The sequence below is a fragment of the Solea solea genome, chromosome 15 (assembly GCF_958295425.1).
Source record: "Solea solea chromosome 15, fSolSol10.1, whole genome shotgun sequence".
NCBI lineage: Eukaryota > Metazoa > Chordata > Actinopteri > Pleuronectiformes > Soleidae > Solea > Solea solea.
In genome coordinates, this window is record NC_081148.1 from 19,978,801 (window position 1) to 20,265,516 (window position 286,716).

General features: G+C 40.3%; 17 protein-coding genes and 1 non-coding gene across 28 annotated transcripts in view; 8 read left to right on the top strand and 10 right to left on the bottom strand.

The window, feature by feature from the left end:
• The window catches only part of efemp1 (EGF containing fibulin extracellular matrix protein 1), a 26,144-nt gene extending 20,107 nt beyond the window's left edge, over positions 1-6,037 (top strand). For all 3 annotated transcript variants that reach the window (XM_058652053.1, XM_058652054.1, XM_058652055.1), the window contains exons 9-11: positions 1,343-1,469; positions 1,560-1,758; positions 3,307-6,037. In XM_058652053.1, the coding sequence (XP_058508036.1) occupies positions 1,343-1,469; positions 1,560-1,758; positions 3,307-3,468 (488 nt within the window). In that variant the 3' untranslated portion in view covers positions 3,469-6,037. The remainder of the gene's footprint in view (positions 1-1,342; positions 1,470-1,559; positions 1,759-3,306) is intronic.
• Positions 6,038-17,114: 11,077 nt separating this feature from the next.
• LOC131474064 (serine/threonine-protein kinase MARK1-like) lies at positions 17,115-52,394 on the top strand. Of its 4 annotated transcripts, none has more exons than XM_058651799.1 (19): positions 17,115-17,509; positions 24,316-24,516; positions 30,175-30,228; positions 40,225-40,273; positions 40,545-40,610; positions 41,251-41,321; positions 42,709-42,765; positions 42,885-43,121; positions 44,458-44,577; positions 45,186-45,285; positions 45,365-45,477; positions 45,559-45,754; positions 46,340-46,521; positions 46,622-46,713; positions 47,521-47,661; positions 47,788-48,039; positions 49,896-49,922; positions 50,498-50,542; positions 50,642-52,394. In XM_058651799.1, exons 1-19 carry the CDS (start codon positions 17,459-17,461, stop codon positions 50,985-50,987), a joined length of 2,400 nt encoding a protein of 799 aa, XP_058507782.1. In that variant the 5' UTR covers positions 17,115-17,458; the 3' UTR covers positions 50,988-52,394. The 4 variants fall into 4 exon arrangements, with proteins under 4 accessions (XP_058507782.1, XP_058507784.1, XP_058507783.1 ...); XM_058651801.1 differs by having other exon boundaries at positions 45,559-45,712; XM_058651800.1 differs by lacking the exon at positions 49,896-49,922.
• A 1,155-nt stretch (positions 52,395-53,549) lies between these two features.
• On the bottom strand, positions 53,550-65,480 carry LOC131474242 (leucine-rich glioma-inactivated protein 1-like). Its single transcript, XM_058652008.1, has 8 exons — positions 64,778-65,480; positions 64,537-64,608; positions 62,894-62,965; positions 62,743-62,814; positions 60,746-60,817; positions 60,255-60,424; positions 60,006-60,170; positions 53,550-59,366 (listed from the first exon to the last, which is right to left on the bottom strand). Exons 1-8 carry the CDS (start codon positions 64,984-64,986, stop codon positions 58,546-58,548), a joined length of 1,653 nt encoding a protein of 550 aa, XP_058507991.1. The 5' UTR covers positions 64,987-65,480; the 3' UTR covers positions 53,550-58,545.
• Positions 65,481-70,880: 5,400 nt separating this feature from the next.
• Positions 70,881-78,139, bottom strand: LOC131473587 (cone cGMP-specific 3',5'-cyclic phosphodiesterase subunit alpha'-like). The gene is made up of 22 exons (XM_058650878.1): positions 77,389-78,139; positions 76,898-77,050; positions 76,485-76,574; positions 76,243-76,383; positions 76,053-76,127; positions 75,910-75,974; positions 75,753-75,819; positions 75,614-75,661; positions 75,360-75,509; positions 74,925-75,068; positions 74,773-74,838; positions 74,542-74,688; positions 74,292-74,399; positions 73,669-73,778; positions 73,495-73,582; positions 73,305-73,405; positions 73,112-73,219; positions 72,966-73,029; positions 72,818-72,892; positions 72,643-72,726; positions 72,398-72,545; positions 70,881-72,301 (listed from the first exon to the last, which is right to left on the bottom strand). The coding sequence occupies exons 1-22, from the start codon at positions 77,854-77,856 to the stop codon at positions 72,264-72,266; spliced, it is 2,538 nt and encodes an 845-aa protein (XP_058506861.1). The 5' UTR covers positions 77,857-78,139; the 3' UTR covers positions 70,881-72,263.
• A 622-nt stretch (positions 78,140-78,761) lies between these two features.
• On the bottom strand, positions 78,762-81,316 carry LOC131473588 (free fatty acid receptor 4-like). The gene is made up of 3 exons (XM_058650879.1): positions 80,755-81,316; positions 80,535-80,666; positions 78,762-79,469 (listed from the first exon to the last, which is right to left on the bottom strand). The coding sequence occupies exons 1-3, from the start codon at positions 81,289-81,291 to the stop codon at positions 79,080-79,082; spliced, it is 1,059 nt and encodes a 352-aa protein (XP_058506862.1). The 5' UTR covers positions 81,292-81,316; the 3' UTR covers positions 78,762-79,079.
• A 1,413-nt stretch (positions 81,317-82,729) lies between these two features.
• LOC131474366 (centrosomal protein of 55 kDa-like) lies at positions 82,730-87,092 on the bottom strand. 2 transcript variants are annotated; one of them, XM_058652183.1, is made up of 9 exons: positions 87,002-87,092; positions 86,244-86,390; positions 85,855-86,085; positions 85,323-85,382; positions 84,916-85,066; positions 84,372-84,498; positions 84,118-84,271; positions 83,953-84,027; positions 82,730-82,912 (listed from the first exon to the last, which is right to left on the bottom strand). In XM_058652183.1, the coding sequence occupies exons 2-9, from the start codon at positions 86,388-86,390 to the stop codon at positions 82,775-82,777; spliced, it is 1,083 nt and encodes a 360-aa protein (XP_058508166.1). In that variant the 5' UTR covers positions 87,002-87,092; the 3' UTR covers positions 82,730-82,774. The 2 variants fall into 2 exon arrangements, with proteins under 2 accessions (XP_058508166.1, XP_058508165.1); XM_058652182.1 differs by lacking the exon at positions 87,002-87,092 and having other exon boundaries at positions 86,244-86,434.
• A 751-nt stretch (positions 87,093-87,843) lies between these two features.
• myofl (myoferlin like) lies at positions 87,844-110,531 on the top strand. The gene is made up of 53 exons (XM_058651920.1): positions 87,844-88,141; positions 88,562-88,617; positions 88,736-88,827; positions 92,179-92,287; positions 92,390-92,489; positions 94,074-94,237; positions 94,498-94,626; positions 94,803-94,865; positions 94,968-95,018; positions 95,173-95,203; positions 95,289-95,404; positions 95,529-95,655; positions 95,751-95,854; positions 95,946-96,014; positions 96,236-96,279; positions 96,368-96,450; positions 96,545-96,669; positions 96,780-96,893; positions 97,165-97,342; positions 98,310-98,434; positions 98,553-98,662; positions 98,799-98,991; positions 99,074-99,229; positions 99,437-99,568; positions 99,654-99,817; positions 100,658-100,772; positions 101,768-101,870; positions 101,964-102,103; positions 102,196-102,360; positions 103,730-103,817; positions 104,031-104,108; positions 104,277-104,458; positions 104,550-104,708; positions 104,949-105,050; positions 105,223-105,384; positions 105,481-105,646; positions 105,730-105,800; positions 105,932-105,946; positions 106,033-106,131; positions 106,453-106,581; positions 106,969-107,124; positions 107,232-107,323; positions 107,455-107,625; positions 107,761-107,909; positions 108,062-108,201; positions 108,329-108,417; positions 108,507-108,602; positions 108,709-108,850; positions 109,092-109,191; positions 109,361-109,554; positions 109,647-109,756; positions 109,840-109,987; positions 110,170-110,531. The coding sequence occupies exons 1-53, from the start codon at positions 88,054-88,056 to the stop codon at positions 110,206-110,208; spliced, it is 6,123 nt and encodes a 2,040-aa protein (XP_058507903.1). The 5' UTR covers positions 87,844-88,053; the 3' UTR covers positions 110,209-110,531.
• A 664-nt stretch (positions 110,532-111,195) lies between these two features.
• Positions 111,196-134,835, top strand: parga (poly (ADP-ribose) glycohydrolase a). 2 transcript variants are annotated; one of them, XM_058651461.1, is made up of 19 exons: positions 111,196-111,351; positions 111,730-111,809; positions 111,943-111,990; positions 112,517-113,125; positions 113,247-113,379; positions 114,194-114,316; positions 114,425-114,505; positions 114,820-114,894; positions 118,454-118,546; positions 119,794-119,948; positions 123,193-123,272; positions 123,376-123,436; positions 123,981-124,056; positions 125,788-125,935; positions 130,402-130,480; positions 130,624-130,732; positions 131,597-131,702; positions 133,288-133,416; positions 134,509-134,835. In XM_058651461.1, the coding sequence occupies exons 2-19, from the start codon at positions 111,790-111,792 to the stop codon at positions 134,688-134,690; spliced, it is 2,307 nt and encodes a 768-aa protein (XP_058507444.1). In that variant the 5' UTR covers positions 111,196-111,351; positions 111,730-111,789; the 3' UTR covers positions 134,691-134,835. The 2 variants fall into 2 exon arrangements, with proteins under 2 accessions (XP_058507444.1, XP_058507445.1); XM_058651462.1 differs by lacking the exon at positions 111,730-111,809.
• A 3,553-nt stretch (positions 134,836-138,388) lies between these two features.
• Positions 138,389-157,500, top strand: ogdhl (oxoglutarate dehydrogenase L). Its single transcript, XM_058651460.1, has 23 exons — positions 138,389-138,485; positions 139,855-140,087; positions 140,969-141,139; positions 141,855-141,957; positions 143,728-143,843; positions 143,932-144,086; positions 144,822-144,968; positions 145,064-145,154; positions 145,817-145,996; positions 146,088-146,216; positions 146,761-146,940; positions 147,483-147,635; positions 148,588-148,690; positions 148,802-148,930; positions 149,115-149,265; positions 153,275-153,402; positions 153,480-153,658; positions 153,752-153,823; positions 154,416-154,541; positions 155,528-155,600; positions 155,675-155,838; positions 156,360-156,514; positions 156,593-157,500. The coding sequence occupies exons 2-23, from the start codon at positions 139,857-139,859 to the stop codon at positions 156,717-156,719; spliced, it is 3,063 nt and encodes a 1,020-aa protein (XP_058507443.1). The 5' UTR covers positions 138,389-138,485; positions 139,855-139,856; the 3' UTR covers positions 156,720-157,500.
• A 774-nt stretch (positions 157,501-158,274) lies between these two features.
• c15h10orf53 (chromosome 15 C10orf53 homolog) lies at positions 158,275-159,659 on the bottom strand. The gene is made up of 3 exons (XM_058652169.1): positions 159,550-159,659; positions 159,345-159,464; positions 158,275-158,362 (listed from the first exon to the last, which is right to left on the bottom strand). The coding sequence occupies exons 1-3, from the start codon at positions 159,641-159,643 to the stop codon at positions 158,298-158,300; spliced, it is 279 nt and encodes a 92-aa protein (XP_058508152.1). The 5' UTR covers positions 159,644-159,659; the 3' UTR covers positions 158,275-158,297.
• A 703-nt stretch (positions 159,660-160,362) lies between these two features.
• On the bottom strand, positions 160,363-170,212 carry chata (choline O-acetyltransferase a). Of its 2 annotated transcripts, none has more exons than XM_058650746.1 (15): positions 169,904-170,212; positions 169,557-169,653; positions 169,124-169,315; positions 168,167-168,285; positions 167,634-167,687; positions 167,364-167,544; positions 164,313-164,490; positions 164,034-164,203; positions 163,496-163,596; positions 163,213-163,341; positions 162,994-163,116; positions 162,150-162,291; positions 161,973-162,035; positions 161,748-161,885; positions 160,363-161,503 (listed from the first exon to the last, which is right to left on the bottom strand). In XM_058650746.1, exons 2-15 carry the CDS (start codon positions 169,602-169,604, stop codon positions 161,087-161,089), a joined length of 2,055 nt encoding a protein of 684 aa, XP_058506729.1. In that variant the 5' UTR covers positions 169,605-169,653; positions 169,904-170,212; the 3' UTR covers positions 160,363-161,086. The 2 variants fall into 2 exon arrangements, with proteins under 2 accessions (XP_058506729.1, XP_058506730.1); XM_058650747.1 differs by having other exon boundaries at positions 169,557-169,689.
• A 488-nt stretch (positions 170,213-170,700) lies between these two features.
• slc18a3a (solute carrier family 18 member 3a) lies at positions 170,701-173,356 on the bottom strand. Its single transcript, XM_058651811.1, has one exon. It carries the CDS (start codon positions 172,836-172,838, stop codon positions 171,282-171,284), a length of 1,557 nt encoding a protein of 518 aa, XP_058507794.1. The 5' UTR covers positions 172,839-173,356; the 3' UTR covers positions 170,701-171,281.
• Positions 173,357-176,643: 3,287 nt separating this feature from the next.
• trnan-guu (transfer RNA asparagine (anticodon GUU)) lies at positions 176,644-176,718 on the bottom strand. Its single transcript has one exon. It is a non-coding gene; the product is annotated as a tRNA-Asn (tRNA).
• A 5,552-nt stretch (positions 176,719-182,270) lies between these two features.
• Positions 182,271-188,451, bottom strand: rgra (retinal G protein coupled receptor a). Its single transcript, XM_058652439.1, has 7 exons — positions 188,045-188,451; positions 187,557-187,713; positions 186,528-186,649; positions 185,569-185,722; positions 185,295-185,412; positions 183,862-183,975; positions 182,271-182,439 (listed from the first exon to the last, which is right to left on the bottom strand). The coding sequence occupies exons 1-7, from the start codon at positions 188,121-188,123 to the stop codon at positions 182,296-182,298; spliced, it is 888 nt and encodes a 295-aa protein (XP_058508422.1). The 5' UTR covers positions 188,124-188,451; the 3' UTR covers positions 182,271-182,295.
• A 4,114-nt stretch (positions 188,452-192,565) lies between these two features.
• Positions 192,566-198,701, top strand: lrit1a (leucine-rich repeat, immunoglobulin-like and transmembrane domains 1a). Its single transcript, XM_058651890.1, has 4 exons — positions 192,566-192,873; positions 193,489-193,949; positions 195,040-195,345; positions 195,936-198,701. Exons 1-4 carry the CDS (start codon positions 192,752-192,754, stop codon positions 196,988-196,990), a joined length of 1,944 nt encoding a protein of 647 aa, XP_058507873.1. The 5' UTR covers positions 192,566-192,751; the 3' UTR covers positions 196,991-198,701.
• Positions 198,702-199,863: 1,162 nt separating this feature from the next.
• On the top strand, positions 199,864-203,737 carry lrit2 (leucine-rich repeat, immunoglobulin-like and transmembrane domains 2). 2 transcript variants are annotated; one of them, XM_058651932.1, is made up of 4 exons: positions 199,864-200,044; positions 200,685-201,478; positions 202,515-203,257; positions 203,430-203,737. In XM_058651932.1, exons 1-4 carry the CDS (start codon positions 199,935-199,937, stop codon positions 203,454-203,456), a joined length of 1,674 nt encoding a protein of 557 aa, XP_058507915.1. In that variant the 5' UTR covers positions 199,864-199,934; the 3' UTR covers positions 203,457-203,737. The 2 variants fall into 2 exon arrangements, with proteins under 2 accessions (XP_058507915.1, XP_058507914.1); XM_058651931.1 differs by having other exon boundaries at positions 202,515-203,737.
• A 2,494-nt stretch (positions 203,738-206,231) lies between these two features.
• Positions 206,232-218,142, bottom strand: cdhr1a (cadherin-related family member 1a). 2 transcript variants are annotated; one of them, XM_058650845.1, is made up of 17 exons: positions 218,000-218,142; positions 217,060-217,155; positions 216,562-216,707; positions 216,395-216,445; positions 216,209-216,298; positions 216,017-216,103; positions 215,343-215,459; positions 214,594-214,737; positions 214,049-214,127; positions 213,777-213,877; positions 213,435-213,638; positions 212,530-212,682; positions 211,741-211,905; positions 210,554-210,621; positions 208,771-208,999; positions 208,435-208,692; positions 206,232-207,347 (listed from the first exon to the last, which is right to left on the bottom strand). In XM_058650845.1, exons 1-17 carry the CDS (start codon positions 218,079-218,081, stop codon positions 206,796-206,798), a joined length of 2,622 nt encoding a protein of 873 aa, XP_058506828.1. In that variant the 5' UTR covers positions 218,082-218,142; the 3' UTR covers positions 206,232-206,795. The 2 variants fall into 2 exon arrangements, with proteins under 2 accessions (XP_058506828.1, XP_058506829.1); XM_058650846.1 differs by having other exon boundaries at positions 207,260-207,839.
• A 5,339-nt stretch (positions 218,143-223,481) lies between these two features.
• Positions 223,482-231,513, top strand: chst3a (carbohydrate (chondroitin 6) sulfotransferase 3a). Its single transcript, XM_058652401.1, has 4 exons — positions 223,482-223,981; positions 226,341-226,504; positions 227,230-227,772; positions 228,417-231,513. The coding sequence occupies exons 2-4, from the start codon at positions 226,425-226,427 to the stop codon at positions 229,111-229,113; spliced, it is 1,320 nt and encodes a 439-aa protein (XP_058508384.1). The 5' UTR covers positions 223,482-223,981; positions 226,341-226,424; the 3' UTR covers positions 229,114-231,513.
• The last annotated feature ends 55,203 nt before the right edge of the window (positions 231,514-286,716 follow it).

The following is a 286,716-nucleotide window of genomic DNA, read 5'->3' on the forward strand; positions in this document are numbered from 1 at the left end:
TGCAGGAAAAGGGCTGCTGCAGTTCTGCCTGTGTGGGATTGCTGCCTCACAGGGGCTTCCCTCTCGTGTTTCCTTGCATCTTCACAGCTGCTCTAAATGCAGCTACCATCTGAAAACACCATCTGATAATTGCACATGTACTGAACTTTGACTAGGGATGGGTATCATTAGGAATTTATAGATATCAGTAGCACTTTCACACCGCCAAGTACTAGCACAGTTCCTAATCGAGTTCTAGAGCCGTTTGGATCCTTAGTACTCTCAGAGAGCAAGCCCAGGCTCACACCACTTAAGTAGATCCAAAGTTTCATATTCCTAAACAGTGGAGGGAAGTGGCAGTTGAGTTGATTTCCGGCCCATTTATTTATACATAAATCACAAAATGATGTTTATCCGTCAGTCCAGCCTCCTATAGACCACTGCATTCTCTTTGTTTTCCTTAGCTGTTTTCACCAGTATGTTGTCCCTTCTTTCTTCCTCTCATCTATAACTTTCATTGACGCCCTCTGATGACATAATGGTTCACAAGGAAAATCCAAGCATTTTTCCGGTTTCCCAGTGGGAGCCAACTTTTCAGGTTTCCAACTCATTTATTTTCAGTGTGAGCACACCAGCCAGTTCAAGATTTGGTTCATTAATCTGAACCATGCTGGAGCTGTGCCAGTGGTAAACCACTATTATTGATACTTTTCTACAATTTGGCACTGACGATGCCTGAACACAGAGGTGTGGTGGAGCTCTTACCTCACCACCAGAGACCAGGGTCTTCTGTTTTGGGAAGGGTTGTAAATCTTTTACAATAAACTTGTCGACAGCCCCATGACATCAGCTGTTTTTTCCCTGTTCCCTTGTTTGTACTGACTCCTGTGGCTGCTGCTTGACTAACGTTGCTTTTGGGATTATTTAGCAAATAAATTTGAAGTTTAAAACGGACGCTAACAGTGTCCGTTTCGTCTTGACAGCTTTATAAAATGTTAGTTTGGCTAAACATTAGCTTGGCTAAAGCAGTCAAACAGCCTGCACTCCCTCATGCTGCGTTCACACCAAGCCGTCAATCGCACCACTGGATCACTTGAGTACATTTTTGTGCATAATAACTGCACTAGCATTTTCTGATTCCCAACCATTCTTAAGTGAAGTCAGTATAAACATAGCATCATTGTTTGACCAGCTTATATCTACTTGAGTACTGATTTAAAACCAGCTTTTGATACCCATCCCTACCTTTGACTCACAAAGTATGTGGAATTTGTGTTGGAGGAGAAAACAAGCAGTGCCTCTGCTATTTTTGACTGGTCAACACTACATTTTTCTCTCTTTCTGTCACTCTGCCAATCAACAGATATAAATGAATGCGAAACAGGGACCCATAACTGCCAAGATGATGAAATGTGCTGGAATTATTACGGGGGCTTCCGCTGCTATACCAGAAACCCCTGTGAGCCGCCTTATGTCAAAACCTCCGAGAAGTCAGTAAAAAACATCATCCACTTCATTTGTTCCACTTACACTAATGTCGTCAGTTTCATGGAGACATGCATCATGTGTTGTGTTTGCAGTCGCTGTATCTGCCGCTCTCAGACGAGTGCAGAGTGCCAGGGTCTCCCACCGTCAGTCGTCTACAAATACATGAGCATCCAGGCGGAACGCAGCGTGCCAGCGGACATCTTCCAGATTCAGGCCACCAACATCTACGCCAACACGCACAACACCTTCAGGATCAAAGCTGGGAATGAGGCAGGAGAATTCTTCCTGCGGGTAAGAGCTAATGGAAGCTTTTTTTTTAAAAATCTTCCTACTGTATATCTGGCATGGAAATCTAGGGTGTGACAGGTAATAATCAACTAATTAAATGCTAAGATTCATTTAAATCTGTGGTTTAGAGCTAAATCCATTAAATTACTTGCGTTGTCCCACTGTTATTATCTTCCTGACTCCACCTCGTACAATCGTATTTCCGAGATATTTAGCAGCCACAGTGTTGATGTGTTCACCATGTTTGGCGTGTTATCTTTGTACCCAAATTTGGAATAAACACACATTACTGCAGAGGCTGATTAGAATGTCATTAGATTTAAGTGAGCGTTTGGTAAAAAACAATTAAGCAGTCAAATAGGTTATTTGAAAACACTTTTATCACGTCGATTGTTGCTAGAGATACTTTTACAGACAGAGAGAATGTGAATGTGTGTACCAATGTGTGAATGTGTGCAGCCTATCTGATCGATGAGGCATGGCTAAAGCCAAAAAAAAAAAAACACTTTGTGGAACATATTTTAGTTTCAAACCAACAAAAAATAATCTCTTGTCTAGCCCAGAGTATCTCATTCCTGTGAGTTTTAGATGTTTCCCTGCTCCAACACACCTGATTCAAATGTTCAGCTCATCAGCAAGCTCTGCAGAAGCCTGATAACGACCCATTTATTTGAATCAGGTGTGTTGGAGCAAGGGAAACCTACAAAACATGCAGGGCAGTGGGTCCCCAGGATGAGGATTGAGAAACCCCAGTCTATCTTATATATTACCTCAGTTAAGATAGCATCAAAAACATTTTTGTGTTTTTGGCTTTTAATTTCTTGAACATTTTATCCTTTTTTCATGCATGTTGTTGCAAAATTTATGCCAGGTTTTTTTACATGTATTTTTTTTTTTCATTTTAGCCTATTGTTAACAACATTAACTAAAATACTCACACTAACACGAACACCTATGCACAAAAATGTGCTCATTGAAGCCCATTCAAATCACTATTTTTGATGCATCATGACAAAAGCTTGGCAATTTAAGGGTTAAAAACTAAAATTTATGAATGTTTGTATGATAAGGATTGAAGAAATTAAAAAAACCATAAGAATGTACTTCTTTTTCATTTTGGTGCTCTAGGTGTGTTAATGTGAGTATTTTATGAAATATGACACGGCAAAAAAAGGAAATAATGCATATAAAAAAATGTTTCTGCTAATCTTTCACATACACCAGGCTGCAATGATCAAACCAAATCAAGTTTGCATGAAGTATATTGAAAATAATTTATTGTGTTTTTTTGTTTTTTTTACTGTAAAATGAAGGTACATTATGACAAAACTTGGCAATTTAAGGGTTAAAATTTTTGGTTTAAAAGTTTTTTTCATACATATATGTGTGTATATATGTGTATATATATATATATACATATATATATATATATATATATATATGTATTGTATATATATATGTATACATTATATGAACTCATTTTGGTGCTCTAGGTGTGTTAACGTAACTTTTTTGAAGGTGTAAAACACAAATGAATTGTGCTTTTTGCAGCGTTCCAGCAACGTGAGTGCCATGCTGGTGCTAACCAAGCCTCTAACAGGCCCGAAAGAGTACATCGTGGACCTGGAGATGATCACTCACCATCTGACCATGAACTACCGCTCCAGCTCACTGCTGCGGCTCACCATCATCGTCGGGCATTATGCTTTCTGAGCAGCACAACTCTCCCAAAAAAAATAAGCCTCCATAAGTCTGGTTCAGCAAAAAACATAGCAGCGTAGCACAGGCGACGCCTCGCATCTGCATAAAAATACTGTACATTTTCATGAAATACATATAACATAGGCTGTCCCAGACTCGCACAGCGTCACCTGCAGTTCCACTTGGCTTTGTTCAAGACCGACCAGTCCATGCTGTCCTGTGACCACTGGGCATCTTTTTCTCTCAGGGTGCTGGGAAGCATTGTGATGAAAGGTTTTTGTTTCCGGGACAATCAGGCGCTGTGTTTTTTAACAAGAGCGCTTAAACCCCACATCATAATCTTTACAGCTGAAACATACTAAACCTTAAGAGCCTTTAAGAAAGACTGCAAATTCTACTTTTGCACCTGCCGTGGCTGTTTGCTGCTTCCATACCGAAAACAGTTGGGAGCAGAACAGTCACATTTGGGAAAAGAGGCCTAGTGGACACAAATCCTAAATAGGATGAGTTTGTTTTTTTTTGTTATGCAGCGGCGCCTACATTTATCACTTTATTTTGGACCAACACATACTTACACTAACCTGTTGTAATAAAGAGAGAGAAAATCCTATTTTCTATATTCATGTACATGTCAAATATCCAGCTTTTTTTTTTGGTACAATGGTAATTTTTTTAAATCATTTATCTCGTGTTGATAAATGTTGTAGGGGGTTAGGACTGCTGTGCCGCGCTCTTCTGTATAGTTTTGCCCGTGATCATTTTCCAGAGACGTTCACAGAACAGTTCACAAGAGTTAAGGGAGGGACTATGAGTTGAGAGAGTGGTCGACTTAGTTTGACAACGGGGTGTAATCTGTGTGCATGTGTGTATCTGGAGTTTGACACATGGAGTGAGAGGAAGGGAAAGAGTGAAAAGGAGCTAGTTCTCAGCCGCGGGTGAAGTGGATGTGGTTAAGTTGTTTCTCTGATGCCATCCTTTACAGCCTATTAGTTTTGTTTTTTACTTGAGAACATGGAGATTAAATGATGGCTTTGATTTTACACGCCTCGGCCAATTGACCTTTGATTGGTGCCAAAGCTCATCCTCCAAAGGAACAGCAGAGGTTCTCTAATGCCGCTTTTCCACTACATGGTCCCGGCACGACTCGTCTCGCCTCGGCATGGCTTTTTTGCTTTTCCATTAGCGATAGTACCTGTTTTTTTTTTTTAGTACCTGCTCTGGGGAGCTTCCAAGCGAGCTGAGCCACTACTATGCGTGACGGCAACAGACTGCATAAGCGTGACGTCAGGCACAGGAATCAGACCGAACAATGCCAACTTCAGTTGATTAAAACGACTTAAAAATCCTCTAAACATCCTTTAATCTCTAACATTTAGCAGGGAAATAAATCTCAATATTTAACAGAGGAGTCTGGTGTATTTATGTCAGACGGAGTCTGTGCTTCAGTCATGCAGGAAGTACTGAACGATTCTGTGAACAAATCTTTTTAATTAACTGATTCTAATGATACTCTTGCCTTTGCAGCAAGAAGACCCGGGTTCAAGCCCCGGTTGGAACAAGGATCTTCCTGCATGGAGTTTGCATGTTCTCCCCGTGTGTGTGTGGGTTTTCTCCGGAGTCTCCGGCTTCCTCCCACAGTCCAAAAACATGCAATATGGGGATTAGGTAAATTGGACACTCTAAATTGACCGTAGGTGTGAGTGTGAGAGTGAATGGTTGTTTGTCTCTATGTGTGGCCCTGTGATGGACTAGCGATCTGTCCGGGGTGTGACCCCGTCTATCACCCTATGTCAGCTGAGATTGGCACAGCACCCCCCGTGACCCTCCTGTGGAGGATAAAGTGGTAGAAAATGGATGGATGGATGATTCTAATGATTCAGTTACACTGAAAACAACTGCTCTGCCCACTAGTTTGTAAAACAAAGTCGTGCAGTGATGACTCCGCCCACGTTCAGGAGGTACTATAGTAATGGAAAACCAACCAAACTGCGTAGAGTTGAGCCGTAATGAGCCGAACCGAGGCGGTACTAAGTAGTGGAAAAGCGCCATAATGATGGTCCCAGTCTCAAAGTCACACTGGCACCAGGCTGGCTTTTGGTGATTAAGTTCTCTGGTTTGTGTGTAAAAGCAGGGGATTATTACAAGTGTTGATAAAACGCCAACACACTTTTTGGTAAGAAGAAGTGTCATTTTTCACTCTACCTGCATTGCCTTTCCGTGACTCCATGCGTCTGCTCTGGCTTCTCGCTGAAACGCTGCACGCTGTGGACACACTGTGCCGAAAGACCACATGTTGTCACCACTCTGTAAGTGTGTAGAAAGTCATCCATCTTTGCCTTTAACTGTCTTTCATGTGGTTTCAGCAGTGATCCTGCAATAGTGCCTTAGAGATATAAACACATACAAGGAAAAATGTAACACTAATCAGTCATGCTGTCGAGACTGTTAATCTTTTGGAATTCTTCGATGTGTTTCTCTTCTATTTAAAATCTATATTTTTGTCATATGTATCTTACATTAATTGTACTCCGAAGAGCAAAAAAAATATATATATTGTCGATTAAAATGAGAGGATAAATGACGTTGTCTCTGTTTTTATGTAACTGGGTGAAAAGTTAGGGTGAGAAATGTTGTGTTTGTGTTTGTGTTTTTGTGACTTCACGCACAATGTAATGGAAAATGCAGCGACTGCACGAAACGCTCCGCTGCACATCTCATGCTTTTGGGAGAACGGGAGGGTGATTTCATCTGAATATGATAAATTTGGTGAACGTGGTGCTCTGGGCATCACACTGTATCTAAACAAACCTGGAGGGTACATATATATATATATATATATACATATACATATACATATATATATATACATATACATATATATATGTATATGTATAGTTTTAGAGTATGTTGAGTCAAATGTGTGCAGAGGAACAAACCTCTGTGGAGCCTGTGCACACACACAAAAGCACACACACACATGTTTAGATCTGAAATTGGTTGGGAGTGGTTTTATGGTAAGTTGTTACTCAATCATTCTGCTGTCGAGAGCTTTAGTCAGAGCAGCGCTGGGACGTGTAAGATGATACATGATGTGTCATTGTTCCCCTGGCCCCATCCACAACTCCCTGCTCAGTAAAGCCCTGTTTTTTTTTTTTTGTTGTTTTTTTTGCTGTACATGCATGATTCAACCCCCAGGAGAAAATGGTGCTCACCCACTTTTTTTTTCTTTCTGTGACTCAAACACTAAACGTCTCAATGTAGGTGCAACACTTTTCACCTTCTTCTCAGCATATAGCTTGACGTTGCATTAATCACTCTTAGATTTATTTAGCAGGTCACAGCCCGAGCTTAAGTTGGCTGAAGAACACAGGAGGGAAAGAAAAATTGTGAACGTTCAGTCACTTGGATGTTTGTTAACCTCTGTCATCTCCTCTCTACAGTATCCCAGTGATGCAATAAACTCTTCTGTGTTTCTTGCTGTTTTTATAGTCTGAACTTGTGTAAGGTCAGATTTTTTGAGTGCCGCTCCACTAAAAAAACTCATTTATCGCAATTGGCAAATGTCAAATATGGCCAAAAGTATGAGTGGATGTCTTTGTGAGAGGGGATGTTTTGTAAGATGATCAGCTTGTGGGCCACTGATCTCCCCTTTTATAGTCAGTGTGAAAGCCTCTGATGCAACTTAATTAAAGAGAATGTGATTAGACGGATGCAGTGTACCTAAGAGGCAGCTTACACAGTTGTTTCTATGTGCAGAAAAATACACTGTGTGTATCTTTGAGGCCTTAACAAACATGACTTTTCTATCAAATCGGAGCTTCCAAAACTTCAGAGGCCTTAACTTTGCAACATAAATTCTGAGGCCAACGCCCTGATATTTATTTATTTTTTTTACTTTGCTTTACTTCACTTTAGAAAATAGTCTATGAAATATTTGTATTTTGAATTAAGGTTCAGCTTCAGAGTCATGGTGATGATTAAATGGTTTGTTGTGGGGAGATTGGAGGCTGTCTCGACTCCATCTACCGTCTGTTAGCGGAAAACTAGCCTTGCAAGATCCTCAAGTGCTCTAGAATCAGGTCGTCTTGTATAAAATACCTAAAAGGGATAAAAGTAAAAGAAAAAGTAAAAGTATCTTACTAGAAAATGACTTTGGTAGAAGTTGTGTTGGGTTCAATTCCTGGCTTTAGCCCATGTTGCAGCGTGTGAATGGGTATGAAAGATGTGTGAATGAGTGAATGGCAAAACTGTAGCGTGAAGCATCTCATCAAGACTAGAAAAGCTCTCTATAATGATTGTATTTGGTAGTAACGAGTAACAAAGATAGTTAGAGGGAGTGTAGTGGAGTAAATGTAAAAGTTGCTAGAAATATAAATAACAAAGTAAAGTACAGATACGTAACAAAGTATTTGTACTCTGTTACATTACAACACTGAGGAGGAGCCAGTATTTATTAACCAGTGGATGAAACTTCTACCCGCTGCAGCTTTAAATGACTTTTTCTTGACTTAAAAAGCAAAACATTCTCTTGCAGTATGTTTTCATCTTCCACCTTCAGTGGGCTCTTTTTCTCACAAACGTGCAGTTCATGTTCAAGGTATTTGCTCTTTTGACCCGACAGCGAATGATAGACACGACTGTTTCTGCAGGTAATATAAACCTTCCCCGCTCGTATCATTAAAGGGCTTCACTGTTACTGTACCTGGGAATAAACATCATCCGTGTATATCATGTTTTCCCTTGTAATTATGTCATAATTCAAAGGCAACCCCCCCTCCCGGCGAGTTAAAAACACATCAGGCACCGTCAGCGTACAACAAACTCTTCTCTGAGGAACAGGGGCCTATTAATTGTCAGGATATAATTACATTCACACAACACCCCGAGGACCCGTCTCGTTTAGTCATCTCAGAGTTACTGCACCAAGCTATAATTAGCGAATGTAATCACACAGGTATGGACCTCCAGGATTTACTTTGCAGCTTGACTGAAGGCCTGACTGAAATGACATCTGCGGTCGGGCACCAGGCAGAGAGAGTGTTTACAGCCTGGCACGTGTTCAGCGGCCACATGCTGTGGACCAGGCAGCGCAGCATACCGGCAGAGTTCACCATTTACATACGCAAACGAGATTTTTTTGACGTGGGCATGTTTGTGTTAGCTCGGTGATTTCTTGAGTGGCGTGCATGTATGTGCCGTGCCCCCCCCCCCCCCCCCCCTGCATCAGTGCCACTCTCATGTGGCGTTATTTTCTTGCCAGTGCTAACAAAGTGACCTCATCTCGTTATGTTGTTCCTGATTTCAAATGCCATCCAATAAACCAGTCACTTCTCACCTCTTTGTGCCCTCGCTCTTTTTCTTTATTTTGCCATTAAAACACCTCCAACCTCTTCTGCAAACATGCCAGGGACAACATCAAGTAACAGCACTACTCAATGAAGTGATTTTGAGTTTATTTCCTGTGTGTAATACAACAGCACTCAAGTTTCATCTTTATGGGGATTTAGACGCTGAGTTTAAACACGGAGCAGTAGATGTTTCGGTGAATGTTGTTCTGCTGCATCTTCAACACAGACCGGTTCATATCTGGGTGTTTCTTTTATCGCCTTTTTCTCTACAGAGCTCCCCCTGTAGTTTTGGAGTACATCCTCCCCCTCCCTTCCCCTCTCCTGGCCATGTGCATTTGTTTTTTTTTAATGAAGCTATACTTGATGACACTTGATGGGTCGTGATTCTGCTCACGATCGATCGACACTCTCTGACCAATCAGTGTCCGGCAGTCTGTCGCTTGGAACCTCACCAGAGCAGGAACCAAAAAAAAGCACCAGGTACTATCACAAATGGAATTTTTAAATATATAAAAAGTTGCAACTTGTAAACCACGGCAGATTCTGGAGCGATGGAGGCCACATCTACCCACTGAGCTCTGATTGGCCTGAAGTCAAGGTGAGGCAGGAAATAATTCAAGGGACTTAATCCTCAGAAGGTCACTGGTGGAGTGAGGTTTCCTCACATTCTACTTCAGCTATAGATAAAGGATAAGTTCACACATTTCATTGTCAGGTTCCTTTGAGCCCAAAACAAACACCAACATACGTTTTACATGATCTCCTCATTCCTCTGCTCACCCTGACCTCACTGAGATACATTCTTTCAGACTAAGTGATAGAGGATGAAATCCACAGTCCTTGCACTCAGAGGTTTATCTGCAACTAATATGACGCCTTGGCAGCTCCAGTTAGACAAATAAAGTGGACGTCTTCCAAAATGAGAGTCTTTTTAGCATAAAAATCTGCCTGCCGCGCAGTTCTGAGGTTAAATCTTGCGATTCTTTCTTACACCCATTGCTCCCAGTCCACTTCCATCCTCTCCCACCCTGTCAGCTCTCACATCTGCCCTGGATTTCCAAGCCCTTTTTCATATTTTCCACTTCCCTGCCATCCCTCCCATTGCAACTTGGGAGAAATTGAGAGAGACTGTACATGATGTGTGTGTGTGTTGTATGAAGCGTGTGTGGGCGTGAGCACATGCATGTGTGACAGCGATGAAGACAGGCAGGTGAGGGGAGGCCAAAGGTCGGCGCAGGCTCTTGACGTGCCAGTCAGTAATACTTTTCCTCAGGTTGAGGTGTGCTCAGCGAGGGAGGGTGTGTCACTGCTGGAAAGCGCAGTAATGAACAGGAGGCTGGCTCTCTGCCTGATCAAATTCCGCCAGCCTCATATCTATTTTGCCTTCCAAAAATATTCGGCATACCAGTGGGTTTTATTGACTTGTCAGAGCAGACAGCAGCCGAGTGCAAGCTCTGCCTTGTAAGGTGTGCAGTTACCAGCTTCCTAAGGCAGGAATGTCTGCTGCTGATGATATTTTTTCGTGTCTGTTGCTGAAATTGATGAATGCTGACTGGAAGTAACGTCTGCTGGGACAGTGGTGTTAATTTAAATTGGACATTTTTCCTCAAATTCAGTCAAATATGGCTTTGTGTGTCACGTGTATCACCGTTAAATTTGAGTTACAGAGCAATAAAACGTATAAATATATATAAAGCTAAAAAAACAACTTACTTAAAAGTACTTATGATCCAAACAAAGATGGCCGGAAATAACACCCTCATAAAGGGGGAACTCCAATGATTTTAAACATTAAAGGTCTTGGAAGGAGCTTTCAGAAGCAGCTGTGTGAAGTCTGATCAGTTTGAAGCTGAAAGCCTGCAGGTCTGAATATGAAAAGATTCGGTGGGGATGTTGGAAAAAAAGTAAGACGTAAGATCTCCGCCACGCCAACGAAGAGCACTCGTTAACTCTGTTCAAGTCAAACATTCATCAAACGGTAACGGTTATAACTCCTGCTCCACACGTTGGCTGCTCTGCAGGTTCCTAAGGTTTTCTCTGAACTTGTCTCTAAAACAGCCTCCTTCCTGCTCATGGAACAACCTTCAGAACCTTCAGAGTTCATGGAACTGAAATGTCTGGTTGCTCAGCTGGACTTGATAGTGTGCATTTGGCATTTTAAACTATATTATTTTGATTAACTGTGTTTGGTAATTTGTTATGGTGAGCTGTCTGAGCCAGCTCTCCTTTGAAAAATTGATTCACAAGAAATTTTCTTATTAAATACTTATAAACTTATAACTTATAAACCATGTATAAAAACAACAGACGTAGTTTCTGGTTTGCTGGTGAAGCTCATCAGGAAGTAAGAATACAGAGAATATCCTCCAGGGGGCACTGCTTGCAAAAACAACTGGAAGAAACATTTTCCTGGGGATTTATTGGTACTACCAGGGGTGGAAGATAATGAATTACATTTACTTGCATTACTGTAATTGAGTAGGTTTTTTGTGTACTTGAACCAGACCTTTTACAAAAAATGTTGGCCTGAATTACAAAAAATAATCGTGATAAAATGAAATCCATGCACTGGAAACTTTGGCAGTGTGAATGAATGACGAGGACAGGTGAATGACAAGGACAGGTGAACGACGAGGACAGGGGAAAGATGAGGACAGGTGAATGAAAGTGAAAGCATGTGTGACCTTTGACCCATTTTGACTGATACATTATGTGTTTACATATTTCATTTTGTCAGCACTTTAATTTGAAAATGTTTGCCTTTAATTAAAAACAATTCATGTGAGATTTGTGGCACGACACAAGCAAGAACCCCAACCATGTTAAAAAAGTAACTAAGTAACTTTTACTCTGAGGAAACTTTAAACAAACTACTTTTTTATTGTAACTTAAGTACATTTTTAGACCAGTATTATATAATATTTCAGTACTTTTTCCACCTCTGTGTGCTACAAGTATAATGCAAACTCTTCAAGCCTTCATTAAGTAGTATGTTACTTTTCAATAATTCATATTTTCATCTCAATCTGTTAAAGTTTCATCTAAATCCTTTAATTGAGCTGTGGATGGGTTATTCTTTTGTTTTTTCTTCAGTCAGATGGTTTGGAGAGGCTTTGAGGACGACAGCTGTAAATGCTGTTTAAACATCACCGGCTATTTAATCTTCCAAGAGAAGACGATGCTTTGTTCTGTATCTTGACTCAAATGTCACGGGAGGCACAAGACGTGGCTGAAGTGAAGAAAAAAAAAAATTCAAAAACAAAAATGTTTCCTTCCCAAAGAGGCTGCTCATGTAATTTCCCACACTTGTGCAGGACGTGTCCAGAGCACTAACTGGAAATGCAGTGGTTGGATTTTCGGTTGGAGTGAAACTGAGTCGGGCGCAGGGAGCTGTGGTGAAAGGCCAACGCTGACAGATGCTACTTTGCTATCTGTGTCATAATGAGTTTAGCCTCTCCACCGGTATTTCTATGTGTGTCTTTCTGAGCCCGGTCCTGCAAATACACTTAGCTGCATGACCGTTAGTGCTGAGTGGCTGTTAACAGCTGCCTCTTTTTCTTTTTTTTTCTTTTGATGGTTGTTTGTGATAGTATGTCATTTCATTTGGCCCTGCGGCGTACATGCACTTATTAAAACCAGTGTCAGTGCCCATTACATTCCACAGCAGTGCAGCTCAGTGCAGAATGCAAATTGCACGCATGAATGTGAAACAATGGCATTAAGCATTGAAGCTTTAAAGCTCAATGTGAGGCCTCGAGAAGAGACTGAGTTGTTTGTTTTAGGGGGAAAATTTACTTAAAATTTTAAAGTTGGTTTGTCTCACAAAATGTTATTGTGTAATGTTACATTTTCACATCTTAAAATCCATTTTTAATCTTTGGCTTTCAAACCCAGTATGACACATAGGTTTTCTATCTTTTTTATAGTTTTATTGTATGACTTGTTTATTTGTGTTGCTTTTTTGTACTGTAATTGAGTAAGTTGTTTGTGTATGGTGAGGACAGGTGAATGACATGGAGAGGTGAATGATGAGGACAGGTGAATGAATGATGAGGACAGGTGAATGGGGAGGACAGGTGAATAATGAGGACAGGTGAATGAGAAGGACAGGTGAATTGCCGTGAGTGAAAAAGTTAAAGCATTTGTGACCTTTGACCCATTTTGACTGATTCAATATGTGTTTACATATTTTATTTTGTCAGCACTTTCATTTGTAAAGGTTTGTCTTTAATTAAAAACAGTTCATGTGAGATTTGTGTCCCCTTGTCCTTTTTGCACGACACAAGAAAGAACCTCTACCTAGTTAAAAAAGTAAGTACGTAACTTAAGCTCCTTTTTTTAACTTTAACTTGAGTACATCTTTAGATCAGTACTTTTACTTGTACTGAAGTAAAATGTTATCAAAAATAGTGGTACTTTTACTTGAGTAGAATATTTCAGTACTCTTTCCACTGCTGCATAAACTATGCAAATGCTATCAAATCAAAATGAGAGCAAACAAGAGCCAGAAAAGAAAACAAGTACTAAGAGGATGTGCCTTGCTGAAATAATTTAGATGGTTGTTGTAAGGGCTTTAAAAGACTAAGATCTGCTATGCTGGGACCAGATGCAGAATTCCAAAAATGCCCCCCTTCATGCCAAGACTCAGTGTTAGACCCCTTTTTATTTTTGCTGAACCATCTTATCTCTTTGCGTATTGTTCTGGTATCTCCCTCTAAAATCACTTTTAGAAAAATCCAACTTTTTTTTTTTTTTTTTTAATGAAATTTATCTGCTGATGGGAAGAGGGAGGTCCTTCTCTAACCACCGTTATGGAACTGGAATTTGCAGTTGCTGAAAAATAAACGGCAAATTCCTGAAACCCACAAAACAAACTTCATGCTCTCAGTGGCCTTCAGGTCCTGTATCCATCACTGATTGTGATTATGTTACAGTCATGCTGTGTCCGTTACTGTGACTCAGGCCTCTCTGCTGTGTGAGACAAACCATTAGTCATGAAACAGCCACAATAAAACCACAGAGACAAAGAGCAAGCGTCATTAAAGCACAGTCTGTATTTATTTATCAATCTTATGAGGACAAAAGCTGCTGCTGGTAATAATATATAAAACAATGGCCCCACTTGTCTGATGCTGGTGATAAGCAGCAAGCTGCAGGTGCAGTCTGACACCTAGAGGGCACAGAGTGCACACGCATCTGGCATCATCACCACACCCAGAACCCCCCCACCCCCTACAATAATCCATGGATGAATTAAATTTAAAACAAGTCTCTAATTCTAATTAGCAGCCTCATTTTCTGTCAGCTGCTCACTTCATCACTTCAGTTGTGAGAGGGTTAATTAATTAAAATGAAGGCACAGTGTGGGGTGTAATGTTGCAACACACCAACAGATGGCAAAGTCTGTCCAGTTTACAGTGCGACAGGCCTCATCCTGTGACCAGGCCTCTCTCTCTCTCTGGAGTCTGGACACAGTTCAGCACATTGTTATAATTATTCAAACAGCACATGGTGGAGTGAATGACTGTGATAAGGTTTGAGGTCATTCAACAAATCCACAATACAAGGACATCAGAAAATGTAATAGTAAACATATACGCCAGTGTTTTCAAAGAAAGAATAGAGCTGCAGGTCTCAAATTGAGGACATAAAATGGAGAAAATCCAAATAACAGATAACCTGTAAACTTTACTTTTGCTAAATGTACAGATGATGATGACTACTTTTTTTATTGTGACATATTGAATAGATTTTGGAGTGATCTTGAGTCTCACTTTTTTTTAGTGCTGCTAAATCTGTCTACTCGCTTAACCTTAAAGATATTATTTGCTACTGTTGTTAACACCTGATGAACTTTATCATCATTTATATAAAATTCTTTGTTCACAAACAAAAAAAAGCTAAAATCCTTGTTTAAATCTCACAATTTGATCAACAACAAAAAAACATCAACACACGACTGAGTCATAATGAAAAGTTTTTCCCTAAAATCTCAGACTGATGCTTTTTCTTTTTGCAATTTCTCTATGTATTTTTATTCTACTTGTTATCCTTTTTGAACCCATTTTTATTTATTTATCTTTCATTTAAACTATATTTTTGTAATTATTTATTATGATGCAATATTTTGATATTATATTTTCTGTCTGTGTATTTCCATTTTTGCACCTTGTTGGTTCCGGATATTATACTTGTTCAATGAAAAATAAATTAATAAAACAATACAAGGACATCATACATATTATTTCCAACATAAACTGAGACCTTCATTCAATATCACCTCAAGGCAACCTGAATATGATGCAAAAATGGCTTCTACAATTGGTAAAATGGACTGGTTTAATATGTTACAGGGATGCAATACCATACTGGATTATGATTTTTTTTTATGATCGGAATATTTGTGAATGGGGAAAATCCTCTGTCTAGCTCATCAAAACAGTCAATTTATTTTGAACTGCCACAAGAGGGAGCATGTGTCTCTCCACTTACTCCAAGACCTCTCTTTATCTTCCTCTTCTTTTGGCAGCTCATGATAGGAGGTCACCACAGCAGATTTGTCTGCCTCTATCTTATCTTTCCTGTCTGCATTATTGATACACACACACCCCCTTATCTTATTTCAGATTCTTGTTTTGCACTTAAAACAATTTACACACAAAAAAGATGTATCTCTGTGATGTTTTTGTAAGATTAAATCACGTTTTGGTAACCAAAGTAATGTTTTTATGTTGTATATTGAGTAAAATCAATATGTACCCTTTGTATCTGTAATCTTTTAGATGGTCCATATTCCAATCCAATCAGACTTTGCTGTACACAGACAAAGGTAAAAACAATAAAATTCAGTAAAACAATTACAAACCAATATCTTAAACTGAGTTAAAAGCCAAAGAGGAAAAATTTGTTTTAAGAGAAGACTTGATTTGTCCATTGGGGGTCCTTTCATTGCTGAAAAGCCCATAATTGAGATATAAGGTACATTAAAAAAAACACAAAACAAACTACTTTTTATTTTTAATAACAAGAGATTATACATTTACACAATTATACTGATGAGTAGTTTTTTCAGTATCTGCCAATAACGATGGTTTAAATTCACTATCACTGAGTTGCACTCAAACACAATAGGTGTGAGTAAAACTTAGTGAAAAATAACTAGTTATAAATCTCTAATTCTAAATGTCACACAAAGTACCAGGGTTTGGGACATGAAGTTTTTATATTGTCCAATGCCTAAGTCTGATGGACACTGATCCAACTGTGCGAATTAAAGGTCCAGCAACAAACAAGATCAAGTATTGGCACTGAAAAATGTTCCATTATGTTCCTTAATGTTGCTGGTTTTCAGTTTCAACTTACTGTCAGGGTTCAAGCGTGGAGGGAAGGGTTTGAGGCGAGGGGCTAGGGCCGCGTGAACACGATTTACATTTTCACATAGAACCTTGTGGTGTTAAAATTAACTTTATGCGAACAGGCTGGTACCACACTAACCCGCTACTTTCAGAAGTCCCAAAAGCAAAGTTAAAGACCAGAGGTGACAGAGCCTTTGCAGTGGCAGCTCCTCGGCTCCAGACTGTTGAGCATTTTAAATCTTCTTTAAAAACTATTACTCCATGACGTTTAACTCAGGTTGAGTTGGACTCCCATTGTTTTTGTTTGTTTGCTTGCTTTTATGTGTTTTTACTATGCTCTGTATCGTTTATCGTTAAATGTTTTATGTTTTTAATGATTTTTTTTTTACCAACCTTATTCTGTACAGTACTTTTGGTCATGGTTGTTTTTAAATGGGCTTTGTTTGAGTTGAGTTTATGTACTGCTGACTTAGCAGTTGTCTGCTGGAACATACGCTAACGTTAGCTAAGCTAAGCTAGCTAATAAGGCGTACAACATTAATGTGCAGTGAGACAAACATCCAAATAAAATATTGTTGTTTTTTAATGCCCAAGTTTTATTTTTCTATGCAATAGTTTTTGTCACTACAACTTCTTCTACAAAGCTAAATCTTAATGTCAGTGCTCAGACTCCATACACCAGCCTCCGTACTGCAAGGCCCTCAGCTAAAGTAAATATAACCAGTCTTATTCTTAAGATACTAAAACCAAATATTTTATTTTAAAGCAATTATACAAACACAGATGTGTAGTTTATTCAATTTCTGCCAATCAACTATGCTGTATGTTATACAGTGGACCTTTAACTGTTTTCTGGTGACTTGAATAATGAGCAACATGGGCGAGACAAAGGGAGAGTGTGTGTGTGTGTGAGAGAGAGTGTGAGAGAGAGATCCCTCCATCCTTCCTGGTGGGAGGTTTGAGATGCACACTGCGCAGAACCGTCCGCTACCGACGCATCTTCCTGGCCTGCCTCCCCCCTCCCTTCCCCTCGTCTCTCCCTATCCTCTCAGTCTCTCTTTTCCTCCCTCGACTGTCTGCTACTAGCCTACCTGAGAGGAAGTGTACACACAAAGCTAGTAGGACAAATCTGGCGCGACGTCAGCCGGGCCTTGTGGGCGCTATGCTGCGGTAAAACCGGCTCCCTACAGGGGGATGTAGAGAGGCAGAGACACCGACGGACGGACGGACGGACCGCGCCGTGTCTGCTCTGCTCTGCCCAGCCCGCTGCATCGCTGAGCGGCCTGCGAAGCACACAAGATGTCGACCAGAACGCCATTGCCCACGGTGAACGAGCGCGACACCGAGAACGTAAGTACCCGTTATCACACCGGTGTCACACCGCAATAATCTGCTGCTGGCTTTTTTGCGCCACTGCTGAGTCGATACAGGTTAATGACAGCGGTAGCAGGCGGTTTTTCTTTAGCGGAGGAGGAGGGGGGTTTACTGAGAGACTTGACCAATGAGAGCTGTGTGGTTGTTGCTCTCCTCTTCTCTCCTTTTTAAAAAAACACGAGGCCTGAAATTAACGCAGAATTAACGCACATAGCCTTTAGTCGCCACCGTTTCCCTCAGTAGCCACAACAACGCACTGCGTCAGTGTCCTCGCTTTACGGGAAGCGTTGACATTTAAAGGCCTGTGGGGAGAAAATGCTCCAGTCGCCACAAACCGAGGGTGTTTTCTAGTCCACACTGTCAATAATTAGGGAGGGTGGGGGAGGATGTTGCCCTACTTTACAATGGCAACCGCTTGGTAGCATCGCAATGTGACATCCATCACCTACTGGGCAGTGTTGTAGCTGCACGTTCAGTCAGTGCAGAAGAAGAGGAGGAGGAGGAGGAGGAGTGAGCGGGTTATTATTCACCACTCTGCTGCCACGACACTGCTGCTGCTGCCGGGGCTGCACACAGCCGACATATTCATCAAAAAGAGGACAAAGAAATGGTTCAAACTAGGAACGGGGACGTTATTGTCGCGTGTTTGTGTAAAAACCAAGAACCAAGCTCCCACAAGAAGTTCCCAGTGAAATGGAATCGAAACGGAATTCATAGGGATGATTGTGAATCCTGAAATGTGTTAATATTTCACGCGAGTCACTTGAAAATGCTGTCTAGATTGCCAACACACTGCCCAAGCCTGCATCTCACTAGTCTTTCCAGCACATAGTCATTTATAGCCGTTTTATGTAAAGGTCAAGTGTGTTCCACTTAGCCGGACTTAAGTACCCATAAGTGTGTTTGTGTATGTGTAGAATCATTTTAAAATACAAGTCCTTTATTTTTAGTTGCACCATTAGCCTTTCACTTAAGCTCGGCATACACTTGTTTTTTCAATCGTTTTGTCAAACTGTACAACTACATCGCATGTGATGAGAAGCCAATGCTCGCGATTTGTGTGCACTCCAGCTAAACAAAAATTTGCACCATAGGTGTAAACATATACTTTGGAATTGTTATTATATTTGTAAATGTAAACAGAGCAAAGTCTTCTGTCTGTACTTCACCTCATATGCTTTCTCCAGCACCTCTCGCTTGCGGCGTGCCTCAAGGTTCTATTCTTGGGCCTCTTCTCTTCTGCTTGTATTCCTTGTGGATAAAGTATCTGAAAACACAACATTGCATTCCATCTTTATCTGCCCGACCTGCTTCCCTTAACACTCCCTCGCGCTCTCTCATGTCTGCAGATCAGTCGCTGTTAGTCGTCTCTAAAACAAAAAGGAAGCTTAGAGGTGACCTCGCACATAAATCGTAAGTGTATGCCCAACTTTAGTGATGCACAATATTATCTGCACAAAATCAGCAGATATTAGCTTTAGAATTTATTAGTAGATATTGGCAAACACACCAAGATCTGCCGATATGACTATGTATTTGTATCTATATCTGCTGCAACATGAGCAGGCAAAATATTATGTTAAGACTAAATGACCTCTGCTGTTGGGCGCAGGGAAAACCGTGTATACACACTTGGCAAAGGGCCTTGCTTTACGATGGCTGCCATCTTGTGCCGCCATGTTTCTTCAGCAGTCCTTAAAGGATAAATTAGTCAGAGTGTTTGTTTCACGTCTTGAAGTGGAAGCTTACAACTCAAAAGTAAAGGAATGACATTCACTTTGACATGTGAAGGCCACCGTAGTTTCCTGATGGATGAGCAAGAGAAGGGCAAGTTTATGACTCACAGTCTGCAACCTCACAATTAGATGTCTCTTTCACTCACATAAGTCCACTGAAATATGTCCTTATTTGTTTCTGTAATCTTACAACATTTTGTACCCTTTTGATAATGTCACTAATGTTTTGTTTTGCAAAATGAATGCATGAATTTGTCCACATCGGTAATCAATTTCTGAAAGCTCACATATACGACCTAAATGAAGGTGGTATGGACAGAAGGCTCCTCCCATTTACATTTAAAAACTACAGTATGCGTGCAATAACTTCAACAGTTCTCCCAGCAGATTTCTCAATCTGAAGGTTTATGATCAACCACTCATGCGTGCACACCCACATCCATATGAGCAGCACAATAATAAAAAAACATACCCCCCGTGAGATCATTCCAAATTAGTGCTGCTTTGTGCATCCTGACAGACTCTGACATATCTGGGTTCATCAAAAATGTTCCTGGAAACAAGACGAGGCACAGAATGAAGCTGCCCTTCTATTATATGGCGTTAAAACTACAAGCAGTGGAAAATAGCTGAAGGCAGCTCATTTATTTTCCAAATTTATAAAGCAGTGTTTTTATAATTACCCTGCATCTCAGAGTGTTAGGGATGTAACAGTATCAAATCTCAAGATATGATAGAATTGCCGTATTTATTCACGATATTGTGGTAGTATCCACATTACAGTATTGCTTTCCACTCTGTGTAGCTTTTTGTCTCCTAGAGAGCTCGTAATAGTGTTCAACTATAGTATGTGAAGGGACTTTATATTTTGGCTCCACGGTGTTTTACCTTTTCAATTTTTCATTGCCCACTACAGAAAATGGCTGTAGATCTTTGGCTGTATATTCACCAATGCCTCCTATGGTCTCTTGAGCTCTTGCACTGTTATGGGGAAGTTGTAAAAGCTTTTATTTGGAGTCTGGCAGAATCTTTTCCTCTCAAATCTTTTTGGGGTGATATATTCCCAAGTAGCAAATTCCCTGACGAGGATGTTGTATTCCTTGATGTGTAGGTCACTGCAGTCTGGTGGTGTCTGCATCTTGTTTTTTTGTTTTTGTTCATCTAGTCTCTGAGGATGATGGATACGATAACTTCCCTCTGCTCTGCTTCACTGCAGCTGAAACAAAAGTAAAGTTTTGTCCAGGAGACCTTTTTTTTTTGGATACGTCACAGGTCCATGGTCAAGAGACATTTTTTCTGAAATAATTTTACATCCCTACATATTACAAAAAGCTTCTTTTCCACCAGCAAAGTTGTATAACACACTAAATCTTGAAGGGATTCTTCATGCTCGTCAGTGTGTTGCATTCAGTTGACAATTTCAGCATGCTGCCTGTTTAAAGACAGACAGAGACAGGAGAACCAGAACTCAATGTGCACATTGTTTTAATTTGACAGGGACTGAAAAATCAATAACATTCTTCCTGCATAAAATGTTTTATTATGTTTATTATTCGGTCAGACAGACCTTTTCTTAGGCACTTTATGTTCTCAACATATTCCTGGAAACTGTGTTATGATGAGGGCTGCAATTTTCAAATTTGATTACTCTGTCAATTGGAGTACTTGTTTGGTCCGTGTATTTCCCAAACCTGGAAATAACAACGTTCGCAGATGTTTTGGCCACAAACCAAAATTATTCAGTTTTTAATGATTTCTTTGTTGTATGGAGCAAAGAATTTAGAAAATGTTCACATTTAAGAAGCTCAGAGAACTGGTTTAAACACCCAAACTGATTTATCGATTATCAAAACAGTTGACAATTAATTTAGTAATCGATTAATAAATCGAATAATGCTAGTAATAATGTTTAGGTTCGCTGACAAATGGTAACTGACTGAATGTTTTCCAAATAAATGTCGGCGACCTCCCAAGCCAAAAAAGGAGCGAGAGAAGGAGGAGGAACTAGTGATGGGTCCTGGGGGGTTTGTGCTGTTGCAGTCAGGGGTTCATAAAGAGCTGTATGGCAAGATCGAAGGTCTGGATCCAGACAATGCTCAAGCTATGGGGAAGCTCTATTAAACTGGTCGGACTCAAAGAATATGAGTAATAGTTCTGTTATCATACTGTTCTTTACTGTAAACTGAGGTTGGTTCCTTTGACGACATCAACATTTTGTGTATCAAAACAGAGGTACCCTACAAAATAAAACTTCAGGAAAAGCAAAAAAATAAAACAAAAACTAACTGCTGTCTAACTGCTGTCTAACTGCTGTCTAACTGCTGTCTAACTACCGCTAACTGTGTGTATGTGAGAGATAAATCTTCAGAAAGACACTCGAGTTATTCCTGCCTACTTCCTGTCCTCGTTGCCCCTTCCAGAAGGGATTATTGAGCTGAAAGAATCAGTCAGTAAAAATCTGGACAGCAATAGTCCCACCTCATACATACACTTCAAAAAACTGGAACTATCTCTTAAATATCAAAATATATGAGCTGTATCTCGTGGATGTTGCTGTAGGCAACTGGACTAGAGCCAACTAAAGTTAACTCCTGAAGATGCGGTGACCTGGATGACTGAGAACCTTCATGAGTTATATCAGCTCTCTGATTATTCCATGTTCAGTAATGCACAAGTGTAGGGGACAGCTACTGTGATCGTCCTAACAGCCTAATGTTGCTGTAGATCTCGCTATTAAATCAGTGCCCCAGCCGCGCGGACAGTAGCCAACCATGCCTGCTTTAGTTTGACTCCAGCATGCAGCCCCAGGGCCCACTAGCAGCTGAGCTACATTGCATAACAGCTTATTACTCAGAGAGGCAAGTGGCTTTTAGTATCTCCCTCACGGCTTTTTTTTATTTTTATATCTATGTGTGTGTGCGTTTATTATATTTTTTTATGTCTCGCCTCCCTGGCGACTCAGAGTCAGTAGCTGGGAGTCATTGGGTGGACAGTTGAAACAGACCATGTATGTGTACAAGGCAAACAGTAGTTCCCTGAATGACCTGTCTTTCCTCATGCTCCTCAGGTAATTTAATAAGAGAATCAGGCCAAGATACACAAATACATCACAATATATCATTGTGTGATACTATATTCTTTAAAATGCTGTATTGATATGAAAATATTCTTCTTGTTACAGGGGTTTTTGTCTTGTATTTAAGCCTCCGACAGCTCGTTAGCTGCGGGATTTTGGCCATTTGATTATTTCCACTTCTCTCGTTAGACAAAGAAAACTGTATATTGTTTATTCATATGTCATTGTTACTCTTATTGTGATAGTTTTACTCCTCAAAATAAGACATTTTAGCAGTAGTATACTAAAATATCACAGTGTATGGTATTGTTACCCCCCTGTATCAGGATATGTATTGTATTGCTTGGTTCTTGCCACTTCACTCAGGCCTAGTGTCGACACACACACACACACACACACACACACACACACACATGTAACGTGATTTGCACCTGAAGGATGATCTGGCCAATATGACAAGTTAGTTAAGCTGATGGACAGAATTGATGTCAGATTATTGTGGATGGATAATTACTAGCTGCAGATACAAGAGGGACAAGCTACACACAATGATCTGTCATGGTGATCTGAATGTGGGATATATGGCGCATTTGAATTAAGGATGCTGACTTTGATTGGCGTCTCATCCAGATTTGTTCTTGCCCACCTCTCTCTCTCCCTCTCCCTCTCCCTCTCCCTCTCTCTCTCTCTCTCTCACACCCACTCACAAACAGTGACAGTGGGGAGTGTTTTAATCCTGTAGCATAGCCCTCGCTCTGTTAGGATGTGGGCTAACTGAGTTGATGAGGTGTAGCATTTCCTGGGTGAAACAAGAGCAGAGGAGCCTGGGTAACCAGACCAAGGCTTTTATTTTCTGGTTGGGGTGTGGTCAGGAGTGCAGTAGAGGAGAGCAGAGGATCATGGGATCTTTGACCTGGACTGACATCAGCAGCTGTTGTAGAGGAGAGGAAAGAGACAACGGAGGCTGACATAGCCTGTGCCAGCAGTGTATTTACAGCAAGCTGTTCCCAGTTCACCTCCACATGCCATATCATGGGGATGCTTGTATTTATCAGTGGAGCAAGTGACGCTGTGATAACACCAGACTTTGTGCTTCACACTTTGCAGGCATTCTCAAAGCTGCAAAGTCATCAGATCTCATTGAGTTACTGATTAAGTCCTTAAGTCAGGAGGTGGAATTGTCGCAGAGGCAAAAGGATGAATTAGATTTTCTCTTATGTCGATAATACTGCCTTTTACGATGGTCACCATGTCACATTATCAATCACAGTGGCACGGATTCTTGTCGTGTCTTGTTTGGAGGACTGGCAACACTACTTGCCAGTCCCAGAGTAATCATTGTTCACTATACTGCGCAAGTTCATTGGTCATCAGGGACCTATGCCTCTGCTATTTCTCACCAAGGCTTTTGGAGATGCATAGAGGCCAAGGTACTGTTGCCAAAGCTCAACAAAATGTTTTTCCGTGGTCACTATTCCACCTAACAGCAGCAGCAGCAGCAGCATCCTTCTTCCTCTTCACCATGTTTATGTCTTTATTTTATGCCGCGTCCAAGCATCTCCACGTGTATCGGTTATCCTATTGGTCAACGTCCAAGAGCACGTAGAACTAGATGTCAGGCTAGGCAGGAAAATAGGAACAATTCTAACATGCTAGACTTCTCGTTGGGGTGTCACGGCGCACCCCAGATGCCAAATCTCTCTTCTTCAAATATGTTGTACTACAAGCTGTTCATCATTCCCGACACTTATGTTCTGGTCTAACACAATGTGTCGGTCACGACCAAATCGCATGGAAATTGGCCTGAATTTGTGTGTAGTCTGATCGCAGCCTTACACGACGACCTCCACTGTTTTGTTTGCAGCCTGTGTAGCAAGACGAAAGGTCAGTTTGGAGGTTCAACATTCGTTGTGTATGTAAATCAATGCTGCAGTGTTGCTGATCTCCACTTGTTTGACTTTTTTTTGCAGCACTCCTCCGTGGACGGCTTTGTCGAGCCCCCGGCACCCCCCACAAAGTCTGCAAGTCGCCACAGTCTGCCGCGATGCCGCAACTCGTTCACCTCCACAGAGGAGCAACCGCATATAGGCAACTACCGCCTCCTCAAGACCATTGGGAAGGGGAATTTCGCCAAGGTGAAGCTCGCTCGACATGTTCTGACTGGACGAGAGGTGAGACAAGTTTTAATTTGCATGTTAAAAATAATCCAGTTTTTTTTTTTTACTTATGACTGTTTTACTGTCATAAATTATATTCCATATTATATATAGTCCATATTATTCTGAACAGTCAGTTACTGCCCTTCAGCCCTTGAAAATCACTTGTTTTAGTCTAAAACCCGGAGTTTGGTGATTCCAGATGAAACTCAACCTTCAACCATCTTTGTAGTGATCCTTCCAACTGCAGCTGTAAGCAGGTTTTTCCAATTAACATGAGGATAAATGTCCTGACATGTCTGTGTTGTAATTGTCCATGTTGGTTCTCTCAGTCAGGTCAGGTCACACCCTCTGATTCATACACACACACAGTCATACTCTGACACTGCTGACCTGCCAGGGTGATTGACACCTGCTTTGGTGCATCTGTAATTAAAGCTCCCGTGTCCCCATGGAGAAAAAAATGACCTACAAGCTGTTCACAGTCTTTCACTCAGCAAGACTCGCAGCACGTCCCGACAGCTCTGATCCACCACAAATGTCCTCTCACTGCAACGTTTTAGCAGCTGCAGCTTTCAATTCTCAGCGTCGACTTACAGACTACCTGTTTATATCATGGGTGTAACTCTTTTCCCAGGTAAAACCAGTAACGGTTACATTCTGCTTGTGCCAACGCTCAGTGTTTAACAGTCACACTGGGTATGCTCAGCACTGTTTGCTGAAAAGGTCAGGGTTGTGCCTGTGTGCCTTTGCTGGCTCATCAGAATGCAAAGTCATGGATCAGAGTGAGACAGAAAACAGGTAGAAGGGACATAACCTACTATAGCCGTGCTATATCATGATCATTGTCCAATGATTATAGTCTGATTTTTCTCATTTTCAAAAAACATTCAAACTGATAACATGTTATTCCTCCCAGAGTGTTTGTGCAATGCTTAAACTTGTAATGATATATATATGTAACATGTTTTTAAGAATCAGAAGAAGCTCACTTATCACATGCCCTCCTACCCACCAAGAAGCGCCTATGTTACAGTCAGTGTTGTAGTCTCAGGGCCCAAGAGTTTGAATCCAAGTAAGGATCCTGTTACCTGAGTCTGAATCAGAGTTATCAAGGTTGTCCTACTTGAGTGAAAGTCCTGAGGTCAGTTGTACGGCACAGACAATCACTCAGTATATGCCCTTGTCATGACAGACGTTTTGGCAGGTCACAGACGGCGAAATCACAGGTGTAAATAAGTGAACAATGGCTGAGTTCCAGCAGGTACTAAAAAAAGCACCAGGTACTGGGTACTATCCCTAATGGAAAAGCAAAAAAAGAAGGAGTTGAGTCGAGCTAAGACGTGCTAGAACTGTAGAAAGGAAAATCTCCAAATACTGTATGTCCACCTATCCCAATATCTAAAAGCTCTATGCTTGCTTGCAGTTTAAATACTATGGCAAATGTACTAAAATAATTAATTTCAGTCAAACTAGCAGCACAATAACCTACAAAAAACTATGCACATGATGAATTTTATTATATTTATTTTTTTGCAAAAAAATAAATATATTTATTTTTTGTTTGCAAAAACAAATTGCAAAGAAGAGTCGATACGTATCAACTTGCATTTTTAAGTGGTTATACGGAAATCCTGGCCCTATTGTAGTGGTTGAACGCCGTTAACCTGCGTATCACGTAGAATACGCCACCGTGTATAGATATTAGTAAAGAGCAGCAAATGACTTCAGATAAAGTATCTATGTACAGGTCGAACGGCTCCTTTGTGCTGTATATCTAAGGTTTATACTCTGAAAATAGGAAAGTAGACTTGAATATGTTGTATAGCCTATGTGATAAATGAGTGTATAACTTCCTAATAACATTGATACCTTCATGATCCTGTAATGAAATAGTTCCCTGTAGTGCACTACATTAGTGCTGCAGTAGAAAGAAAAAAACAAAACAAAACAGGAACACATGAAGTACTTCAGCATTTAAGTGATGCTATCGTCAAGTTTCCCCATCATATTTTCTTTCTGAATATTCATCATGTCTACGTGTTTTGTTTGTGTGCACAATCACAAGACCTGCATGCAGTGACAAGCATATCTTACGACTGCGCTGAATAATTAACAGTGATGCCTGTTGGCCTTCTGTCACAGTGGGGACTGAATTATTCACCCTGAAATCCATTAGAGATCCGCTCACACGTGACGTGATGACGTGTCATCCGTGCGCTCACGTCTCTCAATCGGACAACAAAAAGGGGAAATATGGGCACAGTGAATCGAAGAGGAAATGTAATGAATAATCTCTGACTCATGCAATAGGGGAATTGTGGAAGTTGGAACAATAGCACGACACATGAGGACAGCTCCAACACCTGCAGGCGCATATCACCACACACTCGCACTGAGGTTGATGTGTGCACCTGCACACCAAACACAGGCTGCAAAAAGACACCGTCTTCACACACACGCATAGACAGCCTGTCTGCTTTCTCACAGCCTGGTCTCCCTGCTTCACTGTTCCTTTTACAGCCACTACTACATTGGTATCATTATAGGCTTTAGCTTCCGGGTTTAGATGAAATTAAATGTCCCAGCAACTTCTACATCTTTGGGAAACCCTGCTTGAGATGAATAACCTGCAATCTTTCCACCATGACTCAGCATTTGCTTCCTGGTTTCCCCCTCGAACAGGCTGCTCAGGACTAGAGTCGGACTCTTAAACCACTGAAGCGTGCTTATTAAGCTGCCACAAATGCTTTTATAATGGACTGAAATTAATACTTTTGTTGTATCTTAGATTTCCAAAGGAAACGTATCCTCTTTGTTCAGAAATAGAGGGCTGTGGCTTTTCCTACGTTGGACTCTCTTGTTGAACAGCTTAACATAATAAGGACGACAAAAAGCAGACCTGCTTATTAGAGCTGTATAATATGGTTAGAAAATATTTTGACAGATATTACAATTGCAATATGAACAGCAGTTGGTTGGACTGAGACGATTGTATTTCTTTGCAATGATGTTTTAGCCCACATTTTATTTTCAGTGTATGATTTCAGTGTTTTTAAATTAGATATTGATCTGGATCATATTGAGATTTTGCTCATTTAGCAATTATTTGTGCAGCCCCACTGCTTTCAACAAGAAACCAAGAGAAAGAAAGCTCTTTACAAAGTCAACAAAATAAATCACTACTTTAGTGTGTTAGTTAGGTTTTGAAGTGTTCTGGTGGTTGTTTAATGTTAATTTGAAACATCAGTTAAAAATAAATTATATGATAATAAAATCAGTACTTTGCCGCACAAAATATCTTGATATCTCACTGTGTCAATTTCCCCCCAACTCTAATGTTTACTGCTTTTTCTCCATCATTAGATAGACTTTTCTGGCTGTAATCTGAAGTCTGTAATCCAATCCCTCTCCCGCACCAAAGTCAATAGAGAAAATCAATGTTTTTAGCTGAAGGAGACATGGGAGATTCTGGTCTACTGCTGCCTCTTTTGGTAACCCATAACACATTTGAACTTGCTGATGGAGACAGCAGTGGATCGACAACTAAGTTGGTGGTTTACAAAGCGAAAGGAAAAGATAATTGTGAAAGGAAGGATAATTGTAAGATATCTTTACATATCGTAGACTTAAACAGGCATAGATTTTAGTAAGTGAGCCCTTTTGTAAAGTGGCTAAGACCAGTTTTTCCTGTTGAATATAAATGAATGAGTACAAGCATCAGCTCTGTGTCTCTGCCTGAAGATTTGTTTGTCAGTATATCCGCTTTTCCGTATTAGTAGCGCCAAATAGTGCTAGTGTATGAAGATTAGATTACCTATGAGGCTATTTTTAATAGCATTGATTGTATAATCCATATCCCCGACCTGTGAGGCTTATGGAGGATGTTGGGAAACTGAAGCGTAGGCTGGAAGGATTTTGGGAAAACATCTTATTGCGATTTCCCTGAGCAAAAAAAGTGCTTGAGATTTGAACTGCATTTAAATTTTAGGTCAAACTTTATTTTAGTATTCACTATGATAGATCAGTTAGACAGATATCGTAATGTATCGCTGTATGATTGTCTTGCAATATTTTGATTATCAGAGAATCACTGTATCCTGATAAAATTGATTTTGAGGACCATGTATTGTATATCGTATCGTATCGTGCCGTAACCTGTGATTCCCATCCCTAGTAGGAACATACAACACATGTCCCTACCTTCATTTGAATCAATGACTTTGTGACTGGATGGAAACCATTTGACAGTCAGACCACTGTGATGACTCATGACTCAGCTCAAAGTCTCTGGATTTTCCAGTAGAAGAATTTCAGCTGGACAAAAACCTGAAAAAACAAACAATTTTTTCTTTTTTCTTTTCTCTACCCCCAGTGACGTTCTTACTTAGTCAGCCCTTATTAGTGAAATAAAACCATATCATTATGTTTCGACTACAAAAGATCATGTGTATCATTTCACAGTAATAATTACACTCTATTGTAAAACTGCCTGTCAGTCATTTGTCAGCGTAATGTAAAGGCTTACTGATGGTGAGTCTGCAGTATGGCTCAGCTCATGGCTTTGTGGAAATCTGCTGAGCTCTCAGAAAGTGAGGGGAGCAGATCTGTTCCAGCGTGCACTTTGGGCTGATTATTGAGATGGATGGATCCGACTATTGCCCAGCGAGATCTGCTGAGCCATACATACTACTAGCACTGGCTTCGGCTGCCACACGGGGGACACTTTACTGTATTCTTGGGCTGCATTTACTTTCTATGTATTTATCTTAAAGAACAAACACACAGTACTGTGTAAAGTCTCAAGGCACCACCAGCTTTGTTGCGTTTATGTTTTGCATATTCTGTGATCTGTGATTTCTCAACATGAAATACTAGGACAGACAAAGGTTTTAATAGTAACATTAATTTTGGTCCCACTCCAGGTTTAAGAGAGCCAGGGTCTATTGTGGGTAGACCCAGTGGGTCACTGCCTTGAGAGTTTTTTTTGGCAAATTTGCGCAGTTTTCCAAAACTCTTGAGTTAATATTTAGGTTTATATGTTAAAATAACATGCATTAAATCTTTTTTTTTTCATTAATGCACTAAACATATTTGGTAAATTGTTAAATTATTCAATTCAAAATCATATTGGGTGTTACAGATATGGCTGTATATTAGTCGCTCTGGCCAGACTGAGTGTGTCATTTGGCTCACGATTGTTTGCTGTCTTTAAAGTCTTTACATAGAAAGTTTGGGAAACACTGCTTTAACCTGTTGAAGCTTCTATTTAATCTGTATTCATGTATTAATGTATTCATGTATTCATGTTCATTGCTAAAACAAAAAATCCAATGGTGGCTGAGGACCTTTGCACAGTACTCTATCTACAGTATGTATCGGTCTGTTTTTTTGTTCTTATGTGTGATTCCAAAGCTTTATCTGTTCACAAATTCAAATGTGACACATTTATGACTAAGCTGCTGGGGTTAGGTACACAGAACAGTGAAATAATGATGTTCATGGTTCATTGCAGCACTGGCTTTGGCCACACAACCAAAACACAAAATACAAATACAAAACCACAACTATATTTGACATCTCGGCCGCCCTTTAATCTTCCTCCGTCTCTCACCCCCTCTTCCTCCCCTGCCTCTCTATCTCTGTCTGTCGTCCTGTCTTTCCTCTCTCTAGGTGGCGGTGAAGATTATAGACAAAACCCAGCTGAATCCCACTAGTCTACAGAAGGTGAGTCTTTGTTTTTTTTATGGCCACATGGTTACATCATGGTAACATCTTGATTAAAGTTACAGTTAGTCACTCCTCAGTGTTTGCTGCTCTGTTTGTTTACTCTTTGAACTGGGGATGTGTTGCTTTATATAATGTAATCAGATGTAGCCTGCAGAGACCACAGGGCATGTTTTATTCCCCTCCCCCTTGATTCTCTCAAGGTTTGTGTTTAGGAGCGGCTAAAAATACCAGTGCCTGGATGTTTGTCACTTAGCCTTTTCTAGCAGTCTTAACCAATTACAATGAGGGGGTTTGGGACTGTTTCCTGATTACAGAGTCTTTTTTTCTTGCTGACTACACACACAATTGTCAAGGAAGGTTAGACAATGTGTAAGAAAACCACTCACAGCTCATGTTATGATCCCGCATCACCCACTGCCATTTTAAAAATAGCGCAGGTGTGCTGCGGACTGACAGGAACTCATTCCATGGTTGCGATGTGAAACAGCTCACCACTGCTTCTCTTTTAATTTTGCCGTTATCGCTTTACTCTAATGCATGAACAAATTGCATAACAGCTGTCGAGCACTTTTAATGGACCGCCACCCCAAGGCTACATAAACGGCTGTTGATGTCTTGATGGATTTCCTCTGCAACTATCTCACCACAAACCACCGGGGTGAGAAGATATTGCTGCTGCAAGGTTTTTAATCACCAAACCAAGAAAGTTGTGATCTAGCAGTGGTCTGAATAAGAATGAGAGGAGTGAAATTAAACCACGAGTGTAACTGTACAAAAAAAAAGAAAATCAATACTTGTTTAATCAAACATAATTATTCAGGGCTGTTCTTTTCTGTCTAAGTGTTAGTAATATCTAATGGTGAGACTTCCTCTCCTGAGACCATTGCACACCAAAAAGAATGTTAATACATCAATTGATTAGCTCCCCTCTCACCCCAGGAAACAAGTATACGGACATAAAACATGCTACGTGACTGGACTGTGAAGTAAGTTTCAGTTTGGCAAGTCAGACAGTTCCACACTAGAGAATAATTGACTTTAAATTGCATTTCTAAATCAGACATATTTTTGTCAGAGGAAAATTCTAAACTGCAGGGCAAACAATCAAACAAACAAACAAACTCCAGCACATAAAAGCGAGTGAAAGTAATGCAGTAATGCTGGCTTTAGTTAAGCTTGGATGCATTCAAGAAGCCTCTTAAATTTCATCACTTCTGCAAGCACATATGCAGTCCACTAATAAATATTTGCTGCTGTAACCGTGTGATAATAGATTCAACAGGAATTAGGAGTGTTAAGTATTCTTTTAGTGCAATAATTGAATGTTTGTTTGTTTTTTTTAGAAGTATTTTTCAAATATTCATGCCTATTTCTATTGCTGACTTTGTTATCCACAAACATATCACATCTGTAACTGAACCGGAGATTAATGGGATCATCCGGCTTCAATTCTTCAACCAATCTGTGTGAAGAAGCTTTGAGAATTTCAGGCTCTCACTTCCATACTCGTCTAGTCTGACGGGAGATAATATTCAGTCTGTTTGAGCTCTTTTGTTCAACAGCCTGTTGTGTGGTTTCTAATCTGCAAATACACACACGCAGTGGCATGTTGAACATTTAGGAGTGTGTGTGTGTGTGTGTGTGTGTGCAGGGAGATGGATTAAGATCCTGACTTTGAGTTTGCAGACTGGGGTCTCGTCGAGGTCATGATCAGTGGTTACACACGCGACGGGTCGGGTTTTTCCGCTACCTAGTGATGTACAAACAACATATCATGTGAGACTGCTGACCAATCAGGATCTCTCTGATCAATTATTCAGTGAACCTTTCAGATCTCAGCTGCAGTAAGTCTGAGAGGGTCAACATGGAGAAGACTGAGCTTTTTATGATGGATTAGCACTTATTATCAACATAAATGCAGGTTAATGTTGTTGTTTGCACATGTAGATGCTAGTTTGTTAAATCTGGCAGGTTTATGTGTTTGCGTACAAGCGTAGAGGCGTGTGTATCTTTATATGAAGCCCATATAGATTTGAATGTCCTCTGCTCTGTACTATAGATTACTGTAATGGTATACAGACGTGTCATCTGCAATGCAGAAGCCTATCTAATAATGCAGCAGTAGTCTCCTGGATTGAATCGATTTTCCCATTGACTCTGAGTGTCCTATGCGATCCCTGTGAAAGCTCTACTATGGATGCATTAAAGGGAGCGTCCACTCTAGTACAGCCTTTGCTTGGTTACTGTCCTGACCTTGGATTGGCTGAAATAATATCCAGGAAATCAACGCTGTCAGTCACTTTGGATTCCAAGCACAAGAATGGAAATAATTTTGCCCTGCAACAATGTTCATTCCCAGCAATTTGAAATAAAAATGCTTTTAATTCAACCTGATCTTCTCCTGCGATGTGAAGATCTGTTGCTGATAGTGTTTAACTTGAGGTTATCCTTCATGTTAAGACTGAATATGACTGCTTTGCCAAAGGCTGCATGCGTGGTCTCGTACCATTTTTCTTTCTCTCTCTTTAACTTGGAAAGCAGCAAAAATGTGAACAGTGACTGAATTGCATAAGCCATACAGAAACACCCAATAGGTCATGTGCAACACAGCTTCTTAGGCAGTAAGTAAATAATATGGTTAATATGCCTCTGTATTAGCTGAGCATAATTATTCATGCAATGACGAAGGTTTTTTTTTTTAATGTTTCTGAAACTCAGAGGTTAATGGAATCTCTGACGCATCTGAAGAGAGAACCTCACCTTCTCTTTATCTGCTTTGGATCAAGATAAAAAACATTTACCGTTATTGCGCTTGTTATCCTGGTTGTTGGTCTCTGTGAGGTACAAGAGGTGTTTCCTCCACATCACTGCACTCACAGTGAACAGCAACTCTTTCATGTTAGTCCGTCAAAACGCCACTGATCTCTCTTTTATGGTCTCGGAGGAGCCAAGCTGTGGGTTCACCATCTGGCAATGTAGGCACAGTCATTGCTCGGGGAGATCTTGTTTGGACACACAAGACTGTCTGACTTTGGTTTATGCTGTCTCAAGCTAGCAGAATAATTTTTTTTTAGTCTTTCAGTTCTATTCTAGGCACCATTTTGTATGCATGTATTCAAGGTTTTATATTAAAATGTATTATATGTATAATATTGATATTTGAATTAACAAATTAAGGTCTCACTGCTTGTCTCCACGTGCCGGCGCTGCTCAAATTAACGAGGGAAAGTTGGGCTGAAGTTACCTGGCTGTTTTGATATCTTGAGTTACACAGATATTGTGATGCATCACTATACGATTGTCTCGCAATATATAGAAAATCACACAATCATTCTATTGTGATATTATTGGTATCGTGGACCTGTGATACCCACCCCTACTTTTTATGGATAATTATTATCGCCTTATCTCCTCTGATCACGTGAGGACTCTCTGCTGCTGTGCTAAAACATATTATTATTATTGGTCATTGTAGAGACTATCACTTAGTGGTTAAGAGAGTTGTCTACCACCCTGATGGTCAGGGTTTGATCGCTGGCTCCGCTAGTCTACGTGCTGATGTTTCAGACAGGGATGGCTGCAGCTCTAAGATCACTGCAGCGTGGCAGATATCTGCATTTATGTGACATTCAGGGTTATTGGATCCTATCTTGATTGTGTGTTGTTGTTTTTTTTCTGATATCCAATCCAATGATTTGGACTTGTAAAGCATCTCTTATTGGCTCATTTTTAGTATCTGATACAACAGAAATTGCTGCTGGATATGCGTGTGAATGGGTGAAAAGAGCTTTAAGGGCCCGTACAAATGAGAACAACTTTAGGAGAATCTGCAAAAATCTTTTATCCACACACTCTACTTTTGGAAAACTGGTCCAATAGTCCCACCTCTCTCATGGTCTTCTTATTGTGTTTGTAGATTGTTTGTTTTATCCGCTTTCTGACAGCTATTATTTTCTTTCCTTAGTCGCTCTGCCTTGGTTCATTGTTTTTGTGATTGCATACATTGTAACACTTGTTCAAATTAAGCTTTATTTAAAAACCTTTATGCACATGCTCCCAATTTTGGTGTATGGTTTATGTGGCAGCACTACAGCACCATGTACAGGCCTGGCATGTGTACTACAGCATTAAGAGTCATTTTAGAGGTTTTTTGTGGATTAATAGCCGTGTTTACAGAAAGCTATTTAAGAACAAAGAAAGATCAAAGATCATATGGGGAAAGTTCTGGATGAGGCCTGAGTGCTTAGATTTACAAATGTAAAGACCACGACTGAATTTATAGCCTTCTATTTACTCAGTTTACAGCTACATAGAGATTAAGTCAATCTTAAAATCCATGCTATCATTTATTTGCTGAGCTTTTTTGAGTCTGTTCATTGTATATATCACATTATTTGTTTTTTTTAAATGAGGCCAGGATGAGTCACGAGGTAAGAATGAAGTGCGGGTATGTTCCTCAATGACCCGTTGCTCCTCTCTGCCCTGGTGTGACTTTGTAGTGGTTTCAGCGTTACAGGAAATGAGGTCAATTGAGCTCCCAAAGCACCTCCTTACATCTGCCACAGGAAATGCATCACAAGTCATCTGTGGTCAGGGATGTTGACGTTGTCATGGTTTTAGTTATTTTAGCCCCAAAATAGGCCTCTCCATTAATCCCCTCTTCCACTGTGCAAACACTGCTCTCATCCCACAATCCCGTACATCGCTGTCTCCTAATCTGCAAATAAGAGGTTTTTTTTCTTTTCTTTTCATCACTTCAACAAAGAACGGCAACGAAATATTAAAGATAAACCGCTACGAGCAGCTCTTTGGTTGAGCTCCACTTGTTTCATCGAAAACGTGTGCTGTTGAAATGCAAGACACGTTTGCATTCGGAGAATGTGGAGCTGTTTGGCTTGTGACACAAAACAGGCAGCACAGAGTAACACAACAGAAACACACTGGCCTTTAGAGGTCCCTTTACAATATATCTGAATGTGATTGTGCGCTGTGTTTTTGAGTCGTCAGAAAGCCTTGAGAGCAACTTAACTGTAACTCTTTGTGAGCAGTCATTTTTGGCAGTTGTAAAAAAGCCCATTATTCAGTGGAATTGTCTTGAAGTCTGTTGTTTGTGTGTCTGTCCTGCGCCTGCCACTCTGCGTTAGCCAATGAAAGGCAGTGGAGCCCATGGGCTCGAGGAGCTTTGGTCTTGTTCAGATGAGTGGAATGTAATTACACAGACAACACTGTTGTTCATAATGAGTCATAGAACAAATGAAACGTAGAGGCTGCTCGGACATGTATAGTTCACAGGTTCACCGATGTACAATTTCAGTTCGGTCATTTCAGGCTTTCTTTTCTTACATTGGAGCTCTTTTTTGCTCACAGTGAAGTGCTTTCTGGCTTTTTGGGGGAAAACCCAGTGCCAAAAGTTTGCTGTGGAGTTGTGTCTCGGTGTGGTGGATAATGAATACCAAGTGGCACATGTTTGACTGTGCACACACAAATAAAGGCATAATGGGGTTTTGTTCAAATGTTTCTCAGACAGTTTTTTTTTTTTTTTTTTTTGAATGATGAAATTAAGTGCACATTTATGCATATTTCCATCCAGTACTGTTAAGTATGGGAATGGGAATCGCAGGGTAAAATACGTGATACATGCTCCATGATGCCAATAATATCACGATTCTATTTAATCACAACATAGAGAACAGAGTCTATGTATTGAACGTGGATGGGGCATCTCTTAATGTAATGCATTATCCCACTGTCAAATGCCTCTTCTACGGCCAGGTAACTTCTACCCAAGTTTTCCTTATTCATTCAAGAAAAAAAGTAGCGACGCCTGGCCGGGGAAACTGGCAGGGACTGTTTACTTTAGAGTACTTCATTAAGAAGAAGGACGGCAGTATATCACCAAATCCATATTTCCACCCACCCCTACTGTTAAGCAAATATTAAAATAGTAGCTTTGATACGTGGTTGCATTTCATTGCTGCCTCTCATGTGGTATTAGTAGTAGTAGGAGAACTATTTGCATGTTACACTACGTTGAGGAATGTTATGGTTTTCTCATTAGTCCACACATTTCCTCCCCCTCTCTGCCTTCTCCTCTATTTTCCCAGTGCAGGGACAGATGGAAGCTGGAGTGTGATTTCTGGGTTCAAACGCTGAATCTTCCTCCATAGCACTTCTTTTTCGTATTTACCTTTTATATGTACGCCAACTTTTCCACCTCCTTCAAGCATGAAAGTTTTTGTTGGGCTATTTCAAGATGTCCTTCCATTTCTTCCATTTCCATGAACAAGTCAAAAATGTGCACTAAAACCCACCTTATATAGATGTGTCTTTTGCGTAATGGGTTTATTTTTCAATACCTCATGGGTCCAGGACAGGATGATGTGTGTGAATTTCCCTGTTTGCCTATTTGTTTGTTTCACAAAGAGCAACCAGCTTTTTTTTTTTTTACGCATTAGAGGGGACGAAGGTTTCCATCCTGTCAATAATCTCAATGAGCAGCTGCTGTGTTGCTGTGACTGAAATAGTCCAGTCGGTTCCAGTAAGTGCTCCCACACTGATATCTGCTGTCCTGCTCCTTGTGCATGGGGACTCTGCTGTAATTAAGGCTAGTTTGACTGGGCGCCCCTGGGTTGGTGGAAGTAGGTCATTGGCACAGACTGCTGAGATTCGGGCACATTGGAAAGGGCATGTTTGGTACACATGTTGTGTTTTTCAGCTGCTCTTATTATAGTTTTTCTTAATCACCGTCGTAGCTCATCCATTTACAATTCCTTTTAGCTTAAAGTCGGACATTTTCACAATTTCTTGTTCTTTTTGCCTAGAACTACTGTCAAAGCTGCCATACTTTGTGTGAGTGACTCCCCTTTGTGCTCATAGATATTATTGATATTTATACTTGACTGGAGCAAATAACCCAAACTCATTATCTCCTGTCAGCCTCCATGGTAGCTACATCCCTATTGAGCTTGTATTGACAGGCACAGTGTTTATTGTTGTCTGTTTTCCACAGCGCTTCTCAGATTTTTGTGGCTGCACGCATGCTTTCCATGTGATGGGCTTCAGGGCAATACGAAAACGAAAAAGCCCACAAATGCATATTTGAGATGTGTGTTTTTTGTATAGATATAATCTGCATGTCATCTTCTGCTAATTATGTTAGTATTATTATTATTATTATTATACTAATATAATTTACTTGGTTAACATAGCAGCTGAAGATTATGGTACAGGGTTTGACATTTGTCCTAAAAGGAAATCGTCTTTGAGACGCCGAGTATCAATTATTTAGAATATAACTTATGTTACAACAACTAACATTAAACTCTTGTGGATTAGCTTAAAAAATAAATTGACATTTCTGTCCACGAGTTGGTGCCAAGTGTTCACTCTCACTGGAGCTGTTGGGCGAGTATATCGCAATATCGTGATAATATCGTATTGTGACTTAAATATCATGATAATGTGGTATTGTGACGTCTCTGGCGATTCCCACCCCTAATAACTATTATTACTATAATTATTATAGTATTTACTTTATTTCTAACTTCTATTTTAAGTTTCTTTTCACTGTGATAATGCTACAGTATATTTTACACTTCAACCAGTTCACATTTTAAATAAATGGTGTTATTGCATATACTGTATGTCCCTTACCATGTCAACAAATCCCACAAAAAGAGCAAACAGTGTGTCATTCTCTCTATATCTTACTCTAAGTGAATGTTGTTGGTACTATTTTCTTCTGTGGATTAATACACATTTGATGCCTCAGTTGATGGTTTATGTGTGCAGGGGTTTTTAGACAACAATGGAGCTCTGTGACACCGAGACAGTGACACAATTTTTGTGGGACTTGAGCTTTTAAGAAAAGTACAACAGTAAGAAATGATACACTGTGTATGTGTATGTGTATGTGTGTGTGTGTGTGTGTGTGTGCATGGCATGACATCAGGCAAGCGAGCAAGTAGAGACAGAACAGGAGGAAGAATTAGTGAGAGTGATAGAGAGTGAGAGTGTACCTGTGTGTTGTTGTTGTTGTTGTAGCAGACTATAGCTGAGAGTGTGAGAGAGAGCGTCTCCCACAGAGTCGGGCCTGCTCACACTGGTACAGTGCCTGTGTGTGATGACCTAGAAACACAGACTATCCCAGCACTTATATAAGATTTAGACCAAATGCGTTGTTATATACACTAACACACACGCCATTATAGTGCCAGTGTTCTTTTGTAAATTTTCACATATGATATAATGACGTGGAGTCATTATCAATGTCCTCGTTTCAGTGTCACTTTTGTTTCTGCAAATGTAAGAAGACGAGTCTGATTCTGTGTCTCTAGTCGCTAAAGTGATGCTAAATCCCAGTCGAGAGTGCGTGGAAACTCAACACTCACACACACACACAGCCTCGGCACAGCGCGCCTGGGGAATGGGCAGAATGTAAATGATTCAACAGCACCTCTAAGTGGCTGCAGGAGTGCGTCTGACATAAACAGTCACACAGAGACGGAGGAGACATGGTTTTTACATGATTATCACTCTCAATGCTCTCCTTTCTGATGACTTGCACCCAGCTGTTATGCATGGTTCCTCACAGAGAATCAAGAATTCCTGACTTGCCTGGTAGGGGTTTCTCCCACAACTGGGTAGAATCTGTCCCATCTGCTGTAGGGGGAATGCAGTCTTGTCTTGTGAATAGGCTCAAGGTCTGCACAAAGATTTTTCTGAGGTATTGCAAAGAGAGTTGCAATATAATTCAAGAACTTTTCTTTCTTGCTTTCTTGCTTGCGTTCGTTCTTTCATTCTTGGAAACAGTATAAATAGGACCGAACAGATTTGTTTTTTTAAGTCCATTTTCACTTAAAAATGGCTGTAGATTTAAAACATGAAGGAGGGAAAGATACCATTGAAATATACATTTTATCATGTAATGCAACGATAAGAACTTGGAGATATAAATTGGTTCCATGAATTACACTTTTTAATTTTGGCGTAGAGCAGTGGTTCTCAAACTCTTTATTAATCCCAAGTACCACCTAAAGAAATATTGAGCTCTTGAAGTAACAGACATTATCACCAAACGTTAAAATACAGTGGTGTGAATAGGCCGAGCAAAATCAGCTGCAGACTTTTCACAGGAGGCAGATTTGCCCTCTCATCCTCCTCCTCTTCCTCAGATATACTTCACACACTGGTATAGTGAAATTAGATTAGGGTGGAGCGAGAGATAAGGTAATATTAGATAATTCCTCAGCAGAACAGTGTTTCTGATTTTCCTCCAAGTACCACCAGAGGAAGCTGAGAACCACTGGTTGCGCGCCACAGATTGCCACCTTTGCGATTGTGTTTCAAATATTAGAATTATTTCAGTATTATGTTGTTGCTATTAACTGTATATCCATGTTAAGTTGATAATGTTAGGCAGCAGCATATGTCTACATTAACAGTCTGTACTGTAAGCCTCTTTATTGCTTCTCTGCAGAGGCTGGCTGTGTGGATGGTCGACTGGCTTGACTGCAGTGAGTCGCTGGAGTTGTAATTCTGCTCCTTATCTGTGCGGGCAGGGTTTTAGTGCAACTTTCTAACTGCATCAGCCATATTCCTTTACACAGTGCAGCAGTCCTGTGATCCTCAGGCTCACTCATTTCCCTGCAGAGTTTAATCCTATTTTCGGCACCAAAGGTCTGAACTGAACTGAACTGAACTGGGGGGAAAAAAAATCATATTACAGTCTAAAGAATTATCTGAAACTAAAGGATCTGCTCTCACTGGACACTGTTAAAGTGTGTCTAACTGACTTAGAGGCAGAAAAACTTTTTACTTGATGTTTTTGCCTAATTCTATATTACTCTATATTGATTTTGTTGAAAATATTGTATTCTGTGTGTTTGAATAGTTTATTCCTGATTAAATAAAGGCTTAACTACATTTTCAATGTAGCGTCAATGGTATTGGTGTTGTTTTTCTTGTATTGAATGTTCCTCTGTGTCTCCGCAGCTCTTCAGGGAAGTCCGAATAATGAAGATTTTGAATCATCCAAACATAGGTAAGTTCAAACTGCAACATACTGCAGCGTAATGACACCAGGGAAGAAGCACCCAGTACCAACTTAGTGCTGGGTCTGTCAAACAAATCTAACTTTTATAATGGTTGATTGGTTTTATCGATTTTTCTCATTTTTTCCCCCTTGGTGAATCTGATTTACCGTCTTATCATTTTAGTCTAATGATGTCACTCAGACTTAGTCTCATAATGAAGTCAACTAAAACCCCAATGCAGACTCATAATTAATATTCTGTTTCTTGTTTCTCCTGCAGTGAAATTGTTTGAGGTGATCGAGACGGAGAAGACACTTTATTTGGTGATGGAATATGCCAGTGGTGGTGAGTGAAGTGTCCCCTAAATGTGTGACAGTTGGTTTAAGTTTTGCATATGTGTGTATATATATATATACACACATGTGTGTATATATATATATATATATATATATATATATATATATATACACATGTGTGTATGTGTATGTGTATGTGTATATGTATATATATGTATATGTATATGTATATATATATATATATATATCTATATGTACAAACAAAAAATTATGATTCGAGGCGAAAAGCTGACATCAAAGCAATATTCACTGCAGAATATTTGGACTTTTGTAGGTGTTATGGCATAAAATCGGGGCTACAATTATATATTATTTGATGAAAATTTCATATGAATGTTTTTGAATAGGAAAAACACTAGTAGAGCACCTGTACGGTGGAATCCCGACGTAGATATCTTTCATGAAGTATCAAAAAGCAACACAAATCTGGATTTACAATGTGTTGTCACTGTCCCGTGAGGCATTCAAGCCTCTAAAAAGAAAACTTTTCTTGAGCTCATAGAAATATATCAAGATACATAACCACTCAGTGTAGTAGCTGCTTACTTCGCTACCCTACTTGTGCTAAAAGCTGTAAAATGACAAGATTATACTGGTTAATAATTGCATATTTGTTCTCTCTACTATAGGTGAGGTATTTGATTATCTAGTGGCTCATGGCAGAATGAAGGAGAAGGAAGCCAGGGCCAAGTTCAGACAGGTGAGTCATCACTTATTGCTGCGCTCGCACTTCTGTTGTCTTCCCATCACTGAGGTGTGTGTGTGTGTGTGTGTGTGTGTGTGTGTGTGTGTGTGTGTGTGTGTGTGTGTGTGTGTGTGTGTGTGTGTGTGTGTGTGTGTGTGTGTGTGTGTGTGTGTGTGTGTGTGTGTGTGTGTGTGTGTGTGTGTGTGTGTGTGTGTGTGTGTGTGTGTGTGTGTGCGTGCTTAAAGACTGCATGCACCAATCTCAGGCGTCGCCACTTACTGCAGAGGAGCGACGGCCTCAGAGAACTGGGGTTGAGAAAACAATCTACCCTATAAATGCTGCTCTGACACCTAGTGGTGCCACCAAAGCAAAAATAAATAAATAAATAAAAGACATCTGCTGCAGTTTAAGTATCAACTGTTCGTCTGTCGTGCTTCTGCATGCCCTATAATGAATAGAATCAGGGCCATTGTCTCTTTCTCTTCATTTTCCTGTCACTCAAGGAGGCATTAGCAACTCATCAAACAAGTTGTTGTCAAATCCATGCTGTTCAAAATCTCTCACTGATGGTTTTGGATGACTCAGAGGAAGGCTCTATGACACAGTGTGGGAAGTGAGTGTGTGAGTGTGTGTGTGCGTGCTTTTTGTTACCTTTTTAGGACCTTTTCTGACATAAACACCATCCTTGTCGGGACCAAAACCTGGTCTGAAATAAGGCAGAACGTCCTCAAAACGGGTGGTCTTGAATTGTGATTTATGGTAAAGGCTATATAGTTGCATAGACTTGTGTGTGTGTGTGTGTGTGTGTGTGTCGCAGTAGAAACAGCTCAGCGTTCAGAAAGGTGAAAGTGTTGATGCTTACGTCTGCGTGCAGGCAGGTGGGTGGCAACTGTCAAAAAAACAGCATATTTTCTGTTTGATTGACACGGTAGCTTTTTGGGCATATGTTTCGAGTGACATTTCCTTTTCCCTGACCACCATAGCAACAGCTGAGTGTGGATTATTAATGTGAGGAAAAAAAACCCAATTCATAAATGTCACCTAAAGATTGCACTTTTCTGTCATTCTCTTGGATTTAGTGCAAAGACAAAAGTCCCAATAAATCAAGTTTAACGACCATGATCAACAGTGAGGACATTAGGAATAATTTGCGTATACAAAAATAAACTTTTCACGTGGAGAAAACAATTGTGACAGTTTGATTCTATCTGAAAATTAACAGAGAAAACAAAGCTTGTACATTGTTGTTCATTTTACTCAATGTTTTCTTGTTGTTTATGCATTTTGAACATCTTTTGAATATGTTTACGTCTGTTAGGAAACGGAAAAGTCCTATTAATTATAATACTGTAGGTAAAGAAATACCTGCAGTGTGTTATGATGTATTGCGTTCTTGTTTCAGATTGTGTCTGCAGTGCAGTATTGTCACCAGAGGAGGATAGTACACAGGGATTTAAAGGTGAGCATCTGCAGTCTTCCGCCTGCTCCTGACCAGTATCTATATTATCTCGAGCAAAAAAAACGTCTTGAAATAAACATTTTGTAATTTGACACTGTGACTTCCCTCCCGTCTCTTAGGCGGAGAACCTGTTGTTAGACGCAGATATGAACATCAAGATCGCCGACTTTGGTTTTAGCAACGAGTTCACTGTGGGCAGCAAACTGGACACTTTCTGTGGCTCCCCGCCGTACGCTGCTCCAGAGCTTTTCCAGGGAAAGAAGTACGACGGGCCAGAAGTGGATGTCTGGAGCCTCGGGGTCATCCTGTACACACTGGTCAGCGGTTCACTGCCGTTTGACGGCCAGAACCTAAAGGTGTGGTTTTGTTCTGGGGGTGGCTAAGCTTTCTTTTAAAGGTTCATTTTGTAAAAATGAGGGACATCTTATGATGAGATTGCAGGTTTTAACAAAGGGTTCACAAACCCCTCCCTTTTCCAAACCTGTCGGGGAACTAAACATAGCAGAAAGTATGTCGTTCTTCTTGTAGAAACTATAGAAACATGGTGAAATGGTAGCCCAAGTCTTATTTACAATGTTGGCCTGGCAAGTGCCGGAAAACACGTGTAGGGGTAAGAGAAGAGGGAGAAAACAAAAGATACAACACATTCATCAGTAAGTAAGAGAGTTTTGAGAGAGAAGAGTTTGCATGTTCTCCCCATGTTCTTAATCTATTCTAACTGAGTTAGGATGTTTACATGCAGCAACCTAAAACTGGGTTAGTTAAATAAACCAGTTAAGAGTGGAATTTCCTGTGTCTGTCGATTTGAATGAGGCTTTTGGGAAATTAATTAATCCACGCTTCTTTTTCACAAGTTCTCTGGCAATTGTGTTTAGAACTGCACTGAGAGATCTGAAGCCTAATAATCATTATTTTAATAGACACAGGGTCTATTATGACATTTATTAACATTGTTCACTCTGCATTGAAAGGTTAATACTAAATACAGTGCTGCAAGTTTTTGTGATGACCTCTTTTATGTATTTAATACTTAGTTGTTATATCATGTTTTATTTAAAATACATATAAGTGCACTAGAGTGTTAAATAAAAATAAAAAAAATAAAAAAATCTGCAACCTCTAATTTTTAATTAAACTCTACACAGTTTTTAAAGTATTTAATCATTGTGGTGAAATTAAGTTTTCTCAATTAATCATGTACTTCTTTGGGCCATAAATGTCAGAAAACGTTGAAAAATGTTGATCGGCGTTTATTGAACCTGGAAATAATGATGTATTCAGTTTTAATGATTTCCTTGTTCTATGGAGCAAAGAAACCAGACAATATTCACATTTAAGAAGCTGAAAAATCACAAAACTTGTTTAAATTATTGAAAAAAACCTCAATTATAAAAATAGTTGACGATTAATAATCAATGAATTGATTCATTATCAAATAATGAGTCCAAAGGGCCATGGAAGCTTGTGTCGGTTTCACGTCACACACATTAAACTCTTGTTTTGTTGCTGGTTAAGGAAAAAGTCCCTAATAATATAAAGCATGTTGCAGCTAAAGAGCCAGATATTTCCCCTCAGGAAATAACACTGACCAAAAACAGAGCTGGACAAGAGTGAACCCTCCATTTGTTGCATTTAGTTTGTTGCTAATTCATCTGTTTGTGTGTGTGTGTGTGTGTGTGGTTTGGTGTGCAGGAGCTGAGGGAGAGGGTCCTGAGAGGAAAGTACCGCATTCCTTTCTACATGTCTACAGACTGTGAAAACCTGCTGAAGAAACTCCTCGTACTCAACCCCGTCAAACGAGGCAGTTTGGAGGTGAAAGCGACGTTCGCTCTGTTTGCACCTTGAGTCGTTTGCTCCCCGTTTACACGTGTTTTCGCAGTCGAACAGACGCCCCGCTAATGATTTGGAGCATAGTGGTTGTGTGTCAGTTGAAAGCGCGTAATTGTTTGCCGTGGTTAATAACAAACAAACCAGCAGAGCGCTTCAGCGTGCAGCCTGTCACGTTGAAACATTATGCATCGAAGCAGAGTTTTGCATAATTATTTGAAGGATAAAGCTGCAAGGAATTTTGCCGAAGCGCTGTAAGGAATAAAAGTAAATGAAAGCATAAGTGTTTTCACTAAAACCATGTTAGTTGTGATGGTTGGAGCTCTGCAAACATGAAAGCGGTCACACCAGCTCTTTTCACACAGTACAGTCTGTTCAGAGTCGATAACTCCCCAAGGCTGAAGTTCAATAGTAACGATTTCTCCACCAATAATGACGATCGATCTCGCTGTTGTTCAGCCTCGGCTGAAAGATGTGATCACAAAGGTTCCATAGTCACGCAGTTCCTCGTGGTCATGCTGTGTTTCAAACTGGTGTGTCATGAATAATTCTGTGTCGCTAAAAGATTTATAATCATTTTTTTCTTTTGTCAGCAAATCATGAAAGACCACTGGATGAATGTGGGTCATGAGGAGGAGGAGCTTAAACCGCACATCGAGCCTGAGGCCGACTTCAGTGATACATCCAGAATAGGTGTGTGTTTTGGGATGATACTGATATGACACTGTCATGCTTGTCTCTGTGACTCATGCTGACTTCCGTGCGCCGTCAGAGCTCATGGTGACGATGGGCTTCCCAAAAGACGAGATCAACGAGTCCTTACAAGGCCAGAAGTATGATGATGTCATGGCCACCTACCTGCTGCTGGGCAGAAAAGCACCTGAGGTCAGTTGCATGAGCGTGACATCATCACCGGTAGTTATAGCCTTGACCTTTTTCCCTCACCTGGTGTCTTTTGTGTTTCAGTTTGAGGGCAGTGAGCCGCTGACTAACAGCGTCCTGGGCCAGAGGCAGCGGCCGACAAGTGACATCAACAACAGTACCAGCGTTTCTCCCGCCCATCCCAAGGTCACGCGCAGCATCTCGGCCAATCAGAAGCAGCGCCGCTACAGTGATCATGGTGGGGATGATGATGGTGGTGGTGGTGTCGTAGAGAAGCCAAGTAAAGTAACCTCGTCCTTCCCAGCCGTGCGAGGGCTGCGTGTTGTGTAGTGGGAAGTTGCTTTAGTTTGCTGCAAACAAACCAAATATACAGGTACATCCACTCTGAACAGAGCTTATTCATTGATATAACTGACTGAAGATGATAAAGCTTCAAACTTCTGCCAGTTTTTGGACCGATAAATGCTTTAAATGGTAAATTCACCAGCCAGTGACTCAGCCTTACCCCCTGCACTGGTTGTGTAGCAGCTTCCCTCTATGTCACGTGGAGCCATTGTGTCTGCTGCCATCTGCTGGCTGGTTGCTTTCCTGCAGCGTCCTCAGGAACAGCGCCTCAAAGCATGAGGGAGGGAATTGCTTTGCCTTGTACCTGCTCACCTTGTGTTATGTAGCTGTGCAACCCGTGGAAACAAGTGGATGTTGCAGAGGATCTAAAAGCTGACAGACTGTGGATGTTGTGTGAAATCCAAGCTTTGAGTGATGCCACTGTGTCAAAGACACTGTCGTTGTCTGTCTGTTTTTCGTCTGAAAACCCCCCGGAATCTGAGCTGTAGAAAGAAAGTTCCCGTGTGTTTGTCACTCCTAGTGGGTCCGTCTGTGCCCCCGGCCGTGTCGTATACGAAGCGTGGCCAGGCTCTGAGCGTGGAAAGTGACCACAGAGAGGAGTGGGATGGAGCACGTCGGCTGGAGCTCAACACTTCCAAAGGAGACGTTCCTGCTTCGCCACTGGGGGTTCAAGAGAGGAAGAAGACCACGAGTGCTGTGGGGGTGAGAAAATAGAGGATACACAAACGAGTCTTCAAACTAACTTTCTCAGATTATCTTCAATCATATTCGTGTTTTTTTTCTCGTCTCACTTCTCAAACAGACCAACGGATCAATGACTCGCAGGAATACATATGTGTGTGAGCGAACCTCCACCGATCGCTACTCGGCTATCCCCAACGGCAAAGACAGCAGGTACATTTAAAGACATTCACGCTGGTGTTTGTTTCTTTTACTCGACTTCACTGTCACCTCACAATTATCCTGACCAAAACACAGTGATTCCAAATATTATTTAACAATTCTAAAAAATATGCTCTAAACTAATAGTTAAATGAATAGTTTTTCGGCATTACAGAGAGGATGCAGTTATTTGTTTGTTTTTTTAGCAAACGTAAAGTGAACTAAAACCACTCAACACTGCTGTTGAGTCAAGCTACGTGGGAAAGAACCACTCCTCTTCTTTTGTCTGAAAAATGATTTAATTCAGTATGATTCACTGAATCCATAATGTGTGTGTGTGTGTGTCTAAACTAAAATATTGTAATCATAAATCAATGACTGGAATGATGCTGGCTCCCCCTTGTGGCTCTTAAAAACATAAATCACTGCAACTGAACGTGAGTGAGCTGGACAGCATTTTTAAGTCATATAATATGATTAAGGAATATGGCAAAGTATGAGAAAACAGCATATTGTTCCATAACCACAACTGGGTAATATATTTATACACATATATATCTATATATATGTATATGTATATATATATATATATATGTATATGTATATGTATATGTATATGTATAAGTATATATATATACATATATCTACATACATATATGTATATATACTGTATGTATGTATATATAAATATATATATACCTTTTGGCAGATAACACAATATAACAATACACATAAAAATAAACATCACAATAAAAGAACTGTTTCAGATCAGTGTGTATTTGTATTGATTTGTGTGTGACCTCTCTCCTCGATGCTCAGTTTAACTGAGGTGTCAGGTAGCACCACATCGACCGCAATCAGTTCCACGCGACCTCGTCACACCAAGTCCATGTCGTCGTCGGGGCATCCTTCAAAGAGCACACTGCCCCCTATTGATGACAACACGGAGCTGAAAGCCAGGTGAGCAGCCTCGTCCTGACTCTTCGTTCTTCATCTGTAATAACAGAAGCTGAAGCTGAATTGACATCGGTGTAAAACATAGCAAACCGTCAGTTTTACTCCGTCTCGTTTTGGGTTTTTTTCCAGCTCCTCGCCGCGAGGTCCCTCCACCTCGCCGTCTGCACACAGTATTAGCACGCCCGAGAAGAACCGCTTCCCTCGTGGCACCACCAGTCGCAGCACCTTCCACGGAGCTCAGCTCAGAGACAGACGCAGCGCCACCTACAACGGCCCGCCGGCCTCACCCACTCTGTCGCACGACACGGGGGCTCTCGCTCAACAACGCAGGGGCACGTCTACGGGAATCATCAGCAAGATCACGTCCAAGTTTGTGCGCAGGTCAGTGAAGACAAACGGTAGTTCAGTTATTTCACTTTCCCTTCACTTGTTTTGTCGTTTCATGTTTCTCAATTAGGTTTTAAGGTATTTTAGAAGCAGTCTCAATTGGTCAGATTGATTCATCTTTGGGTTAATTATTAATACTTAATTATTATTTTATAAAATAGACAGAGAAATCTTGAAAAATGCCGTTAACCAACTTCGTCTTTATTTTTTTCCATCCAAAAGTAGTACTTTTAATTTATCGTTTATTAATATTTTGTTTTATACACGAAATTAAAATCAGAAACATTTAGTGTTGTTTAATTTTGTGTATTGTTAATATTAACCTACTAAAAATGGTCATGGGTCTTGAACACATCATTAACCACACTAACCAGGGGGAAAATTTAGCAAGGGGGAGTGGGGGTTGGTGCAGAGCTTTTGAAAATTTGAGCTAAAAATGGGGCATTCTAAAGCTTTTTGAAGGACCACTATGGTCTACTAGGGCAAGTAACTCAAAATGGGCAAGTTACCACAGACGCAGGACATTAGAGAACTCTGTATTACAGAAAACATGTACTTTGGGAAGCAGCTGGGGGCAACACATGAACAAGAAACATCTTTATTGGCAAGAACAAACATAATTAGGGATGCGCCAAAATGAAAATTGTTGGCCGAAAGCGAAAATCAGGAAACACTTGGCCGAAAACTAGAAAACCCGAAAGAAATTATTATGTTTGTTTTTTTTTAAATCTAATTTTGTTGTTATGGCTGGGACTGTGTGTACTTACCTCACTAAAGTCAAGGCATTGCAATTATAGTATATTATATTATAGAGTGTGGTCTCTCCGTATCCAACGCAGCCTGGATCATTTCTCTACGCGCAGCTTTATCCCCACATCCAAATAATGATCTTCATGACGAGTACAGTTGCACTGAAGTGCAGTGGATCCGAGTAGATCTTAGTAAAACGTGTTGACAGACGTGTTGAAGGGCACACTTTTCATTGTTTTCACTCCGTGGTTCATCTCAACCTAACTGTGTAGAAGACGCTTTAGGACTGCAATTAAGGGAATAACAGATGCATCAGATGAGCTGATCTCTTTAGTGAACTGCTCAGAGAGAAAGAATGTTCTCTGGTGTGAAGTGAATGTCGCGTTGAGTTCATAATCTGCGCTGTATGCACAAAGAGACTGTCCAGCATTTAAGAGGTGCTTCCCTAAATATAACATCTTTATTGGCAAGAACAATATAACTGTAATAATGACGTATTTGACCAGGTGACTTGGGGTTCGTCACGCCCTTGTTCCCCAGTTTAGAAAAACCCCTGCTAACTGTCTGTAGGATCACGTAAATTCAGATGATAAATATGCTGTTTTAGCCCTCCTAAAAGACAGTTCTAACATAATCGACAGTAAATGTGAACATTTCACTTTACTTTCATTTTGCTTTCACTGTTAAAAAGAATCCCAGCAATCTGAATATCAAGTCTTACTTTATATACTCCTCAACGTGCACAGGGAGACGAGATATACGTCTGTCTCTGATTAAGCTTGAAAATCAATACAATTCTATAAAATTCGTCAAGCTTTAGTTCAAAATTTGGCCTTTGTGATTTTGACTTTTTTTTTTTTAAAACCCTTGACTGCAGTGAAAACACAAAACATCATTCCCCTCCCCTTTGGCCTCATTAAAACAGACCTTTTTTTATCTATAAAGCTCATTATACCAGCACACTGTTGTCCTTTCCTGTCATGATGACGAGCAAAGGACAAAACCTCCCTGTCCTTACACCACTCAGCTCCCAGTGTCACCTTCACACTGGCCTGTCCATCAGGCGCTCACAGCTTTCTCTCCTTTTTTTCTCTGCATAGAGCTCTGTCTTTCAGGTCGACGCAGAGGTAGGAGCACACCGCGCTTGCTGCACCTGTTTTACCCCGAAACCAAAAAAAACCCACAAACACAAACAGCAGAAAATAAAACTCTCTGACCTTGGCCCATGTTTCCTTAACCCCTTACGTACTTGCCCACTACATCCTTGCTTACTGACACCTCTGTCATGCCCGTGTGTCCTTGGCCTGTGTGTTCACTGCCTCGACTCAGCAGCTTCTTCCTGTACTAAGCAACAATATCTGCTCCTCCATTTGCTGGCTTTCCGCTCCTTACTCTCCCTGTCCTTATGCTGCGCTTAAGAGAAAAAGAGTAGATGTGGACGTCTGCTTACAGATCACAGGGGGATTAAGGACATGTGTGAGTGCAGTGGACAGTAGGATGTATCCAGGTATTGTGAAGGAGCCACAAAATTCACCTCATTGTGTGCTGAACCCTGATACCCAGGATTGTGGATTCTTTCCTGGCATGAAGCCTGACACCCTCCTCTGTGTCCAGTGATGATGGTGGTGTTGGGAGTGGGTGTGGGGGAACATGTGTGGACATCAGCTGGTGTGAGTAACGGTGTATTACTGGTTTATTTCAGGGTGCCCAGTGAGGGAGAGGCCAGCGCCAGGATGGAAACACCAAGGTGAGAATTTGATTGAGACCTGGATTTTACCTGGAGAGCCCACAGTATAACCAACATTGCTACATCCTCTCCTCTTTCTGTCGCCGTCTGTCCCCGCAGGAGCGTGTCCGGTGATTCTAAAGACGACAGCGGCCGCGACTCCAAGCCCCGCTCCCTGCGCTTCACCTGGAGCATGAAGACCACCTCCTCCATGGAGCCCCCTGAGATGATGCGGGAGATCCGCAAGGTCCTGGACGCCAACAGCTGCGATTACGAGCAGCGCGAGCGCTTCCTGCTCTTCTGCGTCCACGGCGACGCCCGCCAGGACAACCTGGTGCAGTGGGAGATGGAGGTGTGCAAGCTGCCGCGCCTCTCGCTCAACGGCGTGCGCTTCAAGAGGATATCGGGCACGTCCATCGCCTTTAAGAATATCGCCTGCAAAATTGCCAACGAGCTCAAACTGTGACAGCGGACGGCGTCTCGGTCGGTCTCCGGTGAACTCTGGTCACGGTCTCATCTCATCACTGGATTAGTGTTGGCAAAACTCAGCACTGAAAGTCCTCACCATGCAGAGTCAGGGTGGACTCGGCTGGTAACGTGCAATACTGGCCATGAATGTACTGTACAGGGTAGTGGATCGAGCAAGATTTAACCTCTGTGACGGAGAGAACGCAAAAAAAACAACAAAACCCCTCCCCCTCACCCTTCATTTTTCTTTCTTCTTTTCTGTTTTTCTTCCGTCCAGCTCTTTGTCTCTCTCTCACCGGCCGCTGCTCCTCATCATAGGACACATTCATGTAACACATGCAGTATGCAACTGAAGATGACCCATCCTGCAATAATGTTTTCAATCTCTTTTTCTATTATGCCTACGACAAGATCTACTCTCTCCTCGCTGAATAACCATTAAAAAGTTACTGAAAAGCTCAAAATAGCCGCTTTTACACCTGTGTTACGTCAGTATATAGATCAGGCTGGGGCCCATACTAAAACTATGTAAAAAGAGAATTGTACTGTATGAATAACACCTGCAGGTACTGTACTGTATATTGATTTTGTGTTGTGTACAGACTTCTATTGTCAATACTGTCTCTTTTTTCATTGAATTTAAGTTCTTTCCTAATATAATTGATGTCTCTTAGAGCATTATCCTCTCGGCCTGTGAGTTTTTTTGTTGTTTTTGGTTTGTTTTTTTAAAGAGCCACCACATGACAAGTGTTTTTACTTTTATTTAAAAGAGCACTAAATTATTTTGTTGGAATATTAAGGGACGTGTTCCCTTGCCTTTTTATGTTCTATTTTGTTTTGCCTACAGAAAAAACGACGACACTGAAGTTACGCCACATAGACTTGAGTAGTAACTTCGGTTCAAACTGAAGACGTGTTCACTTTATTTTCTCTGCAGCAGCAGGACGGACGGACGGACGGACGGGAGGACGGGCGCAGACACACAGGTCCTGCTGCTCTTGCACAAGTTTTCTGGGGTGACGTGTACGAACATGAGAGGAAGCACCTGCGTTTCTTTCATGTCAGTTTGGTCGTTCTCCGTTACAAAAAAAGAAAAAAAAAGCAGGGTTTAAACTGGTTGGACAGAGGAGGATGGAAATGGACTGTGTGGAAATGAAATTCAATCAATCATCATGCAAGAAGCAGATTTGGTGGTGGAGTCTTTCTAAAGAGCCTGATTTGAATCCTGCTGCCAGTGTGATTGTGCAGGTACTCGTGTTTCTCCTCGCTTGTGGTTTTCTTTTTCTTTTCTTTTTTTTTAATTCATCGGATTATTGTATTTATTCCATTACATTGTAATGTGCTGCTTTGTAGAACTGAGGCGTGCACTTTGTTGGAGAAAATAAAAAGATTTTATTTGTTTGTATTTCTTTTTCGTTTGATGTGTCTCTGTCATAACTGTAGACCTCAGGGCTTTACGACTCACCGCTGAGGCTCATCAGGAAGTAAGAGTATATTGAGAGACCACAGAGGGAAGGAAGTCTAAAGCTGGGGACACACTACACAACTTTCAAGGCCCTGGTATACTTCTGTGCAGCCCAGATTTTGGAACAGCACTAACATCGGGCAACAAATGAAGTGAGTCCATAGCTAAAGGGAAAAGGATCCTAATTCTCACTTGATTTATACGGTCAGTTAATATTTTCCTGAAGGGTTTACTGATTTGATTGCAAGTTTTAGCTCTTTTGGACATAACGTCCCCATTTACAGGAAAATAGACTCTAATTTCTTCTTCTGTTTTATAAGGGAGTTTTTTTCCCTCACTGTTGCCTCTAGTGTTTGCTCAGTGTGACCTGTTGGGTTTTCTCTTCTCCCTAATACTAATAATATTATTATTATTATTATGATAAAGATTTTTTGGGGGGGTCTTTCTATGTACAGAGACTTGAGATAATGCACATTGTGACTTGGCGCTAACATACAAATAAAGTTTAATTGAATTGAGGACGTTTATCACAGCAAAGTCAGACAAAGTTCATGCGTCCAAACGTTGAGTCAACGTTAATGTGAAGAACACAGAGTGAGCGTAGTCAGCGTTTCACTGCTTGTTTGTCATTGTTGTCTGCGTCATAAATGTTATAAACGTCCCCGTCTTCTGTCTCAGTCCTCTTTCTGTCTTCCCAAAGCCACGTCCCCCTCATTGGCCTCAAGGTAAGAGATTAAAACTAGGATTAAAAAAGGTCCAGTGTGTAACTTCCAGGAGAATATATGATTCATTGAATACTACCCTAAACAATACTATAATAAACTATACATGTTTGTATAACTGCATAATGACTTCAAAATAAAAATGTAGCTTTAAGCCCTTTAAACACCAGACGTGGTTTTTTGCGTCACTTTCGTCTTGTCCACATGAACCTGACGCATAAACCAACAAAGAACAAAGAGGGAACGGCAGAGAGGGTAGGAGAGTGGAGAGAGTGGTGAAAGAGTGTTAACATCCTTTCTGGCATGCAAAGGCCACTGCAGATGCCTGATGCACTTGGGGAAGTGTCAGCAGGAAGTTGAAACGAGGACAAACACTGGTGTGAACCTTTATTGACTCTAAGTAGCAAGATATTAGTCAATGACTTAATCTCAATCATGACACAATTCATTTTGCATACATGTTAGTTAAAAGAAAGCATTATGAACAACAGCCTCATTGTTTTTGTTTTTTGTTTTTTTTTAAATTTCAGTCCCTTTAAGTGTGTGAAAATAGTTCTAAGTGTGCCCCTGGATTTTTTTTTCCATACGTCTTTTGAACAAACAAACAAACAAACAAAAGATAAAACAATGTTAATTTTCAATACTTTAAAATATTATACAAACTATTAATGATAAAAAAATTTAAACTGGTAAGAATATACAGGTCGATTCTCGCACAAGATCTCTGTTGATGTTTTCCAAATAACAAACAACAAACGTAGTCATTTTCTTTTTTTTCTTTTCTTAAATTATTCTCCTTAACAAATATTTATGGAACTGACGTGTGGTCCCTCTTAATCTTACAAAAGCGGCAAATTTACAAATCTCAGTGAACAAGTGGAAAGACAGAAAAATGTAAACATTTTTGTTTTGGCAGATTTGTTCAGTCAAACGTGTTAATTAATATATATTTCTTTATTACTTTTTTGTAGATAAATATATGAGATTACAAATGTAAAAACTTTTGAGTAACATGAACAATGAAGGGTTGAAAAAAGAAATAACCTACTGGCCAGATGCTAGATTTAATGTGTTAATGAGCATGAATGTTGCATTCATCAGGGGTCATGCATTAACATCTTGACAAGGGATGGGACGATATATATATATATATATATATATATATATATATATATATATTTACAGTATATATACGATGGCCCGCCATGATAAAAATTACTCTCAATAAGTTGATTGTGGAGAATTGTGGAGATTTTTTTTTGGGATCTTCGTGAATGTGTAAAATGTCTATTTGCTGAGTGACTTGAAAATGCTGTGAAGTTCACCAAAATACAGTGCTAGTGATTTATTTCTGCGGTGCCACAAGGGAGGGGACTTCATCTCTCCAGTAATTTTAAGACCTCTATTTAAAGCTAAATTATCCATGGGATTAGATTTGTGTCAACATTTTCAAATGGCACTTTTTGTTTGCAATAATTGGAATTTTGTTTGCTATGACTCTTTTGTGTTTGTTTGCGATTCTGACCATGGGCGGGTCTTAGGAAGCTGCCTGTTGATTGGTTACTGAGTTTTGGAGCAGAAATAGTCACAGGCTTGGAGTCACTGTCCGTCTGAAACTCGTTCCCCAAGTTTTCCCCGTCAAAATCAATATCTAACATTTGTCAGACTACAAATGTTAGATACTGACAATTATTTTGTTGTATCAAGCAAAGAATAAGTGAGGGAGCGCAAATGCAAAAAATTCCAATCGTTCCAAACTAGAGCTGCAACTAACGATTATTTTCATAATCGATTAATCTGTTGATTATTTTCATGATTAATCGAGTAATCGTTCTCTGCATAAAATGTCAGAAAACGTTAAAAAATGTTGATGTTGGTGTTTGTCAAACCTGGAAGTTATTCACTTTTAATGATTTCTTTGTTATATGGAGCAAAGAAATGAAGAATACGTTCACATAAAGAAGCTGAAACAATCAGAAATCTTGTTTTAATCATGAAAAAAGCTTCAAACCGATTCATCGATTATCAAAATAGTTGACGATTAATTTAGTAATCGATTAAAGAGAAATTGTTTCAGCACTATTGCAAACAAAGTGTTTTTTCAAACAAATAAAATACAATATTTTGGAATGATTAAATCACAATTTGTGTATTTTGAGGTTAATTTTTGTTTGCTCAATTAAAGTGTTGTTTGAAAATTTTGACACAAATCTTATTCCATAAATACAGTGTAATCCAAACGTAATCCCAGTCAGAATCATTCTGACAGGGCTGCTCGAGGTGTTTGGTGGTGTGTTCATCTGCAGAGATGCTGCCCTCTGCTGGTATGAACTGGTTTTGTTTTGTTTTGCTCCTCCAGCCAACAGCAGTGATTTTGGGGGCGGGGCATTCAGGTCACAGGTGTAAGAAGATGCAGTAACGGCTGACGTGACGCAGTGCAAGTGCCACTTTGTTTGTTTTGTTGTTGTTGTTGTTGTTTTTCCCCCGGCTAAGTTTAGTGAGGCTAAATGCAGAGTGGACAAAACAAGCCTTTAAGAAAACCCTGAGTGAATCTGGGGTTGGTTGTGGAATAATGGCGAGTGCTGAAGGAGAGGACGAGGATGAAGACTTCTTTGTTTGACTGGTAAGTGCTAGCAGTTAGCCTAAGTAGCTTGAAGCTATCAGAAGCTATTTGCTAATGTCTGTAGGTTCTGATAAAGTCTGGAAGGTTCTGAAGTCGTACTCCTTACTTTTACTAAAACTTAAGTACATTTTACATCAGAAAATTACTTTTGATACTTAAGTACAGTAAATGTCATACACTTTAAGACTTTAATTAAGTAATATTATAAAAAAAGTGACTTCAATTTCTACCAAAGTAAGTACTTTTACTCAAGTATCCCTTTAAGGTACTTTAAACAAGACTGTAGTGCTGACTGTGAGCTTTGAATCATATGAGCCACTACCCATTAGATTCTGGGTCTGACGTCACCGACATAATCGCTCACGTCAGGATTCCCACATCAAATCCAAGGCATTTTCAAGGACTTTCCTGGACCATTTCACTCATAGTCTAAAACGAATGTGCTGTCACAGCCTAATATGGGAGGGCAACTTGTTAGAGCCGCTTCATCCATGGTGTTACTTTTATTGATTTGCAGCATGCTCTGCATCTTGGATAAACCAGTCTTTGTAATTTTTTTGAGCCAGAGATTTCTGGTGTTCTACGTACATCAAGCGATGCAGGGCATGAAACAGTAGGTGGCATTGTAACAAACACGGGAGCTGTTTACCTAAATCCCAACTTAACTTCTTTCTTTCAAGCACTTTCAATGACCTATGTCTATTTAGGGCAATTTTCAGAAGTGGATTTCAGGGACATGTGGTAACCCTGTTACATGCACAGGATTTGGATACAAATCCAGAAATTGTTGTTAGGCTCGGTCACGCCAGTAGATATGGTATTTTCAGGTTCTTATAGTGAAATATGGCAAATTTATACACTATCTTTTTAAAATTGCTTTATTAAAAATAAAGTATAAACATGTAATAAATAGGTGTATAAAGCGTAAAAATAAGTTATAATAGTGATTGACCTAGTGTTTCTGTTTAGAGATGGCATTTACTATTAATGACAAGATGGTTAGATATTCTTTTCCTCCACAACTACTCAATGATACGTGCTGATGATGACTCATGTTTGGATTTGTGCATGTGTTTGTGCGTGTGTGCCACTGCCTGGATGTAATGATAAATTTGTCATTTGCTGTAACAATAACTGAAGGCTAGTATCCACCGTGACAGTCAGAGTACACTAAAGGTTACTCTGTGTCGGGTTCAGGTCGGGCTCAGACAAAGAAAAAAGCGACTCCTGTTGGGTTCTGGTCGGCTTCGGTCAATATTTTGTGATCTCAGACAGAAACAGGCAGCCCCGGCCTCACTCGAGTTTACAAACACCTGTGTAAAGGTCCAGTGTGTAAGATTTAGGAGGATCTAATGGCGGAAATTGAATATACTAATAATAATATAATCACTTTAATAATATTTTCTACGTACTTAAAGGTCATAGAAAGGTAAAGGTCATGCTTTACAGAGGCCACCATCTTGTGGCATCCATGGGTTCCATACGTTAAAACAGGAGTTTACTGTGCTTATGAAGAAAAAGAACTCTGCCCACTGATGTTCAAACTAACGAAAACCTGCAGAGAGAGGGGGAGAGTGGAGAGAGTTGTGCTGTGAACCTTTCTGGTATGCAAAGGCCACCGTAGTTCCCTGATTCCCCGGTTTTAAATAAGCCAGCCCATATTTCTGGTAATGCCTTTTTCATTTTTCGTCCATGTTAAGTCCCTCATGGCTAAAACAACTACTCAAAGGTGATGTAAAGGTTTCGATCGATATCAGAAGATTACCTTACAGTCCTAGTTTCCTCTTGTGACAACTAACTGGAAGTTAAGGGACTTGCTTTTATTTTATTGGACGATGTAAGGGACGATCCGTGAGTGGAACGGTTTGGTTTGGTACGACATGGTACATATTTATTTGGGTAAGAAGAGTAGAATAGTCCCAAAATAACCAGCCCCAACTGTTACATTTGTGGCACCTTTCTTTTGGGGCACCAGGGAAAGGTGTCAAAACGTCACTCCCTTGCGACTGGTGTTGTCTGTTGTCAATGCCGTCGTTCGTTGTCATGCTACTTATTTTTGTGGTGCTGCCATCAGGCACAACACACACCCTGCCTAACCTTAACCCAAGTAAAGGTACTGTTCTCAGTGAAAACGCAAGCCTGACCGAGGGCTTTACACTTCCAATCTGTACTGTACTGTACCAAACTGGAAACATAGTTATTTAGGTTAGTTAGGCTATAGTTAATGGCGGAAAGGCGGGGGGGAGTTGCACATTGCAGTCACCACTAGGTGTCACTAAATCTTACACACTGGACCTTTTTCACAAAAGAAATCTATCTGCAATGATTTGTTTCTTACTAAATTGTTAGGTAAAATTATGTGTTGGAGACATTTCAAAAGTTTAAAGCATATTTTTACAATTATAGTTGATCTCTATAATACTGTCAATATCGTCCCATTCCCAGTCTTGACAATGTCTTGGTTATAATCCTAACTTGAGATCCATGCGTTGAACTCAACAGGCATCTCAGCCAAACACACTAGGTTGAGATACATGTTTGTGTTTTTTACATTTACCATGCACTGATTTCAATGGAAGATTTCAAAAACATATGAGAGTAATGCCTGCCTTTCTCAAGTTAGGATCAAGTGATAATTACTGTATGAGTGTTGGTCAGCACTGCGGCTGCTGCAACAGTCTTTTTTTTTTTTTTTTACACAAAAAACCCCACTAAAGATACCGATAACCTACCAATAAATCAGCAGTCACTCATTGCTCAGATCAATGACCAGGTGCTCGTAGATCTGAGTTTTCCCTTTGAAACTGGAGGCCAGCAGGAACTGTCGGTTGTCTATGGAGACTGGAGAGAAAGCTCTCGGTGCCTGGATGTTCAGCTCCTGGAAATGGACAAACATGCCCTTCTTATCATCCCAGCGGTAAACCTGGGTGAAAGAGTAATCGCTGCCCAGGATGGCGTACTGCCAGCTGCTCACAGTGAACGGCTGGAACACCATGGATCCACGAGAGGGCATGGTCTGCAGTTCCCTAAAGAGTGCCCCATCCCAGCGCATCACTTTGGAGTCACCAATGAAGCGCGTCAGGCAGATGAAGAGGTCGGACTTGACGAGGAAATGCTTCACAGCGTAGACGTCCTCCATCTCTGGGATGTCTGTGCGTATGTCAAACTGCTTGTTGCCTTTGTTCCACTGGTAGATGACTGGCCTCTGGGAGCTGCTGGACAGGATCAGGTGAGGCTTGGACGAAATCTCCATGTACTCCACGTCGGTGTCCCGGTACCACTCGTGGAGCGACTGGTGAGAGTAGAAGCCGTTACCATTCCACTTGTAGATGGTGGTGGAACCAGCCTTAGAGCTGTCTGCTATGACAAAGAACGATTCTCCATCGATGAGGAAGGTCTCAACGTCGTTCGGTTTGCGGATTTTGAGGATGTCGATGCCCTGGAGCTTGATGAATTTGTTTGCGGAGGTGTCACGCTTATAGATGTGCGAGCCGCCGAACAGCTGAGCCACAATTATGAAGAGCTGATTGTCAATGACCAGAGGTTTGCAAATCACCGTGGACGTGCCTGATGAGGAGAAAGAAAGGATACAGACAATAAAGATTCATTTTATCTTAACAGCTTAATAACTTTCAAATTCAAAAGGTTTGATGGTTCACAAGATTTAAGTACAAGTGTCTTGTATCTAAAGGCGACTGTCGCGGCACTAATATCTTTTTGCTTTCATATTGGTGAGACCACTTTGTATCGAGGCAGGAGATTAGATAAGACGTTCATTTAATTAATGTATGGATAGCAGATGTTTGTTTGGTCCATAAAATGGCAGAAAATTTTGATCAGTGTTTCCCAAACCTCAAAATTGCTTTAGAAATTGCTACATTTTTCAGTTTTAATGATTTCTTTGTTATATGGAGTAAAGAAACCAGAAAAGACTCACATTTAAGAAGCTTAAAGATGATAAATAATATATTAATTGAATAATTGTTGCAGCCCTACACTTGATCTGGAACCACATGCTGATCTGAGACACATCAGATGCGTCCACATTGAGTCACGTATCTGTAATCTGAATTATAGTAATCCTTAGCTATTTGTCTCCCTGTGTTTCCTTTAGCAATCTCACGCTTACGCTCAGAGTCGAACAATAACAGTGCAGCAACCATTCCAAACAAAAAGAATAATTGAACTTAAATGATGTTCACTTACTGTCAATGTCATCATAGTTTCTGAAGACCATCTCCACGTGATCCCACTCCAGAAAACTGCATTTCCCAATGAAGGGCTGAGCAAACACCACATACTGGTCATTCCCAAAGGAGAACGCCTCCACAGATATGGACTCAAACTTCAGCGACTGGTAGGAAGCAAACTCTGCAAGGAAAAAAAGCCAAAAAAACACACTTCAGGAGAAGCCCTGATTATACAAAAAATTTAAAAAGACGTTCTGCCGTGCACCTGTGGTGATGCAGTCGAATGACTGTGGCACCAGGTCGTTGATCTTCTTGTCCAGCTGTGAGGCCGGGCCTTTGCAGTAAATCTGATCCACTGTGGCGTTGGTGCTGGCGATCCACTCCACCAACCATTTGAGCTTACAGTCGCAGGTGAACTGGTTTCCCCGCAGGTCTCTGAGGGGAGGAAAAAGCATCACAGTAACCTTAGAGAACCTCTCTGAAAGGAGAACCGTCGTCACCGGGTGATAGATTGCAAACTATTACTAGCTTGTCCTCACAGGCTGCATGTAATTTTAATGGTGTTAAAAGCACCGGCAGCTGCCCACACATTTTTCAAGCCCCGGCTGAAGTGGAAGAGCGATACGCGTTTCTATTTATAGCCTAGACCCTGTTCAGAAAACTCATTATCCATGATGGCATGCATTAATGACTACATGTAGTGTCGGTACACAGTTTTTGGCTTCCAGATAATGCAGCAGTACCGTTGATACTTACACTTTAGTTAAGGCCTCAAGACCAGAGAACAAATCTTTGGGAAGAGTCTCCAGGTTGTTGTAGGCCAGACTCCTGCATGAAAACAACAAAAAAATGTTGAAGATTTAATACAGTACTTTCCTGTTTAACTGCATCTACACACATTATCATTTATGAGAACAAGTCGCAGCGCTCGGTGAAATCTACATACAGTTGTGTTTGACGCAGTGTTTCTTTGCAGTGGAATATGTGAATAAGTGCTTAATAGAAGAAAGAAAGAAAGAAAAAGAAAGAAACTGGGTACATATTACCACCCTGGAGGCTGAAGACTGGGACACTGCTTATTGTGAGTTTGAGGAAACGTTAAGCTATTTTGAGAACAGGCTTCTCAGCCATTTTATGGCTTTCTCTGCTACAAAATAAGGGAGAAATGTCGACTCCAGTGTCGGTAGATATTCTCCAGTGTTTTTGTTGTGGCAGACAAACTATTTCTTGCTTGTATGAAAGATATTAATTGAGTAAAATTGATGACTGTGGTGGGAAAGATGGACACACTTAAGACAACATTGCCACAAAAGAGGGAAATGTTATGTCTGTATGCATAATGGCCAGCCACAGGTTGTCCATATATTTTCTGTGGGCATCATTAACCACACCTGGTGGTCAAGCTATGAATGGCAATCATTCATTTATTGGTGTACAGTAATGGCCTTTTTCCACTATGGTCCCGGCTCGCCTCGGCACGGTTTAGGTTGCATCTCCACTGCGTAAAACTGTGGTGACTTCGTTTTATACACACAAACAAGTGACTAGTGACTTGTAAAAAGTTGTTTTCAGTGTTACTGAATCAAATCACTAGAATCAGTTTTATTAAAGGTGACATAGACCGGAAGCTCCAATTAACGCTGCGTTTGTGTGTGTATCTGCGTCATTACCTCGTTTATGAAACCCTAAAGTTTCAGAACAAACAGTTCAGCCACTGCTGAGAAAATAGTGTTGTATTGTTTTCCTGGGCTCTGCGAAGCGGATCGACACTTCCTTAATTTGATGTCGTCATCAGAAATCCTCACCACCGTAGCGCCTCCCGGTGCGGGCACTAGTCCGGGCACATCCGGTTGCGTACATTCAACCGCAGAAGAAGAAGAAGAACTAGTCTCGTTGTAGCTGCTGAGATGCAGAGCATCCACCGTGCCAGAGGGGGAGCTGTGTATCTGAGAGCTGGCCTATCTATTACGTCACTTCCAGGTACCTGGCCAATCACAGGACAGTAGGAAAGCTCTCGTTGGCTGGCCAATCACAGCAACTGTTTGGTCTGAAACAGCGCGGCTGACGAGAGCGTCAGTGAGGAGATATTTTGATCGGCTCGTTTGCAGCGATTAGGAGGTTTTTAATCATGAAAACAAGTTAATATATGTAAGTAGACCTCCATAACTAACATATATGTGTGATACAAGCATTCTATGTCGCCTTTAAAAATATTTGTTCAGTACTTCCTCCATGACCGGTGCACAGACTCCGTCTGACACAGTCACTGGTAGTTGTTGGACATTAACCCATGTTTTTAGGATTGTTAAGTCTTTTTAACTCATCTACATTTCGGCATTGTTCGGCTTGATTCTTGTGTCGGACATCTCTTCCTATGACGTCACCAATCAGTGGCCAGCAGTCAGGCGACGTGATACATAGTACCTACTCGGCAGGCTTGGAACCTCGCTTCGTACTTAGCTAGTGGAAATGCAACTTCACCGTGCCGAGGTGAGGCGAGTAGAGCCGGTGGAAAAGAAGTCTCCAGCTTCACAGCTTTATGAACTGAACAAGCAAATGTTCACAGGATTTGCTTTATAATCACATTAACAGCTGCACAGTGGTGAGAGAAACGACTATGTGGCAATAAATGTTGTGTAATGCATGTCCGAGTTTCACTGAAACAGCACTTGCCCGCACCTGCACCGTTACAAAACTTTCTGGTGACGTTCTTTAAATTTCCTCTCTTGCAACATTGATGACTGCATACTCACAGGTGCACTAAGGTTTTCAGGCCACGGAAAGCATTGGGTGATATGGACTTGATTTGGTTGTTTTCGATGAACCTGTAGGTGGAAGGTGTTCAGAGTAAATAGGAGGAAGGATACCATGTTGTCTGTTATTTTATGAAACAGCTCCACTTACAGATACTCCAGATGGGGAAGACCAAGGAAAGCATCCTCGTTTATAGAGTCCAGGTTGTTGGCTGTGAAGAGTCTGCACAGAGAAATTTGAAATGAATTTAACGTTCTCAAATGGAGAAAGTAACAAGCCGTCATCTCACGTGTCATTTTAGAGAAGCCTCTTCTTTTCTTAATAAGAGTGAATCGTTTTCAAGTTGCAGTGTAAAACATCAGCAAAATCGATTCTCTGATTTTCAGGCCAGTTCAAAACAAAAAGTAATACATATACATGTACTGTATGTGTGATACATCTTTAAGTTTTCGTCCTTGTTTTAGAAGATTTAATGATTTAAAGAGTTAATGCTCCATCACATTTTGTTGATTCTGTCATGGAAGCAGAAATAATGTTATTACTTTTAGTTTTGTTTTTTTTTGCTTAGTAGCTTCAAGCTTCTGCTTCAAAATGTGAAATACAAGCCCCGACTAGTTTGTCTGTTTGGCGAAACAAGAAAGGCACTTGTCTATATTTCATATAAAAGGCTAATTCTAATGCTATGAAAAACAAAGGACTCTTATTTTAAGGCGATTACACTTAGATCAGCAGGGATCAGCAAGTAAATGTGGTCGAGGGCCAAAATATTGTATCTTCATTGGGCAAAGTGCCTTAAAACACCCACGTTTGCTGCCTTAAATTAACAATAATGTGGACATTGTCTTTAATCAGCAGCTTGTTACTCGCACCGTTAATATTTATTGTGCACCATTTCAATTTTAAGAATTACTGCTTCTTCTTCTTTGCGTCTAACATATGCAAGTTGTTATTTTTATGGACATTTACTCCCCAAACCCGGCTGTCTCCATGACAACAGCAGTGTTTTTATTTTTATTTTTCAAGCCAAACATTTAGACGAGGTTAACCGTTAAAGTCTAGCAACAGAATCTACTGAATAAGTTCATATTTTTTCAGAATAAAAGCACTGAACTGAAGACAAGCAAGTCATTCAAGATCAGACTTGTTAAATCATCTGCCGGACCAGATACTGATGTTGGCGGGGCCATTTTTGGCCCATGGGCCACCAATTGACTTAGATACAAACCTAGGGGTAATAATATTACATTTCTGCAGATAAACCCATGTGTAACATGGTAAATACTGAATTTATCCTGATTTTATTCCAAATAAAAAAATCACAGACAGACATTATTTTCCCCCACATTGTTCAGCTCTGACCCCGATTCATCACAGATAAAGATCGATGCTCTGTGAGGGTTTTCCTGCAGTCTTACATGCAGGTTGTGAAGGACACAGTGACACAGTCAATACTCCACCCAATGACCTAGAAGTGAGGGGGGATTCCCTCTTCTAATGCAGGGATTCCCCACAGACAAAGCTCTCACCCTGAAACCAAATCTGATCCACAGATCATAACACATGCATGTTATCACAAAGAGGACGACAAAGGTATTATTATTATGATGATGATGATATTATAAGAGTCCATTCTATGATTGTGTGTCATCAGTGGAGGGGAAGACGTTTTCATGAGCATTAAAAATGGCGTTGATCACCTCAGTATAAGGGACTGACAGCCAACAACAAAGACTGAAGACATAAAAAAGGAGAAAAGATCCAGTGAAAAAGAGAAAGAAAGAGATATTTCTCACAGGAGATGCAGAGCAGGCGTGTGGATGAAGCTCTCCTTTGGGATTTCAGTGAATTCAGACTTGACGAATGATCTGTGGAGGAGAAAACACGACACGCACACACGTTCAGTCTGACAGGATTGTGTCTCATATCTGAAACAAAAACACTGTGAAAAGCAGATAAATCACAGAGACAGACGTGTTCCTGCTCTGCTCAGGGGAACAATCATCATAAAGACAGGAGGATAAATATAAGACTCACAGTGATATGACATCGAAAGGGAAGCTGCGTGGGATCAATCCTGCGCTCTCGCACAGCGCGTTATCTTTGGTACACGTACATGCGGAGGGACAGCGCGGCTGCTTGGCTTTCCTGCTGTCCACCACGAGCACAACACACGCCAGCACGAGTGAAAAGCTCACGATGAACCAGGTCGATCCTCTGCGTTGCATCCTGCGTGATTTCTCCATCCTGGGGAACCGCTGCGGCCACGGCAGTCCTGCGCATGAACCAGGCTCTGGTTCCTTTCCCGCTGCTGCTGGTGCTGCCGGTGGTGGTTCTGGTGCTGCTGGTGGTGCTGTTAGTGGTTCTGGTGCTGTCGCTGGTGCTGTTAGTGGTTCTGCTGCTGCTGCTGGTGGTGGAGGTGATGTTTCTCCGGCTGCTCGTTTAGGCCAAGCGACGCTCTGCTGCCGCTCTTGTTTATCTCCGCCGTGCGTCGTGCGCCACCGCCGCTGCTGTGGATATGATTAATCCGTGCGCCCCGCACCCTCACAGCGCAGCACTTCAAGCACAAACCACTCCCCAAACTAAAAAAATAAAATAAACACAAATCTTTACCTAATGTGATAACAAATAGAAACACAATCGCACACTATGGTGATTTGAGGCGCAGGCGCGGTGTGAGGCGCGGTGTGAGGGCAGGTGGGTTCCCCAGCGGGAGCAGACGGAGCATCTCCATCCAAAACCACGCCCATATAAATGAAGGCCCGTTTCAGCAAACACCCCACTGGACTCACTGGAGGTTCCCGCCCAACAGGCAATTGTGTAGTTATTATTATTTTTTTTTTTTTCGTGAATCAGCTGGATATAAATGACGTGAGCGAGCACGCGCTGTGGCGCAGACGCACACACGAAGCGCACATGCGGAAAACCCCCACAGAAATTATTGTTATTATCATTATTATTGCCATGATTAGAGATAAAAATGCTTTGATGTTTGTCTCAGTGTCTCAGCCTCCTGCCCACATGTGGATTTTATTAGTGATGTCATGGTTGCGGGTTTTTGTTCTCATATTTTCTTGCACATTTCCTGATTTATTTCCTGGTTTGTGTTGTGTTTCCATGGCAACTGGAGGATGCAGAATGTTGCATGGGTGGAGGGGGAGGAACCCTCTGTCATTCTGGCATCTGCTCTGCCTCAGTCAAATAAAACCCTCCCCCCTCACACACACACCCCCCTCATGCACGCGCACACACGTACTGCATCCCTGTGAGGACAATAATAGACAGAATGCATTCCATAGCCTCTCACCCTGACCTTATCCATCCCAGCTGAATGCCTAACCATGACCCTTAACCTTGTCGTAATTCTAACCCTAACACTTAAACCAGGTCTTGACACTGAAAAAGCCATTTTTAAGGTGCGACAGAATGTGAGGACCAGCTAAAATGTCCTCACTCCATATGGTTTATTGATAGTTTTTTGGTCCTCACAAAGATGCATGTACACCACACAGAAAACAAGCCTTTATTTTCCTTTTATTGTTTGTGTTTTATTGCTTTCAAACGTTGGCCTCACAGTTGCAAATCAAAGTGCAATAAAATAATGTGCAATTTATAAAAGAGTTAGAGGCCACACACACACACACACACACACACTGTCACCGCACTGCCAGGAAAAAACCCTTTATTTGGAGACACAATATTTTGGAAATACATACATATTTTTTAAAGGTTAAAAACTTTCAATATTCAATACCAACCCTCAAGACATTGTACTTGTAAACTTGTAAATTTACTGTTATTTTCAATTATCTTATTGTGATTTTAGGTGGTTTTTTTTGTGTAATCGGAGTTGTTTTGTCGTCTGTAATTGGTGAGCCAAAGTGAGCCTCAGTGGACAATAAATATTTATTCTATTCTTTTACAAGGATATGTGAATGTTGAAGTTCTGCAACAACAGACAAACAACGAAGAAATGTACACAATCAGACAAAAGATTTAAGAAAAAAAAACCTTTTAACCAATTTACAGATTTTTTATGTTTATATAATATATATCACAGTCTTGATTCATATAGAAGTCCATTTTTGACTTATTAATATATATTTAAATTTTTAATGGACTTGTAATTCAGACCTTTTGGGGCCAAAGTCTGAAGTGTAAAAATGTGCAATTAATCTCAAACTCAAACCCTGTAAGTTCTTCTTCTTGCTCTTCTTCACAGTCTAATGTCCTCAGATCCCTGCAGAGCCTGTGAGATGAATATGTTGTGCTCGCTGTGCCTGGCAGGCCCGTGTGTGCGTCACACTCTTCTGTGAAGAAACACGTGCAGCAGGGGCTTTTAAAAACGTCTCCAGATAAATTAAACACACTCTGCTCTGCTCTGTGGACCACCGGTGTCTCTGTGTGTGTGATGTGATGTGATTACACCACATCAGGGAGTGATTAATAACATTTCTCCTGTAAAAGGAAATGAAAGCAGGCCATTAAGAGGAGCGGGCTTCACAGTTTTGTGATGTTGCTGCACTATTTTTTGTAGAAAAGTTAAGGGAGTGGATGGAAGAATAAAGGAATTAGCAGTTGATGGAGATGAGGGGAAACATTCAGAGGCGAAATGATGTGTCGTGGAGATTGGAAGGAGAGGAAACGGCAAATGTCTTGTTTTTCACAAGCAGCTCTTGGAGTAAGCGGAGAACACTGGATATTATTGTTGCTCTTCGAGATGATGGGAAGTGTCTGTGCTTCATAAATGCCATCATTCATTGCCAGAATAGGACGAACACTGTCCAGCAACTATTTGGAACACTGCTGTTGATGTGTGTGTGTGTGTTTCTGACTTGAGCGTCTCTCTGCATCTCTGATCAATCGGTGTGATAAAAAAAATAATCATAATATGTAGACTAGAAATAAGAATATTTTAGCACAAATATCCTTGGAAAACACTTGTTTTTTTGATGCACTGCAGCTGCAGAAAGTGTTTCTGTAACAAAGTCTCATCTCCCCACTAGAGGGAGATGTAGAGCTGAAGTTTTTACACACTGAAGCCAATTCTCTGAACTAAATCAATGTCTTAAACCCTTAAATATAAGTAAAGTCATCATTCCTTAAACAATTTATCCATTTAACAAGAAAATGACCTTAATAGAAGTTGAAGTCACTTTTTTTTCATAATATTACTGAAGTAAAAGTCTTAACGTATATAACATTTAATGGTTTATTCAGTGGTAGGATGAGTTGTCTTTCATCTGGAGGGTTGTGGGTTCAATTCCTGGCCTTTCTTGTCTCTACGTGTCCTTGAGCAAGACACTTAACCCCACGTTGAAGCGTGTGAATGGGTGAAAACTATAGTGTAAAGCAGCTCATCTAGAAAAGCTCTATATAAAAACAGAACTCTTCTTCTTCGTCTGATTTAATTTGGTAGTTACGAGTAACAAAGATAGTTAGAGGAAATGTAGTGTAGTAAAAGTAAAAGTTGCTAGAAATATAGATAACAAAGTAAAGTATTAGTACAAGTATTTGTATTTGTACTTCATTACATAGCAACAGCACAGGTGGCCAAGGTCAAACACAATTACAGCACAGGTGTCACAGACGACACACAACAAGTCCAAAACACCTGTTACCAACGATGTGAGCAGAACAATATAAGCCCAAGTTCACAGAGAGCGCGAGTGTGTTGGAGACAGACAGGGAAGCATGTGGGAGAGGAGGGGGAAAAAAAGGTTGTTTGCATGGGATTGTTTTGTTTGACCAGAGGAGGTTTTGGGTTCATGAATGTTGTTTGAAAAGTGGGGTTATTTGTTTAGAGCAGGGGGTCTGCAACCTCTAAACCTCTCTCTCCACCCGAATAGAATTTATCTAGAGCCACAAAACCTATTTTTTACCCTGTAAAATGTGACCCACTTTGAAATAAATTAAACACGTTTGGATTTTATGTTGTTTATGCTTGAGAAATAACTGCTGCTTCATGTACATGTCACTTCATTTCAGTTCATTTCACATGAAGGTGAAAATGTGAAGCAAAAACCTTTCTCTCACTCTAATTCCTGTTTGCAAGCATAAAGGAGGCTTCATCTTTCATCTCTCCTTTGTCTTCTTCTCTAAATTTTACACAGTTAATATTTTAACAATGTCACTTTTTAATGTGGTGACTATTCTGTCTTCACTGAGTGAACACGCTCGACCTTAGGATCAACACGTTGTTGTTAAAGTGTAACGTCAGTGCACAAAGCTGGCTTATACGCCCTTATGACGCTCTTTAGTTCTCGTATGAATAATTACGTGTGCACGCCACCTGTCAGTCTCGTGTATGAGCCAGAGATTATTACCAATCAGTGCAGTGACGCAAGGTCTCTGCCTTGACTGTGTGTCATTTAATTTTATGTATTTATTTATTTATTTATTTATCAGGGACAGTGTACAGTGTTCTACCAGGCACCAGAGTCTAGCTATTTTAGCTCTGTAGTCCTTAACACTCATTCAGTAACCATGACTTACATTCATTATTCACAGCTACATTCAGAGAATGCATTCTATATAAACATATGATGAAAAAGACTTTTAGTCTTTTAAGATTTTAGTAGATTGTAAGAATGAAACTCAGACATTTTGTTGTGTTTTATGAGGCTCAAGTAAAATTTGAATCCCTGTCAAAATCTTTAACACTTAAAAAAAGTGGATGTTGGACACAAATGTTTAGGATAACTAAAAGAATGTTCAGTCTTGTAAAATGTTTATTTTTATTTTTATAAGTATTATTATTATTATTATTATTATTATTATTAGTAGTAGTAGTAGTAGTAGTAGTAGTAGTATTATTATATAGGCTTCACACCTTTTTATCCAAATCACAGAGACGGGAAAAACATTTTAGATACAAACACTATCAATCTGACTTACAGTACAGTCATTTACAGGAGGGAGGCAGAGATAGCTGAGATATACATATTCAGTATGATGCACTACGACAGAAGTAAAGTCAATAGATGGGCTGCAGAACATTTAAAAAAATCAGAGATGGCAGACTTCACCCCAAAAAGCCTCTGTCGGCCTATATGTGTAACAGACTCTGTATCTATCGTTGTGTGTTCGAGTCCACACAACAAATGACAAAGATCATTTGCTCTCTCATCATCCTCCTCTTCCTCACATAATACGTCACACACTGGTATAGTGGAATTAGATTAAGATGGAGCAAGAGATGAGATGACTCTAATTATTATTATTTCATTTATTATACATTTTCTTGGGTATATGTTCCACTTTCTACACTCCACTTCGATCACATACCCTGGTATATACAGTAGAACAGCATTTCTGATTTTCCTCCAAGTACCACCAGAGGAAGCTTGCGTACCCCTGGTGCTACACGTACCATAGTTTGAGAACCATGGCTGAAAGCAAAGGCCTTAAAAATCACGGCCCACGGGCCACATGCGGCCATCCCATCCCATCACAAATACATTGTTATCGTGAACTAAATATTGATCCATGTCAACTTTTATTTTGAAATTCTGTGAAATATCTATTATTACAATATCATTCAAAGCTCATATCACCCACACTTACTGCATAGTTGCCCAAGGTCATTTGAGTTCGAGACCCCTGGCTTAAAGGATTAAAACTGCTCTGGTGGTGCGTAAATGAAAACTATGATTCATTTGTCACACGTGTACAGTATCTTCTGGAAATGGCTGGTTTAGCTGATGCAGTAACGGCGCTAAAAATAGTTAAAAATCCATAAATTCACTCTTAAATTGGGTCACAATAGTTGGTCATTATTTTAAATGTGGGCTACCAGATAAAGAAGGTTAGAAAACCTACAGGAAAGCAGAATATAGAGTTAAAAAATACTCTGGCATAGTTTCTATACATGTACATTTCACTCACACATGGCTCATTTAAGCTTGTTAGCAGTTGATTAAAAGGAGATGTTTTGTCAGTGCTGCTTCCCTAAACCCCTCTTCAGCTGATCTTGAAGGTGAACATTGTTGACACCAGTATACATGTGTGCGGTCATGAGTCAATGGAAGTGTTTTCACTGAGGAAATGAAGCAGAGAGCTAAACCTAAACCTCCCGCTAAACATGTCAAACTGTAGCAGTGGCGGCAAAAAATGCACAAAGGCAGACATGATTTGAAAATAAGCTTTATTGACATCTTTCATGTCTTACACTTTATGCTAATGCACATTTCATTGTCAAGTATTGAAACCAATGCTCACGTGAGTGTAGTTTGTTTGTAAAGGTTGCGTTTACTGATAATTAAAGTGCAGAAAAGAAAGTTAAAAAAACAACAACATTACCCTGCTGCGAGCTGCTCTGCACCACAAGCTCTGTTTACACAAGTCTGTGCGACAGGATGTTGAAAAATTAAGTGTCTTATTTCAAAGAAATGACCACAAAATCACATAAATATTTAGTTTCACGGTCAAACAAAACAAAACCATTTTCTGTCTTATGTGGCGACTTGTTTCCACTGGACTCGCAGTATGTTTACTTCATGTAAGCAGGGGTCTTAAAAATGAAAGCTCTGTGGCTTATAACTAAATCCAATTCAGTCAAATCGTCTTATGCCTCCCACCCATTTACTTGGCGACGTATGCTTGCAATGTTGCAAGCACTATTTGCAAATTAAAACTAGTAAATGTACAGTAATTAAGCTTTTTTCCCACTACAAAAAGTGCATTTACTGGCGTTTATATTCCAAATGTAAATGCCTATTTACATAATGATATGTTCCTATTCACAAAATGTTCAAAGCCAGAGAAAACTAGACATTTTTACATTATATTATGTATAAATATAGATGCTTATGTGCTCTTTCAGCAGAATTTCAGCTCGCTGAAGCATATGGTATATACAAGAATATATTAAAGCTGCAGTGTGTAATTATTTAGTTGTTTCACCTCTGTTTGGCCTCTTCTTAAACAGACTGAGGGAGTGTTTGTGTGTATACACCAGCAGCACACGACCTAGTTTTTTGAGCAGCAGAATTAAATGTTTCCTTGGTGCTTCTTTAACCTGATTGTGGCTGTGGTGCATGCATCTGTACTCTGATGTACAGTAGGACAAACCACTTCCTGTGTGCAGCACAGTAACGTTGCTGGGCAACACAATCTTAAGACTTCTTACTGAGAAACGCAGAGAGCTGCATTGCGTGACAGTGGTTTTACACTGAAACATTTATATTCAAAAGTTATGCACTTGAGCTATGTGTTACTGTTGTCATATACAAACTATACATTACAGAATATAAAAATAATGATTTGGGATTTTTTTGCACAGTGCAATGAAGAAGGAATATTTGAAAAACTTTAAGGAGTACTTCTATTGGTAACACTGACGTGAATTAAGTACAATCAAACTAAAGTAAGACTATTTTAATCATCTTAATTAATTTGAGTGTTACTAATTAAAATTTTCATTCATTTTCTTTTTCCAGTGTACAACTGTCTCATTTGTGGAAATACACACACTGTACAAATACACATACACAGAGTAATACTTCATTGATCCTCGGAGTTTCTAGCAGACAACACACGTCTTTGATTTCCCGCCGTCCACTGTAAAAAGAACACACGAGGAAGACGGTGAGAAAAAGTGAGACAGAGGCAGCGATGCAAAAAGAGGCAAAAAGCCTCGGGGACGACAGCGCTCACCTTCATTTCCACCTTCCGGGTTTTTCTTCTCATTTTCGATGGCCTGCATCTTGGCTTCATGGACGTCTGCGAGAGCTCTCCACTCTCCCCTGTTGGTGTTCAGCCCGTTAAACATCGGTTGTATCTCTGTGTGGAAGCGGGAAAACTCCTGCAAACGCATCACAGACAAGATGAGATGAGGCGGCTGTGTGTGAGAGTTCTGGAATATGTACACAAATCAGTGTTTTTGTTGTAAATGTCGGTACCTTGTACACAAAGGAACAGACGAAATCAATAAAACCACACTGCATCTTAGGGAGCTCAGCGGCATGGTTTCTGTCCATCATGGGCTAAATGAAGGAAGAAGGAATTAGGATTATTTTGACTTTATTGCAACAGATAAATGTCCTTATTACAATGAGAGTGGATCAAAACACTCACAATTGGCTGCTGGTCAAGGACAGTCCTTTCAAGATCTCCCTGCTCCCAAAATTCTGCAGCCACCATCAGAGCAACCTAGATCAGTGAGAAAATATGTCATACATATGTCAGCCTTGGCACAAGTCTGCACAGTCGTGAAGAAACAGACCTTGCTCTGAACCTCCCACGGCTTTGTAATGGCTGACAGATCACAAGCTGTCATCATCATTGCCCTGCACAAAAAAAACAATTTTTTTTTTAAATGTCTAGACACGGTGACATGGCAACATAATAGATGATAGATGACGTATTTACATGATAATCTCCTTTCTCGTTGGATTGTTAGAGACGTAGTTGATCTTCTCTTTCTCCTCTGGAATCCCCTCCATAGCATCCACAATTTTCTGGAACATTGTCCTCTTCCTGGAAGAACCGGGTCAGAATTATAAACTTTAGCCAAAGCTGAATGTGGCGGGACACAGCTACACTTGTTCTGACTTTTTCTTACTTAAAATAGAGTGCGAGATCCGTGGCGATAATGCAAACTTCAAACAGATGCTGCACAGTTTCAAACTGGCGCTTCTGAAGGTTCTGGAAGATATTCAGGTCCTGTAAACAAAAGCAGAAAAATCAAGTTAGACAACCTTGTTTTATTTCTTTCTTTAAACACATTTAAATGTGAACACATGAGGACCCACCTCGTCTTCCATCAGAGTCTTGCTGTACTCAAGATGGTGACGCTCCATAACTGAGCTGCTGTGCAGTTTAGCTAGTGGAGATAAACTCCTACAGACGTCCACCGGAGAAAAACAAGCTTATTTAGTATTTTTATGTCAATTTCACTTTCATAGCAAGACCCTCCAAAATCTTACTTTGTCTGGTACAGATTGTTGGTTCCTCTGTGGTCAATGTCGTGGCAAAACCCAGCAGCAACCATAGCGAAGGCCTCAAGATCAGAGTAGTACTTTTTCAGTTTTCCTGTCTGTAAAAAGCAGCAAAAAAAAAACCCACTATGTCATTATATGAAAACCTTAAATAACAGTAAAAAGTGAAACAGACACTTGCTGGCCATTTCGTTAGCTACAACTGTGCAACAAGTGCTATCAACATGTAGACATGGACAAGATGACCTTCAGATGACCTTCTGAGGTTCAAACTGAGCATCAGGAGGACAATCATCTTTTCAACCATCTCTAGGGTTTACAGAGAATGGTCTGAACAAGATAAAATATCCAGTGAGCTGCAGAAATGCCTCGGCTATGCCAGAGTTCAGAAGAGAATGGCCTTTTGAACTGGTTCAACATGATAGAAAGGCAACAGCAACTCCATCCAGAAACTTAAATTAGCATTCTCTACAACCAAGCTGTGCAGAGGACCATCATTTAACGCACAACACCTCCATTGAACCTTGAAGCACGCGGTCTACAGCAGTAGAAGACCTCACTCCTGCCACTTTACTTGGTGTTACTTGAGTGTGAGTAGATGTGAGACTCACGAGCAGCAGAGTGAACATCGTTTGTCCGACATTGAAGCCGTGTCTCCAGTTGTGGTACGTGATGTCACGGTATCCCCTGCGAACGGTGTACATCCACCGTGTCAGGATCTGCGCGATAGAAGTCATCAAGACAAAGACACTGAAGATGATTCTTTACAAGAAGCTAACACAACAAATAACTGACTCGACTCTGTATTCTTTCAAATCAAAGCTGCACAACTGTGTTGAGGAACATGATTGTAAACTGTACCTCAGCTGGGACTTTGAACTTCTCCACCACGCCTAACTCGAAGAAGCAGCGGACGCCACACTTGATGAGTTCGAGCTCTGACAAGGGGAAGTCACTGAAGCGGAACTCAAGCAGCTCCACATTCTTGGCCTCGGGGATGTTGGTTCTCTGCATGGAAGACACACGGTGTAAACAGTCTGCATGGCATCATCACAACCAAACTGAAGTCAACAAACTTCACACAAAACATACCAGAAGTTTGTACATCTCTTTCTGGTCGCAGTCTTCTGGTGAGGAGCCAAACTTCTCTTGCGTGTTCTGTCGTGGTGCAAAGACGGCGTCATTCACTATTTCCCGGCTGGTTAAATATCAATGAATATCAATGAAGTGTGGGAGCAGCTCACCAGAATGGTCTGCACGTCACTCGGTGTCGCTTTGGTCTGGTACATGAGCATTTCCTGGGCAATGTCTTTCCTCCACTCTGCCCTGTTCAGTTTGTCGTACGTGTCGCTGTTCAGAGTGGACCAGCCAAGGAACTGGGTCAGGGCCTAGTGGCATGAGCAGAGACAAACCCAGTCATTTTATTTTTATTTAAACATATGCAAAAACAGTTTAACTATATAAATCAAATGTACACAAAGATGTAATGTTGTGAGACTTGAAGGTCCAGTGTGTGACATTTAGCTGTTTGCAGAAATTGAATGTACTACCCATATGTACAGCTAAAAATCACATTAAATTCAAAATAGTAGTTTTGCAGTCTCACCATTAGATGTCACTAATTCTTACACACTGGACCTTTGAACAGTAGATGAGATCTAAAAATGTTTTTGCCGTACTTCTGTAACTTGTTCATCATTCTCATCAAATGGCTTTTCATCTCTCCTGTTGAAAAACGTTGCGACGCCAACAATTTCTTCCTTTTTGTTGACGATAGGCAGGGCGAGGACATTCTTAATCGTCCACCCGCTCTCATCCACGGCTGTTCTCTGTCAAACAAAATCAAGATTGCAGTCGCCATTCCAGTGAACCGTGTCCTGTAAAACAGAGGTAATTGACTTGAAGCAATCAGCCGAAGCGATCAGTGTCTCACCTGGAACGTAAAGTACTCATCTGCCCCAGCATTCATCATGTTGCAGATCTGAAAGTTGTAAAACAAACATAATAAAGTGATAACGTGTGTGTGCTTGGGGCGTGTGTGCTCAAAGTGATGTAAGAATAATGGAACTCACAAATCCATTCTCAGCCACATATGCTGGGAGTCCACTGACCAGAGCCCAGTGGTCTGCTGGAGGTCCACTGTAAGTTTAGAAAGGAGTCCGTAACTCTTGATATAATCTATATATATAATATATAATCTAACCTCTAACAAAGCCATGTGACACTCACGGAATAACTTTGATCTCCTCTTTGTCTTCCAGCAAGTAGTCGATGATCTTGTAGAAGCTAATTTCCTGAAAAACAAAACATTTCACACATCCAGTACAAGGATAAGAATAATGTCACAACAACAAACCCAGTGTTGGACTCACTCTGCCATCAGGTGTCTTGGGGCCCTTGTATGGCTCCTGTTCTCCGAGTTTGATTGGCCACTCATCAAAGAATTCCTTGAGACAAAAAAAAAAACATGTTGCTTTGTTGTTGTTTTCCCCCCCCAACAATTCACATAAATACTGAGCTACAGTCAGTTGCAGACACGACTCCAAGCTTTCTCCCACTCACCTTTTCTTTGGTCATGTCGAGGAGTCCCACAGAGTATCTCTCGCACTTGATATACGTCCTCACGGTGTACAGCGCTTTGTGAAACTGCCTCTCAATGTCTGTCAACTCCTCAAACACTTTGCTGGCCGACCACAGCAACACCTATGGCAAGGACAACACTCTGTGCTTAATAGAAAAAAAACAACACCACGTCCCAGAATAGTGTTTGTAGTGTTAAAAACCAGAGTGGGGACTTCTTTTACCTGACTTCTCCTGGACTCTACGTCCCACATATAAGCAGTGTACGCTTGGCGAATAACCACAGCGGCAAAGTTCACAAACGTGTGGAAGAGCTGTAAACAATCACACAGTCAGATTTTTCCCTTTCAACACTCACTCTACAACGGCAATAGATTACACTTTATCTGACCTGTCGATTAGTGATTCCCAAACACTGGCTCAACTTTTAGTTAAGATTTATGTGCATATGTTTTAAATGACATGCATAAAATGCCAAATACCAATTCTCTCTTGTCACCATTTGTAAAAGTGATTTGGGTCATCATTTTTGGAATGTCTGAGCTTCAACCTCCCTGTGCAATGAATTTGTATTTTGGTACAGGTCATCAGTATGTAAATACCAATTTGTCACGCATGAATCCATCTGCCCACTCACCTCCTGGTCACACTTGGAGAACTCAGCTGCACCTTGTTTGTTGAGAGCCATGATGACACCCAGAGGTTCCTTGTCATTCATGATGGGAGCAGTCATCATACATTTTGTGGTGTATTTGGTCTGTTTATCCACAAAGTCACTGAAATGAGAGTCCTGAAGAAGGAAAAAAAAAAACAAAGTGATTGTCAGGTTCATGTGACAAAGACAAAATGTAGTTGAAACACTTGATAATACCATTTCATTACAAATCAGTATGACTTCAACAGTCAAAACGACACTTTCCTGATTTGTTATGATTCAGTTTATGGTTATATTTATGTTGTAATGCAGTAATAAAGGGCCATTTATATCTAAAATGAAATATAGTGTGGTTGGAGTTAAACTAGACAGAGTTACAAAATGTAATATCAGGAATACAACCTAGCAAATGTGTGTTTGTATTTTTCTTATTGTTTTATTTCAATAGATTTAGTTAATATTCAATCGCTCACCTTCTTCACATCAGCAACGTTCTGGGGCTTCTTGCAGTGAGCCGTCCATCCCACAATTCCCATGTCAGTGGGGAAAACAATCTCTACATTGGGGTTGACTAAATTTTTCTCAAAAGGAGAGTTGTGTGTCACGTCAAAGAGGACTGTGGACAGCTCAGGTGTTCCATTACGGGACCGGTGGCCAAAGTAGCTGCAGCGATCGGCCTGCACGAGCAGAGCAATTCTCTGTAGAACTTTATGCAGAGTTTTCTCCATCTGCACGTTGCACTGCATCTCCTTTATGAGCTCGAACATGAACTCAGCCTCCTGGATGGTGGTGACATCCTTGAAGGAGGCTGGATCTTTGACCTGCACCTGTTTGTTAAACGCGGCAGTGATCACGTCTGCCTGTACTTTCTTTTCGTAGTACTCCTTGGCAAACTGTGGATTGTTGTCAAGGAACTTCTCGACGGTGTCTTTGTCCGCCATTCTGTCCAAGTTTAGAGGAAAGTTGCTGCACAAGGATGCTCCCCACAGATGGTTAGAGCCGGATGGAGGAGGAGGAAGAGCTGAGGAAGCGGTCAAGGTGGCCTCCAGATGATGTGGCAGAGCAGACCCTACTGAGTCATTTCCCAGTCTCCTCCGATCATTCAGGACCAAAGCTGCAGCGCCAACCCTCTCCTCAGTAACAGAAGGCAGTGAGTGGCTTAATGGGTAAGGGGATCCTAGGGGACACTAATGACTGTGACGCAAAAGTCATAAAGCCCCAGCTTTCTTAACTTGCAAGAAAGCTGGTGGCGCAAATCCCATCACAGGTAAAGATAGCTGAGTTACTGTGACTGCAGTATGATCTGCACTGCAGAAGAGCAGGGAGAAAAAGGGTGATTCATCCTGATTCTGGATGATAACATACTGAGATCACTGTCTCATCTCTTCCTGAAATACACTTTGTGTCGTACTGTTTTGGCAAAGTAACATAATTACTGTAAAATGTGGCCAAAATTGCAGTAGTACAGTCTTGTCTGGTGTCTTATAGAACCTAGGAAGCTTTGTATGAGTGTATGAGAGGAGGTAATTCATAAATATTTCAGAGTCTATAGATTAATACACTTAAAACCTGTTCAGCGTCAGTTAAATGATGATGCACTGTCAAGTTGAAATTACAGCATCCCAGCCGCTCAGTGCAGAACGAGCGTTTCCAGCCAGCAATGTGGTTTGATGTCTGATATCGTCTCCAGCGACTCCTCCAGAAGGACTTAACCACTGACAGGATTATGTGAGATCGTTTACTGCTGCGCAGAGTTTAATTACTTCTGCTGGCATGCAAACTTCCATTTGGTATGCAACCCAAACTCTGTCTTCTTCCAAATGTCAAAAAAGGCAATGATGCGACCGAGTAGTGTGTGTTTGTTATTAGCTTCTCCATGTTTGACACTTTAAGTCTTAATCATATTAGTCAATTGTTCAGAGTATGTTATTATGAACTGACTAAGGAGTCAGATAATAGAAACCTCCACTCTTAGATCACAACTTATTCTACATATAACATTAATATAATGGAACTAAACCAACATTAAAACTGTTTGGAAATGTCTTTCTGCTTTACAGCACTGAACCAAGGTTGAAGAAAGCATAAAAGTGGTCCATCTTACATTGTGTGTACATTGTGTTGTGCACTTCGTCAACATGTTTAACTGACACAACCACGATAATCACTGATGCGTCGTTTGCCTTTGACCACTGCTGCAAGTGTCTCCTCGCAGTGGCGCCACAGCAGAACCACAGCAGAACTTACGGCCACTATTCCTGTACTGACAGAGCGAGTAGAGGATGGGATTGAGAGCCGAGTTGGTCAGTGTGAACGTTGTCACCCAGAAGAACATGGTAGAGGAGACGTGAAGGTGACTGCTGGAGAGGTTTCTGGCCATGATGAGGAAGGTGATGATGAAAATAGGACTCCACATGAGCAAGAAAGAGAGCACAAGGAACAGAAGAGTACGGAAGAGCTTCATGTCCTGGCGGGAGACATGGTATTCAGGAGACCCACCGAGTGGCGGCTGACTGCCTCGACGTTGGAGCCTTCGCTTTGATTTTTTAGCAATCTGTAATACAAATAATATATAAAATCATATAATACTGGCAATTATGACATGGGCAGATAACATGATCACTTAATTGATCTACATCTACATGGCTTCATGTAAAGCATGTTTACCTCCAGTGTCTCTCAAACATCTATAAAGTCCTCTCATATCTAAAAATCAATGTGTGGCCACTTTGGTTTGTCTGTATCACGTTAATGTTTTTGTGAGGGTCACTGGTTGTCCAGTGAAATATTGACAGCTCAGTCCCCACGTACACGCACAGCAGGCACCATTTTCAGCACATATGGACATGAGTGGGTGTAAATTGTTAAATGAATGGTCAATGCTGGTTTCTTCAAACTACTTTACAATTCCAAGGGTAAAGTGCTTTGTTACTGTAAATGAAGACTATCATCAGGACAGTACCGCAACAATGTATATGTACAACATCACAGTGAGGTCAAATAGGACAGAAAGAAACACAAACGCACAGTGATTTATACTATACTTTTTTGTTGAAAAATACTTTGTTTATGGCACAGGCTTCCGACACCTTGGTTGACATCAAATTCAAGGACTTTTTAAGGACCTTCCAAGACCAGTTTCTCAAATTCAAGGACCAAATGTGCTTAAAATGGTAGGGCAATTTGTAAGAGCCGCTTCGCCCGTGGCGTCCACTTTTATTGATTTGCAACGCTCTGCATCTGGACAATGTGGTTGTCCTTGAGATCTTGGACAAAGTCAGTCTTTGTCATTTTCGTTGGTGAGACAGAGATCTTGGAATTTGCATTTCCCAGGCATCACGTCATTTGCTCTCTCTTGCTCAATGTTACTCGCTCATTGTTCTGCATGGAGAGAGACAGGCTACCGGAGTTCCCTGATGGACTCGGGAAAGGGAGGAGTTGGCCGAGGAGCCCTCCATCTGTCACAATCTGCATTAGGTTACACTAATTCTTACACACTGGACCTTTAAAAGTGTAGCTAGCATTTAAAGATCATAAAAAAAACCAGCTTAAATTCCCTTTCTTTTTTCTATTTTGATACTTAAATCAGGAAAAGATGAAGCAAGTATGATAAACCCACCTGTAATATTTTGCTGTAACTGACGACTATAATGAGTCCTGGGAGAAGGAAGCACAGGGCAGTAAAGGACACATTCCATACTATCTCTCCAGTTGGGTCAGGCCACTTCAGAGTACAGATATGTACATCTTCCTGCAAGCAAATGGCAAAAATATACACAAGCAATCACAGCAGGAACAACCAAAAAAACACTTTTTTTATTCAACTGAGTCATGGGTACCTGCTCTGTGAAATCCACTTCTATCACAGTGAAGAACAAACTGGTGGGTAAAGCAGTGAGTGCAGAAAAGGCCCAGATGAAGATGAGGGTGACGGCCACCATTTTGGGGTTTAGAGTGGGGGTCGTCTGCAGACGGAGGATGGCCTGGAGCCTCTCCACACTGATGGAGGCCAGGGTAGTGACGGTGGCACAGCCACTCATACAGATGACATACAGCACAGAGTGACAGGCTGCGAACCCCAGTGTCCAGGACCCGGTCCAGCGCACTGCCACTATCAGTGGAACCATGCTGACAAACAGCAGGTCGGCCACAAACAAGTTGAGGGTCAGGATGGTCTTGTTGGCCGGCAGTCTGCGCTCCCAGGTTACCAGGGCTGCGGCTCCAGCATTTGTCACCACGGACACCAGGAAGACGGTGGAGATAGCCAAGGTCTCAACAATAGTGGTAGCATGATTCCAGTAATGCAACTCGGAGAAGAAGGAAAAATATGTGAAGTTTTGCGAGTGGAGTAAGTGAGTTTGAGGGTCAATATCCATGGAGGCTGGAAATATAGTATTTAGATCCAAGATGCGTGACACGCAGAGAAGTGAATGTGGAAGAGAACCTGGTAAGACATCAACTGATAAAAGAGAAGGGGTGGATGGGTGGTGACTGCCCCTTTTGATGCTGTTTGCTTAAGCTGTGACATGGAGGGAAGTCAAACATTACTGAAAAATTCTTAAGATATCCAGCATGAAAGCCTCAATAAAAGGAGGAGATGGACTGTTTACAAAGGGAATCATTTTGGATTTGTAACATAATTAAAAGCTACAAACTGTCCAGGTATAAATGGGGAACTGGGGAATTTCTTACTGTTCCTTTAATCTGAGTGTTTTAATGTATTATATAAATATTCTTATATTATGACAACCCAAGAATGGCTGTCTTTCATTGAGTGGATAAATATCACTTTAATCTGTGCTAATTTGATGTTATATTATGTAAATTAAAGTATGTAAGTACTTTTCCAACCACTGTACATCAAACACAGCTTCATTATGTACTTGCAAACTGAGGATCCTTTCTCATGGAGTAGCTCTGGACTCAATCACAGCACACGATAGTGTTGTTGACTGAGATTAAGATGACTTCCCGGGGGCTTTAATCCAAGGTGTAATCTTCAATGGGTTTGTGCATGAACTGTGCACCTGTTGAAGAGTAAATCTGTGTAAATCCTAAATTGGCCGTAAAGCTCCAATTAAATAGTTGCCACTTTTATTTACTCTGTGTGTACGTTTAATGCATTCAGCGTTGACGCTTAAGCTAAAAATAGGGGTTTCCTCTCTGGATAGCGCTCGAAAAATATACAACTAGATGTATAGTGTCTTTTCTCTGACAGTATTTTTGTCACTAGTGCAGTAACTGTTCAGTGGGCGTAACTGCACTAATAAGAGAGTGGTGGAAACAACTATTTTATCTGTATCATTTTCACATCTTATTCAAACAATGTCAAAGTTTGCACCCTAAATTTCCACAAAGATGCTTTCATATCAAATGTTCCTGAAAAGTACAGGGGGTTCAACCATATTAGCATTTTGTCCTAAAGCCGACAGGCAAGGTCAACCCTAGGTGTCATGTTTCCCTTTCAAAGTCTACGGCCACTGCACAAATCTTTGACTCGTCATATTGTTGACTAGCTATACTAATCCATGTCCTTAAATAGCAGTGGGAAGGGATTAACTTACACAAGCTGTTTTAAGCTATATTCATCTGGTTTGAACAGTGTGCGAGGTGGGAGGAGGCAAATAGGCTATAGCAGCGTGATTGGACAACAATGTTAATAGCTTTTATGGTAGAAATTAGTTGGGAAGGCTTATCAATGAGGGAACTACTAGTGGAATGTAGCATCCATGGATCTTTGCAGAAAATTAAGAATCACACCCTCAGTAATTGAACAGTGAATTATTATTAGATAGATTAGATAAACAGCTGTAAGAGTCAGTCTTACAGGTCCAGATCCAAGGGAGGTTAAGGCTCGGCTCAATCAAGACAGAATTCCATGTGTTTGATCAGGTCTTGGTAGTGACTGGCAGGGTACTGGGCCAGGCAGCCAGGACAATTCAGGAAGCTTTCATTGAGTACACTTCTGCTGGTGGAGGTGGGTTTCAGACTGGAGAGCTGGAAAGAAGGGAGGATTTTGAATGAATGGACAGTAAAGCGAGTGCAAAGTACAAGAGGGTCACAGAATACATGGATCTTATTGGCTACTGAAGCCTTTTAGCCTATTTTAGATCATTATTTCGGTCTTCTAGGTCACTCTGCTGCTGTACACAAACTTGGTTCAGGCAGGTAGAAGTTTTCTGTGAAAAAAAATGCTGTATACTGTTTACTCTACACCAAACAGTAGACACAAACAAGGAGGATTAAAGGATAGCTAGTGACCATAATGCAACATTGACATATCAGCCCTCAGGAGAGATCCACATGAGGCTAAAGAATATTGAACTTACATTCATTAAGATGTGTAAATAAGCGATTGCTTGCTTACAATTGCCCCATAAAAAAATTCAGTGCCCAAAAACTACATATGCAGCTCACAGTTTACACTAATTGTTAATCTATTCCTTTGCTTAATTAATGTTTACTTTTTATGCATCGGTTTTGTCAGGAATCTGACCATTTGCTTTGTTAAGTGCCTCTCACCCATAGAATGTAAAAACAAAGTGTACATAGTCTTCCAGTTGCTAAGTTGAGTACCATTTTGAAGCAAAAAGATTTGACACGACACATTGACTGGTGCCGTGTCAGTTTCTGACACTTATAATTCACATCTGCACAACAGGCACTTCTTGGACAGTACTAGATGTCAATCACACTGGTGTCCATATACGCTGTGCTTTATCATCTATTTTCCTCTCTATGGGAACATAATTTACGACACTGATATCATGTACTTTTGAAGGACAGCTGAAACTAGAGATTGAGACTATTAACTTGTCAGGAAAATATTTACTGATGTAACAAATCAAGTGATCTAAAATTCAAAATTTCTCATTGCACTCAAAATAAAGCAGAGGTTTAGAGGGCATATTTTTTCTGGTTAACATGTGAAAGGTGATTTTCCTTTTCAAGCAAAGACATAATATTGCATGTTGTTGAGTCTTCAATATGTAAATAACCAAGGCCATTGAATTAAAAGCCAATTAAGAGCGTTGTACCTTTGCCTCCAGGTCTGCAATCCTTTCCTGGTCTCCACGGTGAGAGTTAAGCAGATACTTCTGAAGGAGTTTAATCTGAAAACAGATAAACTTACTTTCAATTTGCCTTGCATAATTAAGGTAAAATTGAGATTATTCTGTCTGGGGTGAAAAAAATAGACACACCTGCAGCTCAAAGGTCGCTGTCCTACGCTTCTCTTTATGCAGTCTGTACTCAAGGTCTTCGGTCTTTTCTGACAGATGTTTGACTTCATACTCGGAGCAATGATCATGCAGCTGCTGCTTGAGCTCTTCCACCTCCATCTCCCTTTCTTTGCCCCTACACATCAACTCATCCGTCACGTAGCTGACTTACACCATCACCTTCACCATGTTTGAATGTGAATTCTGACATGTATGTTTACAAACAGTGGACAAACCACTTTTGAGCTGTTGTCAGATTCTGTTTGGAGAGGTTGAGCTGCTCCCTGAGCACGTCCAGCTCTTCTTTGGCTTTCTGTAGAAGTCTTTCATAAAACTCCTGCATCTGGCACATTTTCCATTTCTCTACAAAGAGCGACAACAAGAAAAGAAACACATTTTCAAATGCAAATGCATTGTGAATACCACATAAAGCTGTGAAATATGGAATAAATAATATTGCCATATTATTTATTCTAGTATTGGTCCAGTGGTTTCTGTTATTTATTTCTATTTTAAGTCTTTATTAGTGGAGCCTGTAGCACTTTGATGTCACTCATTTTACTTTTTATTTCCCTCTTTATTATTTTTGTCACGTCTGTGTTGTCTGTGGTGAGATGCTTGTCAAAAGATGACACTGTCTTGAAACTGCAAAAAAATCTACTGACTGAAAGCAGGCTACTCGAGTGTAATCTAGATATCTAAACAACCTTGTTGTGACAGTCTGTTGCCCCCTGTTGCCCCAGTGTTGAGTGCCCACTGCCCACTGCCCCTCTGGCTCACCATCTGAATGGTCTTCATTGTCCTGATTTGAGCGGGCCTGATTGGCTTCATTCAGCTGCCTCTCCAGCCATAACATTCTGGCCATGACTGCCCTCACACAGGCCTCTCTCTGCTGGTCGTATTCCAGCAAGTGCTTGCTCTTCTCCAAGGCCTCAGGGAGAGTGAAAAAAAAGAAAGAATGAGAAGCACATAACAGAGACAGAGGGAAACAAGACTTGTGCCAGAGGGTGGGTCAAATGCACAAACACTCCACAAGACAAGTACACAGTACATAGACGCATGGTCTTACTGACAGACAAATGTGCACGTAAACAGTAGTGACTAAACAGTAACAGAATATAGGTGGATTCGGGTTCACATGAAGTCAGAAACAGAAGTTTGTTGACCGTCATCAACAAAGCTCTTACATCTCTGAGGTGATTTTCAAGCTCTGTTTGTGTGTAGTTTGAGCCTTGTTCATCCGACTCCTGATAGAAAACAATAAAATACAACACATGCTTACAGATACTGTGAAAACCAATTCACTTAAAAGCATTACAATGTTGAGACCAAATGCACTGAGATGGGTGTTTGCGCTGTATATGGAAGTTTTGTTTTAATGGAAAACAGTGTGAGGAGGCTGACATTTATCAACAAGGGCTGCCATCTAGTGGTATAGAGATGCTATCACACAAGATAGGCATCATTCAAATCAAACGCTCTACAATTGGCAACAGACAGAAGATATTTTGACCTGCCACAGAAGGTAAAGCACATGTAAAAATGGTGTGTTTGTGCTGGCTCCCTCTTGAGACACAATGCAAATTCTAAATGTCTGCCATGAAAATTGGGGATTATAATTTGTAATTGACACTATTACAAAAAAAAGGTGCATGACTACACTGAACATGCATTTAATGTCTTGCCATTAAGAAAAACTTGAGCCATCATTTTTTTTACCTTCTTTCCTTTAACTTTGTTCTCAAGATCTTGACACCGAGCTGAGAGGCTCACAAGCTTGTTCTTGATTTCTTCCATCTCTCTGGCGTAAGCAGATACCCTGTCTTTATTCACTCCCTCCATCAGGTTTGGCCCTTTCTTACTCAGCACTGGTGGTGAAGCGGTCTTATTATGTTCATCCATCAGCTGCTGAGAGTTCTCCATCCTTACAGTTTGAAGAGAGATAAATCTCTACCAACAGACAAGAGGAGAAAGTGGTTTCAATAATGCTCATATACTGTAAAAAAACACCTTCCCTGATCCAACAAACATTGTGCACAACAGTACTCCCCTTAAACCTCATTAGGTGGATGTTACAGTACAGTAAGTGTCATTTTGAGTATATTCACCTGCACTAGCTTGAGATGCTTCGAATGTTGACGAGATAACTCGACCAGGGCCTTTTTCAGGCAGGCATTCTCCTTCCTCAGGCAGCTAATAACCATATCTAGCCTTTTCCTTTTCCAGACTAAATCCTTATATTTGGACGATGCCATCTTTGTCATGTGTCCAATGTTGCAAGAGACACACACAAACATAAATATGAACATTAGAAGGTAGTCAACAGCAAAAACCTAGGTTGATGAATAAAAACCTAATCATTATGCAGACTAAAACATAATATTTTAATATCTGACACGTTCATTGATTTAAACGGTACTCACAGTTATTTTAATCAATATTAAGAACATGATTTCTCATGTTTATTCACTAGTAATATTACCAACATATTTATATTTAAAGATTTTTCATTTACTTCAATGTGAGCATGGGCACAGCACAAGGTTAGTTTTAATAATCATTTTAATGATTTTTGAGGTTCTTCATGTAAAGTTTAAGTTTAACATTTATTTATTTGTTGGATAATGTATACCTTCTTGGATCAGATAAATCAGATACAGAATGTAAAATAGCAACTTAAAACCAAGTTAACTTACAGATATCTTCAATAATTGGTAAATTACACTAGTCTACTGCTAAATCAAGCTAATTTACCATTAAATTAAGCTAACTCTTATTAGCTTGGAATTAAAACTGTTATAATATAATAATGTTTGCTTCTGTAAAGCGTTGATGAAGTAGAATTTGAAATGCAAATAAAACTTACTGAAAAATATCTCAAGAAATCCACTACGGTGAATGTTTATTCGTATTCAGCAGAAAAGAAGAGAAACTGATGAACGCCACCGTGCTGCGTTCAATGACCCAACGGCGTTTTGACGAAAGTTTACTTTTTTCCTGGAACTGCAGTTTGATAAATGAACAATAAGCATGCTATAAATAATAATAATCATGTTATTTTTTTCTTATGTGAATAAACTTTCTACGACGTGAAATGAAATAAATGTTTGCTTGTATTCATATCACGATACGGTGCATATCAAATTTCTCACAGCACGTGAACGTAGCATCTTGTTCACATCACCACCTGCACTTTGTACTTTTAAGCTGGTTTTATTCAGTATTTAAGCAGTCGGGTTTTTGTTTTGTTTTTTTAAAAAGGGGGTGTCTGCAGTACCGACCCAAATACTCGAATGTGAGTACAGCACTGAATGCGAAATTAATTTTGTTTTTGAATTTAAAGAAATGATGAATGCTTGAGTTACATGTGGAATAACCCTTTACTTCATAATGCAGTTAGTTTTTAGTTTATCTAGCTGTAAGAAATGTTCAATTAAAAAAGTTAGAATATGCAGTCTCTCTGGTCATCCAAGTCGTTAGGTGGTGCTGTAGCCGCCTGAAACTGCAGCCTCCGGTACTGCAGACACATACTATTGATTTTTTTTTCTGTGGCGATGATGGCCACTGTGGGGCGCTGTGGGACAACAGAGGATGACCATGGCAATTGACCTGGACAATTTGGTGAAACAACAAAAATAAATCGAATTGATTTCGATAAAACTTTAAGAAATTGACTTTTTTTTAAAAAAGAAAAACGTGTGACAGTCATTCTGCTCTAATTATCTATTATTACTATTTTAAAGCCTTTGTCCTGCAGTCATTGTTGTGACTCATAAGCTACCCTCCGGTTTTATCCTCTCTTCTTCGCACACACATCCGAGCCTCTCAGTTCCTTCTGTCACCTTTCCATGACTTGCTGTGGAGTATGATGTTGTTGTTTTTTGGTTTCTTCTTTGAATAAAATCGGACTTTATTAAAATGCTGCGGGTCATTGTTGAGTCCGCAACTGGGATCCCCAAAAAGAAACTTGGAAATCCAGATCCAATAGCTGCCGTTGTCTTCAGAGGTGAGAGCTTTTTCTGATGCTTCATGTATACCAGTGACTTACATTTTTCTATTTGATGTCGTTTTTATGGCACTTTTATTGTCATCTTTTAAGTGTCTGGACATGACTTTTGCACTCAAATGTAGCAGCATGTTACTGCATCATTCCTTGGATTTGGCAGAAACTCATTCAAAAAATACTTCAATCCTTATAAGGTCAGAGTGACCCCACAGAGAAGCTGCTTTGTTTATCTCTTTTACACAGGTTTCCTTAGTATTTTAACGGACAAACCTTAAAAAAAGGATATGCAGCAGTAGAAACAAGACAACACAAAAGCAGTCACTAATCCCAGAACACCAGGCAAAAAAAACATAAATAATAAATAAGGGGTTCATTTTTGACTGATGTGTTTCTCAAAGTGATTTTTCTTTGTGCTCACAGGTGAAAAGAAGAAAACCAAAGTGGTCGACAATGAACTGAATCCCACCTGGAATGAAGTAAGTGCTGCCATAACACATAATAGTATGCATTATGGATGAAGTGACCTGCCAGCTGTTATTACTGCTGTTTGCATAACTGTATATTACTGAGACAGTGTCTTCCTTATAATTACAGGTGCTTGAATTTGACCTGAAATGCTGTCCCCTGGATGCTTCGTCATTCATCAGCGTGGTAGTGAAAGACTACGAGACAATTGGCAAAGATAAGTATGTGAATTAAAAAAAAGCATCACACATTGAAATGACCACATTTAACCATGTTATAACAGGTTTTTGATTCATCGCTGCACGTATTTACGGCGATAAAAACATCCTTACTTGACTTAACATGTTTTCTGCTAAATATCAGTACAAACCAGGTTTGTCCTAAACCACGCAGATGTGCTCATGACATTTTTTTCTGTGGTGAATAAATACGTGACCTTATTCTGGCCTTGCGGTGTGACAAACCAGCACACTTTCTTTGTGCAGAGAGTTTTTAAGTAATGAAAACTTCTCCATGGCAACATGAGGGGCAGTCATTCCAAATAAAACCCCTTTTCCCCCCAAATAAACAAACGCACATGTATCATAATGTGGAGCAGGTAATGTCTGAAGTAAAAAAAAAAACGAGAAAATGCCTGTTTCTTTACATTTCTCAGCTTGAAAACATTTATTATTATCTTTTCCCAGGGAGTACGTAGAGGTGCATGTTTTAACTTCACCAAGCTGTGTAACCACAGGGCTCACTGTGACCGTGTCAGGACTTGCAGCGTCAGTCATGATGGTGCTTTGTTTCCTTCACAAGAGCACTGCAGCAGCTCTTAAGCAAGGAATGTTGCCTTAAAAGGAAAGGATAAATTCCCCTTTCACTTTCCACAATAGACTCACTCTGCACACTTATTATTCATAACTCTATTTTAATTTCGTTAATTATATTACACTACACTTGTCTTTGTGATATTATTGGGTTATTGGGTTTGCATGCAGGAAGAGCCGTTAAGTTGTAATGTTTCCACTCAGTCATCATAGTGTCTGACTGTGTATTGAATACATTTATTTTGAGGACATTCATAGACATAATGCATTCCATAACCCCTTACCCTAACCTAAGCCATCATAACTAAATGTCTAACCCTAACCCTAACCTAAACCCACTTGTAACCCTAACTCTAAAACCAGGTCTTAATCCCCAAAAGTCTCTTTAAAGGGTGACACACACACACGCAAACTTGTTTTTGTATCGTAGTAAGGACACATCATTGACATAATGCATTTCCTAGCCCCTTACCCTAACCTTAACCATCATAACTAAGTGCCTTAAGCCTAACCCCAACCCTTAAACCAGGTCGTAACCCTGAAAAAGCCCTTTAAAGATAGGTGTTTAGGATTTTGGAACTCACAAAGATATAAATACAAATACCCACACACACACACATTTTTCCATGATCGCTCTCTGTACCACATGAGTGTCTCCTGGCTCGTCATTGGCACACGGTGGTGATGACTGGTCATATTTCAGCCTGTATTGTTTTGCAAAAACGAAGCAGATTTAGAGGGAAGTGTTCTTCCTTGGCGACTCATTGAGAGCACAGTGAGAAATCTAGAAAATCTTTGAAAGGAGAGTCAGGAAGGAGAACATCTAATCTGTAATAACATCATGATAGACTGTACTGATTGCTTAGTTTTTTGTTTTTTTCCCCTCTGCTCCAAAATTAATCTTGTCTTCTGTAGTGGAAAATGTGTCCCTTTGCCAGGAATATACTGTAAGCTTCTGGCTCTTTTCACTGTAGTTAAAGACAGTGGAAAAGACCCAAATGCTTTAAACTAGACTTAAATATTTTATTTCCTGGAGAGCTAAGTTAACAAATGTATAAATATTTATAAATGTTTTGACCCCCTCTAAATTTAGATTATTATTAAAGGGGAATACATTCAAATTCAACTGTACTTTCGACTTCAAATATGCAGCTAATCTGGATGATTTCCAACAGCAAATGTGCTGGCATGCAGTCAACTCAACTCAGCTGAACTCATTTATAGAGCAGTTTTAAAAAAACAACCAGGAATGACCAAAGTGCTGTGCAGAAAAGACCAAATCAACAAAAGAGTACAATAATACTACACTGCACCACTCACTGTATACAACACAAAAACAACGCAAATCCAGGTCAACCTGAATTAAAAGCCAAGGAGATAAAGTCAGAATGTATTCAAAGCACATTTAACAATCTCCAGGATCTGGGCACATTTGATGGACCCGGTGGTGCCAAAGTCGAGGGGCTGCAACTGCAATAGGTGCCAGGATGTTTAGGGATTTAAAAACAAAGACTAACATTTGAAAATCAATCCTGCTGTTAATTAATTTGGTTATGGAGTTTGTTTATTCTTCTTGAAGTAGTTTGGACTCCCAAAAGGCATCTTACTAAAACACATTCAGATAGAGACTGTTGCATAGCAGAGTTTATATCTAAGGAGCTTAAACTTCATTCAGGAAGAGAATTTGTGAAGCACTCGCTGACTGTGGAACTGTTCAGAAAGAACACAGTCAATTCATTTTGTACATAAGTGCATCTTCTTATTCACAAGTAAGAGTCCGTTATGACACATTGGTTTGCTGCTGAGTATGCAAAACTCCTTTAAAGACATGTGGCAAGAGGTCTCGGAACAGAAAGTAAACTCAATTTACCCAGAGAAAGTTTTCTGTATTTCAATCTGTGGCGTGAGACTGTGGAATAGTATAGACGTGGAAACAAACATCCAACTGTTTCAAAATCCTGTACATACAAGCTACATGAATGGAGAGGGGGCGTAAAACATGGCAGGTGTTACTGTTTACTTATTTAATTCTTTATTTATTTGTGTTCATTATTGCGCGGTCCTTTTGTTTTTATTTTCTATAAATGCAGACACAGAAAAATAAAAAGGCACGTTATCATTTCTTGATTAAGATGTGAAATTATAGTTATTTACTTGCATTCCTGAACAGGTTTATTCATTTGTTTGTTTGTCTGTTTCTTTTACATCATTCAAATAAACTTGCCATGCTGCTCCTTCTCCTTGCCTTGCTTCTATATTTGTCCTCCTTATAAATGGGCACAGACCGCCCAGCACATGCCTGTGGTAAAAGTTAATTGCTTCCATCTCTCAGGGTTCTTTATTTATTTATTTTTTTTACAATTTTTCCTTGTTGTGTAGCAAACTCACTTTCTCTCATAAGCTGTAACTTGCTGTAACAGTAGCGAGGAAAATTAGTCCTCATTTTGTCTGGGATGATTGTGAAAAATTCTTGACTCATTGTGGTTATTAATTACAATTATGTCTGGTTGGGCGACAGAGTAACAGTGTAGGTGTTGTTGCTCACTTGTTCATATGTGAAGAAGTGAAATTGGGAAGTGGAAACCAACTGATTCAGAGTGCCAGGCAATGACAGCAACGAAAACCCTCACCACAACATCCCTCCCTATTGTTTTTTTCTTCTAGCCACTCATCCTTGCTGCGCTTTTAAACAAAGGTTATTGTTTTGCTCCAGCTGTGTTGGTTCACTTGTTGAAGTTTGTGTGACTGTCTGCTTTTCAGATTCATTGGCTCGGCAAGAATCTCTCTGAAAGAGTTGGCCAATGGTCAAGTGAGATCCCTCCCATCCAAGAATGTGCCCTTGGTCAATGAGAAACAACAGGCTATTGGGGTGAATAACAGGGTTTAATGACATTTCTTTAAAAATGAATTTGCAAAGATAATTTGAGATGATCATGCTGATTGAGAGAGAACACCTTATTTTTTCTTTTAGGCAAATATTAACTTGCTGATTGGGTATGAGCCACCTGCCAACACCACACCAAACCTAAACGAGCAGCCAGACGGAGACATGTCCCGCAATGTGGATGATGGTACGTAGAATTACAAGATATGCTAATGTGGTAGAGTTCAAGATATATGATTTAATGGATGATTTAATACCTTATTTTAGATTGTATTTGCCACTGAGAATGCCGGCAAGAAACATTTTTCTACATCAATAGGCAAAAAAAATACATATAACACAAAAGAAAGGAGTCTTCTCCTCTGTCTGTCTGTCCTGGCCTTGTGAACTCAATACCTCAAGAACACCTAAAGGAAATTTCTTCTAATTTTGTTTAAATTAGACTCATTGATAAACTGATTCAAATTTGGTAGTCAAAGGATTAAAGGCCAAGGTCACTGTAATGTCACAAACCCTATCTTTGGCTTGTAAAAGCAAAACCTCAGTATCATCTCCTTGGAATCCTTTTAAATTAAATTTGTCACAGATTTCAGTTTATAGACTGAGGATTAATGGTCCAGTTTATTGTTAGAAATTGAAGTATATTTTAAATAAGTGTTTTAATAGTTGTGAAATACAAAAAAAAAAGGCTGTGTTTTATCTTGCGCTTCCATGTTTCTACAGCTGCCCTAACTGTAGACAAAACAAGCAGTGTGTGTGTGTGTGTGTGCGTTTCATGTTTTTAAACAAAAGCTTATTACAAAAAGAGAAGAACTACATCCTTTTTGGTCTGTGAAGGTGACCTTGTGTCCCTGATGTTTGGGAAAGGGTTGACTGTGCAGAGGATATTTGCGTGGCTCAAGATTTGAATTCTTTTAAATACGAGCACTGAGCAGTAATTTTAGTCAGTATTTTTCATTTGAAAGAAAAACCGCAGTAAACATTAAAGCTGTAGTGTGTAACTTTTAAAGGACAAATAAAGGTTGGTTGCATTTAAACCACTCAATGTCAAATGAGTTCACACTCTGATGATTAAGCTCCACATGACTCTCTCTGCGTTTGTCAGTGTAACAGTGTTTTGTTTTACGCGTCACCTGGCAACATTTTTGTCACACCACGACTGACAGAGGGAAGGAAGAAGCACGACAGCTGTTCTAGTAAAGTTACACACTGGAGCTTTAAAATGGAAGCGTTCTTTAAGAACATGGTTCTGTTGCTATATTCTCTCTGGTTATAGTCATCAAGAATGTCAAGTCTTTCTCCATCAATCATCCGTTCATGATGGATACAAATTGAACTCAGAGAACAATACAATGAATTTACAGATTTATGTTTGAATTGAGGGATGCACGGTTGGTGTAGTGGTTAGCGCTCTTGCCTTTGCAGCAAGAAGACCCGGGTTTGAACCCCGGCTGGAACAAGGGCCTTTCTGCATGAGTTTGCATGTTCTCCCTGTGTGTGTGTGGGTTTTCTCCGGGTTCTCCGGCTTCCTCCCACAGTCCAAAAACATGCAATATGGGGATTAGGTAAATTGGACACCCTAAATTGACCACAGGTGTGAGAGTGAGAGTGAATGGTTGTTTGTCTGTGTGTGTGTGTGTGTGTGTGTGGCCCTGCGATGGACTGGCAAACTGTATTGCCCTATGTCAGCTGAGATTGGCACAGCACCCCCCGCGACCCTCTGCTGGAGGATAAAGCGGTAGATGATGGATGGATGTTTGAATTGTGACAGGAGGCAGTGATGAGGGGGAAGAGGGGGAAGAGGGGGAGACAGACGTGGACGGAAGTCCTCGATCTCCCACTTTGCCAAACCAGCCTGGGAAGCCCAGCCACAAGCCACTGCGTCTCAGCCGTAAGAGACACAGAGCGTTAGCCAACAAGCCTCAGGACTTCCAGGTATTGTTTAAGTTGTCATTACCATGTTCCTGGATAATGTAAATGCCAGTTTAGAGAGAATTACTTTTGTTAATCACATGAATGACAGCTGAGTTTGCCTCTGTGAGTAATAACTCCCCCATGATAGAGAACACCCAAAATTTGACTCATATCTTTTTCTTTAAGTAAGATATTTTGGTTTTCGTTACCTTTTCAAAAATAATCCAGGTTAAGTGTCACATAATTGTTCAGCTGCCACACTTGATGTTTACAACGTCCAGATCCGTGTTCGGGTCATTGAGGGTCGACAGCTGCCTGGCAACAACATCAAGCCAGTGGTTAAGGTGAACGCATGCGGACAGACCCACAGGACCAGAATAAGAAGAGGAAGTAACCCATTCTATGATGAGGTAATACAACCTATGTCACACAAAATGCTTCCCTTCTTAAAATAAATATTATTCACTTATGGTGTGTTTTCAACTGCTCTACACGCCTCGCCTCGGCGAACTACTGTATAAGCATAAATGGTGTTTGACATCAAACTATACACGAAAAATACTCAATACAACATTTTGTCTCTCAGATGTTTTTCTACAATGTCAACATGCTGCCCTCTGAACTGTTGGACGAGAGCGTTAGCCTCCGGGTGCGTGGATAATTCTTTTAATAATTTCTTTTTTTTTCATGCTTTTAAAACAAAATTCCTTTTGCATTTGCTAAAAGAAATATTCCCACATTTCCTTGACAGGTTTATGACTCGTTCTCCCTCAGAGCTGACAGTCTAATGGGAGAGTTCAAGGTATTCCAATTCGAGTTCCTCTCAGTCACAGTCTCTGTTTGTTTTAAATTGTGCCTTTTAATGATTTGTCACTCACTATTGAAGCAGTAGAGCAGATTTGTCGCTTAAACACAAATGTCTTTCCTGCCTTTTCTTTCTTTCCTGTGTCGCCCAGTTGGATGTTGGCTACATCTATGATGAACCAGGTCAGTGTTTTTCCATGTAAAAGTACATTTGTGTGTATAATATGAAGATGTTTGAACATATTATATAATATTATACTATGTCTAGGTCATGCCATAATGAGGAAATGGCTTCTCCTGAGTGATCCTGATGACTCCAGCTCAGGGGCCAGAGGTTACCTGAAAGTTAGCTTGATTATTGTTGGCACTGGAGATGAGCCACCAGTATGAGCATAATTGTTATTCACCATTATCATCACATTGCCCACAAATGACTACACGCAGAGCATAGGTCAGTGCTGAAACTCCTCTCCTCTCCTCTCCTCTCCTCTCCTCTCCTCTCCTGCAGTCCGATAGGAAGGAGACGAGTGAGGAGCAGGACGACATAGAAAGCAATCTGTTGTTGCCAGCCGGTGTCACAGTGCGATGGGCTACTCTAAGTCTGAAGGTTTACCGTGCAGAGGATATGCCGCAGAGTAAGTGATGCCACATTTCTCCACACCCTGCGGCATTGTTTTGTCAAATCTGTTCAGTGCGTTCACCTGTATTTATAAAATGCTTTCTTCTGCAGTGGACGACGCTTTTGCTCAAACAGTGAAACAAGTCTTTAGAGGAGATGGGAACCGGAAAAATTTGGTGGACCCATATTTAGAAGTCACCTTTGCTGGGAGGAAGGTATTTCATGTTTAAAATTTTTTTGTTTTTTTTTAAATAAATATTATTGTGTGAGTTTTGTTCAATTCGCAATCATATTTTTTTGTTTTAGCTGTGCACCAAGATCATTGAGAAAAATGCCAATCCAGACTGGAATCAAATCATCAATCTCCAAGTCAAGGTGCAAAAGATGCATATTACAGTTGATTTGAACTGTGAAAACACATTTCCTGAAATCCCCTCCTCTCAAAACAGTAAACACAAACCCCTTAAAATTTAAGCTACACTCACAAAACATGTTTAAATGTATCTTGCAAAATCAAACAATTGCTTAAAAAGCATTAAAAAATGAAAATCTCTTCAACCTTTAGCACAAATTAACATATACTTCTGCCCCTGTAGTTCCCATCTATGTGTGAATGCATCAAGCTGACTATGTATGACTGGTAAGAGCTGGAAATCATTCAGAAACAGAATACGCGCAGTTACTCTACATCCTAACTCGTATTTGACATGTTGACTTCATCTCGGCAGGGATCGCCTGACCAGGGACGATGCCATAGGGACAGTATTTTTGAAGTTAAGCTCAATGTCTGCTCCTGGTGGAGAAATTGACGGTAATCATAGCAGTTATTCTGTAATAATTATGAAACAATTGTTTTTAATGTGATGTTTCCCCCTTTATGCATCTGTCTTACTTTATTGTTGTAGGAAGCACTGCAGTATCAGAGGTTGGTTTTCTCCCAGCTTTTGGGCCGTGCTATGTCAACATGTATGGAAGCCCCAGAGAATTCACTGGACTGCCCGACCCATACGAGGAACTTAACAAGGGCAAGGTAGTACAACTCCTTCAGGTTCCAGAGTTTACTCTGGGGTATTTCGTCTTTATCATCATGATAATATGTACATGATCTCTCCATAAACCTTCCATTTGGATGTGTTGCAGGGTGAAGGCGTCTCCTACAGGGGGAGGGTCCTTGTTGAACTGTCCACTAAGCTGGATGAGAAGATTGATAAATATGTTGATGACATCTCCAGCGATGACATCCTGGTGGCACAGGTTAAACACCTAAATCCTTAAGAAGAAGGACACACTGTTTTAAACCCAGAAGTTTTTTCACGAGACTTTCATAAGAGTTGTCTTGTCAGAAACAGACGTGAAAGTAACTGTTATTTTTCAAGATTGCAGATTATATTGGGGTCACGAAAAACTGATGTAAAGCACCATACAAATATTAATATTATTATAACTGCAAGTGAGAAGAAAGTAGAATATTTTTTCACCACTAACACTGTAACATCTTCTTTTTTTTTTTTTTATTTGAGTATAGAAATACCAGCGGAAGAGAAAGTTCTCCCTGTGCGCTGTGTTTCACAGTGCCTGCATGCTCCAAGAGCCGGGCGAACCAATTCAATTCGAGGTCAGCATTGGTAACTATGGTAACAAGCTGGACTCCACCTGCAAGCCCCTGGCTTCCACCACCCAGTACAGCTATGCTGTGTTTGATGGTATGAAAAAACAAGTCTGCATGGATTGTGTTATGATGTTAAACATGTTATAATCTGTAATCTGGCCCATGACTTTGACCACAAGCAGTTTGACGGTGAATTACACATTTTTTCAAGACCACAGAGGATGTCTGTGGTCTTGTCTGTACTGGTTATCTTTTTGAGACTTACAAGGGAGCTAATCCCAATTAGCATTGAGTGAGAAGATGGGAATACCCTCTACAGGTGCCAGACTTCCACAGAGACAATTACACCTACAGTCAATTTAGAGTCTGACATTAACTGAACCTCAATCTGGATGTCTTTGGCCTGCGAGTGCTTTAGCCTTGAGGAAACACAAACACAGAACTTGCACACAGAAGAAGAACTTGAAACTTCCCCATCAAATCCAGATTCTAACTAATTCTAATTCTTCTCTAAATATATTTTAATTAAAAGTGCAGTTTGTAAGCATTAGTGACATCTAATGGCATCAGAGAAATATGGTGGCCTTCACATGCCAGAAATGATCTCATTCTATATTTATTGCACAGTAAGATTCTGCTTTAAAATGTGAAACACACACTATGGCTGGTTTTTCAGTTATATAAAGTGTATATTAAAGATAACAAGAACCAAATGAACCCTGTGATTGACTGGTTACCTCTCCAGGGTGCACCCGGCCTTTTGCCCCCATGTCAGCTGGCATTGACACCAGCGTCCCCCACAACACTCATATGGAGGATAAAGCTGGCGAAGATGAATGAATGAATGAATGAATGAATGTAAAACCACATGATTTTAATGTTCATACAATTTACACTTATACAAACATTCTAATGGATAGTATATTAAATTTCTGCTGTAACAGTGGCCCTTGGGCAGTTATGTGTGTAAGTCTGTGTTTTTCCGCGGCCATGAGGATTATGTGGTGAACTCTTTAAACTGTATTTAAAATGACTGGGTGTATTTATTTTGTATCCCACAGGTAATCACTACTATTACCTTCCCTGGGCGAACACTAAGCCTGTAGTGATTCTCACCTCATACTGGGAAGACGTTAGCTACCGCCTGTACGCTGTCAATGTCCTCCTCTCCGTTGCTGAAAGACTGGTGAGCAGAAGTCGTTGGCAGCGTCTTCCCAAATGTTGCACTTTAATTTTACAAACAGACTGACGTATGCAATCTGACGTATGTAATCTCCACTTATCTGTCGTTGTAATTTATTCAGGAGTCCCATCTCATTTCTTTAAAAACTGCCATCTTGGCAAAGATGCCGGAGGCACGTTTGGTAGAGATTTGGCTCAAACTCGTCAACCACATGATTGAGGATCTAAACAGGTAAATACATCATAATGTATTTCTGTTATCACATTATATTGTAACGTTGCATTACTGTAATGTGGTCAAATACATGTACAGGTCTCTGTTTGGACTGAATTCCGTTGTCCTTTGACTTTGGTGTTTGTTCTGACAGTGTTCAGCTCCCAGTGCTGGAGGGTCAGCCCAACCTGACTGCTCTGGACCTTCAAATAAAAAACCTGCGTGATGCCACTGTGAACAACATGAGTGAGATGGCCATTCGAATGAGAGAAGACGCCACAGATGTTAAGGCCACTGTCAGTGACATTGAAGACTGGCTGGACAGAATCAAGCAGATGGCAGAAGAGGTTAGAGAAAACTATTTTCTAAGTTTGCACGACATGACTGAAACCTGATTTATGTCACTGAAGTGTTTTGCATCTCCATTAGCCTCAGAGCAGCATGCCAGATGTGATCATCTGGATGTTGAGAAGAGAGAAGCGAGTGGCTTTTGCCCGGGTCCCAGCGAACCAGATCCTGTTTGCCCCCGTTAGTGAACAAGCCTGTGGCAAACACTGTGGAAAGACACAGACCATCTTCATGCAGGTACAAGGCCAATTAACATGACATGACCTTGAATGAAATAGCATGTACCCAAACCATAAAATAGCCCCAAACTAAAATTGGACAAAAGATTGTGGACATTAGTCTATCTTTTGGGGGAGAATGGCCAGTGTGAAAATTGACTACGCAGTTTGATTCAAGAACGTTACAAGTGGAGCAATTACCAGTAACTAAATCCATATTTTTTAGTACCCCATGGACAAAAACAAAGGTATGAAGATCCCGGTGCAGCTGCGGATCAACATGTGGCTCGGCCTCTCTGCCCATGAGAAGAAGTTCAACAGCTTTTCCGAAGGGAACTTCAGTGTGTACGCTGAAATGGTACAGTTGCTAAACAGGATATGAGCTCTTTTCTTTTTTTTTTGCTCATATTTAAGCTGATACTGGAATGTTGTTATCTCTGCAGTATGAGAACCAGGCTCAAGTGTTTGGGAAGTGGGGAACCACTGGACTCGTGGGTCGCCATAAATTCTCCGATGTGACCGGAAAGGTGAAACTCAAACAAGAGCGTTTCCTTCCACCACGTGGATGGGAATGGGATGAAGACTGGCTTATAGACCCTGATCGTTGGTGGGTTTTATGTTGCTCAATTCGTTATGCTTGCAAGCACACAGGACACTGCATTGATTTCAATTCATTTGTACAGCCTAACCAAAACCTTATCCCAAATCTTAGCCCTATCCAGTTAATGCCCAACAGTAACCTTAACCTAACTGCAATCTATTTTTGCCCTAACTTTAACCAGAGCCTCGCAAATGTAGGTTCTGTCTCACCAGATCCAGGTTTTAAGCATAAAAACTACTACTCTGGACAAGGTTAGTGTGCACACACAGGTTTACATCACTGTTCTTCTCTGCCCTAAACTTAATCAGTTCCCCAGGTATTAGGTTCTGCTTCATTAGGACCATGCTTTGGTCTCCATGAGGACTACTGGTCCTGACAAGGTCAGTATTTATGCCAGAAAAGGTCCTAAATAGGCGACAAATACAGTTTAAAGTATACACACACACAAACAGCTCTGGAGGAGTCAGGGCAAAGTCTGTTTTGAGCACTAACATCCTGTTGCCACTGTGCAGTTGAACAAGCTCCAAATCATTTAAAACAAATCTAAACTCTGTTAACCGGCAGCAGTTATGATGAGTTGCTCCAGCCACTGAACAGACTAAATATAAACACAAATACAGGAAATGAAAAGGAATTTCAGCCAGTGTTTTTTTTTCTTTTTTCGGGGAAAGGGTCTCCTTCCCCCTCTCCCTAAGTGCCTCCTTCATCTGATGTGTTTACATTCCCCACTGAGGGACATGTAAATAACTAGCGCTCTGGTCATTTATGTTGCTCTGGGTTGTTTATCATCCTGCATTGCTGCAATGTTCGTCACAAAGCCTCTTGCTGTCATGTTTTTTTCTACAGCGTGTTGACAGAAGCTGATGCTGGCCACACAGAGTTCACCGATGAAATATTTCACAATGAAACACGTTTTCCTGGTGGGGATTGGAAACCTGCTGCGGAGCCGTACACAGATGTGGTATGATAGACACTGCATACATACAGTGTACACACCTCTGGGACATTTTCTGAAAATAATGTGGGTTAAGATAACAGGACCAAAGCCTGTCTAGTCCTGCTTGTGTTTAGTCTAGGGTTGCCAACTTCCTGATAAGAAAAGAAGGAACAGTTATACTCAGTTACATTATGTAACTGAGTATAACTGTAAAGTGTAATATGAAACTTACATATTACACTTTACTCACTACTTCCCCCCCGATATACTGCACTTAAGACAGGCTACTTTGCCACCCACACACTTCACACTTCGATATAATGCTTTTATTATGTTTTTGCAATTTTCTTTTCGCCTGAGCAGTATCCACATATCGCAGTATCCACATATCGCCACATCTCCGTTGCTATGATACCCAGGAAAGACAGATAGATTGAGAGGGCCTGACAGCAGGAGGACGGTTTTATTTTCCCACATACAAATCGTTACTGGACTAATGTGTAATTTGGTTTTGCACTGACTTGATAATCAAAAATAAGGAACAAAGTGAGTCTCCGTATCTGTTTAATATGGAACAGAATTCTTATTTTAAGGAACGGTTGGCAACCCTAGTTTAGTCTTATCAGTTTCTTTTGTGCTAGTATTTATTCTCAGCAGTGTGTTCTTGTGACGTTTCACCTCTATCTCTCTTAGTATGAGAAGTTAGACATCTTGAAGAAAAGAAAACTTTCATGAGGGTTAATCAAAGTTAGGACGTCACTTTTGGTAACATTACCAAACTGAACATTACCTGAGCTTAAATAACTTGAATCTGCTTCTATTTCTCTTTATTTTGCTCCTATGTCTCACAACTAGTACTTCAAACCAGCGTGTGTCTTCACATAACATTGAGAGGATTTAATATTAAAGTAATGTTGTGTTTATTAGGGTTGCAGCAAAGAAAATTTTATTTTGTGGATGACACAATTAAAGAGATGTACATGACATAAATGAACAGCAGTGTTTTTTTTGTTGTGTAGAATGGAGAAAAGGCTCAGAGCCCAGCAGAGTTTGACTGTCCTCTTGGATGGAACTGGGAAGATGAGTGGAGTTTTGACAGCAACAGAGCTGTAGATGAGAGAGGTAACATGGAAACTGGAGCTTAAATGTGTGATCACTATCTTTACGTTTGAAGTATTTTGTGTCTAACACAGCGTGTGTGACTTGTGACGTTAGGTTGGGAATATGGTGTCACCATTCCTCCTGACGATAAGCCCAAATCTTGGGTGGCTGCAGAGAAGATGTACCACGTCCACCGCAGGAAGAGACTCACGCGGCGTAGAAAGAAGATTTCTGATAAAGTGGCTACTGCTGAAGTGAGAAACTGGTAGATGGTAGAAAGAGTCAATGAGAGCGATACGATGATTGCAGTGCATCTCATATCTTCATGTCCTTGTCTTTTGCTTAGCGACAAGAACCGGGGGAAGGTTGGGAATACTCGTCACTGATTGGTTGGAAATTTCACAGGAAGGAGCGATCCTCTGACACATTTCGCCGCCGCTGCTGGAGGAGAAAGATGATCCCATCAGACTGCATCGGGGCGTCCGCCATCTTTGGATTGGAAGGGGCATTAGTGAGTCTTAGAGCTGCAGTCAGTGATATTGTTTAGTTAAAGGACCACTGTGTAAGAACTAGCGACATCTAATGGCGAGACTGTAGACTGCAACAAACTGAGGACTCCCTTTCCTATGTACATCAGAGAACTAACACATCCCAGAAAGGAAGCCATCATCAACAAGTACATTGAGCTGTCTTATCAGACATGAGGTTTTAAAGTATTATTTATATAGATTGTAAAACTTAAGGTCATAGTCATGTAAGATAGTGAGCCATTCTTCCTTGTTTGCAATGAAAGCTTCTGCTTCAGAACTCAAAACTGCTGGCTTTTATGTCTGTTTAGGCTGCTGTAGTGACATGGCAACGCAAAGCAGCCAGTGGAAAGCAAGCCCCCCCCTGCCTAAAGCACATATTACCCCTTCTATTACCAATCCTATTTTCGACAACAGCATGTGTACTTCTCATTATCATGTGTTGGACTGGCGATGTAGCCCTCAGCGCATCACATGTTTGTGGCGTCAGCTTCTCAGTATCATAATTCTTAAACAGTAGAATAACTGCCAGATATCGAAAGTGAAAGATCTAGGAAAAATGGGCAGAAAGAAGCACTCGCTCGTTGAACATTCTTTGACAATTCTACAGCCATAAAATCAAAATAAATCCCGGCGGCCTGATTATCATGATGGCCATAAGAGGGTTAGACCCTCCTAATGTTGCACACTGGAGCTTTAACTATAACACTGTGTTCAATAGCTCCTTTTTTATGACAGCTATCACAGATCTGGAGTGCTGGCTCAGTCTCAGGGAGTCTGACAGTAAATCTGTGACAAAACGTATCCAATCTGGTGCCAGAATTAAACAAAGAGCGTAGTTTGTGAGTAAATGGTCCGCTCACTAAATGCTTTCATTAGGTGATTCAGAACGTTTCATACTGTCCTCTTGGTAATGTAACTGAGCTTAAGTTTCGTTCAGTCAAACGGAAGAATGTGGTTACCTTTATATATTTCGAGCATTTCCTGTGGTCTTCCTCAGAAGAGTCACACGATGTTACGTGTAACATGTCCTCCTGGGGCCGCAGTGACAGACAGACAAGCCTGACTGAACTAAACTTAAGCTCAAGTTCATAACGTGAGAAAGGAGGGAAATGCCAACAGCACTAATAGACAGGAAGTTAACCAGAGGTTAGTCAAAATGTGATGCTGACAACAGCTGAGTAATATTGAAACTGTGTGCATTATATTCTTGAAAGCCCCCTACCAACATTGTAGCTGCTATTTTTCCATGTGAGTCAGATCCTCTAATAATCCTTGTGTGTGTACTTGTTCCTGTCAGACCCTGACAGGAACAAGTACTTTTTTTCCAATTCTGCATTTTGTTGTTAACAGGGCGTTGACGTGGACGAGAAGGCCAGCAAAACGGATAAAGCCAAAATATTTGGTGCCAACACACCCAACATTTCCTGCCACTTTAGCCGTAAGTCTTGACAAGTCAGATAAAATGAATTCCTGGCCCCTGGTGCTGATTAAAGTCTTCCTGCCTGGTCCTAATGCAAGATAAAAGCACTAATCACTACGTCTGGAAAGCCTGGATAAATACGTCCCCCATGTTTAATCAGCGGTGCAACGTGTGTCCTGTGAGATTATCTCGTTTTCAGTGGTGATACAGTTTGGTATTCTCACCCTCTAGGGTCTTACCGTTACCACCTGAGAGTGTACGTGTATCAGGCACGGAATCTTAGTGCCATGGACAAAGACAGCTTCTCAGGTAAAAAACGCTATCCCCATCGGTGTCGACGCTTAGCTTTTTTCTTCATCACTAGGCTGCATCCTGCAGAAGTGAAGCATTCAATCTGTGGTTTTCACATTTGCACACAAAGAAAATGAAATGTTATGATCACAATATAATACTTTTATTTATACTACTTTTCACTAGATCCCTACGCTCATGTGTCCTTCCTACATGTGAGTAAAACCACGGAAATCATTAAGGCCACTCTGAATCCCACATGGGATCAGACGCTCATCTTTGAGGACATTGAAATCTATGAGGATCCACAGAGAATTGCTCGCAACCCTCCAGATGTGGTCTTGGAGCTGTATGACAGTGATCAAGTGGTATGAGTTTAAATCATACAGACCTGTATCCTAGACAAGCATGTCCTCAGGTCCTAAATCCATGTCTGCTTGTGCATTTTTTCCAAACTAGGGTAATGATGAGGCCATGGGTCGTTGTACATGCCCCGCTTTGGTAAAACTGAACCCCAGTGTGGCTGTCACCACAAGGCTACTGTGGTTCCCAGTCATCAAAAAGGGACACACTGTTGGGGAGGTACTACTTGCTGCTGAGCTTCTGTTGAAGGACAAGGTTAGTAATTCATATATGAATGTAAATGTATTAAACTGTCCTTGGCCACTTTATTAGGTACAACTGTTATGATATACATGATTTTGAACATGATGTGGTTGTTGGTGCTGGACTGACTATTTAAGAAACTGAAGACTACACCAGGTGTCACTCCTGAAAATATTAGGTGTCCTGTGCGCCTAATAAAGTGGCGAGTGTTTAACTTCACGTTGGAGGTGATGCTGTTTCTTTGCCTCACAGGTAAAAGATGGAGATCTGCCCTTGATTCCTCCTCGGCGTGGGGAGAACCTCTACATGGTTCCACAGGGAATCCGGCCTGTTGTGCAGCTCACTGCCATCGAGGTACAATCATCAACCAACCATTTCAAACACATTGCATGATCAGACAAGACCAGCCCAGCCTGAATATTTCTCTTGTGGTTGCATTTATCATCTGTAACTTCCTTCTTTTCTCTCACCTGTCTCCCACCACGAGTTTTTAATACGTGTGTTCATGTGCTCATTTGATAACCAGGTCTTGACCTGGGGTTTGAGGAACATGAAGACCTACCAGTTGGCCACTGTTTCCTCCCCCAGTTTGATTGTGGAATGTGGTGGTGCGATCATTCAAACTGCTGCGATCAAGAACTTCAAAAAGAACCCAAACTTCCCTGGATGCGTGCTGCTTCTTAAAGTGGTACTGACCATAAAACTCTGTCAAGCATGTCCCGTTTCACATATTAAGACCTGTGTCTATATTTTTGTGTCCATTCTCTTCTTCTTCTTTATACAGCTTCTTCCCAAAGAGGACATGTACACCCCTCCCATTGTGCTGAAAGTAATCGACCACAGACCCTTTGGAAGGAAACCTGTGGTGGGTCAGTGCACCATTGACTGCCTGGACAATTTCCGTTGTGACCCGTATCGCATTAACAATGACGTCTGCATGTCTGCTAGAGGTATATACACACAACCATGAACTGTCACACATTCAAACTCACATTACAGACATTATTTTTATCCATTTCCGTTAACCTTGCAGTGGCAATGATCGCTGCTGCCCAGGGAGATGTTGTCATAGACATCGAGGAGAGACCCATCATAACAACTGAGGTAACTGACAAAATAGGTAAAAAATAATTGAGACTAGTTGTCACAGAATTACCGATAGGTTTGTAGTGGCATAAGTAATGCAGCATGTTTTTAAAGTGACAATTTCTCTCTGTTTGTTTCCCTCTTTGCAGCTTGCTGTAGAAAAGGTAAGATTTTCTACTTTCTCAGATATTTAACTGATCTGAAGCATCTTTAGAAACATTAACATCGTCCTCATCTCTCCATTCTGCAGGAGGAGGAGACAGTAGACTGGTGGAGTAAGTTCTATGCCTCTGTTGGGGAGGGTGGAAAGTGTGGGCCCTATTTGAAAAAAGGATATGACACATTACAGGTGAGAATATGTCCTCACACGTTGTGAAAAAACAGGAAATGATATTATCTCAGCACCAATAACGACCTCATGTGTTAGTTTTTCAAGCGTTGTGATTTTGTGGTTATAAACCATGTTATAGACTCGTGACCTTCTAGCCCTTTTCCAAATCAAGTGAAAAAACTTGACTTGACATAGGAGTTTTACATCTAAGTTGCGAAATTCAGGCTCATGAGTTGTATTTTTGTTTGGTACGTATTCCAAAAGATGACATGTATAATTCCCTCTCTATGATGATGATGATGATGATGTGTGTGCATTTTTGTGCCGTGTGGTTTTCAGGTGTATGAGGGTGAACTAGAAGAGGCTGCAGACTTCCAGGGACTCACTGATTTCTGCAGCACTTTCAAACTTCAGCGTGGAAAGACTGAAGATGAAGACGAGGATCCCTCAGTGGTCGGAGAGTTTAAGGTAACAGCGTCAGGTTTTATAGAACAGTCACTGTAACTCTGTGTCTGTCCGCACACATGAGGAGTCACTGTTGCACAGTTACTTTTCCTGATCTTTGTCTGCCCTCTAGTGGGCAAATTAAACGATTCGCAGCAGGATTCAGGTGTTGAGATTCATTCTGGGGAGGCTAAGAGTAACATAAGCAAAGTAAATTGATAGTGTAAAGTAATACATATATTTAATTTAGTACAACATACTCATAAATACACTTTGGATTGTCTAGCTGTGTCAGCTGTGTCAAAAGCCTGGACTGTGCTCTCATTGTTTAAGATGTTTTTCCTTTGGGGGCTCATTGTAATGTGTTTGTATATGAACACTTTATGTAAACAGCATTTTCTTCTTATACAGGGATCATTCAAGATTTACTCACTTCCTGATGATCCAGGGATGCCGGCACCACCGCGGCAGTTCAAAGAACTTCCTGAGAGTGCACCTCAGGAATGCGTGGTCAGAATATACGTAGTGCGCTGTATTAACCTGCAGCCTAAGGATACAAATGGCTTGGTGAGTTTTCATCATTCATTGCAGTTTACTTACAAATCCCTCTTTGATTCATCTACTCTATGAAGCTACTGGAGATAAATTAATGTTTTTTTGTGTTTTAATATCAGTGTGACCCATACATTAAGATTACACTGGGGAGGAAAACATTGGAGGACAGGGATCACTACAGACCAACCACCCTTAATCCAGAGTTTGGGAGGTGAGATGAGGATGTGTTCAGATTACAGAATTTATTTTCTATTTGTTCAAATGATGACCACTTTTCCATTCGCGTAGGATCGTAACAACAAAAACAAATATAGCATATGATTTGTTTACTTTTTTGCCCAGGATGTTTGAGATGTCCTGCTTCCTGCCTCAAGACAAGGACCTGAAGATCGCTGTGTATGACTTTGACTTACTGAGCAGAGATGAAAAAGTGGGTGAGACGGTCATTGATTTGGAGAACAGGCTCCTGTCTCGCTTTCGGTCCTGCTGTGGCCTGCCACAAACTTATTGTGTGTAAGTTGGCATGCTTACAGCTTCTGTGTGCTCTTGAAATATAACTACAACCACCAAATCTACAATCTCCTCTTCTTGTGTGTTTCCTGTGGTTGAGATTGACTGATGATGCTCTGATGGTGCCTTTATTCGCAGCTCAGGGATCAATCAGTGGAGAGACCAGATGAAGCCCTCACAGATCCTGCAGAACGTGGCCAAAGTGAGGGGTATTCCTCCTCCGCGCATAGAAGGGGACGGCAGCTCGCTGACTTTCTCAGGAAGGGAATATGTCCTGCAAGATTTTGGTACCGCTGATAATTGCTTATTATTTGTACAATTAAAGGTACAGTGTTTAACATTTACGAGGGTTTATCGTTTACCATTTCCAATTTCTGTCAAACTTTTCAGTTGTTTTACAGTCTTGCAGAATGTTACAGTAACGTGTGTCCTTTTGCAGAGGCCAATCTTGTGATCCACTCACACTTGGGCCCAGCCAGAGAGAGGTTGGCGCTGCATGTCCTCAGAAATCAGGGCTTGGTACCAGAACATGTGGAGACGAGGACCCTGTTTAGCTCCCATCAGCCCAATCTGTCCCAGGTTAAAACAACAGCAATTGCACTGCACTCATTTTTTCAGTAGTTACAAGCAGCTGAGCATGAGCGCACTGCTGTTTGAATTGTGTAATACCTGAGTTGATAACTTGCATTATTTCCCACAAATATAGGGACAAATCCAAATGTGGGTTGACATTTTCCCCAAAAGCCTTGGTTTGCCAGGGCCGCCATGTGATATCACTCCACGCAAAGCCAAGAAGTGAGAAAGACTTGTACTGAGCAATAATACAGTATTATTTGATAACATGATGCATGGAGCAGTGAAATATGATGGTATAATTGAAACAGGTACTTCTTGCGGGGCATCATTTGGAACACAACCGATGTCATTCTGGATGAAACCAGCATCACTGGAGAAAGAATGAGCGACATCTATGTAAAAGGGTACAACACCTTTCCCAATTGTTACCTTTAAAATTCAGTGGTATTATGTGCTTGTTTTGGGTTTTGCAATTAGATCATCTGAATGAAACATTCCTATATTTTCTAGATGGATGCCAGGTATGGAGGCGGACAAGCAGAAGACTGATGTCCACTACAGATCCTTGGATGGTGATGGAAATTTTAACTGGAGGTTCATCTTTGGGTTCGATTACCTGCCTGCAGAGCAGCTGTGTGTCGTCTCAAGCAAAGTGAGTGATGTTGTGGATCGTGGATGGATCTGTTCCTATTTATGATATTGATAATGTTTTTATTTGGTACATATTGCACTTTCATAAGGGGTATTTTATTTCATTTTCATACTTAGTTTTCATTTATTATACATATAATTACTTCTATTTTTTGTAATATGTGGTACTTTCTTTCTTGTAACTGTATATCTCTTAATAATCTGGCATGGAGCAACTGTGTAACCACATTTTGTTTTGACAGGAGCACTTTTGGAATCTGGACAAAACTGAATTTAGGATTCCTCCAAAACTGATCGTCCAGATATGGGACAATGACAAATTCTCCTTGGATGACTATTTAGGTGAAACCCTGTTATTTAGCTTTTCTTTACCTTGACCTGACAGAGTGACAGCATTGAAAGCTTATTATGATTGGTGTACTATGATTTGTGTACGCTATCTGTGCAGCAGAATGACCCCAAATTACAAATTTTTGCTGATACAATTGTTATATTCATATCTCTGTTGCAGGTTCACTTGAGCTGGACCTACTCCATATGATCCCTCCTGCTAAGACCCCAGAGAAGTGCAGCCTGAAGATGCTTCCAGCAGCGACAGTCTCAGCCATCTCCAAACAACCACGACCCAACTCCCTCTTCTCCCAGAAGTCTGTACGAGGGTGGTGGCCATGCATAATGGAACAAGATGGGAAGTCTGTGCTGAGTGTATGTTAATATTTGTAGGAGAGTTGGTTAACGTGGTTACATTTTGTTTTCCTGGTCGATTCAAATATAGTATGTATTTCCTAATTTCACAGGGGAAAGTAGAGATGACCTTGGAAATTGTGGAGGAAAAAGAGATGGAAGAGAGACCCGCTGGGAAAGGAAGGGATGAGCCCAACATGAATCCTAAACTGGACGCACCGAAGTATGAACTTTTAAAACAAAACTATAAATTGTTTAACATTAATGTAGATAATGGGAACATTGCCATTTTGGTCTCCTCAACAGCCGCCCCGACACATCATTCTTCTGGTTTACAAACCCATGCAAGACCATGAAGTTCATTGTGTGGCGTAGATTCAGATGCATTTTCATCGGAGGAATTCTTCTTCTGCTGGTCATCTTGTTCCTTGGGATCCTGTTCTACTCCCTACCTGTAAGACCACATATAATTTGCATATAATGGTTTATGAAACTACTGCAATTGTTTTAACCCATGATAACAGTGGTGGTAATTTGTCTAAAACACTTAAAGTAAAACCTCTCTGTTTTATAAGAAGGGATTTATCTTAAAAATGTGTTTTTCATTCAGTAAATCTGAAATTCCTGTGTCCACAGAATTACATCTCAATGAAGATTGTGAAGCCTTTCTCCTGAGAAACTTTGAAGAGAAGCTGTTGATCTTCCTCAGAAATATGTCGTAAAGGGCTGATTCATAATATAATAATCCAAGATGTCTGTTTTTTTGTACTATCAGTATTATGTGTGTTTGTATGCACCTTATCTTTTGTATAGCAAATATTCTTTCTACCATAACGTTTTAGAGAAATCACCAATGTCAAGGAACTGATTTTAGTAGTTTTATATAAAGAGATTCTTCATATTTTGTAATGAAACGGCATCAAACAATTCCTGTCCCTTTGGCCACTTAACACAACTGCCAGAAATTAAGATTAAAATCATATAGAACTTTGTTCGGATTCATTTGTTCATAACTTCGTTTTTTTTTCTGAGAACTGAAGCTCAAGGAAAGAACCAAATATTATTTGTATTATTCATAACTGCAAAGTGAATAAAAGGCAATGTTTACTGCAATAGAATATAAGGTAAACAAGTTCATGTAACTTCTCTCTTTTCCACTTTTTAAGTGTAAAATAGAGTTACTGGGGGGCAGGTACTTATGATCAATCAATCAATAATCAATCATTCAGTATGACACAGATGACACAGAAAAGAAAAATACAGGTAGTCTTTCTAAAAGAAGAGTGAATCCTTCCATATCAGCTCCTTATATGGCTTTATCCATACTACTATGTTTCCAAAACAAAAACAAAAAAGTATCATAATAAAGTTGAGTCGGGTCCGAGGACAATAAACAATAATGATATGAATTAATAATAATATTACATAAAATACATATACAAATTGATATACAGTGTCAATGGAGTGCTCCTTATAAAGTGAACAGTGTTACGTAGTGTAGTGTGTCTAATGTAAGATATATCTGTCATTTCATCTCAAGGATTGCGCGACAGTAGAGAGCGTTTTAGGACTTTTACCGCGGTTGCTGGGATACAAACTCGAGAGCCCGCCCCATTTTTCAATAAGTACGTTTTGATTGGTCGGCATTCTCCTGCCGTCAAGGCGACACAGCTGCAACAGCGACGTGAAGCTGAAACAGTCACCGGACAATATTTATGTGAACCAGAAAAAGATGGTTGCATTAAAAAAAAATATTAATCAATATATAATGATGTAACGCATCCAACTCAGATACTTTACACAGAGAGGGTCATGCGTGTAAGTCGTCTTCATTTATTTTTTAAACGATCAAGATAGCACTAGCTAGCTTGATCAGGCTGTCAACCAAAGCTAGCGGCTAACGTAAGCAAGTCAAAGCTTAGTTAGCTTAAGCTAACTTGTTTTTGTTGGACCTACACGTTCGTATGAAGGTTGTACGCTATGCTAATGCAGAGGATACTTTTTCTTTTTGCCAGCAACAATAGCCAAACGTAACAATGTGTACCAAGGAAGGCAAAGTTAGCAGGTTAGCCAGTTAGCTCATATTGTTATTATTATAATTGTTGTATTATTGTGTGAAGCCTATTGTCAGCATATTGTCTTTACGATACGCACATATGTGTTTGTTTGTGCGGAAAATAATGCAATACCTAAAAGGAGAGGATACAATGAAAGCTGAAACCGACTCGTCTGTGCACAGCGACCCCAAAAAAACCCATGAGTGTTGCGCAAACAAAGTACGAAAAACACACATTTAAACAGAACTTTGGATCGGGGTGTATAAATTACATTGTGTGCGCACCATACATCACTGGGCATATCATCATTTCCGTAATTTTTCATTGTAGATTGTTTATTTCTTTCAATCAGCTTCTTTGACTCCCTCAAGATGGATGAAATTATGGATTCTCAAAGAAGGTAAGCCAGTTCGAATGATCATTATGTAATACAAATGTTATATACGTGGTAACCACAGGGAGAACAAAGTAAATACCTCTCTGTCCTTCCTCAGACTGAAAGAAAAACAGATGGTATGCATATACAGAATAGGTTTTAAAAATCTTGTATTCAAACCAGGGTTGGAAGTGATTTGAAACATGATTTTAAAAAAATACTGTTTCTACAGGGGTGGCTCAGTCTGAATACCCTCAATTACAAGTCATAAAGGCCTCGTGAGCTTTTATGTCTTTTATATATTGTGTCTTTTATGTATTCTTTGCGACAGCGCTGGTTGTTTTAAAGTGCATTACAAATAAAGTTAAATTGGATATATGCTTTTGTGTTTACCAAAGTAGCTTAACCATTCCCAATTTGATCATCAACAGTGTGGCCAGTCTGCCTTAAAGCATCTCATTGGAGAAAATAAAATCAGATTTTCCTACATTCTGAACATAACCTCTCAAACCCTCCTTTCATTTTATTATTTCTCTCTTTTCCACTGCAGTGTGATTGGTGAGCTCAAGTCAGAGACGAGTGATGTTCCACAAACAAATGTAACGGATGAAAAAGAAGAGCCATTTTGTGGACAGCAAAAGTACGACACCACTAATGACACCAATAAGACATCAGAGAACACACAAGATGAAGTAGCATCTCAGAATTTAATGGACTGTGGGTCTTCAGGACAGCTGGATGCATGTGGCTTCTCTGGCAGTAGATGTAACGTGGCTCATACACAGTGTTCTAATGGACAGAAATCCAAGAGACCCAGTTCACCTGGCCCCCATCCTGTGAAAACAACCTGTGTAGATGTACACTCTACAAATCCCAGACTCACCCTCTGTCTTAGTAATAGTCCCAAAAAGGGTGTCGACACACCCAACGATGTTGAGATGCTGAGTCCGGAGAGTCCCATCTGTAAAACCGTGCTCATCAACAGTAAGGATCATGGTGACAGTGCTTGTGCAGAGGACTCTAGAATAGCAAAGGCTCAGGTAGATGAATCACAGTCTTTTGTCAACGACTCTGACTCTGGATATTCAGCCAAAGAAAGGACTCATATGGTTTCCATGGGGACTGAGGAAGCAGAGTGCAGTAGCTCATCTAATATAAGGTACCATGGGAATATTTTTACTCACCTTTTTACCACATTCTGTTATTTGCTACCTCCACCAGTGTGACCTTTAATGATGTACTCGGTTTGTCCTTTTTTATTTGCATTTTTTCCTTAACAGTATTTCATCCACATTGCAAAGCATGGACAAAAGATGGTTTGGAACCCCCATAGATGAGCTGAACAGAATGCCCCAATGTGCCCCTCCATTATCTCACCTGAAAGCAATGCCTAACCACACTGTCACAGTCAGGGTGAGTCAACGGCCTCATTTTGTGTGTGTGTAAAGGGAGGGATAGTGAAGTCATAAAAGATGGGATTTGAATTTATTTTGAAAAGAGGCCAACAAGACTCTGCATCTAGTCACTGGGTCAGATCTGTTAAAAAGTAGAAATCTAGCAGATCTGTGGTGTTAAAATAATTGAAAATGAAAGTCTCAATTGTGGGTGTGTGACAGACAAAATTGTTTTAATTAAGGTAAAATAAAATGTGGTGAAGGGAGTATTAAAACATAGTTTAAATACTACAGTGTGAATGTTGAAGTGGGAGACAGCACTGGGCAGGGTGAAGTCATCCTCCCTGCTCCCCCCGGGGACTCTTGTCAGTAAAGCTCCAATCAGACTGCTAGTCCCACAGGAACAGTGTTAGTACTGGTGTGTAGCTACTATTTGATTTAACTGTCAACAGTCATTTTTACCATTGCTGGACTTGTCCTACCACCTCCTAAATCACAAAAGTGAATTTCGATCTTTAATTAGTGTTTTTTTTAAGGCTCCAGTTGACAGCAAATAATTATGTTTTCTTTGGTTTCACAAAAGTTTGTCTTGTAAAAATAAGCTATTAGTCCTATTTAGCAATGTCTTGTATTGTACAGAGCCAGAATTACTTTTATGTTCTACATTGGTAATATCCACCATATTACCATGTTCTAATTTTCACAGGGTTTTTTGTAGAAATAATGTTTTGATAATCCAGGGCAGAACAGGACTGTCAATCATCACTATAAAATAAAGAACAGTAATCTGAATAGACATTTAGTTTCTGCTCCTATGTTGCTTTTTGTTACAGACAGATCTCCTCAGAGAGGGAGAGGTTCCTGTCCCATACCCTACCAAGTTCAAAGATGCATGGGATGATGTGTCGGTGAAGATGCCCTGCTCTGAGAAGAACCTGTTTCCTATGGAGACTGAGGTAAACGAGCAGCTTCACAACCGTTCTTACAACCATATTAATGCATTACAACAAGGTTAGTTACTGCAGAAACATTCCAATAAGAGTTATGTGTGAATTGTAATACAGGATGGAGGTGGTGTCCAGAGTCGCTGGGATCTGATCCACACTGCCTTGCAGAGAGGGTTCAAAAGTTCTCTGGATGTGAGGGTAAGACAACTTTGCTTGGCTGCCATGGTCCACTCCAAATACAGCTAAAACTAATTTTCCTCACTAAGATAAATCTTTATCCATTCCATTTGCAACACTTTTAAATGTACACATGTCATTCCACAAATTGCCACATGGTGACAGTGTTTGCATTAACTACCACCATACACTAAGATAATACTTTAAATCCTACATATTGTACAAAGTCTTTGGGCATAAGTATAATGTAAATCTGCAATACCTTTTATACCTTTTTATTTAGTCAGAATTAGGATTTTCAACATGACAAAACTGTTTTTATTTGTCCTCTGCAGGATGCAATATTGAGGTACAACACTACACATGCAAAGAAGTGGGACTTCACTGCCCTGAACCTTCTTTGCACAGAGGTACGTTAACTAAAATGTGAGCTTGGACAAAATGCAATGATTTGTGTGTCACAACTATAAAAGTCAGCCCCCGTAGGGACTTGCAGTGTTTGTTCAACTCAACATAATTAACTATGTCTTCATTGTGTTACCTGAATGAAGGATGAAGGTGGAGTTGTTTTAGTCAGTGTAGTCTGCTCTCCTCTGTTTGGCTATAAGCCCATCAGTGTGCGCCGTCTCTTCCCATTACCTGGAAGTCTCACAGGAGCATCATACAGTTAAGACTGATGAGCACAGAGCATGACGGCAGCAGCTGCTGCAGGTGAAGCAGGGGAATTTTTCTTTATTTCTTGCTTTTTTGCTTTCTTTCTTTCTCCTTTTCTCTTTTTCTCTCTCCCCCGTCTGTCTCTCTTTCTTTCTCTTAAGTGCTGCCTGTCTACTGTGTACATACAGACTATTACCATCCATAGATAGCAAGTCAAATTGAGCATGGAGCATAATATTGTTTTGTGTGTTTATAAAGTGGTTTATTATCATAAGCTTTGCATGTAAATCGACATGTTGGTTAAATTCATCAGAAACAAAAGCAATTTTCTAATGGACCACTTACATTCCAGTAGCTTTGATTTCTGAAATATGATGTATGTCCTTTCTCATGAGTGATTACTCAGCTAAATTCAGACTGTTAAAAAATTGCCCTCCCCCCTCCATAATTTCTCAGAGTAATGCAGAGAGCTTGGCAGATCAATAGCTGTCCAAGTCTTTTTAAAGCTTAATCGTTTAATTAAAATGACCCATTAAATTCTGCCAGAATGCTTGGCCAGTTACAAAGTTGCTTTTCTACGAATCTATTGCGTCAGCAGCTCTAACTATTCATTAACTTCCCTGAGTACAGTATTTACCCCATTTTTTTTTTAACTATTTCTTTGTTGACGCGTTTAGCAAGGTATGGTGGTGCTTGAATATGAACACAAGTAGCAAAAGAGTATAGACGTATATCACTTTATATAGCACACGTAACTCTTTTCTGTTATTTCCATCACTATGAGAAATAACTTGACAAATTATTAACAGCTGTCATTCATTGGATGACATACGTCACCCACAGTGATTTGTCTTTCACACACAGATCCATGTTCAGGTGTTCCCTGGTGGTTAGTCCAAATTGATTTGAAAATGATAATCTGGATTGTCCCCCCCCCCCCCTTTTTTTGTTTGGCTTTAACTCCTCATTTGCTTCAGTTTATGGTGAGTTTGAATCCGAGCTGTTGCACTCCTCGGCCAAGAACACCTAATTAAATCTGGAGCAACATTGGAGAAGCACTGGGGTAACTGTCAAGAGGCGCATTGCCCCCGGATTAGTGATTGACACACGGCTTAATATGTAATAGCCACCGGGGGAGGGACGGTTATTCAAATTAGGGCTTGTCTGTAAAATGTCTTAGTGTTTGTCCCCTGCCAATTGAAACTGTCACTATGACACTTTCTGATAAATGTCTACAGGCTGAGCAGAGCAGGAAAGCTGTCCACGAATAAAACCACATGATTTTCCTGTAGTACACCAATGTTCACTAGCAAGAAGATGTACTTGGTTCCACTCACTTTAATTAATTTATCCATACATTTTCTACCAATTTATCCTCCACGAGAAGGAAAATGGTAGCCTCCATAAAACAGTACAAGTACATAAAAAAGGCTCATTCTAAAACAGTTTTAAGTAATTATACAGTTTTACAGAAGTATAATTGGGTATTATTATCAATGTCTGCCAATAAACCATTCTAAATGTGGCACATTGGACCTTTAAATTGAGCTGCCAGGAAATAAAAGAAGAAACTGAAAAAATAGAATGGCCGAAGATCAGAATTGAATCATTAGTCAGTGCAGCAGCACATCTCGTCCTCCTTCAACTTATTCTACTCTAGGTATTCATTTGAATGGTATCGTTTGTTAGTGCAGTCAAATCTGTGTTACTGTTGTAGCCGTCAACTGTAGCTGTGGAAAGTGTGTGGGGATCATCTTTCCACCCTCATCCTGCTGCATCACCAACCACCATCTATTAGTCCCACAGGAGTGTTTTATGATGTCTGCCATCTCATTACTTCTGACAGCTTTTAGTCAGACCTGCTCTGCAGCCATATAAATGCCCCCCAACCCAATCACCCACCAAAGACGTTCTGTTGAAAATCAGGCCACCCTGCCACTCGGTCCACAATTGGTCATTTGCATTTGCGCCAGAGGGTCCATTTAATCAGCGCAAGCCCCCTCAGCTTACCTTGATAGAATAAGGCAAGTGATTGATGACAGTGACGTTCGAAGCCAATATAGTCATAAGTGATTGCATTGTAAATCTGGGTCTATGATGGAGTAACGGTGTTTATTTTATAGGGGATTGCAGATGGATGCTGAGGTAAGCTAAAGGTTGAAGTATGGCTGTCTCGGCCATGGCTCGCTCACTCCTAGATTGATGGTAGTTTCCTCTGAAACAAGTTCTGTTTAGTGAGTGGCACTGCTGCGATGATTGCGTGGAGATTATTGATACCTGAGGGGTGGGAGATCTCCCAATAACTACAACAAACCTCTGTTGCCTTCACTGACACTGAGGTTTCCTGTCGTATATGAGAGAACCTTCATTAGAAATTGGTTGTAGGAATTGGGTTATGACCTCTGACTCACCCATAAATGGATATTACAACTTTTCATCAAGTAGTATTTCCACCTTATGTATTTCAAGGCTTTTCTCTTTCTTGTTTTATCAAGACAAGAACAAACCCTTATAGAAATGATTGCAGATAAAATTTATTTCGGGCTTTTCACGTTTAATTTCATGTCGTAGTTGTAGTTGACACAAGTCTGTAAAACACCATGAAAACTGTTGATTATGATGGGATGATGTTTATTTTTGTATTTTTATTAAGTAGCACTGACTGAGACCAGCAAATATGAATAATAATAATAAAAAAAAACAATGTTGTTGATTGTAAATGTGAAAGATTTATTTATTTAAAGGTCTAGTGTGTAAGAATCAGTGAAATATAATGGTGTGACTCATTCAACTCACTCCTCCCTTTCTGAATTCTGTCAGGAAACTATAGTGGCCTTTGATTTCACATTAAATATTGGCTTTAAAACACAAACACACCCTCTGACTAGTTTGTTTGTCTGGGTCGCTTGTTGAAACATGGTGATGCAAGGTGGAGGTCTCTGGATGGAAAGCAAGGCCCTTGCCTCAAATACATTTAAATAGCTTATTCTAAGGCTACAAAAAAACCAAAAAGCAGTTGTACAGCGATAGATGTATAAACATACACTCCTAAATGTTACACAATAGACCTTTAACCAAACTAGTAATTACCATGAATACCGTTTTTGTGGAATTGACATTTTACTTAACATTTTGGTTGGACAAAATAAATTGAAAGGAATGGTATTTGAAGCCAGTATGTCACTTCAGCTCATCAATCACTCTCGGTGCTGGCTCTAAGTAAATGCCCGCCTGACTAGGCAGACAATCCCATTTAGCAATAGATCTGCCTTTGTTTTATTTCCTCTGTGTCTCTTTTCCCCCCCTTCTCTCTAGTATCTCGAGCACTGCGAGGTGCAACACCTGTTTGAGGTCATTTTACCTGCTATGGTTGACCTGGCACTCAGTGCTCCTCATCTTTGCACTATGGTAAGTGTAATGTAATGTTTTATGTAAATACAATACGTACACACTCTTATATTGACGAGACTTGCACGAGTTGTGGGATTGAGAAAAGGGTTCACTGCTAATAAGGTACATAGTAGGAAGCATGTGCCTCTCTTTGCTGTACGTGTTGTACAGGATCAGCTCATGACTTACAACTGGTCAATAATGAATGCTCCCCCTTTTCTGGTCCACACCAAGACCTGCTTCATTATAAAAGAGCACTAAATGAGGAGAGGTCAGGCTCATATCCTGTCAACCAGCTGATGTGTTATGCTTGAGCACCTAACCAGTTCCACGAAGCTGGAACTGGTTGAACAGATGAATTTTAAAATTTCACTCTGTTCCTTTGGACTTCCACGTCAGCCATTCCTCCTCTGAGCTGTATAGTTTGTGACACAAGCTTTAATATCAACCCCTCATCCAACTTGGGAGGTCCTCCCTTTTATTCACAGTAAATGTAGCTGATCCATATTTCACATCATTTTTTTGAATGTCAGCGCCATTTGTCTTCATTTTTGTTCCCGCTCATCAATTATAGCACAGCAAGAACTCTCAGATTGGTTTTTCTGTAATTCACTTATCTGTTTCTGAGTCTACGGTTTAATTTAATAACGTGAATTCAGCCCCCACGACTTACGTTAAAGGAAAATCCCTGTAGTTGTCGCTGAAGACAGAATCCACACAGCTTCAAAACGCTGAACTTATAGTGAAGGGTTTTTGGTCCAGATTTTACCTCAGATTAATTTGTTGTGGTTGGATAATGAAGCTTTCTGACTCTCTGCTTTGTTTTGCAGAATTCAGCGTGAAGGCTAATGTTTATGTGTATGTTGTTGGCGCTGGTATTGATCTGCTAACTGGGCAGCCTTGGGAGGCTCTTTAGCCCTAATCAGTGAAGATAGATGGGCCTGGTGTGTCTGACTGAACAAACCTGCAGGAGAGCAAGAAAACCAGTACCTTAATTACTACCACCCATTTACCTAATGGAACCCCTCTTGTCTCTCCTGCTTGTTAGATTGCTAAACTAATTATCTAGCACCATTAGACCTACAGTATCACACCCACATAACCTTGTATATTTCATCAGCATCTGTCCTGGTGTCTGTCTGACCCCGGCTGCCTCTGATGTTTCCTATTTTCTCTGACTTTACGCCTTTATTCTGTTCTGTCTTTTATATGTTTTTTTGTGAATACAGTCTTATTTATTTTTTTCCCCTCTGATTTTTTTCTAGCCAATCCCCCTGCTGAAGTCAAGGATGAACCATTCCCTCACTCTGTCTCAGGATCAAATAGCCTGTCTTCTGGCCAACGCCTTCTTCTGCACATTCCCCCGACGCAACTCCCGCAAGTCGGAGTACTGTAATTATCCTGAGATCAATTTTTACAGGTAAAATGGCACACCATCCCCTGTGTAGAGCGAGGGAGACACACACACACGTACACACACACACACACACACAAAGCACTGATTAATTAAGTGAGCAATGCTTGTTTGTGTTTTATTCACAAAATGAGATTTAGCCCTTAATTCCATTTTTTAAGTCGTTACTATGACACGAGTATGATTGTTTTCAGTTGTGTCAACATTTTTATCCTCCTAAATGACTGTGGAACCTGCTGACCAGTTTTTTTTCTTAAATTAAAACCCGTTCAGCTTTTCTCCTAATGTGTTCAACAGTAATTGGGCATGATACACATTCATATTGTCTTGCACAATGTGGTCAAATTTTGATTGATTGACTCTGCTTTAGCCATTCTACCATTCAGAGAAAAGTACCCAGATTACCATAAGGGGGCACTACTGCCTTGAAAACCCCTAATAGATATTTATATTTGCATGGACTGGGATTGGAGCTGACCGTTTAAAGAGAATCACAGTTTGAGGTGTCTTGTTTGTCGTTTGTAATCAAGAATATTTATACATTTTTCATACTGGACTGTTGGCAGAGAACGTCATTGAGCTACATTGTTTCTGGTAGGGGGATTCAGAGTAGGAGTGGTAAATTGAGGTTCTCTGGTTCTGCCCACACGGACCCAGTGGTCTGTTGAGAAACCCTTGTATGGCTAATGGAAACAAATAGCTTTGACAGAGTTCTATAAAGTGTTTATCGGTCTTATGGCGTGACTCAAAATGTTCTCAGCCTCACCTAGAAAACGTTACAGGAGAAGTAAAGATTGCACTTGCATTATTTTTGGATATAATGTCCTTTACGTGGCCAACCAATGTTCAAGCTCCACTATCCCTTCGAAAAAGAAGGTCGTTTGGCACGTTTGGCTGCTTCTGCCAGTGCCGGCTTAAAAAAAAATGACAACAAACGTTTGAGTTTGTGTGGATTTTATTAATATAAGGCTTTATAGATACATTTATGCCCCAACTTCAGATTTATGCCGTTTGTTTTTAGATGAGGCAGAGAACTATTTGAACGACCTTCTTATATATCTCTTTGGCTTCTCTTGAGGTATGACTTCACTTATGAAAGAGGAAAGTGACTCATGAATGCAGTCTGGACTATGTTTATTAGATCAGTGGCTGTTACACTGTTGTATCTGTAAGGTACAACAGTTTCTGCTCTTTGTATGCAGACAGCAGCAGAGTGTGAGTGCTTGTTACACTTGGGTTGTCTGTGTTCTGGATTATGTCTTTGATAATGAGGGGTAAACTTGTTCTCTAATTTGAATTTCAGGAGGCCGTGTCCAGTTGAATTTCTTTTTACATTAACATCTTCATGTACTGTCGGTCGACACTGCTGGCAACTGTGGTTGATTCGGGATTAGTAACGGAGATATAATGAGATTTTGTTAACAGTACTGTTCTTACTGTTCACAAAGCATAGTTCATATTTTACCTCCACTCAGTTTCCCTCCTTTTCTTTCACAAGACATTGTCTCCCCCTTAGTGATATGTGTAATGACTTCCAGTGTCGGTTTGAAAAATACCTTATTTTGAGATTCCACTGTGCAGAACATGAAGGCTAGATTTAGAGCTATATAAAATTGATATTCCCTCCAATTTGCATAGAATCTAAGTGGTATTCAGAGTCTAATTAACCATCTGCTCTTCTGTTCTTCCTTCTGAGGGTTGAACGGTATTATTTTGTGAATCCCAGTCATACTGATTATCTGTGATTTGTCCCACGCTCCCTCCTTTAACTCCCACATTTTTATCTGACCCGTAATCGTACTCTTACAATCGGTCATCTGTGTACATGATATCTTCCTCCACGTCAAACCTTAGTGGCAGGCTGAGTGAAGATGCCTCTGTAATAATGTAAGTATTGATTGTATTTGCAGGCCTGTCTGTTTCAGAGCCATGCCAGCACTTGGTTGCAGGGACTTGGACCCACCTTAGCTATCAGCATGTCTGCCTACAGCAAAATGTAGAAAGCAAGAGAATGGGGAAAAAAGAAATCTTGGCATTTGTGAGAAGATGAGACAAGACAACAGTCCAGTCTAAAATGTGCCCAGGATCATTATTGCACCCCTGCCTCCCCCCTTAATTGAGGGAGTGTCCGTCACTTTGCTTATTGGTTACAGTAGCGGTCTGTCTTGGACGAGGAAAGCAGCAAGCAATTTGCTGATTGCTGTTTTGGCAGAACTGTCAAGGTTTGTCCTCCGTTAAGTGATGAATAGATTTAAGGGGGAGGAAATAAGGCAGAAGACTCATCTCTTCAGCTTGTGTGCGTCTCTCCTTGAGAGTAAAATGACATTGGAAAGCCATCGGACAAATTTAGTCTGCAATGAAAGCTCATTACTAAGAAACAAATGCTCTTATTTTTGTTTGGACATTAAGTGACCAGTCCTGTGATGGCATGTCTAATTTAGAAGATAATAACTTCAATTGAACAGTTAAACTGTCGGAAAACTTTTCCCCTGGTGGACTTTCAGTAGATAAAGTTATAGTGAATAAGAAGAACCAATAATTAATGTGACTGCGCTTGGAAAAATAAATAATGGTGCAGTGTTTGGTAACTTAATCCGTCTTAATTAGTTGCACTTCTGTCAAGTGTGATTTCAGGCGACACTGGAAATCTCCCATATTTGACATGTCGGTAATTGTCTTTCATTAATCAGATTTTCCTTCACTTCAAGGCTTTTAGTGCATTGCCTTTTTCCATTACGTTTATCCCCTTTGTTTTATTTTCTTACCGGTCTGGGCAAAAAAAGCTGTAGGATGGGAAGACGGATGCTGACCTGTGATTAGTCATTAGCTTAGGTTGCTTTTAATGGAAAGAGTACCAGTATGAGGCGATTTAAGCTGTCCATCTAATGCTCTCTCCATCTCTCTCTCTCTCTTCCCCCCTCCCACCACCCTAGATTTTATGGTAACGTTGAGGTGCTGAATCAGAGTCACGGGCAGTACCATTGTATGGAGGATGGAGATAGATATAGGAGACACTGTGGCAGTTTGAAAGCTTGACCTAACTCGTCACATGCCATAGCATGGTTGTGCATTGAGCTATAGATAATGACCCTGAGTGAAACATGAATGCTGCTGCAGTGAACAAATTATGTCTCAAGCATGTTCTCTTTCACATGTTAACATTTTCATTCACGTGACACTGTAAGCATCATAAAGTAAACATACATATTACAAAATTGTCTTTCATGTTTTAATTTGCTTCCTGTTTTAGGTTATTTGAAGGTTCATCTCCGAGAAAAATTGAGAAATTGAAAACCCTGCTGTCTTACTTCAGGAGAGTTACACAGAGCAGTAAGTAATTAAAAATATCCCACACTACATTGCAGCAATTGCTTCTCTGTAATATTTCTTCATTGATTATGATTCTTGATTATGTGCTTCTTTAATTTTTAAGGGCCAAAGGGTCTTGTTACATTCACAAGACAAACATTGAACAATCCACCGAACTGGGAAAGGTAATATTCTTCTCCTCTGCTACATTCTGAATATAATAGCTCAATTAATGGCTGAGTTAAAACAATTGGTGTCTGTAGTAAACACGTTAAAGCCAAATATTATATTATGCTATGTATGTATGTATGTATCTGCAAGTATTCACATCACATTTGAAAACAAACCCCTTTCAAAATGTATAAAACCGAAAAAAAAATATGAATTTCAATGTGGTGAATGTATCTAAGGAGACTGAATGATCTCTAGCTGTAATATTTCTTCACTTAAGTGAGATATATTCTTACTGAATAATATGTGTGATCAGTTTCTTGATTCCTTTGTGTTTATTCATAACAGCAATTTCTAAACAAAAAAAGTAAATTCACTGGAACCTCATGTTGGAGCGAGAGCAATTTTTTTTTTTACCCTCTTAAATTTTTTTATTACTGTAGAGTACACACTCTGCTGAATATCCTGTTTTTGAATGTGTGTGCAGGGGAGATCTTTCTCCAGAAACCTGTTACTTGGCAGCAATAACTGAAAGCTTTACACTCTGTTTTTGTTAAGCTGTCAGACTCGGCTGACACGACTACATATCACTTGTGAGGGGACGATTGAAGATGATGGATACGGGATGTTGCAGGTACGTATTATTTTACTATTGTTCAAATGCCAAATTGGAGCTAGTGTTTCAAACTGACGTTGTAAAAATCAGCATGTGTCAGGTCCCCTGCAATCACTGTAAAAGCTTTTTTTCACTGAGGTGCCACCAACTAAGTAGCCAGCATATTGGCTTTTAAAAGTGACACATTTGCGTCATTGCCTTTTTGCATTTTGACTTTGTGGTAAAACCTGATAAAAAATTGGACGTTCACTATTTCTTCTCTCTGGCTTTCGAAAGTAAATACTCTGAATGTATTCACTCCATCTCCTAAGCACCATCTACCCCTCAATGTTGTGGGGTAGATGGGGCTTTTTTCCTGGTTGACAGCTGGGGTATACACTTGAGTTGCTCAGAGAGGGAAGGGTGGAGGACAGGACTCTGGGGTTGGGGGATGAGGGGGAAGGAGGTTCTTGGAGGAAAAAGATGGAAGAGGGTGAGCCGTATCTCTCTGCGGCGACCCAGTGGGCCAGGAGTCCTGCAGGCAGATTGATGGCTACCTCACCAGGCTGGGCACTGTCAAAGTGCTGAGTTTCAATAGGGAGCAGAACAAGCTGTCATTCTGTCAGGAGGGTGAGAGTGAAGGGTGAAGGGTGAAGGGTGGTGAGATTAGGGGTGAGGCAGTGGCGAAGGCGTGGAGTCGAGGGACTGGTTTGAAAAACGTACACATGCACATACAAACACGTTTACTGTCACACAGACTGACGTAGCTGTGGGCCAGTGAGCTGAACCCTCACTTCTGACAGGCGGTTTAAATAGCAGCTTTTGTAACTAAATGGACTCTCCTCTGATCCATGCCACAAAAAAGGCGTGCACTTGCATAACAAAAAGATTTCCTGTATTGAAAACCAGAGACAGTAAAAAGTGGAAGTAGTCTTCCCCCCCTTGCTGGAGGAAGCCAACAAGGAAGTAAAATGTCAGTAAATGGTCTCAACTTTTTTCAGTAGCACATGTCAAAGATTCTCCTGCCTCGTCCCTAGTATAACCTTTGGTTAATATCCAGGTGCGCTTATATGAGAACGCAGCAGCAGGAACTCCAGAGGATCCTCACTGAGGGAATGGATGCTGATGAATGGATGGTCTGGATCCTCTGGAGATTCTCCTGCTGTTGTGAACGTGTCTCGTCATCGTGTCCCGCTGTGTTTGTCATCCTGTATGTGAAGAGTAAACACTGATAGGGATATGTATTTATACCCCTCACCAAGTATGCTTTACGGAGCGCTTTTTATTCCACAACTAGATTACTGTGATCCCAGGATGTAAGGCTTTAAAACCTAACTCTCAAGACATAAGAATGACAAATGCTTGTTTCCGAAGAAAGTTTGTGTCACTTGTGTCTCTGGATAACAATGAATATTGAGCCCCCTTGGGGAATGCCATTTATTTATTAACCATCACTTCACCAAGTGGGAAATGGATCTGTGTTAAATGACAATAGTCAGTGATAGATAATAGGGAGGCGCTATCAGTGTCATTTTGTTAACTCCCGGGAGTGGCAGCAGCTAAACTTCAGGACAAAAGGCAATATGTTAACATCAGTTTATCCAAATGTACTTTGTTGTGAATTAATGGTAAAGCCAATTAAATTGTGACTTATTTGTGCTGAGTCAATTAATCTGGTCTCATTTTATTTGACTGATAATGAAAGCTGGGAGGGATGGTACCATTGTGGATAACACCTCCGCATATTAATATTATTTTTTGTTTCCATAGGTGGACTTTGCAAATAGGTTTGTAGGTGGAGGTGTAACAGGACATGGACTTGTCCAGGAAGAAATCAGGTTCCTCATCAACTCTGAACTCATTGTCTCTCGTCTCTTTACGGAAGCTTTGGAACATAATGAATGCCTCATCATCACAGGTACGTAGTCGCTCTCTCAGAATCTGCATTGTACCACAGCCAGACTTTAGTTGACATAAATAACCACTACAACAAGTCAAGTTTAATAAAACGATCATTTTTACAAACATATTCTGCATGTGGATATACAGAATCTGTAAGTGAGGGACAGGAATGAAAATGCATTTACAAGAGACAGACACATGGAGTAGACTGTCCTCAAGTACTGTAGCTGGACTGTTACACTTATGTGTTTTTCATGCTCTGGGCTTTAGCATACACTATGTCAATTATAACAGGACACTGAAAATATGGAAAGAACAATGCCGGAGCTACCCCTTTAATGTGTAGTGCACTGAGCTGTAATTGGATCGATACACATCAAGTCTAACAAAATATTTGGTGAGAGACTCTTTGCAGTTGACATAATATGGCCTTCACTGAGTCGAACGCTGCTCAGGCTGAGATCGGGTGATTGACTTGAGCTTATTCAACCTCTTCACCTTGGAAAGCTGGTGTTATTTGCTGGATGGTTCACAGCTGAATGATAACATGTCCTGTGATGATCTGGTTGAGTCTGACGTGACGGCCTGCTCATTTATGCCTCTGCATTCATCTGTTGGTTATGTCAGCAGTCGAGTCATCAATAAATGCCATTGTGCTAGCCATACACCCACAAGCTGTAAGAGAACCACCTCCATGTTTGACGGATGAGGTTAAGGTTTGAGGTCATGAGCTGGTCCCTTATGTTTTTCTCCATATATTTATCTTTCCATTATTTTATTGATGGTTAATTGTGGATTAATCAGACGATACAACTTTGTTTATTCATGTTTATTAACAGTACAGTTAGCAGTAGCACCTACTTCTTGGAGAGCATTCTTCCTTTGCACTGCAGTAAAAATGGGGTTTTCTTCATCACGCAAATTATTTTCTACACATCTACAAAGCCCTCTCTGAAGTCTTCCAGATGAGTTGCTTTTTCACACTTGTCAACTGACTTTTTTTATGTTATGTTTTGTGTTAAATCATCAAAATTCAACATGAAACTTGGTACTTTAATGAAGCATCTATGACCCAATTTGATGTGTTTGAAAAAACAAAACAATGTACCGTAATTAGTAATATGTATGAGCTTGATTAAAGGTTGTCTCCCCTGTTCAGACTATAAGTCGTTCACTGGGAGAATATGCTTCATCAGCGACTACAGCCATGTCTATTCTTGCAATATGGGCTTTATCAGGGCCGGTTATTTATAGATGTTCACCCAGTTAAGACTTTTCATGGCATAGTGTCCACAAGATGCAGAGAGAATGTAGCGATTGTCCAGCAGACAGCCAGTGGCAGTTTTCCTCTGCCCTGGTATATAATTTGATGGTGTTGTTGATCTAAACTTACAGAGTAGCACTGCATTTCCTTCATATAGTAAGTCTGAGCGAGGGTGTATCTATAGCTGTAGTCATATTGTGCCATTATGAATGTGCAAATGTTGTATGATTTCAAGTGCAAAGTGAACACTGTTGTCAGCTATATGGAGCCATTAGGTCCAGATATATGGTGCTACTGTGGTGTGAATCCTCTAAAAGTGATACTGTTATGTCAAGTAGTGTATTAGACCTTCATACTGCTTGGCATTTGGTAGTTTTTCTTTTTCCTATACGAACCTCAGACAATCTATGGAACACGCAGTAAACCTTTTTTTTATGTCTGAGTTATTCTCTGTCGTTTACTGAGACCTGTGTGTTTATTGGGCTCCATTCATTTTTCCCCCCCCTGTCCTTCCATTTGGTTCGAAGGTAAATCCATTGCATTGATTCACTTTGGACTGCCCAGTTATCCTTCATTTCTCCCCAGCAGAATTGCTCTATTTTTCAACCTCCAACTCACTCTGCCTCAGTCAGCCTGTCTAAGTTATCTGCCCTCTCAGTTGCCCTCCTCTTCCTCCTCCTCCTCATCATCCTCTGACCATCTTGCCATTTTCCCCTCTCTCAGCTATACCTCTCTCACTGCTAATAAAAAAAAATACTGAGAATAAGATCATGGTGGCATGTGTGTAATATATGTTGATTTAAATTTACACACTATATTTCATTGCCAAATATTTAATTTTATATACTTAAAATGTAACAAAATTAGCTGTTGGGCTGGCCAGTTACCCAGTAACACTTGCTTGTCTGCCAGTCAGAGCTTCTCATGTTGTCAGTGGTTGTTGATTTTATTTATTTATTTATTTATTTAGGGATATAGAAAATATTCACTTAAATTTCGTCTTTTTTCATCGCATCATCCTTATTAAAAAATTCCCCAATGAAGTGTGGACTTTGTCCTTGATATATTTGTCATACTTGTTCTCTTGTATCGATCTAGTGTCGATGAGTTTCAGCACAAAAAAAGTATTAGCAGCTACAGGTCTACTCCTCTTCAGCACTGTGCGCTCAACCCCCACCCAAGACCTGGCCCCCTTATTAGGGACTTGTTGAGGGGTATAAATACATATCCCTAGATCTTATATAAGATCGTGGTTCTTGATGTGGAAGTTTCTGAAATACAAACAAAACATTAAGAGTAAAGGAATGTGGAGTGATGGGGTAAAATCTATACTTTTTTTTTGTATTTATTGTCTTATTGTAAAGAGTAGAGTAGTGAAATGAAAAGTCTCTGACCCACACTGGTAATACCTGTAAAAAAAAAAAAAAAGATCTCTGTCTCCTGTAGTATGTTTTCTGTCTCAGTAAAGCAAGTGTGATCCGTTTTGTGTGGCGCCGTGTTGTCTTCCTGGAAATCCCCATCTCTTGCAAGTCACCTTCAGTGGTTAGTCACCTCCTCCCTGCCTCCCATAATTCTGCCTCCCTCCCTCTTTCCCTCTTCCTCCCATCCACTTAACTTTATTACATTTTGGACAGAAAGGAATTTATAGCCCAACTAAGGTCATTGCTCCACTAATGGAATGGTCCACTTACGCCATAGATTCATTAAGGCCTTCTGAAAATTCTTTGCACGCAATCCGCATTTCCTCTTGGAGTCCAGACTCTTTATCCATCTCTCTCTTCCATCTTTGTTCCGTCTTCTATCTACTTACTTTTTCCTTTCCGTAAATAGGTTTCTTCACACATGCCTTCTTGTTTATCTTGAACATCACATCAGTTTGGGTCCATGATTTTTTTTCAAATCGGAGAGTAGTGATCTACATTGTTAATCTAGTGATGGAGGCCCTTGCAAGGATGTTGTCCTGGGCGTTTGCCTGACTTAAAGAGGATCAAGGTGCAAGAGGATGAGAAAAGATCTGTTAATGGAGTGAGGGCGTATCCCGTTGCGTGACGTTAGGATTCGTCAGTGCTGTAGAGAGAACTGTGTATGATTAGCTGGAATTGAATGTCTCATGATGATTCAGGTGCTCTTTTTGTCCACTTTGCCAAGGCTTTAAACAAAAAACGAAATCTTTGCCCACTTAAGCTGCCATTATTGGTTCATGTGCTTTTTTCAGAATGATTAACGATAAGTATTTTTTGACATTAAAAAAGTTTTTCTGTCTGCTTAAAAAAATCAAGTTTGTGTTACGGCAGCAGCTCTGGCCTGACTGCAAATGCAATTAAGTGAATTACAAGGAAGTAGAAGTATTCTATTTATGCTTTTAAAATAGATCATTTTAAGAATAACTGCATGAAATTTGATTACAGCTGAGTGTTTCTGTATTTATTGTGAATTGAATTCACAATTTATTTCTGCCAGTGCATACAGTGAAACCAATCAAATATTAACTCCTGCTCCTCATTCAAGTGCTGTGTAACCACCACCACCTCATACCTAATGCATAATGTATGAAGCCTTTTAATTTTCAGAATTGAGCTGGTTTATTCATAATGACGAATGATGAAACCTTGCTGAGCTCTTCCTGTGAGCACATACCAGATGGGTAGTTAGTAGTTAGAAAAGCAAACAACAAGTTGTAAAAATACTAGTGTCTTGAAAACAGAGGTAGGTCAAGGTTAACTTCCTCTGTGTCTAACCATTTCTTTTATTATAGCTGAAAGCTTTTCATTTCAAAACCCAAAGTGGATTACTTATTAAATCAATGCTCTTTGTTTATGGCAATCCACTGCAAGCTGATACTGTGTGCTCACATGTGGAGCATAGAAAGCCCTAAATTAGATTTAAAAAAATAAATAAAATAAGGCGCTGAAACAGATTTCGGCCCACTGTGTGCACTGACCGGCTGAATAGTGAATAATACTCCGAAGACTCTCATTTAAAAACCAAAGGTGATGGAGATTTCTCTGGTGCAGTCTGGACTTTTTTAATTTTAGATTCAATTTACCTTTTTAATCTTTCTTTTAATTTTGATGTCAGCGGGTTGTATATCACTGTTTTAAACGTGTTATTTGTACTTTGTATTATATTTTGTCCTCTTTTACCTTAATCCTTAGGTAAAACTCCTGTTGTTTTTTATGTGCTACAATTAAGTATCATTTTTGTTGTCTTCTCCACAGGCACTGAACAGTACAGTAAATATTCCGGTTATGCGGAGAGTTACAAATGGAAGGATAACCACAAGGATGAAACTCCCAGGTATTTTTCTTCCTCTCACACACAGGGTCATTGTCAGGATATTGTTTATACCCCAAAACCTTTGAAGTCAGAAAGAATTGCGCGTGAATGGTTGGACGATCTTGAAAAAAAATCATTGACTGTCCCATTTCTCTTGTTTCCAGGGACGAGTGGCAGAGACGGTGCACAGAGATTGTGGCCATTGACGCTCTTAAATACAGGCATTTCTTAGAGCAGTTTTTCCCCGAGAAGATGACCAGAGAGCTTAACAAGGTGAGGGAGAGATGATATGAATCAAACCGCTGATACAGAGTGTTCTACATTTTCCAAACAACAATGTAAATATGTCACTGTCAGTAGTTGACCAATGGGATCCTGTTGAAATGACAGATAATTACATCGCTTTGAATAAAAGCTAATTTTATTGAACTTTGATGAAATGTCACGGAGCAACTGTTAAGATATAATTAAAGGCTCTGTGATCTGTAACACTATTGAATTTAGCTTAGGGCTACTAACATATTATTGGACCACATTATACAACACCTTTTCATGGTAGCCTGGATTAGGTAAAATGTTATGCAGTATTGTGTTGCTCATGATTCTGATGCTTACAGCATGACATTGTTGCATGTGCAGCAAAAACAACATCAACTCTGTCTTTATTTTTATTCGAATGAATTGATATTGTTTAATCTTAGCAGCAGCCCGTGTGCAGCCTTTTATTTGAATGCACAATTGCATTATTTTAAATGGATTTCACCTCTAAACCGGAGTGACGCCAATGCTGGGTGTCCTCGTTGCACAAAGATGAAAACAATCTTAACTTTTTCAAATGGTGGGAGCCTTTTCAGTATGTTTTTCGATACTTTGTCAAACTGGTCTGAAAAAAGCTGCAAGCCGCTCATCGCACAGACGAAGCTCCTTAATTTGTTAAGGACACAAGACACTGGAAGAGCGTTTTGACAGATGTAACGGATGCACGACCCCAAAAAAACACCTTATTTATCTTGCATATTTAGATGCTATATGTAATGGGTCTTATCAGAAAAAATATATTTTTTTAAATGTTTCTTTTTTTTTTTTCTTTTACTTACCCACATTTACTTCTCCTTCTACCCTGTGCATTCATTCTAGGCATACTGCGGATTTTCCAGAAGTAGCGCCAACAGCAAGCACCTTTCTGCTGTGGCCACAGGCAACTGGGGCTGTGGAGCTTTTGGTGGAGATACACGACTAAAAGGTATCTTTTACAGTGCATCCCCATAGTGTGAAAAGAGGAGAGCCTGTGTGGAGAAACAAAAAAACCCTGAAATGTTAGAGTGCATTGCAGATGTGATCTTCCACAGTCATAGAACCTCCCTGCTGAAGGCCAGTCAGCTTTTTCATGCAGCTTGGAGTAAATGGCACAGTCACAGTCTTCCTCAAGCCCTTGGTCAATTAGTAGCTCTTCCTGGGTGCCACTCAACCGTTCCTTCCCTCCCTTTATTGATCACCCATCACACGTTTATGTTTTCCATTAAAAGGGCGATTGATTACCGGGAAGGGACCCCATAAATCCAGGCTGATGCGGGTCCCTGCAGGATTACACAGCATCACTCTTCATAAGCAGGGCCCTACTTACTGTCCCCTTGAGTAAAACATGCTGCAAATTTTTTGCCACTTACATTTCCAGTTAACTTTGATTTAGTTTATCCTCATACATCAAGGAGTATCTGCTATGTATGCACTACCTGGATCCATGACGCCTGGGAGAAACACATCTCCACACACTTTATTGTAGAGACCCAAAAGTCCCAGAAGGTGTGATTTTATTATCTTGTGCACACACTTACAAGAATATTTACTTTACATTCACATGTGTCTTTGATGGAAGTTTTATTTTTCACTTGGGAAAATATTGTTGCTCAAGCTCGTAGACACTGAATGTCATAAGCAGGATTCAGACATCTTGTGTGCACAAGATAAATAAAATGTCACTTTCTGGGACACCTTTAAAAACTGGTCCAATGTTCTCTCCAGTAAAATAAGTAATGCAATGGTTTAAAGTAGTAAAATCTATAACATAAAAAGTACCAAAATTAAAGTTTCTTAATTAACAAATGTGAGTTTTAAGATTAAAAAGATCATTCTTTTTTTTTTACACATGTACAAAAATATAATTACATTTTATTAAAAATAAAATAATAATCATAATGGTGAAAAGGTTTGTTCCGAGATTACACTCTGGTATTTCTGTGTGTACATTATTATAGGACTGAAGGTGTTAATTTGCCCTCCAACATGCTTTGAAAAGATCCATTGGACTTGACAAAGTCCCCGTGGATGATATTAGCTTCTGGGAGCCTCCGCCCATCAGCCTCGGAATTAGCATTGCTGGTATTTTTAGAAGGCGATGGCTGTATTTTACATTAAAGACTTGGGGCTGACTTGCGACGTGGTCGTTATAAGACTAAGCTGTTATGTCGTCGTAAAGATTACAGAGCTTTCGCAAATGATTTGTTTCGGGCGTTCATTAATCTGAAATCAATATCCATTCTGTTAAATATTTAAAAGTCTTAAGACTCGATTCCCAAGAGCTAAAAGATTGAGTGTATTTGATGAGGTTATGCTACCAGTGGTGGATTATTTACTCTTCTGATACAAATTGCCCGCGTCACTCATGTTTCTTTCTGCCAGAAGCTGCATCTTATCTGGGTTATTGACCAATCAGTTAGTTGTCAGTCAGTGTTCAATTACATATTTATGATTTCCCAATGATGCAAATACACTATTGTTGTTGCCTGAATATCCTTGTAGCATTTTGTTTCTCCCTTCCCCCCCCCCAGCACTGATTCAGTTGATGGCTGCATCAGAGGCAGGGAGAGATGTGGCTTATTTCACATTTGGAGATGCCCAACTTATGAGAGACGTCCATGAAATGCACACTTTCCTCACCAAGAGACAGGTCACAGTTGGTAAGACTCGAGTTTTAAATTTTCTGGTCGACATTTCTCAGGTCATACTTTACTTGTTTTGCATTTCTGCATGCATGTACAGTACACGCCCATGGTTCCAGCTCCATATTAAGTTAAGGAACGTCTGTCTATCTATCGCTGAACGAGCTGCTTTCCCTCCGTCTCACATGGAGGAATAACTAGAGACAGACGCCGTCCTCTGTATGCTGGTTTTTGCTGCATCCATGGTCGTGAATAACACCCTTGAAAATTCTTTGTGTCTGCTTTGATTGCGCTAAAGGGAGCATGCACAGCTAGTTTGTACGGCCCACTTTAAATATAATCATGCACAATCACGTAGAGTCATGTACCAACCAACGCAGATGTCATGTGTACCCTAACGGACCTCTGCGGACACGGAAAGTAGGACCCGGACCTAGTGTAGATGACATAATAAACAGGAATGGTGGTGTTGAGATTGTGGGACCTCTTTTGACGAGGTACAGCACACGGAGGTCCCAGGTTGTCCTTGTTGGCGTCATAACGGGGACGGTACTCATCAATAACAAACCGCTGTGCATCTGTATGTTAAGTTATTCCACCTTATGGGCCGTGTCTCCTCCTCAATCCATCCATTCAGCCCGAGCGGCAGTGTGGATTATGCCTGAACTGACCCCAGCCTCCCCCGCCTCCCCTCCCCCGTCTTTTCATTTTTCTTTCACTGACATTTATTGAAGCCTTTCAGAGAAATTCCCCTCTAGCCATCCATTTCCTAAAGTGGAACTACAGAGAAAAAGCTCATGGCGCCTGTGTGTGTGTGTGTGTGTGTGTGTGTGTGTGTGTGTGTGTGTGCATGCTCTTGATTTATAAACAAACTCAAACACACTTTGGTTTGTTTTTGTGTGTTTTCCTTCCTTCATTTTCCCCCTCTGGCACTCTTTGTTTGACTGCTTGTATCTCTGCAGTTTATGGTTAATGTTATTTGTAGTAATAAAGTATCGATTAGATTGTTAAACCACTCACTGTACACCTATTTCTTGGTTTCTGTCTACGTCTCTCAAATGCTGTATTACCTTCCGTCACGTTTCTTCCTTCTCCCTTTGTCTTTTTCAGGACGGTTATACAGGCTTTTGAACCAGTACTCGAGTGTGGTGTGTAAGAACTGCCGCACAACTCGACCCGACGTCAGCCTCTACAGTTTTATCTGCGAGAAGGTCTCTTCCGCCGCGTCAGCCGACGCCTCGTACTCTGCCAAGAACTCTGGGATGTCGCCTGAAACATCGGACTTTCACTAACACGGGGGAAAGGTGCACCTTAACATCCTCTCACCTGTCTTTCTGCGTAATAGAGACTCCACGTTCAAAGACCTCAATGTGCTCTCAGTCTTGTGCTTACAATCACTTTTTCCTGTCTCTCTTACACACATACACTCCCTTTAAGGTTGTGTGTCTCACACACAAACTATAAAAACACACTTTTGCCTTTCTCACTGATGGTGTCAAGGGAGCCTCGTATTGCGCCACTCGACGTGGTGAGCCGTATCAGAGACTTATAGCAATAGTAAATCCTGGTTGCTGTTAGGCCTTTCTTTAGACTCAATGTGACGTGGAATTTTTATGTTTTTAAATACTTACTATAAATATGGCCAAATAGTCATCTCATATGCATGTTTGTGGACACGTTTCACCAGTGGTAATCCAGGAGATGATAATCTTTCCTGGTTATCGCACCTTGTATTGTGTTTGCTACATTATCTTGGTTGAATTGTCTTATTAATAGGGGGGTTTACCATACCTTTACCTGACTGTGGTGAGGTTCGTGAATACACGAGAGATGAAGGGTTGCCATACTGTAGTCTATGCATGAGTAACATCTATTTATCAAATATTCTATAAATATATGCTGCTCTTTTATATCCTCTAAGGATGTCAAAGGTCAACACACAGTGTGGTCCTTAAGGTTTATACTGATTCAAATGAAAATAATCACTGATAGGAGAATTATCTCAGAGGGTTGTTGTTGTTGTTGTCATTGGTCGTAACTAAATTATTTTCTCATAGTTTTTACACTCATTGTGAAGCATAGTATTGATACTGCATTAAACATAAAGGGGAAGCAGATAAAGACTGGATTTCACACAAAGTATTATTTTTGTTAGTTTAACCTGTATACTTGGAAAGATAATTATTATTATTATTATTATTATTATTATTATTATTGTTAGTAGTAGTAGTAGTATTATTATGATTATTATTATTTACTCTATTTCCTGACTGACAATGGGTTCTGTTTGATGGATTTATATAGAGATTAAAGGCTGTAAATGTGTAACTTAGTACTGTACTTTAGGTTTTCATTTAGGTTGTACAATTTTTATTGTTTCTTAATTAAAATATATACTGTCTAAATAGTATTTCTCAGCTCAAATGAGTGGTTTAATGATTTACAACCAAAGGAACGGCACAACACAGGCAGCAAGATCAGTCGGAGACGAGCTTTTTATAGCTTACAACTCCAACATTTTACTGTTCACTATTCAGCATTGTTCTCCCTAAACTGTACTTTCCTTACATATGGATTTTATTGCAGGACTGTTGCCTTCAACATAGAGAATTTCTTTTTTTCTTTTTTTAAAATTACATACAGTATCGCTGTAACCGCGCGTAGGCACCACCAATTCCTCGCTTAATGAAATCATACATTATTTAATCCTTGGAAATGTGATTGATTTTTCTGACAGCACGTGGACCAAGGACTGTCCGGAAAATTTAATTCCACCCCCAAACATGCTTTATTTGATGAATTAGTCTTCCTAAATAGCCCCATGACGTGGACTTCCATGAATGGTGTGTAGGCTTGGCCGCGGTAAGTGGATTACACATTATCTGCTTCTCTCACTCTTTGTACCCGAGCCCGGCATCGACTAAATGAGCTCTGGCCATCGTGTACAGTCAATTTGTTTTGGCAGATTCGACTGTTGATGCTGCGGTGAGCCTGAGTCACCTAAACATTAACTTTCTTTTTTTTAAGGTTACTGGTGCCTCTTGGGTGAAAGCAAACATGTATTTGGACTCTTGACATTGACTGACTACGTCAAGCAAATCCCACAAATGATTAATCATAGTCTTTTTTCTTTCAGATGCGTTAGCACACGTCAACAATTCCACCAGGAACAGGAAGCTGGATAATAATCGCTTGTTTCTTTTATCGTACAGGAGAAATGTTCCAAACACCTGGTCCACTCTTGTCCCGTATAGTGATGTAATTATTCTAAACAGGATGTAATTTAACAGCGAGCCCTGTTACCCAGCGGCTCAGGTCTTTTCATCGATGAACACTATTAATAAAATGCCAGAAAGCAACTAGTCTTTACTCCATCTTTGTCAGCCGACAACGCCAGTACAGCAAAATGGCATTTCAGTTCATAATTGCCTGACCCTGTGTTCTTTAGGTCAGGCCCAACGTAAATGCAAATACCAAGAGGAAGAAATCTCTTTCAGGAAACGCACCACATTATTGTGGGTTTACCAGAGAAAGTGGACATAAAGTAGAAACACTTTGTTAATATGCTGTGGCACATGTTATTAAATAGGTAAAATAGACATTTTGTGACGTGTTTATGAATAATGATGCTGTGATTAATTCCATGCTCTACACTACTTTCTCTGCTTGATCCTCACACAAACCCTCTCTCTCAGTTTCAGTCGCTTGTCGTGACGGATAACACTGTTCCTTCTGTGCCAGTGAGTATGAATGATGGAAATCTAGATTAGGGGGAGAGGAGGGCTCGGCCAGGAGGGGGGAGGAAGGAAAGAGACTTGAGTGAGGGAGAGAGGGGAGGGCCAATTATCTTATTGTTTAACCCACTCAAGGTAGCAGCCCATCAATCTGAAACCACTTGCTCAAGTGACTCATGTTCAGCCTTTATAAAAGTTTAATTGGCTTGTATAATTAACAGTGTAGGGAAAGACGTGTGTGATGTAACTTTGAATAATGTTTTTTTTTTACCCCTTGGGAACCTTTTCTCATAGAAACAAATATGAATATAATTGTACTTATAGCACTTTACCTCAATCTGGGCGGGGTTGTTATAGAAAAAAACTGCTGCGACGCCATTTTATAACGCGACACAAACTAGTGACGAGCAAAGCAGTTGTTTTCGGTGTACTGAATCATTGGAATCTGTTGAATAAAAAAAATAAAATAATTCTGTACCTGCATGACCGGAGCACAGACTCTGTCTGACACTGAACTAAAATACGGCTGAGCGGGTTGTGATTCGGCTCACGATCGCTGTCACTCAATACACCAGACTCCTCTGTTAAATATTGAGATTTTAGAAATTTCCTTTGTTAAATGTTGGAGATTAACACACGTTTTCAGGATTTTTAAGTCTTTTTAACTGCTACGATTCGGCATTGTTCAGTCAGTGTCTGACATTGTGGCCATGACTCTTCAAATGACGACACTCTCTGCCAATCAGTGGCGAGCAGTCTGTTGATGTCACGTTTTAGTATCGACTCAGCTTGATTGGAAGGTACCAGGTACTATCCCTAATGGAAAATAAAAAAAAAGACTCTTCCACTCACCCTTCCTTTTCCAAAGCATATTAAGCAACTATGGTGGCCTCTGCTTACCACAAAGGATGTTCTTCAGCTGTTAAAGCGTGAAATGCAAACTCATGGTGGCACAAGATGGCAGCCACGTCAAAGTAAGACCCTCCACATTTGTAATGCTTATTTTTACGCAGCTACACCCAATTAATTTATATTTTGAAATGATAAGACTTCACTTTCTGCCCCTTAAATGTTAAACTCTGAACCTTTCACAGAGAAAACCACCACAAACTGCAATTAAAGGACAATATATGTTATTTGTAGTTAAAAGTAAAACAAAAATCTGTAACTTTAAATTAATAACTGGATCATTGTCCTGTTTGGCTGCGCAGTGGAGGCAGCACCACCTGACACGCGTGGTGGTGGGGGGGCGTGTCTGTGACGACGTGGCTGCAGCTCTCGGATCTGTGTCACCTTCACTGAAAGTGTGACTGTCCTCACAGCGCTCGGCTGATGAACAGTGCAGTGTTCAAGGTAAATGCAACTTCTACAAAAATGACGCATAGGTGCATATTTCTTTTTAGAAAAAAAAAAAATCACCGTCCTGTTCTCGTGATTCTGCAGTGGCACAGAGACGAGCGCAGATTAATGGTGATTATTTGAGCTTGGGGGGGGATTAGTGTGTCTGTGGTGAAGCTGTAGCCGAGCCAGAATGAAGTACGCACGCGTTTGTGCAGTGATCTCTGCAGCCTGGAGCAGACAGAGAAGCAGAATGATTCTGCTGGAAACGGTGAGGAAGTTAAAGCGGCAGCTTTCCATCACGCTTTCATGGTCGGACTGTCCGCGGTTACGCGCTCCGTGCGGCTCTGGAGACAGGCCGTGACGTGACGACACCATGCGGTCCTGCAGTTGTTTCAAACCAAACGCACGCAGCAGGGTTTTGTGGAAACTCAATTTAAAGTGAACGTGCCAATAAAGGTCATTTCATTCATACAATACTGATATTTTTAGGAGAATTAATCAAACTCCTCTATCGTGCAAGACCTACAATTGTTTAAAACTCCTCTCTCTGTGTCCCAATCACCAGTGGCGTGTACAGACATTTGGAAGCGTAGGGGCGAAAATTAAAGAGGCATCTACTGTGCACAGGTGGGGCAAGCACCACTAGTATATACAGTCATTTCCCTCATTCTCACACACCTGTATATACCTATACAAGGACATCACTTTTTATCACCATGATTGGCTTTTCCTATACAGCACCATCTAAGGACACCCTTTGGGACAGGAGGGAACATCATAATGGCACTAAAACCTTTTTGGCACCTTATAGGGCACTGCATTACTTTCTTCCACTAGCAAGGCAACGTTTGTGTCCGTTAGGGCACCGGGGGGACATTCTAAAACGCTTAACATGATGTGAAAAAGCGAAAACGGCGATCATTAATCACCACATTTTTCATGGACACCTCTAGTCATGCCCTCATTCGCCTCTCCAAAAATCAAAACAGAAACCTCAATATTATGGACGCTGTCTGCGTTAATCTTTTTCCTCTCCGTAGGCACTCATTATAGAGAAAAAGCTTGATGTAGCTTAATGTTCGAGTGCGTCTGTAGGAAACAAAGATCCAAAGATACTTAATGACTTTGGTTTTTGGAGAGGTGAAAGTGGGCATGACTAGAAGTGGAAAATGAATTCATGTTATAGCATTTCTGTTCAGAAAGTAGAGCTGATGAAGGGGAAACTACTGTGATCATATAGATTCCTACTGGGTTTTTTGCCGAGTGTGACCCAAGGTGCTCAAAAACAGACAGACAGACACTGACTGAAACAAAACCTCCTCTGCAGAGAAGCTTTTGTGAGAGCGCCGCTCACTGTTTCTCTCTCTGCGTGTCCCTCTAGCCATGAGTCAGCTCCGAATGTTGGCGAGTTTGCTGAGGGGTGGATGTGCCGGGAGGAACCAGTGGTTCCGAGGGTGTGGAGGTGTCCCTGTCAGACGCTGCTGGGCCGACCCCAGCAGGAGAGGCTGCTCCTCGTCTGGCTCTGCGCCTGTTCCGTCAGCGCTGGCCAGTAGCTCCAGCTATGTGGAGGAGATGTACTATGCCTGGCTGGATGATCATAAAAATGTCCACGAGGTAACTGTGTGCACCGTTTGCCATTTATTCCCATAGATAAGTCAATAATTGAGCATACCAGGGGTTCTCAAAGGGCACTGCGAAAGGTTTCAGAAGCGAATTCTGCTCGCCAAAAACACGGCAGCTCAGCTGTTAAATGAGACCATCGCTTCTGGCCCCCACCCGCCTTGCTCTGCCACTGTATACACACAGACGCTCCCTCGGTCAGGTCTCTTAACCCTTCTGTTACCAATCCTGTTGTCGCAGACAGGATTTGGCACGCGTACTTCTCGTTAGTGTAACTCCTACACTGTTTGTGATATCTAGATAATTCAAAAACTATGAACTGGCAATCTCATGTGGTGGATAAAGCAGTAGAAGATGGATACCAGAGAAAGCAGAGAAATATAGATTTGTACCCGTATACTTGTCATTACGGTAGCCCTCAGGACTTCCACGGAAAGAAGTTTGTGACATCAGCTTCTAAACAGGTGAATAACCGGCAAAAATGAAAGTTATCTTGGAAAAAGGGGCAGAAGCACTCACTCATTGATTTTTGACAATTCTACAGCCATAAAAATCTAAATAAATCCTGATTATCATAAGAGGTTTAGTATTGCTCGACAGAGCCTGTTTTCACATGAAGGACGCAGCATTCAAATAGTATTACATAGGCAGCAGAGTAACATCAACAACAACAAAACACAACCAAGTAGCACACTGCAGCTTTAAATAATAATTTGTCAAAGCTCTTATTAAGAAAAAAAAAAGTGAAAATAATTCTGATTAATTGGCCAAACCTATTAAGCCATGAGACACGTGCTCACATACTACGTGCAAATGTACATGCGTTAATTAGCCAAACCGATGAATCCTACCTGCTTGGTCTCCCCGTCTTCTAGTCTTGGGACGCCTTTTTCCGTAACATCCAGGCCTCCAGCCCGCCTGGTGAGGCGGAGGAGAGACGCCCCTCCACTCTGCTCCGCGGCCGAGTCCTGTCCCACTCTCCTGGCACGGCACAGAAAGTGGTGGAGGACCACCTGGCTGTGCACAATCTCATTAGAGCTTACCAGGTATCAGCTGTCAGCTACACACACACACACACATACTGAGACACAAACATGTTTATGTTATTTACAAATTCAAAGATTGATTCCGTATCTCCTAGGCATCCGTGTGTGTGTGTGCGTGAATTAAGATATCGTCTGTCTTGAAGCACAACAGGCTGACTATTTGTATCTCCAGTACTTGTGTGTAAAAAGATGCATCAAACTAAATTAACTTGCCAAAACAGATTGCAACTGGCAACGGGAGCTGTTTGTACCGCATGCCCTTTTTTTTGTTTTTTTTTAAAAGGAATACACAATTTGTTTGTCGCTGCACGAGGTTATGCAAATTGCTAGATTAAGTCTAACCCACTTACCCTGGAAATATCAAAGAGACTACTTAAGCAAAACAGGTGGTAACATTTTCCCATAGCCCTCAAATTAATTCCAGAAACTATCTGAGGGATTTATTAAATTCGTTCTTTTGGCAAAGGCGTCACGTTTATTCCCAGCCTGTTGAGATCCTGGTGGCAATGAGTGTGCTTGTGCTTGCGTTCACACAAAAGCTTCCCAGTAAGGGGTTCTTTTCTCTGAGAGGTCGACCTGTAACCAAGTGTTAAGTTTATTCTCCACATGTTATAATCCAGTGTATAATCCACCCGTGTTCTTTGTCTATTCTGTGTGTCAATGTTTTACCTGTTTCTTTCCATGTCTCTTTTCCATTTTTAATCTCTCTGAGTAGGTTCGCGGTCACTACGCCGCCCACTTAGACCCTCTGGGAATCCTGGACACTGACCTGGACTCCTTCGTACCCTCTGACCTGATCACCACCATCGATAAATTAGGTGCGCAAGGAAAAAGAGAAAGATTTGAGGAAACTTGTTTTTCTGATGCCTCGTGAAACACATTTAGTGACATCTAATTTTGAGACGTTTTATTTTAAAGTGATTATACATTCATGCAAACATAAATATGGGTAGTATATTACATTTCTGCCAATTAACCCTCCTTAATGTTACACACTGGACCTTTAAGCGGATTGTATGAATTCTAAAATGATGTCAAAATTAAAATATTGTTATTTTATTATTTACTATACATAATACAACATTGTACCTCACTATGAGTCTAATTATGTGTTTTCTGGTTTGACTGTGAACTGTGGAGTCAGCCTGAAGACAGTATGTACAGTATGCTGATGAGTTTTCCACTACAGAAGGCATTTCTCCTAATTAACTCAGCATACATGTTGTGTTCTTCAGTTAAATGCATATTATTCTCTATTACAGGCTTCACAACCTCCCTCATCCTTCTAATTATGAATATTTTATTTGAATTTATTCGTAGCCTACATTATCCACACACACATCTCAGGCCCAGGAGTGTAAGTAGTGTTTAAGTATAAAAAAGACCTCATCACATGTATGGGTTGTTTAACCCAGTGTTCTTGTCTTTTAATCTCAGGCTCTTGACATTATTCATTTCATTTACTGGAAAAAAAAAGATGCGATTGACCACAGAGAGCGATGGTAATCTTGCGAGTGAGGAAGAGACGCGGGCAGGCGGAGAAAGAGACGGGGATTTCGGATGTTATCGGTGATCGGCGCATGTCAGGACATAGCGTTGCATTATGTATTGTCATCAGTGCTGTGGCTCCATAATGAAAGCTAATGGCAGCCTCCGTTGCCCCTTATTCAGTCAGCTGATTGCACACAAGTCTATTCTTGGCCCTTTTATCTTTCCTGAGTTCCTAATATGATTTGCACCTGTCTCCTCTTATGTTGCCTGTGATCTTGAGGTTAAGCAGCCCTCTCAGGTGGGCTTTTTATCAGAACAGAAACCTGCTACATACGGTACAGTATGTGGGGCTGCAGATCCGTCACAGCTCCTGCTGCCTCACTCTTCTAGCCAAGCTTTGTTTTCACTTTTTTTTGCCGTCATATCAATCAATAGTCCCAGTTAGAGCTGCTGCTAATTATACATTTTCATTTTCAATTTGTCTTTCTTTTTTATCATACTTCTGATCGATCAATTAATCATTATTCTAATGTGGACGTATCCATCACAATTTCCCACAGCCCGACGTGACACCTTCAGATCGCTTTTCTTTGACCAACCCTCAGCCCAGAACCCCAAAAATATACATTTTTACAGTGACATGAAACAGCAAACTAGTAAACACTCTCTTTTGTGAAGCAGGAACCAACAATCTTTGGTATTTATGCTTGTGCTCCACACGGCGCCCAGTGACATTGATCCAGGCAACAGCAACATTGTGCTAGTGAAGCGAGACAGTTTGTAGTCGGAGTGAAAACACAAAGTATTCCATCATACTCTACTCTGGTTTCTGCTCTTATCACCTGAAAAAAGATAACATTATAAATGTGTCATATTTCCAGGTCCTAAATTAAACTCAGATGACGGCAGATGAATGTTATCGTGCTGAAAATGATGTTTGGGTTGAATCTCTGGACTTTCTAAAACCTTGATGATTTGCATTAAAACAGTTTTTAACAAGCTTCCTGTTTCCAGAGTGAGCTACTACTCATGTCATATACAGCTTTATGAGTTTTATAATATGTGTTAGGCCTGCCTAATCTTGTTGATTATTGTAGGTTTTTATGGTTTCGATGAGTCTGACATGGATAGGACCTTCCAGCTGCCGCCGACCACCTTCATCGGAGGAGACAACACCACTCTTCCCCTGAGAGAAATCATTCGCAGACTTGAGGTATTTTGTTTATGTGTTGATGATGAAGGAAACCCATAACTCTGTGTCATGTGTGTCTTTTTTTTAAACTATCTTCTTTTCTTCCCAGTCGTCGTACTGCCGTCACATAGGAGTGGAGTTCATGTTCATTAACAACGTGGACCAGCGTCAGTGGATCCGCCAGAGATTCGAGACACCGGGGATCATGCAGTTCACCAACGTCGAGAAGAGAAATCTTCTCGCCCGCCTGGTCAGATCCACACGGTCAGCAGTGACTAAACATTTTCCATCGTACACTTACGCGGCTGACAGCTCCATACTTCACTTTTAGTTATTGCTCGCATCAGGGACTCGCGCAGCATTAACAACAACAAAATGTTTGCACGCCTGTATATTTGGAAAGATAAACACCCCCATTCTTCACGCGAGCTAATTTTCCTCTTTGATAAATGGTGTTGGAAGTTACTGTAGGTGATCTGCAATATATTGCCGGCGTGCAGATTCTTCCCCTTTGAGATATGAATTACTTGTTTGTTCTTATGTCGTATCATGAATTAATATGCACTGATTTCCTGTTCACACAGATGAGTGTGTGTGTATATAACGTTGCTCCAAAATATTCATATTAAAAATGTATGAAATCTATTTATTTCTTAGTTGAAGAGGGATTTGGCAGTAGCGCTGCCGGTGTCCCCCAAACCATAGGTGCTCTGAGTTAAAAGGGCTTAATTTTAATGCTTAAAAACGTGGTTCTCAAACTGTGGTATGTGTACCACCAGTGGTACACGAGCTTCCTTTGGCGGTACTTTGAGGAAAATCGGAAATACTGTTCTGTATGTAGAAAATGATACAAAAAAAAAGAAAATCTCTCGCTCCATCTCAATCTATTTTCTCAATATTTTCCTCACGTCATCACACCAACGTGTTTTGGCTACTGCCTTCATCTGGCTGTGGAGACTTTCTATATAAAGTTTTACTTATTTGGATTTTACTGTTCAGGTTTGAGGACTTCCTGGCCAGGAAGTGGTCATCAGAGAAGCGTTTTGGTCTGGAAGGCTGTGAAGTTCTAATCCCTGCTCTGAAAACCATCATTGACACGTCGAGTGCTGCCGGAATCGACAGCGTGATCATGGGGATGCCTCATCGGTAACGTGCTTTACGTCTTCTCCCACCTCTCAGTTCTGTTCTGACTGTGTGCGCAGACATGTCTGATTGTGCTGATTTTGTCATTTTGTTCATAGAGGTCGACTGAACGTCCTTGCGAATGTGATCCGTAAAGACCTCGACCAGATTTTCTGTCAGTTCGACCCAAAGTTGGAGGCAGCTGATGAGGTGAGGAAAAACCAGAAGAGAAGAGCAGTCAGGAGATACGACTTCATCTCCTCGTGTTACCGATAATGTCACACACTCTGAGTTGTGTTGTTTAGAATTCACTTCATACATCATTCTTATTTGTTATGTGCTCCTTATTAACTTTGTTTGGTTTTAAACCATTTTGTTTGTTTTACTACTTCCTGTAAAGCACTTTGTATTTACCTCACTCCATTTTAACAGTTAAGCACTGTCATGGAAAATAGATTCTGAAATTAGATTAGGATGGAGCGAGAGATAAGGTGACTCTAATTATTATTATTATTTTATTTCTAAAAAATATTTTTGTTATTTGAGATCACACACCCTGGTATATACAGTATTTCTGATTTTCCTCCATGTACCACCAGTGGTACGCAAGCTTCCACTGGTGGTACACGTACCACAGTTTGAGAACCATGGCCAAGATAAGTGAACATGTTGCAAAAAAGTCTTAAAATGTATATACATATAAATAAGGAAGCAACAGCACAACAACAGAAAGGGAAGATGTAATGCCAACATGACCGTCCACAAAAATAGATAAATGGGAAACACACATCTGTCCGGCAAGTTAACACATGAAAATAGTTTCACTCATTAAAAGACATATTGAAACTCAGTAACTGCATCTGTGTGTGTAGGGTTCGGGCGATGTCAAATACCACCTTGGGATGTACCATGAGAGGATTAACCGTGGGACGGACAAGCACATCACGCTGTCGCTCATGGCAAACCCCTCCCACCTGGAGGCGGTGGACCCAGTTGTTCAGGGAAAAGCCAAAGCTGAGCAATTCTACAGAGGAGACACTCGGGGAAAGAGGGTAACTACGACAGTTTGGTGTCACAAGTGCAAGGTGCTTCGTCTCATAAATTAGTTCGTCTCTGATATGATATTGTTTTTTTTTCCCCCAGGTCATGTCCATCTTGATGCATGGAGATGCTGCTTTTGCTGGACAAGGAGTTGTGTATGAGACCTTTCATTTAAGTGAGCTCCCCTCCTACACAACACATGGTACAATCCATGTGGTGGTCAATAACCAGGTATTTGAAAGAGTAATATCACTGTAACACGTAACCTGCTGCATTTATCAGAATACATGTCATTAACTCCACGCTCCAATGCAGACTTTCAACTCATGTACTAGTATCAACACTGATTATTACAGCACTTGTACTCATTCTCCTACTAGTACTAACACTTATAGTAGCTATTTTACTACTTTATTTGCTTTAGTTCTGTTGAATTATAATAAACGATTTAAGTGTTTTTGATGTAGAACAAACACAGTATCAAAGGTAAATAAAGATTAAAGCAGATTTATTTAAGAAAAATAAACCAGGTACTGTAAAATATAATTAGCAAAATGAGACAATGTAATTGAAATTTGAGCTCAAATATATAAAAGTAAGAATAGAGACAGTATAAAATATGATCATCTGTGCAGAATATGAAAATGTGTGTATATGTCCTAGATTTGGTAATCTAAACAGCATTTAAAACCGACAAATCTTAATATTTAGGAATTGTTGTTAAAGTTCACATTGGAACAGAATTTACATTTATTGTCTGATTGTTGCCTCCCAGATTGGCTTTACCACGGATCCCCGGGTGGCGCGCTCCTCTCACTACCCCACCGATGTGGCTCGGGTGGTCAACGCGCCCATCTTCCACGTGAACGCCGATGACCCCGAGGCCGTCATGTACGTGTGCCGTGTTGCTGCAGAGTGGAGGACCACCTTCAACAAGGACGTCGTCATTGACCTGGTAAGTCACCGTCAAGTTCTAAAGTTCTAAAAGTGACGGTAAGGTTTTGGGTTCAACTCCTGGCTCCGCTAGTCTATATTCCATTGTGTCCTTGGGTAACACACTTCACCCTGTGTTGCTCCTGACTGCTGTGCCAATAGCATGTGACTGAAGACTCCAGGAATAAATGACGATTTAAACCGGTTTGTTCTTCACTGGGGCAGATTGTACCTGCGCCCTGATGGCAACGACATAAACTGGTCCCGCAGAGGATGATTTGGGTGTAAAGCAGCCTTTGAGTGGTCATCAAGACTAGAAAAGCATTGTATAATAAATACAGACCATTTACAAACTCTTCCTCTCATTGTATTTGGTATTCTCTCTGAGAGAGAGAGAGAGGACTGTGTTTATGTACTTTGCGACCAAAATGGTGACAATGTTGCTTCTCTACTTGTTTGTAAAACAAGCGTTTACATTCATATTCACTACAAAGACTGACAAACAGCGATGTACACCTGCTTTGGTCCCCACTAAAACATATGTGTGTGTGTGTATTTTGACAGGTTTGTTACAGACGTTTTGGCCATAACGAGATGGACGAGCCCATGTTCACGCAGCCGCTGATGTACAAACAGATCAATCGGCAGGTGCATGTGCTGAAAAAGTATTCCGACAAGCTCATCGCCGACAGAGTGGTGACACTGCAGGAATTTGAGGTTTGTGATTTAATGCTGCTGTTGTTGTTTTTCTGGTGGATTTCTCATTCAGACACAGTAACTGGACTCTCTCTCTCTTTTTTTGTGCCTGCAACAAACAAACCAGTCGTATTTCTGCCTCTCTCTTGGTGTCAAAACAACCACACATGTGGTCGACACTTCCCACCTAATCAACATTATACCAATCATTTATCCTGGTGATACAGTACTTAAATTACACTTAAATTAACATTTTTCTGTTCACAAATCCTTAAAACACTTTTTGTTAGTGTGTATTGCAGCTATATGATGAATATAATACATAAAAGTGAATTTATGGCAAACTGGCTGTAACTCTGACTTGCACACTGTTGTTAAATATACTGTATATTGGTAGCTGCTACTACCGACCGGTAGCACAGTCTGTTGGACTATAGTGTATTAAATCACAAGGCTTTCAAGTAAAATATGTTGTGCCGTCGCTACTGTATCGCTGTAAGTTTACTGACTAACCTTCCATCCTCACAATTCAATAGAGTATCTATTGCTCAATGAAGCTGAAGTATAAAGTAGAGTTTCTGGCACCATTAAACGGTAGCGCTCCATTTCTTTATCCAAAACATAAATATCCATTCTGAACCTTTATTTTTATTTTTTTTTTTTTTATACCACATGTTAGAGAAATAGTGCTGTGCCTCTGTGGTGTTCCTGTTGATGGACATTGTTTTCTGTATTGTGCTTTGCTGTTTGGAAATTGGTGCAAAAGCTTCATTTGTTATGTAGCAAGGCAGAACCATTACAGCTGGTGGAGACATTTCTCCCCCTGCTGTGTTTTTCTCCCAGTCACTCTGTCTTTGTTCCGCTCTCAGCTGCACACAGTTTGGGTTTTGTCAGCTGTGGTCCAAAAGCAGGATTAAACATTTGTGAAATGTGTGCTATTGTGAAATTACACAATACAAATATGTTTTTGCAGGAAGAAGTTGCCAAATATGACAAGATATGTGAAGAGGCATATACCAGCTCCAAGGATGAAAAGATCTTGCACATTCGACACTGGCTCGACTCCCCTTGGCCAGGTTACGTGTCTTTTTATTTTTTGGATATTTTCTTCTCTTTCTGCTAGTTCTTCCTGTGAAGCTGTCCCTCTCTCTCTCTCTCTCTCTCTCTTCTTCTCTCTCTGTCTTCAGATTTTTTCACAGCACAGGGAGAGCCGAAGAGCATGAGCTACGTCTCCACGGGCCTGGAGGAGGAAGTTCTGCAGCACATTGGCCAAACTGCCAGCTCAGTTCCTCTTCAAGATTTTAGGATCCATCCTGGTGAGTCTAGTTGGTTTGTCCAAAATAAAACATCTATGAAGTTAATCAGTCATGGTGTGTTAGGTTTCCCAACAGAAGGGTGATAAAGCATGGGACAGTAAGGGCTGGTTATGTTGGTACCCTTACCATCTTGATGGCAGTCGAACTGATCCAAACTGCACTGCCTCTCCGTCCGTCTGTGCAGGTGTGTCTCGTATCCTGCGGGGTCGAGAAGACCTGGTGAAGAGTCGTCAGCTGGACTGGGCTCTCGGAGAGTACATGGCCTTTGGTTCTCTGCTCAAAGACGGCATCCACGTACGACTCAGTGGGCAGGACGTAGAGCGGGGCACCTTCAGGTGAGGTTTTTAAAACCTCTGTGCCTGTTTGAATTAACATCCTCATCTGCACTTATGAGGAGCTTCTACAGCCACAGCCAGATTGAACCGCTCTGCTGTACTGAACGATCCTCAAGGGTGCCGGTTAAATGAAGAGTGTTTTAAGTAAATTGATTTTTCCCATTTAGATTTTTATAGCTTGCGAGTCCTTGTTGAGTCATAGTTTCTCCTCTTCTGAATGAGCTCACACATTGACACCAAATTAGCGTTGTCTTTATTTATAATGAGGCAGGCGATAAATAGGGCTGTCAATAGATTAATAATTAATTAATCTCACATTTTGAAATTTGTTAATCTAGTTTGCTTTTTTGCTTTCTAGTGAATTTCTTTTCAAACACAGAACTACACATAGAACTATGTGATTTCACATGGAAGAGACTCGGGCCTATCAAGTGCCAACCAGGTCATCTTAAAATAAAAGCTGAGAATGTCTTTTATTAACACTTTAAGAGGGATGTTAAAGGGATAATTCAGTGTGGCTGTATGAGGTGCACTGTGAGTGTAAAATCACTAAATCAGTGATTTTACATCACAGCATACAGGAGTTGTTGGTTCACTGCTGCCTCCATCAGTCAGTTCAAATGTCATTTTGTTTGAAATCCTTTGTTTGCATTCACTTAAGTGACACTAATTTACCAAACGAAGCAGCTCCTGTGTCCTCGGGAGCTAAAACACATATTTTCTCTATGGAGTTTGGTGCACGAGCGCTTTACAAACCCCAGTTTCCAGTCATACAAGGCTGTCTAACTACAAGATAACATATTTGAACATTTCCTTAAAATATCGAACTTGAACTTGAGCAGACGTAGATTTTATTAGGTGAGCTTTTTAGTGAAGTGCTTTTAATCTGTTTTTCCTTCCCACAAAATAACCCCTTAACTATCACTTTAATTCAATGTTTTTTTCCTGTTTTTGTTTGTTTTTTGTGTTAATAACGATGGTTATGTTGCACTAAAGCATTTATCACATTTAGGTAAAAAATAGACATAATGACATAGCAGTTGTGTTGGACTGCATTAGCTTTTGCTAGTGTACCTAATAAAGTGGCCACTAGGTGTAGAATGGTAAATACTGTGTCAGCCAGTGTGAAAATGATCCAAATGTTCTGTGTTGGATCAAAGTGACACATGTGTTGTGTATATCAAGCTTAACAGACCTGACCAGAGTTAAAGGGTAAAAAAAACAAAAAAAAAACACTCTCGTGAGAATAGTGAATTAAGAAATTGGAGGGTGCGCGGCACAGTGAATCTGTCAGGCAGAAGACGTCGGCACAGTCTCCTGAGATCTGTGAAGCCCACATGGTGTTGTCATGGTATGGAGGGAACAAGTGACACATGAGCAAAGCCAGTTCCCCCTTTCACTGAGCCTGTCTCATCTGTCCCTGATCATTTCTCCACCAGCTCATCTTTACTGACACCCCTACCCCCACATCACAGCGACATACATCACACTAACTAACCAGAGGCTGCGGCGCTTTTTCTTTCGCCTCACATTCACCGCTGACGTGGAACTCTCCCATTTTACTTCCACCCTTCAATAGGGCAATTTCCCTGACCTGTGAAAAGCACTACATGTCCCCTGCACCTCTGTTCCACCCGTTTCCCCCCCCCCCCCAGGTGTGTTATCATTGTTTTGTTGTCATCATACTTCAGCTCTACTTTAGCCCTTTTATCCCACTTTACTTGATTCTTTCTTTCACGCGCAGTTCTTTCATCCCCCACCACACTGTTTCGCATCTCAGGAGCTGAGCATATTGGCATGTCACACTAGAGTGGACCTGCTTGCATTTCTATGATGTACGTTACAACGTGGACTAATGGATTCAGTTGTCGTGTTTGGGTGGGTTGCGTGTGCGCCCCCCCTTTCCCTGACTAATGGGGCCCCTGGGCAGAGGAACTCAGTAGGTTTGTGTGTGTGTGTGTGTGTATACATGAAAAATATGGGTACCTAGTTTATGAGGTAATCCCAGAGAAAGACCTCATCCTGAGCATCAAAGGGTTTCCCAAAGAGGAAAATGTAAATCCTGCAAATGCAAACATTATGTACAGTGCATTGTGTGCCCTCATTAGTCCATAATTATGGACTCAAATCATGATCACCTACTCTTCTAGGAGGCAATGTATCACTCTCAAGATACTAATCAATAGATTTAGCTTATTTCCTACAGTTCTTCCGCCTGACAATTACATAACCTCTATCTCCCTCTCTGCCTCTGATTCTCTTTGTCTGTGTGTGTATTTGTTTCCTCTTTAGGACCTTAAACACTGACCTTGTGAGGACCAGTTGTCCTCATGGAGACCAAAATCTGGTCCTAATGAGGCCAAACCTCATTTCTGAGGAACTGGTTAAGTTTCAATCTTAGATTAAGTATTCATTGGTTCTATATGATTTTGGGGATAATGCAATATTTAAGTTGTCCAAATGAATGGAAGACTGTGACAGTGCAGTGTCCTAAGAAGAATAGCTGTGGAGCCCTGTGTGTGTGTGTGTGTGTGAGTAGATGTTGTGAGAGTGATGTTAAAGGGGTTTAAGTGACTGTCTGATCGAGCTGGTTTTAAAGGTTGATTTCTACTCTGTGAGTGAACAAACTGGCAGAGCCTGTTAATGCTTTGTTCTTTGCTCCCATCATCCCATCAGCTCTTGTTTGGACTCATGCACCCTGATGATCTGTACAGAGGAGGTTCCTTTTCATGTGATGTGTGTGTGTGTTTCATTAGAAGCTTTTAAGACACCCTGAAAATCATTTGTTGTCAGATTGCACTGCAGGTGTCACACTTTTTCTAGTGATGGAATCATTATTTACTGCAATTTCAGTAAATAATTATTTATTATTATTATTATTATTATTAATAATAATAATAATAATAATAATAATAATAATAATAATAATAAAACCAGTGGTGCAAAGGCCCTTTTGTTTTGCTGGGTGTTATCATTATTATTATAATTTTTCCGAGGTAATCTGACCTCCTATGGATTAAAACACACCACACGTGTTATATACAGTAAATCCACACGTTATCACTTTATCACAGGGGAGACAACCATTCTGGGTTTTTCTCAAAAACTGCAAAACTACCCAAACGTATCCTCTCTAAACCTTTTCAAGACTGTCCTCTAATGAAATGTAACGTGTGCTGGAATTACGTATTTAGGGCCACGCAGTCGGTGTCGTGGTTAGCACTCAGGTTTGCGACCGGAACAAGGGCCTTTCTACATGGAGTTTGCATGTTCTCCCTGTGTGTGCGTGGGTTTTCTCCGAGTTCTCCGGGTTCCTCCCACAGTCCCAAAAAGAAAATTGGGTAAATTAGACTGTGAGTGTGAGAGTGGATGGTTGTTTGTCTCTATATGTGGCCCTCTGATGGACTGGCGATCTCTACGTCAGCTCTAGGTCCCCCTGCGACCCTCATGTGGAGGATAAAGTGGTAGAAAATGAATGGATGGGTACGTATTTATGTATAAATAACAGCAATCTGGTGCCTTGGGTGTGTCGTCATCAAGTCGCTTCGATGAGGTTTCCACCGGCAGTTCGCTCAGTGGTTAAATCTTTGTACTTTGGTGTGATCAACATAGGTTTGACTCCCATGTTACACAGCTCCAACCCTAACCTCTCTAAAAACATGTAAAAACATACTTATGATTCGTATTCAGGGCTTTGACCAAAATGACCCATAGTTATTCAGTTTCAGTTGGAGGACTTTGCTGCACATGGTTGATGGAAATCCTGAAAAAAAAGAATCTTTAAAAGGACTTAACCATGTTAACCATATGTCATGTTGCAGTTAATGACATCTTTAAACATCACTTTTAAACACATCTCTGTTTCCTCTAGGTTAACTTTGTAAATTCCCCGAATGTCATTGGCGTTTCTTTTTCAGCACTTTCAACACTCTGAAATCCTGCACCCTGTCTAAGTCACCGCGTAAAGGTTTGGTTATGTATTCGCCTGTGCCTCTCTCATGTACCGCAGTCACCGTCATCATGTTCTGCACGACCAGGAGGTCGACAAACGTACCTGTGTTCCCATGAACCACCTGTGGACCAATCAGGCTCCTTACACTGTCTGTAACAGCTCCTTATCAGAGTACGGAGTGTTAGGTAAGACTGAAGTTGCTCCGACTACACAGTTGTTGTTTTTTTAGCCTTGTTTGATGACTATTGTGATTTTTTTTAAGGTTTTGAGCTTGGTTTTGCCATGGCCAGTCCAAACGCTCTGATCCTATGGGAGGCCCAGTTCGGTGACTTTAACAACACAGCACAGTGTATCATTGACCAGTTTATCAGCTCGGGTCAGGCGAAGTGGGTCCGCAACAATGGTATTGTCCTCCTGCTGCCACATGGGATGGAGGGAATGGTGAGAATGAAACAAAAAAAGAGGCTTTAGTTGAGTTTTGTTAAGGAAATGTTTATTATGTTTTTTAAGAGTCTTCTCATCTTCTGTCCTCAGGGTCCAGAACATTCGTCTGCTCGACCTGAGCGCTTTCTGCAGATGAGCAAAGACGACCCCGATCACTTCCCTGTGTGTTCACATGCACCATTTACACTCTGGCAATTACGTAATGATAAATGTCAAGGAAACGATGACAGTGTGGTGCAGTTAACATCCAGCAGCTTCCTTTTTTTCTTTTTCTTTTTTTTTTTATTGCCTGCGCTTGTGTCGTGACCACTTAAGCGATGACGGTGGTTTAGTCTCTTCATTATGACCCCCGCAGTGTTGATATTCAGCAGTACGCCGAGGGTCAACTCCCTCTGTGGTCACGTTCTGTGGAGGAAGTAACCACAGCAGGCTACATCAGCAGAAGCTCACCAGATTCATCTTCAAATGGGATATTGATCAATCTATTACTGGGAGCATACTAATTATTCTCTGTCCTGTGTGTGTGTGTGTGTGTGTGTGTGTGTGTGTGTGTGTGTGTGTGAGAGAGAGAGAGGGAGATGCAGTGCACTGATGCACTCAACTGTGAGGGGGTAAAAATCCTTGCTGTAACCAACACCAACAAGGATATTGTGTACATTTATGTAGATTAATGTTTTCACATGGGAACACTTTATTTCTTTGTAATGATTATTATTATTCTTTCTTACTTTTTCTTTTTTTTTTTTTTACTAAGGAGTTAACAGGAGACTTTGAAGTCCAGCAGCTGTACGACTGCAACTGGATTGTGGTCAACTGTTCCACGCCTGCCAACTACTGTCATGTGCTCAGGCGACAGATTCTGCTGCCATTCAGAAAACCGGTGAAGTGTTGCATCGTGTTTCATCTTCAAAATATTTTATATTTAGTCTGTGTTTTGCTTCACTGTTTGTCATGTAATGATACACTACATGGATATATGGATATATTTAGCCACACCTGTTACTACGGCTGTTTTCAGGCTTTGGGCTCAAGGCCCCTTATTTCCAGTGAAGGACAATCTTAGTGCTTTATTTTGGACAATGCTATGCTTCCAAATTTGTGGCAACAATTTGTGGAAGGTCCAGTTCGTCCCCTGGGGGAGGATGAAGTGGAGCAGAGGCCTTCTCATCCTCTTCATCCAACACCAGTGCCTGACCTCATAAATCTCAGACACAAATTCCCATAGAAACACCCCAAAATCTTGAGGAATCTGTTATAGCTGCAGAAAATCATTTTTAAGTCCTGTTATACTGGTCAGGCGTTTGCGAATACATGATTCAATTTGATCATATCCTGCACAAATGTGGTTCTGTGTTCTTCATGAATCTGAATGTATAAAGTAATCTCCAATCAACTGTAAAAGTTCTGGGAAATGGAGCATTTTTCTTTTTTTCGTATGTGCACAGCTCTTTTTTTTCCCACTGTCAGTTTTCAGCCACTGTGAATGTCTTAACTGATCCCCCGTCGCTCTTAAATGCAACGCTCCACGAAGCATGAGAAAAGTACTTCCTGAGCAAATTAGTGAGAGGGCCAATAGGGGATAATATTGTTTGTTTGTTTGGGGTTTTTTTTTTATGAAATTCCCTGAAATTCTGGACCTGGTTGGCTGAGCACAAAGTTCTTTTTTTTTTATTATTTGATTGTTCAAGAAATGTTTTGTTTTCCCAATGCTGATGTTGCATGGTATATGTTGGCAACAAATTAGCGTGAAAGGGGATACAAACTTTTATCTCTGGAGTTTTGTCAGTGCGCACGATAAGTACACGGATGACAGAATCAATCTGTTGTTTGTCAGTGACGGGAACTCTTTCCTTTTTTCCCCTACAGCTGATTATTTTTACTCCGAAATCCCTGCTGAGGCATCCAGATGCAAGATCTAGTTTTGACCATCTCGCCAAAGGTGGAGTTCTTCTTCTTATTTCTTGGTTTAATGTGACATCATTTGTCGTAAATGTTCATATTCAATGTCTGCAGGGACTAAATTCAAGAGGCTAATTCCCGATGAGGGTCCTGCAAGTCAAAGCCCAGGTCAGGTGAAGAGGGTGATCTTCTGCACTGGTAAAATCTACTATGAGCTGGCTAAAGAGAGGAAACGGCAGAACATGGAGAACGACATCGCCATCACCAGACTTGAACAGGTGTTAAATCTCCCCCTGCTCTGACTGAGCATCTCTAAAAATGGTCTTGCGATTTGAAAAGTGAAGCTCATAAAGTAGGATGGGAGAAGCTGAGTTAAGAGAGCTCCATTTGAATGGAAATCTATGGGAAAATAAGCTTTAACTTCTCACTTGATAGAGTGAATATGAATATTTTCGTGTGGAATTGATCGCCTGAATCCCTCGTCTCAGCTCTTCTCCGTCATGTCAATTTTTAAAATGATGTTCCCTTTCAGAGAAAATAGACCATAATGCACAGCATAGATGAATGGACACGAGTGTGATTGACAGGTGGTACCGTTCTGCAGGTGACATCTGTGAACATAAGGTTTAAAAAAACTGACATGACGTGAATCTCGAGGTTTCACAATGAGAAACTGAAACTGGAAGATTACGTCCATTTTCATATATAGTCTCTCACTCTATGTCCAAATGAATGGAAGACACTGCAGTGTCCCTCTAAGGGATGTCTTTTCTCCCTACCCTTATTCTTCCCCCCACAGATTTCTCCTTTCCCTTTTGACCTGGTCAGAGCGGAGGCTGAGAAATACGCCAACGCTGAGCTGGTCTGGTGTCAGGAGGAGCACAAAAACATGGGTTACTACGATTATGTCCGTCCACGTTTCCTCACAGTGGTGGCCAACAAGAAGCCCGTGTGGTAAGGGTCTCGTTTGATGTGTCCATCACGGACGTGAACCATTGTTGCTGGAGACAAACCGTCAGTGTTTCTTTGCAGGTATGTGGGACGCGACCCCGCAGCTGCGCCCGCGACCGGTAACAAGTCGACTCACCTCAATGAGCTGAAGAGGTTCATGGACACTGCTTTCAACCTGAGCGCCTTCACGGGCAAGGACAAGCAGTGAGAAGTAGACATGAGGTGCGGTTTCATCTCCAACCACCAAACTGTCATTATTTAGTGGTTTAAGCCTCACGTAGAATTGTGATAATCAGTGAGCAATGGCGTTTAAACACCTGATAACCTTATATGAGATAAGTTGGCAAGTATGATATATATTAAGTTATTTTTACTATGGTCAATGTACCAATACAAAAATGCCATATCCCAAAACTTCTACAAGAACTAAAGCATTTTTGGGACGTCATGTATTGGAAGAATCTGCACTTTAATCAATCCACAATAATCAGCGTAGGTAGAAGGGTTTTTGCACCCTACAGTGTTTAAATAGGCTGTTAAGTGTTGGCCAAAGACAAACGGGCTAAATCTCCTAACATCCGCATTTCAAAAATAAGTTCCTTAAAAAATATTGTTAAAGAGTGTTTAAAGTAGCAACAGTGCCCTTTAACATCACTTTACCACTAACAATTACATTTGTGACAATGACTTTTTGTAGTAGCTTTAATGCTGTAGATCAGGTATGTCCAAAGTCAAACTATTATTATTATTATTATTATTATTATTATTATTATTATTATTATTATTATTATTATTATTGTTATTGTTTATGGCCAGGGATGGAGTGCGACAGAAATTCATCCCCAGTCCATGTATCATCCTCATTAGCCCCCAACTGGAGATTTGCTTTGAAACCAGAGTCCCGGGTAGGAAAGATTCATGCATTAATCTCCTGTTACGATTAAAAATGATAATTGTGACGAAGAAAATAAAATGATTATAAAACCGTGCATTTGTATGTTTAAAAAAACATTGGCCCCCGAGAATTTTCACATCATCAAATCTGGCCCTTCTTGGACACCCCTGCTGTAGATACCTCCACTGTTGCTATGCAGAATAGTATTTTAGTACTAGTGCAAGTCTATATTTGTTTGTACATGAATTGCAGAAGCGACTTGATGCACACAAACCTTTCACAGGTACGACGGCTGTTCTGAAAGTAGAGGCATCAGTAGGTTTAGTGCCTGTTTTTTTTTTTTTTTGCCTTTAGCTGTAAGTGAAGAAGTACGTATTTACTGTCACACCTCACTTCACCGGGAGACATGAGCCAGCTGGCACAGAGACTTGCAGCCATGTTTTCTACGTAGGACATAAGGCTGGGCTTCCTCTTCGGAGGCTGAGGGACACACGCGAGACACAGCGAGCGCCTCGGATGCTTCTGAGAGCAACGCTGATGCTCAGTTGTCACTTTTAAATCCTCAGGTATTAAACAGAACCGATATTAGTTACTGCTCTGCTCAGAAATGATGCTTCCTGTTTCCTGCCTCTCTTTCCACTTACAGCTAAAGAATTAAATCACTGTACATCATTTCAGATGATTATGACCTTTTTGGTTTATACCTTTGAGTGCATTAAAGTTCACTACAATCTAAGGCATTTTCAACGTAATATTGAGCAATACAGTTCATTCATGTAGTTAAACGCAGTGTTTTTTTTTAATTAAAGCAACTATAGCCTGTTGGGGAAAAAAAGATGCTGTATATTGTATGTGCTTAATCCTTTTTTTATTTTTACTTTGAGATCACCTTCAGCAAGAATTCTCCACAGCAGCGACAGCTTCTCTGCAAACAGGATCTAGTGTTCCATCTCCACCTTTGGGGTTAAAAAGCACAACAGGACGTCATAGCAACAGGGTTGAAAAAAAAAAGAAAGAAAAAGGCAGCCAATTACCTGCAGCCCCCCAACTAAGAGTAGAGTCTCTGAGGACAGCTGATTATATTAGTTTACAGCAGTGGCAAGTTTGTAAAAATCATGTTAGAATGTACAGGAGACTGCAATCGTCACTCTTCCAGATGTAAAACGAACCCCTGTTGAGAATTCACAATTCCCGATTTGACCAGCACCACATTTTTGAAACCAGACATTCAGAGGTAAACCAGCTGACAGTCACACTGGTGTGCTATGGTGGTTTAATAATTCGTCTGATTTTCTCAAAATGGGAACACAAAATCGACATTATATTCCATTGACGCAGAGCAGACATTTGCAGTAACTCCTCCAAAACATGTTTACTGACAAATAATAATCATTTCTCCGAAGGCTTTTGTTCAAACACAATTATTTTTGTGACCGTTCACTAGGGCTGCAACAAATATTAGATTTATCGATTATTCGCCGATTACTAAATGAATCGTCAACTACTTTGATAATCGATTCATTTGGTCTGGATGTTTTTTCCCCAATAATTAAAACAAGCTTTCTAATTTTTCAGCTTCTTAAATTTGAATATTTTCTGGTTTCTTTGCTCCATATCACAAAGAAATGATTAAAGTGAATCATTTTTGGCTTGTGGACAAAACAAGACATTTCGAGATCATCGTCGTCGACATTTTTCAACATTTTAGGGACCAAACAAGTGCTCGATTAATCAGGAAAATAATAATTAGTTGCAGCTTCACATTGACTGGATAGGTAATAATAAATGTGACTGGTGTGTGTAAAGGCCTTGGGGTGATTGGAATGTTATAATTTACTAATGGATATTTGCATATAAATCTCCTAAATTTTACATACTGGGACTTTAATTAACACACACACACCTGAGGATCACGTGCTCCTCAGGTGTGAAACTCACCAAACTCCAGCTGCTGGATGTGACACGTGAACACCAGCTCCCCGTTCACCTGTAGCTCCACCATGTTCCACTCGTCCGTCTCCTCGAGGACACACTGGTGTCCGCGCGCTGTCAGAGCGGCTGCAGACAAGTTGGAGAGGTCACGTGTTTGTTTGACCTCGCCTGACGACAAGGAGACAACAACAACAAAAATGGTGGTGTTTACCCTGCAGACCCTGCAGCCTGAAGGTCCTGTGCTGCACGATTCCGCTGGATTCATAAGGTCCGTAACAAAGTGTCACCCGAGGTTTTGACGGCATTGTTTGTTGTGGTCACCTAGGCAACGCTCTCTCTCTCTCTCTCTCCCTCTCTCTCTCTCTCTCTCTCTCTTTCAAATACACGCTATTGTTTTGCGGAGGTGGAAACGGTACTGACATTTTCTACTTTAAATTTTCTAGTTTAAAAATGTACAAAGTAAAAAAAAAAGTTAGCTTAATTTACTCAGCGTAAAAGTTAGTAGTTTTTTTTTAACAAGGTTAGGGTTTTTTCTTGTGTCATGTAAAAAGAACAATGTGACCCAAATCTCACATGAATTGTTTTCAATTAAAGACAAACCTTTACAAATGACAGTGCTGACAGTAAAATTGTGCTTTAACTTGTGCTTTAACTTTCTCACTCACTCAGGGACCTTAATTAGCACCAGTCCTCATGATTCACCTGTCCATATCTTCCTCCTGTCCTCATCATTCCCCTGTCCCTTCAACGGTCCTACTGTACATATACTTTTACAACAGGTAAAACAGACAAACGTGTTTATCATTAGTTTTTTACAATTATTCATCAGATAAACGGCAAAATTGACATGAATCCATTTATTTATGTTATGTATTCTACACTCTTTAAATACATCTTACAGTTATGAACACAGTGATTGTAACTGCTAAGTAAGTTTTACAGCATACTTAACTTTTCACACCTATATTTAAATGAGACTATAGGATACATCATAGAAAAATAAATAATTGATATTCTGCTTTTGTAAAGACACAGCCGAACACACTTAAAATCCTATGATAAACTGAAACCCTATCCCCTAAATCTTTGTCAGTAAAAATAATTTAATATATATGATCATCATTTTATTAGTTAGAGCTTTGTTTTTGTTATTTTTGTGCAATACACAGCAATTTTATGAAGACAACACTCACAGACATTGCATAGAAGATTGGGGTTTCCCACAATACACCATAATCTTCAGATAGATAGCAGCATGCTTCTTTTTTTCTTTTTTTTTTGCGGATTGACATATACTGAGACAATCAGCCATTTGTCAAAATAACAGACAGTCTTCATGAATGAAATGATACAGAAACGTAGAGGAGACATGGAGTGTTTTCAATCTATTTTTTTCCCCCCTCCTCCATTTTAATGTCTTCTTTTTTTCCAACAACCTTTATAACATTTGGCTTCTTCTCAATTTAGTGCAAAACTAAAGCTAAAGCTAAAATTTGACTCAAATGAATATTTTCTGTCCTTTCTTTAAGCTCCGTTTTGGATATTTGTTGTGATAAAAGCAGAAAGTGACCTTTAAAAACACTTGTACTATTGTAATATCTGACAAGTTACCACGTTAGATGTTCATCATACAAACATTTAAACAACAACAGCTACACATAACATTTGGTGTCACAGTTACAGAGTGTATTTTTTAAAGGACTCAAGAGCAGAACATTATTGCAGCACATGTGAAATCACACCCGTCACTATTTTCCCTGACACTGTGACACTTTATATAATTGACTTGATGAAGTCTGGGTTTGTGTCTCCACTTTGGTCTGGTCCGGCATCTGCACCAGAATCTGTGGCAGTGTTTGCTGATACTTGCTGGACTCGGGCGGTCTCTGCTGTGTTCTGGATTGCCCTTTGGTCTCAGTTTGTGTGTGCTTCTCCAGTCTTTGTTTGGTCGGAGTGGAGACGCAGTTGCATTTATTGCACAAAGCTCTCATGTCCAGGAGTCCCCGCTCCAGACACTTGACAAATTCCGCCGTGCATGTCTGTGGGCTTTCGTGGAAACTCGACACGGAGAAGATGATGTAGTCTGACTGCGGGTTGTAGCACGCTCCATATCCATTTGGAACCACGGGGCCGTAGCAGCAGAACATCTCAACAGCAGTCGGGACCTGAGGGAAGAGGGAACAGAGTTTTTAACTGTTGGACTCAAATACTGTCGGGTTCACATAAACGCATTAAAATAGACGTCCTCTATTGTCCTTCAGTAGATGTCCACTGGTTGCAAAAAGAGCTACATTTGAAAAGATGTCTACTTCTCACTTTGTCAGTAAACATTTTTGTGTGGAGTTAAATGTCTCAGTTACTTGTTTCAGGTCTTCTTCAGTAGAAAATTGCTGCCCGTTTTGTAAATACCTGACTTGTTGACAGAATGAACTGATTACTGACGAGATAGGCTTCGTCCTCAAACATCTCTGGCGTCTCCATCTTCAGTTCACGTGCCATTTCGCGCAGGCCGAGTAGGTGATTGTCGATCGCCATCCCTGTAATAGCCTGAAAAACAATACGTACATCTGTATGTCGATGTATTTTCTCTGATTCGCAGAGTCAGTGTTGTGACTGGGGTTAGAGAGTAGTTACCAGAACAGTGTACTTTGTCTGCGCCGCTATGGCACCGCGTAACAACTCCATCTTTTCAGATTCCTGGAGAACAGAATCAATGGCAAACTATTGAATCTCCGTTCATTTCCGTCAGAGTAGTATTTACCCTGCAGCAGCATTCATTTAACACAACATCCTGACTAAAAAACATCTTACGCTCGTGTTTAACCTCCCGTCAGTCATTGCTCTGACGAAGGCCAGGGCTTCAGGTGTCGCCGAGCGAATGTTGTCCACTCTGCCCTCTCTGAAACGTCGCGTGGAAGCGCTCTCATAGGTTGACACTGGTCTACGGTGGCATCTAGAATAACAAAGAGAATAGCAAAGGGAAGGTCTGGAAGGTTGGATGCCAGATTGCCAAATTGGGAAGTCCAATCCAAATGTCCCAGTTTGCTTTGATACAGTATGGTACGATTTGGAACGGTAAAGCCCTGGATCAGGCTTTGGTAGGCGGGGTGTGCACTGTGCCTGATTACCACGTCAGCGAGATACGTAGTGTAACGTTGTACCAGTGTGTCAACAATGACATCAGACGTGACACAATAACACAATTGCTCCATTTGTGGCTGTTTGTCTCAACAAGACGTCAAGCTTTGAATGAGAATAGTCTGCTCGCGTTGAAGAAACACCGGTCACTAGACGGTGTAGCTCCACCCATACCGTACCATTACTCTTGAATTGAATGGAAATGACGGTGTTCTCAAACATCTCGTTTTGTCCTCAAATCAAAATGTTCCCATTTTAATGACGTCTCAATGCTATGGAGCAAAATGGGGGCAGTTATTTTGGTACTATTCCCAATAGAAAAGCAAAAAAAATACGTACTGTACCAAGCTGTTCCACCGGGTGGAAACATGCGATATTATTGTGTGGTTGGCATTAAGTTATTGACTGTTCCTGCGTTAAAGCTCGTATTTCAATTAAGCTCGTTCCCTAATCTCAGATGACATGTCCTGGTCAGTGTTATAATACAATGCATTTCTTACATAATGTACTTTCTTACCGGTAGTAAGCCAACTGCAGAGCGAGCTGAATATAAGCATCTGGACTCATTTTCTGCTTTTTGATGAACTCTTTCCCGTAGTCACAGAATTTGTGGACGTTCATGTCCAGATTCCTCACCAGCCTGCAGGGCCAATAAGAAAAAATACTGTTATGTTATGAGCGAACTGATTTGTTTGCTAATCTCATTGTGCAGAAACTAAGAACAGTGAACCAAGACCTTTGGAGCTTGTCGGCAGAGGAGGCGAGGAGTCTGTGAACCTCTGGTGTACATTTCCAGCGGAGTCTGCGTGGAGCAGGAAGCTCACTCACACTCGCAGCTCTGACCAGCTTAGTTGGGCTGCCAATCCTGATGTCAAATGAGAACATAGTAAATAGGGATACATATGTATAAATTATCTTCTTTTTTTTTTAGTTAGTCTAATTAGATTTTTCTAAGCCTATGCCAACAAATATCGCACACATTTTGAGTTTTCAAGATCTGATGGAATTTGATGGCTTACATGTATTTGAGCAGATACTCTGTGCACTGCACGAGCACAATCCCCTCAAACGGAGAGTGTTCACATACGACTCCACAGCTGCCGTCGGCTCCTATGACAAACTGACCCAATAATGCTTAATAATGCATCCATACATTACACCTTGGAGAGAAGAAATTATTTAGAGAGGAAGCATCCGTTATTAATGTCCGTTATTAATCATGTATTTCGTTCAATTAATCAGAAATCTTTATTGTAACACCTCCGTCAAAGTTCATGCTAATGACGTTTCTCAAGCAAAGGCTTTGTGATCAAATGAAAACACAGACTCCTCACTAGAATTTCTTTATATTTACATTTAGTCCTTTGTGAGTTGCTTTCAATCAAATACTTTCAGACAAGATTGGCTGTCGGCTATACATGTGACACTGTGTGAGATAAACATTACTGTATAGCACCCTCAGTTCTGTCCATTTCCCCTTGCCTAACTTCTCAAACGTGCAACCAGTTAGAAAGTCAACAAATCAGGCGGGTGGACGAGGTAACTGTGCTCACTGACCTGCATGGGCTTGTCATACCAGCGGTTGCCACTGTTCTTGGCCACTCCTCCTCCGTGCAACATACACATGGCACGTGTGGTGTCACTTAGCTCGGGACCACCGCCACCGTCCAGACAAACCAGGCACATACAACGCTCGATCATGTCCAGAGAATCCCTGTTAGTCGACTCTGGAGCATAAAACAGTGAGATAATCTGACATGGAAACACTTGGAGATCCACTTTTAGACTTTGAGAGGATTTGTATTGGAAAGACTAGCACGTCTACTTAAAATGCACCTCTCATTAGCACCCGGCGAGCTTCTGCCCACTCTGTCCGTCCGTCTGAAGTGAGAAGACCTATAGGCGGGAGCTGCTCTTCTTCGTTGTCAGCCATCTTGGCAATCTTCACCAGCTGCGTCAGCAGATCTCTTTCATTCAGCCGACGGAAGTTGATCACCACATCCAGCACAAATAACTGCACAGAGTTTAGGTTGGACACAAAATGTTTGGGTACGCTAGGGGTGGGAATCACAGGGTACCACATGATACGATACACGATACCAATTATATCACGATACAACGATTCTGTGCTGGAGGCGATTAATTATTGATTGATTTGCCTCCATATAAAGGGCATTGCAATAATCTAGGAGAATGGAATTAAAGCATGGATGACCTTCTCAAGATCATTGCGTGATAACATTGATCTGATCTGATGAAGCTGATAAAAACTGCTTTTAGTTACTGCCCTAGGTTGTTCAGATGACTGTCTGAATTACCACTAGGGCTGAAGAGAATAACCTCAGTCTTCTTCTCATTAAAACTAAGGACGTTTATTGCCATCCATGATTTTATTTGGTGGTTGGACTGAAAATGTGGTGTTTTTTCTAAGGTGGAAGATATAATTGGCAGTCCTCTGCGTAGCAGTGAAATGACATGTGCTTCCTTGTGATGGTTCCTAATGGGAGTAAATAAAGTAAGAACAGGAGGGGGCCCAAGGATTGAGCCTTGTGGCACCCCACAGGAGAGAGGAGCTGTTGAGGACACAAAATCCTCCAAATTAACAGAGAAGGATCTGTCAGATAGGTATGAAGTGAACCAACCCAGTATTCCATACGCAACATTAAAATACCATGGTCGACAGTGTTAAAAACAGCTGTAAATAACATCAAATCGGTATTTTATGCTGTGGCCAGTACAGGCAACCTGTTTGTTAGTGATTGAATACTTGAAGAACATTTCTGTTGAGTCTTGACTTTCAAATCTAAGATAAATATGAGATACGTTTAATAAATTAAGTAAAAAAAAACAAGTGGAGCCAACATTTCACTCAGATTATTAAAATTAATTTATCTGGGAGAGAGTGTGTGTGTCTGAGATGTTGGTAATTATTTCTCAGGAAAATGGGTAGAAAATAAATGTAGTGAACCTTTGGATTTTCTGAGTCCTTGCCTCATCATACTTGTTTCCATGTTGAGTTGTCTCCTTTTTCAACACATAACTTGATGATTATAGTTTTATTATAATCTGTACAGACAGCTGCACAGCTATGCAAATTAAATTTGACTTCCACGGTGTCCTTTAACTAAGCATTTTTTGTTTCTTTATGCCTACAAACATGTGGGATCGCGGTCAACTTCAATCCATTGTGTCTTCATGGCAGTGAAGTCACCTATCGTTGTTTTACTCCACGAGCGTCTTTGATTCTTTGCGACACAGCTAACGATGTAGGCTGATGTGCAAATGTCACACGCGTTATAGATAATTACTCAATACAGGGGACTTTGCCAGTGGGCCGGGCTGTTAATTACTGTTTGTGAGTTAAGTCAGCACTGTGCCTGCGGACGCTGTGTGCCATACTGTCGGACACAAGTGAGTGATATATAGTCTAATTACCAGCCACTGCAGCAGAGATGACGCATAAACTACACTTCCTGCCACAGACGAGGGTTTGAGTCGTTTTTGTTCTGGCTGTGGATGTTTTTCTGTCATGATCATGTCACAGATGTGTCAGAAACAAGCCCTGAGGCTTTATATGTGATCAAAATGAAGGGTGGTGTGCAAAGATGACTCTGCTCTTAACCTGGGATTACTGAGTACTGAGAGTACTGATGTGATCTAGTACTACTGAGAGTTCAGGGGTCAAATACTGGACGTGTCTCAGTAGGTGTTGAGGCTGGTGTGCACATATCACAAGTACGCCTACGTTCTAAACTAGAAACCACAGATTATGTATCGTAATCCAGATGACCACCGATATCTATGTATTTTAGGGCTGCAACTATTGATTATTTTCTTGATTAATCGAGTAATCGTTTTGGTTTTGTCCAAAAACCAGAAATGATTCAGTTTAAATGATTTCTTTGTTATATGGAGCAAAGAAACCTGAAAATATTCACATTTAAGAAGCTAAAATAAACACAGAAAACCTGTTTTAATTCATTTAAAAAAGAGTTACAGCCTCATAAACATAATCCTATGACTCAAATGAGACCATGTCATACAAAGACATTTTATGAACTTGATATACCAGCATTTCTGGTGACTGAGAACACAGTGTGGATCTAAATGACTTAACTAATCGTCAACTATTTTGACATTCAATTCATCAGTTTGAGTGTTTTTGAGTCATTAAAAACACGTTTCTCAGATTTTCCATCTTCTTCAATCTGAAAATCATCTGGTTTCTTTGCTCCACATAACAAATAAATCATTAAAACTGAAAACATTGAAAACAACACAAACACAAACTGAACAACACAGCAAAGAACAACATCATTTCTGGTATGTGTAGGCAACTGTATTTCCCTGTTGTGTGTGTGTGTGTGTGTTTGTGTGTGTGTGTGTGTGTGAGAAAGAGCAAATACTTTTTGTATATGTTTGTCCGTTGTCATGCAGTTGACCTTGGATTCCGACCTTTCCTTCCTTTGCTGGTAGGACTGTAATCGATTACTAAATAAATCATCAACTGTCGTGATAATTGGTTTGAGCGTTCTGATTTTTCATCTCCAGATGAATTGATTATAACAATAGGCGACGACTCATTTAGTAAGGAAGTTGTAATTGTTTCAGCCCTAATGTATTTCTTCCTTGGACCCTAACCAACATCCTCAGAAATGCAGAGAGACGAAAATGACTTCCTTGACACAAATGAACAGCGTTTGCTTGATCTTCTGGTGAAGACTTGCATGAACATGCCGCCATATAAAGAGTAAGTGGACCTTCACTTTTTGATTGTTTGGTCGAACTAAAAACATATATAAACATGACCATGTGGTATGTTTGAAATAGTTACCAAAAATCCAATAAATCTAACTTGTGTTGTTATTCTTTTTCACTTTCTCTGACCTGGTTTTTACAGGCCACGATGATGTGCTCAGGCTCTGGCATCACGCTACTTTCCTGCGCCACTAGTGTGTCTCTCTCGGGTCCTGGTAGTCGATAGGAGGTGAAGAGACGATAATACTGCTCCATACACAGAGGGGTTCCAGCCAGCTGTCCCCTGGCATAGTCCACAGGTAGGGCTCGACTACACACACACACAAACACACATGATGTTATGCATACTTTCTGAACATGACTGTCGACTATTTGCACCCTGATTGTGCTTTGACTTACGCGTCGAGAAGAGTTTTGTACTCCAAAACACCGGAGATTAAGTGTGCAGCAAACCTGAGTGAGAAGAATTCTTGTTATTGTAATTATCACATTTTATTTTCTACTTGGAAATTTCCTTCCCATGTAGTTGTGTGACACCTAAGAGAATAAATCCTGATGTAAATCATGTGTTTAAGGAGCTGATCAGAGATCAATACCATGTTAACCAAACCACAGCTTCCATTGCCTATTAACCCTGCCACGACCTGGCCCGGCCTCTCAGACCTCTGGAGATTCTGAGTAATGAGTCAACGTGTCGCCATGTTGCAAGGAAGTGTCCTATAATCGATCAGAGCCTGTGTTTAAGTCATTTATACAGTTCACGGTCATTTCTCATGATTTAATTTTTGATTCCTCGCTGTGTCTCTTGTTCTACTTCCATCACTGTATGGAGTATTATTGTCAACGTTTTTTAATTATTATTATTATTTTGCTTCAGTGTGAGATTTTTTCCTCATGACTTCTTCGTCTTGGTTGCGCAGCGCGTCTCGTACCTTAAAGAGTCAATGGGAGCCTTGAAGTTCTGCTGCGGGAAGACCATCACTGGACTGGAGTTGACGGGCAGAGCCAGTCTGTTGCTCAGGTACATGTCGTTGAGCCAGTAATCGTACACCTAACAGAGGGATTTCATTAAAGGCAGAGTACTCACTGGGCCCTTTTTCGCACGGCAGCCATTTTAAAAGGTCACAGTTTTCTAATGGCAAAAAACTGGCCCCTGCAGCACATGAGCATCCTGCGGGTTATAATTCACATGATTGAAATAAAAACCCAGGCTTGGTGAAGTGGCTCTTTGTCAAGAAATTAAACCAATTATGTTGCCCCTCCTTTAACACAGTTGACCATAGAGCTCTGTACTGTAAATATTGACACACATAATTCATAGCTTTACTGTCTGTAACCACAAAGTTAATAATAATAATGTGATTAAATATTCTATTGCCTCTGGTGGTACTCGGAGGGAAGTCAGAAATACTGTTCTACAATTCTGCTTCTCTGACAGAATGCGACATATGTTGCGCTCATAATCCATAATAACTCCTAATAAAAAGTGGTTGAAGCTAACCAAGAAGGAAGAATAGCCACCAGGGGGCGACTTCACTGGTTGCAAAAATGAGTCCATTGGGTGGAAGTCTGTGGGAAAATGGTGATTTATAACATGTCAAAATGGCTGCTGTGCAAAGGCCCCCGGCAGGATCCAATGTTGATTGCTCAAATCTGTATTTATGAACAAAACTGTAACACAATTCACACAAAAATCTATTTTTCATTTATAACTCAAGCTTTTCAGTTATCCATGTATAAATTATTAACTGGTGACTGCAGTATTTTATCAGAAACTTTGAAAATGAATGTGCGTGTCCATTCATCACCCAAATGTCACACGCTGTGTTGCTAGTTGAAAAACAACTTGCACAGGTCATTTATTCAAGGCCCAGATGGTTTTTATTTACCCAGTTTGCCATCTTCTCTCTCCTCTCCACCAGTTTGCTCTGTAGTAGCTCTCCGACTCCTCCGGGTTCCCCAAACTGCTTCACTGTGTGCTGTGTCTTCAGAAACTGTTCCTCTGTGAGCAGGTGCTTCATGCACCTCAGGTACATGTCCAGTGTGTCTTTCAGGGCAGGCAGTGGCAGCTTGGGCAGACCCTGGACAGTGTGAGGGGATCAGAGAAATCAGCAAACTCAAACTGAGCTTTGTATTCTCTTAATTAAATATAGAAGTAAAAAAAATGTATTACATGTATTACATCACTTCACTAAGAAAAGATAAACAAGTCAAACAGTTTCAATGTCAACTTTGATTTTTCCAAATGCCACATTTATAAAGCAGCAGTTAAATGAAGTCCACATGCATGCATGTACAGTAAGTCAGATATAAAATATTTACATCTCCGCAGTCCACATCTTTGGGGGGTTCTCGGTCCAGGACTGGCATGATGCCGGTGCGGATGGACAGGCTGACTCACGAGACAGACAGACGTTCACTGCGTTCACAGAGTTTGGAATATTCCTTTAAACGCCTCAAATTGAAAGCAAATGTGGAATAATATAATGTCACTGTTGCGCACTCTCTACTAATCATGCTTCACGATGATGCCAAGCAGCTGCAGTAGTAATATGTGTGTGTATATATATATATATATATATATGTGTGTGTGTGTGTATAAATGCAGTAATTTGATCATTTAACAAATATAAATATCACTTAAAAAGACAGTAATTGTATTTACTCACCAGTCAGTAAAAGCAGACGACCCTCACTCGTCCTGAGGCTCAAGAAAGAAGTTTAGTTTGGTCCATTTTGACTTTGAATGTGATTTTTTTTCTTTTTTTTGGACGAATTTTCTTTTGAAAATGTTACTCCTTCGGTCCTTTTATTGTTTGGATTATGTTTCAATCCCCCTCAGCGTGGCCAGTGCACAATCCCCTCACAGGCTGAGAAGAGATGCTGAGAAGGTACCTCTCTCTCTCCTGATGCCAAGCTCCTCCCTGAAGTCCTGCCATTCGCCGAGAACTTTCTCCTTCTTGAACATCTTCACCGCACCTTCTTCAGACGCCGACTGAAGCCTGGCGCGCTTACCATGTTGTTACCATCATGGATTTCTGACTTTTTGTTGAGTAACTTGGACGCATTGTTTGTTTCCCGTCACTTACGCCTGATTTCATTTTGTCCCCCTCTATACCGAATTCATACAATATCAATTTCAGTATTTTCCATTTCATATTTATGTTTAACTCCAACTTTGACTTATCTATTATTATGATTATAAAACGTTTTTTCCCTCAAGCTGCTGAATAATTAGTTATTTATAATCACAAAAGTATAATTTAGGCCTCCACATTATGAATATGTATTGCTTTAATTTGCCTAATATGTCCAAAAAGTAAAGTGAATAACACACCTCTTATTATAAACCTCGCTTATTCATTAGTTCATGATGAATATTCCACCTGTAGGTAAATAAAAACTTGTTTAATACACACTATAATGCCCTGAAAAAATAAAATAAAACAATCCATGAACAGAACCATTCACATAATACGGATTTAATTATGTACATAAATGTACACGTATGTACAGTCGCAGATACATTGAGGCTTTGCATTCCAGGAGTATATCATCCAAAAAAATATTAAACAAATAAATAAATTCACACAATAAGACACAGTTTTCAGCTCATTTCCATCTCTTCTTGTCTTTCCAAAAACTCTTATGTGACACACGCAGTATTGCATATTGAGTTTAGCAGCACAACTCTGGCAGAAAAAGAACACAGTTTACACCAAAAGACGCGCACATTATAACTGTTAAAATACATGTACACATAGTCCCTGAATATGAGTTTCCGACACTGTGGTAAATACTGTGGAAATGATGAGTGGACATTTATCTCAACAGACTCTCACTTGAAAATGAACACGCGCCTTTCTTTCTACTGCGAAAGCTTGAAGCTATTTGATTTGACAATGCCCGGGGGGACTGTCACACACCACGAGCAGTGAATGATTCACGTTGTTACACAATCCTAATCGTGTTATGCAATTGATCAGACAGGATGCACACAAGTTTACATTGGCACTTTCATAGTTTCACACTCAGTTGAGGGCCTTTTTACGCATACTCTCCCCCTGAGGATTCCTCTTCTGAATACGACCGCTGCGCAAACGTATCAATGCCGTTCTCGTCGATGGTCGTGCACAAACCCTTCTTCTTCTTCTCCCTTTGCTCCATCTTAATAGTGTCATAGAGTCCCGTTGGTCCATCCTCCAGGAGCATGTTCCGCTCGGAGAACGAAGGCTTCATCTTTGTCACGTTCTTCAGCAGAAGCAGCGCCGGTGCGTAAAGTACATTGGCGAGGCCCATGCCCAGGTTGAGCTGAACGAAGCCCAGGTTGTGGACTATCTGTCCAGCCACCACGGGCCCCAGCGCGTAGGCCACGCAGTACGAGATGTCTGCGATGGCGTACACGCTGCCGTACACGGACACGTGTCGCACATCCACCAGGAAACCCAGCGTGGGCAGAAGCGCAGTGTCCACGAAGGCGATGCCAAAGCAGATTCCGCACAGCGGGATCATGAGCTGTCCAAAGGTTTTACAGGCGGGCACCGTGCACGAGCTCGCGCCTATGACCACCATACCTATGGCGCCGTAAAACCACTGCAGGTGCGGGTACTTGGCTGCTAATTTAACAGTGAGATAAACACCTAAGACATGAGGGAAGAATGAAGGGAACCATGTCATGCCAATCTCCCACTGGCTGGAGTGCATGTTTGCCTCCATCCAGTTGGCGATAGTGGGCTCGAGGAAGGCGAGAGGGATGTTGCAAACAATGAGAGCACCAGCAACTACAGCTATGTAAGGATCAAGCATCAGTTTATAAATGGGGGTGCCCACTGGCATGTTCTCTCTCTCTCGCTTTGAGAAGGGTTTCAACACAGTCAGACACATCACGCCGTCTGCGAGACACACGCAGGCCAGGATCAAGAAGGGCACGCGCCTCCCTGCGAACTCATAGAGAATTCCTCCGAAGGGGGGCGCCGCAAGAGTTCCAAAGGAGATGAACGCCAAGGCGATGCCCAGCGCTTTGCTCCTCTCCTTCTCCTCCGTGTACCTGTCCGCGATCAGCGCGATCCCAGACGTGTCGGCAAAAGCCGAGCCGAGGCCCTGCATGCTGCGCGCCAGGAACAGAGTCGCGTAGTTGTCAGCGAAGGCAAAAGTGAGAGTTGAGAGGAACATGACGCTGAGCCCGATGAAGAGCGGGATGTCATAGCCGACCCTGTCTATAAACGTGCCACTCAGCGGGTTCACCAGTAGCTGCACGATGGCTTTGGAGGCAAAAAGTACACCAATCTGCAGGTCGAAGTTGCCCTTGGCGACTGTGTGGGTGCTGTTAGAGGAGTTGGTGTGCACTGAAACCTCTTGGGCTCGATCTGCTGCTTTCTGGAGCCCTTCGAGGTAATCTGGTATAATTGGCACAATCACCATGTAAAGCATATTGTCTAGCAAAAGTACTATACAGACTATGACTAGAATAATCCGCTTCTGCCGCTCCGGGTCTTGGATTACATTGCCTATTTGTTTAGTTCTTTCACTCATCTGGGACAGTTTAGAGGCGGCAGATTGTGCCAAATTAGAGCCTTTTCCCTCTTTGGTCTCATCCGGCTCCATGGTTTTCTCCCTGTCTGTCTCGAGTCTTTTGAAAGATAAAAATCTGCTTCCTCCGGTTGATTGGTTTATGGAATTACGCGCGCTTGGCTCATTTGTCCCGTCTTCTGTCTTTCTTTTCTTTCTTCTCCAGCACCGGGAGCTCCACTAATGAGCTGGATAACTTTTCTTCTGCTGTACCTCTTCTCTGTCCCTGGCGCCGTCCGTCATCGCACGCGCATTTCCACTCTCGTGACTTGGACTCGTTTTATTCCCGTCATTCCCAGTTGCTTCATTGTCTCATACTCCGTCATCCAGGCGAAGAGCTTGTCCCCGAACGGCCCTCACAGGTTGGGGATTCACCTGCAGCTCACACACACGGCTTCATGCGCGCACTCCCCTTGTTTTAGCTCCGTGTGCTGCGCGCCTCCGGCTCCCAAAGCTCAGCTGTCTCCAGTCACCTGTAACGCAGGGAGCTAAGTCATCATTTCGCATCAACCGGGCTGGTTTTTGTCGGCCGGAGCACGAGAACACACTGCAGTTTGTTGACTCCCATAGGTGCCCCCCTCCCTCCCCACTCCCCACTCCTGTCTTGCCCGTGACGCACAGTCGTGCCGCTCTCCAGCATATCTTTTATGCTAATTAAACAGAAATCCCGAGTGTACACTGTGTCCAGTCAGTTGCTTCAGAGCAGAGCCGGCGATACTTGCTCAATTTTCCCCTTTTACTCAATTTTAAATAGCAACTATCAACAGTTAGGTTTGGCTTAAGTCTGAAAGTGGACGCAAATGCGAAATACACAAGGTGGAAACCTACTGTTTTCATAGTGGATCAGTAGAAAACACCGCTGCAGTTTCAGCACCACATCCCCGCGGACAGCTCCCCGGAGAACGTCGCTAAAAACCATGACAGATTTTTTGTTTCGTTTTGTTTTTTTTGTTTTTTCTTTCCTCCACTAACTGAACTGTGTTTATACTGTTACCACAATCAGAAGTGTTGATGTTTCTCTGACATTAAGGAGCTAAAGGGCGAGTTTAGGGTCAGTTATTGTGAGGAAACGCGGAAGAAAGAAAACACTGAATATATGATTTTATAAAAACCCCAAAACAACTGATCTGCAATCACACTTAAGTTCACTCAGTCTGCTTATCATCATCATCATCATCATCATCATCATCATTATCATCATCATTATCTGAGGAAAAATTACTCATTCCTCATTATTAAAAGGCACTTCCTTGTATTTAAAGTTGTATTTACTTTCAAGTGTCCAATTATGAAAATAAAGCATAATGCGGAATGCCGTTGCAGCTAAATAATACTTAAATAATTACATACCGTATTTGTTTGCTTAAAGATCTTCCATTTGTTCCACTTTTAAAACGAATGAGACGAGGAGAAACCAACGAGTTTGATGCAACTGGACACTGCCATCTACTGGTGTGAAGAAGCAGTTGCCGCCATCCATGAAAACAATCTACTAAAGGAGCTAAATCATTTTAAAAATCAAATGCCAATCAACTTTAGCTCATTATCTTAAATCAAGTATGACACTGGAGTCAGGTGACTCTTTAATTCGCTCAATGTCTTACATAATTAGACATGAATTTCATTCAAAATTGAGTTTTGATCCATTTCCTAATTTAGTTTGATCTCTTTTGTGATTTGAATGAATTTTATTTGTTTTCAGATTAACTTTAACTTGTGTAATCAGATGTAGCTTGCCAGTATTTTTTGTTGGAGACTATAGATTGATGCAGCACAAGAAAGACGAGTAATGGAACACTTGAAATCTGAAAAGTGGACTTTAGTAGTCTCCTGCTCTACTGTGAGTGTGAGTTTAGGTATGAATAAGATGTGTTGGTTTGTTTTTTTGTAATTTAGTAATCAGTGAGTTTTGTGTCTCCATGTACAGTAGGTGTGTTGCTGTAATTAAGCTACAGCCAGTGGAGCTTTCTGTTGGTTTGTCTTTGGGTGTCCTGTGTCCTTGTTCAGCCAGTAGGTGTCCTCATGTCCTCATATATTTCCAGAAAATAGCAGCATACCATTTTTACAAAGATGCCCCTTAAGGTGTTAAAACCAGGAAAACCCAAAGAAAACAAAGTGGTCTGCATTTGATAAAAATATGATTCACGTGTGTTTGAATAGGTTATAAAAGTGTAGCAAGTCACTTACACATTTTTACAACATACAGTATAAAAAGAAAAAGAGGCAAGCAGAGGGAAAGAAGACTAAATTGCAGGAGTCATAACTAATAATGCATAACGTTAGTAAGTAAAGACGACAATAGCCATAATTTATAAGGCTATTTAATTATGTATATATATCTATATACACACACACACATATATATATACTTTATGTATGTATATATAGATATATATGTGTTTATATAATACTTTATTTAGACATATTAACATTATCAATATCTCTTTATACACAGAAATCCTCACTATCATTAATAACAATAGATATACTTATACAATATTGATAATATTATAATTTTCACTACAATGTTCATTATGATGGTCATACTTCTATAATGTAATATAATATTCCTAATATTTGTAATATTATAATTATTATAATTATCAACAACAATTGAAATGACATAATAGCCATCATACACATGACAGTAATGTGGATGTGAGATGGGGTAACTTTCATGTCCTTTCATTCACATACAGTATGTACGTATATGTGTATGCATACATATGTATATGAATCCTTCTATTATGATATATTTGTTGGTATCAAACTATGTAATCTGTAAGTACCACTGAAAAAAGGTAAAAAAAAGAAGTTGTCAATGGAAGCAGAAAGCAGGTCACATTTTTCTGTTTTATTTTTAGATACATTTGTTACATGACATTAGTGCGAGAGCAGCTTTGACATTTATGTCCCACAGTGAACATGTCATGAAGGCTGAAATGTTGGCTTTGGCTTCACACAAGAGCTCATCATTCTTACAGATAACCAAGTCTTAACCTTCAGAACGCCGCGTTAAGGTTGTGAGGACCTGCCAAAATGTCCTCACAAGAGATAAGTTTGTGTCCAAATGTGTCCTCACAAACACATGTGTATGCAGACTTTGACACAGGACAAACAGAGTAACAGATAAACGATCACAAACAGGGAGTTTTCTTAATGAAATCAGAGAGTGGAATTGGCTGAAGAAGAGGGTCAATGATTTGTGCTGTGCTGTTTGATTCTGCTCTGATCTGATTTGAAAGTCCCTCGGCATACTCAAGATCACATCATAATAAAACCTTGTGCGGTTGCCAAAGTATTAACGCATCCAAACATAATCCCCAAACCACTGCAGCCAAATGCACACAGCGTAAACATCAGAACATCAGAACATACTGTCTGTGACTCTGGTGCTGGTCCTCTAGAATGATATGGAAGAAAATAATGTCATAAAATGACCATGTTATATCACCAGAGATCGCCACAGTCTGAAACACTCTTTTACAGGTCACAGTTAAATAAAATAATGAATACATTTATTGAATTATTGGCCTTTTTTTCCTCAGACGTCCTGCTTTCCAACATTAAACTATATAAACGCTGATTTCACATCTCTACAAAAAGTGAGAATTCGAGATAAAGATTTACTATTATTGTTCTTACCACTGTGACCATAAAGTTTTGGGGGGCCACTAGTGGCCGCCTGGCCCTAAGAAGCTGGTTGTTGTTGCCAGTGTCACACAATGGAAAGGGGGACAATTTATGACTGTGAGACACGATGAAATTCCACTTGCACCTTTATTTATCGCTGACATTTCCATAATTAGCTTCACAACAGAGAAAAGCTGAATTAAACTCCCGTCCCTGGGTGGGCTTGAACCACCAACCTTTCGGTTAACAGCCGAACGCGCTAACCAGATTGCGCCACAGAGACATGCTGTATGTGGGCCGGCTCCAGACATCTGGGGACCCAGAGGTGATTTTATAGTAACAACACTTGTGCTTTTGTTTTTGCTTCTACTGTACTTGTTTTTGCTTGAATTCTCTGTTTAGAACATTTTAAAATGGCATTCTTTCTGATACAGAAACATATTAGGGTCACAGTTAAATAAATAATGTTATTTTTTTAATAGAATGTTTGATTTTTAAAATATTTTAAACTAATTTTTTTCCTCCGGGTTTCCTCCCAGTGCAAAAACATGCATATTTCCAGGATTAGGCAAATTGGACACTAGTTGTGACCATAAATTGACCATAGTTGTGAGTGTGAGAGTGGATGGTTGTTATGTTTTTATGATGTTGTTCAATATGTGGCCCTGTGACCCTGTGTTTCACTCTATGTCAGCAGGGTTTCGCACCAGTGACCCTCATGTGGTGGATAAAGTGGTAGAAGATGAATGAATGGAGAGGAATGGATTGGACTGAAGTTAAACCACCGCAGGAGAAAAGGCCGATTCTTTTAAAGTAAAGTAAATTCCTCTATTATCGCATTTACAAAGTTCACATTCCACTTGTAATCTACAGCAGTTGGGGACACACTGACGTCCACTCCTAAAATAAATACATCAATACGAGTGGAGAACTGACACCAGTGCAGAGTAAAAGCAGTGATTGTGAGCTGAGGTTGACATGTGGTGTTTAAAATAATTACACACACGCAAAAGGAACCAATGTAGTCATCCGACAAATAAATGAGTTATTAAAGCAATAAAGTTTTATCGTCTTTCCATCAAGAGTAAACCATTTAACTGTTAAAAATACTATTAACCACTGTTTCCTAAACGTTTTATATGGGGACCCACTTTTCAAAGATGACAAACTGTGGCCGACCCAATGAGCAGTTTGTGTACATTCCAACATTAATGCCCTTTTAGTAACAGGTAATATGATTTTAAGTAGTTATGTTTGATCATTTACGTGTAGTTTATTAAATAATAATAAGCAAATGTCGGAAAACCTTCTGAAATTTTAATTTGGCAACCCAAAATAAATTCTCCAGTCCCTTGGAGTGAGTTCTGTATTCACACAGATGTCTTATAAAATATCATCATATAAGTAAAAAACCTGTCACATTATTTCCATTATGTTAGTTGGTGCCGCGTTTGAAATAAGACTTTTCAATTGATGACATAACACATAACCCTTTTATTATGTGATTGGATTAAAAGAAACATGTGTCAGATCAGATTATTTAATCACAGCACAGCAATGCTGACTGAGTTGTTTTGTTATTGAAATGCTACAATTTCACCGTTTAAGAAAAACTGTCTCAACTCTCAAATCTAATCATACAATTGTTTTATATTGAAGTGAGATTAACAATCAATCAGAAAAGAAAAGGCTCACATTCCACGTAATATTGTAGTCATGACGACGGAGATGGTGATCGTCACCACAGTGACGCACAATGTGGTGCCTCTGTGTCTTTGTAACGATGTAAATAAATAAGTGTGAAGTGGTCACAGTGCTGTTCACTGTCCACACTGTACTGATAAAAGGGAAAGCAGTGATTTCTAAAGAGCAGCTGCACTGTAATCCAGATTACACTGAACCACTAATCCTGTAACAAAAAAAATAGTGTTTCTTTAAAACAAATATGTTTTTTTCCCACATGTGTAAGGTTAGGATGTTAGGAGTGAAGTCTGTTGTTGTCCAATCTAAAGACTGAATGTGTTCTTTAGCCTGTTGTCTAAAGTGTTTGTTTCACGTCGGCCACACTGAGCACAAAACAGTGTGATTCCTCATGTTCAATGAATTGATTAGAAGAGCAGCTGTGTTCAGCTTTACCACTGATTGTCCTGTGGCTAAGTGTGTGTGTGTGTGTGTGTGTGTGTGTGTGTGTGGTTACGTCATCTGCTTCACATCTGACAGCAACGATCACCAGATGTGAGTGAAGTAAACTATCGTTGACCTGACATTCCGCCGAGGTGTTAAATTCACCATCTAAATTTACCAAAAGAGGGAAAGGGAGGAGGAGACGTGACCCGAGTGTGATCACACTGTTCACCGTTCAACAAAGGAGTGAGTGTGTGACACAGGCAGGGTTTTAGAAAAGGTTTGTTTATGGAAAGTGTTTCTGTGTGTGATGAAAAAAGGGAGTGACAACGCGTCATTTGTGCACATGAATCAAGCCTGTTTATAATGTTGAGGATTTGACCACAGGGTCAAATGTAAATAGTCACATGCTTTTTCTGTGTGTGATTGTTGTTCATTTTTTGAGTTTTGGATATATTCATCAGGTCCACACCTCTCAAACTGTGGTATGTAGGTAGGGGTGCGAGCTTCCTGTGGTGGTAAAATCAGAAATACTGTTCTACTGTATAATCCAGGGTATGTGATTTGACCGGAGTGGGTAGAAGATGCAACAAATAACAACAACAAAATTCAATTATAATACTAATTAGAGTCGCTTTATCTCTCACTCCATCTTAATCTAATTTGACTATACCAGTGTCTGTCATTAAAGAATTCACTTTGGTGAATTAACCCTAACCCTAACCCTGGTGTAACCTTTTCAAAAAGCCCGTTTCAAAACATAATTGCTAGACCAATGTGAAAAGGTTCCCTCCTACCTTTTCACCCACTTGAATCCACCTGTGTCTCTTTAGCTGAGCCTGTTGTCAGGCTCATTAAATACCAAGACAAGAAGTGGAATCATGTTTTTCAATAGGCAATGTTTATTTTTGATAGTATAGATGAATATTTACCCTGATATTTTACACATTTTCTTGTAGGAGTCAAAGTATTGAGTTCTCTGTGTTTAATGTTACCTCCCTTTACCTCATGCAATGGTTTAGTCCAATCAGGGTGGAGCTAGGAAGGGCATATGATGGGGGGGTTGTAGCTTGCAGTAAGGGGGTGTGTCAAAGTAATTATTTGAACTTCATTTAACTTCCTGTCAACATTTGCATTCTTCATCTCTTATTGATTTTTCTTTGGTCTTTTTTAGCAACTCTCAAGAAACATCCCAGATTTATGCAGTCTTACTACCGTTCGGATAATAAAACATAAAACTTTACTCATGAATCTTTTCCTAATGCAGTTTAAATGTTCTGTGAACACGAAACATGTCATGTCAATATTAGCATTTAATGAATGAGGAAACATACTTTTAGTCATCGCAAAGTCGTATCTGGCCTCTAATGATTCAGGTGCATCAGTTTTCAGTTTTTAATGTCATTGAATTATTCAGTCTACAGTCAGTGTCCATGTGCTAACTCACTGTGTAGAGAACATTTAACAGAAGCCAAAATAGATGTTTATCTTTGCCATGTAGGAATGAATTATTGTATTTTTAGTTGTCCTGCAGCAGTTTATTTATAGGGAGCAGGTCCAAAGTAACTCTTTCCACCAGATGACGTCTCCACATGTCCATTCATCCATAATACGTCTTTGGGGACTTTGGTTATTTACGTCATAAAAGGTTCTGGTGGAAGTTTTGAATTTATTATAAATGAGATAATCTCTGCAGGATTTATGCATGGGAATTAATCCTTATTCCTAATACTTTTCATGACATCAGAAAAGTATAATCCTCAACGTTTTTTTCCCTGCAGATGAGTGAATTAGCCGGGCTAGATAACGGTAAAAGCAGCGTACAGTCGATGACAATGTGGGGCTGAATTTGTCCACTGTACATATGTCATTACCACATAATTATGCAACAGTCTGACACAGGCTGTCAACAATTAATCTCTTTACTAATCCCAACTGGGGGCTTTTATTGTTTGCTTCAACCTCTGGGTGTTATCTTCTTCTCACTGGTTGAGCGTCTACTTCTCTTTGATTACGCTGACGCACATTCAGTGGGGGAGAAATTGCTGTTAGTCTAATCTCTGTTAGTAAATTTGTTTATTTCATTATATTTTTGTAGTAATAAATTCAAGACTATCAAACTAATCTAATCCACTTGAAAGCTAATGCAATTTTTTAGCATCAGTATTATTATTTTAGTAGACAGAAGACAGAAAGGGCAAAAAGATGAGGTATTTTGACAGTTTCTTTTTTTTGCTTCTTTATTAATTTTTCCAAAATGACTGGATCACCTACAGGTCGATCACTTTGCAGATATAAACAGCAAATAATTCCACAAAAACAAAATCTTTTCAAACAATAACAATTAATTAAATGGAAATACAAGTTTACAGAAATTTCAAACAGGATAATTTTCAATTCATAAATTCATGACACAGTTTGGGATAATTAAAGTCACTTAAAAATAAATTCACACTTATGATACCATCTACATTTATGCCGTGGGGGATTTACATTGTGATATAATATATAGATAATGTGCAAGCACTTTAGAGAAACTGAATTAGGTTAAAAAGTAGATTTTGGAATCAACAGTATTTGTAAAAAATGAATTGTTAAATGCAATGTGAAGTCTGATCATGTATTTTTATATGAATTACATTCTTGATTCTGTGCTATACTCAATATAACACATGCATGATTAAAACAATGCCACAATAGTAATCTCACAAAGATAACCTCTTTGAGACCTACTGTAAGACTATTGATTATAATGATAACCCGTTTGTTAAAGTTATGCCGTTTCTTTGAGAAACTTTGTAAAGATTATATTCATACAGAAAAGAGGTAAATTAAATGGTCCAAACAAACTGGAAGTGGAACATTTCTATGTCAGTTACAACTCTGTCTTTATTCATATGCAAATCTGTAAGCGAGAAGCATGTCCACTTAATCTGCGGCCAACAACTAATCTCTAACTTGTCGTGGGGGCTGTGTACGGAAGAATGCTCCTCTTGTTTTAGTGGATTAGCGTGGTTCTCCTCTGGATCGTGACTTCACAGAGCTATTAGCAGACTTCAGTGGCATGCACAGACTTTCACATTTTACTGACTGTGTGACACACGAAGGGAGGACACTTCTTGAGACATCCCAAATTTGTGAAGACATCAGTGCTCCTGTCAGCCGTGAGGACACACAGGATAGAGACGAGCGACTTACACAAAAAAGAATGTTTAAATGGTTGTTTGCAAAGGAGATTTTAGCATCGTAAAATGATAAATAAGGGTGTTACTAATTGAATGTAACATTAGCTGTGAACTATATTGCCATTTTTGTCTTTGTAGGACAGTTTGTATGGCACAGAAAAAGTATTTTGTTGAACTTAAAATGAAAGTCATCCACTAGTTAGTAGTAGTAGTGTGCATACAGCCTAGAAGTGCATCTAGGCTGTAAATGCAACATTAAATGAATGTGTTAACTGACCGTGTGGTTGACTAAACAACTCTTCAAATAAATTTAACATCTTCTATAATTTGCCAATTCACATTCTGTTGACAAAAGCCTTCAAGAATCCCAAAGTAGAAACAAGGAACAACAAATCCAGCACAGATGTGGGTAAGGGACAATGGCCACCACTGTTCAAGACACAACATGTGCACACATGCACACTCACAAACAATCAAACGGACACATCTACATCAAGTACCTGTGAGAAACCACCAAGACAGTGAATGTGTGTGATTATAGCATGCTCAGTTTATTTGGACTTGTTCTCAATTTGAGGCACATCAATCTTTTCCCCAGTGAGTAACTGCCAGATGCCTCCTCTGTAGTTCTCATTTCCCAACGAGTACAGCAGGGCATCCAAGGTTGGCGCTGTCTTAGCTAGGATAGGGGCAATCTGCAGAGAGGTGTGAAACACACATAGGTCAGTGTCAGTAAAAAGATGAAGAGCATCATCAGGTATCATCTCAGTCATCAATGAGAGCTATCACTTTTATTTGTCTGAAATATGGATATCCATTCAAAGTTGGGGGTAATTTCACAATATACAGCCTAGAATCACATCAGACTGTTTGAAGTAATCCATGCCTCTCTTTGCTCATCAGATAAGAAGATGACAAACATGCTAAACGAAACTCCTGCACAAACAATCACAACAACAACAAAGCACCACGTGGAGTGAAGTGTGGATTATTTGGTTCTTATTCTGGTTCTACTCCATAGATGGCAAATTAACAAACAGATCTGCGGTCTCAGTGCTTTTGTCACTTTTGTGTGTGTATGAGCTTGTATTTGTCACCTCTTTAAGACTATTTCTGGTATTAGCACTGACCTTGTCAGGACTGGAAGTCCTCATGGAGACCAAAACCTTGTCCTAATGAGGCAGAACTTCATTTCTAAAGGGACTGGTTAAGCTAACATTTAAGACTTACTATATGTGCACAATTACATGTACAATTTAATCAAGCTAAGGCTGTAGTCTGACTAAGACAGGCAATAGGACAATTTGTTGAGTCTGAGTCTACATGGGGAGGAGAAAAATCCGTTTCCTGTTGACCTTTTATGTCACAGAAAGACAAACAGTGAATGGTGAGATGGACGGTGCTGTAGTTCAGTATGTTTTGTACCTGCTCTACATATTAATCGTGATACAAATTAAATGGAGCACAGCTCTTTTTGTTGCTGCGTCGTCTAAAGAAAGACGGCAACACTACTACAGTTTATACGTCGTCTCCTTCTACTTGAAGTAGAAATTTGGTGCATGCGCAGAACGACAAGTCCAACTCCAGTCCGACTAAGCATATACATGCAGGAGTAATCGGACTATGAATCACATTATCCTGGTACGTTAGTCCAACTAAGACCAGCTCGATTTGAGTCGGACTAACATAACGTTAAGAAAACCAAATTATTGTCTTAGTCCAGCTAAAATTGGACTTTTAACATGCATCGAAAAGAGTGTTGAGGTATTAACTTTATTTAGGTTTTCAAATGAATGGAAGTCGGTGCAGTGTTCTATGAAGAATAGCTGCACAAACCTGCATGTGTGTGTGTGTGTGTGGGGGGGTATTTATACTAATATCTTCAACGTAATAACATGTCACAGTGTTCATTAGAGCATGATTTTTGGAAAAGGTAACAGCCCTATTTTACATTACTGTCACTGTAACTTTTTACGTCTACGCCAGATTTATTTTTATCCATCAGCAGCTGACAGTAAATGAGCTGTGTTTCAGATTATATACATGAATGTGTTTGAGTTACAGTGGGATTATGTTGGAGAGAAAAGTGTGCTCATGCTCTTATTGGTTGTCCTTACCATCCTGAGCTTAGGGGAGACCAGAGTGGCATTCTCCACGATGGCGTAGAAAGACACAATGCCGTAAGGGACCCAGCAGAACAGCAGAGTCTTCAGAGGAGCGTTGGGGTTGAACTACAGAGATGAGCGTATAGACAGAGAGAGAGAGAGAGAGAGAGAGACGTAAAGCAGGAGGGATTAAAGAGGAAAGGAATGAAAAGAAAAAAAGAGGAGGGGTCAGGACAAAAATGATTAGCAGCCATAAAAAGGAAAGGAGACAAAATTCCTTGTGTCATGAGGTTTGTTTTTTCCTTAGCTTGGAGGCAAATCACAAGCCTGGGATAAAAACGGTATCTGCGCTGAGATAATTCAGCTCACATCAAAAACAGTGAGTGAGAAGAGGCAGCAGGCTGTCGGGGGTCAAAGTAGACATTATTCAGGGTCAGAGGCTGCAAAGTGTAACTCCTTTATGTCCAGTACTGTCCATTCCCATAAAAAGGAATTGAATCTGTTCCAACTTTTCTATTAAAGGTCCAGTGTGAAACATTTAGGATTTGTTTATTCTCATATTTTATTTGTATGTGTTTCACATTTTCAGGTTTACGACACAAACAATGTTAAACTGCATCTGTGACATTAATCAGATGCCTTAACTGATGAAAAACAAAGAGACAATGGCAGAGAGGACCACCCTTCCCTTTTGTCCTCCCATTTGTTGCAATCTGCAGTCTCACCATTAGATGTCACTAAATCTTACACACCGGACCTTTAAATCCAGTGACTGTAAGGTTTGGGTTACACTAAATATGATTTCCAATTTTAGAACTCTGTGGCTGCAGAAATATGTGTTGAGCATTAGTTTATTCACATTTTCCCCAACATATGCGAGATATTTGGAAAACTTTGGGATTTTCTCTCTTCCTGAAGGTTTGATCAGATTGAGTCCTAACATGACATAAAGAGGTCTCATACTGACGATGATTTATGGAATGCGTGTTAAGTGAGTGATATTGTCACTCTAAGATCATGACATAATTAGACTGTTTTGTCTTTGACATGAAAAGCCAGCTCATATGACTGTGAGTAATCGTGTTATGCAACACAAAGTGAGGCACAACCTGACCGAGCCAATGAGGACGTCCGCGACTGAACTCTCTATTAACAGATGCATTGTTCCTCTCGCCGGACACCAGCAGCGATACTGTCCGCATTTCCCACTGAAATTCTTGGGTCTTTCCCCTGCAGCAATGACCTATATACTGTGTAGAGCCTGCACGCCTCCATTCACTCACTGTTTTGTTACTCGGAACGAGGACCATGTGAGAAAGCTTTTCCCACACAGATGGGATGAAAGTCTTTGACCGTCTTTAGATGAGTTGCACTGTAACACATTTCGCTTCACTTTGTTTTCTTTGTTTGAATTGTGGAATTTGTGGGAAATCCTTCGTGCTTACCCTGGGGTTTCCAGTCTTCTTGAATTTCTCTGCAATGGACTGGTAGGAGGACATGACAACAAACACCTGGATGACCATGTTGAAGATGCTCATGGGGATCACATAGGACACGTAGTTTCTGTGGAGATACAGATGCACAGGTTAAAGTTGTGAAAACCTGAATTAAGCGGCTCTTCTTTGGAAAAGACGATGACCCAGAAAATCTTATGTTATCTTGTTGGGTTAGTGCATAGAGTGGTTGTGTGTGTGTGTGTGTGTGTGTGTGAGAGAGCACCTGTCTCCCTTGGTGTAGTCCAGGGTACAGCAGGTCCTCAGTGGCTCATAGTCGTATTCTCCCCATCCAATGAGGGGCATGGCAGACCAGAAAGCAGCGAAGAGCCAGATGAATATAGCCAGAGTGATAGAACTGCTCCACTGCAATTTTGTCCCTGAGGAGAAGCGAATCACAACATTCCTCATGTAACAACTGCAGTAACTACTTCAATAGAACATGTTACAGTTTCTGCCTGTAGGAATTTTAAAGAGGTGAAATATTTTTTTGTGCTGCTTATGTTTACTGTCTGCAACCCTCATGTGGAGGATAAAGCGGAGGAGGATGGATGGATGTTTATTGTCTTTGGTTGTTTTTACAGGTCTGCAATGTAAGGTTGTATTTGTGCTGCTAACCGTCTTGGCCAGGTCTCCCTTGAGAAAGAGGTTCTTGGGAAAATCAGGGATAAATAAATAAAAAGATGCCTTGGATTCTTTCTCTGACTTAATTCTACAAGTTTCTCATGCGGATTTTCTTGGCTCAGTCTCACTTGTAAAAGAGCTGTTAATCTCAACCTCTCTTTAAATAAAAGGATAAATAAAAGCAAGCAGTTTTATACATGAAGAGTGTGTTCAAAGAATTCTCCCGTTAGCTATTGTTTAATTTACTTTTATAGTGATATTTAGTTACTATTTACTTTAATTTGCCACAGGCTGCTACAGAAACAACAGAGCAGACCATCTGGTGTCATTAGAAAATCAAGAGGTCTTAAACCCACGAGGAGACAATGAGTGTGAGTGAGTGAGTGAGTGAGTGAGTGAGTGAGTGAGTGAGTGAGTGAGTGAGTGAGTGAGTGAGTGAGTGAGTGAGTGAGTGAGTGAGTGAGTGAGTGAGTGAGTGAGTGAGTGAGTGAGTGTTTCCATTTGTTTTTTTGTCACATTTCATTATCTTGTGTGCAGGGACCTAAGCAGGTGTTGACTCACTGGTGCAGTACTGGTGGTATCTGTCCCAGGCGATGGCGGCAACAAAGTGGATGCTGGCGAGAGCTGTCAAGAAGCCCTGGAAACCGTGGGTCTGGCATCCACCTGAACCGTACGGCCAGTATCTGCAGACACAGGAGAGAGAGAGAGAGAGAGAGAGAGAGAGAGAGAGTGTAAGTGTTAACAAGCTTGTATATCAAAGAGCAAAAGAAATGGGAGAAAAGTGGTTTTATGCCAAAACCCATAGGTGTGCACAAATAGACCTTAGGACCAGGTACGGCCCCTGTTTAAAAGACATTTTCTAATTTATCTTAATTTTAATCTGGCCTGTAGAATCAATTCTCAATATTTTGGTTTTGTCACTCTATCTATTTCTTGAATGAATAATCATGAGGTAAATTAGACACTCTAAATTGACCATAGGTGTGTGTGAGTGTGAGAGTGAATGGTTGTTTGTCTCTATGTGTCCCTGTGATGGACTGGTGATCTGTCTAGAGTGTGACGCTGCCTTTCGCCCTATGTCGGCTGAGATTGCACACAGCATCCCTAATGTGGAGGATAAAGTGGTAGAAGATTGGTGGATGGATGGATGCATGGAATAATCATGAGCCTGTGTCTGCAAAACGTCCTTGCGCACCACTGCCAAAACCAAACATAGCTGAAAGTGAATGAAATGATCGGTCAAGCATGAATCAGACTTGTGTATTGAGATGGAAAAACAATAACAGTAGATTATTTCCTGTGTGCATAATCCCTGCACTCGTGCAGAGTGAGTGCACCATCTTTCATCACTTGAGCTTGAAAATCCTCCGTGCTTCTGTTCATCAGGGCACAGGTTTCAGCAGAGCACTGACCCCCCCCACCCCCACCACCTATCCACAATTCTCCCACAGCTATTGATTCATAGCTCCATGGGTTAGATAACTCACCTCCAGCTCTACTGTGTGTGTATATACGTTGGCTCGACCTTTTATTTGGCCACATGCGCAAAAGCGAGTCTCTTACGAAAGAAGCCGCGGTTACATCACTCACCTCAGGAAGCTGGAGAAAGCGGCGACGGTGGCGTTCATGGAGATGCCAATATCAGCCAGCGCTAAGCTGAACACGAGGAAATTGCTGGGCGTCCTCAGCTCCCGCACTTTGAGGAAAGCGACTATTGTCAGCGCGTTGAGACAGATGCCCAGCATGCCTGTGGTGGAGGAGGAAATACACTGTTAATCATACAATAACAAATAAACGTGAATGAGAGCACAACGAGTGGGAATCATCATCACAATCAGCGCGCGCTGAAGCGTTACATGCCGGAATCCCCTCCAAATAAACACGTTACTTTAAATAATGTCTTTCATGACTTAAAGTGGATGTTAATGAGTGAGTCTAACACGGGAAAAACAGTGTCAGAGAGCAGGTGACCTGTCAGAGGTTAGTGTTTGTTACGCACCGCAGGCGCAGCCGTCGCCGTGTTTGGCACAAATCCAGTGCTAAAAAAACAACAAAAACAAACGACGGCACACACTCACCCTCCACCAGGAGACAAGAGCCCAAGGAGAACACGTCAAACTCGGAGAAGCCCTCCGGTAAAGGGTAAGACGAAACCATCCTGAAACCAAAAAAGAAAAGTGCCGCCGCAGCTGGAGCAGACTTTTCACTCCTTCTCTATCCGCTCGTTTACGCTGTGCCTCAGTGTGAGTGGAGAGCGTCCGCTTTTAAAGGCACATTTCACGTGAAAAAGCATGCACTTTATTATGTAAAGCTTCCCCCTGCGCCGTGTCGCCCCAATCCGTGTAGGAATGTCTTAATGAATGTAACCACACAAACAGTCACACTTAATGCGTATTTGCCCGCCGCAGCACTAAAGCCCCCCTCACAATGAGGTCCACACAAGAAGCCTTTGTGTCTGCGCGCTGGTGAGGATGCAGCCGTTTGCTGCAGCTTCCACTGCTGCATCTGTGTCGCTTTAAGGAGACACAACAGGTGTCTGCAGCTACACCCACTGCCAACGACCAGTGATACGCACACTCACTGTGAATATGAGAACACGCAACAGGAAGATCTACGTTAGGAATGAAGCAAAAACAGTAGCCTGTCATTTCATGCATTTTTGAGTAGTACTGGGTTTTTTTTGATTTGTCATCTGTTTGATCTGGAAAAACAGAAAATGCAATACAAGACATGCAAAATGCAAAACAATACAATGACCTAAATTGGTGACACTTATTTCATTCAAACTTAAGTTATACAAGGACAACTTCATTTAACTTGCTAAGTTTTGTCTGAAAATCAGAACTTCTGTTTGAAGCATCAAGATTGTACAGACATCACCTGCTACCAGGCTCCTATTGGACAAAATCCCTGGACACAAACAGAACAATGTAGGGTCATGTATTAAGGAGTGTCCTGACCTCTACATTGGGGGAAACCAAACAACCACTGCATAAACGCATGGCATGGCACAGAAGAGCCACCTCATCTGGACAGGACTCAGCTGTCCACCTACATCCAAAAGACAAAGGGACATTCTTTTGACATTGAGAATATTCACAGTCTGGGTGTGCTGAAAGAGGAGTGAAGGAAGCCATCTACAGTATGTTAATGTGGACAACTGTCACTCAACAGAGCAGCCACCTACAATGCTCCTGTCCTGAGCTCTTCTGCTAAAAGAATCAACAGTGACACGCCCACACCATAACAGTAAGACTACAACTCTCTGTTTCACCTTTACTCAGGTGAAACCAACAACCCGAAACTTGGTCAGACGGGGTGAACGATCTCCATTGTTAATCTTCCCCAGAGACCATTTTTTTCCCACCAGTTATGCTGGGATCAGTCTGCAGTGACTGACACTGACATTTGCATTGTTGGACCTGATTATGAACTTTGGGAACGATGAACGGACGTGTAGTGTAACATATTTAAGAGCTGATGAAGACATGAACCCCTCAGGAAAATGTTCACTGATGTTGTAAATCAATTGAAAAGTAGATTCATATACCCAAAGAATTTGATTCAAATAGACTTCCTGCAACCAGCAGGGTCGCCCCCTGGTGGCCTATCCAAAGTAAAAGACCGATTTTTTGTCGTCTCAATGAGTTCACCCCCACACTTCAATTCAATCGTTGTGAATTGATTGTTCAATCAATTGTTTTGATTGAGAAATGACATAAGTGCATCACTCATTCAATCTTAAATCAAACAAACTTAAGACAATTCCATAGAACTTGCTACCTTTAGTTTGTCTGAAATTAATTTATTGTCATTCATTTTTTCAACCCTTTTTGTTCTCCCTACACACACAGGGTTAAAAATACACATGAAACTACTGCTCTAATGTGCTGCTGAATAATGATAATTTGTGGTTTATCTTCTCCAGATTAAACTCCTCCTATATATGCACATCACATTCTGCAGCTTATCCTCTATTTAAACATGAATTATTGCAATGTTTTTCCAGTTTTCATGTCCATTCACTGATTGTGGTTACAGAAAGTGATTATTGTGAATGCACTACAGAGGATCCATGTGAGTATTAATCCTTTGTCTGACCCATGTGGCATGACTCAGTTCGACTAGTGAGTGCTAGTATTTAGTCTCTCTCTTTTTTTATTTTTTTTTTAGTTTCCTGCAGAGAATAAAAGTTTAAGCAGACATGCTGGCCCGTGGAGATTAAAACCTCTTTATATCAGCTTGGAATGATGAAGGGACAAAACAAAATTGCACTTTTGCAGACACAACACTGCGGACAGAAGCTTTACTGGGTGATATGGGTGAAAAGTGCAACAGAAGAACGACTTGTATATTCATTTCTTCAGCTGACTGAAGTGTGTGCTTGATATGAAATTGCCGCCATCACATATAACAACAGCATTGCATGGATTAGTTTTGGTTCAATTGCAACATCATTTGCAGCTTTTCATGCCATAGGGCTGGAGGAGGGGAGGGGGGGGGGGAACAAGCCTGACATTGTGTGGCTGAGATCTGTCTCACTCCAGGGATTATGAGATCAGGAATCTTGTGAAGTGTAGGTGAAACTATTTTAAGTGAAATGACAATGAAAAACTGTCTGGATTAATCATTTTCTTTATATGTTGACACTTACATTTTATGACAATCAGAGAATTTATATGGCCATGAATAGTCACTATATGTTTTTAATGTAAAGACTGAATTTGATGCGTCTGTCTTGTTGATGTGTAAGTAAAAAAAAAACCCAAATCCCTTTGTCCTTGTTCAACCCCAACATGAGTTCAGGTTTAGGACTTATTGTATGATCTTTTCTCACTCAAGATTATAAAGGGGCTAAAAAAAAAATCCCATATGCAGAGAAATTAGCACATGTGCAAAAACATATGACTTTTTTTCCTGCAGGTAACGGTTGAGCACAGAACACAGCGCACGGTTTATCCCACAGCGTCACTCTGTGCACACTCACAATGACATTGCATCTTTGTAGATATAAAGTCCTTTCTTTCAGATTCATGTAGTAGAGAAGGTCAGCTTTATTGGCTTCAGTAAAAGAGATTAAGGACTTGCAGTGTGATGTGGAATGTATATATGTTTTTCAACACATAGGGAACATGATTGCTCAACGGGGCCTCAGTAGTGACCTGCATCGTCCTCAAACCATACGTGGTAAAAAGATGCAGGCAGAATGAGGGTAGAGCACACAACTTCTAGTAAAACCTCTGTGGTTAAATGTGGCTCGGATGTAAAGTGGGTTCTGGCTGCTTAGTGCTTCAAACATATTAGAGGCCTGTGTTTCGACATTTCATCAAAGCACAGTCGGCACACTTGGTAATGCCAACCAGCAGTCGTGACTCTGACTGACTTGCAGCGTGTTTGGGGCAGCTGCCAAATAACGTGTGTAGTATTTACCTCCATTGCAAAACCAAAGCTTTACAATCTAAATGTTTTTATCCCCCTAGTAGTGTGGGACTGTGTCCAAGTTGGTCAGTGAGTCTAAACAACAATGCAAGTCTTTGTCATTGAAACTGACGAAACACACTTTCCTTATATTCTTTTCCTTTGACAACCTGTTTGAGAAATAATGTTGTTTCTTCTTGTATCCGGCGGACACAAATGTGTATTTTAGCATCAAAATAGAAGGATTTTAAAACTTTAAAACACATGTAAACTCAAATTAGATGATGCATGTTCTATCAACACAGAAGGTTAACTTGTTTCATTTATATAAATGTCAGTTTTAATCTGCTGTGTCAAGCAAGCGTTCACTTACAGATTACTTTAACTAGCAGTTTCATGTCAAGGCAAATTCACTTCAGTTGTTCTATGTTTTATGATCGTCATATTTTATTGTATATTCATAGAAAAAATAACTGTCTTTTTTATTTGATCTTATCTTACAAGGTTACCATTCTTTTTAAGTACTCCTTTTATTGCACATCTGCCTCCTCATTACACCGAATCAACAACTCATTTTTTTTTTTTTTTTTTAAATATGACATTTATTTGAACATTGAGCACTTTGTTTTCTCTGTTTCTCAGTCCTGTATGGATTACCTGTCAGCACAAATATCATTCAGCATCATTACAAATGCATTATCACACCCCAACGTCACTGTTTCACCTCTTAATGTCATGAGGTGAATGATTCCTAATAAGTAGGAATAAAACAATGGATAACTGTAAGTTTACTTTTAAAAACTTAATTACTTGTGTTTAATGTTCAAAAATGATCAAGATCAGTTAATAAATTCAATTAACCTTTTTATTGTGGGAAAAGTGCTGCATGATTTAAAGTATCAAAACAAGAGCCAACATTTGAACATCTGTGGGCTGCACAGTCCTCATCATGATGGAGCCACAGGTTATGACGCAGGGGCCACCGTGTGGCAAAACTCAGATTAACAGTCATGACAGATTTCCAGTCAACAAACATTTGAGGGAAAGAAAAAAAAATGGAAACATCATAGTGGATTATGACCATTTCGAAAGTGTTTTTGTTTTTTTCTCTCTGTCATAATAAATAGGGACGTTTCTGCGCAGCCTATCGGATGCTGAGATGCATCCAAATGAAAAGAACGCCTGTCCTTTCACTAATCCTTGCATATCCCTTTTATCTCGGGACTCACAGCAGTCTGGTCACTATGGGACAGCGAAGCGGTGGGACAGAGCCATACGGATGATGTTCTTGTAAATGAGAGACGAAAAGCAAGTCTGCGGGCGCAAACTGGGCGCATGTAGGCGCGTATGCGTCAAAGTGGGCCAAAATGTTCCTCGTTCTGCTCCTGGGTCTCTGCGTGGCCACAGGTGAACTTGTCTCCCCAGTGAGCTCCTGTCCGTCACAGTGCAGCTGTTTCTACCACAACTTGAGTGACGGATCCAAGGCCAGGTAAGGAGTTTGTTGTTTTATATCCAAAACGCACAGTGATGTGCTGCAGCAATCTGTCTCGCTCTCTTTTATTTTCAGAAGGACAGGTCTTGTCCTGACAGGAGGACAGATATTTGCACAGAGGTCAACACGTGCACAAAAGATAATTCAGGGAGTGCATCTCTGTCCAATTTTATTTAATGCAGGATTATCTCTCAAAGGCACTTTCAACCTCTCCATGTATACTCATGTGTTTGGATGGATTTGGGAATGTTTTTTTTCCCTCCCACCAACGTTTTCTGCAATTTTACTTGCTTAATTGGAGACAAACACAATTGTCTCATACTTAACTCTTGCACATCTCTGTAGATTATTATTCATCCTGGTTAAAAATTCCAAAACCAAATGAAACAGCAACAACTGTTCTTTTAGATTTCTTGAAAGAAATCTCAGATTGATTCAAGTCCAGTTTCTATTTATTTAATGAGTTTTTGCACATTTTGTACTGCAATTATTGCTTTTTTAATGCCTTGTTTTGACAGTGTTTTGGGTTTTAATGTCAGGTTCTGTCTACATTTTTATGTATCAAAAAGTACAGATGGGAAAATTAAGTACATTAATTTGTGTCATTAACAGGAGCGTGATCTGCAATGATCCAGAGATTTCTCTCGTGCCTGTCGGGTTCCCTGTTGACACGTCCAAGCTGCGGATTGAGAAGACAGCCATCAGGCAGATACCAAGCGAAGCCTTCAACTACCTCTCCAGTCTGGAGTTCCTGTGGATGTCTTTCAACACCCTGTCCGCCTTGAACCCGGACAGTTTCCGGGGACTGTTCAGCCTGGAGGAGCTTCGTCTTGACGGGAACGTCCTCGCCGCCTTTCCCTGGGAGTCTATCGTGGACATGCCCAGCCTCAGACTCCTCGATTTGCACAACAACCAGCTCACCTCTCTGCCCGCCGAGGCCACCACTCACATCAAGAACCTCACCTACCTGGATCTGTCCAGCAACAACCTGCTGACCCTGCCTGCTGAGGTGCTGTCCACCTGGCTGGTGGTGAAACCGTCGCAGGGACCAGAGAGCTCCAAAATGATTCTGGGTAAGAAGAATCCTGACATTTAGACATCAGTCATCTCAACCTCCAGCTTGTGGTTAATGTCTGTCATTTAAAAAAAATAGCTGATGGACAGAAAGTGAAAAGAATAAATTACTTCAAATGTATACTTGTACCTGGGGAACAAGTAGATGGTAAAATAGTATTGGGAAATGCTGTTATTTGTTTTGGAAAACAGTGAAGAAAAAAAATCAAGAAATGGAAGAGTTAAGGACTACTACGCACTCACTGACAGTAAATAACACACTGTGGGATATAAAGCAGCTGTGTAAACTGTTATAAAATACTTTACATTAACATAGATTGTAAAATATACCTGCAGTGCTTACAGACGTTTTGTTACAAAACAAATTGTACAAATTTAGGGGAACAAAAAAAAATGCATTTTTGCACTTTTAATACAAATGTAATTTTAAAGGTTGTCAGTCTGGTGATAAACTGGTTTTTTTAAGGGTTTCAGGACCGGAACTATTTTCTTAAGTGCAACACAAATGTCAACAATATTTTAGAATCGATTTTTAGTACAATAATTGCAATAGGATTAAGGGAAATTTATCAACACTTTAAATGTATAGCTATGAACAGAAAGTCAAGACTTAATTACAATAAACTTTATACTAAATAACAGTTTTGTAATATATTTGTGTTGGAACAAACTTAAAACATAAGCAGTATGTAAATGTGTTAGGTACTGGGTTGGTCAAATAAGTTCCAAGTGAGAACGAGTTCCACGGAATTGGAATAGAAACTACAAAAGATAAACATTTACTTTCATCTTCCTCATCAATTGTGTTCAACCACTCCTCACAGCTCCACATTCAGAGGGCAAGCAGGTAAAATCAGAGCAAAACCTGACCTTGATCACAAGACCACCACCACCACCACCATCATCATCATCAGCACCATCATTGCCGTAGTCATGGTCACATTGTAGTTTATGAGTTAAATGTTAATCCTCTTACAGGATTAGCATCCTAACATCCACATCAGCCATCTGCTGGTTGTTCTATCGCTCTGCACACAGCTGGGATGCTCATCTTTCTTCCTGTAGCCTCACGTGTCCCCTCGCCCTCAGGTCTCCATGACAACCCCTGGGTGTGTGACTGTCGGCTCTACGACCTGGTCCAGTTCCAGAAGTCTCCAACTCTCTCGGTGGCGTTCATCGACACAAGGCTCCGGTGTTCGGCTCCGGAGAGCGTATCAGGGGTTTTGTTCAGCGATGCAGAGCTGCGGCGCTGTCAGCTTCCACGCATCCACACTGCTGTGGCACGGGTCAGGAGCGCCGTAGGAAACAACGTGCTACTCCGCTGTGGGACCATTGGAGTCCCAATACCAGACCTAACATGGCGCAGGGCGGATGGACGAGCCCTCAATGGAACAGGTGAGTGAGCCTCTCTCTGGGTGTCGGGATCTGTCAGTGTTTAAAGGTCCAGTGTGTAAGAATTAGTGACATCTAATGGTAAGACTGCAGAATGCAGCAAACCAAAGAGTCCTTCACTCACCTTCCCTTTCCCAAACACACCAGAAACCCACTGTAATTGTCACATACCAGAGAGGATTGAACACCCTTTGGTTCCTGCATCGGGTTTATGTGGGTGGTCTTGATTTCCATTGTAAGCCTCCCCTTTAACCACATGGTGGAGAGATGGCAGTGAAGACCTTGCTTAAAGTACATACAAACTTAGCTGTGTGAAGAAGAACAAGGAAATAATGAAGATGAGAATGAAAGGCAACGTCGATCTCCGTTAAAGAACTTCAATATGAGATCGGAAAACTTCGGACTATGGAGGGCAGCATTGCAACTCTTTGTGTACAGCCTGCTGGAACTGGAAGAAGAAGAGAATTATTACTTCAAAAAACTTCAGTTCTCCTAAATGTTACACACTGGATCTCTACGATTGAGATAAGATGTTTGCAGTGTTGCTGTTAAAACCAGTGTTGAGTGATGTTGTCATTTATTTTTTGTCACAGTCCAGCAGGAAACCTCAAAGGAGGGAATCACCTGGTCCATTCTCAGTGTTCCGGCTGTGTCCTACCGTGATTCAGGGAAATACATCTGCAAGGCCACTAACTATGTGGGGAATGCAGAGGCTGTCATTTCTCTCATCATCTCTAACTCACCAAAGCCAGACGGCAACCAAACCAGTAGTGACAAGAAAGCCAGAGTCAAGAAACCCAACCAAATGGGTAAAGCTGCCTACCAGGAGAAACTGGTGGCCAGATACTTGGTTCCAACCTTCACCCCTTCTTCCCTGCCTGTTCTAGATCCTGGCTTTCCACCTGAGCCTGAACGAGCCACTTACAGCTTGGCTGACAGAGGCACACTGGGCCCAGACGTGTCCTCCAACCCAGAGTCTCTGCTGGATCTGGAGAAGACAAATCTGAGCAACTTGGCAGCTAACACCTCATCACTGCAGCAGGACCCGGACAGGGTCGTCCGCTCAGTGAAGGTCGTCGGGGACACAGACAATACTATCTCTCTAAACTGGAGAGCCCCAAAAGCAAAGAACACCACATCATTCAGTGTGCTGTATGCTGTCTTTGGAGAGAGGGACATGAGAAAGATCAATGTTGGCGCTGGACAGAACCGTGTGACCATCGAAGGGCTGGTGCCCAGGACCAAGTACATTGCTTGTGTGTGTGTGAAGGGGCTGATCCCCAAGAAGGAGCAGTGTGTAATATTTTCCACTGATGAAGCAGCGAGTGCTACTGGCACCCAGAGGCTGATTAACGTGATTGTGATCACAGTGGCCTGTATCATCGCCGTCCCTCTTACTGTCATCGTATGCTGTGGTGCTCTAAAGAGACGCATTCAGAAGTACTGTGGAAAGAAATCCAAGGACATCCAAGATTCATATGTGACCTTTGAAACGCTGTCACCTGGTACGAAGGCCAAGGGGCTCGAGGGCGAGTATTTGAACAGACTGAACCCAGAGGAGTCCAACAGGCTGCTCTCGGCCCGCTCCAGCCTGGATTCTGAAGCTACGGCTAAGATAGAAGGACAACCTAATGAGTACTTCTGCTGACATCACGCTCCAGCTCCAGCTACTGCTCCGCGCCATCTTCCTCGCAATCACCCATATCCTCGATCAAGTCAACACACCAACACCCACTCGCATAGCCGTTATCAATCCCACCCTCAGCCACATTTCCACCCGCAGCCCTTTCCCCAACACCATTCACACTCTCACCCTCAGCGACATGCTGATGTCAGTCCCCCTCCCACCCACTCTCATACGCCCACACCGTGGGATTCTCCTCCACCCGTTCCTGCTCGCTGGATTACACCACCAACTCCACCGCCGCAGAGAGCCAACTTCTATCAAAGGACGTTTGCACGATGCACAATCATGGAAATATCAGTTTAGAGAATATTTAAAAAGGGTAGCCCGTAGCTTTCAGACGTAGACAGACGTCCGTCATGTACAAACCATTGTTAAATAAGTTCACACCATGCTGATTAAGCCTATCAGCTCCACATGACTCTCTCTATGTTTCTCTGTATAGCAGTGTTTGGATCTTGTGTCACCCAGCGACATTCCTGTGCTGCACACTAGGGCTGTCACTTTTTCCAATAATCATGACGGCAGGAATATAAGACGACTTACTATTTAATATTGGATATTTCTCTCCTCTCTCTCACTCCAACCCACCCACCCACAAACACACACATCTAAGTGCCTAACCTTAACCCTTATCCCTACCCTTACCCTTACCCTAACCTAAACTCAATTCTAACCATAAAACCAGGTCTTAACCCTAAAAAAACACTATATGGTTATGGGGTCCAGACAAAATGTCCCCACAAAGATAGGTTTTTACATTTTTTGGACCTCACACCTTGGTAATTACTTTACACATTCTGAAGCCCTTGTAGGCTGTATGCTTTATAATTGGACAGGGTCTATAAGGTTCAAGACCCAGGTTTTGAGCGGACATCCAAATTTTGGATAAAAAAGTGACAGCCTTACTGCACACAGGAAGTGATTCCTTTTATATTAAGACAGACAGTCACAATTGCACAAGTACCCTAACCCTAAGCGTGATGTCTAAAGTTTGGTTTATGACTGAAAACACAAGGAACCGCCCCTGAAAGCTTTCAGGCATGCATTCTACTGCTCACAAACCTGGTCGTTGTCATAAATGCTTAGCGTCAGTGTATACACACAAACACTCCCTCTGTCAGCTTTGAATAACACAGATGAACAACGCGTTGTACAAATAATGTGACATTGTTTCACACAAATCACAAAAAAAGCTGTGCACTGCAGCTTTCAATATTTCAAATGACTTTATTTTCCAGTTTTAAAATGAAACACACTGATGTAGTATAATGAGAGTAGAAAGACACACATGCTTTAATGTCTAAAATAATGGGGTTTTTTTTTAAAGAAAAAAAGTCAAATTATCTTTGATTAGTGTTTCATTTCACTCACATGACCCAGCGAAGAATCCTCTGCAACCTCATCTGATTTAAAGGGAACACAATGGTAGATACTATAGATACTATTGTTTGTATGGTTTGTAAATACATGACAGGACGTTGTACACTTACACACACAGTTAAGTCTGTGCCTCTGCATATATCTGTCATATGTTCTCAGAGAGAAGATATATACACATAGGCACGGTGCAACATTCAAAGTGGCGAATGGACAAAAGGCTGGAGCTGGAGAGAAGTACCGAATGGACGGAACTATGACGCAGTGTAAATAGTGTGGTGCAAAAATGATGAATAAAATGTAAAGCGAATTTATACTCCCAGCCGTGAGCCACATACTGAAATATCTACATGTACATGTTTTGTGCCACCTAGAGGCATCATTACCCCCATTAAATGTAAGTCTTATCAATTCTGTGATATTTGTATATAGTTAAATCAACTTTTATAGTTATAAATCTTGTCGTCGATGTTGTGCGTTTGTTCATGTGTATTTTTTATTTTGTGCTATTTTTCAACCTTTTAACTGAAACACATTCAAAGAATAATGAACCTAAATATACATATTAATATTATGACATATTTAAGTCGAGCTTTAGTTCAGTATTTGCTGTAATCGATTTAAAACAAGATGGAGAATCATCATGAGATACCATCGAAATATGAATTACTGTGATTCAATGCAAGAATGAGAATTCACTGATATGAATTCTTTCTTACATACAGTATATTTATTGCGTTTTTTTGTAAATGGCTCAGAGCATAGAACAATCCATTTCAATTTGAAAATGATGAATTGTTCAGCCCTGTCTGTGGTATTCCATATGTTGTGGGGACTGTTTACACACTCACATTATGGGGACCTGTCTTCTTTATGGGGACAAACAAAATGTCCCCATAATGTAATTTACAGGGTTATGGGTATGTATATGCATTATATAATTACCATATTTAACAAAAACACACACCAAACTACAGTACATTTTGAGGAATACGATCAGAAAGAGCAAACTGGGTTATCAGTGTCTCTTTTGTGTTATAAAATATATGAAGGTAGTGGGTCTGTCTGAGTGGTTTGCAATGACTTTATTAACGCTACTGATAATAATAATTTACTGTCTACTGTCTAATGTAGTAAATCTAATTGTAAAATGTATCTTTGGCTGCAGACTATTTTAAAAACACTTCATATAAAGCAGGAAAGAATAAATATATCCAATGAAAACACATTTACACAATAGAGAACACTAGTGTTCTCAATACTATTACTATTTATTTTCCACATCAACCACAAGTGAGAAAATGCCAAATTGGAATGTATGTCAGACAAAAAATGTGCGTCACACACGTTGTCCCAACTGTCAACCCTGCGTGTCTTGTCTTCTAAGAATTAGAATTAGATGCCACTTGCTCAGTAAACACGGTGAGCAGGGATTAGGAGTAATAAGCTTCTCTCTCTCTCGTCTGCCGCACTCGATATGTATTGAGCACGAATGTAGCCCTCAACTTTTGGGAATTTTCTGCGGACTATGGACATAATTCATTATCTGCTAGTAACAGTGGTGTTTATTTTCAAAGTGCACGGAGGTTTTTCTCAATGTTTACGTGGGTGCAGCTGTATAGATGACCGTCATGGGAGGTAAGACCCTGATTTCACATCTTATCTTATCTTATCTTATCTTGTAATAAGTGTAATAAGTAGTGGCCTTATAATTAAATTGTTCATTCATCGACAGGTAGAAAAAAACACATTTATTTATTGTATTTATTATATTTATTGTTAAATGAAAATAACAACATATGATGGGGCATTGATGTGGTAGAATTATTCAAGCCAGTTTTTCTGCTTCATTCTTACATCAAAATTCCCAAATTACTAAAATTCTTACACTAAAATGCTCTGGAATTACCTGCTAGAGTAAATACAGCTAACCCAACCCTAACCTGCCAGTGTCCTATTTTAAGCCTTGCATAAAAACACTTCTATTCTGATTTTATTAGATTTATCCGATTTTATATAATACTTAGTGATTTCAGTTTTACATCTCTGATTGATTTCAGTTTGTTTTACTGAATGTTGTCTTTATTTAATTGAGTTTTACACTGTTCCTATATTGTGTTAGAGGCTTTCTTTTTGCACCGTTAAGCACTTTGTGCAAGTGCTTTATTATACTATTATTATTGTTGTTGCTAATAAAAAATCTCTAATGCAGTAAAGAGACAGATAAAGCACCTACAGCAATCACTCACACTTCTACTGCTTCCCTTTAATCATTTAGGTCCCTCATATGTATGGAGGAGGGAGCCTTTGGGACCATACCACAGAACCTTCCAGATGATATGACCAAAATACGTATAGAAAAATCCCACTTCACTGAAATACCCAGAGGTGCTTTCTCAAAGACGCCCTCCTTGGAGAACTTGTGGTTGAACTTTAATGACATCACGCTCATAAACTCGAAAGGTCTGGAGGGTTTGAGGAACTTGACCGAGCTCCGTCTGCAGGGGAACAAGCTCCGGTCTCTGCCGTGGACAGTGTTCGAGGACACCACGGCTCTCAAGATCCTGGACCTGAAGCACAACCAGCTTGATGTCCTCCCGGAGCATGCGTTGAAATTTCTGCCAGGTCTCACTTACTTAGATTTATCCTTCAATCGGCTTACCGTCATATCGAAGGAGGTTTTCCAAAACTGGCCTCTGTATCAGAAGCTTCAGAGTGTGGAAGGAGACCAGGAGCCAACCAGCATTGGGTCCAACGTTGTGTTGGCACTCCACAACAACTCGTGGCTCTGTGACTGCCGCTTGAAGGGCTTCGTGGAGTTCATCAGGTCACTGAGCCCACCGATTATCCTCATGAACTCTTACTTGACCTGCTCAGGGCCAGACTCTAGGGTGGGCAAGTTCTTCCATGAGGTCGAGCTGCAGGCCTGCATGAAGCCTGTGGTCAGCAGCCCAACCTCCAACATCAGCCTGCCCCTGGGCACAAACCTCACACTGTGCTGCCTTGCCAAGGCCAGGCCCGATCCCACGGTGTGGTGGACATATGGGCTGAAGATAATCAGAGGATTTCATGGTGAGAGTGTGACATTCACACACACCAGCCGAGTCTTATATCTTATAGTAAATTAGATACTTAAGGACACATTTTAATCGCAGACCCCTCTAACCCCTCCATCAGATGGAGATCGGGCTAAATCTGGATATTTGCCCACCACGTCACCATCTACACTCAGTCTCTAAAGCTGCTGCAACACCATCAGAGTTGATTAAGAGTGTTGGAGATTATAGCCAGTTGTAGTCTCCCTAATGTCAACCGTGGTGTCATTAAGAAGACATCTGCGTCACTTGACTTAACCTTTAAAAGGCCACGTCCTTTCAGTAAATAACCTGCTGCTCATCAACTGATGACAGACAGGCTGTTGCTCCCAATACTGTAACATCAGTGACTTAGATCAGATCAGTGAATCTAGACATGGCTAGAGTAGCTAAACAAATGCTTAATAAATAATAAGTCCACAAATAAATAGTTATTTGACTAAAGGCAACTGACTTAGAAACTGGTAAAAAAGTGATTTAAAAGTCTTAAAGCTTCATCTTTATCCGTTTCGGATGGTAACAAAAATGTGAGTCTATTATAGTCAACTACAGCATTTTAAGCCACTAAATTTCAATTATAAATACTATTATTAAACCTTTCTCTAAAATCAATTATTGAGGAATGCATAGTGTTGTAGCTGTTTTTCAGGTCAGAGGTCATGTGAAAGGCATCTTTCTTTTAAAGTTTCAGAAAATAAACAACGCTCCTTTGGGAGGATTAAACAAAACTGGCAACCATTTGTGTCAAAATAATGGGTCATAACTTTTACTATTGCTATTATTATTATTAGTTGCAGCTCTTACAATTAGACAATGTTATAGTTGTATTTAAATGGTAAACAAAACAATTATTAGTGGAAAATATTGCAGATTAAGCAGTTTTTCATATAGTGTAGGGTGTACTATTGCGTGTATTACTAGTTGGCATTGGATTATTTTTATATTGTTTTATTGTTAAAGCCCACATGTTCTTTATAATAATGATAACATTATTTAACCACTTGTCATTGTAGAGTCTCAGGAGAGAGTGGATGAAGACACAATCAGATCCCTCCTGGTGATTCCCTCCCTCCACACAGCTGACCGCGGTATCTTCACCTGCACCGCTGTCAACTTCATCGGCAACTCCTCTGTCAGTATCTTCCTGGATGTTCCATCTCCTGACGACCCTCACTCGTCTCACCTCCCTGGTGCTGCGCCTGCTGCAACTAGTAATGAAAACGTCTTCATCGACATCCGCATTGCCAAACAGACAGTTCGTGGCATCTCTATCGAGTGGTACGCCGCCTTGGAGCGTCCTGCTGAAACCTGGTTCACCATCCATTTTGGCCGTGCAGATACAGACAAGAGGGAAATTATCTACATCGGCCCCGGCATCCACTCTTACTCCGTCTCTGATCTGCTGCCTGCCACCAAATATGAAATCTGTGTGACACTCAAGAGTCAGACACCACGTCAAGGCCAGTGTATTGTTTTTGTCACAGGAAGTGACATCACTGAGATGGAACAGAGGGAAAAACTGATTCATATAGTGGTGATAGTTTTGGCCATGGTGCTGGCAGTGCCCATAGGTATGTTCGCCTGCACCACTGACACTAAGTTTACTTGTCTGGAGGGAATCATGAAATTCTGGAAGAAGCGGCGGAGAGAGGGCAGATCCTCAGAGATGGAGGTAGAGAGGCAAGGCACCTTCGACAGTTTGCAGGCCGCCAGCGATGAAGGCCTGGTTAATAAAGACTCCAGTGAAGACAGGAAGGTGAGGAGGAGGTCAGACGACAGAGGGCTTAAAGGCAAATCTGAACAAAGCAGGATCACAGCTGAGTTATATTAAATTACCATTTTGTTAAATCAGTGAAGGTAAACATGAAACTAATTATTTGACATTATTGTCTGCCTTGGTTTTAATCTCCTCTCTTCCTCTGTTTTAGGCCGAGGAGTGTGTTGCAAGAGTGTAATTCAAGGATTTGCAACCATGTATGTGCAGCGGTAACTCCCTCTCTGAAGTATAGGAAACATTTGTCTTCTTATCATGTTTATCATATAATGAAATCATGGTATGTTTAGATGGAAATGATACATTTTGAATTACTGCTTTATTTAAAGCCTATATGATTGATTTGAACTAAAAATCACTTTTCTGTTAATAGTGTAATGATAAATTACATAAAATGTATTATGTAATTTTGGCTCAATTTGTTTACATTGTTATTGAATTTGGTCTATTTAAAATCTTCTCTTAAACCTATGTCAGCCTAAATCCAAATTCTTAATTGACACATAGTATATGATACTGTTGAATGCTTGTAATTGTTTCTATGTTTCCTTCTTTTTTCAAATGTGTACAACACAATATCACTCTTAATTGTTCAGGTCCTTTTTAAATATTGCTCTCATGTTTGTGTTTGTCCACATGACACCTTTGCATAGTTGCTTTAAAAGCAAATCAAGTTTATGCTGCGACACATATTTAATTAAATAGATTTATTATTAAAGTTGTGTGTGTGTGTATTTTCATTTTGTGTTTGACCATTAATGGCTAGCTTTTGCGGGGGGAAAAATAAGGCAAATATATTATGGTGTAATAAACTAAAAAGCAATAAACCAAATGTACAATTTGCAGCTTCTGGCGAATTAAAGTGCTCTGTCCAGAGTATTGGCTTCTAAAATACCACTTTTTTAAAAAGCTTCATTCAAAAGCCGAAACCCGGTCACACGTTAAACATCTGTTAGTTAGTGCTGAAGTTTCATTAACATGTCAAATCCTCTCTCTCTGCATCCCTGAATGTACGTCACAGTTCCCCTACTTTCTGTGAACACATCACAAAAGCAGCCATGCGTCACACATGACATGATCTGTGCCTCTGAACACAACCGGACAGATGGTGCGTCGGATATGCCTCCACCAATGGCATTGTTCATTTGGCCTAATACCTAAACACTGGCATCCTCTTCCAATATCCCTTCCTGCCGTCACTTTATGATCAGATCACACGAGCCCATCGCCACATGTTTGTCTCCTGTGACGCAGGCAGATCAGTTCATCTCTGCCGAGGCTCCGACTCCACTGACTTAAGACGAGGGTTTTAAAAGCGCTGGCTGAGATTGGCAGCTCTCATTTCTGCGGGCACATCTGCTTTCTTTGCTTGTTCACATGTGTTTCCGTGATTTGCATGTGGTCGGATTGATGTTGCTTTTGTTGTAATCCTTATCCGACAATGTGAATTCTGTAAAACACTCGGTTTCAGCTATTTAAGTACACGAATATTATCTTTATATGGCCTTAGCTTCTTGTTTTTCTCCCTACGTGACCTGATGTTAGATAAAGCTGTGTTTATTATTCAAACACTACGCTACAGAGCAGCTGCTGATCTCATGGGAATTAAATGTTTTTAATCTAGAGAAGATGCTAAAGTGAGAATACTTTTTAGAACCACCAGTTCTTCTTCTTCAGTCACATAGCAACATTTTTAAACCCAGTGCGTCTCTTTCTTTTGCTCTAAAGCATCAATGCCCTTTGCAACTTTCAACTCTGTAATCCTCTATCAAATAGCCCGGTAATCCTTGTCTGCCTCTTACATGGCATAATGCATGATCATTTGGGCTGCTCCTCATACTCCCTCATCTCACATCAGAGCATTAACAGCTTGCCACGTCAAAAAGTGTGTGTGTTTTTGACCATTTTGACCTAAAAAGGTTGTTTTTTGGCTCCTTGACAGTCTTTGGGACTGTGCTAGCAGCACATCAGCACTCACATTTGCAGTTTACAGTTAAACTGTAACCAGGCAGAAAGTTGGAAGCCGTCACACACGTCTTCTCTGTCCAAACACGATCAGGACTGATGGAGTCTTGGTTTTATGCCAATGATGCCAAATTGTAGCAAAAATGAACAAGGTTGGTCCTTGGATTAGCGAGGGTAATCTGCACAGTTTAATGTTTTATGTAATGATGAAATAGTGTGCGTGTCTGTGGCTGATGTCGAAACAAATACCCAGTGAGTGGTTCAGTGTAACGTAATAATTGGTAGTGCTCAACTGCTGACGCAGGAGCTAAGGAGGGCAAAGAGGGTTGGAATCAGGATAATATCTGTATATTTGTAGAACAACAGTTTTTTTTTCCCTGAATACAAACAGTTCCTTCTGACTTGCATATTCTGGTTGCTCTAAATGAGTATTATTCAGTTTTTTGTCTTTTATTTAACACATGAAGCAAATTCTTTCATCTGTTTGGACAATAATTGTCTTCCTCCTAGCAGCTCCTCCTTTTTCTCCAGAGGGGGGCACTACAGCACATTTGCACACTAATTAAGGAGGTGTTAGTCTTAAGATGAGCTGTTACTCTCTCCCTCTTCTTGTTTTTCACTTCAAGGCAGCAGTCAGTCGGTATGTTCCAGAATACTGAAGCAAATCTGTGATCAGATTTGCCGTTATTTTCGACCAGAAAATAGCAAAAAAATATGATGACATTATACATGTGTTTCTGTGAAGTCAGATAGTTACATAAAAAATGTGTGACTAGTTGAAAATGAAGAATATAAAGCAGCTGAATATGTTCAACCAAACTACAACTTTAAAGCATCAGTAATCTATGACTTAATAATAAAATATTGCCACTGCCATGCAGTCATTTTTACTTTAAATGTAATGATACAGTGAATGTCAATGTCAACACACAACTACACACAAATTATTGGAATGCAAGTTGTATTGTATTGTATTGTAACGTATGTAGAATAATCTTGAAATCATCAATTATGTTCTTTTATTGGTTGTAAAATCAGTTTGACAGCAAAGAAAAGAGAGAGACACCGTTTGAAAACAAACACCACCACCAAACCTACAGCAGTAAACAAGTGATAATCAGAGCTCACAACTTTGTCACGACTGCTTCACCACAGGGCTGTAAACAGTGCACTTACACCTGCGCAGTGGGATTAAAGGTCTTCCTTACGCGATCGCTTTGGTTCCTGTTTCTCGGGCTGAGCTCATTAGTCACTTCAAGTGTCATGAAATCCCCTGTAAGGAGCTTGGTTGGATGCCAAATAAACATTCCCGCCCGTCGAAGTCTGTGCGACTTTGTTCGGATCTGGGTTGAAGGAAGTTAAGCCACTAGTGTGTCAACAAATAGTTCAGATGTGGGACTTGAAGTGAACCATTCAAAGAGGAAAACTTGTTTTGCTTTCCATCGTAAAGTATGTCAATTTCATCACTGATATACAAGGAATTATTTACATAAATGTTCATTCTTGACTTTGGAAACTTCAGTTGACCTGGAGGACGAGATTGTTCCATCAAGCACTATTGGTGTTTCAGCATCCTCTTCTGCTCTAGCCTCATCTTGAGCTCTGACACCAGTGCTTTGTTCACATTGTCTTGTCTGTTTATCACTGGCTTCCTTTTAGGTTTGAGTTCCACCGATGCTGAGATGGTGGGCACGGCCCACAGCCTCTCTCCGGGGACGTAGGGTGGTGGTGGAGGCGGCAGAGACGGGGCGCAGGGTGGTGGAGGCCTGTTGTGTCTCACAACATTGTTGACATTATTGTTGTAATTGACGTTCTCCACAAACGTCTCCCTCTCTTGCTCCTCAACTCTGAAACTCTCTCCAGGCGTTTCCCCTGATTTGAAAAGGTTTCTGAGGTTCCAGGTGGGTGGCTTGCGCGGCCTCCTCCTCACGCGGCGGTTAGGCAGGATGCGGTTGGACTTTTTGTTGCGCATGAATGTTGCGGTGGAGATGATGACAGTGATTATGACCATGAGACAAATGACACCAGCAAGCAGGCCTAGGATTTGCAAAGGATTGTTTCTACTCTGCATAATAAATGATCCCAGAAGCCCCCCTTTGAGTTGGGTCTGTAAAAGAGCACAAGGAGAATGTACATGAATGGGACTGAAGTCATAGTTCGTTACACAAATATTGTCCCGTAGTTTGTCAAGACAAGATCAGAGAGGTTGGCTGGGAAACCCATAGTTGAAACCATTCATGAAAATATGAATTCACATGAAACAGAAAACCTTTGTGTTGTGCTCTTGTGCTCTTTTACAGACACAGCTTTGTCCAACTTCAAAAAAATAACTGCTACAAGTTCACAGAGAGTAAAAACCATAGCACTGTTGTGCTGACCATCTCAGGGGAAACTTCATTTATGGCAGAGTCCTCCTTACAATCTTTCTGATCTTGCCCTGAGATTGTACACGGGACCTTTTCACAGAGTTCCAGTACATAAGAGTTGAAATGATGATTGTGAGTGAAATGGCGAAGGTGACAACGGTCAAACAAATCCCAAACACAGTGCCGGGACGTTTCCTGAGGCCCAGGAAGTATGAGGAAAATCTGGATTTGATCTGAAAACATGACAATTTCGTTAGTGTGAGACAACAGATCGAAATGATGTTACACCAATCCCAGTCCTGATCCTCGGTGAACCATTGCCCTGCATGTTTTCGATGTTACCCTGTTCCAACACACCTGATTCAAATGGTCAGCTTATCATCAAGCTCTGTAAAAGCCTGATAATTACCCAGTCATTTGAATCAGGTGTGTTGTAGCAGGGCAACATCTAAAACATGAAGGTACCCTGAGGACCAGGATTGGGAATCACTGCACCGCAGGTGTAATACCTATTTTGTTAGGCACACCCGTGTAACTGCTTGTTAAAGCAAATATCTAATAGATGGTTCCAATTGAATGCATATAGACATGGTCAAGACGACCGTCTCAAGCTCAAACCGAGCAACAGAATGGCCAAGAAAGGTGATTTTGAACGTGGTATGCTTGTTGGTGCCAGACTGACTGATCACAAACATCTCTAGGAATTACAGACATTGGTCCAATAAAGAGGAAACACCCAGTAAGCAGCAGTCCACTGGGTGAACGGCAGCTCGGTTTTACCCTCTCATGGGTTCAACTGTTATTCACTTGTACTCGGTTGTAACTTACAGCCTCAGTGATGTCGATCTTGACGACCGCCGTGGTGCTGAAGGACGGCTGGCCTCGGTCTCTGGCCTGCACCACCAGAGACCAGGTGAAGTCGCTCTGCTTGGTGATGTTCTTGATGATGGCCATGGACTTGATGTAGGACTTGAGCACGATCTCGCCCGTGTCAGCGTTGATGTCAAAGATGTTGTTGTCTGGCTCGGCTTTCATGATGGCGTACTCGATGACATTGTTGGGTACCTCTGCGTCGTCGTCCACAGCCTGTGTCAAATGTAAACCTGTGTGTTTAATTATGACACTGACATGGTTTTGAGTTTCCCATGACCAGGAAGCACTTACCTCTATTTTCACTGGTGCGCCAATCACCATTGTCTTTTCGAGGAAGTTGTCGTAAAAGGCAGGTGGATGATCGTTCAGGTCCAGCACCGTAACAAAGACCTCGGCCAGGCTGTACTTCCCTTCCATGTCTTCTGCCTTCACATAGAAGTTGTACTTGGATTTGACCTCTGCGTCCAGGCTCGCCCACGGCTGAGTGTAGATGATCCCAGACTGGGCCTGGATCAGAAACCTTCAGATGGAAGGTTGTGTTTAAGAATATTCAGGCTAGGTTAGGATTACAGATTCAATTTCAGCTCCTTACAGCTCACATTCACAAGCTTTCATGTTAGTTGGACCACTCCCTATTAAAGGGGCTTAATGTAAACTATGCAACTGGAGATTAATACAAGCATTGCAGTCACAAATATCAGTGAGAATTGTCCCCCTCGCCTTCCCCCCCTTAGGGACTGAAGGTTGCCAGATAGTAGAGGTTTTAATCCTACATTTCACTATATAGTACCGTCTCAGCTTGCCTCGCCTCCACACGGTTTTCCATTACAATATAGCACCGCCTAAACGTGGGCAAGGTCATCACAGCATGGCTGCATGAAACTGACGTGACTTTGTTTTATACACGACTCCGTCTGACTCACGCATAATGAGGCGAGGAGCACTAGTGGAAACACGCCATTGGGTACAGATTATGTGCCAGTGCCCCCTCTTAGTGACTATGTGTATTTCTTAAAATGTCCATTCCTGCAGTATAAAGGGTCTTTTTCATTACAGTTTTGACTGCTAACATACATAAGAGGAATGGAAATAGCTTGAGTGACTGACTGACTTTAGTTGAGTTCAGTTACCCTGCAGGGTCACAGTGTAAGGTAGTCACAGCACGGCAGCAAAGACCAGTCTATTTTCTCCTCCAATCCCATTACAGGATTAACTGAGGCAGAGGATGAGCAGGCAGAGATCAGAACAACACGGTCCTGTATACATAAAACTATTCTACGAGTTTTTGTGAAATTTAAAAATAAAGCTAAATGTTTGCGGCAGTGTGTTCCTTTTCATTTTGAAGACTAATCTGCCGCCGTTTTTGTAAATGGCACACACTAAGCTGAAACTCTAACAAATCTCTCCTCTCTGCTTATTTTGGATGTCCATCTCCTGGGTGCCATATGACATCACAAATCTCTCCTAAATCAGTGCTACAGAGCCTGACATCTAAACTGCAAAGTCCAGATATACTCCATGTTCACCTTCATTCACCTACAAAACGTGTTGAGATTTGTTAGATGCCTAAAAAAGCAGTTTACTGTGTGTTATTAGTAAGAGAGAACAGTGACTGCTGAGGTTTTTTCTCTTCTTCTCGCAGGTTCCACTTCTGCTAAAAATGTAATAAAAACCGTGATGAGAGAAAATGCCAGAAAAATCCTCTGAGGGACTCCAGCGCTTAGGTGCAATAAACTGAACTGAAGTTCTCATATGAAAAACAAGCCTTCTGTCATATTTCTTTACAGATGACAGGCAGGATGTGTTTTATACTGATATACAGTTAAACTGAATGGTTAAAAAATGACAGGTTTCAACAATAAATATTTAATTTAGTTTGATTTATAGAGTTATATAACATTCATTATCACAAGGTAGTTCATAATAAGTCCAGGGATTGATTGTATATGGATTTTGGAAATGGGTCCCTTGGATTCTGCTTTTCTTTCGGAAAAGAATGAATTTGAAGAGGGTTGACTTAGTTCTTTTTCACCCTGATGACAAAACTCAGCCTCAGTGACATTCACATACTCACAGGTCAGCTCCTGATCCATAGATAGAGTACCTCACTTCACCCCAAGGCCCAGAGTCTGGGTCTGTTGCCTGTAGAGAAAAAGAAAAGCTGGATGTTTGAGAACATGTTTTCAAAGTTTGGTTGTAGCAGTGGAATTAATTAGGTACGTCAGAGTAAATTGTATTTCCTGTTTAAGGGTTTATATACATTAATAGTTCTGTGGAATAAGGCATATTGTAGTAGTATTAACTTGGCTTCAAGTTTGGTTTCCTGTTTTCCATGGTTGTAATGGGTGGTTATTTGAGTGCATGTTGAAAGTTGCTTGTGTCTGACCTCTGTTATCAACAAGACATGCTCACCCAGAGAACTGTGGCTCACTGGATATTTTCCCCTTTTCAGAACATACTCTGTAAACCTGAAAATCCCAGTCGATCAGCGGTTTCTGGCACGAACAACCGTGCCACGTTCAAGGTCACTTAAATCACTTTTCTCCTCTACTGATGCTGTTTCAACTTGAGCATACACTCCTCGATGTATTGATTTGCTGCCATGTCTTGGGCTGATTAGACCAGGTGAACAATGGAGTGTAATGAATGAATGAATGAATTGGGACATGATGTTACAGATGTCGACTACTGGTGTTTGATGTCACGGGAGCATCGTCACAGGCACGAGCTAATCTGTCTGTCTGTGACTGCAGGGATGTTTGCAGTCTCTGTGTGTCCAAGGTCACTTGTTGTCTGTTTTTTTTTTATTTGATTGAAATTGCCTGAGATTAATGCAACGAGCCTCTGTGACGTTCACACAAGAGCAGGACTTATTAGTGAGCCTCTCTGTCGCTGTGAGCTGATACAAACTGACAAGGGCAAATGGTGTTTAAACTAAATGACACACAAAAAAAATCCCTTCATGTCCTTAGGGTTCATGTTATTTTTGTGATGCAACTGCATGTGCTACTAAGCATTAGGAGAGAGAGAAAAAAAAACCACGGGAATTTGATGTTACACAACTAAATGAAAGTGATAGCCATTTGGCAGCTTACCTTCTCCAGCTTTTATCGACATGTTTTCATATATTATCCCAAAAAAGTCTACATTTGGGGAATTAAGATCCTGCTTTGGATATTTTGTCAAAATCAACATTCGTCTTTTGCTCAGAGTGACGCACATCAGTGAGTGCACATATTTTTAGACAGGATGAAGGCTCACCGTGACTGACACCACATTGGAGCCACCGGGTGAGTTTTCCGGGATTCTTGCAATGTAGTAGTCCGAGGAGAATTTGGGAGCGTTGTCATTGGTGTCCAGGAGATGGATGATAATGTCCGCTGTGGCACTGAATCGCTCCAGAGTATCAACTTCAACCGCTAACAGCTGAAGAGGAATTAATAAAGTAATAAGTAATTAAAGAACACAAAATAAGGGCAATATAATTAGAAATGCAATAGAAAGGAAATAGACATCTGTTATATACAATGAATTATAAGTATCTGATATATGCATATAATAGAAAAAAAGAAACACTGTTGAAATACCATGTGCAAATGAGGAAAAGAACATTCTAGCAACTCCTATATTTATACTCCTCTACATTTCTTATTATAGCTTTTCTAGTCTTGATGAACTGCTTTACATTACATTACGACACTAGCAGAGCCAGGAATTGACTATTTTTACCTTTAAAACTTGAGTACATTTTATGAAAATTGTTCAGAAAATTACTTTTTGATTCTTAAGTACCGTAAATGTCATATACTTTTAGTACTTTTACTCAAGTAATAATGTAAAAAAAAAAAATGACCTCAACTTCTACCAAAGTCATTTTCTGGTAAGATACTTGTACTTTTACTCAAGTATCCCTTTAAGGAACTTTATACAAGACTGCAGGTGATACAGTTGCTTTATTTCGGTCATATTTTAAAAGAATTCATGCATTTCTCAATTTCCCCCGTCATATTTCATCTCAGTGTGGTGCAGACTTATTGTGAGGAGTGAAACCTTGTATGAGAGAAAATGGTGTTTCTCGTAGTCCATGGCAACAGAGTCCTCCACCAAGATTGTGACCTGGGCCTCATTAAGAACAGTCTGAGGAACGACTCGCAGCATCCTTCCCGGTCCGATCAGTCTCAGGTTGAATTTAGCATTCGCACCCTGCAAGAACATCATCATCATCATCATCATCATCGCATTATTCAAAATGTCTAATCAGTGGAAATGAAAGAGCCATATTTGAACCTATTTATAGTAATCTGCATTTATTACAACGCTATCACAAACAGGAGGAGACGGAGGGTAATCCATGCAGTATATACTGTAGGCTATTTCATTAATTTAAAAGCTATGAGAGGTTTTTTTTTATGATTACAGAAATGTAAAATTAATGTGATTTCAATCGCAGCGATATCATATTTGATGAAATATAGAGTGTGCGTGCTTGTCACAGTATTATCAGAGAATACATGTGGTCATTTGGACAAGGCTGGAGACACAGACAGAGTTACATAAGTGGACAAACGGCACAGTGAGAGAACACCTTTAATTGTTGCTGGCTTACGTTCTACTTTCTTACTTTCCACACGATTTTTTAAAAACGGATCAACTGTGATAATGGTAGCCTGACAGCAGGTTCACACACACACACACACACAGAGAGATGGATGTCAGCCTGCACGTAATGTGACAGTGTGTCGTAATATCAGATAAAAACTGTCATTTGTTATTATGTAAACTCTATCGCTGATCCTGCACTCATGGTTAACTGAGGTGGCATCACTGTGTCAGTGCTTAAAAAATGATGCCTGCACGTTAACCCCCTCAAAAATGACTGCAAATCCACGGATATAATCTGAAGGATTGCCATTCGTGGCTCGGGCCCTAATTATGATAAATGATGATTTATGCACCTGATCGGAGTCATTGACGGTGATTTTCAGGCCCCGGAGTATCTCCCCCTCTGGTGGATGTTCATACATGGTCAACTCAAACATGTTCTGTGGGCCGCTCTCTCCGTAGAAGGTCGGTGGGTTATTGTTGAGGTCCACCACACGGACCACCACTGTGGTTACGCCGTAGTCCATCAGTCTGCCTTGAGGACTTACTTCTGTAGCCTGGACAAAGGAAATGAAACCTGTGTGAACCCCTCAGCACATGGCTCTATATCTAAACAAACAGAAATGACCCTTTTCATCCAGATAAAAAGTGGAAACGTGAATATAACAAGTGTGTTTGAAAGAATTACAACGTACCCTGACTTTAATGTTGAAGATCTCCTTCTTCAGGTGAGAGGGAAGAGTCAGCAAAGTGATACAGCCAGTTGTTTTATTGATGCTAAAAACACCAGCGTCACCTGCAAACACGTGCAGAACACAGATGGACATAGTTCTGAAACAACATTACGTCAAATGTTCTTCCTCAGGAGTTTAGAATTTGAGTTTAACCTCTCATAAAACCAAATGTTTGCAGTTAAAAACTCAACATTCTTTAGGGGTAGATGACGTGGATGGTTCCACATACGTACCGTCATCAATGGAATATTGAATCGGATTTGGTTTTCCCACATCACAATCTTTGGCGACGACGGTGAATATTTCAGATCCCTTGGAAAATAAGTTTTTGTTGTTTAGTAACAGGTAAAGACATTTTGGAAGCACAGACTCTAAACTGTTGACGCTGGCGCATGGCTCGTCATAATTGGAGTCTTCAAAGACACGTTCAAATGTCACGTTGGTAATTATTCCCCATTGCATCAAAGTCACAATGTGTAATCTTTCCACTGCAGTGACATTTAGTGACTCAGAGGATACTGTGGCTTTTAAATGCTACATGGAAAGCTATGAAAGAAGCAGCACTGGCATTACTGTGAAATGTCAGCAATTCAAACTGTGTGATGTGACGCTGTATGCTGCTGGTTCTGTCTGTTGCCAGTGTCTTACTGTGGTTAAATGAAGAAAGCATTATAATACAGAAAGAGAGAAGTTTTCTGTTAAAAGATTAGTTTTATACGCACTCCTGTGATTTTCAAGATGAAATTTTAGCAGCAAGACAAGATCATTTCATACTCACTGGCACCGAAACCTCATAAACGTAGCCAAAATAGGGCGTTCCGATAAAAGAGGGCGGAGTGTCTTGTGCATCAATCACATTGATCGTCAGAGTCGCTGACGACGACAGAAACTGATCCTTGCCGTTGAAATTACCACCACCGTCCTGGAAGAAGAGATTTGAATGTTCAATTTTTATAGAAGATTGAATTCTTAAAGTTTCTTTGGGGGCTAGCAGTCTTCCTCTCTAGCTTTTCTTGACATGTTGTTTCACCCATTTTTTCCCACTTGGTCAAGTGAAGAATAAACTTATAATCATTACGATGCTGCTGCGTTGGTTTAATTCACATTCTATTACAGAGTGTTTTTGGTTTTTATTGACAGACACACAGTGAAGAGCAGTGTGGGGCTGTGTGGGGCTTTTATTTTCTTAGAAGGAAGTGAATTTGACATCAATGTTTTTTGTCAATTTTATTTAATTTTTTCAATCCCAACTTCCTCTGTTGGATCGGGAATGAGACATGTATCTCAGATCCACTGTCTGATGATCACACATTTATCTCTGGAAATTAGTAAAAATAAAAATGGATATTTTTTGGGTAAAGTAGCCCTTTAAGTTTTTTTTTGAGCAATACTGCCACCAACAATGAACAACCCTGTCTCTTGAAATGATGTTTAAATACAACTACAACAGTAACATTCAATTGTTGCAGCTTTGAAAAACAAAAGTATATAATATTGCAGGACAGAAACTGATCTTTGACTCATTACCTTTGCTATGACAGTAACAAAGTGTGTCTTTGTTTTCTCGTAGTCCAACGTTTCGCCAGATTTGATGCGAAGGACGCCGCTGTGTCTGTCAATGGCAAACAGAGTGGTCTGAGGATTCTGGAAGAGAGAACAGCGCAAAGCAAAGGGATTTAAAGTACAACGAGGAACCCAGATGTTTAAAAGCCCTTCACTGAAAACCTCTAAACCCTCCTCACAAGCTCTCACGTGAGATATGAAAAGTGGTTCAATGGCTGCAGGAAAAAAAACAACTAATCTATCTCTTAGTCCATCTGGATGTAAAGAAGCCGTATGCTGAAGGACAGAACAGGCAGGTGATAGTAGCTGTGTCCAGATGTGCACCATCGTGTCACTCACCAGTGTCAGCCACGGCCAACTGTCCAAAGTGCAAAGTACCATTTGCTGCAACAGCAGGGCCTTTAAGCCTCCAACGCCAGACACAAATGTTTCTACGATTTAATCCCTATTGTTATAACTATACATCATCAGATTCACTCACATGCACACTAGGAAATTAGAACATTTGTTGTCAGTAAATCCGTGTCAGGCCATATGATTGGGCCAGCTTGAGCTTCTGGTTAATGTGTTTGTTATTTATTATTTATGAGTTGCAGAAGTCAGCGTTTGTAGTTAATGAGCGGACAGTTGTGTGATACCTGAAGGTAAAAGGTGACTGAACCGCCCGAGCCTGTGTCTCTGTCCACTGCCTCCACTCTGTAGATGCTGCTGCCAGACTCCATCGTCTAAAATGTGCAACACACAAAATAAAATAAGAGGCTTTGCATTTTATTTTCACAGAAGCCAACCATTTTCATATTTCATATTGTTGGGAAGTTTATGATTCTTACTTCGAGTACATCGATGATTGCAGGCATGTTCTGGAATTCCGGTTTTTCGTCGTTTGCGTCCATCACAAATATTGTGACTCTTTCCACAACCTGAAAAAAATACAGATACGAGACATGTTATGGAATATAATACTTATAAAGAATGTTATTTAATGAGATAGTCCCACACTGAGCTGTGTTTGATACCTTGCTTTGTCCGTCTGTAATACTGACAAGAACATCAATAGAATCTTGTTTCTGAGCAAAGACGAAAATAAAACACTTATTGTGGGAAAATGCAAGTGTGAAAAACAATATTGTCTAATTTTTTCGAAGACAATATGTAACAATTTTTTTTTAATTGTTTGCTTTACCTCTCTGTCCAGTTTTTCCACCAGGGTGATGTTTCCAGATCTGGGGTCAACCCTGAAATAGTCTTTGAAGCCAGTATTAAAAGACAGGCCGTACCTCACCTCCTGACCTTCAGGGTCTGTGCCGTTGAGACGGTAGATCTGTGTGCCTGAAGGAAAACTTTGTCATTTAGTCATCTTAGGTTCAGTCTTAGGTTCAGCTCTAAAATCTTCGTCAAATCATTGTTTTCTAGCACACACTGAGAAACTAACCAGAAGGCCCCAGAATAATAAGTACTCTTAAGTGATGCATGGAGTAGAGGCACAGCTGCAGCACATTTACAGCCATCAAACTGTTCCCCACATCAACAGGTGGCTCCAGCAGATGAGCACGATTGTGTAAGTACATGCCGCACAACACCTGTTCATCTATCAAAGACTATTAAACATTCTGATCTCTCAACGATGCACTACTTTGTTACTCCACAGGTGCACTGAGTGAATGTCAGGTGTCAGTCTCACCAACAGGCGTGTCCTCTGACAGGCTGAACAGGGCCAGGTTCCCATTGTGGCTGTACGGCCCGTTGTCATAGAAGTAGGGGGCAAAGTCGGCTTGGGCTGAGGACAGAGACATGGATTTTAATGATTGAAATTCACCTTAAAGTCCAACTCCAAAGTTTTGATGTGAATTTGGACGTGAGCCCTGATGTCATTCAGGACAATAACGTAAACAAACCAAGTTATACCTTGCACTAATGCGAATTCATGCTCTGTGAGCTGAAAATGTACCATGTACCCCATAGAACAACAAGAAAACATTCACTGGTGCTGCTTCTAAGAAACAAAATGCCCTAAAAATACACTGAAAATGTCTTTAAGTGCCCAATTTAGGGTTTGGCCTCATAAAACTCAACAATGTTTGCTAATTTCAGCAAATTTACACTACACATTTCAATTTTCTCGGCCTGTCGATACTAAGTCACTTTGATTACTCTTCTCTATTTTACATTTCTTTCTTTTTCAACATTGTTTTCTTTGTGCTAACCAACGTTACATGCACGTACATGTTGCCAGCAATACTTGAGAGAGATAAAAGCAAAGTGCTCGAAACTACCGTCTGTGTTTTCTTGGTCACATTAACTGGGATTATGTGTGAGTTACGTCAGTTTCCCAAAATAACATCTCCACACATAGACCTGAGTTCTCAGAGAAAGAAAACAATGCTCTTATTTCTAATATCACATAAATATACATTCTAATCATTATTATTTTAGCTGTGCCAAGTTCAAATTTTCTTCAAAACAATTGACTCTATCATTCAAACAGTTGACAGGCCTTCAAAGTGCCAGTTCAACAGAAAACTAATCATGAAAAACAATGAAATAAATAGTCCTCATCAGCCCAGAAGGCCTGAAATAATCCTGAACCACATTGAGACAGAGAGTGAGGAGGTGAAACTTACCAAAGCAGGCATGTACGAACACAAAAAGCTGTGGCAAATGATGTGATATCTTTACATTCTTCATCCTAAAGAATGAAGTCATGAAACTGAAGCACCATGAAGACGGCTCCGTCACGACTCCTGCACATGAGACGCGGCTCTTAACAGTGTTTACAGGCGACTGGGACAAAGCTAAAGGCATATGCTCATGACATGCTAATCCAATGACACATCTTAAAGAGTTCCTCCTGGGCCCACTCACTTTTTCAACCACTGATGCTCAGGAGATGACAGAGGAGACAAGGGATACGGAACAGATATGCAGATTATTTTATCACCTTTTTTTATGTTTAGTTTGAAAGTTGTTGGGTTTTTATTGCAAATATTAAATAAATTGTCTGGCAACACAACTGAAATAGCATTCATGAACATTTATGTCATTATTCTTGTTGGTTAAAGCTTTCATTCTTACATACTACATACATACTGCAAATAATATATTTGTAATAAACACTGCATGCAATGTTTTGTTTGTAATTTGCACTGTTATTATTCTGGAAGCCACACTTTAAGTAAATTTACTTATTTGCCTTACGTATAAATGCAAAACATAAAAATAGACTAAAATACAATAATAAAAGACAGTCAAATTGTGCATTAAACACAACTCCTGGGATCTGCCTAAAATTGGTCCTACATTTAATCATCTTTCTAAAAACACCACACACTATTTAAGAAATGCCTTCATGTTTTCTCTCAATAATTCAGACAAAAACAAGGTTGAATGCAATTTAAAATGACGCAAAGGACACAATCATGAGCTTTCTTTTCTCCTTGAATGTATACATCTTTAAATGTTACCCACATAGATGCATTTCAGTTTGGGACATGTGGTATTTTGTATTTGCAGTTGGAAAACAAACAGTGTGTGTTCATGTGTGTTCATGTTCATGCTGTTAAAACATGTTGCATGCACAGGGATTTACACACATGTGTATAAACCTTTTATAGTGCTTTCTCCAAGATGAAATTAAATCTACTTCATAATCTGAATGTACAGTGTATGGCACGACGTCACTGTTGCGTGAAACAGTGGAAAATGACGCACTGTTATATATTTATTTTGTTGAAGTCAGTGAAACCAGTGAGGTCTTACCAAACAAAGACAATTTAAAAGCACATCAGATCAATGTTCATTTTTTCACGTGACGGCAGTCACGCGATATATTCAGTGCGAGGTCACCTGTCAGTTTGGTGGTGGTGGATGCGGCTGCAGTGGTTTCAAGTTTAATTCTCGTGGTTCTGGCAGATGGCATGATGCAGGACTAAAGATTAACCCACTGTGCTCTAATCCCTCCTCATCTTGTAAATGCATGGAGCCTGTGTCTGTGGTCACACAGGCTCCATCAGACACAATTAGCACACAATAACACACTGTGTTACAAGCAGTCGCAGCAGAGACCAGTGGACATGTACAGAAGCTGCAACATGAAGCGGATGACCATCATGCTTCTTTTTTATTTTACATCCTCTATTATAGTAAATTAGACTTGTCTTTAAAAGTTTTTATTTACTTTAATAAAACACGTCATTGACACATACTGTATATGCTGTACAATCATAAGTATAAAAGCTCACCGCTCATCTTCTTAGTTTCTAATCTCGTGCCTTCAATCACCGCAACACATGCTGACCTTTTTGTTCCTGTTAGGGACAGATCCATTAGGCACCACATCAGGAAAAAAAATTCAGATTATTCCATTATTCTTGTTGCTGTAAGCGCATCATTTGATCTGGAGTCAAATCTACATCTAAATAGGCTAAATAGTTGGATTTGTATAGTTTAAGTCAGACGCAATGTCATGTTTCACATGCTAACAAACTCAGACTGCACCATATTATTGTTCAGAGCATTAAATCCAGACATGGATATACTTCTCCAAAACGTCATTAAACTAAAACATCAACAATATGAAAATATTTGCAGTACTATACATTTCTATTCAAATTGCATTCAATGATTATTTGAGATGATGTTTTCCTCGCTGTCAGCTTGTGTTAGCTGTGCTTGATAACATTGTGTGTTTTAAGTTTTTGGCACGTTTCTGGCCGTCCATCAAAAAGCCATGTCGACACACACACACACACACACACACACACACACACACACAGAGCCACGAGCAGATTTAGTTTTGCGCTCATCCTGAAACGTGAGGGTCCATAAACATTTCAGATGAACACCACATTCATCAAGAACATCTTGGATTACAAGAATCCCAAGTTAGTCCAAAATACATCTATTACACACACACACAGACAGTTTTTCACAGCTATTCTTTTTAGGACACTGCACTGACTTGCATTCATTTGGACGTCCTCAACACAACATCCCTTAATAACCAGCACCTAAACCTAACCACAAAAAAAATTAGGTTCTGCCTCAGTAGGACCAGGTTTTGGTCTCCATGAATCTGAATAAAAGCCTTAAACAGACGTTTAAAGGTGCCAGAGTGACAACTGTGTTTTTATAGTCTTTACATTGTTGTGAGGACATTTATAGAAATGAATTCATGATTTGAAACACAGTCTGTTGTTCGAGTGTCTGATCCTTTAAACACACACTAAATGTGTTCAGATCCACTGAGTTCTGACAGAGATATGATTTGTTTTTCATGATAAGGGAAAGACATTTCTTGAAAATGTGATCATCTGTTGTGACATCATCAGTTGCTGGGTAGATTCTTACCAAAAATTTAGTGGGAACATACGTAGGTGATCACCTACCCATCACAAAAAAAGTGCAGACATTGTAACAACCTGCGAAAAGACGGAAGATAAGGGGTTTTTTGGTTGTTGTTTTTTGCTTTTATAAAGCACACACATTTCTCTGATATTCTTTTGTGACATAACATTATTACCATTCATTATTTGATGCCATCAAAGAGCGTGCCTTATATGTTTTCAGGTTGATTTTGGGACGTAAGTAAAATACTTGTGGTCTTTAGCGATTTGCTCGGCTGACATCTTAGCAAACCTTTCTGTCTTAAATCATTAGCTTTCATTTCTTATGCGCTGTGTCTCAGGCTTAATTGGATTGGACATCCTAGCCATGAGCAGCCAGCAGCTCTAACCCTGAAGCCCAGTGAAGAAAGGCCTCATGTTGATCTACACTTACCATCCCCCCATCCCTGTAGGCAATCAATCAAGGACTGATAACCTCACTGCCGGGGATCCACACGTCTCGCTGCTTTTAAGCAGCCTTTGATCCAGTTCAACTAAAGCTCTTACCATATGACACGTGACAGTGTAAACAGATGAATACCTGCAGTACACACTAATCTTTAATGTCAACATTTCTCTGGCAGTTTGTGTGATAAAGCTGTGTTTTTAGGTCGGTTAAAGCAAGAACACAAAGTAAAAATATGAAGGGGAACCCACATTTTTGTAACCCACATTGATACAGGCTCAATCAGACTTTAGAGGTCCTGTTTTCAAGATGCCCAATTCAGTTTGACCGTTTTTGGATTGTTTTTATTCTTATTGATAATCTGCCGTGGTATTTGCTGAGGGCAGAGGCTTGCTTTTAGGTCCGGTCCACTTCAGAACTAGGTCACTCATGTAATCTCTCCATGTAGAGTCGACTGTAGGTTAACAGCCCTTCAATTTTCATAAACCTCTGAGAGGACTGCTCACAGAGTGAACACATACAGAGTCATGTTCACTCTGTGCAAAATCTGAAAAGAAATGATGCACAACTTCTGCGGGGGAAACGTCATGCACTGGGATGAAAACCAGCAGCAGTCTGAATAAAGTTTTTACACAATGAGGTGTGAAGACTTTTTGGGAACACTGCATCCATTATGGAGCTATTTTTCTTTTTTTGCAACAGTAAAATTAACATAAACCAAGCTTGGAAGTTAAAATACACAAATGAAAACAAGTACTAAATCCATGATATATTTTACCTCATGTGTGTATTAAAAATAGAAAAATAAAATATGCCCTGTAGATGACTTTCAAATGAAATAGAAATATGATTTAGTACATCATCACTGAGCTCTGTGTAAACTAAAGCCTCTGATCTGCTGCTCCACACTCTACAGTCTTAAACACTACTGCCCTCAAGTGGTTGAATATTGCTAGTGAACAATTCAAAAACCCACTTAACAATGCACTTAGGTTCACACATGGAATGATGTAATGAAGCGTCACATATGGGAAACACTGAGGAAACACAGTAGCTATATTTAGACTGGATGTCGCTCTGTCTTGGGATATTTGAAGCGTATTATGGGATATTTAAACGAGTAAGAGACTTTAACGTCGTGGCAGAGTGAAGTATAGCTTGTTTTGAAAGACTGAGTTCTGTAACATGAATCATTTCCGCCCATTTTTCCAAGGTTCTCCTCACTGTATCGTGTTTTGACCAAGTCAGTCAAAATAATACACATGTTCTGGCTTTTATAATTCCAAAATGCTATCAAATAATCATTCTGTTTTGTCTTCATAAACTGTCCATTAATATCTAGCTTTTCTTTTACAATGTTTTGTGTATTTAATACACAGATTAGATTAGAATTATATACGGCAATATTCACTTGTTACAGCAACAACAAAAAGAGTGAACAATACAGAACAAGTATAATAAAGAAGTCAAATAAGCCAGGATAAATGTACAAGTACAAATGCATAAATGCAAAAATAATGAGCCGGGGAAAAAGAGTTGTAGAACAGCGACATTAAAATGATTAGATTGTTAAAAATATTATCATTATTTAAACAAACATTTACATAATACATTGTGCTGGTTTCACCACTGAAAGTAAACATGAATGAAGTGCAGTGACATCATTTATTACAAAGATGACAGTGATACAGACTGGAGGCAAAATGATTTTATATGAATGTCTGCTAATGTGTAAACCTTTTTTTTTCATATTCATTCTGCACTCACATTTTATTATTATTATTTTTTTATTATTATTATTATTATTGTTATTATTATTATTATTATTTGAAGTAGTAGTAGTAGTAGTAGTATTCTTATCTAAGTTTTTCAATGTTGTCCTTCCTCAAATCATTAAGTTATTATTATTATTATTATTATTATTATTATTATTATTTGAAGTAGTAGTAGTAGTAGTGTTCATATATACGTTTTTCAATGTTGTCCTTCCTCAAATCATTAAGTTGCCTTTTAAGATTTATATCATATAAACACATTTTCCATCTCTTCACCACATTTCTTCTATTGCACTTTTGTGTGTGTAGAAACAGGAAGATCATTTAAAACATGCAATGAAAGGTTTGTTCTTCAAAGGTTCAGGCTCTGCAGCAGCAGCAGCAGCAGCAGCAGTGTGTGCACACAGAGAGGCTGTGACTATTCATTGACTCCCTTCTTTCCTTTCACTCAAAGTAAAAGTAGTGGGGTGATGATGATGCAAATGAGCAGTTTTTGAGGGGGGTGGTCACGTGACCTCGCCTACACAGGATGTCCCACACGGGGAAAAGTGGTGACGTGAAGCGTGGACTGGTTCACTAAGCTGAGAGTTTTCTTCCAGCGCAACAAGAGAAGTTTTGGAGCAATATATTTGTATTATTATTTGAACACACATTAAGAATTTGAGGGTAAATCATCCCGTCTTAACTTTAAATTGTTGAATTAACTCTGTGTGAAACAGTGTCTATTTTTTTTTTATATATATCTTTTATTTTCTTAAAAACATAAATATTTTTTTATTTTTCGTGGCGTTCGCTTCAGTATCGATGTGTTCGCTTGACGTCCGCGCGCTGCCTCTCATTCATGCGGCGGACTCGAGGATACAATGAAGCATGTGTCCTTGCGCGAGACAATGCAGCTGCGGCAGCGAGATGCTTCGCGGAGACGATGCCGTTTCTCACAGGATCATCAGCCCTGGAGCTTTTATCTGCTCGACTGCAGCTAAAGACAGAACATGAGAGAGAGAGAGAGAGAGAGAGAGAAAGAAAGAGAGCCACGAAAAGGTTTGTAACGTCTCTGCGTCTACATTTCCATTCAGGCAGGAAATTACTAACATCTCAGATAAAAAATAACCCACAGAGAGACACTGGTGGACGGCGGCGCTTGTAAACATCCTGCCCTGACGAGCAACACATGATGATAATTGCAATAAAGTCAATCAATGTCTTCAAACTCGACGTGTTTTTCGTGTTTCCTCCTTAAAGACGCAGGTAATGTAAGTGTACAACAGAAATAGACGCATGTGTCCAAACCGTGTTGTCCACTATCAATGATTTACTCATATAACCGTTTCTCCAAATGTCATTTTGAGTATTTAAAAGCATAACCGTGTCTTATGAGGGCACCAGTGACTGTTTTTGTGCAGAAGTATTCAGCATTCATACTGGTTCATGTTGGAAAAGCTCCTGAATTCAATGTCCACGTCCCCTCCCCCTTAATGAATGCTGTGGCACTACATGGGCACCACACACACACACACACACACACACACTCACACATGGTCATACAGCTGTCCTTTTAAGGACATGCGTTGACCTCAGTTCATTTGGACAACCTTAACCATAAGCAATGAATTCCTAACCCGAACCTTAACCACAAACACAATTCACATCTTAGTGTTAAACTCAGAAAATGAGGTTCTGCCTCATTAGGATCAGGTTTTGGTCTCCATGAGGACTACTGGTCCTGACAGGGTCAGTGTTTATGTCAGTGTCAGTGTTTAGAGAGAGAGCAGTGGGGGTGGGGGGTACGTTTATTTATTCACAGCATCACATCCCAAATGATTCAATCAATGACACAGAGAGTGTGTGGGAAGTCTGACCAGAGTAGATGAGAATAACAGAACAAATAAATAAAACAAAAACAAAAACAACAAACAGTCAACTTGTCCTAACTGAACAAAAGTGAACTCATAATAATGCAAATTGACTTAAATGTACACACAACCCTTTGACCTTTCCCCTCAAGCTGTCATATACATATTAGTCATTTACACTTGTATATCTCTGATAGGTGAACACATAGAGTACATTTATTTTTTATTATTTTTTTTCAACCCAATCATTTGATCTCTACATCATTAAAACAATATATAAATAATAAATCCCACTTTCATTCCCCTCCTGATCATGTCCAGCTAGTCCTTCGGGATAAAATGTAAAAAGCAAGTGACAGGTCAACAGTGATAAGAAGATTTATAAATTGTACCGTGGTCAGAAAATACCCCGTGTTTATTAATACGTCTGAATGAAAAAAGGTGAGGTGCTGCTAAGCTCTCAGAGGGAATTTCAGCCCTCGGCGTCTCCGTGAGACGTCGCTTCCCCCAGATTTTCAAGGCTGCAGCCATTAATGTAATTTGTAGCGAGATGATAAACAGAGTGATGAGTGTTTCTGCTCGAGCAGATTGTCAGATTTGCCAAATGCTCCAGTGGCTCTTGAATATGTAAAGATGCTCGGCTCGAGCCGCTCAGCCTGACAGTTTGACGGCTATGGCGTATTAAGCTCAGATAATTGGGTGATATTTACTTGCGGAGACACAGACGATGTCTTTTTTTCACTTAATGATAAGCTTTGTAGGAATTCTTCACTCTCTTGACAGGTCCAAATGGTGTGTGTATGTGTGTGTGTGTGGGGGGGGGGGGGGGCGGGGGGTCTGCGTTTTCTTTTTTACTAATTCATACAGAATTAAGAAATGTGTTTTACTGACATATTTCAGCAGAATAATTTGGTCTTCCTAATGGATGTCTGAGTTCAGGCTGCCTGAGGAGACTTTAAACATGTTTGGGAAATGCAGTACTCCCACCAGATGGAAATGATACTGCTCCAGCTAATGACGCAATATTTGATTTCAATACTTAGTACCTGCACCGACTTGCCCTGTTGCGCTGTGCTGATAAATGATAATCTTGAAATTGCCCTTAAAGATCATTTGGCTCGTCAGCGTGTCGTGGCATGCGCCACGGAATTTCTTTGATTCCAAGAAATGATACGGCAGGATTTACCCCTAAGTTGGTTCGCAGTGGAACGACTCCTCGAGGTTTTGCGTGTGGAAAAGCCACAGTATGAAAATCAAAATTTGCTCTGTCCCCTGACTCAGTGCCATGTGGCAAGGATCCACTGTGTTTACCAGCTATGAAAGCCACTCCTGTTTCTTTCTCTCTGCCTCTGCCTCTCATCTGTTTTCATCCCTGCACCATTTGTACAAAACAAGAAAATCAAGTCCTGCTGAACATCCTCAGTCAGGTTTCAGATCATGTTTTGACATCAGGAAAACGTTACTTCCTTGGTTTATTCTGCATAATTAGCACTCTGAGACTTTCACAATAGCATTATGTGTGAAAATAATGACCTTTCTCATTGCAGAATGACGCGTTAACCTCCGCATGACAAGCTATGACAAGCACATAGACCAGAGCAGACGTCCAAGAGCAAAGACAGGACTCAAGAATGAAGACCAAATATGCCATCGTCTTCATCTGTATCATTGCCCTGGTCATCATAGAAAAGGAGAGCAATATCCTGTCAAGGTAAGAGAAAACACTTTTTAAAGGTGTGTAATACTTTGGATATGCTACACATACAGTAAGTACATTTGTATAAGTTTATTATTGCTATAAAGAATGTTTTATTAGCCTGAGAATAACCCTTTAAATGCAACTCTCACCATTAAATGTCATTAATTTTCACGCACTGGACGCACTTAAATTCTTAAGAGGTGTTTGAGTTTATTGCTTTGGTGGAGTCACTTTTCCTGGGAAGGAAGATTTATACACACTGTTATAAGATGAGTTCTCACCTTTAACTTTTATGTATTACTGTCAAAGTGTTGTTTTTGTCTCGTTCATGAGAAAATATAGCGAGATAGCTCACTGCTCAATGTCATTCATTCAAATTGATCAAGAGAGAGAGAGCAATGGAAAGGTATCACACCTCTAGTTGCCTTTCAACGTGAATGTTGTGGGTTCGATTGAGTGGTTAACAAGACTAAAACAGCACCATATAAATACAGACCATTTACCGTAACTAATATATGAGACTTATTTAATGCAGTAACATATTTCCATCTGGGTCACTTTCATTTTTATTTTTATTTTTATATTTTTATTTTTATTCTTATCTTATTTTATTCTACTCTGTATTTTTAACAGTGCTGTGTGTGGATGCTGGAGCTGTTAATTTCCCCGAGGGAACCTCCCAAAGGGATTAATAAAGTCGTCTGTCTGTCTGTCTGTCTGTATATTTCTCTCTTCAGGGTCTCAGATAAGATAATCCAGAGGCAGACTCCTCAGCCGAGCCAACAGATCCCACTGGATTACAGCAACACGACACAAAATGGCTCCATGGCCGTTCTCAAAATGCTACTTTCTAAATTGACTGGCGCTAAAGGGAACTACTCGGGTTTTTCCGATGAAGCGGAGGACGAGCTGGGTGATCTAGGCATGTACGGCGGCGGCCGTAAGCATATACTTCTCTTGGCCACCACACGAACTGGTTCCTCGTTTGTGGGCGAGTTTTTCAACCAGCACGGGGAGAACATGTTCTATCTGTTTGAGCCCCTGTGGCACGTGGAGCGCATGCTGGCGGTGGCCTCGGAGGGAAACAACGGCACGGTGATGTCGGGGATCTACCGGGATGTAATCCAGGGACTCTTCCGCTGCGATTTCTCTCGTCTTGAGAAGTTCATCTCTCCTCCACCGGAGGACCATGTCACCGCAGCTCTTTTCCGCAGAGAGTCTAGTTTATCGCTCTGCGAAGAATCGGTCTGCTCCCCTGTAATCAAAGATGTTTTTGAGAGGTATTGTTATTCATTATTATTGATTAATGCTGGATAAAGAAACAAGAACATGTGCACTTCCCCTAGATAATGCAGCTGGGAATACAGAGTACTTTCAACTATTGTTTCCCTGACTTATTACCCTCTTTGGTTGCTTATGCCAGTAGTTGGAACGAGTCAGCGGTTCCTAGCTGCTGTTTAGTTGTTTCTGCTGGTTTCTTTGGTTGCTAACTCCTTCCACAGTTCAATTAAAGGCAGACAAGGGTTCCATTCATTTTCAGTGTAAAAGATTGGCAGAAGTTAAATATTTCAAGATGTATGAATGGTAGGGGGAAAAAAGAATGGGATTAGTAACGTCCTAAAAGAGAGGAACATTCCAAACTAATAAAACAACAGTGGTACTAAATACCAAGGATGACACATTTTAACCATAGCATTTGTTGCTAGTTATAGAGATGTCTCAAGATTATCCAGGATTGAGGAAATTATGAGGTTGTTTTTTTTATCCGGTTTTTATCAAATTCATACTGATAATATGCTAAGATTCATGGGCATGCAGACTTTATAAATCCTTTAACTCAAACTCAGAACGTGAACTTGAACCTGAAATAACTCCTGCTTTTGCCTGATTTCACCGTAGATAAACTATACCACTCTTTTCTCAGGTATCACTGTAAGACTCGCCACTGTGGGCCTCTGAACCTGACCCTTGCGTCTGAATCCTGCCTTTCCAAGCAACACCATGCCATTAAGACCGTCCGAGTTCGCCAGCTGGACACTTTGAAGCCTTTGGTGGAGGATCCTCACCTGGATGTGAGAGTGATCCAGCTCGTCCGAGATCCACGGGCGATCTTAGCGTCTCGCATGGTGGCGTTCTCCTCGAAGTACCAGACGTGGAAGACCTGGGCAAAGGGCGGCCAGGTGCCCGAAGATGACGAGGAGGTGAAGAGGCTCAAAGGAAACTGTGACCAAATCAGGTTGTCCGCAGAGGTGGGACTGAGCCAACCTCATTGGCTGAGGAACCGCTACATGTTAGTGCGCTATGAGGATATTGCGCGCTACCCGATGCAGAAGGCAGAGGATATGTACAGGTTCACAGGGATTCCATTTAGTCCCCAAGCCAGGGAGTGGATTCTGAGGAACACGCAGACCACACAGGGAGCCCGTGGGATTTACTCCACCCAGAGGAACTCATCAGAGCAAGCTGACAAATGGAGGTTTAGCATTCCCTTTACTCTGGCTCAGGTAGTGCAGAGAGTGTGCGAACCCACCATGAAGCTGTTTGGGTACAGGTTTGTGTATGATGAAATGTCACTCATGAATAGGTCCATCAGTTTGCTTGAGGACAGACTGTTTCAGTAGTTTTTAAGGTCACGAATGTAGCTGTGAATACGCGGAACTCTGCAGGCGACGGCCCAAAGCCATTATTGCACAGACCAAAACTAGTCAGAAAAGGTACCAAGAGACACACGATACTGTGCTAATGTATTTCGGGTCATACGTAATGTGTTCATACTCACCAATGATGTGCCTCATTGAAACAATGAAGAGCCACTTGATGTGGGAAAGTATTTATTTCTATACTGAGTTTATTTAAGTACTCACACAGTACTGGTGTTTAAGAGTGTATTATAAACTCTGTGTTTCATTGACATGAGAACATCTAAGATAAGAGATTGCTGGGGATTATTTTACAAAGGTTTCTTTCCTATCAGATGACTATCTTTTAGACTTTCAGGGATTAAAAAAAAAAAAAAAAAAGTGCAAAAGTGATGTGAAGATGATGTGATGTGAAAGTAATGATATTGTGAGTGTTTCTCCTCTTAGTGCTTAATACTGCTTAGTTCGACCAGACTGATATAATTACTTTAGATGAGATAAGACCTGACGTGTGTGGATAAGGCTTTACAAAACTGACTCAGGTAAAGAGAAAGTTTAATATCCTGGTGTCTTCATGAGTAGACTGTATAATCTCAGTATGATGTCTTTAACAAAAATGCCATTTAAAGCAGTTCTCTTTTGATGTGACCCACCAGAAAAGGGCCAATAAAGATGGATATAGAGTGGATATATATAGTAGGTCAAATGAAATGTGGAAACACTCTAGAAAAAATACCTCAGATACCTACATGTGTCTTCATCAGTCAAGTGCTGTTGTTTCCCCAGTAGCTTCTCACTTTAATGTATTTCAGTGCATTTTCTGCTTCTCTGGTCACAAACCTGCTTCGCCTGCACAGGCCACTCACAATTGAAAGGTGCTGGCGAACCAGAGCTGATCCATTTGTGTTGGCTCATTGAAACAAAAACAACATTACTGTGAATGCAGTTTTTTTTAATTTGTATTACTTCCCAGCTTAAAAGAAAACACACAACATGATCAATGATGAGGGTTTTTCTTAACTGTATGTATGTAACTGTATTATGTGGCCTATCACTTTGAGTTAAAACCAGGTGCTGTTGCATTAACTGTCACTCTTGATGGTGTATATAAAGGTGTCCACTGTGACTCTGCATCAATAGCAGCATTGTGTTCAGCTTGGCTGAGGTACTGCTGAAATGACTGTGCCGCTCTTGGAAAAAAAAGGGGGATATCCGTAGATGTGCATAATATAGTAGTGGGCTTATGCTGCTTTAGTTTTAAAAGCATAAATATTAATATACTGGCAGGTTTTGAGTTGCCCCAGTTTGACTACTTGAGTGTTCAAGCCAAAAAAAGAATACTGTGAAAGACCAACTGCAACAATGGGTGTAGTCAGTGTGCATATTCACAACTGCTTCAGATATAGAGAGTGGCGATAAGGTTTTAAGGAGTCAGCGCTGTTTTGCAGTTATTCCTGTGTCATAGAGTCATATTATACAGTACAGTGTGAAAGTCTCACGGCAACACCAGCTTTGTTGTTTTTATGTTCTGTGACCATTGGCATTTGGATTGGAACGATGTGACTGAACGTTCTGTTAGCAATCAACTTGTGTGTGTAATGCTCGAATAAACTTGGTGGAATAGACCACTCCAGTTTTAAGAGAGCTAGTGTGAGTGTAGGTCACATTAAATACTTGCTTTGTATTTGTATATGTTTCGCCCCCTATTTTATGGATGTGTTCAAATTAAGTGATAGAGAAATAAATGTTGTACTTTATGGTCATTATAGCATTGCTAAAACAACAAATCCAGTGGTGGCCTAAGGCCTTTTTCACAGTACTGTGTGTCTGAGTGGTGTTAGAAACTTAAATTACATGTGTTCCTGATGTAAAGTAGAAGAACATCAATAACAAAAGTCTGAGTCCCGGTTCTTTTTCAGTTGATCTAAAATAAAACCATGAAGCCAGTCACAAGTTGCAAAGGTTTGTGGTTTCTGAATAAGGTGTCTATGTATTTTGCTTTCAATGCTTGGTTGTTTAAAGTCCATTATTTTCTTGTCTGTATTTTATGAAGTAACAACTTGATTTGAATGCCTTACATTTCAAATATCGTGCCCCACAGTCAGATTTTCAAGCCTTTTGAGTCTCTTGGCTTAAAACCTTACAGCCAAAAACAAAGTTAGTATGATTACATCTGCCTTTCCTTCCATTCAACCAAAAATTTAAATCACTGAGCCACGTTTTAACACCACTGAGGCTCAATAATAAACATTTATTTGATTCACAATCACTCTCTTGGTGTCAAAACTCAAGAAAAAGGGGGTTTGTATTTTTTGTCAAAAATAAGGCTTTATTTGAAGTCATATTCTTCAAATTCTTAAAGAATAAACGTGATGAAAAATATTCCTTTACTCTTTGAAGCGACAGCACTTAAATGTCAAACATAAAATCAACATTTCAAAATAACACAATCTATGGTTACTGTTCAGTGTGATAAAGTGTGTCAAAAATACTGTGGAAATGTTAATTATGAAAATCATTTTGACATCAAGAGGAGCTGGAACAGGAAGTTGTAGAGGATATGTTGCTGCAGCACTATTTTCATTATCTTCTGACATGGATATACTGTATGTGTTTTTATTTTATATGTAAAGGTATCATTTATTATTTTAAGGATTGGCTGTTTCGTTAATTACATTTCTTCACACTGGAAACTTGGAGAGTATGTAGATAAAAGACGGATAATGAAGTTATTCATATTCCCTGATAATTATTGAGGGACTTCCTCCTTTACCAATGGAAACACCAAAGAGTTCTGCCTTTTTTTGCAATGAATGTGTTATTTTCTTTAAAGCTTAAAAACACAGAGGCTGAGGATGACACAGATGAATTGGAAGTTAATCTGTTTACAGAGTCTGACCCCACATCTAAATGCACACTGTTGCCAAGGATCCCCAAAAGGCTTAGTAGGAAGTAACTGTGGAAAAAAAGTGCCGAAACATGAAGCTTATACAATCAGCATTCTTTCTGCCTGTTTTATGCCCCAGCTGAGAGAAAACAGATTAGAGCTAACAGCTGCTGGTCAAGCTGAGTTTCTCCCTGCTCATTTACCCAGTGCCGAATATTCCCTCAGCGACAGCAGATGTTTCCCACCTGTAAAGAAGAAGTTTTCGTGAGGAACCGTTGAGGAGCCATAGCCCAGCCTGGTCTCATGTTCTATCTATGTAGGGTTTTGCCCACAATATTATTTGCTTAGGCAGTTAGATGTACATAGTGACATATAGCCACAATTTTGAATCAATTATACCAATAAGTATTAATTTATACAAGCGTCTTTCTGCATGGAGTTTGCATGTTCTCCCCGGGTGTGCGTGGGGTTTCTCCAATTTATATATAAAAATATGCAGATTTGGGGATTAGGTAAATTGGAGACACTAAATTGACCGCAGTAGTGTGAGAGTGTGAGTGGATGGTAGTTTGTCTCTATGTGGCCCTGTGATGGACTGGCGATCCTATCGCCCTGTCAGATGGGATTGTGGACGATAAAGTGGTAGAAAATAGGTGGATGGATGGAGTATTACTTTATTTACAGTACTGATAATTAAGTCGGTTCACTACAGAGCTTAATTATTTGGCAGAACAAAAACAATAAAAGGAAAGAAAAATAAAAAGTATAAATAAGGACATAGGACAACATAGATCACACACAGCACCATGCCAATCAAATTTCAAAGTTCAAGAAGTGTCGGCAAAATGCAATAAACAGTGCAATGAATTGTGCAATATGATAGCGTTGACTACACATGGAACATTTAAATAAATTGAATCCTAACACAAGGTAAGTTTTACAAATTATGTAAAGTTGATGGGTTAAGGCCAACGATTGAAAACTTAGAAAGGAGTTGTTAAAGTTTTAAAACATAGGATATTTTGATTTGATTTGATGACCCTCATCTCCAAGAATTTTCAGCAGCAAATATGTTTAGTAGGAAATTATAGTATTTATTTTATTTTTTATTTTTTTATTAATATGTCAATTTACATATAGGGTATACTAAATGTACCAGTAAAATATTTCCCGACAATCAATTTTCTATAAGGAAAATAGGAAGTGTCAGTTGCTAGTAACTAATACCTGTTCAGAATGGTATACTCCAAATAACCACATTGCACCATCGAATTGTATTGTCTGTTTTTTACATGTTTGTTTTTTTATGTAAGGTGAGTGTCGAGAAAGACGCCGACAAATAAAATATGTTATTAAATTTTTTTTGCCACACTGAGATAATGTGACGTCCATGTCCTCGCCCACCCCCCGACTTCCTGTATTAGTCCCGTCCACGCTACATGAGTGAACATGGCCGTGATTGTCTTCACTGTTTCCAAAAAGTTCTCGTATTTTTATAAATACCAACACTTCTCTGTAGTTTCTTTAAGCAGCCAAAAAAAACACCTTCGAAAAACCAAGATGAATGTTTTCGAGAGGAGTCAACGGCGAAAGTTAGAGGTTTACAAACATTTCAGTGGATGTTAGCAGAGTCCGGTCATTTCAGAAACGGTAAGTGGCCATTTTGTTTGTTGTTAGATTTTAGCTTTTTTTTGAGTCTGTATTCTGATGTTAAATGTTGTTTCTGTGTCAGAATGACTTAGCATAATATCCCACTCATCCTTTGTTTTTGGAGATTATCTCACTCGTCGTTGTTTTATATATGGTCCAATGTTAGCATTTGGCTAAGCTATGTGTTGTCATTCATGGAGGCTAGGGAACCGACTTATCTTTGCTATGTGCTGAAACCTTAGATTTATTCGGTGCTTGTTGTTTCATTGAAACTCTTTGCTGGACAGTAAACGTGTTTGTTTGATATGTCCAATCTTTTAGAGGAGGTGTCAAGCTCTTGAACGAGGTATAGTGTAATCTAATTGGACTTTCCAAGAGTATGACACACCTGTGCATAATACAGCGCCCCATGTGCACAGCTGTGCTAATTAAGAAATCCATTAATAAAAATTAAAGTTTAACTTATGTATTCATCGTAGACATAATGGTCAAGATTCGACTACATTTTTTTTATTATTAGTCATTGTCCCTTCACTTGTATTGTTACTAAGAAACTAGTCAAATGTAATGCACTGAGTAAGTGTTTCTTGTCAGGGCGTGAACCCCACTGAAACAAACTCCAATCGACTATGTCGTCATGGCAATAAAATCATGAAACATTCATTAATTTCATGTTTCTTTTAATTCAGTAATCAACCCAATAGCCAATTTGCATATTTTATTACTTGGGTAAAAAAGATTTCAGGACACATTATGGTGTATTATAGAATATGGGTTGTGGAATTGCAAGTTTGTGAGTATCTTGGCTCCAACTAATGAACTATATCTTTAATGTCGCAGTAGCATTTGATTACAGAGTGTCTATATGTCCTGGAAATGAAACAAATAGACAAACAAACAAACAAACATCCTCACCCTATCTGTTATTTGCAGATAAAGGCCCTCTCTGCTTTGTTTCTGTTCTGCTTCTGTATCTGCATCTGGAATGTTTCTGACTCACATGCAACCTTGGGGAGTTGGTGTTCCAGGCTAAATGTCAGAATGCCATTTTAGGCATTTTTGTTGCAAAGTAGGGAGGAGTGCAAAAAAAGAGAGCGATGGAGAGAGAAAAAAAAAACACCATTCAAACAAACCAACTTATGTGATTCAAATAAATATACACTAAGAAATCAACATTATAATAGATGTAAATTGTTTCTAGTCAAGTAAGGATTACATAATCTGTTTACAAATATTTGTATTATTGTTGTATTATTCAAGTTTTAGAGACTCTAGTCTTTATAAAATATTGGCTTGATTATTGTAATTCCCTGTATGTTAGTTTAGACCAGTCGACTGTCCAGCAACTCCAGCTGGTCCAGAACGCTGCCACTCGCATTTTGACAGGAAAAAAAGAAAAGAGTCTACATCATACTTATGTTGCGCTCCCTCCACTATTCGTTTTAAGATTGATTTTAAAATTGTATCCATATTTTTTAAAGCACTTAACAGTTTGGCACCATCTTACCTCTCTGAACTTCTTCCTTACACCCCATCCCGATCTCTGAGGTCTAATAATGGGCTGCTTTTAGATGTGCCAAAATACCGACTAAAAACTTGGAGCAATCGGGCCTTTTCTGTAGCTGCCCCAAAATTTTGAATGAGTTACTCATGAAAATGAAATCTGCCCCCACCATTGAACATTTTAAATCCCTTTTAAATCCCACCTCACATTTGGCCTTCACTTCAGGATAAGAATAGTTAACCCGAATATTTCTTTCCAGATTTACCATTTTACTGTTTTACTTTATGTTTTTACTAATTTTATGTTTTATACCATTTTATATTGCTGTGCCTTTAACTCTGTCAAGCACTTTAGTCAACCTTGGTTGTTTTTAAATGTGCTCTAGAAATAAAGTTGACTAAAGTTGAAAGATAAAAATGTTTTCCAACTCCAATTCACCACCAATAATTCTAAAGTCAGAAAGTCTTGTAAGATATTTTGTGTTATGACTCCAAAAATGAAAGACGCATGTGCTGTAAGTCACGGCCTGATCACATGCAACCCTTTATGTAGTTAATTTTCTCCCTAACAGGATGAGAGAGACACAGTTACATTTTTGGCTCTGCCTGCTCAAAGGGTGACCCTGGTTTAGTTTGTAATGCATTAAAACTGCTGTGCTGACAGATGCACAGTGTGCTTGTGCACACACAGATTCAATGGCTCCATTTGTGTGGCAGTAGGGAAGGCAGAAGGCTAAGGCAACAGAAACTCTCCACTCAACCTTTTCTGTCTCTCATCCACATCCTTCCACTCATCAACATGGGCCTCTTACTTTTAACAAGTATTCTTTTGTTTTTGTGGGTGTGTGTTATTATGTCTTTTTGTCTGACTTTTTTTTGGGATGATGATCATTTGCTTTCTGACTAAGTGTCACACGATCTTGATGCTGCTCCACCCTGTCTCTCCATCCCTCTCTAAGGAAACTCACATTCAAACAGACACTGTCTGGACCCCTACCTTTTTCCGAGTACACTTCATCTCCTTTTACCAGCTGCCCCTCTTTGGAAGGTAAATAAATCCTGTGGTTGGGGTGGAACACTGAGTGCCCTCATGTGCCTCTGGAGTTGCTCTGCCTGAAAGGGGCCTTGTCTTTGCTTCTGTAAAGGTGGCTCCACTCAACCATGCACTGGCCATGAACAGATAAGCTGCTCTGTGGACCATCTAAAATCAGCTGTGGAAAAACATCATGGTTTAGATATTAAACCTATATACTTGGTGAACTTCCTCCAGTGACATTTAGTTAAGAACTTTCTTGTCTCTGTACCAGCGCTGACTGCTTATCTGCTAAATGTTCCTTTTTGTCCACCAGCTAGTTGCTAACTGTGTCACATGGGTCACAGGGTGGTTAGCACTGTTGCCTCACAGCAAGAAGGTCACTGGTTTGAATTCCGGTTCGGCAGACGGCCTCTCGTGTGAAGTTTGCATGTTCTCCTTGTGTGCGTGTTGGTTTTCTCCAGGTTCTTTGTTTAACTTCCACAGTCCAAAAACGTGCCGATGAGGTCAGTTGGACAGAGTCTCTGCATGTTGGTCCTGCGATGGACTGTCGACCTGTTCTTTTACACTATTTCTGCTGGGATTGGCTCCAGCTCCCCCCTGCAACCTGCAATATGTGGTAGACAGTGAGTGAGCGAGTGAGTGAATAGTGGAAGACTACTAGACTAACGAACCAAAGTGCACATATTTTGGGGTAGAAAGGGTAACTCTGGTAACTCTCTCTTTAAATTACTCATTGCAAAAGACCTTATTCTTTTTGCCGTTGTATTCACTTAATTGATTATGGCTAATTTAAATCGAGTTTTTACAGGAAATATTAGATATACTTTCATGAACTACACCCTACAAGGTTCGGGTTTCACAAAAACATGCTATTAAAGCTTGGTTTGTATATTAAACTACAAACTGGGCTTAATCTGTGAAGAAAATACAGTACTCTACTTTCTTTAGTAACATTTTAAGAATGTGTACGTCATCTAGAGAAAGCACTCAGGTAGCTGCTCACAAAGAGACAAACACATGTAGAACACAGATTATCATCAGTGGAAGCAATGACAAGTTAAGACATTGGTGCATGGTACTTTGTTGTTTGATGCCACGTTTATGCCCTTTGTTTCCAGCAGAGGGCAGTAGATTCCACAGAATCATCAAGGATGTGTGTGTGCACGTGTGTTCTTGTGTTTGTTTCCTCTTCAGGACCTTTTCTGGCATAAACACTGACCTTATCAGGACAATTTGTCCTCATGGAGATGCAGGTTTTGGTCTCCAAGAGGAACTGGTTAAGTTTAGTGCTAATATATGAATTGTGGTTAGGTTATGGTTTGGGTTAGGCATCATAGCAGTGCAAACCTGTGTGTGGATTGTCCTTTATGCATGTGTGACTATCCACATCCACTTATTACTCATGTAATGTTGATATTTTTTATCATCATTCCAGGAAGTTTTCCTGCTGCTTGAGATGAAAGGGATTTTGACTTGTGAGTATGCATGTGCTTCTTCAGTCCAGTATTTTGCTTTCTGTGCCTTTCACTGCGTCACTGGAGCTCAGTGGGATGGATGTGTGAAAGATGTCCACTTCAAAGAGAGCGTAGGCCAGCATTAATCAAAGACTTAACATGTATCCTTTTTTGTTAATGTGAATGGTAGAACGTGATTTCCCGTGGTTTCAAAAGAGGCCATACATGTCTTTATTTTTAACAGGTCACGTTTTATAATGATGGAGAAGAGTGAAAGTAGAGGGTGTAGAGCACAAGGAGGAATTTATAACCAGAGTGTATGTTTTTTTTATTTGACTCATTACTGTGGGGAAAGACCAGCTGTTTATACACAGATATTCAAAGCAGCGCTAGAAATATGTGGAAACTAGACTCAGCACACACACGCCTTTTTAGCCGTCAGATGGGCAGCCCTCGAGGGGAAATTCTTCCAGACTCACCTGTACCACACTCTTCCTGTGTGAGGAGCCTGTGTTGTTTGAATACAATGGGGTCAAGGAAATCACAGCACCTGTCACACAGACACTCCATCATTGTGACAGTGCCGAGTGACAACAAGCAGCACAAAAGGCTCACACACTGATAAAAAAAAAAAACAGCATTTCTGTTTACTTGCCACTTTTGTAGTCGTGCCACTGCTCAAAATATGGCCTTGATTTGCAGAGCGTGTGTCATGGAAATGTTACAATATCCACTTGTACCGTATGATCCATGTTGACAAGTAGTTGGTTCACAGTAGGGCTGAGTATCACTGCTGATTTTTACTGAATTGATTCAATTCTGCATCTCTCTAACCTGGTGTATCCTAAAACATATTAATGTTTACATAAACAAATGTCTTTTTAATTTGATTTGACCACACAGTGCAACTCCACAGTTTAGTTGTAGGTGATAATTTAAACTAATTTAAACTTAAGCTCAAGTATCAGTTAGACATTTTTTAAGTAAAACGTTGTCCAGCAGAGGGTGCTGTGACAATTAAGGACACAAACAAACAAAACTGCCCTCAAATGCCAAAGCTTATGAAAAGTAGTGTGTGGAAATTGTATATATTAAAAGATCAATGTAAAGATTTTATGAATCGATGTTGGATCTTCCAAATAAATGAATTAGAAAATCGATTTGATCCAAGCTCTCAGTTCAGTAGATTTTCACTCACATGCGGCTGCAAACGTTACAAACCGCTTTGTTTGATAACTATATAACTTCTGTTAGTGTAAATTCATGTTTACAGCCAATTTTAAATAGACTTGTTACAGCTAAGTTGAAAAAAATACTATAAAAGATGAATTATTCTTTGTAAAACATGTATTTTATTCACTATTAAATAGCTGCAATATAAAGACTAGATCAAACTACATTAAATGATCATATCCTGAGTTGATTTGAGTACAACTTAAAAGATAATCTATAGGTTCAGGTCAGTACAATTTATTTGTTCCATATTATATTCTCTTGTACCTTTTTGGATTTCGAGATAACGGCAGCATCCTCAACACAGACCCATGTCATGTGATATTGTGCCATCCACCACAGTGTCTGTTTACTCCTTAATCTCCCAGGTGAACTTTAGAGAGGCAGCCAGGTTGTTAGATTGACATGAAACAAAAGGTAACAGTGTGCAGCCGAATATCTCCCCGATGCCAACCCTCATATAAAACGTCTCAGTGCGGTGCCAGAGCCGGGGATTAAAACTCACTCTGCGAATGTCAGCTTTGTCAGACCAAGATCCATCCCATCATCGCTGCCAACACCATCTTCTTCTTAAAAAAATTATCATGCTGTAGCTTTTTGTCCAGCTCTTACTGCTTTGGGTTTTGGGTTGCATACACATTTATATTTGCAATTAAAGTCCATTAAAGCAACTTTTATTGGTGACGTTACGTGTTACCATCAAAAACTCAGAAGTTGTTTAGTTTGTCCAGACGTGGTTGTCCATCATGGTATCTGTAGAACTGACCTGGCTCCTGATATAAATATAAAAGGCTTATTCTAAAATAATGAAACAAGTCCTTCCTACAGGTGATTGTAAACTTAAAAAAAAATTCACCTAAATTTAATACACTGGACCCCTCAGTTGTTAAATCAATGTTCACTTCCTTTTTCTATCTTCATTTACAAGAAAATATCAAAAATAACGCTCTCCTGTTCTGAGTGACGTGTGCCACCCCATCAAGGTCAGCCCAAAGCACTTGTTGATGTTACATTATCGTGTGTCGTCTCCTCGCACCCCTCTGTCAATCAGTCTGCAGGACCAGCCCTCTCGGGTTGCATGAGCTATGATTAGCTATTTCTGCCATTATGTATCCTCCCTGCATAATTCATGCCCCGAGTTCTTTTCGACTCTCCCCAGGAGAGAACATGAGAGGGGAATCCCACCCTTCTCCCAACAAAACCCAAGACGAAAGGGTTTGTCTTGAGGTGGGAGTAAGAGAAATAATGCTGCATTTTTAATTATCCAAGCATTGAATGATTTATAATTTATGCCAGGGTGATTGCAGGTGCAGGTTTGCCCCCTCTCTCCTCTTTAAGGAAAAGAAATGGTGTGGAAAGTGTCGGGTCATTAGGCCTTTAGGGATCCGGTTCGGTCCTGATCCGGAGAGTTGGTATGACAAAGCTGTAGAAAGGAGATTCCATACACTGAGCAAAGTGGAGCAAGTACTTTACCTTCGGTCAGTAGCGTCTGCCATTGTGTGTGTGTGTGTGTGTTATTATCCTAAAGGAGATGTTGAGGTTTGTCACTGGAGGAGCTTGCTGTGAAAGTTCATTTAAATGAAAGCAGAAAAGTTTGAGGTGAATGCCCTGCCTAGATGAGGCAAAGGCAACTTTACTTTCACCTTATTTTAAGGTCTTTATAACTCATACTTTGCTCTTTCTGTTTTCACATAATGTGCAATAACTGTTAGGTACTAAATATTAAAATCACCACTATAACAATACAGTTAAAATCAATAGACACTGCAGGCAGTGGTTGATTTATTAATTAATTACTGTATTTGGCGGTTCATTAGAATAGGTTTGACTTAGAAACAATAAGGCCATTTTTTTATGATTTTGTTATTAAAAGTCACTGTGCAAAAAAACTATGATGCGTTGATTGATTTGATTGCATGAACTTTTTCATGCAAAAATGAATTTGACAGAATTTAGATTTTTTTTTTTGATGAACTAGTTCATGTATTAAATATTTAGTTTATACACCGCTTTCATTTAAAATGTAATTGCACTGCAGTGCGGACGAAATGACGATTTCGAGAGAGATGGATCATGAGTGCTGTTCAGTACAGTTTAGCAGTGTTGTGAATCGTTTTATAATGAATATGTTTCATGAAAGAGAGGAAAAAAACCTAAAATCTGCATTGCATATCGGCAATCAGCTGCTTTGATTTCTTAAATCTGGATATACAAAAACCCTCAAGGCACAGATTTATGTTTTCATCCAAGTGGTTCTTAATCACTGTGTTTTCTTCTCCATGCAAGACAGTAGTGACCAACTCTGAGTGACTGACCATGGGAATGGGAACAGCTTAAATCTCCTTCATCCTGGTCACTGTGGCCCCCTAAACTACACACACACAGAGTTGAGTCTGCTTAATGGCATAGCCACCCTTTGATTCACCGCTCAGTGAAACTTGTGACTGTTTTAATTAAGGCGGGGGGAAACACACTGACAGTGTAGCACACGGAAATCCGCTGCCCTGCGCATAAAGGGTGCTAATGCTTTTCTTCCGGTCGACGCAAGGCTGGCTCCCCTTTTGTCACGCTAAACATTCACTTCTCATTCATTTTCTTTCGCTGTCTTTCTTCTCCCAAGTCTGGCATTGCATGAGGTCTGTAGCTAATGACAGCGAAAAAAGCCAGGTGAGAGAGCCTCATGTGACCGGGAGGGGTTTGACGTTTTGTAAAAACACCCACATTTGCTTCTGTTCAGTTTGCGTCGGTACTGCCACAGGGGATCTTTTGTGGCAACAACAGGGAATATTTCACCCACTCCTGTTGTTTGGTGTGCCTCAGGGCAGCAGGAGTTCATCTCTGCTGCCCTCCAGGACACAATCTATATCTATTAAAGACAATTGAATGCATTCGTAGGTTGGGAACGGCCACGCTCATGTTCCATTTAAACATTTTGCTCTTTGGACAGTAGCTATGAGTTAATAAATGGGGAAGAATTGTATTCTCAGGTCATCAGGCAGCATCCAAAACAGCTGACAGCTGTCCCTGGGTCTTTGTGTTAGTCACAGAGGTACAGTTCTCTGTCATTGTGGTATTTTGACAGATGTTTCACAGAGGTTTGTGTATGCTGGCGTGTGACAAGTCCTCTCTTCCTCTGGGGATCAATGTCTGTCCTGTTCTCTTGCAGATCTGATGTTTATCTGTTGGTGATCAATCACACTGTTGACAGCATGAGGGCTAGTGTTACCATCTCTACTGCCTCTGAGTGGGCCTCCGACAAAGGACAGGTAAGTCTAACAGTTCTATATATGTATTACACAATGTCTTAAACTATTATAGTCTAATATAATCAATGAAATTGGGAGAGCTTATATCAGAATATGATTTAATAATATTTATTAATATAGCACTTTTCAAAACATGGTTGCAAATTACTTGAGGAATTGACAATAGAGAACAAAATAAAACAGTTAAACAGTTACAATTCACAATATTAAAACACAGGATTATATAGAATGGATATTACAATCACCAATAAAAGAAACAAAGATGTGAACAAGTCAAAATCTCCTCAGGCAGGTCGTACCAAACAGTTTACCATCATATTTTGCTGAATATTTAAGTAAATGTGTCTTTAGTTTGACATCAAAATGGCATATTGTACAATAAAATTTCCAAAAAAGCTGTATAGGTTCACAATTTAGGTCCAATTTTTTGTTTTTCTTGCCCAAAATAAAGCTGCTGCACTGTAAATGGCTGCTTGAAATAAATGATTGATTGTGAATACTTCCTACTCACAGCAAATGGGTCGGCCAGGATTTTTGTTTTAATGCCGTTGTTGTCAGTAATCCTCCTTTGCCTCTTCAAGTGATGTTTTTAGCCTGAGGAAATGCTTGACCAGATTCCTCCCTTACCGCGTCGAAACAGTGTAATCTCTCAATCCTTGACACAGCAAATAAACACTGCACAGAAAGAGAGCCGGGCAACTTTATCTCTCACTTCCTTCCACATTGTCTCGTTGACAAGTTGCAGGGGAACCTCACAGAGGAGAGAAAAGAGGAGACATATTTATTAGGTAACAGGCCCAAAGGGCCTTTGGCCGGGGATTGAAGGTTAAGTGCATGTACTAATACTCACAAAAAGCAACTTAACACCTTTGGGTATAATGATATTACCTCCATTTCCTCTCAAGCCTTCCATTTGCTCAGTATCTCTTCCTTAAGAGAGGTAAAACTGCCCTGTTATCTCGTTACACGCCGTGGGATACAAATGGGGAGAAATAAACAGAACTTAAATAATGTTGCTTGTGATGATGAATATAGAGACATGTAAGTGTAATTGTTTACTTTGTCCTGTGATTAATTCTCATTAGTTTCATTAAAAGGCATGTAAGAGAAATAGGTGAGTCATGCTTTGGACAAACACACTTTGGGTGTCTTTTGTGTCCCTGATGACACTGTGTTTAACCACAGCACCTAACTGGAGGTTAATGTCTTTTAACCTTTCTCATAAATTATTCCCTGGGATACCTGAACTCCTCCAGTCGCCCACCCCACATCCTAATTGGACAGGACACTTTTTCCCATGGAGATAACCATACCATAGCTGCAGGCTTTGAGCTGTAGATGTTTTCTGTGGGCTGTTTTCTTCAGCAGATATAAGTTTAGGAAAAATGTATGCTATCGTACAAAGAGCGGGCAAACAAGATCATTTCTGAACCATGTTTGAACTCATGTGCAGCTTCTAAGTGTCATAAAAAGACATTTTCACACTCAAATGTCCACCTTAAACATCTTAACTCTACACTTTCAATATCCTACACAAGATTCTCATTATTTCCACAATAGCAATAGCCGTTTTTGTCTCACTTTCGAACAAACCATTTAACTCCCTCTTTCTAATAACTCATCTCATTTCAAATGTGGCACCATACTGTAGCTCATTTTGTGAATCCTCTGTAAATTGGCGTTGCGTTTGTGTGGCGTAAAAAAAACAAAACGTTCTTCTGGTAATTTGCAAAAGTTTTAACTCTTTTTTTTCAAACTTTATAATGAAACCCATCAGTGCTAATATTAATACGTTAATGGGAAGGATGTTAGCTTTGTGCTATGTGTCACGTTAATTAGAATGAATTAGGTTAAATGGGTGTTATTTCACAGTTAGTTCAAATTGTTTTACTCCTGGTTAATTTTATTACTGGCATATCAGCATTTTCTTTCTTAATATAATTGCAGTTTTATTGACATTTAACTTCAAGGTTAGGATTACTAGTCTAAATGCCTGTTTTTAACTGTACCCATGTCACATGACTTTCAATGAAATACATTTTTGATAACGTCTCTAACAAGAACCGAGCCTTTTATTGTCATGGTCTTCACCCTCTGCGTGCTTGTGATCTTTTTTTAAACTGGAATATTGAAAAAACAAGAGGGGATTATATAAAAAAACAGATTTTAGCTGACTAAAATAGAATCAGAACACTGAAAAGAAGCAGACTGGGTCCGGGGGGGGGGGGGGGGTTGGATTTTTACTTTTGCATGTTTTATGTGCAACCTGAAAACAAGACTGTTTATAGCTGCTGCTAAGTTAAACAGACAAAGCATAAAGCAGGTTGGATAGAGACACGACACATCCTGAGACCTAGGATCAGCAGCACTAATGGGATTAGACCTACTATGCACTCACACACGCATACACACACGCATACACACACACACACCCACACACACACACACACACATGCTGACGACCAAACAACTTTCTCTTCCAGTCAAAACAATCTATTATCGTGACAAATTGACAAATGTCAACTAATGAATCGTTGTCTTTTTTACTTGTAAAAATATGTTATTCATACTATACTATTCATACTCTTTTTGCTCTTCCATGGCTAAAGGGAACTTTTCATACTGTCCTTTTTTGTTCCACCCCTGAGGGGCAGCAGAGGTCTGCATTAACTAGGAGCATGTTTGAGCAGTGAGTGTTAAGTGGGAAACTCCTGCTTTCACCGAGGAGAATACAGCAAAAGGAACAAAAGACCAAAGTTCAACAGTCGATTTTTTTTTAAAGAGGGAAATTATTTAACTCCTGCAAATCTATCTATGTTTCATTGTTTAGTATTCCTGCAGGAAAAACACAAATCCAGTGAGGTGAAAGTGAACTCTTACTGTCTGTGATTCGTTTTCCTTCTTTCAGTTGATGCAGTGAGACAGAGCTGCTGGGTGGGCTCCTCTGCAGGAGTGGAGGGCGCTGCAGTTCAAGGCTATCAAGTGAAGTTTTACTTTGAAAAAAAAAAAAGTAAGTAAGAACGAGAAAAATTAAATGAGCCAAAAGTTAGTGATGATAAGCGGGGGGGAAAAAAGTGGCTGGGGCAGTTCTCTGGGTCGGGCTGTGGGATGCGACAGAGATTAATAAAGAGAGCAGGTCTGTGAAGGGATAGGGTGAGCTGCAGGGTTAGACAGTGCTGGATGAAAGTGGGAACTCTCTCCCACAGCTGTCAGCAGTTTTTAATGTGAACTTAGCTGTTGATTGGCAGAGTCGGCCAGATTCTACCACCAAACGTTTCTGGTTTGGTGGCCTCTAGTTTCCATGGACTGTGTGATTGTGAGGAGTCCAGTGTCAGGTTTGTCATCTTGAGAATATACTTGTATGGAAAAGAATGTGCAGCTATAATGTCTATAATGTGTTTCATTCTGATTGAGCCATGTGTTGCATTTATTTGGGGGAGGAGGAAAGAATGGGTTTCTCTTTTGCGGCCATGAAATCTGGCTTCACCGTACAATTTCAGGGCGACAAAGAGCAAGAGGGAACGTTCACTAATCCAATTTCAGCCCATTTAAAGTGTGTTAAATCAGCATTTATTCCATCTCAGACATCTACAAGTCAGGTGCCATGTAGAATACAGTAATCTTTAGCCTTTACACAGTGCCGTAATTGAATCAAGCCATGATCTTTCATCCCTGTAGTTATTTTAAGACATGAATGACACAACAAAAATTGAAATACTCCCCTCCTCTTTCCCATTTCAACAAAAGGTCAGAAATTCAATCACCACCGCTGCTATTGCTATAATAATATATGTATGGGAAACAGCCACAGTTACTGACCACCAAATTCTTGAGCTGCCTGTGGTCATTTTGCCTTGCCTTTGAACAGAGGCGTCTCTCACCGGAGTTATCCATTAATCCCAGCAGGCTGAGAGTCCGAGTGTTCAACACCAAATATATTCTTTGATTCTTAACGCGGTTTGTAATAGTGTTTTGTTCAGTCAAATCTCCTTTGTCGGTCGTGAAAGCGTCTAGAATAATGGGATTTACAGTAACTGTTACTAACTAGTCATGGTTTAAACTGGGAATATATGGCTTTAATTCACATATTATTTGCAGTATTTCCAAAGTGAATGACATCATCTGTGCAATATGCATTTTAAACAGAAACTATAACAGAAAATATGACCGGGGGAATTTTGTTTGTCCTTTGTCTTGGACATGAAGACATTGTTATTGCACCATGTGCACATTAGTCATTAGAATATTTGTTGTAATCTCCCGTTCCCCAGCACTGACACAATTTTAACTTCACATTTTTTGATGTTGCTAAGACCGTCAGCAACATTGTTTCATGTAAAAGAATTTGGTGGCGAGGGTGAGAATCCAGTAAGTGAAGGAAGTGCTTCAGAGAAATGTGAGATAAGAATGTGAAGGAGTGGGCATAAAGTTAACGCTGTGACGTGGCACACACACACACACATACACACACACCGGGAGTGGGAAAGGACATGTGGTTTGGGGAGAACAAAGTGGGTGAGGGTAAAAGGAAGCAGTGGAGTTCGGTTTAAATAAGTGGCCTCATTAATGCACTGTCACAACTTTGATTAGCCTCCGGGAACAGAGCTGCGCCGGGATAAATCACAAAGAAAGAGATGTGAAATAAATTAGGGTAAACTCGCTAAAGATAATCAACAGATCAGGAGCAATGAAATCCAAAAACACTGGATTATTTCACGTGGATTTGTCATGTTGTACAACACAATTGGAAGTGAATTAGTCTGAATCTTAAAAGCAAAACAGTATTTACAGTATATAACTTCCTCATTATCATCTTTCCATAAAATAACAAAATAATCTGAAAAATCCTTGGGAATTGTAAAGAATTATAAATTAAACGTACATATTTAACTTGTATGTTGTCAAATGCCACTGCTAACTTTATTAGAATTTCTTAAATGTCCCGTGTTTGTTCAAAAAGTGTGTTTTGGCAAAGCGACAGTTTTCCCGTTGCAAAGAAAAGACAAATGTTTCCTATTGTGGCGGTTTTTTTTCTTCCTTGCCAGTGTGCTCGCTGTTTCTTGCAGCAGGCATTTTTAAAGCCTTGCATCTATTACCTTTCACCGGGTAAATACCTAATGCTGGAAACATTTGTCAATGTATGCAGCTGGCTGAACAGAATAGATTATTAGGAAGTGAGGGGGAAAAAAAAAAACACACACTGCTTTTTCAAACAGCACCAGGCTCGCCTTTACAAAACTGTGTTCCTCTACCCCCGACATAAAGAAGCTGTGGAAACACGACAAATGCACTGGTCATTTGTTGACACAAATTGTAATTTGTATTATCTAACAAGACATTAAACATTTAATTAACTAAATAAATTCAGACTTGTTTTTTATTAGTGGAGTCAAATTAATTATTTACTGGCGTAAAAGAGCATATAGAACACATAAAGTAATTACAGAATGCAGTTAATAAACAGGAAAGAATAAACACATCTGAGTGAGTGCCTGTGTGTGTGTTGTGTAAGGATTTTGTGCACTTTGCATTGTGCTGTTTACATCAAGCCTCATTAGAGATTTATAGTTGACGCACTGCAGCTCATTCACTCAGACATGCTGGGGTCAACACAGTGGAAAGGCATAAATGTGGAAACACTTAATGTAAATTATTGAGTCAAAATAAAAAATACAAATTAGCGAGTGTGGCTTCAGAAACTGAACAGGAAACATTGAGGTCCATTTTTAAAGGGCAACCTACTAAAATGTGTGTATTAAAGGACTCAGTGTTGTTAATATTAGGAAAACCTGGTCTAAATAAAAAAACAAAAACAAAAAAACCCAACTGATGTCGGGTGAAAGCATCTAAAATATTCACAATTTTTCAGCCACTGGCGGTGGTTGTCTTTCGCTGGCTACACACAGCTAAAATAAGCTTGGTGGTGGTAGTAGTAGTAAAGAAAAACTAAAAACATCAATAGTATACTGGCCTGCTGTTGGTCCTGTGGCCAGTGTTGTGCAAACAGCAGAAAGTTGCGGCGTGTGAAGGGTAATGGGACATCCAACGCCAGGGGACAGCAGGCGGCAGAGTCACACACCGCTGCCGAAAGAAAGATGAAGTAATCTCAGGAAACAAGTAGACACACTCCACTTCGAATTTCGCCCCAAACAAGATTAAAGTGACATTATTCTATGAGAGTGTGGCAAGAGTATTAATCTTACACATAGAGGCAGAGGCTAGACAAACACCGGCTGGTTGCAGCGGTATGAGAGCACATTCTTTATTTTGTCAGTCGATGCTGGGGTTCAGCAGTAGCCGCGAGAGCACCATCATCTCATTTTGTGATACACTGATAAGGCCATTACCTCCGTTCCTAACTGTTTTGGCCGCATGTCCTTTTCTCCAGAATGTTATGTATTGAAATAATTGCATGTTTTAATACACATACAGATAATATTTAATGTAAATGAAATATTCCAGGAGACAGAAGGCAGTTTTCTTTAAGCGTGAGTTGTTATACCGAACATCTTAAGGCTACATTGATTATGACCTGGTAATGTGTGTAAACTGAAAGTGTTTTGTACGCTGCTGATGCATGTGATTTTATTTTTTATTCTCTATTTAACATGGACATAAAGAAGACTGTTGTTACCGAGGAGGTTATGCAGATGTGCTGTTCCTTTATATATCGCAGTATTAACATATCACAAAAGGTATGTGCATATGCAAGAGGCTGCTTAAACTACAATAAATGTAGATTTTTCCTCATGCTACATTTGTTTGGCCAAGAACTTAACCATAAAGGTGTTTATTTATTTTATTTTTATCATTTCTCCACTATATGGCCGCTTAACACACTTTACTTATACTACAACTCCAACCACGTGGACGGCAGACAAAGGAGAAGACAATTGGTTCTGCAAATGCAACCATAGACATTACATTTAGATTTCAGTTATTGTTTTTGGAATTTTTTTCTGATAGACATTTTTTTTTTTTTTTCAACAATCCTTTTAGTAAGAAATGTTTTTACTTGGGAGTAGCACGGTATTATTGGGACATTAAGATGATCGATGAAGATGAAAATAATCAATTGCATAGGCTACTCACTGTTGCATGAAAATCCCAAAAAATCCAATTGCTAGTTTTAGGTCTCTTTCAGTAGCACATGATGTCAGTTTTATAAATTATAATCCCATTTAGAGGAAAATAGATGATAAAGTAAAGGACATGAGTGGATACCAGGGTGGTGATTGTGACTGTTGGCATTGTCCAATAGGAGCCTGATTGCAGGTGATGCCTCTGAACCTTCATTTGCTAAATGTCAACATGGTGTCCACCAAAATATGATTCTGGAGGCTTCATAATTGGATTGCTTTTTTCTTTCTTTTTTTTTTAAAATTTTTCTTTTTATTTTCATTTTCAAGCCAAAAACAAAACAAACCTATGCAATTTCAGTGTCATAGATGGTACAAGGCAAATGCAGGTATATATCAGGAATTTGACATATGCACAATCCACTTATCCCAAAATGTATAAAATTGATGAGTTTGTTGATTCAGCAGAAAGGTTATAGTCTCCATAGTTTGGATCTCTGTAACGCTGCAACCGCTACTTTCTTACTGGTTGCTTAAAACATCATGAAATATTTGCCTAGTGCTGATAGATTAGCTGCAATGTTCCCCATGTATATTGTGGCAAAATAATACTCTATACTACCACTAGATCACCAAAAAGTGCTCTGTAGTACTATCATGGGCAAAATGACCTGGCAGCTCCAAAATATATGAGAAATGATCTACAACCTGTTCCCCACACTTCATCCAACACAGGGCCCTGTCCATATCACATGTCTGTACACCTCTTAACTTTGTGCAAAACTAAGTATTTCATTAAATTGCACCAGCAGAACTCTCTGGAGTTCAGATTCTGACGTGTGACGCGTGACGTCTCAAGTGTGACATGATGACTGGTTGCCTTTTGGTTTGTGTATTTGTTTTTGTGAGTGTGTGTGTGTGTGTGTTTGTGTGTATATCCTTATCTTTATCTTAACATTACACATTTGTAACTCATTACGCGTGTGCACAATAAATAAGTACATTAGCTTTGTGTACCAGCAAGTTTGGCCCGAGAATGGAGAAACCCCTACTCTCCTGCCAATCAGGGATTCATCACTCCCAAATCTACTAAATGAGCATTACATTGAGGTTTTGTTTAGAACCTGTTGCATAAATAATCCAGTGCCTAAAACCCCACAGAGAAAGACAGAGCTTTAATGAGTGGGGTTTAAGCCCCTCCACCCATCTACTCCTCCACCCTCAGCTTGGTCTCCTAATGAGCCATCATCATGCAAAACTGCCAGCTTGATACACATTAATTGGATTTTCACTTTTTTTCACCAATTAATTGACCAGCATTGTCATGTTGGCCAGCCTCTCCTAACAAAACGGGGCAGCTTCCCCCTTTCTTTACTTTCACTGACTCTAATAGCCACTGACCAGAGAGGGGAAGCATTTTTCCCTTTCTTCTCTTCTTTACTACCGAGATCAGCTATCTCATTATAGGCTTATGACATTTGTTGGAGCCAATCCCTTTGTGGAGAGAAAACAGTTTGTGTGCTGCTCAGTTGAAGCCTTTACAGTTTGTTAACCTGCCTCTGCCAGTGCCAGGGCCCCCAGGGGGGAAAAGCCTGATGTGCAGTGAGTGACTCCGAATGCTCGCACCCTGGAGGACAGACCACAGGGTGAGGGAGAGCAATCCTATGCTGCCTTGTTCAACAAGCACCAAAACAAGGACAGAATGCAGCCACAACATCTCACAACATTTATTTGATATGTTGACACATCAGTGGTGTTTTGAATTCTGCCAGGGGGATTTTTCACTCACATGGATCCGTGCAGTTCAGATCCACTTGAAAAGGTGCACTAGGATGCATATTTTAGGCATGATGTTGGATTTAATAAAAAAAAAAAGAGGAAAACATGACCTTTAGTAAATCATCTACCTGAGCGTTACATTTGGAACTAATCTAGTTATGCTTTTGTGTTTGTGTCAAAGCTTTGGTTGTTTAATTATTAACAAATCCTTAATGCTGTTTATAGTTTGGCTCCATGGTGATGGTGGCGAGCGATATTTTACAAAGGCAAGGCATGTTATAGATTAAAATTACAGGCAAAAAAACAATGTATATGCATAAAACTTTTTTTGTTGATATAGGTTTTCATTGGACTTTGGTCCATTTACCTTTTAAAGGTCCAGTGTGTGACATTTAGCATGGGTTATTGTCAGAAATTGAATATGTATGTTACAGTGGAATAGAAAATCCTCATCATTGCACATTCACAGTGTACAATAAAATTGTATGCCATCAGTGCAACAGCTGCTTATAAAAAATGTCAACATAAAATATCTTTGCAGTAATGTGCACTGGTTAGCACTCTTGTCTTTCTAGCAAGAAGACCCAGGTTCGCAACCTGTTCCTCCCGTGTGTGCATGGTTTTTCTCCGGTTTCCTCCCATAATCCAAAAACATGCAGATTTGGGGATTAGGCAAATTGGACACTAATTTGACCGTAGGTTTGAGTGTGAGAGTGAATGTTTGTCTCTATGTGACTCCAGGGTGTACCCCGCCTTTCGCCCTATGTCAGCTGGCCTTGCCTCCAGCATGAAAATGGGTTCAATATTATATAAGAATACAATATGAGAATCTTGACAGAGTGTACGCATTCTGAAGTGGAAGCTTTCTACTAAAACAAAGTAAAAAATCCTTTCTGCTCTGTAACGACCCCCTTAGTTCGCTGATTTGCTTAGGAGGGGTGAGCATAGGAGTCCTCTGTTTCTTGCAATCTTGGTCTTTTGTACAAGATTATGACCCATAGCTACGTTTTTAAAATAGTGGTCGCATAAATAACTAAGAAATCTGGTACCTTGTGTGTGTGTGTGTGTGTGTGTCGTCATCATATGGCACTATGCTCATTTGATCGAACCCTGTAGCCAAGGCATCTTTTTTTAACCCTAACACTGACAACAAATACCAGTGTTGTATCTCTCCTATCACTATGGGTCGCATTTGGGGGACCAATAGGGTCGTTTGATTTGGTGGACAGGTTATATTGACCAGTAGAAATGAAAGATTTGACAACCAACATGTCTTGTTGACATATTGGTACGTTTTGTTGACATATTACATATTTACATGAACATCAGTTATACTGTAATTGCATTTGCAAACATTGCATGCTTAATTTGTCACAAAAGGAGAAAGATCCTCCATCATAAGGCAATTTTGATGGAGTGGATATACCATAAAGGAACACAGCAAAGAATTCTGTCAAATGAATCAAATCACATGCAGACACATACTGTAGAGCAACACAGTGGAAATAATTCATTTGTTGCATCGAGGGCAGTAAACACGGTGTTATTGTGTTTGAAATACAGGATGGGTAACTTTTTGCATCAGTGGCTTTCAGAGAACCACAGCTAGTGTTATTGATTCTTCATTTTGACAATTATTTAATGTAATAGTTGTCTAAATGGGCACAATTTGATGTTGGTGCCATTCATTCAGCCTGAAGCGAAGGAAAACAATAGCTACAACAGCTCTCCGGGGTCCATGAAAGGACACTCTGTCAGCTTCTCTTTTTGAAGGCAGTGTTACTGAAAAACCATTCACCTTAATCAATATCATTCCAGTCAGGGAAGGTTGAAGGTTAGAGGTCAAACCTGGATGAAACCTGTGATTGGATAATCAAGGGCAATAGCCTTAATTAATCAATTTAGGGGGTTTGTATCATGCACTGTGTGGGTTACCATAACCATGAAGGATTCCATTATTTATGCAAGTGTCCATTATGCCACATTGTAGAGAAAAAATAGGCGTTTTAATGCCATCAACATTTAATCAAGCAGAACTTCATTAAGCCACGTAATTAATTGAGCAGGCTCTGCTATGTTGCTTTTGCTACCTTTACTTTCTGGTCGGAAGGACATGTTTCACCATTATTGTTGTCCCATCCCTCCAAGGGTTGTGAGTTAATCTGCATGACCCAGCACCTGTCACATACTAATAAACACAGAACTAATTGACTTTGTTGCCACACTTATCAGCTGCCTCGCCAGTCAAAGCCACCCGGTGATTTTTGTGTGTTTACAGCAGGACTATACCAGGTGTGTGCGTCATCCACCTAAAACTATATAAATTATGATGTTCGTGTGCTATGCTGTCATTTTAGTGCAGAGAAATATTTCAGAATAGTGTGGATTCATATGCTGACCCGAATTGGATTCAGAGGTTGAATTTCCATTTGCTTTTTACACATTGACCTAAGATGGTGTAAATATTTCTCTCTTCTGTTCCAAACATTTAAAGTGCAGCCAGAATAATCAATAAATAGGACATTGTAAAGGCTGCAACTCAAACCGGTGTTCACTTGTTGCCCTTTTGCACACGTTTAATATGTTCAACCAGAGGTTTTAGTGTCTTCATTGTATTACTTCACTGGGGAAAAAAAAAATTCTTAACAGTGTTAAATATTTCAGCATTTAATTAATATCATGGAGGAAATGGGGATTTTATTTTGATAATTCAGAATGAATAGGGATGTGCAGCCACACAAATTACAGTGCTTCATCATTCCAAATGACTGGGTCAAAACCCATAGGTGTGTTGCAGATGTTTTTGTTCTGTTTTTTTTTTTTTTTTTTTTTCTCACAAGATTTATTGCAGGGCTGCACAATTAATGGCAACATGATTAAAATCACAATACAAAGCGCAGTAATCAAACTGAAAGACGGCGATGAAATGTGTGTCCAAACAGAACTTGCACTAAAAATCTTCCTTCCAATATGAATGTTTTTTATTGACAGACCCAAATCTTTTTTTTTTTTATATATATTATTTATGAAAATGATAGTTAAGATGCGAAAAAGATGATGAATAAAATCATACCAATTAAGAATAACAATTGCAATTGCAACAACTGCTGAAAACATTTCAAATTTCTTTAGCTACATTTTCCTACTCTAATTTACTGTCTCTGATATAGGCTCCACCTGTGAAGGGTGGCTGGTTTCAAATTAATACGTGTTACCAAAATATTTGTGAATATTAAAATATTCACAAATAAATGTGCTATTGTCATGATCATGATCATACTGGGAAGTGGGACAATCTCCAAGTTATATGCAGTGTGAATATCCACCCAGTGACTAAATAAACCATCAATAAATGCATAAATCAGCCTTCAGCTTAACTCTTTGTCTGCATAAATTCTGCCTAAATGGTCCTTCTATACATTTAAGTGTCCTATAGTAATGTTTTCCTTTAACTCATTTGACCTATTCTACAAAATCTACCTTGCTAACTGAAACACACACACTCCTCATAGTCAATACGAGGCTTTTATAGGTTTAATTTTCCTCTTAAATTATAGCCACCCTCCCTGTTAAACACTTTCTGAATATTGCCCCGGAAGTAAATTATTTCTTGCTTGATTCTGATTTTGTCACATGAAGCCACAGTAAAAAAAAAAAACAACAAAAAAAAATCTCAGCACTTATGCTGCTGAGATTGTCGTCCATCAGAAGAGCGAACACAAAGACGAGTCCTGACCATGGCTGAAATGTCCTACTTATCCAGCAGCACTGCAGGGAGGGAACATGCCGGCTACACACAGACGAACCAAAACTCAACCTTTTCTCTCTCTCCCTCTGTTGCTCTTGTTGTCTCTTCCCTTTACACACTTACTTGCACACATGCACACACACACAATGGCCGCTCAAAGTTTTTCCAGGGTATTTCTCGGTTAATTAACAGATTAGTGGTGTGGGGCAGCTCTGAAGTTCAGAGGTCAAGACTAAACCCTCCTAACTGGGAGGATAATCAGTGGCAGGTGGGTCCACACTTCTCCTGTTGCCCCTCACAAACCCCTCCCTCTTGACTTGGCAAAATAAGGCCCCCACCACCCCTGATATAGTCGACCAGTGCACTTGACTCCAGCAACTATTAATGCACCTGAAAGATAAAGACGAGTGATGGTGTTGTGGATTACAAATGGAACAATAATTAAAACACCATTGAAAGAGCAGGATGAGATAAGGTCTGGAAAAGTGCCATCCTTTTCAAACATAAACACTGACTGGACCCATATTTTCAAAACTGACCAGTGGGATTCTCTGAACACAGAGAAAGCAATGTGTGGAGAAGGACCGCAGGCCTCGAGCTGATGCCAGAAAATAGAAACTCAGTAAGAAAGACGGCTGCTCAGAGAATGAGGACTTTAGTTTCCCCTCTTTTTTTCTGTCTGTATTCAGTCCTCCCATATTTCATTCCGGGTTCTGCTTGGTGGAGAACTCCTTTGTGAGCTTGTGAATGGGAGACTTTGGGAGTGTCTCTCCTTCTATTAATTAGGACTGGCCAGCGTTTCCGCTCCCCTGTGAGCCCCTTCATTATTATTTCTACACATTCTTTTGCAAAAGTTTATCCCCATTCTTTCATTCCTACTTCAAAGATTTGCAGTTCAGGAAATTTAAAAAAAGGAGACAAATTTCAGCCTCAGTTTCAAGCTAGAGTAATTTTCCTTAAAGACTTAAATGTTTATCAAAAAACAGCAACAAATGAACAGGAGTCAGTGTTCCCTTTGCAGCTAAACAAAATATAAACAATGTGTGTTACATTCAAACCATTGTCACATGGATTCACACAATTCTGTAAATCCTATCAGCTCCACATGACCTTTTTCCACAGTATAGCAGTGTTTAAATCTCATGTCACCCAGCGACATTCCCATGCTGCACACAGAATGTGATTTGTTTTATGTCAAATCAGCACACCACTTAAGTGATACGGTTCCAAATATGTTGAATTATGACTGAAAAAACAAAGAAGCCCCGACAAAAACTTGCACAAAAAAACCCCCATTTGTTTGGCAGTTTGATGGAATAAACACTGTTTGTGTGCTGCAGGTGTATACACACAAACACTCCCTCAGTCAGGTCTGATAGTATTGCTCGAGAAAGGTTGCGCCATACAAATAATGTTATTGTTTGTGTATATGCAGACTAAATGGAGGCAGAGCGATGACGCATCAACAATCACCAGAAACTACGCGCTGCAGCTTTAAAACCGTCAGTGATGGCCAGACTTTTGCAAATTCAGTGATTCATGTGTGTTTATTTCACACACACACACACACACACACACACACACACACACACACACACACACACACACACACACACACACACACACACACACTTATTGAAACACCACAAACTAAAATACACCTCCCCTACATCTGTGGTGAACATCAGTGAGCAAAGATGTCCTGGGGTGCATCCATTTGCTGTAGAAAAAAAAAAAATCACTTTGCCTCATTAGCTACACACACTCTTATTTTGTCACAATGCCTTTGCTTGAGTCCTGCTAACAGAGCACCCCCCCTCTTTCTCTAGGTGGAGACTTTGGGGGCCAGAGGCACAGTTTGGGTGAGTGAGGCCTTTTCTTGTTGCCCCTCTCCTGGCTGGTTTAAGGGTTGTAATTATCTTTTGCTGGGGGAGGCTGTAAATTGGATTAAAGTGGAGGGTCTCAGCTGAGTGGATCCCCCCCTCCTTTTCTGAGCCCTCCACTCCCCCCCGCCATCTCACCACTTGGTGGGCCACACACTGATAAAATGCGGAAAACCGGATTTGGATTCAGCCTAGGCATTCATGGCTTCCTGCCGGAAAAAATGAAATTTTCCAACAGAAGGGGCCAGTATGCCGGTGGTATCTGTCCATGTGGTGTGTTTCATCTGGCCTCACTCTTCCAGAAACACCATTACCTACGTTATCAGTGTGAACTGACTCAGCCTGACTGGACTGGGGAGGCCCGGTGAACTACTATCCATACAGTCTCTGTCCATTGCTGTGTCGCTCTTGTCAGTGCTGCACATGAGATACATTTTATTCAATTTATTCCCGGGGTATTTGTGTTGTATTTTTACTGATAAGACTAACCATCGCTCATGATAGTGGTTAAAGTGAAAGTGTGATAATCTCCTAATTCATGCTGATGAATACATAGAAAAATCAATTATGTAAAAAATGTAGGCAGTTAAAATCAACATTTTGTGGACAAAGTAAAAAAAAAAAAAAAATCAGGTATGAAAAGATGACTTTAGGTTCTGAAGTAGTTTTTCCTGGTGATCCTAGAATTCTAATCCTCTTGAGGAATGTCTCCGGGTCTTTACGGATTGCTGGGATACTGGTGCGTGAAATGGCAAGTCTACCTTTCCAAATGATGTGAACCCTGTTTTCACTGAAACTGCCAAAGCTTTTACAACTGAGGGCAGGTGCAGTATTTGCATTGAGTGGACTTGTCTATATGGAGATTGTTGCCCATGACTATATATCCAGACCCTGCTTGATTAGAGCAAATTTGTCTCAACTTTTTGCCCCCTTGTTTGTGTGGACTCAACAACACATGGGGTAATTCAGTAACCTTTTTGAAGGCTCCTGTGGAGGTGATGTTATTGTTTTTGTCCTAAGTGATCAGAAATGGCATGCAATCCAAACCAGAACTTATTATGATGGTGAATAATATCATTTGAAAACAAAACAAAATGTGTCCAATTTCCAATTGCTAAACTAAACTACTAATACTTGATTTTTAGTATGACTACTTGTATGTGCCACAATTTTACTGCACCTCTTACTCGGGGTGAGCCGATATGATTATCAGTCCATTACTGGTCAAAATCACTGCATCATAAAACAATTTACAATCCAAAAATCTTATGTATCGCATGCTTATGACCAGACTGTAAACATGTAAATATAAATCAGAAATAGCATTTTAGCAGAGTCATGTTGTGGGCTGTTTATTTCTGCTTCACGGGAGAAGAATATTTGTTACCCTATGTCTTTGAAATAGCTTAAAATGGCACAAATGTCAACAGCTTCATGGTCTGAAAGGACACAAACGGGAAAGTGTCATCGTGCCATCCCTACCTTTTACCTGCAGGATACTGTCAGTGACGTACTGTATATGCATTTCTACACATACATGTCCCAGTTCAAAGTGTAGGCAACATGTGATAACAGACCTCTCTGTTCAGCAAATTTGATCAAATCTATTAGCAAAGATGCAACATAAACTAATGTTCAATAATTGTTTTTCATTGCGAGTTATAGCATGCAATCATACATGATACATACACAATCGGAGGGAGAGAGTCGAGCCATAAAAATAAGCAATGACACCTTCGCATGTTGAAAATCTCTCCTCAGGTCAAAGGTTTATATCTCTCACTTACAAACCAAATTTGTGAATGGAGTAAGTGAAGTAGCGTAATACCGAGGTAATACCAAACTAGGTTGAGTGGTCCCCTATTGCGGGTATAATGACCTGAAACCTGAAGAGCAATAAAAGAGAGACTATTGAGGAGGGTTTTTTCCATTCACGTAAAATGTCAATGCATTTTCCAACAGACACTTACAAGGGATCAGTGGACCCTCAAGTGTTCATGAAGAAAATAACCTTTCAGTACTACACAGGGATGCTACTCGACTGAGCCATTCTACGACCGTAACACCTCAAATGATTTAACCAAATAGCTTTGGCATTTTAGAAAGGTGGCAAAAAAAAATGAAGAGACAAAACTAACAGCATTTTAGGGGAAGAAAAAAAGAAAAACAACAGCGGCCGTTCAGGGTTTACTTATGCCTTCAAGCTGTCTGCATGAAATGATCGAGCAAAAGGCCACACAAAGAGCGATCCACTGAGCTATCTTGCTTCTTGGGTTTTAGTTACCAGCGCTGAGGTGTTTTTCATGAGGCGCTGGATAAACAGAGCTACAGTTAACTGGGATGCTTCTCTTTTGATGTTTCCTCTGCCTCCCAGCCTGTTCTCTCGTTCCCGCTCTCAGCCGCTGAGATAAATGGGAGGGAGTGATGTTAGCAGGAGATTCCTCGGCACAGTGGGAGCTCCAGGCTGTCACTACGAGTGTTTGTCTAAGATATGCACTGTTTGCACTACTCCCCACTAATTCATTTATTATTGCACGCAAAAAATATGGCTGGGAAAAAAAAAAAGTGTTTTGTCTTTTCTTTTCATTGTACATCATGTCGTGACCTCCCTTCTCTACTACTAGACATCTACTAGATAGATACTACATAGATATATTATAACCTGACAAATTCTTTTATCTCTTAAATAGGGACGAGCCGATACAATACTCACTGTAGGTAATCACCCGATAGTGGTCAAAATCACTGCAGCAGGTGTCCAAAACTCATAAATGTGACAAATACTTTAGCAAAGGAGGTTGTAAAAATGTAAAATAAAACTATTTTAATGACAATACTGACACAACATTTGTATCAGTACTGGACTAAAGAGTGGTATGAGACAATCCCTACTCTTAAATATGCTCATAAAATACATTAAGTGACAAATTCAACACAGCCACTGTACCTAATGATGATGAAAAAGTCAATTTACAAAGGATTATTATGGGGAGACATTTGCAATGAGTTAGAAAAACAAATGTTCACAGAGACAGCTCTCAATTTGTTACTTTTTAATGGCTTCAAAGACGAATAAAGTTTCATTGAAAGGAAAACATGTGTAACATTTGCTCTATGTGACGAGCATATAGTCTTTTGAGGGCACTGTTTACGCAACGGATAATCCCGGTCTGTGTGTGGATCACCCGCAAATCCTATAGCCTGTATGTTTAGACCGGATATGTGGCGGCAAATAGGGGCATTCTTTCACCGTGTTTATTAGACAGTAGTTAGAAACTCCTTTCATCTTTAATTTCCTGCCGTGTCATCTGAACACAAAGATCAAACAGGGGACAAAGTGACCCTCCACGCTCCAGACTCCTGTGAGAGAGTGGAAAACCCCCCACTGCTCACTCGCCCTGACCCTGTCCCTCTCCACTTCCTCTCCCCGTCTCCCTCCTCCACAGACTCGCCGTTAAAAGGTAGAACTTATCAAAGCTGTTTGTCTGCAATGAGCCTGTTCATCCTGCGTTACTGATTAGCGATTGAACCGGGGACCATTTGTACATTTGCAACTTGATCCCGTCACTGACGAATACCGTGTCACTCCCCGAGATTTAATGTTCCGTACAGGCAGCCATGAATCTGTCACGTTGACTTAATCTGCTTTTAATTTGTATTTTGACTTCTTCTGTATCTCCTTGGTGTTCACCCTTCAAAATGGCCGTCATTCTCCTTTCTCGTAAGGAAACTATGATGGCCAATCTGCGTGATCCATGTCAATCAAACATCTGCTTGGTGTGTTTGTCCACTGCTGCACCTGCTGACCTCCAGGTGACCTGCAAACTAAGCAGTGAGGCGGGAAACCTCAGGAAGCAATTTGCTCTCCCAAAGATACCTTGGTGAGGGAGAGCCAATCAGAGTTTGGCACAGAGTGTCCGTTTTTTGATTAAATGCACTCCAGGCCTGGCTTCTTATGTTTGATTTTCTTTCTTTTTTACTGCACACACAGTTACATAGGCAAAGGGGAGGTGAAAATTCTCCCTTCCAAATGGATTGCAATTTCCCCCCATTTAGCACCTGAAGGTAATTAGCTTGAAGAGATTGCAGAGTGAGAAACACGTTCATGGAACATTAACTCTCGCACATTCTCCAGTTGCAGGGAATTAATAGGAAAGATTAAAGTTTAAAGAGAGCAAATGCCATTAGCTCACAAACCCCCTTCTCAGGGGCTGCACCCAAACCGAGCTAAACCAACACTGGTTTTAAAATGTCTTCTTTTTTTTTCTTCCTCCCTTTTACATTTCAAGACAGCTTCCATCATGTTACATTGATGCACAAGCATGTGATGCAAGTGTATGTTGCAGAGGAACGGTCGCCTGCAGCTTTACATTGTCCTCTTTAATGAGTTTTTGTGTGTCCTCTCGACTGCCCCTGCATTATGCTAATGACCAGCCTGGCATGTACTAAATTTAGCGGCAAGCTAGAGGAAAATGTAAACACATAAAATAATCAGCAACAGTGCAGATTTGGATACACTTTTTCTTTTGGCTTATCTTCTTTGCTTTGGCCTCTGGGATTTTTTTTCTGTGTTTATCTAATCATTTATTTCTATCATACGTTGAGTTTTCATTTGGTTCTACTTTTCTCCACTTATTTGCCCATTTAGCCATTCATCCATCAATCTATCTACCTTAAGGGGATGGAGGAGGAGACGGCAATTGGCAATGAATTTTTAGAGGCCGTCCCACTCAGAGATTCCATCACTGCCTGAAAAATTCTGTGAGGTAAGAAAAAAAGAAAAAAAAAGAAAAAATGAAATTGAGACATGGTTGAATTTATTGCCCAGAAAATTCCATTCTACTATCTGATTTGAAAAGTCCAGTCCTCCTAGCTTCTGAAAATCTATTTCCCCACATTTTAATACCCCAGCACAGCAGTCCTCATAATTCATTCGAGTGTGTTAAGCTCGGTTTTATTAGATCTGAAACAAATTTTGGTGAGGATCCTATAGGTCATTAACCATGGAGTAATTTTATCCTTGTTTCCCTAATGATGCCATAATGGTGAGTGAATTTCTTAACTAAAGACCAAAGAACATTGTGAAGGTCAGCTTCATCTGCAGGCTCCTTCAAGCGCTTCTCAGAGAGATTGGAAAAGTCGCACATTTTTGAGGAGTCATTAATAACCTTAAAGCTGAGAGCCTATTTGCGTTCTCGCTTTCTACCTTTTAATTTCCCTGCTTTTTCACTCTCTCTCCCTCCTGCTCTCTGTCTTTCCCGGTGCTCTTTGATTGCCCTCTTGGAAAAAATAAAGGGGGAAAGATCTGTATACGTTCGCCTGTGAAGTGGTTGGAGAGAGCCAAAGAAAAAGAGGGAGAGGGCAGGAGTGGTGTTGCAGTGACATACAGATCCCAGATGTGATGCTGCTATAATTTGAATTTTATGCCTTTGTTATCGCTTTAATCATTTTCTTTATTCGTTTTGTTTCAGTGGTCTGGGAGAGACACCTGATAGGGTAAACCACCTAGGGACCCATTTTTATTTGGAATGGTGGCGCAAGGTCTAATTAGAATTTGAATTTTGCTGAGCCTTGAAATGGCGGGTACTTTATCCTGATCGCCTTAGATATTGTTCCAAGTCAATCATTTGTCATCGCAAAGCATGCTGGGAAGGTTCTGCTAATGAAGCCCTGGGTTTGTTCATCGTTTTTTTGCTGCCCTGGCATTTTTGTCCATTTAAGAAGTCTGATGTAAGGACGACGGTGGTTATATATCCATGTTACGACAGCAGCAGCAGCAGCAGCACAGTGTGACTGGACTGTTGGTGTCACATTCATCCCAGTTTTGTCATCATCGACAACGGATCTGTGGACGTCTTTTATAACAGATGTTTTCTTTGCCATGTTTTGCATAATATGGCGGGATGTATCTAACTAACATAAGATTCCTTGTTATAGATTAATTATGAATAAGTGGCATAAAATAAGTGAGTACATCGACAGAAGAGCACGGATGCTCTGTATCTCAATATTTCTGTTCATGCTACTGGATACTTCACTCTATATTTTAGGGGTAAATAACAATAATTTACAGTTATTTAATGCATAAAACCCAATCAGCTCATTAAATCTCAGATTCTCAATAAAACTCAACCTCAACAACCATAGGAAAATGGATCTTATGTGTTAATGAATCAATAATTATCAAACAAAAATAAAAACACTGACCGGAGACATTTTGCATAGCAAGTAATTTCACTCTTAAATTCTTCAAGCACAGTATTTTATGTGTAACTTTGCTACTTTTATGACAAAATGTGAAGTAAAATACTTTTCATACTTCTCATCAAACAAAAAGTAAGTTAATTAAAGGAAACATACATTTAGTTTAGTGGAATTCACCAGTATTTGAATGCAGGACTTTTACTTTAGATCATTTTTAGATTGTAGTATTGGCACTTGTTTAAACATTGTTTACACAGAGGCATGTGTAATAGAGTTGATGAAGAAAATTAAAAAAAACTATATAATAAAGAATTCACCCATTTTCATGGTAGGAACCATAAACTCTGTTCCAACTTTGTTCTCAGTGTGAGACCATACACATGTGGGTGTGTCTCTGTGGCTGTGTCTCTCTGTGTGTGTGTGTGTCTCTCATTTAGACGGATTCCTCCCAGGGACAGGGGGACTACGAGCTGTCCTGTACGTCACTGTGTGAACAGGGGAAGGTAATGGTGTTTTGTCACAGCCTATCTGGGTTAACGTGTGTCCTCCTCTCAGGTACCCTCCAATGCATTTTATTTCCTGAGCGCCTCCTTTGGAGAGATTGGAGTTGACAGGCGTTAACATTTAGAAATGTACCAATAAATGGCATTCATGGGTGCTGATATGCAGTTTTCTGGTGGCACATGCAGTGCAGCAGCTGTGGTTGTGACACTGGAATACTAACTTGGAAGTGGTAATAATCATTAATTATGATACATTTTCATTATGTAGCTGCACAATTCATAGAGGGAGTTTTGCGGCTTTCTTATTTATTTATGCAGAATGCTTCTCAGTTATATTATTATCATTGTTATTATTATTATGAATTGTTTTCCCTCCGATCTACTTGAGAGTCAGCCGCACACGTGGGGCTTGACTTCTTTGTTAATTGTGTTTAAATCTAATTAGAACCCAGGTAGAAAAAGTCTGGAAAGCCTGCTTTTGAACTCCTTTGAAAAATAAAATAAAATTCTTCTGACAAGATGATGGATCACCTGTAAGTCTACCTGACACTGAAATTAGGGTTTTTAATGACATGCTGCCTCCTCCTAGATGTGAAATTCAAATTCCCTCCCTGGTCTCCCTCCCTGTCGTCACCTGTCCCTTTGACTCGCGTACGCCAAACACAGGCACTTTGTCTTTGTCACTGGGAGCAGGACAATGTTTTTCACCAGCAAGCTTTTGTATTAACCAATCTCATATGGAACTGAGGACATAGCTCATTGAGCACCGTGTTGTTGTTACGTGAGCGTATTTTTCCTTTCATAGGCAGCAGGCACAGATTTCTTGTACTGCTCATTTTATCTCCACTGTAGAAAAATCCTTATTGTTCCGTTCACCATTAGAACCAAGTTCAATTTATAGATCAAACACAGAAACTAAATCAAACCTAGATTTTGCATTTAAAGAAAATTAAAAAAAATAATTGTAGACGGAACGTGAAAGAAATGCTTTAACGTCTCTGTATTTAATAGCAAACGCATGAATTAACGCAGCACTGGAGAGGAATTGATCATAAAATATTTAGCTCTCCTGCCACAGTGGATGGCAGCGGAATGGTGTCACTTGTAATCAGGTGTGGCACCTCTCATGAACACCCGCGCCGGTTCCCTTGTCACCCAACAATGCTCTGTTTCAAAGGGGGGGCCACGGTAATCCATCCTGAAGCATGAAGGAAAGGCTCAGGCTGGCTGTGGGACTCGGGGCAGCGAGAAGCAAATGAAAAATCAATGTTACTGTGACACATTAACTTATCCCCCAATTTCATAACTGGCATTAGGTGTCAGGAGAAATCTTTAGTGTGGAGGCGGCTGGTCGGGCCTTATTGGCTTTCATGGCCACTGTGTATTGTCAGCTGCTTGTAGGAAGTGGGCCCGAAGTGGTGAGTTGTAGAAAAATAATAAAAGACGATGAAACTGAAGGACTTAGTCAGTTGCTGCTAGACTCACAGTCCAGCAACAAGTCATGACAACGTCATTTTGTCTTTTATATTATGTATATATTGTTATCAATTAGTAATAATGATCACATATTAGCAACAAATCACTAAACAACTGCACATACAAATGAATTATTATTAATATATAATTATTGCACATTACAGGTTTGTATGCAAACCCATTGTTTTTGAGTGTAAGTGTTACTTTTAATGTGAAATTGGAGTTCCTGGTTTGGTCGTGTTTAGACACAATCACATCTTGGTTAGTGAGTCGGAAAAGTTTGTAATCTTGATCTTTTGAAGCTTTAACCGCACCATGACTGTTTTTAAAATCGGTGATTCACAGGCACCTGTTGGACGATGCCAGCTGTCGATCACACTAGTGTCCAATCATATCTGCCATGCTTCTGTTTTCCTCTAAATGGGAACCTAATTTACAAAATAGCCATGTTCTATTGAAGAAGAGCTAAAACGAGGGTTTGAGGCCATTAACTCAACTCTCTGGGCTTCACTTTTCATACTTAATACTTCTGGCTAACTTCCTGTTGAACACATTTGTCGATGGTGGACATGTGAAAACAAGTCTAGATTTACTGTCATATCCCAGAGACTGAGAGGCCCATGTCACTGAACACTCAACAATCTCACCTACAACACCCTTAAAGGTTACGGAAAAAAGAAAATGCTTGACAAACTTAAAACCTTTAATGAAGTAAGTCCATTCAAACTTAAGGCAGTGTTAGATCTTCTTTCACCACGATTGCACCAGTTGAAGCTACAGTGCAGAACTTTAAGATATAAACAAATGTCCGTTTGATTGAAACCATTTTCAAATGAGTTCACCAAATAATGATTAAGCCGGTCGGCTCCACCTGACTCTGTCATGTGTTTCTCAGCGTAGTGGTGTTAAGATCTTGTGCCAGTCTGCAACATCGCAGATGTACAGAACAGGCGATTTGTTTAAAGTCAAAAGAGATGTACTCGTAAAGTGAGTATGACTGTAAACACAATCGCATTAACAATGGGAATTCTGCTGCCCCGAAAACCTAAATGGTTAAATGCCCTCCCACCCTCAGATGAAGGACAAAAGTTACACACTGCAGCTTTAAGTGATAAACTTTGTTTTCGTCACTTGACTTTCTCATATTTACTAAATAAATATGCAATAAAATGAACACAAACAAGCAATATGAGAACATTTTTACCAAAGAACAGTAAGATGTTTAGATACAGGTGTCACCTAAAGGACTTTGATTAAGATTAAGACAATTATGGTTTTGCTAAAGTAACCTCCAGTGCCTAAACTCCTTTTACACATTTAATCCTTATGACCGTTTTGCAGCATTCATTAAAATCACAACCCGAATTTGTAGGAGACAAGGTTAATGCTTATAAAATATGTTAACTGTGCTTCACACGGGAGCCTTTTGTTTATAACACAAATAAATAAATAAATGAACGAATAAGGATTTTAGAGGGGAAATAAAGGGGAAGTGATTTAAGAAAATGACAAGTTTTATTGCTCTCTTGGCCTTTTGCGGTCGCTCCTAATTCAAAATAAGCTGGCGTTCATCTGTCACATCATAACAATAATAATCTACACCAAGTCGGTGGGAATAGTGGAGAGAGAAAAATAGCCTTCACTTGGAGAGCTGGCCTAATCAGTACTCTCTCTCAACTGTTAAATGTATTTAAACACTAAATTAACAACCCATAAAGGGCCTCTGGTACACTACATTCAAATTAGAGCCAGTTCTTATTTACTGCCACAGAACTGCAAAAGTGACACTTTCCCTGATCACATTAAGAAAAGCAACGGAATGACCTTGGCGTAATGGAGGATGAGATACGAGCGCCTCCACCCTCGTCCTCAAAAAGACACAGATCCCCTGTATCCTCATGCCAGCAGGCAGGCAGGCAGGGAGGGAGGAGGGGGAAAAAAGAGAAGGGTGATAGAAAGAGGATGACTGTCCTCATCTGCAGCGTCATTAAATCATCAGCTAATGGTGTTAGCATCAGTTCAGCTACTGAGGCTGAAGCGAACCAGTGAGATTTATGGGGACGACATCTGAGAGTTTGAAAACACAAAGAGGAGAGAAACACTCCAGAATCCTGGGGTCTTAGTTTGAGGGGAAAAAACCCAGGCAGCGTGCTGTTCACCTCTAAGTTCTCTGCCGCGGGTGTTGGTGTCATCTTGTTTAGTGGGAGTTGATCGTTCACATATTTAATGCTTTAATTACACCTCAGCAGCTGTGCACAGTGATTTAAGTTTATGGATGTGAAAGCTCTTCATTATGAAGCAAAACGCATAAAGTCATTTCTGATGGTGGATGCAGACAATTAAATTTATTTAAGATTTTCTGCAGAGGCAGAGTAAACGGCTTTCTGAAAATGACCCCTTACCGAAATGCACAATATGCCGTAATGCGTTCCATAATGTACGATCAGTGTGAACAGACGGCATCAGTCAGGAGGCGTCGCGCTGCAGTAATGTGAATAAAAGGAGTCGTTCTTGTTTTTCCACATTCGGAAAAACAGAGGACAGTGAAGGACAAGAGAGGGACAAACGTCGCGCCAGAAGACATTTGTCTCGCTGCGTGCACATGTGCTGTATTTTGAGGGATATTCATCCTGTGGCTCGGAGGTTATCGCATCAACACAAATGTATTTATCACATAAACTGGACTAAATTATCTGGGTCCATGTTACTCACGCATCATATCTAGAAAAATACTGTTGTCCATGGCAACTGACCTTTCACTAAGACATTGCTTTCCTTCTTTGTGGTTAAACCTCTGGCCCTACTGTAGTAATATTAGTGGTTTGTGGTGAAGTGACAATTAATTACACACAAATATCCTTTCCATGCTTTAAATATCTTTTTTTTTTTGGTCACCACATCACTGTAGTAAAACCATTCCTTATTTAATTATGTTAATTTGTGTGTGCGCACCATAAGGATGAAATCTACAGTTTCAGGACAACACTGATGCTTGTCATGTGCCGGTAACCGACGACCTCACACGCTAACACATTTTCCACATATTTTTGACTCATGAGTGTAGTTAACGTGTTTTCTTTTTCCCCTCTCTTCTTTCTCCCAGCACCCATCATTCCCCCCTCTGTCTCTTTTACAGTCTTTTAAAGACTGCCCCCCCCCCCCCCCCCCTCTTTTTTTCCACTTGAGTAGTTGAGGGCAAGATTTGGACTGATGATTTAAAAGAAAGAATTTCCTCCTGAATGTTTTTTAAAAGCTGCAGCAGCTTTCATGATATCATGGCTATTATTGATGACATCATTATTATGTATAGGAGTCTCTCAGTGAATAATAACCCATGATCTGTCGTTTTTTCCCCCGTTATTGGCACTGCAAGTTGTAAAGGTTAGGTAATTTATTTTAATGTTTAATGTGTCAGCTGGTCTTGCCATGCACTACTGTCCCGATATATTCCACACTTAAAGGCATTATTGTTCCATTTTCCTCCAGCTCACAATCCTGGAAAAGTGCTTGTCATGAATAATCCACAAAGTCTTATTTAATTGTCTTTTGGCCTTTCTGTGCTTGATACTCTTTCCTGTAGGTCAGAGTGAAACCCGAAGACCAGTAATAGATTATAGTGATATCATTTATTTTTATAAAGCGACTAAATCAGCCTCACCGCTGGCACGGTGTAAAATATTCCTTGGGCCTGAAATCAATTTTTTAGGCTAATAATTTATACATATCTTGCTGAAATCAGCCTACAAATGTGTCTTGCAGGGAAATAAATATGCAATCTTGTTGGACATATATTCTTTCATTTAAGTTTCTTTTTTTTTTATAGAAACCATGAAAAATAGCTCTGCAATATGAAACATGGAACACCGCGACAGAAAAGGGGCCCCCACATACAAAGACATTTCTGTACAGCATATTCCCCAAAGATGAATAGCTGTTTGGTGGTATGGTCGTGCAGAACAATGAGAGGGATTTCAGGAAAATGGGCTTTGGGGTGGCATTGTACGCATACATTGCGGAGTGAGGGAGAGAGAGAGAGGGGGGAATCAGCACGCTTGAGCGCATTTAAATTTACACAAACTCTCTAGGAATGACAGTGATAAATGTTACACTCTATTCTACAATATGTTTAATGCATAGGTCTGAGGAGTTAAGTTTTCCCCTCTGGTACGAGGCTGCTGTTGTAGTTACCACTATATGTTACATCAGATTCCCTTCCATTAAAATGCCAAGTGGCACAGTGAAGACAGCAGGAGAATATGACACGGAATTTGTTTACCTGTCACCTTCCTCCATCCTTCATTTTTTTGTCCCCTCCTTTTGTGTGCTTGGTGTGTGTGTGTGTGTGTGTGTGTGTGTGTGTGTGTGTGTGTGTGTGTGTGTGTGTGTGTGTAGGTGCTCAGACTTCACATGTGTCCTTTTAGAAGAAGGACATAAGGAAAAAAGAAACAGGAAATGGACAAAAACGTTATATCCTTGCTACGTACTTGAGCGTGTTTTACTTTACAGATCAAAACCTCAGCAAATGCATTATAGTACTGTAAGGATGGACTGTCAGGCCTTTTGAGGAAGAAAGAAAAAAATCTATCCTTATCACTGAAGAAATTCAACTGTGACTGACCACATCGCTGTGCGTTTCCTGTCACCAAACAACCAGACCGCTGCCGCTGCTGCTGCTGCTGACTCTCACGGATAAATGTATGAGCCCTCACTTTCTCTCTCTCTCTGTTTGTCTGTCACACACGCTCACGTCCACACACATACGTTACAGAGAGGCACTTGTGTGGATTAGACGCAAGTGTATGTCGGGGAAGTCTCTGACCTGCGCTTGATCTCCTGTAATCGGGGGCCTGCATGAGCAGCTGAGTGTTTACCTCTACTGTACGTTGTGTGGCACTGTAAACGCTGATAAGATAGCAGGGCAAGCTTGATCTCTCTCAAGGATAAGTGCATTCTGGAAAGACACGGTAACACCTGAGTGGATGTTTTTTTCCAAAAAAAAAAAAAGTATACTGTATACCAGGCAGCCACAGTATGTGTCAGTGAAGCAACTAGGGATTATACACACACACAGAGAATACTTTTTATATTTGCCCTTGCTCTGTAGGTTTGGTGGAAAGCAGAGTTTTCTCTTCATTGACCAATTCAAAAGCTCATTCTTAACAATTCAACTTTTATATGCAGCCAAAATACAATTATTGTGTAGTAATTGTTACTGTAAAAACTCCATTTGTCATAGATAGATAGATAGATGTTTCAGAGGCCCTTTGCAACTCCTTAAATGTAAAATATATAAATAGAATAAATATCTAGATTAGGCATTGTCAGACTAAAATATTAGAATAAAATTAAAACATATTACAATAAGGTGTGAACATGTAAAGTTATGCAGAGAATAAGAAATAAAATATTAGAATGTGGCTGAAACCAATTTACAACAATGCATATATATCACTGTTCTGTTCATGTAGAGTGTCATATTTCGTGACTGCAAACCATTTATTAGATACTTAAAATATCGCTTTATCCGCGTAAAACTATCACATCCCCCCACCCCCCACAATATGCAGCTGTATGAAACCCTTGTTGTTGTCTTTTAAATGTTTGTTCTTGCAACGCGAGGTTCCCCCTCATCTGAACAACGCCGTATTCCTCGTGAAACAAGTGCAGGCGAGAGTGGGTGGTTCGAGCAGCACATAGACATTATATTCTTCAGTTTTATGACCCGTACAATAGCCCGGGCCAAGCACAGCTCCTGTGTACTGTAGTCGGCCCTCTGTAAAAGCCTGTAGTATGTAAACAAACAAGCCCAAACTTTCCCTGATTTACAGCATTAGCGGGTCTTGGCTGGGGATCCTTCACCACCTCCAACAGGCCCCAGCCAGCCAGCAATTCCAGTCGCAGACAGCTTGAGCACTTTCGATTTTATACCTCAGCAATTTTTATAGCGTCTTTAGCTCTGCACGCACAGACCTCACTATATCCTCTGGAAAGAGGGAGCCTGCGCGATGGCGGCAGGGAGGAAGCGGCAACAAACAATAATGCATACACATACACACGCACACACAAAAAAAAAAAGGAAAACAGGTGTTGATGAAGGATGCTAAGTAGCTGTGTCACGTGACTCCGAGTGCTTTGTGCTGCGATTGGTTCCTGACGCGGGATGCGGCGCTGCCCTGGCTTGTGATTGAATTGGCTGATGGTACAGCACTGTCTCAGTGCCTCCCGCTCAGATTAAGTAAGGTAGAGTAGCCAAGCCTCTGAGGGTTTTAGCATCTGTGCAAGGTTGCTGTAACTGATACTGTGAAGTTATAATTAAAGGTTCCAACTGAAAGAACCTTGCTTGATGCAGTTCACACCTTTCCTCCCTCCTGCTGGATAACTAGAGGACTAATGCGCGGAGCAGGATAGCAGCCCAAAAACTGCTTTTTAAGAGCTTGTTTGCTCCTGCGCATATGTGAATAAAGCACTGGAAAGAAAACATAAAGCCACGTGAGGTCACTATCTATATATATCTTTCAATCCAGGGACAAATATTACTGCATATGTGGCCATTATTTACAAGTCATACAGCCTTTATTTACTCACCACTCCTGCAAACAGAGCCATACAACCAAAACCTTTGTGAAATCCCACCATGGATAAGTACTACTTACTCCCTATAATTGCATTTCAAAACATATCATTTCTCTCTTCTCTTATTTCAGACTTGAAGTACTGATATGCAACTCTGAGTCCATATTACTCACCCTGTGAACAAGGTTAGACCTCTCGATTGCCGCGCACTGTCTCCCATTTTTCATTTACCTGGCAGAAAATCAGATGCGACAGTTAAATTGTGACAGTTAAGGAATTCTACTCTTTACCATTAGAGCTAATGTCATGTTTCTGTGCTAATCCCTCATCATTTTTGGGCCTCATTGCCTATTTTTCTCTATGATATTAAGTATTCAAAGCTCATTTACATTCTTATTTTTCAATTTGCTGCTGCAGTAGTTTAATTTATTCCATATAATTTCTTTTTCTGAGAGGGACATTAATCATTGACTGTACGTTTTAGTGCCTCTGGGATTTTTTTAATCAATAAAATAAAAGGGATAAAAGCCTCAGCATTGGGTAAGGGCACAATGAGGCTGTGTGGGGATTTGTTTTTCCTTCAGTTTCTGTGTTTCACGTGATCTTTATGTTTCTTCAAATTCAATTACCTGTCTAAGTGCACCTATTATTCTGTCTTGTTGGCGAGTGTGTCCCATATCATTAGCACTTCTTTTTGTATTTCAATATTTTCTACATCTTCTGGAGAAGTTTCCAAAAAAGTTATAGTTATATATATTTATATAAGTATTTTGGGGGTTTTGTTTGTAAAGCAGCAACAAAAGCATGTCTCAGGAATTATACTCATATCAATGAGGGTCTCCCTGTAATGCCTCTGGTAGTCCTATATTTCTGCTCTGTTAAGCCGGAGGCCTAACCACTTTCATCCTCTTTCTTCCTCCCTTTTCTTGTTGTTTCTTCATCCTTTCACATTCATTTTATGCTTGGCTATTCCGTAGGCTATCAGTGTATTAATGCCATGGCTTAAGCCAAACAGCCTCTGTGAGATAAGCCCTCAGGTCGTCATGTGGCTGTTCACAGTTCATACTCCGCTTTCCCCCCTTAGTTGGAAACCCCAAATCATTCAAGAATATTAATCTTTTTTTGTCGTGCGTGTGTGTGCGCGTGTGTGCGCGTGTTATATATATTTATGCATCTGAATTTTTTTGTAATTCGTTGGAGGTCTTCATCAGTTACGGACTTGTTTGAGAGGTTTGACCTTCCAGAGGTGTGAGTGAAGGTGGGGCTTGATCGTTGGTTGATGAAGGGGGCCTGCAGAGATGGAGGGGGTCTGTAAACTCTGATACATAATGCTGTGGGCTATAATACTTTGTGCATGGCTGGTCGCAGGCCTGCTAATCACAAGGAAAAGACCCCACTGTCTCACTCCATAAACCTTGCCCAGTAAGAAGACAGCCATGGGGGCACAATGTCACTTGTAAATCCCAAATTAAACTCAACTGCCCAAAGCTCCCCAGCGTAAAAACACACTCACCTCAATCCTGCCGCCCCATGTCTTCTGCTCATTCGCACAAAAAAAAAAAGAAAATGATGATAGGTGTCCAGGTGTCAACAATGTCAAGGTTGTGGAGTGGTCAATTTGTCCGCTTGTTGGCCACATTTGGATTTATGCATGTATTTCATGCCACAAAGTTTCTTTATCTACTCTGCCTGTCCCCCTCTCCACCTCCAAAAGCCACCCTCATCCATTCATTCCTGCTTTGCCACACAAGACTTTGTTGGAAACTTATCAAAAATAAAATATGCTGTCCTACGGGGAAGTTATCTTTTGTGTAAAACCCTCACCCTTCTCCATTGTTTCGTAGATTTTACACATTTCTTTATATGCACAGTGGCTAGTTTGAGCTTGGCAGGGGAAATGGTCTCCTTGAAGGCAATCTGTTCATTAAGATAATGTGTTGCTTCCAATTAAAGTAACATTAAAACAGTCCCCATAAAGAGATGAAGTCAGCGTTTTTCGTAACGTGCTCTTTTAATTACATCGTTCCTCTCCTGTCATTAAGGATATTAAAAATTCATTAACAACAATAGTACTGCATTACAAGGGAAAAAAAAAAGCAGAAGAAAAAATCTGAGAGACTTTCATCTCATGTTATGAAAAGATCATTGCTGTATTTGAGAGATAGTAAGTTCCAGTCTCGAGTGCTGTTCGAGGACCTGAGCGTCAACAGGTTAGCGTCGTGGTGAACTGTCGACTTGTTAAAGCCTCACATTAATTTTGAAAGGTATTTTAATATGGGATTTAATGGAAAAAGAGGGAGACGTTTAAATGATGAATGAGTTTTGGCGACGTAGGGCTTTATGTGTTGTATTTATCCATTTATTAAACGCACATTTATTTGCGGCGGCATCCAGCGTCCCCCCACTAATGTGATTCCATTGCCGGCTGTTATGTTTTCCGTCAGTTATTTTTCTCGCACCTAATTTGTTTTCATCAAATGTGTTCATGGCTAGCTGAAACTATTTTACAGCTTCACTATCGAAGCGTGCGGCCGCTGCTGCAGGAAATGAGTCTGTCCATGAATAACGCGAGCTCTGCCAGTGTGAGCCGTGCCAGGAAGAAGAACACACAAACTTAATCTGCATCTCTTTCATCTCGCAAACCACAGGTTCATCCTGACGCTTCCGCACACTTTCCGACACCGGAGTATATGAAGCCGACTTTCAACCTTCATAAACATCAGCGCCCGGCCGAGGCCACGTCACCTAATGATGGAGATTAAACGAATAGATACACAGACACACACATGGGAAATGCAGCAGGTGTTAATGTGAAAATAATTACGGGGTTTGGCATAGAAGTGAGGAATAATGAAATGAATAAATGTAAAACAACAGCTTCAAAAGGTTTTGTTGGCACAGAAATGCTCTTCATGTCCCAAATATTTCCCTGGTGGAAATTGTGAACACCTTCATGCAAATCTTAGTCAGTATTAAGAAAATGAAGCAGAACTACATGAGGGAGTGATTGGCAGAGTCCTGTAAACCTGATGTGAATGTATATTTGTGAAAAAGTCATGTTAATTGTGGGTTTTAATGGATGAATACCTCGGCTATGAACCCTCTGTTATTCTGTTATCTGACAGAAAATGGTCAGGTGGACCTGACTGTTCTGACCATGGAATCATAAATGATTAGTCAAGGAAACTCCTTACATACAAACAATTCATGTTTTAAAGCCATTTGCTGCTGTTAGCGCTGCAACTAACGATTATTTTCATAATCGATGAATCTGGAGATTATTTTCTTGATTAATTGAGTACTTGTTTGGCCGTAAAATGTCAGAAAATGTTGGATAAAGGGTTGTCGGTGTTTCCCAAACCTGGAAACGATGATTTCTGTGGAGCCCAAAACATGAATATACAAACAAACACAATATGAAAATTGAAGAAGCTTAAAAAATCAGGAAGCTTGTTTTCACCATTGAAAATACACTAAACATCAACAATCGAGTAATTGTTGTCAATTGCAACGTTTTTATTTGCGATTTATAAAAGTTAAGAGTTCAGGCAGTGCAGTAATTTTATACTTAGGATAATGATCCACTATTTTTTATTTAATTTTGTTTCAAAGACAATACGGTGGTCCAAATAAAAATATATATACAAGCCTGAAGAGTTACAAAATCATGTATAAAATAAGAGTCTTTTCCAGTCTCTTAGCTGACGTGTATGACTGTACATGATAGCAACAAAAACACTGAACTTTGTTTACAGAAAAATAAAACACAACTCGTAGAACCGTGTGACCGGTGTATGAACCCTTTTCACATGCACACCTTCAGTGAAAGCTGAGAAAAACAGTCTGACGTCGCCACATTATTAATATTCCATTAGGAGCTGTTGTGAATTCTATCTCGCCGCAGCCACCATTGTATCATAAGGCACTGAAATATTCATATCCCCCCTAATTAATTGGTAATAGAGGGGTGTCTTGTTTTGTTTCTTAAGTAGTACAAAAGTAAAGTAAGCCTGAGATTAGACCGTAATAATCAGCGCCGCAGACGATGCGGATTAGCGTATGGAGAGTTGTGGAATGAAAAGGAAACTCTAAACACATTTTAATCCCCTTCATTATCTCACAGATAACCAGTTCAGATATAAGAAATATCACTGAGTAAAGACAGGCTTTGTTGGGGCAACTCTAACTCAGATAACAAGTCCTCTTACCCACTGCCGTCACACAAACACCACCACCTTCACCACACCCCCACCCACAAATCCAGTTATTGAATTGCATTAAGTTGCTCTGTGGGACTCCCATTACTCACTTGGACCAATCTGTAATGACTGGCTATCACCAACCAGCAGAGCCTAAATGGACCATCTCATTGATTACACTTAACTAAACACAAAATCTTCACAGCCTCCTTCATTTTTTTATTTATTTTTTGATTTTAACACACTCTCCTCTCCAATGTGAGAATATGCTATTGATCAGTCCTGAGTGTGTTTGTGTGTGGATGTGATTTTTTTAGTACAGGTGTGCGTGTGTTTGTTTGAGTCACAGACGCACAGCTCCGAGACTCTGTTTGCTCTTATTGGCGTTGCTCTGCAGACCCATATCCCAGCTGTGTTGGAGATCCATCAACCCTGACAGGTCTATTGTACCACCACCCTTCACAGGCTCTGACCAATGACTCTCAGCAAGATATCACTTTCAATTAGAAAAACGCTCATGTGCTGGGGACGGAGGCGGATTTGAAATGGCCACAGCGACTAACAGGAGTTGCACCACAGGTGGCAGGTTTTTTTTTTTTACGGCGTTCCTCATGTTTATTGTTCAACGTGGAGATAGACCATGGTGACCAAGTAGAGTCCAAACTGTTTTCATTCGGTCACTTTTGGATCGTGTGGTGTCAGAGATATGCAGTGTGTTGTGCTTGTGAAGGGCTGAGTAAACGGTTAATGCAGTGTGAAGCTTTTTTAAAAGTAATGTATGTAATTAATTCTTCCACTTGTCAATCAAGTCGGTAGCAGTTTACATTCAGTCTAGTTACAATAAAATCATAGTATGGAAATCATTGTATCATATTATCATCTTATTTCTCTAGTAATCACTAGGTATTAGTTTGCAAATGTATGGGGCATATATGAGGGTGAATTTCAAACTTGAAAGCTATTAGAGGGGTTTAACTTTGAAAATAACATGGTTTTCCTGTAATATTTTATCCTTATCAACACACTATTGCCCTGTTTTTACTGAACTGTATCACAATGCTTGCTATGAGAATCATATGCAGTCCTAACATAGACATTCTATGGTTCATTTAGCACATTTTTCAAATGGCATAGTTTGATCTTTAAGCTCAGTCTTTTTAAGCTACAGAATTATAATGATATAGCAGTATTATTAAAACTTTAAAACTAGGCCCTTCGCCTGTGGAACAACTTGCATGACATCAGAAACTCAAAACTCGCCTCTTCACAGGCTTTTTCACGCTCATAGACGTTACATTTCATATACTTTATATTATCTTCTTTAACATTTTGATGTGGTTATATGTTGTTTCTTGAGTGTCCGAAAATGCGCCTAGAAATACAATTTAATGTTGTTATTATTATTATTTTGCTAAAGAAACAACTATGCATGTACTTAAGGAAATCTACCTTTTATTGTCTTGACTCAAAGAGACAAACCTTCTCCGTATCTAAACGAATAAACACGTCCTGATGGTCCTCAGTGGACCAAGGGATGCAGAATTCCAGAAATGAATGGGTATTTGAATGATTGCTGCTGTGACAGGCTTGCTGTGATGGAATAACACATTCTGTTGAACAAATAGGCCCTTGAGTGCCTGCTGGTCCCAGGGGTCTGTCTATAGCCCCGAGGCTAAGGCTTTCACAGAGATGGGCTGCTCACAGCACGGCAAGAACCCCTGACAAACACTCCATAATCCTCCCTGTGTGTGATTGCAGCCATATTGTGAACATACTCTACTGTACATACATACATATAGAGACGTGTGTGGTGGTATGCTGAGGGAATAAATGGCACAGAGGCTTTTGATAAATTGGATAATTATCAAAAAATGATATGATTTTAGAGGAGAGGCTGTTTATAGTCAAATTGATTACCTTAAAATAGATATTTCATAAATGATGGATTGTTTTTGGGTAATTTAATGACAAAAATAGCTGTTTCATTGTTATGAACATGAGCCATTACAAAAGCCATTACTGTTTTTTTATTCAGGCACAGTTAGACGAGACAAACTTGAGGCCTAACGTTTGGGAAAGCATCTTTACTTCACTTTTATATAAGAGAAGTAAAAATAAAAGTGTTTCAGCACAATATGTAATTGATTTGGTGTCAATTCCATTTGAGAATAAAAGTACAACAGTAAAATACAGATTAGATATTAAGTCTTGTGAGCTGAGTGAACCTTAGATATAGTTTTTTATTTCATGCACGTGCAACATTTACAATTACAACACATTTACATCTCGTCACATGTTTGAAAAGGAGTAGGCAGAAGTATAAACTTATATGTACCTGTACCCCATTCCTGTTACACACAACTCAATTTATAGATTACTTTATCCCATCACCAAATATTTACACGTTTGGCTTTAAACACGACCATTTCCATCACCGTCCTGAATTAAACTGCTGTTCTTCAACCTTAAGAGACTTTCATTAACATTTGTATCTGTTGATTTTACACCAAAAACAGTATGAACCACTGAATTTCATGGTAAGGTTTTATTTTTGAATCATAATCATAATTTTCCTGCTTTTCCTTGTTACCACTGAACACTGGAAAACTACTCCAGCAGAGTTAAAAGCACCGGTGCTCAGCGTTTGTTCACTGGTGCCATAAGTCGACATGTTGCTGGTGTTGTAATGGCATGAATCCTACACTGCAGCCCGGCAGCCCCACACAGCAAGCTCTTTGATGATGTCACAGGGTTAGATAGGCGCCATTGTAGATATGGGCTTCCAGAGAGCCGCTACACACTGTTCTAGCATCTGCTGAAAAAGAAACACCCTCCCAAGTCTCTTTGACACAGCTTTTTTTTAAAAGGAGAGCTGGACAAAAGCCACAGTTTCTTCTGTGATATCCTGTTAAGGCTGTTCTGGAGCCAGCCAAGCATGGCCTTCCTTCAGAGAGCTGGGGCAACATCATTCAGCTTCCTCCGTGTGATCCAAGGCACACAACAGACCCTGTGGTCCACAGCTGAGTGGCCAAGGAAAAAGACCCGACAAACAATGTCTTTTACCCATACGCACTTTCAGAGGCACGCACATTATGCATCACCCCCCTTAGGGCATGTACGACACGGCACAAGCAATACATTTGAGTCTAGTTAAAGTTCTTGAAGGTAAAACTTTGTGGTCATTTATTTTGTTATGTGAAAAGTAAGCTTTCACACACAAACTAAAAAGAAGACCTTTAGCTTGATGGTATCTTTAGTGGTTCATCTTAATAGGCTGCACATGTGCTTTTGCACCTCAAAAGCACAGAATGTCACATTTGTAAGGTATCTTCCCATTTAGAGGACGATGGACAATAACTCATGGAACATATGATTGGACGCCAGTGTGAGTGACAGAAAGTGTCGTCCATTGGACGTACATCTGTGAACTTTTTGTTTCAAAAGCAGATATGCTCAGGCCCTCACAATGGGAGTTTGTTTTTGCAACTACAGGACTACAACCGTCACCACCAGTGACCGGTGTATTTTTGACTCTCATCCTCACTGAGGATGTGTTATGGACTGGATTCTCACATTAGGAGAGAATGTAAAACAAAGGTGTCGTCTGCAGTATGCTAATGCTTCCATGCCACTCCAATAGACGCCGTGTTTCCATTTAGACCAGTAATATCTCTGTGTAATTAACACCCTCAACAGAGTAATCAAACGGAATCTAAATTAATGGTGATGCCGATGTACTGTGGAAGTGGTTTGAGTGTTGGGGGGGTGGACAATATACAGAATGAATATCTCAGGGGTAAACATGATAGAATTACAAAATGAGCAGCTTGCAAACTGTCCCATCTTTGATGAAGAAACGTTTAATTATCCCCCTGGTGAAAAAAGGTCCCCTATTGTCTAAAGCTAATTTGTCCCTTTTGGCTACTTCCCTACCCCAGAGGCCTATCTGTCTCAGGTTACCCCCCACTCCTCTTCCTTACCAGTCCACTGCCACCCTGGGTATCAGCATCTCCTAGCTCCAAAGACAGCCTCAACCCTGAGTTAGGTCCAGACAGTATTTTGTTTGTTAAATGTAGCCCAAAGATCTGGGCCCTCGGGAAAAGATGAAAGGAGCAGAGCCGCCTCCCTCTCAGAGAAAGGATCAAGCAGGTCAATTTCCTCTGACTTTGTCCTGTCTTGGAGTTTGTGTTCCCTCTGTCCACAAAGGCCACCATTGGACTGGACCGGAGGCTCACTCTCTCTCTGCTGCCCCGTCTCTGCCCCCATTTGATTCACAGAATAATAGATGGCAATACATGCCTTCTAAGCACAACTCCTTTTAAAAAAGTGAAACAAGAGATAACACTCCCTAGAAAGGAAGGTACATCCAAATAGAAACAGATACTGTATAATTCTCTCAACTCAGTCTTCTTGTGGGACACTGTGAAAACAAGATTTCTGCCGGACAGCACACAGAGACGTGGCTGAAATGCTCTAAAATGTGATTTATTTCAAACACGGTTAAATCATCAGTGCTTTTCCTTTTTTGTCCTATTTAGCCCTGAACAATTCCTCACGCTTTCCAGACAATAAAATCAAACTCACTCACATTAGGCCCGACAGTGGATCCAGTTCACATTTAAATGCAATTTAAAAGGGGCATATATTTGCATAGTGAATTAAAATTAAGACCTAATTATGCAAATAAATTATCAAATGCGACAGGGGATGGTTTTCAATTCACTTAATATCTCATTTTGTGAGACAATAGTCACTTGATAGTCCAAACGACATTGCACCCATCTCACTACAGAGCCACACAGTGGTGTTGAACAGTTAGGAGGTATTTAATTACAAAAAAATAGATGCTCATAAATTACAAGCATTGCTTCTTAAATACACCTAGACAAATCCACCTCCTTAGGAGTTAGGTTTCCCTCAAACACAGCCCTTAATTCATTTTGCATGAGGCCTTTTGAAAGAGATAGCACTGCGATGGAGAGTAAGAAAAGCATGAGCTACCATTAGAGTCCATGTGATGTAATTTAATCATTAATGTGTGCATTGAAATGAAATATGGCACCAAAATGTGGAAAAGGTCAACGTTATTGCTCACAAATAACATTTAGTGAGGAAATAATGGAATTTGCAGTGATGCTCCCCACACTGTATTTATCCAAGACAGATTGTTTACTTTTTAATCAGAAGAATAATGTATTAATAGATGAAACTGGATGTAACTCTGACTTATGGGGATCCAAAATAGACTTTTATGCACAGAATAAGCGCATTTGATTATAAAAAATGAAACGCAAAGCACTAACTGCGCAATTAATCAACATTTGTAAAAAATGTTAAACTTGGTAAACATCTTTTAAATATTAATTATCTCTTGAGGAGGAGAAGCTGAGGCACAATTCCCAAAAGGGCACCGCTCTGATGAGCTTCATCTGAGACAAAATGAAAAGCACAGCAGCCAAAAATCTACTGAACAAACAAATCCCCACTATCACACCCACTGTGACATGCGAGAGAAGCACAGAGGGTCAGCGCAGATAAGAAAACCTACATGAATATATAACATGGCAAAGACAGAAAGTCAACTCTTAAAAAACCTGGTGGAAAAAAAAAAAGACAATTTTAATATTTTTTTTTTTTAATTAACAGGCATTTAAAAACTACACTTCTTCAGCCAAAAATAATTCCTTCGGTGGATGGTTTTTGCATTAAGGACGTCTGCTAGTTTGACTTTACTATAAATCCCCTAATCCCATTATAATCCCAATAAAGTCAAGTGCAAATTTTTAAAAAGACAGTTTTCCCTCAAGCTGATTTTCCAGATTTCAGTAATCACTGTCCCTGGGAGATGATTAGCAGTGGTTTAATGAACTGGCCAAACATGACCTATACCTCACTATTAATTAACAATGTCGTAAAAATGAGGTGACAAGCTGTTGGAGGAAAAATATTATTGGATTGTATGAATCGTAGGTTTCTGACCATGGTTTTTCTTCACTTTCCTTTTCAGGAGTCATGTTGAGTCAAAGCTGCTTTGCATGTTCTCCATTCTCCTCACTCTGCCAGTTAATTTGCACACACACAAAAAGAAATCCTCTTTATCAAACATAAACAGCCTCCTCCACTGTGACTGATTCACATATCAGTAGTCATCAAATTGTAAAAGTGGAAAATATAATAGAATGTCCTTTTGTTGATACATTTCCTCCACAGAATTAAATATTTATTGGATGTTTAGCAGGGACTGGAATTTAAGAAATGCTGAGGTCAGTAAATGGAGCCCACTGCCGTCCACCCTCAAATAAATGTTTGACTAGCATCCAACATAATAACTAACCAGTGGCTAATTGTTAATACATTTTTCAGTTTATTCATTGACTTCTTTGTTACATTTCATACTGTACGGTTTCTCTTTCACAGTGCCATGATTCTATAAGAGGAGAATTAGTATTTACACTGTTGTCTCTCTTAAAAGAGATGTATAGATAGTTTAAAAATGTTGTGTATTTGTGCTAAAAGACATGAATCTGCCTCCAAATGCAATTTATGAGTGAGGCAGAGGTCTCAAACTTGTGGCACGCGGGCCACATGTGGCCCTTCAATCAATTTTTGTGTCCCAATACTTCAAAATTATGAATTGTATGTCGTTTACTGTTAAATGCAAATGCTGCTATTATTACAGACCCCTACTGAACAGTTGTTTGTCCCCCACACAGTTAAAGTTTTTTTTTGCCTTATCTGAATTTCAGATTTGACTTTGGGGGGTTGGTTCAAACTTGACCCTTAAAAACCTTTTTTGAGTTCTCAATAGACAGCCTAGAAGCCCATTGCACCATCTGCAGTCATCACCATGTGGGCCAGAATTTGCCCTCATGTCCAATTTGAGTGCAAACAGTTGTTTGTAATGTTGTTTTCAGAACCAGGAGTGCCTAAAACTAAGAATATAATCAAATTAAACAAATGAATTAAATCTCACAATGACAATACAAAAACAACTGAATAGTGATGTGGGAAAGTATTTTTGCGGCAGAAAGAGGCGTCACAGGCACGCAGTGCAACCTCGCGTGACTAATAATTGTAAAGTGTAATAAATAAATAATGTCGCCACATTTGTATGCGTGGGTGGGAGGGCGCGGGAATATCCGAATATCTGCAGAAGAACACTTAATATTTGTGAAAACTTGTGCAAGAAATGACGGCCTTGTTCTGTTAGAATTAAAAAAAAAAATGAAGCTGACAGCAGTTATGTAAATACATCTCCACTTGTTGTTTTAAACTTTCCGTCATGATGCATACGGGCAGGTGGAGCATTAAGGGGAAGTGGTGGATGAAACAGGTGGAAGGTAATGAAGAGTAGCACAGGGGTAATTGATGACCCTTCCTCAGCATTGGCGATATTGTTCCAAGGCTTAATCTTTGTCATCAAATAGAGGGAGAGAGAGAGAGAGAGAGAGAGAGATGACAAGAGAAGAGCTAATGCATACTGTGTCATCTCTCCCTCTCTCTGCGTGTGTGTGTGTGTCCTGTGGGTCAAGTAAACAGCCTTGGTAGGGACAGCAGCTCAGGGGCTGGTGTCTGACCAGCCAGGCTGAAAATGGCCCTTGTCCATTTCTGCCATGTAGCATTTCTTTTCCCAGCTGTTTGTCCTTTGTCATGGACACAGCTTGTAATAAGGAGAGCCAACATATTTATGGAGTGGCTGACCTCACTGGTACACAGGTCTTTTATCTGCCGGGCACAAAACAGCTTTGTTACTCTTTAACAATTCACAAACCCTTTACAGTGGTGTGGAGAAGGGCAGTTTTGATGTCTGGGGTGGTTTTTAGATACATGTACGCACTGCAGTGCTTGTGTGTGTGTGTGTATATATAAATATATATATACACGCTATACTTATACGCTAAATATGTCTGCAATCGTGTGTGGGTTTGTTTGGGAAGCGAGAAAAGAGAAGAAGATACATTTTTTTTTCTCCACATGACTAGTGCTGTATCTTTCTCTTGGAACTCCGTTCGACCTTGAGGCCAATTAGAGTGTTCATGGTGAGTGATTTGTTTTGCCATGTGCGGTGGCCGTCCACTCAGCAACATTTATGAGTGATTAGTTAAGCTTCGCCTGAGCTCTATGAAAAAGCTGCGAGGAGCGACAAAGCGACATTCAGATGGCTTTAGTAAGGGGAGTCCAGGGTATGGGCTTAGGAGTGAACTTTGGTAGAAAAAGAAATGGATAATGAAGCGAACAAAGGGGTTCTTTGACAGGTCTAATGTGTGTGTTTGTGTGTGTGTGTGTGTGTGTGTGTGTGTATGGCGGGGGATTCCAATTTAAGCAAGTTAGAGTTAGGTTAACAAGATTTATTAAGACTGCAGACAGTGGTGAAGTACTCATTCACTCTTAGAGTTCAATCTATTTACATAAAAGGTGTGAAACACTCAACATATCAACTATTAATCAATGACTAAATTAATCAGCAACTATTTTGATAATTGAGGGATGTTTTTTTTTTTAAAGAATTAAAACGTTTTTTTAATTCTATTTAAAAAGTTTCTTTGATTTTTCAGCTTTTCTTAAATGAAAATATTTTCTGCTTTCTATGCTTAACATTCAAGAACATCATCATTTCCAGATTTGGGAAACACATTTTTCATCATTTGCTGACAATTGATAACTTGCTTAATCAATTATGAAAATAATCATTCAAATTTCAGATTTATATTATAAAATGTTGCTTGAAAATGCTTAAAAATTTTGTTTTTTCCCTGTAAATTTTGCATTATGTGAAATATTGGATAACAATATAATTTTTCTTACTACTATAAGAAAATAAATGGGGAATTTAGAGCAAAAATGAAAAATGTTTATGAAAAAAAAATGTTTTTTTGCCACATAAACCTTATTTGTGTGGTTGCAAGCAACGATTATTTAGATCGATGAATCAGTCGATTATTTTCTCGATTGGTTGTTTGGTCCTTAAAATGTTTTGGAGCAGTCCGAAATGATGTTGTCAAAATAATTACATTAACAACAACGCTTTCTTCGTTACATGGAGCAAAATGTCTGCATTTAAGAAGCTGAAAATGAACTATTAATTATTAAAAAGACACTGAAACTGATAGTTGATCAGTTATTAATTGTAGTCCTAGTAATTAGTAGCTATAAATGTATAACGTTAATGTAACAATGCTTCTCTCAAAAAAGCTTTTGAATTTTCCATTATCTGTAGATTTTCCCTCTAATAGCCTATCGTCTGATCTTATTAATTGATACTTTGTCAGCGCCGCTAATATTTTTACATTATTTTTGATGCATGTGACGTCTCAATATTTTGATCAAGGTTAAAGAGTGCGACTGTGACCTCCTCAATCAATTAATAGTTCACATCGCACAATGGCAGTTGTGCCGTTAATGAATACTGTTAAATAGCCTAAATGCATTTTAATCCTCCTTCATCAAAGCGTGATTACAAAGGACGGGTATATCAAGTGGTCCTCTCATTTGGTTAACATGATCAAATTGACTCCTGTGTCATGAGAGATGACACCAGTGGTAATTAATTTCTCCATTAAGGGTGGCCGATGTGACAGCCATGCAAACAGAGCCCGAGTGACAGGGAGGACACGATAACTTCAGCAAACTGAGACAACCCAACTGGTAAAGGGGGGGGAGCAGTGGGTAATCACATTATCCCTCTGCAGGGAAAGCATTGTTCATTAAAAAAAACTACACAACATGGGTCACATTGTCTGCCGCTGCATCATCTGCATATTTGCAGATCTGGCAGATTTCATTTCAGCTATGCATTCACATAATATAGTAATGAACTTTTTTCAGATCCTTTTCAAATTAGTCAAGTGAGCCATTAGAGCCTGTAGGTATTTCCATTGGGGCGGCACTCACTTGTAATTGTACAGTTGCTGCTTCTCTCTTTGTGTATGTGTGTGTGTGTGTGTGTGTGTGTGTATGGAGACGAAACTAAGTGATTTATTATATGATGACAGAGTCGCTGTTATGATGAGGTGTTTATTTATTTAGGTGTGCATCAGAGGAAAAGAAAGCCTCAGAATAGATCGGCATAAGCTTGTGATCTGATTGAATTTCAAATCTCTCCTTTCATGGATTAACACACTTTAATAAATGTATAGAGATGCTACAGAGAATTCCATGTTTATTGAGTGACATTTAATCCCTTTTTGTGTGGATTGTAGATTCTGTCTCATCACCCTTTAAACCAGGGGTGTCAAACGTACGGCCCGTGGGCCAGAAGCGGCACGCCAGTGGGTCCAATTCAGACCCCAGGCTGGATTTGTGAAAATATTATATTTTTACAGTTACAGATACCTGCCAATGGTTAACTTGGGCATAATGTTGTTGAAATTGCACTTATTTCAGGTTGTTCATATTATGTTTTGCAAAAAAGATACTTCATTTAATCTAAAATAAAGGGAAACAACTTGTTGTTAATAGGTATTTATGCTGTTATTTGACTGGTCCCGCCCCCATGAGATTAAATTGTGCTGTATGTGGCAGCTGAACTAATATGAATTTGACAGCCCTGCTTTAAAGCAAATCCTTTACCAACATAAAACCGTTTTAACATATTTTTTACCAATCACTGTGACTACATTTGAGGCTGAGAGTGTGTGTGTGTGCATAGGGCTGTCTAGTGGCCTGTGGGGGTTTTATTAAAAAGTGAAACCATCAGTTTCTCTTCTAGCAGCGAGACCCCGGGGCTTCTCCCATGAGGGGGTGATTGTCCAGCATTTTCACCACAATGCTACCATATGGGGAACAGAAGGTTCAGCCACTGGCTCCCCACCAGAGCAAAGGCAAACACCAATCCACATATGCATAGAAGTGGTCATTTAGAGCCTCCACTTCTTACCATAACAACAGATGAAACACAGGAGTCATTTTGTTTCCACTAAGAGCCATTGTTCCCTGGGCTCACCATCTCTTAAGCTGGCTCCATATGAGGCAGGATAAACTTAGGGGCCCAGGCTCTGGTGTAAATAACAAAGAGAACTTCACTTACATGCTTCCTAAATCCCATCGAAAGATGAAAAGCGAGACAAAAAAAACCTACTCCATTTCCTCATCTCTGGAAAATGAGCTTAACAC

Bases quoted from the DNA above. Each gene is read 5' to 3' on its own strand.
- lrit1a (XM_058651890.1), top strand. From the start codon at position 192,752: ATGTTCCTCGTTCTGCTCCTGGGTCTCTGCGTGGCCACAGGTGAACTT. The intron at 193,950-195,039 runs GTAAGAAGAATC...CCTCGCCCTCAG, and splicing joins GAGCTCCAAAATGATTCTGG to GTCTCCATGACAACCCCTGG. The intron at 195,346-195,935 runs GTGAGTGAGCCT...TTTTTGTCACAG, and splicing joins ACGAGCCCTCAATGGAACAG to TCCAGCAGGAAACCTCAAAG.
- parga (XM_058651461.1), top strand. From the start codon at position 111,790: ATGAGTGTTGCGCAAACAAA. The intron at 125,936-130,401 runs GTACGTAGTCGC...TCTTCTCCACAG, and splicing joins TGAATGCCTCATCATCACAG to GCACTGAACAGTACAGTAAA. The intron at 131,703-133,287 runs GTATCTTTTACA...CCCCCCCCCCAG, and splicing joins TGGAGATACACGACTAAAAG to CACTGATTCAGTTGATGGCT.
- LOC131474366 (XM_058652182.1), bottom strand. From the start codon at position 86,432: ATGTTTGTGTGTGTCTCTTGCAACATTGGACACATGACAAAGATGGCA. The intron at 84,028-84,117 runs GTGTGTCTATTT...ATCTGTTTTCAG, and splicing joins CAGCGACCTTTGAGCTGCAG to ATTAAACTCCTTCAGAAGTA. The intron at 82,913-83,952 runs GTACAACGCTCT...CCTTCTTTCCAG, and splicing joins TTGCAGACCTGGAGGCAAAG to CTCTCCAGTCTGAAACCCAC.
- chata (XM_058650746.1), bottom strand. From the start codon at position 169,604: ATGCCAGTCCTGGACCGAGAACCCCCCAAAGATGTGGACTGCGGAGAT. The intron at 167,688-168,166 runs GTACGAGACGCG...CTTCTCACTCAG, and splicing joins GCTCCCATTGACTCTTTAAG to GTTTGCTGCACACTTAATCT. The intron at 162,036-162,149 runs GTAAGATGTTTT...TCTGTTCTCCAG, and splicing joins ACGGGAGGTTAAACACGAGC to GAATCTGAAAAGATGGAGTT.
- slc18a3a (XM_058651811.1), bottom strand. From the start codon at position 172,838: ATGGAGCCGGATGAGACCAAAGAGGGAAAAGGCTCTAATTTGGCACAA.
- LOC131474242 (XM_058652008.1), bottom strand. From the start codon at position 64,986: ATGGAGAAATCACGCAGGATGCAACGCAGAGGATCGACCTGGTTCATC. The intron at 60,818-62,742 runs GTGAGTATGCAG...GTTTTCATGCAG, and splicing joins CTGAAAACCTTAGTGCACCT to GAGTCTGGCCTACAACAACC. The intron at 60,171-60,254 runs GTGCACGGCAGA...TTTTCCTTGCAG, and splicing joins ATTCGACTGCATCACCACAG to AGTTTGCTTCCTACCAGTCG.
- myofl (XM_058651920.1), top strand. From the start codon at position 88,054: ATGCTGCGGGTCATTGTTGAGTCCGCAACTGGGATCCCCAAAAAGAAA. The intron at 103,818-104,030 runs GTAAGTCTTGAC...CTCACCCTCTAG, and splicing joins CATTTCCTGCCACTTTAGCC to GGTCTTACCGTTACCACCTG. The intron at 107,626-107,760 runs GTAAGTTGGCAT...CTTTATTCGCAG, and splicing joins CTGCCACAAACTTATTGTGT to CTCAGGGATCAATCAGTGGA.
- LOC131474064 (XM_058651799.1), top strand. From the start codon at position 17,459: ATGTCGACCAGAACGCCATTGCCCACGGTGAACGAGCGCGACACCGAG. The intron at 45,286-45,364 runs GTGTGTGTTTTG...GTGCGCCGTCAG, and splicing joins CAGTGATACATCCAGAATAG to AGCTCATGGTGACGATGGGC. The intron at 48,040-49,895 runs GTCAGTGAAGAC...TTCTCTGCATAG, and splicing joins ACGTCCAAGTTTGTGCGCAG to AGCTCTGTCTTTCAGGTCGA.
- chst3a (XM_058652401.1), top strand. From the start codon at position 226,425: ATGAAGACCAAATATGCCATCGTCTTCATCTGTATCATTGCCCTGGTC. The intron at 226,505-227,229 runs GTAAGAGAAAAC...TTCTCTCTTCAG, and splicing joins GAGAGCAATATCCTGTCAAG to GGTCTCAGATAAGATAATCC. The intron at 227,773-228,416 runs GTATTGTTATTC...CTCTTTTCTCAG, and splicing joins ATCAAAGATGTTTTTGAGAG to GTATCACTGTAAGACTCGCC.
- LOC131473587 (XM_058650878.1), bottom strand. From the start codon at position 77,856: ATGGCGGACAAAGACACCGTCGAGAAGTTCCTTGACAACAATCCACAG. The intron at 75,975-76,052 runs GTGAGTCCAACA...TTTGTTTTTCAG, and splicing joins CCAAGACACCTGATGGCAGA to GAAATTAGCTTCTACAAGAT. The intron at 74,400-74,541 runs GTACAGTTTACA...TCTATCGCGCAG, and splicing joins AGTTCAAAGTCCCAGCTGAG to ATCCTGACACGGTGGATGTA.
- ogdhl (XM_058651460.1), top strand. From the start codon at position 139,857: ATGAGTCAGCTCCGAATGTTGGCGAGTTTGCTGAGGGGTGGATGTGCC. The intron at 146,217-146,760 runs GTATTTGAAAGA...GTTGCCTCCCAG, and splicing joins ATGTGGTGGTCAATAACCAG to ATTGGCTTTACCACGGATCC. The intron at 148,691-148,801 runs GTTACGTGTCTT...CTCTGTCTTCAG, and splicing joins GCTCGACTCCCCTTGGCCAG to ATTTTTTCACAGCACAGGGA.
- lrit2 (XM_058651931.1), top strand. From the start codon at position 199,935: ATGGACATAATTCATTATCTGCTAGTAACAGTGGTGTTTATTTTCAAA. The intron at 200,045-200,684 runs GTAAGACCCTGA...TTAATCATTTAG, and splicing joins ATAGATGACCGTCATGGGAG to GTCCCTCATATGTATGGAGG. The intron at 201,479-202,514 runs GTGAGAGTGTGA...TTGTCATTGTAG, and splicing joins GATAATCAGAGGATTTCATG to AGTCTCAGGAGAGAGTGGAT.
- c15h10orf53 (XM_058652169.1), bottom strand. From the start codon at position 159,643: ATGCCGTCAAAACCTCGGGTGACACTTTGTTACGGACCTTATGAATCC. The intron at 159,465-159,549 runs GTAAACACCACC...ACTTGTCTGCAG, and splicing joins CAGGCTGCAGGGTCTGCAGG to CCGCTCTGACAGCGCGCGGA. The intron at 158,363-159,344 runs GTGAGTTTCACA...TTAACCCCAAAG, and splicing joins CATCCAGCAGCTGGAGTTTG to GTGGAGATGGAACACTAGAT.
- LOC131473588 (XM_058650879.1), bottom strand. From the start codon at position 81,291: ATGGATATTGACCCTCAAACTCACTTACTCCACTCGCAAAACTTCACA. The intron at 80,667-80,754 runs GTACCCATGACT...ATTTGCTTGCAG, and splicing joins AAGTGGATTTCACAGAGCAG to GAAGATGTACATATCTGTAC. The intron at 79,470-80,534 runs GTGGGTTTATCA...TTTGTATTACAG, and splicing joins GTTACAGCAAAATATTACAG to ATTGCTAAAAAATCAAAGCG.
- cdhr1a (XM_058650845.1), bottom strand. From the start codon at position 218,081: ATGACTTCATTCTTTAGGATGAAGAATGTAAAGATATCACATCATTTG. The intron at 214,128-214,593 runs GTGAGTATGAAA...TTATTTTCCAAG, and splicing joins TTTATGAGGTTTCGGTGCCA to GGATCTGAAATATTCACCGT. The intron at 212,683-213,434 runs GTGCATAAATCA...ATGTTCTTGCAG, and splicing joins CCGTCAATGACTCCGATCAG to GGTGCGAATGCTAAATTCAA.
- rgra (XM_058652439.1), bottom strand. From the start codon at position 188,123: ATGGTTTCGTCTTACCCTTTACCGGAGGGCTTCTCCGAGTTTGACGTG. The intron at 187,714-188,044 runs GTGAGTGTGTGC...CCTCCACCACAG, and splicing joins CTCTTGTCTCCTGGTGGAGG to GCATGCTGGGCATCTGTCTC. The intron at 183,976-185,294 runs GTAAGCACGAAG...TCATCTCTGTAG, and splicing joins AGAAGACTGGAAACCCCAGG to TTCAACCCCAACGCTCCTCT.